At 37.9% G+C, this 288,358-nt stretch overlaps 5 protein-coding genes and 1 long non-coding RNA gene across 15 annotated transcripts; 1 reads left to right on the top strand and 5 right to left on the bottom strand.

Annotated features, from left to right (window-relative positions):
• Positions 1-51,508: 51,508 nt before the first annotated feature.
• Positions 51,509-130,111, bottom strand: LOC131988792 (doublecortin domain-containing protein 2). 7 transcript variants are annotated; one of them, XM_059354050.1, is made up of 12 exons: positions 129,595-130,110; positions 127,934-127,982; positions 127,372-127,448; positions 127,098-127,229; positions 125,694-125,846; positions 125,506-125,554; positions 120,934-121,063; positions 117,923-118,023; positions 115,601-115,729; positions 109,756-109,825; positions 107,624-107,678; positions 51,932-52,072 (listed from the first exon to the last, which is right to left on the bottom strand). In XM_059354050.1, exons 1-11 carry the CDS (start codon positions 129,876-129,878, stop codon positions 107,662-107,664), a joined length of 1,191 nt encoding a protein of 396 aa, XP_059210033.1. In that variant the 5' UTR covers positions 129,879-130,110; the 3' UTR covers positions 51,932-52,072; positions 107,624-107,661. The 7 variants fall into 7 exon arrangements, with proteins under 7 accessions (XP_059210034.1, XP_059210037.1, XP_059210033.1 ...); XM_059354048.1 differs by lacking the exon at positions 51,932-52,072 and adding an exon at positions 103,913-104,016 and having other exon boundaries at positions 129,595-130,108; XM_059354049.1 differs by lacking the exon at positions 51,932-52,072 and adding an exon at positions 103,958-104,020.
• Positions 130,112-135,674: 5,563 nt separating this feature from the next.
• Positions 135,675-139,913, bottom strand: colec11 (collectin sub-family member 11). Of its 2 annotated transcripts, none has more exons than XM_059353621.1 (7): positions 139,791-139,913; positions 139,035-139,196; positions 138,867-138,938; positions 137,375-137,446; positions 137,239-137,292; positions 137,028-137,123; positions 135,675-136,478 (listed from the first exon to the last, which is right to left on the bottom strand). In XM_059353621.1, the coding sequence occupies exons 2-7, from the start codon at positions 139,165-139,167 to the stop codon at positions 136,069-136,071; spliced, it is 837 nt and encodes a 278-aa protein (XP_059209604.1). In that variant the 5' UTR covers positions 139,168-139,196; positions 139,791-139,913; the 3' UTR covers positions 135,675-136,068. The 2 variants fall into 2 exon arrangements, with proteins under 2 accessions (XP_059209604.1, XP_059209605.1); XM_059353622.1 differs by having other exon boundaries at positions 135,675-136,460.
• A 2,631-nt stretch (positions 139,914-142,544) lies between these two features.
• On the top strand, positions 142,545-199,012 carry myo6b (myosin VIb). Its single transcript, XM_059352834.1, has 32 exons — positions 142,545-142,662; positions 149,056-149,203; positions 152,422-152,491; positions 152,587-152,660; positions 153,967-154,096; positions 155,868-155,973; positions 156,289-156,344; positions 156,453-156,550; positions 156,634-156,798; positions 158,458-158,538; positions 162,069-162,249; positions 163,339-163,483; positions 165,286-165,443; positions 165,806-165,897; positions 166,347-166,419; positions 168,401-168,528; positions 169,479-169,574; positions 169,869-170,039; positions 172,119-172,157; positions 172,251-172,344; positions 173,152-173,282; positions 173,511-173,588; positions 173,692-173,821; positions 178,957-179,047; positions 180,820-180,970; positions 183,985-184,193; positions 184,297-184,375; positions 189,120-189,280; positions 193,385-193,488; positions 195,310-195,444; positions 196,368-196,586; positions 197,771-199,012. The coding sequence occupies exons 2-32, from the start codon at positions 149,087-149,089 to the stop codon at positions 197,968-197,970; spliced, it is 3,762 nt and encodes a 1,253-aa protein (XP_059208817.1). The 5' UTR covers positions 142,545-142,662; positions 149,056-149,086; the 3' UTR covers positions 197,971-199,012.
• LOC131987917 (uncharacterized) lies at positions 180,852-195,733 on the bottom strand. Its single transcript, XR_009395841.1, has 3 exons — positions 195,289-195,733; positions 189,118-189,179; positions 180,852-180,952 (listed from the first exon to the last, which is right to left on the bottom strand). It is a non-coding gene; the product is annotated as an uncharacterized LOC131987917 (long non-coding RNA).
• A 1,686-nt stretch (positions 199,013-200,698) lies between the features above and the next one.
• impg1b (interphotoreceptor matrix proteoglycan 1b) lies at positions 200,699-231,484 on the bottom strand. Of its 3 annotated transcripts, XM_059352835.1 has the most exons (20): positions 231,391-231,484; positions 230,329-230,483; positions 229,386-229,684; positions 224,647-224,862; positions 221,919-222,085; positions 221,767-221,795; positions 220,268-220,302; positions 220,109-220,152; positions 219,849-219,998; positions 217,584-217,642; positions 217,085-217,278; positions 216,557-216,988; positions 212,075-212,742; positions 211,159-211,248; positions 205,909-206,128; positions 205,383-205,593; positions 203,126-203,311; positions 202,819-203,002; positions 202,299-202,382; positions 200,699-201,237 (listed from the first exon to the last, which is right to left on the bottom strand). In XM_059352835.1, the coding sequence occupies exons 3-20, from the start codon at positions 229,450-229,452 to the stop codon at positions 201,154-201,156; spliced, it is 3,120 nt and encodes a 1,039-aa protein (XP_059208818.1). In that variant the 5' UTR covers positions 229,453-229,684; positions 230,329-230,483; positions 231,391-231,484; the 3' UTR covers positions 200,699-201,153. The 3 variants fall into 3 exon arrangements, with proteins under 3 accessions (XP_059208818.1, XP_059208819.1, XP_059208820.1); XM_059352836.1 differs by lacking the exons at positions 211,159-211,248; positions 229,386-229,684; positions 230,329-230,483 and having other exon boundaries at positions 231,391-231,479; XM_059352837.1 differs by lacking the exons at positions 202,819-203,002; positions 211,159-211,248; positions 229,386-229,684; positions 230,329-230,483 and having other exon boundaries at positions 231,391-231,479.
• Positions 231,485-257,956: 26,472 nt separating this feature from the next.
• Positions 257,957-260,137, bottom strand: htr1b (5-hydroxytryptamine (serotonin) receptor 1B). The gene has a single exon (XM_059353438.1). The coding sequence runs from the start codon at positions 260,079-260,081 to the stop codon at positions 258,948-258,950; it is 1,134 nt and encodes a 377-aa protein (XP_059209421.1). The 5' UTR covers positions 260,082-260,137; the 3' UTR covers positions 257,957-258,947.
• Positions 260,138-288,358: the final 28,221 nt, after the last annotated feature.

The raw sequence follows: 288,358 nt of genomic DNA, 5'->3' as shown, positions 1-288,358 counted from the left end.
CACTTTGCAGCGTTATTTCAAAAACTTCCCGACACTATATCCTGACACACATGCCTATAGATTCCTTAGATCTTCTAGTTTCATATGATACCAGTATCTCCAGTATATTTCGAAAATTAAATATTGATACTTGGCGGACATGAATTTTTATATTATTGCCATATAAATATTGATATACTATGCTGTATTGATTATTTCCCCTAGCCTCTAATGTTAACTACAGGCCTTATATCAGGCATTTAACCAAAAACCCATTTAAAAAAACACTGAATTTGAGATGAGGGAACCGGAAGTGCAAAAATATGAACTTGTTTTAGAGTTTTTGGACTCATTCCTGCAGCACTTTGTAGTTTGTTTTCAGCCAAAAAAATAGAGCGACATATAACAACATTAAAAATGCAACTTGTCATTTATACACTTTGGTGGGGGTGTTTTTTGTACAGAATAAACAAGCATCAGAAACATGTGTTAATAAGTGGGCTTTTGTGGTACTGTGGGTAGATTTATTTATCTTCTCTCACCTCTGACCTCAGCTAGCCAGCTGTTGGCTGCAGCCTTACATTCACCAGGAGCGTGCTGTCAATCTTCTCATCTAACCCTCGGCAAGAGAGCTAATTTCCCTAAATGCCAAATATTGCTTTAACCATTGCTTTTAATTTGTCATAAACAGCGAGCTAACAAAAACATATCCTGTGAGGCAATGTGTCTTTCCTCCACCTCATCACCAAATAAACTATTTTTTTTTTTTAAAAAGCTACACATTAGACATTTCAAACCAACAACAAGGCACTATAAAAGCATGTGGTAAGTCCAAACTTGATATCATATTTAATATTCTGCCTGTTTTTCTCTTTTGCATAACCCTCTTCACAGCCTGAAGACAGGTCAAATCAAGCTCATGCATATAAAAGCCGTTGCCCTGGGCAAAGATTTAACCAGCCCGGATGAGTCTCGAGGCTCGGTGTAGCGAACAAAAAACACCCTTGCTGCCATTCCGGCTTTGAGAAATATGAGGAGACGCGAGAAAAGAGATCTGGACAGAAGGCCCCCCCCCCCCCCCCCCCTCCTCCCTTCCATCTCCGAAACTAACCGTTAGCTTGGCTTCCCAGTCACACTATGGAGACCCTGCTCACTCTTCCATGCCACAGTCACTTCCTGCTGGCTCTAAACAATACAGACTCCATTTGGGCCGGCGTAATGGCTGACTGCTTGACATAACCCTTGTCAGGGAGAGCTGAGATAGGTGACACTTGACAGATGTGTAATTGCTGGAAGAGCTCACTGACAGGTGGATGAGCTTAAAGACACCTGATATGCCTCTGAGGCTGTTGACGCAGGGGATTACACCTTTAAGCAGCACTGGCTTCCCCGGGTGTTGTTGCTTTTTTTCTGTGTATTTCAAGAAGGGGGAAAACATCTTTGGGTAATCTATTCAAATTTAAATTGGTTTGATTTGTTTGAGCCGTGATATGAGCCCAAGAGAAAGGTCAAGCCTCCCGCGGTAACCCTCATTTAATGCATCCAGATGTATATTCTCTGTGAGGTAATGTATGGTTTCAACATCATCCGAGTGGGCTTGTAAAGCCCGTGTCGAGGCGTGATAGCTTTCCCTCTCAGGTCAGCCCAGGTGAGCTGGTACCACAAGCCGGAGATAACACTCCACCCCTATAAAAGACAGGAAGTGAGATAAACATTCGCTCCTTGATTAGGAGCCTGGGTGTGGGCTGCCATGTGGGAGGTGGTGCAGTCATAGGGGTGGAACAGTAAGATGTGGATGGGGGCGTGTGTGTGTGTGTGTGGGGAGGGTTGTGTTTCATGTGTGGGACTGTAATGCAAATCAATGATCTCCTTCAGTGCAGAGCAGAACAGCACAATGCCTGCACACCTGTCCATCATTCAACATCTCCTGTTCCACCTCTTGAAGCTGGGTGAAAAAAAAAATCGTTTTAGCTCACAGTCAAGGGGTTGAAAGCAGGGGAGGGGAGCGAAGGAGGTGCGCTTTAGAGGCCCAGACATTCACTTTTCTTTTTCCTTGCCGACAAGACCATGTTATTAGAACTGCAGTTACTAAATTGGGAGGAGGGAGACCGATGCTTTTGGATGTGACCTCAATTGCACTGGCACACTATCTCAACCAAAGTCTCATTTCACCAAGAAAGACACGAGAAGAGAAAAGAGAAATTGACAATATCTTTTGTACCATCATGCATAGACAGCGTATAGAGATTTAGTGATGATATAGGGGGGTGGCGGTGGCTCGAGCTGCACTACAGAAGCTCAGCTCAGTTCATTGGGGGTATTTTCACTTATAATTGGGGTAGCTTTCATCTTGCCTGCCAAAAGGCGTAGCAGTGAAGAAGAGCACCAAGAGGGAGCTATCGCTTCCCCTATTTCCTGGCCCCAGACAAAGGCATCCAGGCAGGCAGCCTGCTGAAGATGATGTATTTCTGATCAAAGAGCCTGGAGTTGTCAGCAGCCCGGGCTAGCACAGCAACCTGATTGCTCCTGGATAGATTTGTCCCTTTGATCAGAGCAGACTCTGACTGCAGGCACTGTTTATGCAAAGAAAAGATGGCAGAGAGAAACCTATCCAGTGTTATGTGGAAACAGGCGTTGGGCTGGGGGAAGGACTTTAGCTCCGGGGTATTTTGGTTCACACAATAATACAGGATGATATCTGTTATAATTACCGCTAATGAGATAACATTGCAAAAAAAAAAAAAAAAAAAAAGAAGCCTTTAGTGCAACTTGTTGCTGTGATGCTTTTGCGCTGACAGCAAAAATCCTTACTTGCATATTACTCTTGATTAGCTGATAAAACTCTGTCTCTAATTACATCTACACACATCAGATAGAAGAGTGAGATAATGTAATGTGGTATTTTTACAAAATGATCAGCTAGTTACACTATGCAAACATCTTACACATAATGCAAATAACCGCCGGCTATGAATTCATGTGGACTTGAAAAGGCACATAATTTTGTCATAATATATTGATGTAAATTCTCATGGCTAGAGTTAAGATTAGTTTTACAAATGTGCTACAGAGAAATATTAATGCCATCGGTCTGCAGGATTGTTCCTACAAATCCCACTGTGACCTCAGCCATGTTTTGTCTGAAGACAGCAGTCTTCTTGTGCCCGGTTACATGAGTTCAAACACTAAAATGTCAAACACGCTTGACTTTAAATCACCCGGGTAAGGTTATGGTCGCAACAACACACGTCAGGAGACTAAGGGAAGCGCTGGAAGCCAATAGTGGGACTTTGGTGTAAAGCTTCAGGACTTAAGATGTCCAAGGGGTCTTCCAAGTCCACTGCATACTCTACTGGCAGAATTGTCCATGCCAAATGCATCTCAGTGTAAGAAAAGCTTCAATAGAATGCACTGAAAAGCATTGAAAGCAGGATTGTTTACATCCTTTTAATACCATCCTGACAAAATCTACATAAATACATATTTAATTAGGGCTGTCAAAATATTTCTATAAAGGCACAGAAGTAAAAAAACAGAGTAGTCAACATAACATTTATCCTGTTTTCCTCCTCTTCACTCTGCATATTGGATAAGTTCAGGTCACAGCTTTCAGGGACATCAGCCTTTACTGTTTTTCTGTCTTCTCTGTCATGTTAAACATTAAAAAGGTACAGCTCAGCACGCCTCCTGCCGAGACACGTCAAAGTCAAGGTTAATTTATGGATGCAAAACACCTCATCTCCAGTTTTAAATCCCTTTTATTCATTTCTTCTTTATTTTGCTCTGTTGATGACAGGTGCTACTTAAAGGCGTTTCAGGCACACGCGTACACAGAGTTTAAGTCGGAGGAAAAGAGGGCTGAGTGGTTATGTAAGCTGTGATTAACATATCTGACGGCTGCATTTGGGTCAAACAGTGATGGGTAATTCAGGTCATTTCTGACAGCTGATGAAAACAGAAATCATCATGGCGGGCGGTGGGCGTAATTATGTATTTATGAGTGGAAGAGGACCTTGGGGGTAGCAAGCAGAAGAGATGAGCACATACAGAGAAGTGCCTGAGTGCTGCCTTGCTACTGTAATGACAGCTCATTTCCCTGTGTGGATGTTTTTCTCAGCTCGCCGCCAAGCTTTTGTTAGTCCCACCAGCTTACTGTACCTGCGTGCCCAGCCTTTTATGGACAATACAGGAGGGTTAAGTGTTGTATTATTAAGGGAAAGGAAAGCGTGTAGGTCTTACCCAAAGGACCCTCTGTGGCAGCTTGTTTGTGTTATGACAAACACTGCTGGGGATAACAGGGCCTTAAAGATGCATTTGATGTTAAATTACTGCATATAGGGCTCATGCATACATATATACATACATCAACCTCTTGCTCTGTATAGATCTGCACTTTCCTGCATTATCGTTCTGGATGCATCATGCTTGGAAAAATACTATCTAATAGGGTTGTCAAAAGTATCGATACTCAAAAAAGCAACATGGTCTCACAAGAATCCGTAAAATAGCCACAGATTCGCTTAACTCAAAATCCGTGGAATAGCCACGGAATCACTCAAATTTCCGTGAAACTGACACGGATTTCGCCACAATGCAAGTTAATGACAGTCATATCCCGTGGCTATTCCAACATACAAAGTGATTATGTACATTCACTGAGTGAATATTTAGAAAATAAAACATATATTTCTCGCTAGAAATGTGATCAAAATCCATTTTTATGCAGAAACTAAGTCAAAATATTGTTTTTTTCACTTAAAATGAGAGAAGTGTCCGCCATGTTTTTTGTTCTGACCGCCGGAACCTTGAAAGTCACGTGACTTGGAACAAACCAATAGGAACAAATATCCATGGAATAGTCACAGGATATGACTGTCATTAACTTGCATTGTAGCGAAATCCATGTCAGTTTCACGGAAATTTGAGTGAATCCGTGGCTATTTCACAGATTCCTGTGAAACCAAGTTCCAAAAAAGTATCGATTCTAAACGTTGTATCCGGATACGATACTCATTTTCAAAAGTATCGATACCTAGCCAAGGAATGAACACTTAAGTTAAGTTATTGTTATTTTTTATCAAGCTTGGCTAATATTGTGCACAGCATACAACCTCAAAATATTGTTCTAATTGTTATTGTTTATTGTATTTATTTATTTTTTGCACTACCTCAGACCTGAAGCTTGTTATCATAGTTGCAGTTTCTTTTTGCACAACTGTTTTTTTATGATAAATATTTAACCTGTGGTTCTGTTAATTTTTACATGTTGCATTTTTCTTGTTAATAAAAATATTTCTGTTAAATTTTGGTGTCTTTGTTTTTATCCTTGTGGTATTGAAAATGGTATCGAGTTGAACATTTTAGTGTCGTGACAGCCCTACTATTTAATAATCTTTTGTAAATGTTGCTTTTTGTACATAAAATCTGTATTCATACCCTAGTACTCTAGTCATACTACAATAGCGAGTGAACTGAAAAGAGAGGATGAATAAAGCTGGATGCAAATAACCTTGGAGTTAAATCAAAGCCATCTTCAAATCAAACCCCCAGCATCGCTCTCCCCTTTTCTCTGTCAATCCACTGTGACATTTGTGATATGGGCAACACTTTCAATCTATGGCTGCCTACTCCATTGGCCATGTAAAGTTTAATGAGCACCTTTTGTGGAGTGATATGAATAATGTATACATTACAGAGCTTTATAGTGCCTATGGTGCATCTGTCTCCAGGATGGACGGAGGGACCAGTGAAAATTAAAAAGCCTCGGGGTAAAGAACAGAGAGAGATAGAAAAAGCGGAAAAAGTTGAAGGCAGTCACATTAATTCGAATGCGTCAACGTGCCACTTCCAATGCAAAATAGAAGTCGTCAGCTCGGAGCTCCCCGCCACACCCACCCCCTCTACACAATCTATCTCTCGTCTGTTGCTCATCTGTGTCAACCTGCGCTTCACATCAGGAAGTGAATTTGCGGTGACATGGAGGGGAGGGAGAGTGTCTTCTTGGAAATTCTGGAGAGCGCAGCAGGTGATGGGAGGAAAACACAAGTCGGTATAAAGCAGACAATCCTGTTCCGGCACTCCTGCAGATAGCATTGACCTGTGATGTAAAAGGATACGGAGATGCACTGTACTCTGAATGACAAGCTTGCCATTGTAAAAGGAAAAGTGTTAGAAAAAGACACAAATGGTGCACTTTCAAGCCAAAACACAAGAGAAGCCGAGGCAGGTTTGTACTCTAAAGTTTACTGTAACTGAAGCAGGAAGATAAATTATTTGAAATAAAATGAAACCGGTATTTTAGGAGTTTCTTCTAAAGAAATACCAATCTAAAAGCAGGTTAATTATTACATGCATTTGATGCTAATATTTTCCTCAGAATATACAGTCATGAAAAAATGATTAGACCACCCTTTTTCTTCAATTTCTTGTTCATTTTAATGCCTGGTACAACTAAAGGTGCATTTGTTTGGACAAATATAATGATAACAACACAAATAGCTCATATGAGTTTAATTTAAGAGCTGATATCTAGACATTTTCCATGGTTTTCTTGATAATAACCAAAATCATTATCAAGAAAACCATGGAAAATGTCTAGATATCTGCTCTTAAATTAACCCTCTGGAGTCCACGAAAGCGCCGAAGCACGACTTCTTCATGACGTCACAATGTAAAAATGAAGCAGCATCAAGACTTGCTGTCAGCTTTTCTCTAATGTTTTGGCTTTTCCAGAAGTTTCCATTCCAATTTAATGCATTAACCCTTTTTTAGCAAACCTCGACCAAGTGTAGTAACATGATTTTCCTTTTTTTGCACAGATTTTTCTCATTTAGCTTTGTGCATTTAGCATTTGTAATGCAATCTTTTGTGTGTGTTCTTTGTAATTTATTTGTGTTTTTGGTGTGTTTTTGGTGGTTTATGTGTGTTTTTTGTAATTTTTTTGTGGTCATATAGGTAAGGTTGTCTTGAAAACAATGAAACCGACACGTCATGGTAAAGATTTCTAAGTGGTTTGTACAGGCAGAACGAAAAGGAGTCCAAAACTGACAAAAGAGCCCCAAACTCCAAAGGGTTAATGTGAACGCTTAGACTTCTAAGGATTAAACTCTTATGAGCTGTTTTTGTTGTTATCATTATGTTTGAAAATTAGAAAAGTTAGCTACAGTTAGCTCTGTAGCAGTACAGTGTGTATGTGCTGCTACTGCAGGAGGTGTTCACTTAGCGATCTCTGTTTACAACAAGCACCGGACACTCTGTGCGCAGTTAGTGATGTCGTTAATTCACAATCACTATGTTTATGATCTCCGGAGACTCTGTGCATAATTAGCCATGCTGCTTTCAGCTGCTGACGTTGTGCACAGTTAGACTATAAAAGTTCACAGCGCACCCACTGGCCAGGAGGTTGAATCGATTCAGAGGATTTAATGAATCGATATTGAATTGGGAAAAAATATATTGCAATGCATTGATGAATTGATATTTTTTCCCACCCCTATTAATTTTTGTATCCTATGTTTACATTTTCAAGTTCCAAAACTGTTCATTGAGCATATTTGTGTTTTTTATCGTCGTAAATAGTATAATTTTTCAACTCGGATTTCATGATTTTTGGGCTCAATATGTTGATAAAGTAGGTTAAAGTGAGAAAATAATTGTCAAAAGTATTCAAAAACGGCCAAAATAGGCTCAGACCCCAGAGGGTTAAAGAGCCCTACTCTACCTCTACCTCGCTCCATCCTCTGCTCCTCCAGGCCGCTCCGTCACAAACCCCTCAGCCGAGAGCTCGCTGACCAAATTAGAAATCTCCTGTGCGTTCGCCTCCCCCCCATTCAAAAGATTGGTGGGCCTCTATCTTCTTAGTGATCTGCTCCCTGTTGAATAAGCAATGGAGCATTCCCACTTCACTTGTCCACGCCAGGCTGGCCTGAGCGACCCGTCCCTCCCTCACCCTTTCTCCCCCCGTCACCCCCTCCCCTAACCCCTGTTTCCATCTCCACAGATTGACCCCCCTCCCACTCCCACTCCCACTCCCTCTCCTTCCCCATCCCCATCCCCATCCTCCCCCCCTCGCTCTCAGCCGACATGGACACACAAAAGAAGGCTCCGGCTTAGTGGCCTTGTGATGGATGCATTTTCATAGGCCAATCTCTGTTATCTTGGAGAAACAGGTCTCAGCCTCCATTCTCTCAGGGCTTTACAGTTTTCTCTCTGCCACTCACCCCGCCCACCCTTTCCTTCATTTTTTTTCACCTCCTCCCTCCATCCCTCCGTCCTCCTCCACCATTTTCCGAAGGTCACTCATTAATACTCCTGAGCATTGATGCTGACCTCGTGACCCTGAGCTTGAAAGCCCGGCTCTCCCATATTGAGCATCCAAGCCCTTGTCCCAGCGTTCTCACCCGGGCCCGAGTGCGTAGGCCCGGACCCCCCCAAGGTCAAGGACTGGCTGACATCGGGCCCCAAAACAATAGGAGGCCCTTCCTCTCCGCATCCCCATGGACGCCCCCTGCGTTGTCCCTCTTTGGATTGATTGGCTATGCAGCAACATCTCCAAGTCAATCAATTCCATTCATTTAATGCAGATGCGTCAAACTTGAGGATTTATCCATGGATTTCAATTTCTCCCAGAGAATAAAAAACCTTATATTTAATGGTTTTGTCAATCTTAATTCAGCTGCAAACATTTTTTTTTTTTTTTTTGTCGCTCTTATCAAATGTTGCACTTCATTATCTTTAAATTAAGCTTAAAGAAAATTGGACGCAACTCAGTTCCCCAGTGTGTTTAATGAATTTACCTCATTTCTGTTTCAGTGTTATCTATTTATTTATTGTAAATGATTGAAAGTAGGGAGGTGCAAATTAAATGCAAAGCTTGTGACAGACCTCACTTTCACATCAGGTTATTTACACAGCAGATGTATTGCAACAATACATGTGTTGCAATAAAATAAGTATCAAAAAGCAAAACTTCTGGGCTTCAATCTCACAATGTAGCAACCTTGATTCACCCCCAAATAGGAATTGTGGTGTTAAAATCCCCCCTCAACAATAAGCTCCTTCATTTTCTGCTCACTCTGCAGTTTTCTGCTTCCTCATTTCCCAGCAGTGGAGTTTCACTAGGCCTTGATGTATCATATATCTCTCTGTTTTTCCTGCGTGGCTTTTTTTGGGCCTAGGGTCAGAGGGTGAAATAAAGCAGACCCCATTTTGAAGCTGACAGGGTCTCCAAAGCCTGAACCCGAGGGCAGTCCCCCCAGCCCCGGCCTGACAGAGGCCGCGTCCGACAAAGGTGCAGTTTGTTACGAGCTTCAGAGGAAAAAAAAAAGAAACACAACAGGGAGGGTTATTTGGTGTTCCTTTGACCCCTTAAGCCCTCTGAGATGAAAAGGCTTTCAATTTTTACCAGACGAGGAAGACCACTTCAGCACAGAACACCAGTATGGGCTTCAAAGCTCAGCAGAAATTTTAATCAGAGACAAATTACTGTATATTGTGTGGTGTACTGTGCTCCATCGCCTCAGTCTGAGGGGGCAAAGGGGCAAATATAGTGCAGCTTTACACAGACAAGAAATGGCAAAGTATCCTTGCAGGCAGTGAGTGAAGCTCCCATGGCCACTGTCTTTTTAAAGCATGAAAATTCACTGCTAGATTATGTCAGAGCCGTGAAAGGTAGAGGAGGTAAAAGCCTGATGGGCTTGCATGTATCTGCCATCTTAAATCATGCAAGCTGAAGGCAAATATCAATACCACAATGCTGCTTAAAACAGCATTCTGTCTAATAAAAACATATCTATCATTTACAACACAAGGGTAAGAGAAAAAGCCCATGAGTGCACCGTGCCTTATACCATTTACTAAACATTTTATCAAATTTTACAAAGCCTGCTTAATATTTAAAGCCTCGGTCATGCAGCCTAATGGTCCAGGGCAGGAATAAGCTATTCAGGGGTCAATTGTTTTATTAAGATTAATGAGGGGGAGCAAGAGGGTACGTCATATCTGTACTGCTTTCCCTCTTTCTCTGAGCACCAGTGAGGCATATTAAAAGGAGTGAGTACGGTTTGCCACTTAGCTTATCTACGTAAGTGGCTTATGGATGTATTTGTCCAGGACACTCAAGGTAAATTTTTTCATCAATTCATTTTTCATCGAGTGATGAACTTACTTCCCCTACAGAATATATCAAGGGACGTTCAGGTACGATGGATTAGCATTGAAAAAGGCATATTCTGCACTTTCTGATAGCATTATAGACTGTAGATCTATGAAAGGGGGCAAGTTTTCTTCTATGCTAGATATGGGCCACATGTTTAAAGGGGCAGTTCACCCCAAAATCAAAAATACAGATTTTCCCTCTTACTTGTAGTGCTATATTGATCTTGTTTTGGTGTGAGTTGCAGAGTTGCTAAAGATGCCGTCTCTTGTATATAAGAAGTAAAAAAGCTAACATTATGCTATAGGGAACTACTCCAAGGCTGCATGACCTCAACGTCACTACCGTTATGACGGTCTCTGACAAGCTAACGAGCGGTTTTGAAAAGCTAGCAAAACTGTAGCCTCATAAATTGTTTTATTAAATCTCCAAGAGTTTGCAAGTTCACTGGAAAACACGATTTGGGGCTGTAAGGCGGACTAGTGGGAGATTTCATGTCTGTGTCCAGACTTTTCTCCCCGCAAAAACGTTAATATAGGTTGTGTGTACAGGCAAAATACAAGCTATATTTACGTATTACACCGTCCACTGCAATGCGTCTGCCACCGTCTTGCTGACGTAGTAGTGATTGCCAGCGAAGGGAAGTTAAAATAGCGGACTTTCACCCAGGAGAGTGGGGTTTGCCTCCCATGTGAAAACAGAAGTAACCGATTTTTGACTCAAGTTACACTGGTTACGTAAGTTACATGTGTCACGTTTTTGAACGTAACTTACAGAAGTCATGTGATCCTGGTAACTACTTCACTTCCGGCATTTACGTACATTTATTTACTGTTTAAACTGTCTTTTATAACGCCTTACCATGGAGTTTTGCCCTAAACATAATTTAGTGGTTTTATAAATAAATCCACAGAAACTCCAGCCTTTTTTACAACCCCAAACCGTATGTGTATGTACTACATTGACATGTGTGCTATTTTCAGAACGCGCCACTGTACCGCAAGCCGCAATAGGTATTGTTGTAATGGCTCGTAATGACACACGACCTATTCTGTCGTTCAAGTAGGAGATCTGTGTCTGGTGTGATGTTGTTTATCTGGCCAGGAACCACTCTAGTCCCACTTGTGAGTAAACCGCTAACATATAAAAACTTAAAAATTCACAAGTTTACTAATGTATTTTATGATGTACTACAAAACACGAACATCTCTTCAGCTTGTGTTGATCACAGACCTTATTTTAGGCATCTAACCAGAAACCAATTAAAATGTTCATTGAGAGCGAGAGGACAGACCCCAGGGCGCTAAAATGCTAACTGACTTGCTGGTTTAAGAACTCATTCCTGTGGCGCCCTGTACCATTGCTGCTTGTAATTTGGTAGAAATAAAATAGTTCCTAAATTGAATTGGTCACAATAAGGTCTGTGGATTAGCTTGGGTAACCAGCTGATTATTTCGGGAAAGAGACTTTGTTGTTGAGTTGTTCAAATGAATAATTGTTTTGGCACCAATATAGTTGTAAGAAGAAAAATATGTATTTTTGATTTGGGGGGATGAACTGTTCCTTTGAGCTTTTAATTATTGTTTTTCCTCCACTTTTGACATAAAAAGAAAAAGCAGCAAGGCTGTTTTTTATTACTTCCTGATCATTTTATTTCCTTTGAGCTATAAACATAAATACTACAAGGTTTTGTCTTTGGCTTGAAACATAATTTGTTTAATACAAGTGTCTATTTGTCTCCTCAATCAGATAAGGGAAAACTGTTCAAACCATAAAAATGCATTTGCACTGCTGGAAATAAAGCTCTGAATAGGGGTTGTTGATAACCAACGGCCATCTTTAATCAACCCAGCAGCTCAATGTCCCATGGCTCTGACGGAGCGGTGCATCTTTTGTCAAAAAAAGATGTCCAATCTAAAGCATCAGAAAAAGGAGCAGATGGAAATGGAGAGTGGGCGGTGACAACTGAGAGCTGGTAGGCGTTCATCTCTGCAGACATTTACACTCTATCAGCCATAACCCCCAAACGGCGCTGATGTCATTGTTGTAATTGCTTTGACACTTGGAAGCTGGCACTAATCCTGTTTGGACAGTGACTTAAACTGTATGGAAATAGGGGACACATTGGTTACGTCCACCAGTGCATCTGTCCCTACTGGCCAGGACAACAGCTGTTAGTGCTGCGTGTGACTGTGGTGTAAATGAGAGGCCACAACTTATTATAGCACACGCTTAAACAGACCTGTTCAAAAGGACAGATTTGTTTCCCTGCGGTGAAAATCCTCTTTAAATGTTCCACGATTTAAATCCCTGCTTCAGCCCACAAGAAGAGAAGAGTTTAAAAAAGGAATGTTTTTAATGTGTGGTGTCTCTTTTTGCTCGCTGATCTAATGTGATGTGACGCTGAAAATGTGCAGTACTTGTGAGTATAGAGTTTTCATGTGTCTGTTGAGACGTGTAGAGATTATACAAGGGTTGCAGTAAAAGGCAAGTTTGCATAGCAGCTATGGGAGCATTTACACGATGATCTATAGCTGGCGTGTACGTATAGGACTGCAATTAATTTTTAAGCCAAAGCAATAAACAAAAACAGATTAAGAGAGGATGTGCTGCAGGAATAGGTTTGAGCTACATATTGGTTGCATGGCAGACTTGGAAAACAAAGATGTCACATGACAGCAGGTCCAGAGGGGTCATTTCGTTTCCACTGGACTGCCTTTCTTTCTTTAGGCAGAGCATAATGTGAACAATGTTTCGGAGGGCCATCTTCAACCACCATCTTCACAACATATAAGGCTTTCATGCCTCTCTTTCCGCGCCTCAGTCCTTCCATCTTCTCCAGCACGCCTGCATGCACCCTGACACGTTGACAAGCCGGGAGCGAGTCGATGTTGTGGTTGACCTGGGAGGCCAGGCCAGAGAGGTTTGGTTCACAAAGTGAGAGGTAGACAACAAAGTGCAGTGAACTAAAATGCCCCCAGCCAACCTCTAGCCTTGGTCAACATCTGCAAGCCGTTGAGGTTGCAAGACAGCAATGGTGGAGGTGGACGTGAAACTCGACCCTTGGCTGTCCAGACCACAACCATTGTGATAACAGGACAGTTTGAGACCTAGTGACGTTACATTGAGCTATATCATTTCACGTTCGTTGTACTAGTATATAGTAGAAGTAATGCACATGAAACTGCAGAGTTCTGCCCTCTCCGAGTGCCCCTTTAGTTTTCCATTTCTGCTTTTTTCCTCTGAGCTTTAGGCCACTACCAGCTATAGTAAACACAAATCAAAAATCTCCGTCCTCATCAGTTCACATAGTCTGCTACACAAACCTCTTCCATACTGCCTGACACCATCACATCTGTTATCGTTTGAGCAAGTTACATATCATTTTATATTCAACTAGCTTTCCTCGTGATGCAACAGTGGCTTGATGATTGTAGCATGAAAACTTGTAGCATAACAGTAACATAATAATACCATCAAGTTTTTAGCAAGATTCAAAAACAATCATTATCAATAACTTGAATTATGCTTTGTTGGACTGGAAGCTGAAATATGAACCCACTTTTTCACCAAATTATATTATATACAGTATATATACTATAATTTGGAATACAGGTTTGTAACAAGATATAAAATCCATGTCAAAGAACACTGATCTTTTTTACATTCTGATTAACTGAACCTCAACCTCATACACATTTCTTCACTGTGTCATCATATACTTATATATATTATTCATATAAAAAGTATATAATCTATCTATGATCTATAGACTGTTTACAACAAAAACACAGCTGATCCCAGCATAGTGTGGGAGACCAAATAATTAGCTTTGTTAGCATTGTTAGCATTGTTAGCGCCGCTAGCATTGTCAGTGTTGTTAGCATTGTCAGCGCCACTAGCATTGTCAGCGTTGTTAGCATTGTTTGCACTGCTAGCATTGTCGGCGTTGTTAGCATTGTTAGAGCCGCTAGCATTGTTAGCACTGCTAGCATTGTTCGTGCCGCTAGCATTGTCAGCGTTGTTAGCATAGTCAGCACCGCTAGCATTGTTAGTGCTGCTACGACTTCCAATAGATGTGGAATGCTTGACTGCTGCAACTATTATGTTCCTCTGCATTTCTGATGCCAACAGGGTTTAAAAGAGAAAATATTCCAGTTTTGTGCTTCCTTGTTGCTGGGAAGGATAAGGTGGATCTATGCTAAACATTTTCTTATTAAGATTTTGAAGCAGATTCATCAGCTCAGGAAAATCAATAACTGTTCATGATGGTATAATTAAAGTTCTAGTTCAATTAATGGTACTGTATCCACCCATGCAAATAGATTTCATTTAATGTTCCAACTCTGACACCCAAATACAATTAGGGTGGATGGAAATTAGTTGGTGATGCTCAAGCCTTTGATAAATATCATGTAAAAAATCCAGCAGCTATATCTATCTGTGACCAGTTTTCATTCTAGCAGAAAAATACTCTAAAACATATTTTCAGAGACGTAAAATAAATCCAGTCCAAAGCTCTTTCATTTTTTATTCAAATTTTCAATCCGAGACTAAGCCCACGAGTCAACAACACCCATCCTGACTGCTGTGCACTACAGATGTTTGGCTTTAGAAACACGAGTGAGGAAAACAATAAACTCAACCGTGGCTTGGGATAATATGTAAATGATCAATATTCCTAATTGCAGAGAGGAATGATTGCCATGATTATGTTGACTCTCTAATGAGTCCACCTGTTGGCATCATGCAGAAAACAATTTTCCACTTGAAGAAACATAGCGTATGTAAACTCTCATAAAATGTAAAACCAATGGAAGGTCTGCTGTGCTCTGGCAGCTGCAGCCTACAATTATGCATCCGGTGATAACTTGAATACCAATCTGACAAAACGGTGCCTCTCCTCCAAAGAAACAGGATGCTTTTTTAGTCACAAAAAGAAAAGTTATATAGTATAGTCCATTTCTATCGCTATGAATTCATTGATATTTGAAACTGAGCTCGAACTGAGACATCCAAACCAAAATAACCGATGTTGCATTTATTAGATATGTTTGGAGGACTGCTGGGAATATATGAACCTGTGAAGTTTGATACTTGGTGTATAAAGTATGAGCAGCCTACTGTAACCCCACTGCTCACTTCAAAGGCTTGTCCTGAAATTCAGGAGGACAGTTATTGATCCAATCCCTCAATGAATCGGGAATTGATAAGTGGACACTTCGGAATGCACTTTTATGTCTTCGCACTTTGAAGCTCTCCACTCCTATCTTTCTGGGGGGATGTTATTCCACGCAAGCGCCTCTTTAATGTTTGAAACGCACACTCTTCCTTGGTTTCACCAGCGTTTGTGTCTCCTTATTCTCACGAGGCATATTTGGGGAATCCCTGTTCCGAATGTAAATGTAAATGAGTTGACAAAGGCCACTTTTCTTTCATTTCAGATGAAGTTGAACAGGTCCCAGGGCAGGATCGGGTCAGGTGTAGTGAAGAGAGAACCCCAACCTCTCCGTCTTCTCCCTTTATTGTCCCGCACTCCCTGCCAAACCATCATTCTCCATATCCCACCCGGGGCCTCTTTAACCCTCAACATCTGTCCCACTTTACCACTCTGATGGTAGAGAGGCGGCTAGTATGACGGGCACACTGCAGCACTGTGCAGAGCTCAGAAACTGCTTCCAGACATCTCAAAGTGCTGTCATCTGTAATTTTGTGCATTTGCTCGTTCAATTTATTTGTCCGCACTTTCGTACAACGAATCACAGGTGTGTTTGCACCACCTCTGCGAGAATATTTACACGGATGAAACACACATGAAAGTAAAGGCGACATTGTTTAGATGTGAAATATTTTTAATTACAAGAGCTTTAAAAGCAATCTATTCCTGGAAAAACACTCTTTGTGACTGTCACTGTGAAGCACTGCTTTTTGTCTTAAACTTTTCATAGCCGGTGGAAAACATAAAAAAGTGGAGGTCAATTTAAAACGCTTTAGTGTTGAGTAAATCAACCAAAAGGAGACATAAAGGGAAACACCCAGCGTAGACGTGCAACACTGTGGGTGCCATGTAAGAGATCATAAACTCATGTAAGTCAAAAACAGGATGCTATATATTTTCTGAAGGATGTTTGGGGCAGCTAGAACATTATAATTGCATGCCAGTTTTCCCTTTGGGAGAAAATACCTTTCCCCATATGTGGCAGTGATAAAGTATAGGTTTCTTCTGTCTGGTGAGAAAGGTATATCTGCCCTCTAACTAGACAAGGGGGAGCAGGGCAGAGAGAGAGAGACAGGCAGAGAGATGTATAGAGACTGTGAGACAGGAAAGGAAGAAAGTGAGAGAGAAAGAGAGGGGATTCAAACCACTGTCTGTACAGTTAGTGGGTCTGGGGTGATTGCGTGAGGGACAGGAGGGAGCTCCATTTACATTGTAGCTGCAGAATAAAAAGCAGCTCTGCTTTGTCAGTTTTCTGACTAGCGTCATGAACCGGGAGATGCCCATGGCTGCTCGTTCTACTTCAACGCAGTTCAATACCTGCCATCCTCACCCTTCTCCTCGTCAAAGAGAGGAATACACACACACACGGGGTCCCTCTGGTGTGTTTGTGTTTCTGTTTGTGAGCATTTGTTCCGAATCAGGCACCTGGCATCTTTTGGGAGAGCCGGCTTCACCGACGAGGCCCCCTGGACTGTCATATGTCTGGATGCAGACCAATACCCATCACGGCAAACTGATCAAAAGCAAAAAGGAAAAGTACAAACCTTGAACTTCACAGTCCAATATGCATCCCTGTTGCTTATTATATTCACACACACACACACACACACACACACATTCTTGTACTTCTATCTTTGTGAGGGCCCTCATTGGAACAGTGAATTCCCTTGCAAGGTTATAATAGTTTTGGATTTTTCATTAGTTTTAGTTTTAATTTTGTTGTGATTTTTTGTTCTCAAATTCAGTTAGTTTTAGTGAGTTTTTAGAGTGAGTTTTCCATTTTAAGTTTAGTAATATTTTTTTTTAAATGCTTTAGTTTTAGTTTAGTTTTTATTAGTTTTAGTTTTTTTGTAATGGGGTATATGTTGGGTGGGAGATTAAAAGAGATCACAGTAAATGTTGCCTTTATTTCCTTTGTCTTATCCATCTTCATTATGTATGAAAAAAGTTGACAAAGACGAAAATTAAGGACATTTTCACTGTAATTTTAGTTAGTTTTGTAACCACACAACAGTTAATCACCATCATCATGTAACCTTTAACCCTTAAAACAAAGTCTGAAATCTCAAAAAAGCCTTTAAAGAAGTGAGGACTGGCCGAAATGTCCTCACTTTGCAAAAATGTCCTCACTCTGTTGGTTAAAAACATGTTCCGGTCCTCACTATGTAGGAAATACAAGAACACACACACACACAGAGACTCACAGCATGCGACCATATGAATATCTCTCCGCTGATCAAATATTCCAGAAGCATTTTTTTTCTCTTGTTTTCAGTTACAATTGAAATTCACTGCAGGTTAAATTGGACCCTCTCTCCAGACTGCTGTAATACCCCATAGTAGGTATAATCAAAGTAATTACAACAACACACAGGTGTTCCACACCGCACGCCACTGAACACAGCACACGTCAGTGACAGTGGATGGAGTAAACATGTCTGAAAAAAAAAAAAAAAACGAATTCAAATCAAGTGTCATTACGGCTACTTTATCGACAGACAGTAAGTGCACAAACAAATGGCATTTTTTGTCATCTGGTGCTTAACATGGACATTTTATGCTCCGTCTGTTCACGTTGCTCTGCTTCCACTTTTCAATTATGATAATCTAAATCTGGTAGAGTGAATTATAGAGGAAAGACACAATTTTTTAAGCTCTACAGCAGAGAGATAGAAAAAAAAAAGAGTACAGTTTGTGTACAACTGTGTAAGAAACGCAGATAAGCTCTCTCACATCTAAATCCTCTGTGATTGCATTTATAACTAAGATGTTTTGCCACTAAAACTGTAAAGAAAATACCTTTGAGCATTTAGAAATGCTGTATGTATTTTCGCCACTTTGTTAGCTTCAGATCAGAGCAGAGATGTGAAGAGGCACACAATCACATTAAAAGCTCCCCATCTGCATCCTCCAAATCTCATCTCAGAAAGAAAAAGAAAATGGGGGAAAATGGGGGAAAAAAGGGAAGAGAGAAGGTAAGGGGGGGTCAAAGAAGAGAGAGAAGGTGCAATTACCAAGAGCGTAGTCTGAGGGATCAACTTCACTTCAAAGAAGGCCGGGCCCCACGTCCCATGCTCCACACAGCCCCGAGTACCAGTGTTGTGAGAGTAGGTAAACATGAGCAGATCACAAGACTGTTAATAGCAGCCAGATCTGAAGAGGTCTCCACCTTGTGCCTTCCTGCCTGCTTCTAAGATTCTCAGACAAGCCCTTGCCTGGAAGGAACAGGCTCACCCCGCACACTCAGCTACTTAGTGTATGTGTGTGAGTGTGTATGTGTCTGTGTATTATCCCAACAGCTTTTTTTCATCGTAATTGAACGGCATAGGCGCTCGCACAGCTCGACGCTGGAACCTTTTAAACCCTCCCAGCATGCAAAACCAACAGCTGCCGTGCAAACCTCTGAGATATGTGCGTGGTGAATGCGCTATAGGATATATTTCTCCATCAAAAAGTCTAATACTGCAAGCTGTAGTGGTTTCAGATGCAGCAGTCACAGAGTACAGTGCATCTATCTGCTTTGCTGGTAAATTATTACAGCGCTCACTTTGAGACTTATTGCCAAGAATTATCTTGTTCCAGTATGCAGCCGACTCAGTGAGTGGATTTTCATTCATCTTTTTTTTGACAACAAAAAAAAAGATACTCTCCGTCTGAGGCCCTCCCTCGCCGAAACTCCCTGTACCAATCCGGGGCGATGTCTACTGTATGTGAAGTGCATTTAACGCCCACTAATCTGTCATCACTGGATAAATACGATAAGGATAGCAGCGATTCCCCAGAAGTTATCACAGGCCTGACGGCTAAACAGGATTAAACGCTGCTCTTTATGCAATTCACAGTGAATAGATTTTAAGGATAGGACTGTGTTGACCCCTTTTTTTCATTTCCATGCATGGCGGCTTCATCCATTGGCTGTTTTAAAAGTCACATGACCAGGGTTCAAACCCCCATGTCAGGACGCATTCACCCTGATGAAGTGTCATTGAACAAGACACTGAGTCCTGCCAGCTCCGAGAGGTGGGCGGGGTTACGCTGCATCCGACCCCGCACTCTGACCTCCCCAGAGGGACGAAGCAAAAAAGAGACTTTCCCCTAAGGGGATCAATAAAGAATTACATTAACATACATGATGTATATCAAAGTAAATCTTGGACCAGCATGTCTTCTGCATTGCTAATTCTAAATCTCAGTGCAGTGTTTGGGGCTGTGGGTTTGCCTCCTTCTTTTTTTTTTTCCTCTTTTTTTTTCCAAACCAACATTTAAAAAGGAAATCAACTGAGGAGGCTGACATCTGTTGGACTAGATTGGTAACTGCAGCTGAGTGGCTCTTGTTGGACCAGCAGGGAGACTCGACGTGGTGTTATTGCACTGAGGTATGAAACAGTTCAGAACTGGTGCCCTAGAAGAACAGAGCAGAAAACACTTAAAGAGACACAAGGGGCAAAACTCCCCGAGTCATGAACCGAGATGAAAAGATGCCTCCAGGCTAACCTCACAGCTGAAGCGGAATCACCCTGAGTGCTTTTAGTGTGCCTTTCTCCTCGGATGTCATTTGTTAAGAGAGTAAACCCCTTCATGCTTGTGTGAAACTTAATTCCCTGGTCTGTCCTTGAGCAGTAAACTCTCTCCCTCAACCAAGCAGCTGAGAGTGACCCCTCACACACACACGCTCACACACACACACACACACACACACACACACACACACACCGCCTCCTCTGCTCTTCAACTCCTACCAGGCCAGATGTTACTTTTCGTCTGTGATTTATCGCGCAGTTTAGATAAGGGTAAACAAATAGTCATCACAGTCATAACTGCAAACACCGCTTTTCCGTCGGGCTTATCGCAGGTCACAGCATACAAAGTTAGCAGACGGTGTAGAGACAGGAGGGGGAGTAGCGAGGGGGGGAAAATTGACAAAATTGCAGCTTTTTCTCTGAGTCGCCAAATCGGCCCGAGCATAAACATACTAAAAGTGCTTCTGCACACATATATACACACACAAACACACACATACAACCCTGAGCCCTGACCTGTAGGAATGTGTGCTCTCTGTGGAGGACGATTAAGCTGGCCGGGCTCTTAGCTCCTCCAACACAGAAACCTCATTGTGATAAAGCCCAGTCAATGTTTGCTGACACACGTTATCTCCCGTCCCCTCTCTCCCAGGGCCTCCGGTCGGATCGAGCTGCCACAGCTCTTTACAACGATTTAGGGAGCCATTTGTTTTTCAAGGAGCTGTTTACACAATGGCCACCTACCACACAGGGGACGGAGGCAGAGGGACAGGAGAGGGAGTCGTTTGAAATATAAATCACGGCCGTTGCCGGCTTTATCGGCAACGGCTGTCTTTTTTTTGTTTTCCACTTTCCGATCTTTTTTGCATTCTTTATTGCCGCGCGGGCCGATAAGAACAAACAAGATGAGGTTTTGTCAGCGGCTGCCAATGTGCGTAACTACGAGAAAAGAAACACTTATCTTGTGAGTGTGTGCATGTGTGTGCATGCAGAGGAGGGGAGGTGATAAAAGAGAATATTCCTCAAGGAGGATCAATAGTTGTTATTCAGACCTGCATGGGTCCCTCCATAGGAAGCACAGACACTGTCCTAAGAGTCTGCCGGCTGTATTGATTTTAATTTATTTTTAACTTAGTGATGGATATGGGACATGTCATGAGAGAGAGGCATTGGTCAAATAATTACCAACATCTATTCATTAATTGGAAGGCAAAAGAGATAGAACACTCAATATTCATTAGGGCCTGCAAAGACTTTGCAAATGTGCTGTCTGACACAAGGATGTCAGAGAAATATGTCGATCACCTAATCACGCAATGCAAATTCGTCCCTGTGAAGCAAAGTGAATGCTCTTTTCCTAGCAGTTTTACAGGAAAATAACTAAACTTTAACTAGATTGAGTATATTTCCCATCCATCCTCATGCTCTCTACCATTTTTTGCCTTACGACACTTAAAAAAACCCTGAATAGTGATAATAAACATGCATTAAATAAGACGTGCTTTGACATATCACTGAGATTATTCATGATTCAACACCCCCAGTAAAAATATATATCTATTAAACAGTATTTTCAAATGGGAAGGTTTTTTTTTTCTTCTAGAGGAACAAATATTGACACACGTCCTGTGTGTAGCCAAGCTGTTTGGCCAAAGTAGCTACAGGCAGAGACGGTACGCTTAAATGCACACAAGAGGTTTTTCTGAAAAGCTTACAAATTGCATCAACAATCCAGTTTATGAAATCCAATGCCAAATAATGAGCCGCAATTAAACTCAAACACTGCGCGAGAGAGGTAAATCTAATTAACCGAACGTGTGAAAATGTGATCCGATGACAACGTTTTGTATTACAGCCATGGAAGTTTCGGGCCTCGGCAGAATATGAATCAGACTATTCAGCAGATGGAAGGTGCGGCTGTTGTTGCTGTAACAGAATCAGCAGTCTTGTCATACATATGCTGCATAAATATATCATCAAAACCCTTGTAACCTGCAATAATTCGCTTGATTGGCTCAGTGAGTGCAAGTTCCTTTGGTGTGCATCAAGTCAAACTGACCAAAGTGGCCTATGGGTTCTCCCAGACAGGCGCCCGTGGTTATTGAGCACAATCACAACACTAATTATCCTGCATGCAAGCTACTGCAGGGCTTTGCCCTTTGAGAGAGGCAATCAAACAGCTGACGAAAGGCTGAATAATCACACTGCACCGAATGTGCTGGGCATAGCACATGTGTGTGTGTGTGTGTGTGAGAGCTACAGTAAGTGCATCAACTTCAGTACAGCTCACATTATTTGTCAGATGCCTTTTAGGTGGGAGTGCAGCAATGTTTTTTTTCTTTTTTGGTGATAAAAACAAGCTGATCTCAGTGCTCAGATGAAATTGAGCAAGTTAAAAGTCTTCACTCTGTGTTTGTTTTGGGATTTAGCTGAGAGAAAAGCAAAGAGGCTGTGTGCCTGTGAGAAACACCAAATCAATGACCTCCATGAGCTCTTATCTCGCCTTGTGTTGCATCATAAGCAATGTTGCAGCCTCCTTTTCCCACCCAGGCGAGGGCAAGGTCGTGGTTAAGTTATGATTACTGTATGATGCACTCAGTGAAGACGAGCAATAAAGAGGTCTCTGCTGAACCATAAAACTGTCAAGATACATCACAAAAGTGTCAGATGCACCACGCGCAACATCACAACAAAAAAAACAAGACTCTCACTCTCCTCTCAGAGCAATCATCACTTCTTCAACTTGACACAGACTGAATATTGTATTAAATGAATGTGTCGGAGCACAGAAAAACTACACTGATTTTAAAATCTCTTGCTTCTGCTGCTATGCACAGTAATGATCAATTATTTGGCCTCAAACTGGCGTTTCTTAGAAGCCTCTCTCCCCGAACAGCAATACAGTGTGAAGCCTCTACTCACTATACTAAGCCACCAAAGAGAATCCATTGATTTAATCCTTGGCTGTTCAACTGCATTAATGCTCCAATCATCTACCAAACTGGGGAAAGTCAGGTTCTTTCTGGCGACTGAGGATAACAACTGATTTTTAATGTAGTGCAGAGGCTGTACAATAAATACAGGCAGTGCTATTAAACTGGCAAAATAAACCCACACCTTTGAAAAGCATTAATATTTTTGAGAATTTGTGAGAATGAGACAGACGGAAAGTTAGAACTGCAACGTCTAGTTGACTTATCAGTTATTATAACTATTTTGATACCAAATATGATACATTTTGAATGTAAAAATGGCAGAATCCTTTTTTTCAGCCTCTCAAATATCAAAATATCCTGCTTTTCACAATTTTTTATCATAGTAAACTGAATATCTTTGGGTTCAAAGACATCGCCTCGGACTTTGAAAAACTAGGCTGGACGTCCTTCACTACGTTATGCCATTTTATAGACTGAAAGATCAATTGAGAAAAAAAAACGGTAGATGATAAATAAGGAAAAGAATCATTAGTTGCAGCTCTAAGGAAAGTGAAAAGAAAATGTGATGTAACACAATCCTGTGAAGGTTTTATTATTAAACATTACCACAAAAGATGTCTTTTCCCTACTTTGAATTCGATCGTAACTCGTAGCAAATGTGCCATTACACCTCAGTGGCACCTGCCATGGTCTCATTTCAAGGTGATTAAGATACTTATCAAATTTACTTTGCTGGAAAAACATCAGAAAGAGGAATATGATTTTTTTTTCCCCCGTGGTCCCTACAGAGACCAAATTTTGACACATTTCCACACTCAGTTTGAAAGCAGGATGGTAAATCACACTGCACCACAGGGGCCATGAGGCAAACTGCACTTCGGTCCAATTTTTAAGCCTGGCTAGTACAAACCCCCCCCCTCCCTCCCCTCAACTTCCCCTCTCTTGCACCTCAATCCACTCGTCCAATAGAGGGAGGCAGCCTAAATGCACCATCAGCACTGAGGTTTGGCTGAGCTGCTACAAGGGTATTATGTTCCAAATACTCTCCAGCTGGAGTGAGGAGAGGCTGGCCCATCTCCTCTTTTAACCCATTCCCAAAAATCCCCAAAAAAATAACCCCTGCTTCTTTTTGACACTCTCCATCTATACCCGTTCTGCCTTCCTCCATCTCCACAATTCAATGTTTGAACAATCAGGCGCCTGAGAAGTAGCGTCTGAAATTTTTGGGGGGCATCAGGGAAGGCCTTCTAACAGTGGTCTGGGGAGTGAGGGAAAGAAAAAAAACCACAGAAGGAGGGTGGGGGTTGAGAGGAGGAGAATTGGAGAGAGAGAGAGAGAAAAGGAGAGAGCTGCTGGGGCAGGTGAAAGCCGTCCGCATACAAGGTGGCGATTAGGGGAAAGTGGCCCTGTGTGAGGCAAGAGGAACATCTGTGCCTATTACCGCAGCACACAAAAGACCAGGAGGGAGGGTGGGGGGGGGCAGGGGGAAAGACCACGGTCTCCAACATGAGCAGGGCCTCACCAAACACCACAGGCTGAATTGCATGGCCCAATTTAGGGCTTTCAGCGCTGCTCGTCATTAGCATTTGAAAAAGCGAGGCAGGAGCTAGCTCAGTGAGTAACTCATGGGTCGGAGCAGGAGTGTGACTTAAGAGCTTGGAAGAGGGGGAAGCCCCCCCAAAACACACACACACACACACACACACACACACACACACACACACACACACACACACAGCCCCATGCCTTAAGCACCTTTCAGGGAGAGGTCTGTTGAATAGAACATGTTGTGGAGTCATATCTATCATATCGCTGCTTAAGATTATAGATGATTATGCAAAAGTCAGAAAAAAAATGTAAGCGTTGAACACAATATGGTAAAGAAATGGCTACCATTTCTGTTGATAAAACGGGCGTTTTCAGAAAAGCATGATATTCAGTGAGGCTTTCAGACTTGCATGATGCTATCATATGCTTTTCAAAATAGTTGTCACAACTGCATACTTCCAGCATCTAAAAAGGACACTAATGACTAAAAATAAGACCAAAAAGACACAAAATGAGAAGACAGAATGACCAAAAGAACCCCACAAAAAGACACAAAATGACAAAAAAGACACAAAAAAACTAAAAAAGACACAACAGACAAAAAATTAACAAAAAAAGACACAAAATGACTAAAAATAAGACACAAAATGACCAAAAAGACACAAAATGAGAAGACAGAATGACCAAAAAAAAAACACAAAACGACACAAAATGACAAAAAAGACACAAAAAAGACACAAAATGACCAAAAATGACACACACAACACAAAATGACAAAGACACGAAAAGACATGAAAAGGATTCAAAAATGGACAAAATAGCCCAAGACTCCATAGAGTTAAATGGCTTTATAATCACAAATAGCTGCCTTACGGATGGGAACACAACACACACACACATACACCCAGCCCCATGCCTTAAGCACCTTTCAGGGAGAGGTCTGTTGAATAGAACATGTTGTGGAGTCATATCTATCATATCGCTGCTTAAGATTATAGATGATTATGCAAAAGTCAGAAAAAAATGTAAGCGTTGAACACAATATGGTAAAGAAATGGCTACCATTTCTGTTGATAAAACAGGCATTTTCAGAAAAGCATGATATTCAGTGAGGCTTTCAGACTTGCATGATGCTATCATATGCTTTTCAAAGTAGTTGTCACAACTGCATACTTCCAGCATCTAACCATGAACCAACTTGCTCTGCGGAGAGAAATGCAAAGCCGCGATGCGCCGCATCCATATGCATCGTTGCGTATCGTATCTCAGCATGGCAAATGAATGTTCAATTTGACTCCCAACATTTTGAATAACTGTATTTCAAAGTGTGTCAACCTGGTTCAAAAACACAGCTAATGGATGGCAAAAGCATGAAAAATAAAACACTCATTCTGGTGAGCGGTGCATCAAACTTGTATACTGGATTGCACTCTTTTTTCAGAATTGAGAACACTTGGGAGGGAGATGCATTACTTATTTAAATGCCACAAGGCATATATCTGTTTGCTTAAATATTCCAATTTATTCCAAGACAGTAAGTGCCTTGCTGGAGTGAATTATGGATGGTAAATCAAGACGCTGAGTTATTAGTTATGACACCATAAGGTTCTGTCTTAGTCAATATGTGTCTCTTTGAGATTGGTATTATTTAAATTATTGTTGAACTGGAAAGCTAATGACCAATTCTGGTTTGAGGAACACAACTTTGCACCTAATCTACAGGCAATATGATGAAAAGTGCAATATTTAAGATAAACTCACAAATTTACAGCATTTTAAAAAAACAAATGGAAGCAACTTCAGTTGTCAGCTTGAATTGATAGAACAGACTGGTCTCACTGCAAAGCGATAAAAATAACTACAATTACCACCTTCACCACAAGCCAACATGTAGGTTGCAGACTCATATCTAGCTGTGACAGTCGACAATGATTCAAACATGGAAATTATAAAAGATATAATGTTTCACATGCTTTCAATCAAGCAATATAAAATATCCAGACTGGTCTCCCCTTAAAACGTCAATATAAGTAAATATGCAGCTAAATCATAGACTGTATATATATATATATATATATATATATATATATATATATATATATATATATATATATATATATATAATGGACGTAGTCACCCATTGGTTTGTGGCCCGTTTATGTCATCGAGTTCACGCCCCAAATCATACGATTCTTTATCTTCTATTGTCTTCTAAATGGGGCCATTATTTGAACTATTAACATCAAATTGTCTTGAAGAAGATGTTTTACTAGTGATTGAGAGTTTTCTCATTTTGCAATGAAATAAATGGACAGTTTTTCTTGCAGCCAAACTTAGCGCCCCCTGCTGGAATTTTAGGTAGAATGCAGCTTTAGGCACTTCCTGGTTTGCCTCCTTGCTCAGACCCGGAGGTTGCCGCCTCAGCTAAATACGGCTGACATTTACACTTTTCACTGTCCTCCTCTGCCATCTAGTGGACGTAGTAGCAATGATCGACAGTGGTGCAGAGTTTAAATGGCGATTATCACACTCAGGGTGGGGGGGTCGAACAATCGGCAGATTTTCACCCAGGAGAACGGGGTCTGTGTCCCGTGTGGAAACAAAATTAAATGACGCTTTACGTAACTTTCATTTTTTTACGTAAATTCCGTGGCTCACATCAACTTTGTAACTACTTCACTTCGGGCATTTTCGTACATTTATTTACTGTTTAAACTGTCTTTTATAATGTCTAACCAAGAAGTTTTTTGCCCTAACCCTAGGTCAGTGGTTTTGTTGGCTATATTCTTGACTGACAGCAAAGTGGAGATAAAATGGCGGACTTTTACCCAGAAGAGCGGGGTTCGTGTACCCTGTGAAAACAGTAAGCTATTTTTGATTTAAGTTATGTTGTTTGTGTAAGCTACATGCAGGGTCGGCTCTAGGCATAGGCGACATAGGCGGTCGCCTAGAGCGCCATCTGTTGGAGGGGCGCCGCCAGTCACCCTTGAGGGAGAAAAAAAACAAAACAATAATAATTTTCGATGCCCATATAAATATAATGTTATGTCATCTTTTTTTAAATGCCGTTTTGTGTGAAGACACAAAAGTTAAGCACATTTTTTGCGGGTTTTGCACTTTCATCGTCTCTCTTGTCTTGTCTTGTCTTGTTAGTGGCCTCCAGCTGTGCTTCTTTGCGAATTTACTGGTAAGTTAATAATTAGATAGACAGACAGTTGTATTATATAGAGCCGGCCCTGGCTACATGTATCCGGTTTTTGATTATAACTTACAGTAGTCATGTGACCCTCATTACTACTTCACTTTCGGGTCTTTACGTACATTTATTCACTGTTCAAACTGTCTTTATAACGCCTTACCAGGAAGTCTTTTGCCCTAAACCTAGGTCTTTAGTTTTTCTAGCATAAATTCACAGAAGCTGCAGCTTTTTTTACAACCGAGAACCATACGTGTATGTGTAATGACGTGTTCTGTTTTTTAGAACGCTCCGTGGTACCGTGAGCAGTGAAACGCTCATTTTGACAAAACGCTCATATATGTCGTTATGGGTGGAATTGACAAACGGTCTATTCTGTCGTTTAGGTTGGAGATCTTCTTGAAATATCTATATAATTCCCACGGCCCACAATCCACACCACCCTCAACGTGGGCACCCAAGATAAGTGCCACCAATTTAGTATTCCACCAAATGTGTACCCTGCTGTTCCTGAGTTAAGGTGCTGAATAATGGAAACAAAATAGTTTTTCCACAAAATTATGATTTTCTGAAGTCCCAGTTAGCTTGACCTTTGACCTCCAAAATCAAAATCAATTCATCCTTTAGTCCAAATGGACGCTTGTGCCAAATTTGAAGAAATTCGCAGCAGGCATTCCTGAGCTTTCGCCTTCACAAGAAGAGTAGGCTGGACGGACAAACGACTCAAAAAACATAATGCCTCCAGCCGGCATAAAAAATCATTATTATAGAATTTAAAGTTAACCAAGACCACTGCGATTCCATTTGCCATCAGGAAGGTCACATGAGAAGCAGCTGAAGCAGAGACAAACAGGTGGACTTCAGGCTCCTCACACCTTCTACTTCTTTTGAAAAATTACCTTCTGTTGTAGCCACAAGGCCGGTGCCCAGTAACGCTCTCTGTGGGACTCATCTGTGAGAACAAACATGGTGCCTCTCACAGCCCAGAGCTAAGCAGTCTCTGTTTTAAAGAGAAAAAAAATGTTCAATATTTTTCGGACTATTAAAAGAAAAGTGTGTTAAATTAATTTAGCCTTAGGTTTCAATTTAAGCACCTAAACATTAATTTGCGTTCTAGGTCATTGTGCACAAAGTATATGCTTTAATTGGCTATTTATAACAGTATTTGTTTAATTTTCAAACCTGTGATTGTATGCTTGAAGGCCAACAGTGTTACCTGATTAACTGAAATGTGGAATGCCTTAAATCCAATCTATAATATTTTGTTATTCCGGATAACAGCACAAGCCTCCAAGTCTGTTGACTTCTAGTGAAATAGTTGAAGTCTAGTAACTGTAGCTGTAAAACATTTAAATTATACTGCCTGATTACCCCTAATTGTAACATTTTAAGTCCTTAACCCTCTGGAGTCTCCAAAAGCACCAAAGATTGACTTCTTCATGACATCCAGACTAGAAAACAAAGCAGCGTGGAGCCCTACTGTAAATTTACCTCTAAAGATCTGGCTGTAAACTCCATGAGGCCAGTTTCAGTTTGATGATGATATACCAAGTAAAACTGGAGACAAGCTCAAATATATTTTCTATAAAATGATAGAACTGGATGGAACACTCTTATATGTTATATTTGTAACCTGTGTTCACATTTGCAACATTTCAAATTCTGAGCATGATAGTGTTGTGAAAGTAAGAAAATCACATTTTATGTTGGACTGAAGGACTTAAAAAAGACACAAAAATATCAAAAAAGACACAAAATGACCAACAAAATGACTAAAAAAAGACACAAAATGACCAAAAAAAGACACACAAAAAGGCACAAAATGACTAAAAAAAGACACACAAAAAGACACAAAATGACTAAAAAAAGACACAGACACAAAATTACAAAAAAAAAAAGGACACAAAATGACCAAAAAAAGACACTATAAATAAGACCCAAAATGAGCAAAAAGACACAAAACGAGAACACAGAATGACCAAAAAACCCACAAAAAGACACAGAAAAACTAAAGACATAGAGTTAAATGACTTTATAATCACAAATAGCTGCCTTAAGGATAGGAACACAACAGGTTACAGTCAGTGGGAATTCAGCAGGAAGGACTGACCTTTTTCTTCTATACAAGTACATCATTTTTCTTGATCTTGAGCTAGATGTATAAAGACATAACAATGCATTATGCATGTCAGAGAAGTGATTTGGTCCTATCTGATGAAATTCTGCATTAGCGAACATAAAAGCAGGTAGGTTCAAAGGCAGGTTTTCACGCAACTATGACCACGCATGCTGAAACCGAAAAGATCAACAAGGAATCATCCCTGTTACTTCAGATAGAATTACAGTACAGAACCGGTTCTCATTATTAGACTGTTTGTGTTATCAGGCCATGAGGTAACAATGGTAAAACATTAAAGCAGGTTTTGAACTGCATATTAAAATCCCCTCCATCATCATCCGAGTAACCGCTTTCAAAGGGTTTCAGGATTTCAGGGCACATAAATGTTTGATATGCTGCTGGAGTGATGCATGTGGGCTACATTGTGCTTGAGAAGCACGCAGTCTGAAGGTCATCAGATCTAATTGTCAGATGGACCGAGTCCTGATTGCTGCACCAAATCCCCACAAGGTTCACAGGAAGCCGGATATAGGGAAATGTAGTATGTTGTCAGCACTTTTTCATGTTTACTGTAAATAAAGCAAAAAGAAGGCCATTAAGGTCAAGTACTCTAACGGAAAGACAACAGAATCCAGATATGGTAAGACGTTAATTGACAGAACTAGGGCTGGCTATCAGTACTGGAGTCCCTTTACACTCACAAATGTATTTTCTAGATGTGGGAGGAAAAATTGATACAGCATAGTATTGTGATATTTTACGTGGCAATATTATGTCGATTCATGGCCACCAAGTATCGATATTTACTGTTCCGACGGGCCGATTTTGTCTCACTTATAGGAATATACTGGAGATACTGGTATAATATGAAACTAGAAGATCTAAGGATTCTGTAGGTATTATGCATCAGGAAGTTGTCGTACTAACACTGCTTTTTAAAAAATTGTTATTAAAAAATAAATTCAGAGCAGTGAAGCTTAAAGTTGAGGATGTGGGTTTGACTCTCATTGTGGAGAAATAAAAAGACTGATGTGAGATGAACAGACCTTTCTCTTATTTGACAAAACAATTCTTGATTGAATTTAATTTTGTGGACACAAAATGCAGTTAAACAGTTAAATCACAAAACCATATCGCAAAATGCTTAACCCTTTATCAGGCAAAGAACTATATTTGGTTACTTCAGGTAATATTTCGAGAAAAAAGCTGCAAATTTACTAGATTAAAGTGGCAAATCTACAAGAAAAAAAGTTGCAGATTTAAGAGATTTAAAGTGGCAAATCTGCGCGAAAAAAGTGGGAGAAAAGCTACTTTTTTCTCCCAGATTCACCACTTTAACCCTTAATAGGACACTCATTGAAATACTTGCAAATTCCAAATTTCAACCCTAGAGAATATTGGAGGATATTACATACAGCCAGAATGTTTAAAAAAAAAAAACATACAAAAATAATATTTTGACAAAAAAGTTTACGAGGTTAAAGTGGCAAATCTACGAGAAAAAAATGTGCAGATTTATGAGATTTAAAGTGGTGAATCTGGGAGAAAAAAGTAGTTTTTTTCCCACTTTTTTCTCGTAAATCTGCGACTTTTTTCGTGCAGATTTGCCACTTTAAATCTCTTAAATCTGCAACTTTTTTTCTTTTAGGGTTGCCACTTTAATCTAGTAAATTTGCAACTTTTTTCTTGAAATATTACCTGACTCCAACTACCAAATATAGTTATTTGCCTGATAAAGGGTTAAAAAATAGCATTAATATCGTATCATGACTCAAATATGGGATAAAATCGTATCGTGGGGCCTTTTCTTATGTTTATATCCACTAAAATGTTTGACCTCGACTAAATGAACTTGTGCCTGTTAAAAGTTAGAGAAAGTCGTTTTCACAGTCCCCTGCTGAAGGAAGAGATGTCTGTATAATTCCCAGCTATCAGAGATTCAAACCTGAGCCAGACAAACTGGATTATCTACGTCACAACTTCTGAAATCCAATGAAACTTGTAAGAAACCTTAAACCTGAAGTGCCGAATGAACTTATTACTAAAAAGAGTGAAAAACCCACTGTAACATCACAAAATGCAGGTTGCACAACCACCAACGCTGTCTCAGCCACTTCCAACTAGAAACATAACAGATGTTAACTACACTTAGCAGACTCTGAGTCTGAGTCTGGAGGGTCAAACATGACTGGCTGAATCTCCACGGTGTTTCTTTTTCTTAGCTTTTTTTATATGGAAAAAATTTACAGAGATATAATTTTTTGCTTATTTCTACTTTCAAACATGTCTGAAGGGGGACTTTAAGGCATGGACCAAAATAACCCAGTAACAAGTAGAACTGAAACTTCTCCAGTCATTTTCCACCCACACAGAATATAAAAAAACTTTGCTTGGAGTCAATCACCTGCACCTGTTCTTCAATTTAATGAGACCTGTGACTGGCCCACTAGCGCAGCAGCTACAACCCATACAGTAGAGCACAGTGCATTTAATAGGGTTGGAAGAACTATACACCAGTGGTTAACTAAATACTTCCATTTACATGATAAAGTAGAAAAAAAGGTAGTAAATGAAAACTCTATTGTAGAGCTGCAACAATTAGTCAACTAAATGGCAACTATTTGATAATAAATTATCGTTAAAGTTATTTTCCATGTAAAACTGTCCGAAAATTCTGTTTTTAGCCTCTCGAATATAGAGATTTTTGGCTTTTTTCTGTTTTATGTCACATTTAAATGAATAAATTGAACATATTTGAAAAAAGACCAAATTTACAGACACTTATTTGGACTTTGAGAAATTTGAAGGAAAATATTTCATTTTAAGACAATGTACGTTTTATAGACAAAGTTATTAATCATGAAAATAATCTGCAGATTAATTGACATTGAAAATTATTGTTAGTTGCAGCCCTACTCTATTGGTATTGGTATAAGTGTGCTGGAATAAGTACAGTACACACATTGTACACACAGTATCTAGCCCCAGACAGAACAGTCAGTTTATCTCTTAAACAACTGTGAAGACGTGTGTGCTTTAATACACAATGCATCTACTGTATGTGCATGCACTTGTGTGTCCACACTCGAAGAAGGATAATAGTTATTTGCATCCTTGCAAATAGTGATCAATGCATACAAGCAGCCCTCTAACCTCTCCATCAGTGCTGCAAAGCAGGCACCGGCTCAATTCTTACCCAACACATGATGTAAATGCTCTGTGGTGCGCATTTAATGTGATGTCATTGTACTATTGACATCCAGGGATGGACCGACGGCCGAGGCTGATTTGTTTAATATCTAGTTGAGAGAATTCTATTGACTTTCCTTTTTTTCCTCATCTGCTTGCAAGATGAAAACATATCTTCCTACCCAGAAGCTCTGACCTAATATGCCTTTCTAATGTTTTTCAGAAGGACATGCTATATTGCATATGTGTGTGTGTGTATGTGTATGTGTTTGTGTATGTGTGTGTATTTGGCTCCATTCAGGACTTATATCGATATAAGCCAGGCTTAATCCTTTCACTCTGATGGCTTCAATGACAGCGGCACACCATCAGATAAGAGGTCATTGAACTGCAGCAGCCACCTCTTCATTCAGAATAAATGGGGTGCACCCAGAGTGCACCTTACTATGTGCCGCATTGCTCTGGTCATAATGAAAATGTAATGCATTTTGGGTTCCAGCTGCCATCACTACCACACTAGACGGAGCTGATACTGTTGATATTGCTCGTGTAACTTGCCCAATTTGTCCCCTCGAAATGATGCACATACAAAAACTGAAATTTCAACACTTGGTATGTATGAACTTACTCTCCAGGTGTCTTTAAAGAAGAATCAATTCAACCTATTTGTGAGCTCAATCTCGGCCGCATCATGAGTGCACAATTTTATTGCATGTACATCTTGGCTGTTGAAACAGAATTGAAAAAAAACTAGATGTACCTTCGAAATTCAAAATGTCCATCAACCTTGAGGCCAATATGAGACATGCACTGATCAAAGTCCATGTCAGACTAATGCTCCTTCCTGTATCTTGGCACAGCATGACCATATGGAACTGTGGATGTTTCCTTTTGCTTGGCTAACCAGTCAGGTTGAAAGGCACGGGGAGAGAATTCTTTCTAAAAAACCATTTAATATCCACACGGGTGTTGCTTTTTTGCTCTCCAATCCCACTGAGGGACATGAAAACCAGAGACCACAGACAACCTTGATTGAGGCACAGCTGAAACATGCTAATGCCCTGATTTTGTTTTCATTGGGAGGGCTCCCTGGCTGTGGCATATCATTTGATTTTTGCATGCATCGAATCGCTCCGTGTGAGCTGTCACAACATGTGTTTCTGTCTGCTGACGCCTCAACGAGCACCTCTCTTTGAGCAATCATCTGGGGGACAACGCTGGATGTTTATTTTGGCAGAAATCCCATCATGTATTCATGCCCATTTCCTTTGGTCCGAGTAGTAGCCCTGCGTGTCATCGTAAACTAGACTGAAAAGAGAAAATGAACATATGGAGGCCTAAGCCGTGCACAAACAGCACGGTTTGAAGATCCCCAAGAGCTATAAAGTGCTACAGAACCTGAGCAATTTGCAGTAAACTAATTATAATCCAATTTTCTAATCTCTCTCTCGTTGTCGTTGCTATTTTCCACCTCTCTCCCCGGTTCTCGATAGTTTAAAACCCGGCCCATTAAAACAACCAGCGCTTTTAATGACAGCATGTTAACGCTGCACAAAAAGAACATTCTCCTTTGCCTTTTCTTCATTTAAATTCAATTATCACCGAGAACAGTTAGACAGCAAGGGAATAATAATAATGAGGGGTATGCACAGGATGAAGGTGTGCAATGGCCGCGCTGTGACATCTTTTGTTCCGTTTTCGGATTGGCAAGATAATGGCGAGGGCTGCTGCGAGGGGGGCCGGGGAAAAGTGGAGCTCACCGCGCAGGTTATCTTTCATGGTGTACAGGATAATCACGGAGTGGTGAAAGCTGGGGAGCAGCAGAGACATATCTTCTTGGAGATCAAGGTCAAAACAACTCAAAGGAAGGTGGAAATTCAGTTTCAAAAACACTCACAGCTGCCTGAAACATATTGATCTAGCTCCTCTTCCCTCTACCTCCAAAGTCATTTCTCTGATAGACTCTGGTAGAAATACATTATTTTCTTGTCATAGGCACCACAATGGATCACTGTTAAGAATATACTGCACTTATAGAGAGAGGAGAGGGAGGAACGTTAAGAGCATGGCGTGCTATATTTGAAATAACAATTCAGAGAGTGACCTCTGCTTCCCATCAGTCCTGCAACACTTTCCCATTCCACAAGCTGAAATTTCCATCAATCACAAACACATGACTACAAATTAAGAGCATCAAGAAGTGGACATGTGAGAACACCGCTAAGCTAGGTGAGCTCAGAGAACGACAATTTGTCAAGTGTGGAATTGCTATAATTAGGGTTTAGGGTATAGATAAATGTTACGTGTCCAGTCTGGACTCCACCATGCCTTTTAAAAATGCATAGCTGCTTTATACACGGAATCACTCTGCAGAAACTTTACACAGACAGATCAATAACAACGCCCAGCACCGAGTCCTCCGAGGCATTTCAGTAAGCTCAGCCACTGATGTATCTGAGCCAAGTGGCCTTTGCAACAAAGGAAAAGCAACTCTCTCTTATTCCTTTGATTTATGCCCTTGGAAGTTGGCACATATTCCCACCAAAGAGTGTCTAACTATCTGATTGAAGTGCTTGATGTTAAGCAAAATTGTTATCCTTAATTCACAAAGAGATACAGATCAAAGTATATGAGACGGGCTTTAGTGAATAGATCATTTTGCATTTGATTTTAATTCCTTCAAACTGATAAAAAATCATTTCCAATGCTTAGCAGGCGGTGACGGGGAGTGACCGTGCTTATGAGGCTCCAAATTGTGTTTCTGCTAGGGTTGTCACGACACAAAAATTTTCAACTCGATACCGATACTCAGGAAAATATTCGATACTCGATACCGTTTTCGATATCACAAGGATAAAAACAAAGACCCCAAAATTTAACAGAAATATTTTTATTTCTATTTTTATTTCAGGTTAAATATTTATAATAAAAAAACAGTTGTGCAAAAAGAAACTGCAACTAGGGTTGTCAAAAGTATCGATACTCAAAAAAGTATCGATACTAAAACGTTGTATCCGGATACGATACTCATTTTCAAAAGTATCGATAGTATCAATATTGTTATGTGTGTAAAGCATAGCAAAGGAAGGCAAGGAAAGTTTTTTTTTTTTATTTATCAAGCTTGCCTAATATTGTGCGCAGCATACAACCTCAAAATATTGTTCTAATTGTTATTGTTTATTGTATTTATTTATTTTTAGCACTACCTCAGACCTGAAGCTTGTTATCATAGTTGCAGTTTCTTTTTGCACAACTGTTTTTTACGATAACTATTTACCCTGTGTTTCTGTTAATTTTTACATGTTGCATTTTTCTTGTTAATAAAAATATTTCTGTTAAATTTAGGGGTCTTTTTTTTGTCCTTGTGGTATCAAAAATGGTATCAAGTATCGAATATTTTCCTGAGTATCAGTACCGAGTTGAAAATTTTAGTATCGTGACAACCCTAACTGCAACTATGATAACAAGCTTCAGGTCTGAGGTAGTGCAAAAAGTAAATAAATACAATAAACAACAACAATTAGAACAATATTTTCGGCTGTGTGTGTTGCTGTTTGGTTGCAGGTCGACTTTTCTCTGCTTCATTCTCTGACTTCAAGAGAGACAATAACACTTATCAGTCACCAACATTTATGTAAACTTATTAACTCTATGCTTATGTATACTGACACTGTGCCAATTAACGTAATATGGGCATACTACGTGCCTGATTTATTTACGTTGTTTATAATCATTACTTTAATTGCTAGCTGCGGCTAATGGCTAACATAACACGGGCAACATTAATGCGAGCCACTCAGCCATACTCAAAAAAGTATCGATACTTTTGACAACCCTAGTTTATGCCATGATGTCACATATAGGGTTGTCACGATACTAAAATTTTCAACTCGGTACAGATACTCAGGAAAATATTCAATACTCGATACCATTTTCGATACCACCAGGATAAAAACAAAGACCCCAAAATTTAACAGAAATATTTTTATTAACAAGAAAAATGCAACATGTAAAAATTAACAGAACCACAGGTTAAATATTCATAATAAAAAACAGTTTTACAAAAAGAAACTGCAACTAGGATAACAAGCTTCAGGTCTGAGGTAGTGCAAAAAATAAATAAATACAATAAACAATATCAATTAGAACAATGTTTTGAGGTTGTATGCTGTGCAAGGGGGGTATATTGATACTTTTGAAAATGAGTATCATATCCGGTAACAACGTTTTAGTATCGATACTTTTTTGAGTATTGATACTTTTGACAACCCTAGTTTCCGGCATAAAAAAGTAAGGAATTTAAAATCACTTATTGTCAAATATTAGTCATCTCAGGCGGACTGACTGCTGGCGGCTGTTCAGAGATTGTCACTTCCAAGTCCTCCACCTCTCCTCCTTTGTTCTGAGCACAAATCCTTCTTTTATTATCCAGGCAGCAGTGTAAGGTCCTGACCCCACTTCCCTGTTGCAGTTTCCTCCATGTTTGATGCCCGCCTCCCCCTCTCTTGGATTATTGTAATACTCTATGCACTTGCTTTGATGTAATAACTATGTGCAACTTGTAGTCGGGAGAGGAATTTGATGGAGCAATGACCTGACAGATGAGAAGGTGCGACAGACAGCTCATGTCAAATACGCCTGTGTTTTTGGATTTGTCGAACAAGAATCTGTTATTCAGAGGGATTTGTGGAAATACTTTGTTTTCTTCTTTTTCTTAAATGTATGGATTACAAAAACATTTTATATTGCATTTTTGAGTAAAGTCACAGCTATTTACAGCATGTCTAGCACTGTAGTTCACAGTAATCACAATGTGTTCTAAGTAAATACCATAAATGATCCATTGCTGCTGTTAATAACCTTGAATATATTGAATGAGAAGCAGCTTAGAAAGAAACAATACAAATAAAGATTACGGCCTTGTATACCGTCATCTGTTTAAAAGGTATGGATTCAATCACTCAATCAATTTGTCAAAGTCAAATTCAAGAGTAGGTGGTGCCACTACTGTATATACAGTACCTCTTATTATCTTCTGCCAGTTTAATTTATTGACTGAGGACTTAATTGATTTACTGACACTATTCTCAAAGTCACCTCATCTGAAATGTTCCAGAAGAACAACACCAGCGCAGTGCCGCGGATGAGCAGCTTATCCAGCTAATTAACTGTTGTTAATCAGATGAAGATGAATCTAATCATCTATTTATGAGATAATCCTGTGACAAAAAAATGTAAATGGCAAGCAAAGCACAGCAAAACATGAATTCTGACGACCATTATAGGTGTGGATATAGAGATACTGGCATGTGGTAGGGTTGTCAAAAGTATCCATACTAAAACGTTGTATCCGGATACGATACTCATTTTCAAAAGTATCGATATACTATCTATCGAAGTATCTATTACTGATGTTATCGTGGCCGGCGGCTCGCATTAATGTTGCCCATTTTATTATTAGCCATTAGCCGCAGCTAGCAATTAAAGGCTGACGTCACATTAATGATTATAAACAACGTAAATAAATAAATAAATCAGGCACGTAGTATGCCCATTTTATGTTAATTGACACAGTGTCAGTATACATAAGCATAGAGTTAAGTTTACATAAATGTTGGTAACTGAAAAGTGTTATTTTCTCTCTTGAAGTCCCAGAATGAAGCAGAGAAAAGTCGACCTGCAACCAAACAGCAACACACACAGCCGACTCTACCTCTTTTTTTTTAATCAAGCTTTCCTAATATTGTGCACGCCATACAACCTCAAAATATTGTTCTAATTGTTATTGTTTATTGTATTTATTTATTTTTTTGCACTACCTCAGACCTGAAGCTTGTTCATCATAGTTGCAGTTTCTTTTTGCACAACTGTTTTTTATTATAAATATTTAACCTGTTAATGTTCTGTTAATTTTTACATGTTGCATTTTTCTTGTTAATAAAAATATTTCTGTTAAATTTTGGGGTCTTTGTTTTTATTCTGGTGGTATCGAAAATGGTATCGAGTATCGAATATTTTCTCGAGTATCGGTATCGAGTTGAAACTTTTAGTATCGTGACAACCCTACATGTGACATCATGGTATAAAATAAATCGTTGATAGAGTGAGCCCACATATCACTCTCCTCAAGGTTGGGGCTGTTTTCAATAGAGTGGAGAGAGAAACAGCAAATTGCTTATGACCAAAACCCTGACTTCAAACAGCACAGCTGACAACGGAGTCAATAAATGGGTCACATCAGGCGATCCCGGGAGCAGACAAGGCCAGGCTATTCTGAGATCTGAACCCCTACCGAACACGAGGCATTCTAGGTGGCTGAGTTCATGTTGATGAAACTCACCTGTGTAAGGATCTGACAGAGCAGTTCTACAGAGATTTGGACACATCAATCATTAATAAGAACAATGCAGCTTTCTTGACTACACAGGGACCTGCAGGAGACGTGACACAAGCATGCACTCTTTGAGTCTTTCTCCCTGGCTTCACACACACACACACACACACACACACACACACACACGTCGACAAGGAGTTTTCTTCGGTAGAATAATTGCGTGCCACCCCTGGCTGTCGAGCTATGTCACTGTCTCGTTAGCGCTGGTATTGGCTCTGTCGTACCTGGTAGCATCAGAAAGGTCAGAGTGGCAGTGTCTGCACTGTCACACTGAGCGCAGGCTGGACAGACACAGCAGGCTCTGCCCTGTCTGTCTCAGCAGGCCGGATCCATGGAGAGGAGCGGCTCTGTTTGGTTACTACTTGTCAGCTGTAAACATAATATAATGTAAAAGATAAAAGAAAAAAACTTTACAATGGCAAATATATGGGTCAGTAAGATTTTAAACATTGACATAATTTCTGCATCGATACTCAAATATTTTCTCCACAGGATTTCACAGGTTTAAAGCAAGTATTTTTCAGTCTTAATTTGTTTTTGGAATATCATTTTACAAGCTAAGTAACTTACTGACACTAATTACAGAAAAAAAGCTAAAGTGTTTGAAAAGTGCCTTAAACCTGCATTCTTTCTAATGGCCAGCAGGGGGCGACTTCACCTGTTGCAAAAAGAAGTCTAATTGTAGAGAAATTACCCTATTTCTCACTTGATTAATTACCTGAGGAAACATTTTTAACATTTTCCTTTCTGTCACAGCAGGCCGGATCCATGGAGAGCAGCGGCTCTGTTTGGTTACTACTTGTCAGCTGTAAACATAATATAATGTAAAAGATAAAAGAAAAAAACTTTACGATGGCAAATATATGGGTCAGTAAGATTTTAAACATTGACATAATTTCTGCATCGATACTCAAATATTTTCTCCACAGGATTTCACAGGTTTAAAGCAAGTATTTTTCAGTCTTAATTTTTTTTTTTTTTGGAATATAATTTTACAAGCTCAGTAACTTACTGACCCTAATTACAGAAACAAAGCCTCCAGGTTTGAAAAGTGCCTTAAACCTGCATTCTTTCTAATGGCCAGCAGGGGGCGACTTCACCTGTTGCAAAAAGAAGAAGAATTGTAGAGAAGTGTAGAGAAATTACCCTATTTCTCACTTGATTAATTCCCTGAGGAAATATATTTAATATTTTCCTGTCTGTCTCAGCAGGACGGATCCATAGAGAGGAGCGGGTGTGTTTAGTTACAACTTGTCAGCTCTAAATGTAATATAATAATAAAAAAAACAATAAAACTTTACAATGGCAAATATATGGGCTCCAATACGGGTCAATAAGATTCTAAACATTGACATAATTTCTGCATCGATACTCAAATATTTTCTACACATTGACAAACCTGAATTTCTGATATTTTTCACAGGTTTAAAGCAAGTATTTTTCAATCTAAATACTGGAATATAATTTCACAATCTCAGTGATTTACTGACCCTAATTACCTAACCTACCTAATTTCGAAAACTGCCTTAAACCTGCATTCTTTCTAATGGCCAGCAGGGGGCGACTACACCTGTTGCAATAATAAGTCTAATTGTAGTGTGGAGAAACGACCCTATTTCTCACTTGATTAATTATCTCAGGAAACATTTTTAACATTTTCCTAACAAGTATGGTCTTAATTGGTAGTTTCAAATCTTTCTTAAAAGGGTTGGTTTATATTAAATATATAAGACAAGATTACTAGTGCAAAGTGAAGTTGGTCTATTCTATGATCTGAACCTGCCAGAAAGAGTTCCACTACACTTCTAGGAAGTATTTAACACAACTTAAATTTCCAAAATCAGGAACTATCCCTTTAACACAGCATGATGCTCGTTTTGTAATGTATGGTCCCTTTAAGTGTAAAATAGACCAGTAGTTCTCAACCTTTTTGAGTCACTAACTACCCCTGAATAATCTGAGACAAAAACCCCCCCAAAAAAACAAGATGACAACAACCAAAATGCAAACTCAAGACTTCAAAGACATGGTACCAAAATCAATGAGTGACGTCATGGTGGCGACTTGTTTTATACAATCCATGTGTATGCATCAATGTAACATGCATGTTAATTACGCCACAATTTAAAGGAGCATCCCTCACATCGTATTGCACACAGTGTTGCCATATCGTCAAAAGCAGCTTATACTGCATGTTTCACACTGCTACGCTCCCACTGTCTTGTTTCTCTCCTTCACAGATCTCAGTTTGACTCGCATAAGCAGCTCCCGAATGTGTTAGAGTTTTTTTATTTTTTTCCAAACAGCAATGATAACAGTATTCAGATTGCGGAGTGGATGAAGGCTGACAGGTGGAGAGACACAAACAGGAAACCTTGCTGATGGCCTGTCTGCCAAACCCCTCTGATACACGTCCAAACTCTGACGGGAGTGAGACAAAAAAGCTAGACCCAATTTATTTCACTCTGTTGCTAGCCTTTCATTTTTGTGACTGGCGCCAGTGTGCTTATCAACTGCAGAACTATTAGCCGCATCAAATCAATGTGTTCATTGCTCTCCTCTTTTTTTCTCGCTCTCCTCCCATCGCTCTCGCTCTCTCCCTTCCTCTCGCTCTCTCTCTCTTTCTGCCAGACAGGTCAGATATTAGAAACCTGTATTATCAGGTCTTCCCAGGATGCTGGTGGAAAAGTTGATTTGCAACGCCCGATTGAATCTACTTATCCTTCATCCCTTTCCAACCCCCAGCCAGCTGCCCCAGCAGACAGGAGCCCAATGGCCTATCTACACTGAGGTGCCAAGGAATAAAAATATCTATCTACAGAAGGAGGGGGGATGGAAGGAGGGAGAAAGGAGACAGAGGGAGTGAAACGAGGAGAGGGACAGAGTGTCGGCCCACATGTCACAGCGTTGGACAGCTTGGGGGAAGCGGGGGTGGGGGGGGGTGTACTCCTTGGCTCTTCCCACCCTAACCACAGCCCCTTCCCCTTTGCAAACCTTTATCTACTTGCATTATACATCCATTTATCAGTCAGCAAACAAAACATGTCACGCCCCCCCATCCTGAATCCCACCAGCTTATACCACACACACATCCACACACAGTGCTGAGCAAACCTTTCAGACAAAGTTAAATTAGTCAAATCCCTGAAAGGGGGCGAGCAGAGCAAAGGTCACAGAGGAGATTCATTAAATGACTGTAACTTGGGCTAATTGAGGCTAGCTGGCGATAAAGGAAAATGGAGAAAAGAAATATTTATCTGTTGACTGGGGGCTGCCACGGCTGAGTGGCCGTCAGTAGCACAAAGGGAGCCATTATGGCTTTATCTTCGTAAATAGTGAGGAAAGTGAGTGTTGGCTGAGGACGGAGGGATGAAGGGATGACGGAGGAGTCGGCGAGAAGGGGAGGAAGTGAGGTGACTGATGAGGAGAGTGTGGAACTGTGGCTGGTGGGGGAAAAGGGGGAAGAATACACAGAGTGGCAGCAGAGGGGGAATAGCTCCAGAAATGTCGCCTTCATCAGGAGGCGATGGCAGGGTGTGATGGGTGTGGAGGGGGGGCTCAATTTGTGAATGCAATTACTGTAGACCTCCCAAGTCTGACTACTGAATCGAATCAACACCGTGGTAGCAACTCGAGTGCCTAATTTCATTCTGTGTGCCCTTCATTCATGAAACAAAACGGACAATTAGAGTAATGACTATGGCAGGTGTCCTCACATAAAGAGGTGTCACCCAAAAACTTCTCTGTTAAGTGCGACGGCGGTGACAAGTAAAACAGTGAGCTGCAGAGAGCCGAGTGGCTCGGAGCTTTGTGTCCCGCTGCAGCGACACCAGCACAGATCTAGGAGGACAGCTGTCAATGGGGACGCAGATGTCACCGGGCCAGAAATCTGTGGTTTGGACAGGGCTTAGTGAAGTTCAGTCCTTTGACTTTAATCTCAGACACAGTTGCTCCCTTTAACAAATCCTCCCTGTGCAGAAGTCTTTGAGTTATTGGCACGGGTGCACCTGCAATTAAAGCCACCAAAACAAACTCCATTAAAAGCAGCGTGTCTTTTGCTTTTCCTGCAGACACTTTCTGACATTTGAGCCAAATGATGTTTGACTTTCGGGCCTTGGAAACTTTTAATGGAGTTCATTCTGCAATCAACCTGGCCGGGGAAGCCGGGTGAACTCTGACTTTGTCGTATTGATCCTCTCCAATGTGTTTGCTGGCTGAGGTCACCAGAATTCCTTCTCCAGCCTGTAAAGGGGTCAATAATGTCAATACAGTAAATTAGGTAATTCTGCTGTAAAACATCCCTGGATGGTCAATTTCCATTTTAGTAAACTTTATATGCGTGACACACAATTACGTCCATGCGTCAACATGTCAAGTTGTCACATACTTCCAGCGGACAGAGAGAGATTGAATGTGGACCAGGAGGCAGGATGTATATCTAAAGGGGCGGATCTATGAGTAAACAAATCACCTTTTGTCAAGTCCAATGATAAATCACTCCTCGATAGAAGATGGAGGATTAGTGGCATTTAACCCTTTACTGCCTTGCTTTAAAAGAGATACGGGTCAATAGGACACCATGTTTGGTGTTGCTCTGCAGAAACAGTAAATTCAAGCTTTTTGGTCAAATAAGGAAATAGAGTCTTAAAGTTGTTTCAAAACAATCTGATCAAATCAAACAGCTGGGGACACTAATTCGATTTTCTGAATAATTCTGGAATTTTCTGTGCAGACTTCAAAATCATGTTTAAAAGCTGTTGTGATAATATGAGAAAAGGCACCAAATGGATGAAACTACAATGTTAATTATGTTTTTACAGCTATTAAAAATGGCAGAGGGTCTCCAGGATCTGATATAAAAACATTAGATTTTTTGCTTTCCTTTTTTGAATCATGTATTTTTATACAGGAATAGAGATATTGGTAAATGGCATGCATGTTTAAGTGTAAGTATTCAGTAGTAGTGCTTAGTAGTAGCCCTTAAGGCCACTTAGTGTATATTCCAGGCTGCACTGTAACCACCATATGCCTGCAGACAAGCATCAATACTGCATGTCACTGCAATGAACAATCAGTTATTTCTTTTCAAGCACTAGAAAAACCCCACTTCTAACTTTCAGAGAAAGAAAGGTTGATTGAACGATCAATCCTGCGTTCTGAGGTCATTTTCAACACATAATTTGTGCTTAACAGCCATTTATAGAGTCAGGAATAAAGAAAAAGCATCAATGGCGAATACACACTCCAGGGAACACATAATGTCGGCACCAGAGAAATAACAAAGAGGTAAGATTCATAAATATGAAAGCGCACCAAAAGAGAAATATTACTTTAAGTGCTACAGTTGAATTTACATAAAACTTGCAGCATGTAATAATGGCAATGTAGATCCAGACATAACTTCTGTTCACTTTTTTGAAATATAAGACTACTTATCAGGAGATAAGACCTTTTTTCTTTTTTTTTCTTCTTTTTAAGAATCATGACACCATTTCTGTGTTAGAGAGCCTGGGTGGATATTTGTGCCTTTTTTTCTCTGCCTCTCTGCGAGATAGCTCTACAATTCAGGATGGTAGGATAAAAAAAAAAGTGCCACAATTTTCTGAAAGCACTGCCCATTTAGTTCTGCCCAGGGTGGACACAAAAGGTTGAGCCAGCAGTGAATATTGGAAAAGCTAACGGTAGGGCTTGTATAATCATTGGGAATGGTCGGGGGGCGGACAGAAGCATCAAGCTCCTGTAAAGCACTCCAGACAGACACACATCACACCAGGCCTTCTGAGAAGAGAGTCCTGGGCAGGGCCTATTGCTTGATACCACAGGGGAAATAAACTGCCTAAAATAAGCACGAGGGCAGGAAATGGATTTTATTGGAGAACTAATCAAGGGGGCCGTTTTAGTGGGGCACAATTTAGATTTTGATTGGATTCCTACTGACATCGGGGTTATCAATGTGTCTCATACTGGGAGGTGTAATTTGATCTTTGATGTCCACACGGTGGTCTTGATGTATGTCCTGCTGCATGGGCAATGACTGCTGTGCATGTGTTTGTTACAGCACCGTGTGTGTGTGTAGGTGTGTGTGGGTGGATGCCAGTGTGTATGGGGTTAGTGGGTGGGTGGATGTCAGGCAGGGAGGTGCAGGTAATAGCTGCTATTGTGGCTCAAGCTGTCCTCTTTGACTAAAGTGCCCCTCTAGCCCAGAATGATTAAATAATCATAATATTTCTAATAACTAATAACTGCACTAAAGGAGAGCTCAGCAAGCAAAAAAAGAAAGTTACACAGGGTGAGAGTGTCACGAGCAATGACTTCCGCTTTGTCAGCATTTATTTCTCACACTGACCTCGAAAATAACCTCAAATATATAACAGGCTGAGCTAAAGAGTTGCTTCCAAATTATTTCCTCTATAGTGCACCAACAACCAGTTACTTTAAAATGTACATCAAGCAATCAATTAAACACACTGTAATCTCTATTAACAGACATCTGTTAGCAATGGGATGTGATTTTTGTAACAGCAGCGTTCTGGTTGTAGTCGGAGAAGTGACTAAACATGTGAACGGTCTGTGTGGAGAACAAATGAAGAGTGCAAAACAGGGACATAGTGGCCTGAAATGCAGTCTCTGAATAGGGCTGGGCGATATATCGATTTTAAAGGATATATCAATATATTTTTAAATGTGATATGGAATTAGACCATATCGCATATATTGATATACTTAAAAAAAATTGATTTCTTTATATATAAATGCTGCCCTTACTAGGGTTCGTCATATTTAGTTCTTTTATAATGTTTGTTATTCTTTTCTCATATAAATATATTAATTTCAGAAAAAGATTGGCCATTTAAATTTCATAGGATATTTTTATTTAAGATTTTTTATTTTATTTAAATGTGCACTTTATGGAGCTTTAATAAAAAAATAAAAAAAAGGTTCTCCTGTTGTTATACAGTATTTATGTTGACTTAAATAAACAGTTTCAATAAAACTACTTGTGACATGTCATATTTGGCTTTGACTGAACATTTGCTCTCACTCTGCGATGAGAATATCAGGATAGTTATATATCGTTTATCGATATTCAGCCTGAATATATCGGGATATAACTTTTGGTCCACATCGCCCAGCCCTATCTCTGAGCCCATCTGCAAACATCTGATGACAATTAAGCTTCTTTTTATTTTAAATGAAATTGTTGTCTCTCAACTCAAACTCCATTCTCATGTCTTCAGTTGCTTTTCAGACTGTAAGCAATGACAGGAACATGGAAAAGGAGGTCTTAGTCTGGATATTTCTAGCTACACCAGAACCCAGGAGATATTGGCTACCTGTAAAAGGCCCAAGATTGACCATATTGTAGCCTAACATACTGTAGGTTGCAGTTAGATCATTGTTTAAACCAGCTATTCTCAACCTTGGGGTCGGGACCCCAATTGGGGTCGTGAGATGATTTCTGGGGGTCGCCAAATCATTTTGGAAGTCAGCTCTGTCTCCACTGTGTTAAAGTGTTCATGTGTTAATGTGTCTTAGTCTTTTTGGTAATTTCATGTCATTTTGTGTCTTTTTTGGTCATTTTGTGTCTTTTTTTAGTCATTTTGTGTCCTTTTTTTTTGTCATTTTGTGTCTTTTTTTGGTCATTTTGTGTCCTTTTTTTTTTGTCATTTTGTGTCTTTTTTTGATAATTTTGTGGTCAATTTGTGTCTTTTTTGGTAATTTTGTTTATTTATTTGGTAATTTTGTCTTTTTTTGGTAATTTTGTGTCTTTTTTGGTAATTTTGTGCCTTTTTTGGTAATTTTGTGTCTTTTTTGGCCATTTTGTTTACTTTTTTTGGTGATTTTGTGTCTTTTTTTATCATTTTGTGGTCAATTTGTGTCTTTTTTGGTCATTTTGTGTCTTTTTTATCATTTTGTGTCTTTTTTTGGTCATTCATTTTTTTCTTTTTTGGGTGATCTGAACTGTGAGATTCTGTTCAGTGAGCGGGGGTCGCGGACAACATGCATATTAAATTGGGGGTCGCGACTCAAAAAGGTTGAGAACTACTGGTTTAAACCAGCGATGGAAAGAGTAGCCTACTAGAGCAGCAATCATCAACACCCGGCCAGTGGACCAATAAGGCTTCCAAAGCTTCCAGCACAGCCCCCAGATTAGTAGCCCATTGAATTCAGAAAATGTGTGGAGTAAAAAAAAATGGGTTCTGGTATTCAGCATACTTACAATGACGTTTCCTTTAATCACAGTTTTTAACCATCATTCTTCAGTGAACTGCCTCCTTGGCGAAAGAGAGCATTTTCTAGTAAAGTATCTAGTTATAATTCAAGATTTTGGCAAATAACAATAGCATAAATTTAGTAAGAATGTGAGAATACCAAACAATGATAGGTAAACTAGGCATGGGTACATTATATTTTATTAATTTGAAAGTACAGCACCCATTGTGTCTGCTTAGAAATAGTCTGGCTGTTGGACAAATGTAGTTGGTGAACCCTTTACTAGAGTATGTTACCCAAGTAAAAGCACCTTGGAAAAGAAAACAAGGAATTTTATCCTAGTACAAGAAAGATAACTTAAAATGTAAGTATTCTGAATAAACATTACAGTGTTGCATTTAAAATGGGAAAGGTATGTTAAAGAAAAATGTATTAAATTAATTAATTAAATAACTTGTTTATGCTAAAAAATGAAGTGCATTAACATGTCGAGATCAACACATGGCTCCACAAAGGCTGTATGTCCCAACCAATGATATGAGATATTTCTTTTCAATAGAGCAGCACTTTTAACTGATTATCAAACAAATGTCTCCCTCAGAGTAGCCTCACTATAATTAACCAAAACAACTAAGACAGTGAAACAAACAGCCAGATAATGGCCTATAGGGTGCAGCAATCACAAAGCTTCACACAGCAGAATAAAGCAGACAACATGGACATGTATACACATTCATCTGAGTGACAGCAGCCGCAAACATACATTAAAAGCTGAAAGCACAAAGCTACGTTGACAGTCTCTGCAGAGAGTTTGTCAGTTTGTTGTTTCACCTACCTGTATGAAGGTCTTCTGTGAGGCTTTTGAGGCAAAGTCCTCCTCACTCTGCTCCAGGTTCAAGTTGTCAGCTCGTCCATCCATCACTGTATAATAGCCCATAAACAGTCCAGCCGGCCTCTCTGTCCCAGCGCACTCCTCTGCCTTTTATTTTAGAGCTCAAGGAGCCTCTAAAGTCACAACTGTGACTGAGTGTATTGTCACAAACTGCAGAAAAGTCTCTCACTGGGTTTAGAAGTTCATGCGTGAACACAGAAATCACCTGTAGGACTCACTGTGTGCATTTTAGCATTCAGCATGGCACAGCCGGCCCGGTGGGGCATTGTTTCAGGTTGCTCTTTTGACATTTTACACATTGTGCAGTGACCGATCGGCACCGATTTCCTTCATTTTTCGGGATCGGCAATCGGCTGATTATTTTATGTCAAACCGATCTTATCTAGCATCTTCTACCTCGATAATAACCCCCCACAGGCCAAGCAGTGCTCCCAACTTTGTTGCAAAATTTAGCAACTTTTCAAACCCCCATAGCTACTATTTTTCAAGAAAGCGACTGGAGACAAATCCAGCGACTCCTTCTTACTCTTCTTAACGAGCCGATAACGAGCCGGAGGCCGACTTGTTAACAAGAGCCGCAGCAGTTAGCGGCATTTAGCTCTGTAGCAGTATTAGTGTGTATGTGCTGCTGCCGCAGGAGGTGTTCACTTAGTGATCTGTTTGTTTACAAGCACCGCACACTGTGCGCAGTTAGCAAAGCTGTTAATTCACAATCACTATGTTTATGATCGACGGAGACTCTGTGCATAATTAGCCATGCTGCTTTCAGCTGCTGATGTTGTGCACAGTTAGCGACGGTGAAAACCATACGTCACCTCCGGAGTCTCTAAATCCCTCTGGGGGCTACCTTCCCGCCGTGGAAAACCCTCTCCTCGGTTTGTTTCTTCTTCTACAGCTTGGCATCTAGCCCGCCACACTGTATCATCAAATGCTACGCTGCCCCCGTGCGGAAGGTACCAGTAACACAACTTATACCCTACCTTAACTTTTTTTTACACATAGCATTGATGGTAAATAGGTCATGTGTCTATGACCTTTTAAATAGTAATATATATATATATAATATAATATATAATATAGCTTTCATTTATTTATTTATTCGGCCTATTATTTACCACATAACGCACTGGCTCTTAATATCCTGCTGTTAGGAAATTCGCTTTTGTTTATTTCGCTACTTTTAAATGGAATAATCTGCTGTCTCAGCTTCAGTTGGATACACTGGTTCCTTTTAATAATTTTAAAGACATTCTTGTTGATGTTATGATTTCTGAATGTACATGTGTTTGTTGAATTTACTGTGCTTCTGTTGAGTGTATATTGTTATGGATATGTATTGTAATGTGTTGAATTGTATTTGTGCTGTAATCAGGGCGCCATTGGAAATGAGAGCTTGCTCTCAATTGGCCCTCCCTGAATAAATAAAGGTGAAATGAAAAAATGTATGCACATAAGCCTGGATGCAGGAGTGCTGAAGGCCTTCAGCACCTCCTAAAACCAGGAAGGCGGATTATAAAAACCATCAATTGAGAAAAAAAGTTAGTGTGTATTGTAAAAACTTAAAACACAAGAAGGTGGAGCCTTGTTTTAACCACTTAACCACATGTTGAATGAGGTCATATGACACTTAACCATGTTCTGTTCAGGTGGTGGGATTAGTTCATCAACTGAATAACTCCCTTGAAAAATGAACTCATGATTCTTGAGGAGCCTGACATGAACAAAAGCATTGCATTTATAATAAATGTAGAGAATTAATGCACTCAGAAAGACGTGTTTACAGATCAGTAAACACTTTGCTTGATGATTATATCAGAAAGATCTGAAATATTTGTAGCATAACCATTTCTTAATTTCTCTGGCTTTAAAGCAGAACTTCCCAAACACAGCAGGAAGCGAGTTGATCTTAGTTATCAATAATGAAGCACATTAATTGCTGCATACATAAACTATGGGTTGCATATTAACTGCGTTGAAATCGTTTCAACACTGATTGGCCTATTTGCTCTCTTGTTCCATCAGTGCAGTTCAGAGAAAGACTCAATGAGGCTTGTAAAAAAAAAGAAAGAAAGAAATCACAAACAGCAGCCTCCTTTATTAAAACAACAAATGCACACTGAGAATGTTTTCCCAATAAATTATACAAGAGACATTTTTTCTTAAAGCCTTTTTATTCGTGCAGTTGCAGGATCTGTCACTGGCTTGTGCAGCCGAAGCATCATTACTGTTAACAGTTCTGTATTTCTTTTATTTATTCATTATAACAATTTGTTCATCAAGACACATATGCAAAGCGTGACAACAAAAACAACAACAATAATAAAGTAACAATACAATTACTGATAACAGTGGATTTATCACAGGGCATATGGCAGATTTAGATGCAAATCTTTGTCTCAGCCCTTAGTGGGCCATGAGGACTAAAAAAGAAAGACTCACATTTGTTCGGGGAGCAGTAATTCTCCAATAGGATGCTCATGTAGCCCTCTGCCTCTTGGCTGTGCACTCATGTTGCATCAGTAGTGCTGCTCCAGCCTTACCGCCGATCAATATGCCATAACATGTTGATGGGCCAATTCTTCACAGACCCGAGTCTCTGAGAGTTTGTTTTGGGGTTTTTGCTACCAGGGGACGGATTCACAAAGCGTTCTTCAGACGAAAATGCGGTAACGCTTTATAATAAGGTCCTTAATAACCATTAATTAACAAGTAATAAGGCATTGTTCTCGCTTTAGATCCTGTAGTTGCAAAAAGTATAGTTAACTTATAGTTCACTTATAATAGATGAGCAATAAAGTATATTTTAATATCAATAAGCAAACAAAATAAGATTAATAAAGGCATGGCAAAGACATAATGGTTGGGTCATGGGTGTTTGTAATGTCATTATTAACACTTATATAAGCTTATAAACACACAATAATGTTAATAAGCATCTTGTAAGGATTTACAAGGGCCTTATTACTTGTTAATTAATGTTTATTACAAGGACCTTAATATAAAGCGTTACCGAAATTGCTTCTTAAGTGCCAGAAAAGAAATTCTTATCTTTTCTTTAGCCGTTTCTTAAGTTTCTTCTTAAGTGTTTTCCTAAGATAATACTTGAGAACAAATGAGATGAGATGTTTCTTACATTTCTTCTTAAGTTTCTTCTTAAGTTTTTTCCTAAGATAATACTTGAGAACAAATGAGAGTCTTGAAAACGAAGTTCTTACACTGCATTGACAAGATTTCTAGCTTTAAACATATGTTGTTGTCATTAAGGTTCATGCTGCCTCTGTTCCAGCCTCATCATGGATCAATACAAGCCAAAAAGTCTCCCAGCCCAACCCTGTTACAGATCATAATTAAGAACAGAGTGAGCCATGACTTGGCAGTTAGCAAACAATGTAAATGCACATCTGTGAACAGTATGAATTCACTTTGATATCAAAACATGCTTCTACCATTCACTTGTCTGTAAGTCCTGCTCATACCATCAGGTGTCATGAAAAGTGATTTTTATTGAATTTAGCATCTGGTGTGCTGACTAGCAATATCTGAACCCAGTTTTGCTTGTGAAAATGTTGGCATGTTCTGTTAAGTGTCTGTCCACACTAGCTTGACTGTTAAAAGGTGCAGGTTGTTCATTCATTGTTCTCAGTCTGTTTAGGTTGGGTGGATGGCTCGAACAGATACAGGTCTTTGGCCCAGGAGTCGGCTGTTCCTTTCCACCTGTGAGATCAAAGTCAACATTGTTATTTTAACTCTCTGGTGTCTTGGGCTATTTTGTCCATTTTTGAATCATTTTCATGTATTTTCGTGTCTTGTTGGTCATTTTGTGTCTGTTGTTGTGTCTTTTTTAGTTATTTTGTGTCTTTTTTTTGGTCATTTTGTGTCTTCTGTGTTTTTTTTTTTAGTCATTCTGTCTTCTCATTTTGTGTCTTTTTTTAGTCTTTTTGTGTCTTTTCTTTTGTCCTTTTTTGGTCATTTTGTGGGTTTTTTGGTCATTTTATATCTTGTTTAAGTCATTTTGTGTCTTCTGTGTTTTTTTGGTCATTCTGTCTTCTCATTTTGTGTCTTTTTTTAGTCAATTTGTGTCTTTTTTGGGTCATTTTGTGTCTTTTTTGGTCATTTTGTGTCTTTTTTTGGTCATTTTGTGACTTTTTTGGGTCATTTTGTGTCTTCTGTGGTTTTTTTGGTCATTCTGTTTTCTCATTTTGTGTCTTCTGTGTTTTTTTTTTGGTCATTCTGTTTTCTCATTTTGTGTCTTTTTTTAAGTCATTTTGTGTCTTTTCAGTCATTTTGTGTAATTTTTTAGTCATTTTGTGTCCATTTTGGTCATTTTGTATCTTTTTTGGTCATTATGTGTCTTTTTTTAGTCCTTTAGCCCAACATAAAATTTGATTTTGAATCTTTTTTTTAACTTTCAAAACACTATCATGCTCAATAAAGTATTCTAAATGCTTAAAGGTGTCAAATATAACATATAAGAGGGTTAAATCCAGTTCTATCATTTTATACTAAATATATTTGAGCTTGTCTCCAGTTTTACTTGGTATATCATCATCAAACTGAAACTGGCCTCATGGAGTTTACAGCCAGAACTTTAGAGGTAAATTTACAGTAGGGCTCCACGCTGCTTTGTTTTCTAGTCTGGATGTCATCAAGAAGTCATGATTTGGAGCTTTTGGTGACTCCAGAGGGTTAAGTTACCTTGTCAATCACTTACATACTTACATCATATTCTACATGATCTATGTAAACATAACTGTGTCCAGCAATGGCAGCAGTTATTTTAACCCAAACACTGATCTTTTTCCTAACCTTTACCAAGTAGTGTTGGTACCTAAACCTAACCAGGCATTGAAGAGAACCATATACAGGTTAATCTCAATAAATGAGAATATGATGTAAAAGTCCATTTCCAGTAGTTCAAGTCAAACAGCTCCAACCAAATATTGAGTGCATATAGATTACATACTTTTCAGAGGCCAACATTTCCATATTAAACATACTTTTTAAAATTTGTTAAAAAAAACTGAGACACTGAATTTTAGTTCTTAATTAAATGTAAGCCATAATCATTATAATTACAACAAATTAAATAAACTAAGACATGAAATGTTTCATTCTGTGTGTAATATAATGTGTTATTTCCACTTTGAAATTAATTACTGACATAAATAAACTTTTCTATGATATTCTAATTTATTGAGATGAACCTGCAGGTGCCATACTCGGGACTGGGCACTTTTGAGATGGCAGATTCTGTCCCCATCAGTTTTTAAAAAGCATCATTTGTTGAAAATGTTGTGAGAAAGAGCTTGCAGCAGGAAGTGTTAACTTACAAACAAGAGTGCTTTGAGAACTGTGTCTTTGTACAATAAGGAAACATACAATGCAGTGTCACTATAGAAAAAATAATATCCAAATATGCATTGTCTGAAAAGTAACTTTAAAAAAACCCTTCCAGTTTACTGACACATAAATGACCCACAACATGCAAACATCAATCAGATGCAGCTGTGGATGTGATGCATATGGCTGACTGTTCTTTATGTGGTCAACATTTTTGTGCATTTTATGCACAGTATAGTATTTTCATTTTGTCAACTCTATAAAAGTCCATGTTCTGCTCTTTGTTTTTCCTGACCGGCTGTGGGTGCCAATAATGTACTTTGACCTCTACTGAGACCCCCATTATGTTGCATACATTTTTTTTAATTTTTTCATCTGAACCCTTATGTCCCCAACACTTTCATCACAAAAGGACGTCTTTAAATAGGTCATATTTCTAAACGTATCATACAAACGGTGCATGAGAACACGTTAAAGGGTGTGTGCTAAATCTAATCTAGTGCAGTTGATATAATATTGATGCATTAGAATAGCTGAGGATGAAAGCATTGATGATAATACATATGAGACTCTGTGGACCATTTTCTGTTTTGCAGCTTCCTTCAATATGTTACTATTTTTCCTATAAGTTTTGACATTGAAAAGTACTTATAATATCCTGTTCTGCCGAGATGAAGAGCAGCGGCCTTTTTTTTCACATGCAACACCCTAATCCCATTTAAGTTGCAGCCAACGCAGAGCAGTGCCAAAATATCATCAAAACCATGCGGCTTTGATGCCCGGGCCAAGACTTTAAAGACACAGGAATGTGGTAGTGAAGGCTAGTGCCAGGTGTATACCACAGTGTAATTAGGCCTGAGTCGAATTATAAAGCAGCATATAAAAAATAATGTCACTTATTAGCAACACATTTAAAGTGTGTTACTGTTACTAAGGTTGCAGATACTCGAGGAATGATACAGAGAGACCACGCTGGCTAACAATAAAGCACAAAGGTTCAAACGGCTCTTCTGCACATAAAAAGCGTGGCACTCGAGCGGTCCATATGAGCGAGAAGAACGAGTTCCAAAGAAGGTGTCAACAATTCAGAGCGATCTTAAGTGAGACTGGCGGAGAAGGCATCAAGTATTCAAAAGCACAGGCTGACCCAAACTGTTTTTCATGGCTTGACAGCTCATTCAGCGTCCACACAATTCTGTGCAACTGTTTTCATGCGTGGGGTGTTTGTGAGATTAAAAGCACTTCAACGCAACATGCGATGTTTGCATGTGAATAGAAGCCATACAGGGGATGTCACATCACTTATCTTTTGTATAAAACTGTGGTGCTCCTCTTGTCAGCCGCAAATAAGCCCATTGTATCCTGCTGATAAAAGGCAATCAAACAAAGTATATAATTGTGAAGTCAAGCATTAATTGCCTGTATAACTACCGCCTAATGCTGAAATAATTAAGAATGTCTCTTACTGGGGACTGGCAATGCAATTATCACCTTGATGATTGTGCTATACAAAGACATTCAGAGGAGGGAGACAGAAAACGAGAGAAGCAAATAACTAAAATGACGGGGATAATACAATTAGAACATGGCTGAGAGGGGAAGGAAACAAAGGCGAGACAGCCTCAAGGCTTTTTCCAACAGGGTTGCCATGTCTACACACTTCATTTGCATCCTTATAATGTCACACAATTATACTAGATAAGCATCCGAGGCTCTGCGGGGAGCTTTTGCGGCCCTTACGTAACTCTTTTACCATCTTTATGTCTTACAGTTTCTGCAAAGAATCTGCTGCTTGACTTCCCGTCTCCAGCCACCACTCCAACGATTTAAAAGTTCATTGGAAGTGAGCAGGTGTCAAGCAATGCTTCACTTTAGACATTTACTTAAACCTTCATCAATCCGGTTCACTATATTTCAATGACAGCCAAAATGCCCTAAGCTGTGCAGTAATGTTCATTGCAGAAGGTGCCGTTTTTAACTACACCTATATATTAAAGACTCCACAGCTTGTAATGTAATATGTGATATATACAATAGTGGACAAAGTCATCATCTATAGGAAAAAGGGCCGAATGTTCTATTCCTCATTTTGCATTATTAAAGGTGGAGATCAAATGAAATATTCAACAGATGATATGCTGCTTTAATATTCATAGAAATGAACTTTATATTAGAGAACACATTTTTATGGGAAGTAGACTGGAGGCCACTGATTAAATTTCATTGTTTGATCACTATTCAGGGACATTATGAGGTATTACGAGGGCCAGCAGGTGCCCCCCTTCAGCAAACATTTAGGGGCCGCCTCCGAGGCCACGCCACTTTGACAGGGCACATCACAAGTTTACGATACTTAGATGTGTTTCAAAAAATGGAAAAACGCCGGCTTTTAATGCGCCGCCTGAAACGTTTTTTTTTTTTTTGCATGAATTAAAACCTTTTCCTTGTGTGTGGGAAATGTGTAAGTCATAGCATGTCTCAAAAAGCAGCGATACATATTCATGTATTTACTGGCAAAGATATCACCTTAGGCAATCATGATTCTGTAAATATGAATAAATCAGATAGGTCCCTGTAGTGCAGTTCCTCCACTTTTATATGCTGGAGTTGCTCTTGTGTTGTTTTGTTTTATTTTGTTTTGTTGTGTTTACATAAGAGTATTAAAGAGTTAATTAAGTTTAAACTAAAAGCAAACAGAAGCGGCATTACACAACTATCAGGAGAGCCCCTTCAGATACTGATTTATTTTAGACTGCAGATAGCTGGTATATCAGTCAGGATCGTTTATACCTCTCTCTGCCTCACACACACACTCACACACACACACACACGCACAAAACACACAGCCTCTGGTCAGAGAGATCAAGAGAGGGGGATAGGGGTCCCTGCTGCGACTCTTAACAAGATGGCATTCTCCGAGGTCACAGAGGTTGCCAGAGTTCGTGTCTACTTTTAAGGGACGTGAAACTCTACTCACGGTTTTCTAACAGTTATCTAATTGGATTAGGTCTCAAAGAGAGGCCCCTTTTTCATCCCTGGCTTTTGTCCATTCGCCTCAGCGCCGAATGGAGCTTAGAGGGCTCCAGACACTGAGGAGGACAGGCGACGGATTAGGTGAGGTATCCTGACCAATTAAGACGAGGCCAGGTGTCGTGCTGATTGCGGGAAAATTGAGACCTCGGCCCGACATGTGTCTAATTCCCCACTCTCTGCCCCGCAACCACTCATTTGCCTGTCCGCCACACACTGCTTTCCCCTTTCTCTCTCTTCCTTTCTGGCTCCGCGAAGGTAACCCGAACCGCCTTCCCTTGACCCTTCTCTTCCGTGGAGAGCTAATCAGACCCACCTGGAGCTCCCCAGGGCTCTGTTAGCCGCTGGCTCAGCTAGCAACAGCTGATCCAAGAAGGACTCCCTGGGGCAAACGCTGCAGGCCTGGCACCCACACACACACACACACACACTGACTCAGGATCAGCCGGGGAGATTTTCCAACTGATGGTTCATTGAACCTCGAGCAGAATCACTGATAAGGAAGTGTGTGTGTGTGTGTGTGTGTGTGTGTGCATATGCAGCTGGAATGACTAAAGTTGGTTCATTAATTTGGTCCGACCCACGTGGGATTAAAGTCCCCGCTGCATGTTAAACAGCAAAAATATAGCATCAAGACCTCTTTTAGGAACATATATGCATTTCATCTACACAATTGTCAGGTGATTCATTTTTTTGTCGAGGATTTTTCATTAATTTCCCTCCAAACAAAGCGTAAAAAGAAAAAAAGAGGCTGCTTTTGATACAACCCTGATATGTATCCTGATAGTTTTATTTCCTCATCTCCCAGGCTTTCTCAAACTAATTGGCTAATTTAAATACACAATATGTAATTTTCTGGTATGGGCCTCTCAATCAGAAAAATAACAAAAGACGGAGTTTCAATATGGTCCAGCTGTGGCCTGTAGCCTCTGCATTAGCTTCTCCCAGTTAAGATTCCTTCAGTGTTCATCGTTTTACCGGGAGCTGAATTATCAGTAGAGTTCTCCTTCATTTCAAAAAAGACAGACCAGGTGATTAAAACTGGCAAAAACACTCATTAATGCAATTTCATGTAAAAAAAAATTGTGTTTCAGGGCATCCAGGTGGTTGACCGATAGAGGCTTAGTGCTTGTTGCAATGGGTCCAGGTTCAAATCTAGCTGGGAGTGCTTTCCTGCATTTCTTCTCCTCCATCTCCCACTTTTTTCTCTGTCACTATTAAATTAAACCATAGCATGGCCCAAAAATATACAGAACTGTGCAAAAGTCTAAGGTAAGTGTGAAAAAATGCCTAGAAGAGTTGGTGCTGGTTTGAAGGCAAAGGCCGGTCACACCAAATATTGATTTTATTTCGATTTTTCTTCTGTTCACTAACTTTGCATTTTGTTAATTAATAAATTAACAAACCCTCACTTAAAATGAGACTATTTTGGAAAGCATTCTTATTTTACAGAATTTTTGCACACCTGCCTAAGACTTTTGGACAGTACTGTATATCTGTTTCAAACGCTGTTCAGCGGAAAGCTGCCGCTAACATTTGCAGCTTGTTTTTCGGAGTTAAAAATAGCCTAGATCTAAAAAAAGTGTATCGTAAAAAAAATTGGCTTAAAACTGGATAATAAGTTAATTTATGACACACAATGCTGACACATGTGCAAAGGCGCTATGACACCATTAACCAGTGACTAAATGACATGGACTGTTGAAAATTGCTGCAAATATCTTGGATAATGTAAGTACAAAACAAAATATATATCATAACTTGAGTCATTTTTAAGAAGTTTGCATGTGGAAAAGTTACATATTATACATTTAAAGGTGCACTATTCAATATTCGAATGTCAGCAATGGATCACATGACTACTCGTGTGTGGAAGGAACACACAGAGAATTATCGCTCACCTCTGCAGTTCCCCTGAGCTTTAATGAGTTTCAGCTCATTGTTTCAGTTTTTGGTCGCTGTTTTGGTTCACTCTAACTTGGTTGTTTTTTCGAAGAAGCAGGCAGCTGCTTTTAGCAAAAGAAAAAGTAAGGCTTTATATTAAGGTCCTTGTAATAACCATTAATTAACAAGTAATAAGGCCCTTGTAAGTCCTTACAAGATGCTTATTAACATTATTGTGTGTTTATAAGCTTATATAAGTGTTAATAATGACCCACCCATTGTGTCTTTGCCATGCCTTTATTAATCTTATTTTGCTTGCTTATTGATATTAAAATATACTTTATTGCTCATCTATCATAAGTAAACTATAAGTTAACTATGCTTTTTGCAACTACCGGATCTAAAGCGAGAACAATGCCTTATTACTTGTTAATTAATGGTTATTAAGGACCTTATTATAAAGCGTTACCAAAGAAATTCTGTTAAAACTATTGTTAACCACCTGCTCAGCACCAAACAGCAGACAGAAAAAGTTTAAGGGACTAACATGTGAATATAGTGCAGCATTTAGCAGTTAAAAATCCTTCATACTGTATGTGTGCAAATGTAAAAGAATAACATTAAAAATGCTAGATGTTGTTGTCAGAATGCCCAGAATATGACATGACCAAAAAACATGACCTTATGTCTCCGTAGGGGAGACATGGGGTTTCATTTTAATATGCAGCACTGTTCACATGCATATATAAATCAAAGAAATTGATTCGTGTATAGTTTATATATGTGCTTTCGCTCCACACAGTTTTTGTTACTCAGGCTCCCTAACATCACAGTCAAACAACTGTCACATGCAAACAACCTCATATTCTATAATACATGTAACACTGATTCCCTTAACTATTTATCAAAAAAAGCAATAATAACAACATCTTTTTTTCCCCATATTATTTGGAGCATTAAATTATTCTAATATAGCCGAAGGCCAACTGAAATGGAAACGGAAACATGCAGATCTAGTCCATTATGCATTGTTAAACGTTGATCTATGGTTTAATATTTGCTTCCCAACAGCAATGACAATGTGTTATTACCTTGACAGAGGGCCATAATGTGCGCTGACATGCCGGTGATTATTTAAATAAGCTGCGACAATAAATACGGCTCCACATGATCTGGAATATGAGCCTCGTGGAGTAAAATGTGCAGACAGAGGAGTAAATCCTAAATTTGGAGCTGAGGTTATCAGTGGTGGAGAGTGAAAAATATCAGTGAGGTGCATCAGAAAAGCAGCTCATTGTTATAGAGAGATTAGACTGAAGTATAACGTGAGAGGAAATTATATGAATGGTTTTGAACTTGCATCTTAAACCTGCAAGACTCTCATGTTACAGCAAGCAAAAATTTGATTATTTTTGTTGTCAACATGGAAATAACTATCCCTATATGCTTAAGGCCTACGGAGCTCACACACTGTTTAATCCCCACAGCTGTGCCGCAGTGCCTCCGTCTCTTTCTCTATGTGCAGTTTCTCGTAAATAGTTACAGAAAGATACTAAATCAACATCACATTGTTGCTGGTAGTTTTTAAAAAGTGGCTGTGTTACTATAATGTGTCTTGGAGCAGTTGGCATCCACGTCCACGGGGGACGCACACGTTTCAATTCAACTAAGGATGCAAAAAGTATTCCTCTGACAGAGACACAATAAGTAGCAAAGCATCAGCTAAAGCAAACATAAAAGCCTCTTGCCAAACACCAACTGTTATGAAAGGCAGCGGATAGCGAGAGCATACTGGCATCCACAGCAATTAGAGGAGAAGGGTTAGCGGGGACTCCGCCTGTCCTACACTCACACGCCCGCTCCCACACCTGTTTCTGCTCCTGGTCCAAACCAAAGAGAGAGAGAAAGAGAAGAGAGAGGCTGCTTACTTTGTCGCGGTGCCACCTTAGCCCAGCATCGTCTAATGAGATTAGATGGTTCACTAATGAGCTCTACAGTGAGGAGAGTCAACTGTGAAGTGAAGGTCAGAAATTTCATCATCCAAATGTGCTGTTGGACTTCAGGAGTCATTAACTAATAACAAACAAATGATTTAAAGGAACCGGCTATGGTATTTTTGTTGGCCCCTTGATACCTTCTCTCTTCTCTCCTCTTTGTTTTAATGAGCATCTAAAGTATGAAAGCAAAAGGAAAACACTCAGTTCCTCAGGCTGTTTCTCATTCACTGCTCGGACTGACATCTATGAAAAGTAATGCGCTATAATTCGTATATAAGCCACAGAATCACCAGCTTATTACAGCCCATACTGACGTTTGTTGTTAGCCAGCGACCTCTAGTGGAGGTTGTATTTATGATGAGAGCAAAAGAGGTTTAGAAGGCCGTTGTCAGCACATTAAATGAGCTGCGATGTTGACATTTTGTTAGCTGCCAACCTCTAGTGGCCGTAGGAAGTATTACAGGAGCGAAGAAGGATATTATTTGGTATATCGTCACACTGTAAACCCATTTAAGGCGGGAAAGCATTATCGCATTTCTACCATTAAAACCGGGAGCGCTGTTGCGTTATTCTACCATTAAAGCCAATGGCCAATGAAATGCATCAGAATACATGTGGGAGTGTCGCAATGCAACATGGGACTTTTCCAGAACTTTGAAATCGTGGAGGAAGACGACTATAGCGACTATAGCTCAGCAGTAAGTGACGGAAGCGATCTTGATGAAAACAGCACCGGCGATTTTATTGCTGATCCGGACTTTGAACCGTCGGAACCAATCGACCAATCGGGATTTATGGATGAGGAATATGTTTTTAGACGACATGTTTTCACCGAAGAACAGACAAATTTGTGGCCATCTGGAGATAATAACAATAATAATACTAATTGATTGTGGTGATGATATAAGAAAGCATGACTGTTTATGTCTTATATTACTTTATGCGTCGTTGAGTACCCTGAAAAGTGCAATATATAAAATGTATTATTATTATTTATTATTATTATTATTATGATAATTATTTTTTACTTTTTTATTACAGTAGGCTAATGAGAACTATGTCTATTTCTTCCAATGGTCATATCATGTTTGCATCTTGCTGATTGGCATGTATTAGTATTATGCATAGGATTTTTGTTGAGTCAAATGTAACATTTGCTGAGTTTATTGATTTAAAAAAAAACTTTATTGAAGGTTTGGACAAATAAACTCAACTTCTCATGAAAGCCACGGGTATAAGCTCTCAAATACTTTTTTAATTTAATTTCTATCTGCTACAGAGGCTGAAAAAACTTCTGTTGAATTTCCAGAAAAACTTCAGGTTTTAGGGGGTTCTTTCGAAATCGCCCAGAGGTTTTCCAGGCATTTTTTCCAGGCGTTTTAGGCCTAAATGGGTTGAAATCATGGTTAAAATAATCGCCTAAGTCATTTTTTGTCAAAATTGTTTTATTTGCCTAAATCATCTCCTCATGACGCCGGCCACCGGTAAAATCGCCTCCATCCTCAGTTGATCAGATCATGTGATTTTACCCCTTTAAGATAATGGCCTATGTCAAGTATGTGACTTAAGCAGCTTTATTATGCCTAAGTCAAAATAAAATGTGACTTAGGCAATTTTTTGAACATGCCTTTGTGACTTAAGCAAGATATGGTAACACTTTATTTTGAAGGTGTCTACATAAGAGTGACATGAGCGTGTCATAAACATGACATAGGATGTGTCATGAACATTAATGACACTTTGAAGTAACATTAATGTCTACTCTTATGTAGACACCTTCAAAATAAAGTGTTACCATATCTTAAGTCACAAAGGCATGTTCAAAAAGTCATTTATTTCTCTTAAGTTACATATTTTACACACAGTGTTATTACTATGCCAATAGCCATCCTTTGATACATTCTTTTTGAGTGAAATGATAAATAAATTTCATATGTTACACTTTGGTGAAAACTTGAATAAATGAGTTAGGTGATTATTTTAACAGGGTGACGATATGAAGCAACAGTTTGAGAAAGTTTGGGGTGGTGAATAGTTCCTTAAACCCAAAACTTCCACTCAGGAGACCCAGGTTTGCGTTCAAAGTCAAACCAAAAATATGGAAAAGTAACTTTGTAATTAATTTTAAATATAAAACATTCAGTAACATAACGTATTTAATCCAAACCATGATCTCTTTTATACTAAACCTAACCATGTAGTTGCTTTTTCCGAAACTTAAGTCACATAGTTTTGCCGCCTAAATCTAACAAAACCATGACGAGCTATTTAAATGTGTGATAACGACCTTCTGCACAAGTACCTGGCGTCCTGTGAGTCCAATACAAACTGATAACTACCATTTAATGGGATGATACTATTTGAAAAGGATGGAAAAACAGAAAATGGATTTACACAAAACTCTTTTTTTTCTAAACTTTACCACATCGTTTTGGTGCCTAAACTGAAGAAAGTAGTTCTGTTTCACATGTTTTTTAACACCTTTAAAACAGCAACTGTTTTACAGGTTAAATAAAATGGTCACATTATGATATATATCGTTCAGACCGCTGTCTGAGTTGCTTTACTTCAGGAATGGAATTTATTTTATCTGGCCTAATTTTACATGTCCTATGCTTTCACATAGGAAGCTATGTAGCAACAAATTCTGTGGATATTATGATCCAAAGGTGTTTAATGATACCTGGAAATTAACAATGCACAAGTAATTTTCATATTTTTCTGCAGATCAGATGACAAATGTACGTATTTTGTACTCATTATGACCCTTTGAGAAGGTGAACAATGCCCAGAGAAAGACTGCAAGCTTTTCCAATAACTTTTTTTTTCTCATTGTGATCTTTCCTGGATGGCCCAGTGGTGAGGTAAGCATCACTGGCACCTTTAATAATGTGCTGACATAAAGTCATACATGTTTAACCAGGTAATAGAAGGCTGTAAAATAATGATCCATACAGGCTTTCAAGACAAGGTATTAATCTCCGGCATCCTTTTGCCCCTTTTCTCTGCCACTTCATTCAGCGGGGGTTAAAGCAGATTGACCTCCCTTCAAATAAAATTAATTGTTTTCGGTATTCATTTTATTTGCCACAGAGAAAAGCTGCAATGCTGGTGAAATGTTTACCCATATGTCAGCATTTCCCATTATTGGCACATAACTAAATGTTTGCATTTTTTTTTTGTTATCCCGGAAGGATTTCTTATTACGTGTAATACCCTGTTAACCGGTGATAAAATAAATTTCATTTTAGCAATATCAGGAAGATGTAATCAACATGCAATTTGCTTAAGTGCACAAAACTATCATTTTTGTTAGCACTGCATATTTGCTGAAGAAATATTGCATGCCAGAGTGTATTAACACAAGGAGGATGCCATGCATCTTCGCATCAGACCTGAGAGATCTTGTCATCACTATCTCCTGTAATCTGTTTAATACTGTTTATGTCCGTCCAAATTGAACATGTGGTATGGAATGACTAATGTCAGTCTCATAATTTAGTCATAATACTCTGTACCCTATAGGAGCCATGTATGGATGCTCAGTCCATGAGTGCACTGCATGAATAGTGATCCATTCACCCCTCACCTTTAAAAGCCCTGATGGCAAGCCCCATCCAGCTGCGAGCGCTCTGTCAAGCCCAAACCATCCTTCAGATAAAACAATAAAGATCCAAAGCGGACATGTGTGCATGTGTGTGTTGTGAGCTAGTTCCTGTGTGAGGGTGATCTCACTGACCCACATGCTGAAGGAGAAAGAAAAAGAGAGCGCTCGAGGTGATGACTTCTCCACTCACTTAGGGAACTTTGACTTATGAGGTGCACTGCATTTAGCCAAGCTAATGCAAGTGAGGGCTGTGCCATTAACCTCGGGAAGAGAGGCAGGCCTAGGCAGTATGATGCATTCAGATTGGCATAGGACAATATTTCACCGTGACAGGCATTACCAATGAATAATTAAGTGTTTAATATAATGATCTAGAGAGAGAGAGAGAGAGACAGAGAAAGGAAAAGAAAGAGAGAGACAGAGACAGAGAGAGGAGAAAATGGTAATTCCACAATTCATTGCCCTTAAAACCTATCTGGCATTATTACCCAGCAGCATTGCATGGGGGAGAGGGCTTTTGTTGAAACAAATAGGTTTTTGATGGCTCCGCCAGAGTAGTAACGGTTATTAGGTTTGAGAACTCTTTCATGATGGAAGTGGTATCCTGCAGAGCGGAGATCATGAAATTTTAAGTGGGGAATTTACAGCAGAAAGACTGCGGGACAGTGAGGCCGTCTGGGCCATGCCTGGGGACACATGTGTTTTGGTGAAGCATAATGCTGGTCTAATGTCACCTCAAATAAATAGTTAACAAGCTGGAGATAGTTGTGCTTGTTGGAGCTGCAGCCTGGCTCACAAAAAATGTCTGCTTTTGCTGTTTTTTAACAAGAAGAATTTGGATTCAGAGGAGAAGTGACAAGTCAGTTGGGAGGGATGAAACACATCTACAATAGGGCCAAATGTTACTCTTACAAAACTATGTCAAGTAGCAAAGCCTGGGGGGGAAGTTGTTCAATCTAATAGTAATAAAAGAAATCCAAAAAAAGATGCTGAGATAAAGCAGAACTGCTCAGGTTCCTTCAGTATGACTGGCATCATGTCAATACAGGGCAGATATTCTACTCTGTGCACATTTGTTTGAAAAGCTGTAAAAGTTTTGCAGTTTAATATTTATCAAGTATTTTTCTGAGGTCAGCATTACATAACTTTACACTAGAGCCTGAGCAAAACTGTTTCAGTCAGCTAAGATGCCTGAAATTTTGGCAAATCTTGGCAGGCAACTCGATACCCAAACCCATCACCAGATTAAATGCTGGCATTTAAAATTTCTGCAAACCACAGATATGTTAAGTGTCAACATTTTAGAACCACAAATATGTTGAATGTGAATCTTTCTGAACAGCTACAATCTATTTTCAGTGTGATATATAAGGACTTCTGCTTTAAAACCCTTTAAACACCTGACGAACACATTGTAAACATGATAACTGCTGTTTTTGACTTTTTGAAAACACTTTTACGTGGTTAAGTTTAGGTATGAAAACCATTTGGTTAAGGTTAGATAAAAAAAAACATTCATTCAAACACCTGTCTCCTGGTCTAAAGTCCTGGTTTGAATGGTGTTGTCCACTTCCTGTTCTGCCCACCTGATAGGGAGGCCTATGAGGCTTTGAACATTACATTGCTTCATCACAAGGCAAATGTATCAACGTCTCTGTGGTTTTCATATATTGCGACAATTTTTGCTGCAGACTTGACTGCATTACTCACAAGTTTATAATACAATATTATATTGATTCTTTGGACAACGATACAATATGCTGATAACACAAAGTCCATTTTGATTTGATTGAGTTGAGGGGTCTGCGATCGATGTAAGACAATATCACATGCCCATGAAACACAATTTAAACTCAATCTTAAAAAGCTTAGTGTGATGTGCAAAATGTAATATATTCCAGACCTTTAAATTACCATCAATATATCCTTTTTTATTAAAAAAATAAGTAGGAATTTCAAAATAATATCGATGATATTGCATCGTTGAGCACTGATAATGGTACACTCTAGGGATGGGAATAATTAATCAATGATTGATTAATGGTCGTTAAGAATTTGGTCGATCACGTGACATTTTTTTTAATCGAGCTGTGTATTTTTTAATGTTATCTCTGACTGTGTATCAGTATCACTGAACTGAAACACGGCAGAGCGTTCAGTTCAAAAACACAGAAATACAAGAGTATTAATTTAAGGAAAAGTTGCTTACTGTATCAAACCTTGCTAGTAATTATGAGGTTTAATTTGATCCAAAACTTATTTAAACAGAAAACACATTTAAGATTACTGTGAAAACTAACCTCATGCCTCTTTAGGGGCTAAAACATAAAACATTGAACTCCTTGACGTTATCTTTACAGTATCACCTCACTTGAGTTAGTTTTACGATTGACAGGGAGTCTCTTTTCGTCCTTTCAAAATAAAAGCGTCCATTATTAAACATTTTGCATTGTCCTGTATATAAATCTTTTATTTTGCCCATGTATGCATGTTTTATACATCCTGGAGTATGTATAAAAACATAAAGATTAATCGACTAATTGATTGTTAACGTTATAGATCAAGGATGGGCAACTTAAATGCTGGAGGGGGCCACAATTTTTCATCGACACTACCACAGGGCCACATATAGGACCGTGCACTTAATGATGAAAACTGCAATTTTAAATATGTTTACAGTGCAGTAACATATTTCATGCTCAAATGCATGTATAACAGTACAAAAGGTTTGAAGCAAATAAAAAATAACCACTTACTGTGATTTCCTTTTTTTTCAGTGCAAGAACAGAAGACCAACATTAACATTAATTGCAAGAAGTAATTTTGCATTTTTACACTGCACTTTTAAGATTTCATGCTCAAATGCATGTAGTTGTACTGAGGGCCACTTCAAGTGAGGGTGCGGGCTGTATGCGGCCCCCGGGCCTCTAGTTGCCCATCCCTGCTCTAGATAATCAAGTTTGCAGGTTTCTTCCAAACACCCATCCCTAGCACACTCCCAACCTGATGCTGTGTTACATTCAAACGGATGGTTGCATTTAAGGAAAAGTTGCTTACTGTATCAAACCTTGCTAGTATGAATTTGCAATGTTTGACTTGTGCTTTTTATTATTTTATCTCTTTTCTCATCCTGCTGTATCTTATTTTATCTCATTTAGATTTTTATTTCTATTTCCCTGTTTTAATTGACTGTTTTTGCTGTTTTAATGTGTATGTAAAGCACTTTGAATTACCCTGTGTTGAATTGTGCTACACAAATAAACTTGCCTTGCCTCGCCTTGCCTTTAAAAATCTACCTCTAAACTTGGGAATTCTGGTGTTGTATTTGCCCATAAATTACAAATACTTTTTAGTCAGTAATTCCTGTTTCCATGCAACAGATACTTTTCCAATTTAAGCTCCTGTTTAACATAAATATTCTACATACAGCATCACCTTGGCTTTTCAAAATGCAAACAGGGCTGCAGCAGTACTTGTGCCAGGAAGACAACAAAAATATGGACCACAATATCTCCAGTGCGGCCTTGGTATACTTGCAACAATTTACTTCACAATTAAATTTTTCCTCTACCTCTACTAAAACCACATAACACTAAGTGGCCAAACTTCTCAATCAATATTGTCCTCTAAAAGTGAGCCAAGGACTACATTCACACATTAGCATGATTCACAGTCCGCCCACGGCTTCCAAACACTGTCTTACATGTCTCCAAATGCCCAACAGAGAGCTAATTTCACTCCTCACACTGGTGACCTTTGGCATCATATATATGTAGTGCTTGTTGCCTGTATGACAGATTCCCATGCATATTCATACCTACATATGGCCCGCCAGAATGAAGCCTGTCTACTTCCTGCAGACGCTGTGGAGCGCATGAGGCGGTTCATTACTGAGTGTTCTCAATCGGGTCCAGTCGAACCCTGAGGATTTCATTGTGTGTGTCTGTGAGGGGCTGATGGTGCTGGGATGGTTGTATGCGTGTGTGTGTGTGTGTGTGTGGGAGGGGGATGTATCCATGTGTGTTTTGTTGTTGCTTATAGGGGAGAGTGGGATTGTGTTGAAAAAGGAGGGGGGCAAGTGTGTGTTTTTGTGTGTGGTGGAAGTGATGGAGGCGGTGGGAAGTGTGCATGTAAATGGTGGGGGTGGTACACGTCTGCGTTTGTGCATGTGCTCGTGTCTTTGAGCGGTGTGTGGGAGTGTGTTTGTGTGTGTTGTGGCACACGCTCACAGGCTTCTCTTGTTTGTGAGGTGAGAAGAGAGAAAAGTGGAGTCCCTCAGCATGCCTCCACCTCCTCTTGCTCCATCTGCCCATTTCGCTCAGTTCTCCATAAATTAAAAACGCTCTACATCTGCTTTGGGGTACATTGTTAGTTGTGTGCATTCGGTGGTTCCTCTGTTTATGAAAAATTAAACACTTTTCTGCATTCGATTATTCCCCCACTCCCGAAAGCCCCCTCTGCAGCAAGCATGACAGAGGCCCATGCTTCACCCCAACACGCTGAGAAGAAGACCAGAGCCTCCACCTACAGGAGTGAGGAACATCTCGAGGAAAGTGAAGTAGAAAAAAAAGAAAAAAAGAAGTAATTAACATCTGTTCATGGTAATAGTGAGCACATGTGTGAAGCCTGGAAATGCCATTCAGCACATGATGATCTGCTTTCACAGCAGTAATCTACCACAGCAAAAAACAGTTTGATAAACACTGACAACAAAATCAAATGTGCTACATGTGTTGCTATATTTCTCCCAGCTGTGGTTTTGCATGTTTGAAAGTAAGATGGCAAAAGAGCAAACAAATTTTCATATTAACTCAAAATAGAACGAACGGGGGGTCGGCAAAGCAGCAACAACTGTTAAAATGAAAGAACTGTGGCCACTATTTCACTTCAACTGTCAATTATACAGTCCCAATGTGCTGCCAAATCCCCAAATGTGCACTTGTTTCCTTCCCTAAATGGATTCACTGACGAAAGGACTGGCCTGATGAAATATGCTTTTTGTAGTAAGTCGGCGCATCTGTATGCAAGAAGATGTGTGGCGGCAGATGAATAGACATTAAGGGACAGTGGAGATAATTGGGACAAAAGGGAGCGCAGGATAGCCCCTCAGAGCAGACGGCCTTGAGTGGAATAATGAGTGTAATCAGAGGTTGTGGTCACAATCCTGCCCTATACAGAACACCCAGGCCACTGGGGAGGACCTGTGTTTGTCTTTGACATCAACACGCCTGGCTCCAGGGCACTCATATTTGGCCATGGTTTGGTAACTGTGAGCCTTGTGGCGGAACAGGTGTAGCAGGCCGACGAGGCCATCAATCTCTCACCGGCCTGTCTCTGTAGGATTCAGGGTTAATTATCGTCAAATAAGCCATTAAGGAGAAGGATGGAAGCACGGAGGATGAGGGGATGCTAACCTTGGCAAGAGGGGGGACAGCTGGGGGGCTGAGTTGGGTTAAGTTGGCTTTGATTGTGTTGCTAAGGTACGGATTCTTCTAACTTGGTCACGTGGAAACATCTCATGGATGAAAGACTGCCTGCTGTGACAAAAAATAATTGGACAAAGCACAAGAATGACATTTGTTTTTACATTATCTTACATTATATTGTTGTACTACATTTTACACCAGATGAAGTGTTTGTGGTGGTTGTCCCAGCTGGTAAGAACTTAAAAATAAGTAACTACAAGCTATTTACAAGCTAGTGGTTTACTAAACTGAGCTAGTAATGACTTTAGTAATGTGTAAATTAGTTGCCAGGAAACAAGACTGTCCTCCCCCAAATAACAACATTCTATTTGCGTTTAGTGTTAGGTGGGGACCTCTGGTGTTAGAAGTGATTATGGCAGGAGCAAGTCTGGTGAGAGAGGATAAGGAGTGACAAAGTCCGCTGAGGGAGAAGGTTGAAATGAATGGATGGTTCAAACAAACAGGACTATGACACCAGGAGACTACTGTCATGTACTTACAAACAAAAGTGAAGTAACGTAACAAATGCATTTATTTGAACTAAAACCGAGATATTTTTCCTAAACCTTACCCAGCCATTTTTTAGTGGCAATACAACATTAACCATGTGTTAAAAACGGTGACTGTAAAGTTGAGGTAGGTGTTGATCTCTTGCCAAAATTTAAGAAACGTTTGGTGGGTCGTATTAGATGATAGGAACAATCAAAATTATGTGGTTGTACGGGTTGGAGGACTTGCTGAAGGAAAAATGTGCCTTTCAATCAGAAGCAATCAACTTAAAAAGTCACCATACATTCAAAAACAGTAACTCAACTGCAAAAAAATAAATGTATTCACTAGGGATGTGCCATATCGTATCATTCATGATTATACCGGTACATTTTTTTTATGGGTAAAAAAAAATGCATATCATGATATCTGCAACATTTCTACTTCTTGAGGTGGTGGTGTAAGGGTTTCCCATTAATGACCTAGACTGTGGCGGCCCACTATAGTCTCATGTGCTGCGGTAATGTCACATTTCAAGCTACTGAAAATGTATTTACACCGTTCAAAAAATATACATTTATTTTGCATTATGTTGCCTTTGCCTCAGCAGAGTTTCTGGCACCTACGTGTGCACGCCAAACTTAATCACCTAAACTACATCAACATGTCCGGGCTGGTCAGAGGTCAAAACACACACATGTTGCATTATGCCGTTCGTTAGCCGCGAGCTAACATTAGCTAACAATTAAAGTTGTGTTAATCACAGAAAGCTACTGTCAGCCCTGTGATTCGAACTGCTGACCCTACAGTTACAAGCCCAATTTCTACCACATTTTAGATTTATGACTGATGTTTTTTTGTTGAATGTTTTGTATTTATTTATATATACTAAAAAAAAACATATTTTCTATTTATTTTTCAGTATTTTGTAATATCGTCAAGAATACCGTTTTTGCCAAAATACCCTGAAATATCGTGATAATCTTTTATGCCCATATTGCCCGCCCCTAGTAGGTACAACTTTATTGTATTCATATATACAAGGAGAAGTATGTGCATTGCAGACTTAGTAGTATTCATTCAATTTAAAATGAGTAGGAATTATGTGATAATGCTAACCAAACAAGTGCTAAGTCGTCATCAACATGTTTTGTAATTTTACATGTATTTTGTTCATTTTTGTGAAATTTAATTTCCAAGTTAACATGGGTATTAAATGGTGTTTTGATCAAGTATCAGTTCAATATGTTGATGCATTCTATATAACATGTCACTCTTTAGTCTAAGCAGGTCATATATTATTATTATATTTATTACAAGCTACTGTTTTCTAAGTTGGTTATAAACTGATACACTAGGCTGTTGCAGGGTATAAATATTAAGTTACAACTAATCTCTATTTAAGAACGAGTTTGTATGGTGCAACTGGTTTTAATTTAGTGATCCGGCTAACAAGGCTAAGTTTGAACTTACAAGGCTCCTGGTGAGCCTGCAGTACAGATGCTTTGATCACTTTTATCCAAGAGTACAATGATAAAGAGTAAAATAATTTGACCACCGTGCTCGGGTTACCAAGAGGGAACACATGCTCAGGTAAAAAGTAATGACTGAAAGAATCAAAGGTTTGAGTCTATGTTAGAATTATATAGATTCATACCTATATGAAACACCCTCATAAAGCGCTCCTTTTTATTGCGGTGCACCTTTAGTCTTAACGGTATCCATCTCATTGTGGATTACTTCATAATGCATAAATGGAAAATGCCATTAGGGTTTCTTTTCATGCTCTTAACATATTAATTGGCATTGCAGAGAATGTGGGATCGTACAGTAAATTGTATCTGGTGAAGTCAGTGACACCTGACCTATTGAAAATTTTACAGTGTGCTTATACCTTCATTTATCTACTCAATGTGCCCATGAATATTTAAGGTTGACAATTAAACCCCAGCTGACCTGCAGGATGGAGCCGGACCAGCGCTGTCAAAGTGAGGCAGCATAAATGCACCCACGCAATCACACTCATCAAAAACCTGAAAATGCAACCCCCTCCATGCTCCCAGCACACACACATGTACACAAAATAGGTTCAGAGGCATACGAGCTCTGTCACAATGTCACACGGTCACAGTGACACGGCCCGTGTGTGACAGGCACATCACATATGTGTCATGTTTATGGGGGCATCAACAGACGTGGTTTGTGTTTTGTGTATGTAAATGTTTGGGCAGGGTCAAAGTTAATGCATGTCAGTATCCTGCTTCACCTTGGTTTGGTGATGCAGAGCACAAAGTGTATGGGGGTGGCAACAGTAAAACTGAATACTGAACACCTTAATAGCATGTTGCATAAAACAGCACCATACTGTGTGTTATAGCTGCACTGGATTGCAGTAACAACTTATGCATTTGTAAAATAAATTAAAAAACATTATGACATTTATGTATGTTAAAGGAATAATATGTCACATTTCTGCATAACAATTACTTAAATAGGACTAGACCCCTATATGCATAACCTCTGCAAACAGGAAACAAAAACAGTTGTGAAAAAATAATTCAGATCTCTTACTTAAGTAAAAGTACTAATACCACACTGTGAAATTACTCCACTACGAGTTAAAGTCCTGCATTCAAAACTTACTGAAGTAGAAGTATAAAAGTATCAGCATAAAAATGTATTTAAAGTATCAAAAGTAAAAGTACTCGTTATGCAGAATGGACCCACTCAGATGTTTTTATACATTCCAAATATAATATTAGATTATTAATAGTGATGCATTTATTATTGACGTCAAGGTAGGGCTAATTATACACTGTTATTCAATTCAGTTCAATTCAATTCAATTCAATTCAATTCAATTCAACTTTATTTATAGAGCGCATTTCATGCACAAGGCAGACTCAATGTGCTTCACAATGGATATACATAATTACAGTTAAAAAACAAAACAAAAGAAAAGAAAAACAAACAGACAATTAAAAAAAGAATAAATTACAAATGATTTGAAGAGTGCAGGTAGACAAGCTATGCCATATTCACCACATACACACTTACTTACTCACACATGCACACCCACTCCCACAACCACACATGCACACACGCACGCACAAAGTTCAACCGAATGCTGCTGAAAAAAGATAGGTTTTTAATATGTTTTTAAAAATGGCTTGTGTGGTTTAATCATGATGATCATGTTTTTTATGTTAAATCTCGACCTGAAAAGTAACTAAAGCTGTCAGCTCAATGTAGTGGAGTAAAAAGTACAATATTTGCCTCATAATGTAGTGAAATAGAAGTATAAAGTTACACAAAATAGAAATACTCAATAACGTACAAGTACCTAAAAAATTGTGCTCAAGTGCAGTACTTGAGTAAATGTACTTAGTTACTTTCCACCACTGACCAATAGCAATAAATTTCTTCATTTGTTACCTTTGTTTTCAATACCCATCATGAGAATGGAATCATTCATTTGCTTCTTCCCATGCAAGTTGACTCAACTGCCAACTCTGTCAAATACACAGTACTTGACTTCATCACACCATGAGCTGTATGGGTTGTAGCCGCTGCTGTAGTAAGCCAATTACACATCACATTGCTGTGACTGACTGTAAAACCATGAAAATAGTATTTTTTTTTCTAGATCTGAGTACAAGGAGATCAAATGCAGGTAATGTTCGACTGAAAGAGTTTAAACTAGGGCCGGGACTCGATTAAAAAAAATTAATCTAATTAATTAGAGGCTTTGTAATTAATGAATCAAAATTAATCACATTTTAATCGCATATAAATATTTGACCTGAGAACAGTGAGAAATAATATTTTTCACATGGATTTTTAGAATACCATTGAGTAATGACTGAATACAAAAGCTTAAGCAACAAAAATATTGTTTATTTTTGTTCAAGTCCAACAGACCAGTGCAATTTTTGCCATTAAGTGTAGCAATAGCATATTTAGAAATATAGTACATTTCATAAATCCAGGTAGCCTATAGGTAGGTAGACCTTCTGTAAACTAGAATACTTTGGTTTTTTAAGTAAAACACAATCCACACTAGCTACCACACTAGCCGCTAGCTGCTATATGTTTAGCATTGAGGTGATACTTGAGGCTGGATGTGCTGCGGTGATATGTGAATTCCTTGTTGCATAGCAACACAACCATGCTCTTATCGACGCTTCCATCCGTTGGTTTTTAGTAACTAAATGTCCCATCATCCACGGGGCCAACCAAAGCGTCTCATCAGCTTCTTCCTTCATGTTCACTGTGGTTTGTTGTTGTCTGAACTCATCAACGCTAGTTGGTGCTCCAGTATAATCGGTAATATTGCGTGCAATCTGTTGCCTCAATTTTATTGAGTAGCTATTGTTTATCTTTTCTTACAGTGTAGCGCTACAAGGTGGTGTACTGGTTAGCACTCTTGCCTCACAGCTGGTTTACCTCTGGCTTGCAGCTCTTCTGTGTGGAGTTTGTATGTTCTCACCATGTCAGCGTGGGTTCTCACCGGGTTCTCCAGCTTCCTCCCACAGTCCAAAAACATGCACTTAGGTTTAATTGATGACTCTAAATTGCCCGTAGGAGTGAATGAGAACATTATTGTCTGTCTCTATGTGTCAGCCCTGTGATAGTCTGGAGACTTGTCCAGGGTGAACCCGATTAAGTATAATTTTTCATTTAATTTAATTTATCCGTTATTTATTTTCTCGAGGAATCATTGAGGGCAACCCCTCACTTACAAAGATGTCGAGAGTACAGAGAAAAGACAAAACAGAGTACAGAGAAAACACGAATCAGCACAGACAAAAACACATGCAAAAACATTAAAAACAGTTACAGTGAAAGGCAGAGTTCTTGGTTATCATAGTGTTAAACTAGCCCATAGTTATAATTGTGTTGAGTTTGAGTGAATGTTGTAAGATGTTCCAGGTAGATGCAGCAGAAAAATTGAAGGCAGTTTTTCCAAATTCATCCATAATGAATGAATGTTTCTATCTATGCTTTACACAGCACCCCATATTTCTGAAATTTGCGTTTTTATGTCAGTGTTTACAGCTACTTTCTGCTGTCCCCAAGTATCAAAAAAATCAGATAATGAAGGGTTAAAAAATAAAAAAATCTAACTGCTGAATCTTTGATGACATGATAGCTGTTGGGTTAAGTTGCAGACCCTCATAATTGATTAAAACAGTGTTTGCAAAACATGTAATTATTAACCACAAGGGCAATGAAGAGAAAACTGAAACGGACAACACTAATAATGTATAGAGTTCAACCAGTGTCTCTCTGATGTCAAACTCTGGAGCTATATGTGATGTAATCTCACACTAACAGCATGCCATATCCCCTGACAGATGTCCATATATACAGCCTAAACGTAATAACCATCACATTATGCTCGACTGATCAGGCTGATTTAAGATATCTCTCTGCAAAGTGCCCATGCTGTCACCTTATTTTCATCTCCAACCTTGTATTAGTGCATTTGTCCCCTGAATATGGGTTATGCAGTAGTCCTACTTTTTAATGATGTAAATAATGCAGTAATTCCATTGAAATTAAGCAGTCTTATACAGATGTCAGCTTCCTGACTTCCATATCCAGTGTGAGCCACAGCGTCTATAGGTCAGATTACTTTTTCAAATGGTATAAAATATAAATGAACCAAAGCTTTTTCTACCCCCCTAATCACTTTATTATATTTTTATCACAGTGGCCGTGAGGATGGAGGGGGAATGACTTCCCATTCTAATCATATTGTCATACCCTCAGGTTAGACCTTCCATTTTGCATACCAGAAGAAAATGGCATTGAGAGAGAGCCTTGATATACCCTAAGTGTTAAATATATGTAGAAAGTATTCCATTTATTCATGCTTCAGCCGTGCATTATGTCAAATGTACACCCATCAATCAAAAAAAATCATTTAAGACAAGCCAGATGAAAAACTTGCTCAAACTTCTTCTCGTCTGTCAACAAGAGTCATTTCAAACTTTCATGGATCGACTGATTCTACCCAGGCGTGAACTCTATTACCTTAAAGCATACCGAGCATCCATGATGCAGCAATTTAGTACAAAAACATTTTCTCTAAATTGTCTCACACTTTGACATACCCATTCTTGATTCTTTTCAGGCCCAAACCCAAGTTTCCATTTATGAAAAATGTCTGGTTAGGGCTCTATCATTACGGCAATCACTCCCTCACTGTTGTATCATTTCTTCTCAGACACACATCTCATCTGAAGGCCCGTAGACTGTCCCTAGGCCGGTATTTCCAGATACACTATTATTTTGCACAAACGGCGATCTCCACAGGCAATCTGCATCTAGCTGTGGCGTGTGTTTGCCGTGGGAATAGAAATCAGACACCTGTCTGTGCGGTGGGAGCTTTTTTTCTTCTCTTTTTTCTACAGCAGCTACCAAGCAACCAGGCATATCAAAGCGACATAGTGAACATGTCTCCTTATGGAATAAGAGAAAGTTTGGTTGTAAAATAGGAACGGTATTATGGCTGTCAGGCTTTGGGGACTAATGTAACACTCCTCCTTGTTGCTTCCATCATCACTGACATCTGGGACAGTAATCATACCCTAAATGGAATCACCGTGATGATGACAGCTTTTTAGGATTCATCATTTTCTCTAAATACCTCTACACTATATTACTCTGTCAGTTTTCTCCCAGGTACAGAGGATCTGTGGAATTGTAAAAAAAAGAATTTTCAAAAGCAATAAAAATGCTTTTCAGGTGACCCTAAGGACATACATGCACATCATTGTATTGTATATACATTTTATTATTCTTGTGCCTATTTTTATATGTTTGTTGTGCAAAAAATAAAAAATAAAAAATAGATTCACAGATCGTGGCAGCTGATAGGGTCTATACATATTGACCTATTTCGTTCCCTTTATCTTTTTCCCTTTTTAAAGTCTGTTAAAGGCAGCGGTGTGACAGCGAGGTTTGAGTTACCAGCAGTTTGGATCGGTCTGTTGTCTAAATATCTCCCTGGAGGATTGTTTCAAATGTGTGATTCCCTGTCCCGGGGGAAATAACAGCAGTTGTGAATGCCATATTGACGATGTTCTTAGCCCCGGTGTTTTTTTTACTGTGAGATCTGGATCCACCGCAAAGCACAAGGAAAAAATAGATGTCGTAGGGTCACATAACTGAATCCATGGAAACTGAACACATGGATCATGTGAAGAAAAACAGCTCTGTGGCTTAAAGAGCACACAGTCAAATAAAAAATGCATTTAACAAGTTCTTATCTTGTGTCCCTGTGTTCAATTATTGATTTCTCTTTTAACATATTTTTACACTTAAATCCCTCCAATTTCTCTTCCTTTAAAAACTTAAAATATCTTTGATGACTCATCTTAAGCAGCATGTTTTTAGTTGGCAGACTGATATCATCAACCTTTAGGCCTGGAGAGTGAAGCCAATGCTAAAGTGCCTTCAACCTGCATTCTTTCTAATGGCCAGCAGGGGGCGACTCTGCTGATTACAAAAATAAAATGATAAAAAGTAAAACTCTATAGAAGTCTATCAGAAAATGACACTACTTCACACTTGATTTAATATCTTATTTAACCTTTTCAAGTTTATGGTCTCAATCGCCACTTTCAAGTCTTCTTCAATACAGTATGATGTTAATTTTGTAAATTATGGCCTCATGTAAAGTAAAAAAAATACAGGGTCGCCTGTAAAGTTGGAATAAAATATTATTTTTACCTCTTTCCATGAAATGATTGTGACAATGTGATTTATTCTTGACAGATAAAGTGTATATCTTCTCAAAACTGTATTAATTAATCTCTTAACAGAGGACTGTGTCTGAAAACAAAATTATTCCAACTTTAAGGGCAACCCTGTATATTGTTGTTGATTGTACATTTCCACGTTCTCGTCTTAGAACCTTGAGACTTTCACAGTTTTGTTTATAGTTCATGAAAATTGTCTAAAATTTAAATAAAACAGGATGCAATACTTTGCAATAGAAAAAAAACTGGACAAACACAGTTTGCTCAAACCTTTTGTTTTTGTATGTTTACATATAAATATTATATATTACACTTCCACCTCACTACATTTCAGAGGGAATTATTGTAAATTTACTTCACTATATTTGTTTGACACTTATAGTTACCAGTTACTTTTTACATTAAAACATGATATGATGCAGTACTAGATTACTAATCTAGTCAATGGTATACAAAGTATCTTATATTGTCTCAACATTAACAGACTCCATCAATAAAATACATGTATTCAATAAGTAATATAACATTATTTAATCGTATAACAATTTGAAAGGAGACATTCTGCACATAGAGTATTTTACTCATTTTATACTTTAATTACAGTACTGTGTAAAAGTCTTTGGCAGGTGTGAAAAATGCCTAGAATAATTGATGCTGGGGATCGGTCACACCAAATATTGATTTTATTTAGATTTTTCTTCTGTTCACTCACTTTGCATTTTGTTAATTGATAAAAATAACCCATTAACATTCCTATTTTTGAAAGCATTCTTATCTTCCAGACTTTTTTCCACACCTGCCTAAGACTTCTGCACAGTACTGTACATTTAGCTGATAACAGTTGTTTTTACTTCAGGACTTTTACTAGTAATGGTGTATTTCTTTATGCTATTTCTACTTTCACTGAAATAAAAGGATCTTCTTCCACCACTGGTTGCAGCAGAGCATCTCCCTCTATACAATCCACAGGTAATACCTTAATTTATTCTGCAGCATTTACACTGCCTATACTACATACATAATGCTATTAATTCTTGTTGAGTGTCTTATGCAAATTCCATCCGCTCTTATCTTTGCGACTTCATTAATCTGCCGTTGCAGCCATCCTGGCCTACTTCTTGATCAGGCTTTGGTTCAATACTCTTCATTAACTGAACCTTTTTCCAGGGAATATTCAATCTTAACGTGAGTCAGGTCAAGAAGGACCACACAGCCACGGATTCAGATTCTAATCATGTCGAGGAGGACAACATACACCCATACTTCTTTAATTGGCTCATATACCCATGTTGAGCAGGTGCTGATAGCATCCCACATGTGCTGTTTTTTCAGAAGTGCGTGGCTCCTCCACCATCGCCCTCCCAGCACCCAAGAGAAGCCAAGAGGCCAAGTAAATGGATAGTCTGCTTGAGATATCCTCTGAGTAATTTCCCCCTGTACGTTTGAGGCTTTTTAGTTGCTTCATTTAGAGAACCCTGCCCCCTCCCCACTCCACACATACACTATTATATAAAAAACATTATTAATATTCACCAGAAATTACTAAAGAGAGCAGGAGAGGGTTGCCACATCCAGATGGATGCCCCTTAAATCTGTCTTCAATTAGTCTCCACTAACTTACATCTTCCAGTTGAATTCTGATTAGCTGATCTGGCAATTTACTCAGCCTGGCTGGAGAGCACTTGGTCCCCTCCTGAGTGCAACCTAGCTGCTTTTGAGTATTGTGAACCTTTGATCAGAGCCCCCTTATTACATATAAAAGCTAGTGCCATTAAATTTGGCATTGCTTCATCTCCTCGTCCATAGTCCTTTCCCCTCTTCTGTACCAAGATCATAGGCTCATGTAATGAAAAAAAAATCCAGCGATATGAAAAAGTAAAGCAGATGATAATACCTTTTAGTTAATATATCTCACATCTCTCCATTATGATCCTGTGGCCTGTCTCTGTAGCTAGCTACTTCCCTCTTGTGGCCAACCGGGACACAGAGACGCTCACTGAGGTCAACATGTTCACTTTCCTCCTTCTTGCATTTTTTAAAGCAAGGAGAAGGAGATTAGAAATGTGTACAACACAACAACTACTGACATTCATCTTCAGCACCATCTACATGCTCCCTCCCCCCCTCCACCACCACTTCTCCCTCTGATCTCTGTAGAAAGTGGATCACCAGGGGAGCTAAACCCTGCCCATTAACATATAGAGTCTTTATTTAAATCCCATTCACTTTTCCATCCATTTAGAAGAGTAATGCCAGCAGGTTACAGTGATGGCATTGCGTGAGGCCCTGATTGAGCTTCAATTTGATCATTTTATCTGATTGTGAGGTAAACAGTATCATGATGGATACGATCTCATTACAATAGGAAAGTGAGAGTTTAATTTCCTGTACGTGTTCCATCTTTATTAACGTCAGAGGCAGCAGGTCGTCAATTGCATTACGGGGGCCTTGATACTCTGGCAGGGCATCCTGCTTGACACAAACAAGGACAGCGAGCCAGTTTACAGGGATTACATTTGGCACAATCCTGCAGCCAGTTTCGATTTGTTCCTGGCATTGCAAATCACAGTGTAAATTTTTTTTTACAACTTTGGGGTATGAAAATAGACGAGAAGGCATTAAGTGTTGGCCGTTTAATTAATCTACACAATTGTTGTCTCCTGATATCTTGAGACGACTGCCAGAGTGGCAAGAGCCCAGCTGGTGGAGAAACAGCACACTTGTTGTCTGTCAAGAAAGAAAGTACAGAAGAAGACAGTGACTATCGCACCCTGACACCACCCATCCAGTTACAAAAAAAACTTCAATAATAAACCTGTCAACACTCCAATCTGAATACCCAGGAGCACAACTGTCTCAACTCTCCTCCCCTGGCGATAGTCATCATCACGGACACTCTCCTGAGAGACAGCATCTCATCTATCAGTCAGTCACACACACACACACACACACACACACACACACACACACACACACAGCCCCCTCATCACATCATCTCTATTTGTCCCATTATATCCTTAACACAGTCTAAAATACCTCTGCTCCTCCAGGAAGGGAACTGTGTAGGGTTGAGGGCTGCCGAGGTGTGTGTGTACACAAGTGTGTGCCATCAGTGGCTTCATTACGAGCGCCGGCTATTGCCTGTGCCTGTCGCTAAGACTCTGAGACAGCCTTGTTTGTTTGTTTCCCCGCTGTAATCCTCAGTTGAGGTTTGACGTGCGGCGCCGAGCCTTTGCTGTGTTACCCACAGGCCTCTGGGAGCTGCAGCGCCGTGGCACAGACCAGGAAAAGAGAGAGAGGGAGGCACAGGAGACTTACATCCCCTGCACCTGATCATTACCATGCTAAATTTATATTGATTGCTGTAGCTTAAGAGCTAAATGTGAGTTATTCCCCTGACGCGGCCCCCTGCGTAGGATCTGTGGTGGTGGGCTGCCGGTAATCCAGAGAAACCACAACATGTGCACTGTGTTTGGACATAGATATGGGAGCACACATTATACAGTGCCAGGGAGCATTTATGTAAACCTGACCACCCCTTCCAGCAGTGATTTTGAAATGATGGGTTGGATTTCATATTACTTCCAATCGTGAGACTTATATTGGGGAAGGGGTTATCCTGCAGGGGCGGGCAGCGGGTCGGTAGCACTTGAAGACGTTCCTGCCCTCGCTGCGCCGGATAAAGTTGTGTGTTTGTGGTGTCTCTCTCCTCCTGCAGGCAGCTTTCATCACACATATGCATATGTGCTTGCCCTTGACATTATCATCAGCAGATTTGTGCTAAGGGGCCCCGAGGTAAGGTTGAAATACTGCTGAGGCTTCTGAGAGAGTGGCCTGCTTTAGAGAGAGTGTCCAAGGGCTAAATACGCACCCAGAGACGCAGGCAGAGAAAGGGAAAAAGCTCAGTAACTGAACCTAACAGAGCGCCCCTCAGGGGACAGCAGTAATTAAACAGTGATTAAATTAAGGGGCAATGCGGGCAAAACGGAGACTGATTGACACTCTGCTGGCTCCTCTCTCTCTCCCTCTCTCTCTCTCTCTCTCTCTCTCTCCCTGTCTCCCTATCTCACTCGCTCTCTCTCTGCGGGTTCAGCTCTGTCGTGGAGCATTGCTTTCTATTGACCTCCAATTACTCACCCGCTCTGAATTCTTCAAGGTCCAATTTTCGAAAACTATTTTCTTAACTGTGTTAAAGGCATGGATCAGTGCACATTTGTTTCAGAAAAAGGCTGAGCTGCAGGACTGGAACACAGAAGTTGGGTAAAAGGAAAAAAAACACTTAAATGCATAGTGTCTTCCAATACTATCAATGTTTACTTCAGATAAACTCACAATCACTCTAGTGTTGCGCCCGGAGTACTATCAGTCTTTACTACAGATAGACTCACAAAAGTACAATCACAAGAAGCTGCCTGTGATTTAGAAACCGTACTCATGCGGAATCCAAATCGTGTCTGCCCTTTTTCGAGCCTGTAGCTGGGCAGCTTTAGAAGTGCCTTATCAAATACTCTCCTAGGGGGGGAAATACTATAAATTACCTTTGGTGACTCCTTAAACCCAAAGCAAATAGACAGACAGAAGAGCTGAGCAACAGCAATAAAACCAGCTTTAACAAAACAATCAGAAAAAGCAAGACACTGAAATTGCCTTCCTCCCAATCTGAAATTCTCTGCACGTTCTTGGCTTACCCTGCTTGCCACAGTGCCCCAAGTCCTCAGGCCCTTGTATAGATTTTTATAAACCAGGTCTTGTACTTATGAAAATACGTACTGAGGGCCCTTAAACAATCTGTTAAGTCTTCTGATAGTGAAGAAGGCCCTCTTAGTGTGTAATACAAATTCAAATAGCGGTATGGAGATGGATTACGGGGCAGACAAAGAACAGGGGCCTACTTTAGAGGATGAGTTCAAGATGACAGGTATTGATTAAGTGCTCAATGAGAGCACGCCTATGAAAGGCCAGCCACCACACAGCTCATGAAAGAATCATATAGCTCATACACAAGGCGCTCAGCAAACATACAGGCGTGAGTGTAGGCGTGAGCATATTCCAGCTTGTCATATCGCACGCTAAAATAGTTGACAAGCTGCTTGGTTTTCCGTGGTCAGAAGTCATTAAAAAATCATATCAAACTTTTCTTATGTATTTGGAAAGCCTATTAGTACCTATATGTGTGGTTTACTATTGAAGGAAGCAGGCAGATGAGTGCGCTTTCGTGGATGTGGCTTTTCTCCAGAAAGACAGAAATGATTCCTGATGCCAGAATCCATTATTCTTTGGTTTGAACGGCGCAGTTTGACACCACACATTTCTTTACTCCTGACACTGGTATTGGAGGAAAAAGAGGAAGGATGTTCTCAAAGATAACATGTGAATTTAATTTCTTGGTGAAACAGCGGAACTGGAAGACTTAGCCCTCCCGAGCATAAATTGTGCAGTCGATGCGCGGTTGTCAGGGTTTGTGATGATGCCGTGCGAAGACAGCCGTAATCGCAACAGCAGTGCCAGCCTGACCCACCTCATCATCCCTGACATTTAGCACAGCGCTCTCTCTCTCTCTCTCCCTTCCTCACAGTAAACAAATGTTTTAACCCTGATTTGTATCAGTGTTACCAGAGGACACGCGGTGACACAAAGTGTGGAAAACTTCTGAGGGAGGGGAAAGAAAGCGTGTAAATAGAGGGAAAGGAGTGAGAAGGAAAGATAAAAAAGATAGCGGGAAAGAAAAACAGAACGAGAGAAAGAGGGGGAGAGAGATCTGGCCAGACTGCCACCTTACAGGGAGCTTCTGAGACTAATCTCTAAGGAAAGCTGTCAGGTCTCTGCAGACAGTGTTCTGATGGAAACTAGGCAATAAATGCTTCTTAAAGCCATCATAAATATGCAGCTTCCTGCCTCACAGTCAGCGCTCAGACCCAGGTCCGAGCTCATTATCCTTCGCCTGTACTGGCAGGTGTGCGTGCCCCGCTGCAGGCACGATCACTAAAAGCCCCTTAACGTTAGCCTCAGTGGGATATGTGGCTCGCTTCTGGGACTAGAAAGCAGCCTCATCAAACCAGACAGATTTTCTTCCTCCTTTTTTCAAAAACACAAGCAGTGTTGGAAAAAATATCTCCACTTGACTCGGTTAAATTTCAAAAGCACTCAAACAAACCATAATTGTTCAATGAGCAGTAAGACTTTCAGAGTGAAAACCCAAACATTAAGTATGTATGGCTTCTATTTTTTCCATTACTGTATGGAACTATATGTGGTTTAAAGGTGGATCATATGAATAATCAAACAGCACGGAAACATCTCCAGTTGAATCAAATATGTCAGAAAGCAGCATTATACAGACCCATCACCCAAATATTTTCAATACACAATTTGAGATCCATGAATAGCATTGACAAAAGGCACATTTGACTTGATTACCTCTTGACATTTTCCCTCCGTGAATGAAGGCAGCAGTAGATAAGGCAATCACTGCGCTGACATAGTGTAAATAAATAAATATGCTCATTTATCCTGGTCTCCAGATAAAGACATAAGGGCAAATAAACGCATGAATGGACAACGTCTCTCAGCAGCCGGCAGGTCTGTGCCTGCTGCCTGTCTGTAGAGGCTGACAGTACAGCGGCGTGCCCTTCATTATCACCGGGTAATGCTCATCACAACGGCCGTGGCTTTTCTCCATAAAAACCCCAAGTCTCACTCACAATGAGAAATAGGGGAGATAAGGTGCAGGAGACCATTTCTCTTGACATTCACGACGGCAAACTCATCAGTCATGCTGTCAAAGGCACTGGTCCTGGCTAGTTTGGGATTTATGAGAAATAATGATGGGTCGAAAATAGCGGGTAAGGGCTTTGCTTTTACCTTTGGTTTGGGAGTGTTGTGTATTGAGGCACGCTCTGCATAAAACCCAATTTCTTTTGTCAGTGACCCTTGCACTGATATCACATCCAATCTCACCATGTTCAGGAGGCTTGGCCGGGCCTGTCTGAGTTGCTGCTGACATTTCCGCCTCACATGATAAAAGAGTACGGAGGCAATAAGTTTATTTAAAAGAGAGTGCATCACTATGAGCATTATGAACGGGCACCACTCCCTTTGATTCACTGAAGTGAGGGTCAAGGCCTCTGTGCTGTGAATCACACTTTAATTCATCTTAAAGGGGTTGTTCAGATGTTTTGAAGTGGGGTTGTATGAGGCACTTATCCATAGTCCTACTGCAGATGTAGGAGTGGAAATATTCAAAATAAAACATACATTTTAATTGATATTGATGTTTTTAGTAGGCTAAAATACATTTGTTTCCACTGCAGTACATTGCTTAGCTTCTGTCCCAGACTCAGGCCTGCTTCTCCAAACTGGGTGCTGACTGCAATCTACTGTAGGTAATATAGTGACTGTGGATAAACACCTCATACAACCCCACTTTAATACATTCAAACTGCCCCTTTTAGGGATGGGAATAATTAATCCATGATCGATCAATGGTCGTTTGGTTGATCACACAAATTTTTAATCGATCTGTGTATTTATATTTATTTATTTTGACTGACTGCGTATCAGTATCAGTATCACTGAACTGAAACACGGCCGAGCGTTCAGTTCTGCAGCCGTACGTCAATAAGCCAACGAGCTGAGAATGAAGTTGGATAAAGCTACAGTTTGCAAACTGAAAGTTGCAATAACAATTATAAAACACACAGAAATACAAGAGTATTAATTTGAGCAAAACTAGCTTACTGTATCAAGCCTTGCTAGCATGAATTACTAAGTTTAATTTCATCCAAAACTTATAATATAAACACAAAACACATTTAAATAAAACTCAAAACTATCAACCTGTGGAGAGCAACAGCAGCTCAGATTTCAGACATGATGACCTCATCGACACCACAGGAACTAGCTAGATCCCCAGCTGACATTGAGTAGGGAAGGAGTGGAGTTTTTTTTTGTTTTGTTATGTTTTGTTTTGTTTCTGAGACCGCAGGCAGGTGTGGGAGGTGGGTTGGTGGATTGAGATTTGTATGTTAAGTTTATGTTGGGGGAACAGTGGTAGGGTAAGGGTGGGTCGTTGTCAGGGAGGAGGGTGGGAGAGGGGGTAAGTTTTGTTGTGCTATGTTCTTGTACACCATTTGAGTGTCATGCATGAAGTGTCATGCTTGCTGTTATTTCACATGCATCTGTTACTGAAAAGGTGTCAATAAAAAGTTGATTGCAAAAAAACAAACCCAACACATTTAAATATGAAGATTACTGTGAAAAATAACCTCATGTCTCTTCGGGGGCTAAAACATAAAACATTGAACTACTAGTCGTTTTCTTTACAGTATCACCTCACTTAATTTTCGACAGGATCAAGTCTCTTTTCGTCCATTCAAAATAAAAAACGTGTAAAAACTGTTATCAAAACAGGCTTTTGCATAGTACTGTGTGTATATATATGTACACACATATATATATATATATATATATATATATACATATATATATACATATATATGTATATATACATATATATATATATATATATATATATATACATATAAATATACGTATATATATTCTCATGTATGCATGTTTTTATACATACTGGAATATTTATAAAAACAGATTAAGAGATTAATCGATTAGTGATTTTTAACGTTATAGATGCTCAAATCGGCAGGTTTCTTCCAAACGCCCATCCCCAGCCCCTTTAAAGGGATAGTTTGGGATTTTGGACATTAAGTTGTATGAAATACTTATCAGTAGTGTAGTAGGTGCAAAGCTCGCTTGCCAAGTCCTAGCTGGTTCAGATCGTAGAATATATAGTTCCAGCAATCTGGCAGGGTCTCACAAAACTACAAGGTTTTACTCCACAAAACTACATGTACACTTAAAGGTCACCGTTTCCACCACAAAACAATGTTCCACATGCATATCAGAAACAAACTTCACTTGGCACTATTTTTGCTTCTTGAAACAGCCAGTAAATACAAGGGCAGCACATAATATATTACTATGCAGCCAAAATCCCGAACTACCCCTTTAAGGAAACAAACAGCTCTGACTAAAGAACATGAGCATGGCCCTGTCCTCTCCTGGACCGTATCTGGAAATGGCACAACAACAATAATAGCATGTGTCAAATACTCACATTTTCTTTTCAAGCCTGTGACAGGCAGTGACAGATGCTCCCAGTGCAATTCTTTTAGTAAACATTCTGGGACAACCTAGCATTCACGTCAGAGCAGTTATTGTGATGTACCACAAGGTCTATAAACTTAACGTAAATTATTAATTCCAAAGTCATTTGAAAGTGGATTGCTGCAAGGGCAACATGGCTGAATCATATAGCACAACTGCACCACTATAGATTATAGTCAGTAGGACTTTTAATGGGATCCCTATGGGACCATACTGCGGGGATGTCCTCAAGCAGCAAATTATTAGTCAATTTGAGATTATCAAGTTTATTAATTACTATTCTTAATATATCTTATGAGAGTGCCAGGAGATATCGCCTAACTACCTAAAAGCTGCAAATGAAATGCTCGACATACATTTACATTAAATATATTAATGACATGCCAGATTGGCTGACTGTGCAGCTCGCCGTTTTTTACTTTTCATGATCCGAAATCAAGGCACACCTGCTCAAAGTGCAACATTGCTTATACCCAAAGTGTGTTGAAATTACTGGACAGGAGAGTTTGGGGGCAATTTTGATTCAAGTATGTGAATGAGACCTCTTGAAGCTCGAGGGTACTCGGATCTGTGTGGAAATTAAGCCATGAGATTGTAGCTGAGGGGACGGTGGACTGACAGCAACATTAGCCCCTCAGCACCTCTGCCGTATCACACTATGGCTCTGTAAAATAGATGGACAGGAATAGCAAATTAAATCTTCTTAATAGTAGCGAGGGATGTACAGTCAGGCTGGTTTGAACCTGCAGGAGTGTACGAGTGCGGGATATGAAGGGTGGTGTTTTTAGTGGAATCAAATGAAGTGGCTGTGAAGTGTTTTGGTTAATGGGTCTACTCCAACCAACTTCATACAGAAGGCTCTGTCATATTTATATCAATTTGAAGCGAGCTCCTTCACAATGCCTTCTGGCCTATTCTTGAAAAAAGTTCAAAGGTCATGTTTCTATTCTTTGCTGTTAATTGGAATAAATTCATTTAATTCATTACAGACTTACTCAGTGACAACAGAGTGAGAAAACACTCACAGCTCTGGCTCCGAGAGCACTCGGAGCAGCTGTTTTTGTTGTGGCTTTGTTGATGGTTTTCTCGCTCTTACTGTTTTTTTTCCCTCTCTCCAGGTTCAGCGACACCACATTGCTTTGCCACAAAGACTAACCTTAATGTAGACAAAGCCAAGTCGGCAAATCTTTGCACAAGCAACATGCATGCACGCACACAGTTTTAAAGGAAGGAGGTAGACAGAGGGAGCAAGGCGTTTTTCAATGCATTTAGATGAGACCTTTAACAAAGGTCCCTAATGCAGATATCAATGAACCAAGGGACCGGGCTATCGGAGCGAAATTGGCTGACGGAGGGATGTCACCCCTGTGCATGAAAAATGATGGATCCCATTTGTAAACTTCTCCTCTACCCCACTGCCCCTCCTCTCCTCCTCTACTCCCACACACGGACACATGCAGCCCCCCTTCATCACCCTTCTCCTCCACTGGTTATTAAACAAGGAAGCGAACCTATGACTTTTCTGACAAATAACAAGTGGTCTGGTAAAATTGGCACTTTACTGGCCATTTCATCCGACTGTCAGGGAGCCCGCAGAGGACCCGCGAGACTTCAGTGATGACAGAATAGATTAACATCATGGACTTTGTTTTTCATCTTCCTTTCATTTTCCATACTCTTCTCCAAGGACATCAACAAAATGAAACCAATATCTATGAACCCACAAACAAACAACTGCAGCTTTCAAAATATTAGATTCTGTGTTGGATTGGACAATCTACTGTTTCTTTCCACTCATGCTTGATTTGAGGCAAAGGCAACACCTAAATCCATCTAATTCACACCAACAGGCTGCTGCATTACAACATGCACTTTTTGTACCCTGAAATAAAATAGATTTATGTTTCAAATATAAAACCTCTCACTTTTTGAAAGCGCGGGGCTAAGGTCTGAATGCAAACATCACCACAGGCCATGCATAATACAACAAGTTACAGAGCTTGCAGAAATCATGCTAAGCATATAAAGTGTGATAAGCAACCTAATATGCAAACTGAGCATTTCTGAGGAAACAATGATATATTGCTAATCATCTTAGAATGAATTACTGCCTTTTAGAAAGCGGTGTGTTGAGTCAAAGGTGCTGAGGTTAATACAGGCAAACAGGCATCTCTGCTGGAAAATGAAAACTTCCCAGTGGAACGCGATGGCAAGACTAAACGCTGACATTGTGTTTTTCCGTGATGGAGTGACTTTGGGGTTTGTGGTCTGCCAGTGTTCAAAGCTGTGCCTTGAGGGTAAGGGCTAAATTTGCTAAGTTAATCACATAATGAGGCCAATTAAACACGGGAGAACCCAGGTGAAATGGGAGCTGCCACAGAGCCTCCAACAAACGAGGCCCTGCTGATTCGCTCTCTGGACGGAGGCTGGACAACCCAGTTTCAGCTCCGATAATCCTCTGCTAAGTATTCACTTCAATGCTTATACAGTTATGAATGTATACTGGACTATGTGTCTGTACTGGGTGAAGTCATTTAGCAACAATGTGTACATTAACATCCAGGCTAGCCAGGATTAAGGCTGCGATTAATGATTATTTTCATTATTCATTAATGGGTAAATTATTTTTTTAATTGAACATACTCTACTCTATAAATGTCAGAGAATAGAAAATTCCCACTGCAATCCTGACTCTATGTTTTTTAAATGGGTTTGTCTGAGCCAGTCAAAAGCCCAGGACCAATAGATATGTATGAAATCATATAAAAAAAAGTAGATTCTCAAATTTTAGAGGTGAAAACGTGCAAAAATAGAATCAAAAATCTATTTTCTCAATCATCTTACACTTGGGGTGTACATGAACATAAAATAACCTGCCGAAGTCACAGTTTTGGTTATTTTAAAGTGATTTCTTTTCTTTGTTAAAGTTTTTTTGGTGACATAGAGTGTATACAAAGATTGACAACATGATAGATATCACGAATGGGACATTTGAAAGAGCATACAATAAATTAAATACATTTTTCCCAAGAAGGTTTCTGTCGTTTTAAGCAGTTCTTACCACACTGATGTATGTTTAAGTGTTAATTTTTCTGATAAACTTAGATTTTTAAATCAGATATTTAATGCAATAAAAAAGGGGGTGTGGCGTCTTGATTGACAGCAGTGACTGACTCATGATTGAAGACTCTGACCTATATTGACATCAATGTTTTGGCTTCCTTTTTTCAGTTTTTTGTTTTTTTTAACAATGTTTTTATTAATTTTCAATAAGAACATGCAAAACACATCAACACTCACCACACTAGCCACACAATGAAAAGCAGGCAAACCCCACTGCACACACATACACACAAAATAAATAAAATAAAATAAAATAAATTAATAAATTAATTAAAATTTAAATTTAAAAAAGTACATAAATCTAAAATAACAATTACCACAAATAGTAAAAAAAAAAAAAAAGTAACACTCAATAGGCTTACAGATGAATATGATCTACTGTTGCTTGAGAAAGTCCATTACGGTGCCCACACCTATTCAAATTCTTGCACTTTAACCCTAATTACATAGGTTAGCTTTTCTAATGTAACACACATTGCCATTTCTCTAATCCAGTGTTTCCCAACCTACCAAACACCCTAAACATGTTTAGAACTGCATGTGTCATCTGTCACAATTCCAACCCTCCTCCTTTATCTGGCCTAGGAACCGGCAAAAGTGATCCAAAACAGACTGTAAGCCAGCCAGCGACTTTGCACATGCACGATTCATTTGCAGACTGGACACTGAGGGGTTAACATCTCTGCTCTGACTGCAGCTGGGAGAGACTGCTGCGGGAGGACTGGGCCGCTTGTGAGTGCTTTGGGACGGGCCCACGGCAGCACACGCTGGAAGGACTCTCCAAAAGATTCCAATAACACCAGAGAAAGTCGCTAGATTTGCCGCAAGTCGCTTTTTTGAAAAATAATCATTGGAGGGTCTGAAAAGTTGCTAAATATATTGACAAAGTCGCTAAATTGGCAACACTATTCCAGCTGCTGGACACTGCTCTCTGTTGGAAGAGCATTTAATTGTTCTGCCTCTCACTTAGAGTACCAATCAGGAGAAATTGGATAATCTTCCACGGCACATCTGATGATTTCTCACGGCACCAGCGGTTGGGAATCACTGCTCTAATCCAAGATTGTGTAGAAGACACTTCAGTCTCTCTCCAAGATAGTGCAACCATCCTCCTGGCCTGCAGGAGGCCAAAGTTCCTTTTTTCACAGTTACCGGTCATGCATCTTTATAATTAGATTAAGGTTGGTGCGCTTCAAACTATTTTTGAAGCAGGCATTACTTGGTTGGGAATAAAGGTACTAATTACTAAAACCAAAGTGCCTTTCTAACTGTTTTATGTTGGCAGCTGGCAGGCAGTCTGAACAAACTTCACACACCCAGCGCTAATAAAGTAGATTAGCCTCATCTGGATTGAGTTTCTGTTGCCCATTTAGTCAAACAGCTAATCAACAAACAAATCAATAAATAAAACAGTTGTTAAATAACAGCACACAATGTTCAGGAAGAGTATGACGCAGTCTCTCACCCTGGACCCATTTCACCTGAACTTTTGCTCAAATTTGTCAAATATTTCCTGACATTGCACTTCTCCATCACAAACACACGCCCCCCCTGATTATAACAGCCGGGAAGTGTTGTTGACGAGAGTATCTGAGCGTTGGAGTGCTCTTGGAGGGTCTATGGAAGGATAAATCACTCGAGCGGCAATTAGACTTCCCTGAGTGCTTCCTACATACCTGTAACTTCACAGACACAGCAGGCCTGAGGTCAAAGATCCTGAGGGTTATGCACTGAACAAGATGAATGGTAGTGAAACAGTATATTCATGTGCCATCCTCTAACACATAAGAGTGCTAAGAGCTCTATAATCTTGGAGTGCCGCCCGCCTTCTGAACCATTTGTACTTCACGTTCAGTTCAAAGGGTTGAAGCATTATGACTCCTTCCTTTATAATACAGAAATTTCTTCTTTACCTGTTCACCGGCTGACAGCCTGTGGGTGTTCAGGTTCATTTTAAATGCAGAATAGAACTACTCAAGGAGAGAATATGTTGCTTGCAAGCTGTAGGGCGAGCAAAAATGAAAAGCTGTATCACTGTCACGGACACAACACAAAGCAATAAGGAACCGCAGAGAGAGAGAGAGAGAGAGCAGTGCATTAAAACATGAATACATGGGGAGATATATGGACACTAATGAAAGAATATTTCAACGCCATCAAGGGTTTATAAAAAGGCCCACCACTCTGCCCACCACGATCCACTAATCTGGATGTGGAGGATTTGCCCAGAGTAAGATGGACAAGGGAAATTAAGGCAGGCACATTTTTACCACATCATATTGCGATGATTTGTTAATAAAATGCAAAGCGACAGGCTAGATGTGAGACAGCGACTAAAGCGCGGCCATGATTTAGACTTAATCCGTCATTATCCCGCCTTTGAAGTGACCTCGCTGTGCTTGTTCCCACTGTGACCCAGAAGCACACTCACAGCGTCTTCATTAGCCAGGATGAAACAGAGACACAGCACACACCACTTTGATGTCCTGTCCTGCCCACACACACACACACACACATACATAAATACACACACACATATACAAGCAGGACACCTACTCACACATCACAGATATCCTTATCACTGACTACAGCGAGGCATGGAAAAACATTATGGTTTTTAATCAATTATGGCTCTCACCTTTGGGGCAGCACATTCATTACATATGATAGGAGCAGCTAAGGGACAATATTCCAATTGCGTGCTGAGATTGAAATGAAAGAAATTGTATGGTTAGAGGGTAGACAAAGACTGCAATTTCGCACAGTTGAACATCCGCGGCTGGATTTACATATGTCCACACAAAAGGCCTATACCGCATGTGATTTCACTGATATAATTTATGTGTACCCAGTGATTTATCATCCTTAGATCACTGTAGAAATCAAGCACAGATCTCCTAAAGAGATCCATGCATGCTACCAGTAAATGATAGCTGTTGTAAAAGTTTATCATGGCAATGAAATGGAACAAATCCATCAAAAGGTACAGGGTCCCGTCCTGCAAAATGATGCCCAATCAGAGGTAGATATCTGGTAGGAGGGTGAAAAACAGATTGCAGAACATGCATGCAACAGCAACATTCTTTGTTAAATCCCAATACTTACATATTACATATCATAATTGGAAGAGGCAGGTGGTATGGAAGTATTATTTAACAGGAAGTTTCATTCCATTAATCTGACTGTTCAAAGAAGCTTTCCAGATGTGCTGATAATTAATTATAATGTACATCAAAAGACGTCCAGAAACAGCTGTCCAGTCCACTAAGCAGCAGACTAAACAGCAGCACAGATCGCTTGAAGTGCTCGACTGAATCTGTGTGAAACTATACATACGTACATTAACAGGTTAATCATGTGGGACAAAACATCTTACTTTGAAGGGGCTCTACATGGCATTCAAAACATTCATCTAGCAGGAAACAATTAATTACTTTGTAATGATATAGTAGAGTAATGGTGTCCTAACTAGAGAATGAAGCCAATGTATGTTAAGTCACTATCAGTGGTGGAATGTAACTAAGTACATTTACTCAAGTACTGTACTTACACTCAAAAAAATAATACTGCATATTACTTAATTCAATCATTGCAACATTTTTACACTTCAAATTATTGAGTTGATTTGAAAGCTCTCAAATCGGTTACAGAAAACATGAGTAATGAGTAAATTTAAAAAATATTTTCAAGTATGTCTGAATGAATTGACTTGGCTCAATTCCCACACAAAATGAGTAAATGTAACTGAAATATTATGTTAACCATATGAAAAATATTCAAACCATGTAATCTGTGAGTCAAAAATTAAGTAAACTTAATTTAAATATGGATATTTTACACAAAGATTCCTGTTGGAGTTCTACTAATGAATTTTGATGTAGTCAACTCAAATACTCATCATGATGATAATCAGCAGGTTTATTTAGTATGCATACCTTCATATTACTGTCACATTTACAGGCTCCTTGAATCATTTCTTAGAGTGTAAGTACAATTTTGAGGTACTTATACTTTACTTTAGTATTTCCATTTTATGTCACTTTATACTTCTACTCTACTACATTTGGAGGCAAATGTTGTACTTTTTTACTCCACTACATTTAGCTGACAGCTTTAGTTACTTTTGAAGTGAAAATCATGAAAAAAAAAAAATTAAAGTGATAAGATGTTTGTTTTTTTAACTGAACATCATAACAGTATATAGTTCAAATGAGCCCTACCTTGAGAAAATTAAAACAGTGCTTATAAAAGCATCAAAAATATAATCCAATAATATATCTGGAATATATAAAACAATCTGAGTGGGTCCATTCTGCATAACGAGTACTTTTACTTTTGATACTTTAAGTACATTTTGATGCTGATACTTTTGTACTTTTACTTCAGTAAGTTTTGAATGCAGGACTTTTACTTGTAGTGGAGTAATATCACAGTGTGGTATTATACTTCTACACTGCAAAAAAGCCAACTTGTATTTTTTGGCCTAAAACAGTGATTTAAGTTGGTAAAACTTGGAAATATAAATTATTGATATTTAGGGCAATAATGTAAGTTAGCAGAACAAAACAAGCCAGTTGTCTGTTCAAAAACAAGTTGGAGAGTTGTTGTTACTTATATCTTTAAGTTGAGGTTCAAGAAAAGGGACAATAGTTCTGCTAACTCTTATTTCTTTGTTGTGAAATGCGGGAAAGCGGTGAAATTCGGTCATTAGCGAAAGCTAGCGGCTAACTGATGCTAGCGGCTAACTGATGCTTGCGGCGCTGCTTGTTACAGCTACAAGAGTAGCCATTAGCGTATCAATGCTAACTCAAAATTGTGGTAGCAACATTAGCTGACATTTCATAGCAGCGTTACAATCGTCCAATTCAGCAGATTGCAGAAGTTAGCAGAAGTAAGGATCAAAAGTTATTACAATGTAAAATTATAAGTTAGTACAACTTACAGTTAAGTTGAGCAAACTCAAAAACAAAACTTAAAATATTTAGTTTAATTGTCCAACTTAAAATTTTATCGAAGTTTGTTGCCTTGAAATTTTGAGTTCACCCAACTTTTCTTTTTTTGAAGTCTACTAAAGTAAGGGAACTGAATACTTTTTCCACCACTGGTCACTATCTAACATCAAATGAGGTAACACCCAATGATGAAAGCCCCTGCATTTACAGTATAAGGCGTACAAAGGAACTGGGTGTCTGTGGCAACATCCCTGGGAAAATCACAAGTGGTGCACACCCATGAGTGGATGGTCCGACCTGCAGGACCTGACACAACAGATTCACTTTTTAACTCACTGGTGTGTGAAGCGGTCTGCTGTTTTTTCCTGGCTCAGCTAGCGTTGCAAGTTAACGGTTATCATGGCTGAACAAACAAAGAAAAGAGTGCTGGCTACAGATGATGAAACAAGTGAAAGTGAGAAAAACGACACCTGTATTACCCATAATGGCCATAGTTGCCGCCAAAGAGAATTAAACTGAATTCAAGATTCAAGATTTCATTATATAAGTTTATAATCTTTACTCAGGCTGTTTCTAAGTAATATTTATTTAATAGAACCACTTTTTTTTTTTATGAAAATACACAAGTAAATTGCAGATTCACTGATGTCCCTCAAGTACATTTTACTTGGAAATATCAACTAATTAAGCCAATGAACTGGTTTAGTGAATATTACTTGGAATGAATGATTCAATTTACATACAAAACTGAGGACACATAATAACAAACAATCACTAAGTAATGCACTACATGAAAAACTGCAATTTTAAAGTAAAAGCACTGAATTCGTATTTCTTTGTAGAATTTTTTTCAGTGTACGGTTTTCTAAGGGTAACCCATAAAGGGCAGTTCATAAGGACATCTAAAACCATGAATCACCATTTACTAAAGAAAGACAAAAACTTGCAAGCTTCTGCTGAGTAAAATGTAGGTAATTAAGAATTTATCTCACTTGGATAATCTTATTCTTATCCAAAACTCTCTGAGGACACTAAATGATGTCAGATACAAGGCTATAAGTAAATATTTATGTGTCTCTTATTCCCCTGCAACAAAAACTGGTATATTTATCACTAAATGAAGACCAAAGAAAATACCTAATAAGAATGGCCTTCTCATATTGTATAATTGTAGTTTTTGACAGTCTCAAGGCACAACAAGTTGCATTTTTTTTGCCCACAATTGGAGAAGTGTTTGAAACTGGCCAAAACTTGTTGGTTTGATATAATTAATTTGGTCTAAAAACCTTTAGAGGATCAAGACACTTAACTTCATGGTCCTTTAGATATGGCTGTCTGGAAATAAACACATCACAATGAATCCAGGAGTAAATGTCAACAAAATTAATGACTCACTATGTAAATTAATGTATGTATATTGAAGCGTTCCTACAACAAAATGTGTGATCCTTAAAGAAAGAACCCATCTGTGTATTTGGCACACAGTCTGCTGGAGTCTCCTCCCTTACAAAAAAGGTGTGAGCACCCATGCGGTTAGCTGCACAACACACATGTTTGCTGCGCAGTGTAGAAGTAGATTCCTTCCCCAGGCAATGGCCCGTCAGGCCAGACAAGCAGGCCGGGTGTTAAAGTGTGAGCCGGGTACACAGAGTAACAACAGGGCCATCTGCCCTGGGAATGCACACATCCATCTTACTAAGGACAAGGCAGTCTGGGATGAGATAAAGGAAAGCAAGGGGGTGGAGAGGGAAAGAGACAGAGAGGAAGTAAGAGGGGGGACAGGAAAGGAAGCAGTGGGGAAGAAACTGAGAAAAAAACAAATCTGTGCACATATATGTGTGTGGTGGTGGACAGGAGGTGCAAAGGAGCAAATGAGTGAAGACAAGGTGAGAGCAGACAGAAGGGAGCGCTTGGTATAACAGTAATCCAGACTGGTGGCACCATCTGCAGACAGTGAAGGCTGAACAAATTACATAAGAACAGTATGAGCGTTTTTTTTTTTCTTCCTCTCACAATCCTGTGATCATTAGCAGGCGTACAAAGCCTAGAGTGGACATTAACGCCTACAATACGAAACAATAGTTAGTATCAAAGAGCAGAATTTACTTTAAAAACTTGAATTTGCAAAGTTCAACAGAATTTTTTTTTAATTTAAAGGGGAAATATGCCTATTTTCAGTTGCATGTGTGTATTTTGGGTTTCTACAAGAATAAGTTTACATACTTTAATGTTTGAAAGAAACAAAACAAAAAAGTTATTTTTCTTATGCTCCACGAGGTGATTACAGGTTTCCCAGACACTAGCATGTAGTTACATGTGGCAGTGGAATGATTGAACCAGCTTACATCAGATCGAGTTGAGAGAAAATCACCTTTCTTCTCCATTCTGATGCTGCTTTGAACTTCAGCAGCTCGTTTTCACCATGTCTACATGCCTGAATGCATTGAGTTGCTGCCATGTGATTAGATATCTGCGCAAACGAGCAGTCGAACGGGTGTACATAATAAAGTGGCCATTGAATGTATATTAACCCCTCTTTTTTTAGGCTTCTCACAGACACAAGCAACTTCTACTGCTATACTTCCCCAGATTTTGTCTTAACGTTTCTATGGTCTTTCTAAACTTTTTTTTTTCTGGCTGGCTGGCTTTAGAAATTTGCAAAAATCGAAGAAAAACAACTGCGATATACTGCAATATAAAATGTTTTGAAAATAAAAAAGTTATTGTTGTTATTCTCTGCATGAGTGCTGCACCTATTTACCCTGTTTCTGAGATGTCCTGTTGTAGCGCCTGTCTCTTTAAGGCCCCCAACCCAAAAAAGCCTAGTCTTCTCTGATTTGTCACTTTTTTCTGGGTCCTCTACATCTCTCGCTATACTGTCCATCATTGCAGCCATGCAGGGGAATGAAGAATTTACCGTGAAAAATCTTCAATAAAAGCTTCAGAACCAAAATCTACACAATCAAACGTGTTTCCAGCAAGAATGTGATATGAATACAGGTTTCCCAGACATTAGCATGTCGCTACATGTAGCAGTGGAATGACTGAAGATCATGACGAGAGTAGAAAAAAAAAACAGTGGGTTCAGAACAGGCGGCAACCTCCGGGTCTGAGCATGGAGGCAAACCAGGAAGTGCCTTAAGCTGCATTCTACTGAAAATTCCAGCAGGGGGCGCTAAGTTTGGCTGCAAAAAGATTCTGTCCATTAATTTCAGTGCAAAATGAGACAACTTCCCACTTGATTTGAACACTATAGTCTCAATCACTAGTAAAAAATCTCGAAGACAAGTAAAAGACAATTTGATGTTAATAATGTTTGATGTTCAAATAATTTAGAATAAAATAGAAGATAAAGAATTGATGTAAAGAATTGATTTGGGGCGTGGCTACCTTTGATTGACAGGTCACTAACAAGGCGAGCCGTCATCAGGAGAGAAACAGAACAATGCGTATCCACGGCAACGTGTCAATAAAGTTATATATAACGTTATATAGATATGAAAAAAGGATGTTTAGCAGTTTGGTCTCATAACTTTGACTCTTTCACTGTATTTTCACTTAATGACAGTTTATTTGAACGTTTTGTTCAGTAAAAATGTCTTGTTCAGCGTTTGGTTGGACTAACAGACACTCCAAGGAGTCGCTGCTCAGTTTTCTGAGGTAAGTAACATACATTTTTGTTTTTATTTTTTGCTAGCCAAAACTAACATCCCAGTTAATGCTCCAGTTAATGCTAACATGAATTAGCAGCATCTTCTCTCAGTCAGGTTGAGGTGCAGAGAGGCTGTAGTCAGTGATCAGATCCCTCTCCTCCTCCACAGTCCAGATAATAATGCTGAGTGTAACGCTGAACTCGATGCTTCCAACGGGCCACAAACCAATTGGTGACGTCATGGTGACTACGTCCATTATTTATATACAGTCTGTGGTTCAGAACTGTCAGAAACATAAGGCTTTTTTTACCTCGACAGTTGATACTGTAACATTATATTCATAATAGAAAATAAGGGAAAGCACAACAGGTCCCCTTTAATAATGACATTTTTTTCACATTTAATTACTTATTCGCAAAAACAGATTGCTGCTATCTTTTATTTTATCAAGCATGACATGAGGAAGGTCAGTTGAGAGGACAGCAGTAAGTCTCGGCTCCCACCGTCATCCCTGCTTCATAACCATCTGGATATGACTGCAAACACTGCCGTCAGCAATCTGGGTGCAGTGATATCATCTAGCATTCTCCATTTGTTTTTATTTTTAGACCATTTCCTCATCACTGTATAATCAGTATATATGGTCTCACTGATAGAACACTCTTCCCCCACTCACTTTCACTCTCTCTCTCTCTCTCTCTCTCTCTCTAACTCCACATTACCTTATCACACTGAGAGCTTTTAGCTGTGCTTCCAGCCATTAGCTTCAGACAGTGGGCAGCTACCAGGCTGGAACAGAGAGAGAGAGAGAGAGAGAGAGAGAGAGAGAGGGAGAGAGAGAGAGAGAGAGGGAGGGAGAGAGAGAGAGAGAGAGAGAGAGAGAGAGAGAGAGAGAGAGAGGGAGGGCGGGTAAAGTGGCCTCCTGGTGGCTCTGGATGATGTCAGTGGCGAAAAGGTCTTTTTACAACACCACCTGTCCATCTTGCCTGCATGGAGGCTCAATACAGGTCTCAAGGCATGTGGAGCCCTCTGTATAAAATGACCTTCGACAATTTTCATTTTACGTACACAACATACAAAAGGCACTTTTGTCCTATTCAGGCTGTGACTGTGAGTGCCCTATAAAAGTTCCATAACAGCCACTATGTGCCCTTGAGCAAGGTACCAAACCTGAAATTGCTCAGCTGCACAAAAGCTGCCCCAATATCTCAATAGACATTTGCTGTTTAAAGAGGTGTTTGTGGTTAATTTAACTGGATAAAGGCTTTTTCACACCAGCGATGAAACGAAATGACAACAAAAAATATGCATATATATCCTTCACAGGAAGACCAACACGGATAATTGTGATCAGTGCATTCCACTGAAAATTAAGGTTTCGCACGATCACACGATGATCGATTCATCATTGTCATTGTTGTTTTCACTACAATAAACCCACACCCAACTCTACACACTGGAGACAGCCTTGTAATTCCATGTGTGCAATATTAAGCAGAAATGCTACAAGATGGTTGCATTTTGTATGGGTGGTGGCAAAAAAAAATCACGCTATCGTAACAGGTGTATATGCTAACCTTCATTTCACTGGTTTTTAATGATTCACCACGGACTGAAAAGAGTCTCAATGTGTTTATTGTATGTGTTTATCAATCTGGATTGCTGTATTCATTCAATAAAGACAATAATAAAAGTGTACACTTCTTCCTACTCCCTTTTGAACATGTATGATTTAATTTAATCTGTTAAGAGAAAAACTGAGCTGTTGCATGTACAGGTTTGACCTGTTCCCGTTTTCTTTTCTTTTTTTTCTTTTTTTCTCTCTCATTGTATATTTCTTTTCATTTCACTTTTATTTTATCTTATTTTTAGTGTTTTTGTGGACTTTTACATGTTCGAAATAAAATTCTCAATCAATCAATCAATCAATAATAATAGGGCTAATTGATGCTAAGCTATCCCTAATCCTACATACCTTTCACAATGACAAAATATCGGTCGCAAAACTTTAGTTCATGCACTTGGAAATGCATGCTTCTCTATATGTTAGCTGGACAAGAAAATATATTTACTGGTCGTTTTTAGGTTATAATCATTAATTTCGATAATGTTTCTGCCGGCTTCCGAAATTCCCAAAAATTGAAAAAAAAAAAGAAATTGTATAACGATATACACTCACAGGCCACATTATTAGCTAGCAAGGTGTACCATCTGCTTCAAGGTTGGACGTGTTGTGCGTTCAGAGATGCTCTTCTGCATACCTTAGTTGTAACGAGTGGATATTTCAGTCACCATTCCCCTTAACCCTTAAAAGGACACTCATTGAAATACTTGCAAATTCCAAATTTCAACCCTAGAGAATATTGGAGGATATTACATACTGCTAGAATGTGGACTGTGGAATGTGTAAAAAAAAACATACGGACCTGGGGGAGAGAGTTAATATTTTGAAAAAAAAAGTTTACCAGATTAAAGTGGCAAAACTGTGAGAAAAAAATGCGCAGATTTATGAGATTTAAAGTGGTGAATCTGCAAGAAAAAAGTTGCTTTTTTCCTACTTTTTTCTTGTAAATCTGAAACTTTTTTCGCACAGATTTACCACCTTAAATGTCTTTATTCTGTGACTTTTTTTCTTGTAGATTTGCCACTTTTTTATTTTCATTCCTACGTCATTGGCAAGTTCTCCTCGTACAAGTCATTGGAGAATAACTGTATTTACAACAAATCTTGCAGATTTTTTTTCAAAATTTTACATTTTTACATTGGAGGTCAAGGTCAATAAAGTTTATATTATTATATTATTATCATAGTGATTGGTCAGATGTCATGGTGTCACCATCTGTGACGTAGCCTGATCTTTGCTGATTAGCTGGAAGAAATCCATGTGGTTCTACGACCAAACAGAGAGACATGGGGACCCCATTCTGATATCCACTGAAGTGACCAAATATAGTTCTTTGCCCAATAAAGGGTTAACAAGGCATCAAGGCTCTCTGGATATTTTCTCTTTTTTGGACTATTCTCTGTAAACCCTAGAGATGGTTGTTAGATCAGCAGTTTGTGAAACACTTAGACCAACAACCATGGCATATTCAAAGTCACTTAAATCTCCTTTCTTTTCCATTCTGATGCTGCTTTGAACTCCAGCAGCCCTTCTTCACCATGTCTACATGCCTAGATGCATTGAGTTGCTGCCATGTGATTGGCCAAATAGTTATTTGCGTCAACAACAGTTGAACAGGTGTGCCTAATAAAGCGGCCAGTGAGTGTATATTAACCCCTCTTTTTTAGGCTTCTTACCGACACAAGCAACTTCAACTCTCATACTTCCCTGGATGTTGTCTTCATGTTTCTTTCTAATCTTATTTTCCATTATCTTTTGGCTGGCTTTCCAAATTCTCAAAAATCGAAGAAAAACAACCTGTACTGCGATTAAAAAATTGTTTTGGATTTGGTATGAATAGGCGTATAAAAATAAATGAGTTCAATTTTTTTAATTAACAAGTTATTCATTTGCACAAATGATTCATTATATAAAGACCATAAAGGTTAAAAAGGAAATGTGTTATGCAACTATTATTTTGAGTGCTGCACACTATAATCAATCATTTATAATCACTGCAATCATATCACAGCAAGAGAAGAGATTTAATATGTGGCGGCTATTTCTGGGGAACTTTGTGGACCCCTGACTGAAACAGGACCTGAAACACTTTGTGCTCAAGCCTCCTCTCAGAGCAGAAAAGCTGATTTGACATCACGTTGAGAACAATTGCTCGGCTGCTTACTGAAGCGTTTGAGGCGGTCAGAGTGGCCGCCATGTGAGACGACTGACGTGTTATTGACAGATGGCCAGGCTCCTGCCCTCCACGGGAGACTTCAAAACCAAACAACTGCTGGATACAGCGAGGTGATCCTCACATCGATATCAATCAATTATTCACATATTTGTGCCGGCTCGCGAAAAGCAGCTCAACTGCATTTCACAAGTGCTAGACCGACATGCATTTTGTAGGAGGGAGCCCGGCTATTACCCTGCGTTTGATCCTACAGTTGTGGTGAACTAACTTTCACACTGTCACAGCGTGACACAGAGCTGCGATTAAGTGGGTCAACGATTCTTATTGTCTGCATTACAGCCATTAGCTTTTGTGGAAGAATACATCATGTGCGCCGGTTCTATATTTGAAGTAACATGCAGAGAAGCCTGTTTTATTCATTTTGAAATTTCTTTCAACACGAGGTCAAGCCTTAAACTTTCCTGCATACTAAGTGCACTTGAACTGAATACATAACCAGAGAGAAATATTTTTGTGTGGGCGCCTCAGTGATGCTAGGGAGGAAGAAGCAGCAGTAGCAATAGCACTGTAGTTACACAAGCAGCTGTGTCTAGTGGCTCTGGCACTACTTCTGGGAGATCTAGTTTATTATTCCTTGTTTAGTCAGCCTCTCTGGACTTTTTCCTTCAAGTGCCTCATATGAAGTATAAAGTAAAGCACGACTACGCTGTGTTTAATATGAGGTGCTTTGGTTTGCTTTAGTACATACCATCACACGCTCCCTCTCCCTCATGTTACGCAGAAATATTAAAGCTGTGCCCCGAGGTCAACGGCAATAGCCCTCGTTCTACCCATCACTGTGCCCTTGTGTTCTTCATAGCCACCACTATGAGAGGCCATGATTCATTCTTTTGATCCACTCCAATATCATTAAGTTATTAGTTGATTTCAGTGGATTTAATCAGCATAGTAATTCCTCTCCATGGGAAGATAAGTCTCTCTCAAGAGCAGTTACGCCATTCACCATGCCTGCTGATTAGACACAAGCCCCCAAAATAATTCATCAGAAAACTGCAAAAAATAATTTATCAAAAGTGCTTCTCACAAAACCCGCTCAGGACCTTTGCTTCTTAATAATTAAACTCCGCAATTAGGCATCTTACCATGCACTCAGTGTGAGGCTCCATGTAATATTCATAACCATACATAATTATGCAATATATTCACTGAAATAAGAGGCCATATATTCACGGTGGGGCTGTCAAGAGGCAAGACATTTTTATTTGGTTTATAACACTGTTTCATCTTATACATGAGCAGCTGGCTTCTGGAGACAGAAGAGAACAGGGACGTCTGGTCCTTAGCAGTCTGACACTGTATTCTGGCTCTGGCTCGTGGAGGAAAGAGAGAGGGAGAGAGGAGGAGAGAGGAATAAGCACTGCGAGGTGATGCCCTCACCATGGGAACCACTAATATCAAAGTCTATCTGCTGGACACAACAAAGACGTACCTTAGTGGGATCATTCACTGACCGCAGTCAACACAAGATGCAGAAAAGAAAGGCGAGGCATTACATTAAAACGGAGTGGAGACGGGCTGCTGTCTCGGGATGTATTGTATGATAAATTATACATAATGCTCATCCCAGCATGGTGAAGAACTATAGAGAAAAATAGTCCCGAAGCCCTTGATGGTGCCTGAAGCAAATAAGCAACAGCAGCGGTCTACAGTGGACACACTGTGGACAAGGTTGGCTTTCATCTTGAGACGCAGTTCAAAGCTACGGGCTACGCACAGAACAAACTGGCAATCAAAGCTAATGTGTAACTGGGCAGTGGTGCACTTCACAGAGCCTGTCGTGTCGAGTGCAGCGGAGATCACACGCAGACGCCTCTCTCACATCACAATGGCTGATTTTCAACACGCGCTCTTTGAGAACTTATTATTTTTCACCATGTAAATGTAAAAGAAGAAGAAACTTATTGCTGTTGGGAGCTGCCGGCGTTTGAAGGCCTTTCATGACACGTATATGATGAATGAGAAGAAAAGCATACATTTACTGTAGTTAACAAAAGGCTCCCGTTCTCCCTCAGCGCAGCCATCCCCAAGGATACCATTTGCTCTACAAGGATGGGTGAATGAAGGAGAAGATAAATATGTATTCTGTATTATAAGACGAATTGTAGTGGACTAACATCTATAGAACATGTGATTACTTTAGTGTTGTATATATCACGGAGCTCTTTGTGGGGGGATTTTAAAAAGCACTTTATACCCACACAGAGTTCTGTGCTGCTTACAAGTTGTTATACTAATAACATGGAACATGCTGTATCCCCATATGGTGACGAACACTGCTGTGCTCTATATGGAGCTCTAATACCCTCTGCATTGTGTTTTCTGCAGTGCTCTCTCACTAATGCTGAGACTAATGCACACTTGTGTGCACAGTGGCAGGAAAAAGGAAGTCAACCCTTTGAAATTACCTGATTTTCTGCAATATTTGGTCATAAAATGTGTCCCAAGTATAGACTTAAGTCTTTGAGATTACTTTGTGACTTCTTCCAGTCTTATACAAATCAACTATTCTTGATCGTAGATCAGGGATGGGCAACTGCAGGCCCGGGGGCCACATACGGCCCGCACCCTCACTTGAAGTGGCCCTCAGTACAACTACATGCATTTGAGCATGAAATCTTAAAAGTGCAGTGTAAAAATGCACAAAATTACTCTTGCAATTAATGTTGGTCTGCTGTTCTCGCACTGAAATCCCAGTAAGTTGTTATTTTTTATTTGCTTCAAACCTTTTGTATCCTATTTATACTGTTAAACATGCATTTGAACATAAAATATGTTAAGTTACTGCACTGTAAACATATTTAAAATTGCAGTTCATCATATCTGGTGAAGTGCACGGTCCTATATGTGGCCCTGTGGTAGTGTCAATGAAAAATTGTGGCCCCCTCCAGCATTTAAGTTGCCCAATCCCTGTCGTAGATCTTCAGATCTCTTTTTTTGCGAGGCATGGCTCACATCAGCAGATGCTTCTTGTGAATAGAAAACTAAAAAAGTTTGAGTGTTTTTTTAGAAGTCAAAGTACCTCTAGACCTCACTCAAATCTAGTTTCATTGATTGGACTCCTGATTCCTCTTGATGGAGTCATTAGCCAAAGGGTTCACTTACTTTTTCCAGCAGTACTATGACTGTTTAATGAATGTGTTCAATAAAGACATGAACTATTATATCAGTTTATGTGGTATTAGGTTAAGAACATTGTGTTTGCCTATACTCTGGACTGCAGATCAGATCACATTTCATGTCAAATTAATGCAGGAAACAAGGTAATTCAGCCGTTGCTCTGGTGCCCATCCACTGATCTGTGGCACTGACATATTAATGTGATGTCTGAATGTTGCTGCTGAATGAGCTAGGACTTGTTTCTCACGAATGTAGACTGTGAAACTAAATTTCCCTTCTGGGATGAATAAAGTTGTTTGAATCTTGAATCTTGAATAATTTCAAAGGTTTCACATACTTTTTCTTGCCATTGTATATCAAGCACACTTAACCCTTTGACGCACAACATGGGTCTAAAGGGACCCAACTGATATTTTATTTTCTATATCTTTGCAATAAATTAATTTCATCATTCAGTATTCCAGGTTTTCCTCAAATAACTTGTTTTTGATCATCATACATCCTGGTTTATTGTTTTCATTTCTTACTTTTTGAATAAAATCTCTTTTTTTATCACTACGCTTCTAATGCACAAGGTCATTTTTGAACCATGTTGTACATTAAAGGGTCATCAATTCACCAATCACCAATTTAAAACCTTTAAAATAAGACACAAATATTAACTATGCTATTTTGTTAAATTGGTGTTTTTCCAATGTAAATTATTATTTGGTGGCTCTAATAAGTCTCAAATGTTAAAATATGTGATTTTCCAATGTAATCTGGTGGTTCTAACAACTCTTTTAAAGTTAAACCTTCAAAATAAGACAAACATAGTTACACATTTACTCAAATTGTTAATTTAGTGAATCACTTTTTGTATCACTACGCTTCTAATGCAGGTCATTTTTGACCCATGTGTGTAAACTTGATGTAATAATACGAAAACTATCTTTCTTCATAAAGTATGAAAGGAAAAGAAATGAAAAGAAAGGAAAAAATGATCTGTTGTAATAAAAAAAAAAAAAAAATTTAAAAGCATGAAATAACAAGGGAAGTGAATGCGGGTCATTTTTTGTGCATTAGAAGGTGTTTATATGTTGTGCATCAAAGGGTTAACTACTGTAATGTTTGCCTAGTTTACCCAAAAAAGTTAAAAATCAAAACCTTTCTGCAAAGTGCTGAGCAGGACCATGAAGGAGAGAACACACTACACCTCTTTTAAAGTCTTCACATTAGTCGCCTTTCAGTCTTGATTTTAAAATGATTTTACTTCTTTCTAAAGCACTTTATGGTCTTGCACCAATATAAACGTCTTACATCATTACAGAATATAAACCAGTACGGGCCCCTGGCACGAGCTTCTTATAAAACTTGTAAAAACGTTGTGAAATTGCTCTTTATTTTATGATTATCTTATATATATATATTTTTATCTTCATTGTTGTTTAATCTAGTATTAAAGTCTGGCTTTTATCTTTGATTCTATTGACATATATATTTTATTATTATTTTGTTATATTATTTTATTATTCTATATGCTATATAGCTTTTATCTGTCTTATTGTCATTGTAATTTTTTTATTCTGTTTTTTATATTATCTATTATCTCTAATGGATTGGTCTTTAATTGTTATATTTTTTTTATTTTTTTTTTAACTTTTTATATTTTTTCTTATTCTATCGTATTATTGACACCAGTAATCTGCGAGGCACTTTGAGCTGCACTAACCACAATGAAAGGTGCTACACAAATAAGTTTGACTGACTGGTTAGAAATGACTAGTTAAATCATTAAGTATTTGTCTGGTACATACCTTCAGAATGACTGTCATGCTGATCAAAACAATGGATGTTATTGTGTCATTTTTCCTGAAAAAAGACAACATAAAAGGAAAATTGCATGTACAAAGTAAAAAACATTCATAGTCAAAACATCCTCTGAAGACTTCTTACACTTAGTACCAAACAAAAGCGCTGTGTTTTTCTGTCCCTGTCATATGCTGCACTGCAAAACAATGACCTTTTAGGATATGACACAATTTTACTGTCGGTATAATACAGATGTGATTAACATAAATAAGACTTAAAGTCAAATAGGCGTAAAGGTCGTCACTCAGGACTAGTCTCGGGTCCGCGGGGTGATTTACAACAACTTAATTTGACTGTGTGGAGTAATTTATCTGTGACAGAGCAAGCCATGCAACTCTCTGCGTGTCTTGCGCACGTATAGGCGACAATATGCCATGACTGCACACATCTTATATCTACCCAATCAGTCAAGATGCTTTACAACTTCTGTCAGGAGCCCTAACAGTTCTCGTAAATTACAAGGCCATTGTACAGGGTGCCAATAACTTTTGAAGGAGAATCTCAGCCAAACTGAACCCAGTAGTATCTCTGGCTTTGATACGTGGAAGTCAAGATGGAATACCCCTGCTAAGGTATATGAAGGAGTCAGTGGAAGTACTTTGATGGCAGATTTGCTTTTCTGAAAAAAAAAAAAAAAAAAAAAAGCCTCCTATTTTCACTCAGCTGACAAATTCCTTTCAAGGATAAGAACTGGCCCACATATTGACGTTTTGATGCAAAGCAGGTGGCAGGCAGGTTTGATTCTGTTAGAGATCACTTGCGTTTCCTTTTCACATCCCACTCCCCTCCACTACGGCTCCGAGTCTCCCGTTAAGCTTTGCATCTGTGTCACCTGCAGATCCACTGTGACAGCTATGTGAGGCATGAATGATGCAGAATCATTCATAAACAGCAACAACAATATAATATGATAGGGACAGAAAAACGAGTATGTGGGCCTGGAGTCTGTAAGCAATAATGTGCTGTGATTTATTTTCAAATGCCCCCTGCAGTGCCCGTTGATATTCTGCAGGGAAATCAGAGCCGCTACTAGATTGTATAGGGCTGCATCTCAACCTCTAGTGCTATCAGGATGAGCATAATTGAAAGAGAATACATGTACGTAAAAATCATGCACACGTGTGTGAAAAAAAGCCCCTGCTGTGAAGTCTTGTCTGTTAGATAACTCTGTGCATATGTGCCTGTGCATGTGCGTGTATTTGTGTACTTTTATGATGCCGTGGATGACACGTGAGTGAGGCAGGGAGCCTGCTGTTAGCACAGGATGCAGTGATTTTCCTGGTGTGACACTGACAGGGCAAACCTCAGATTGAAGGGCAGACAGTGATAACCACGTGCAGGGATTCACATCCCGTTCCATTTAGTCACCTTTGGAATTTTCACAAGGAACAATTGAGGATGCCTCACCACTAAAGCCTATGTTTTGCAGGCAATTACAATGAAATTGCCTGAACCAGCTGAAAGGCATATTCCCCCAACAAAGGAGAATGCCAAGTTCACATCATTGCTTTGGTTTGAGTTTTAACACTATGTTATCTTTTTCCCCCCCATAATCAAATGTGTAGAGCACTTATTTTGTATTTTGTCAGATGTGTTCTTCTCTAGATCAATCAAATAAAAGTCAGACCATGCAATTCTACTTAGAATAAGAAGTCATGGAGGGAGAAAAAAATGGATTTTCATCGTAACAAGGTACATATATCCCTCTCATTCTGTCTGAGTGCTTCCAAATTACAAACGACATGGGAAATATAAAGAGTAGTGAATAATCCCTGGCGCTCAGCGTGGCACACCTTGATGTGCAGGTGACTTTAATACTAGAATAAGTCATCTGAGATTGGGGAGGCAAAAAAACCCACTCAACCAGATGGTCTCCATAAAGCATGGCGTAAAGCTCTCCCAGATGTTGAGAGGTGGTTGCGGATCCGGTGACATGCAATGTGCAGGAGGAACTGGTAATGCAGAGTGTATTAGTGGTCTCTTTATGGGTGCATTAGGTGCTGCGGAGGGGAACGCGGGGGCCGCCGCCGCTGCTGCCACTGAGCTACTACCAGGCTTTATGCTTTGATGAACCTACCCTTGAAAAAGCGGGACACCCGTGACCGTATTCTGCGGAGCCTGGAACACACCTCCCTCCCTTTAGCCTCCTGGAAAACATAAATCAGTTTCTCATATCATCATCTAGTCATATTCAATGCATATGCAGCTCTAATCGGTAAATCTGTCAGCTTTCTTCCCTTTTAGTGATATATCAGATTCGTAATACTCTCCCACATATGCAGTAAATCTCTGACAAAGCCTGTGTTTCTTAACATTCAAAGACAAAGCTGCATGAAGCAGAGAAGTTCACTTGAAAACAGATAGAGAAAGTGGAGTAGCGGCTCAGTTTGGGGATGTCTCTGCACTGAAAGCATCAGTGCATTCCAGAGTGTCATCTCTCTCCTTACCACTAAACAGCAGGCCAGACAGGAAACCAGAATAAATTTCCCCAGTTCATTGTCCCTGCTGAGGACTAGCAGAACATCTCAGTCTGATTAATGGCTGTACACTGTCTAATGAACAGTAATTGAATGGTATAATGCAGTAGGTCCTTAAAAGCCCAGAGGAGTCGTCTTCCTCTGCCTAGCTCTGTGGAAATGCAAGGCGGTGACATTGTCTAGAGTTGATTATAGTTGACCTTGCATGGGGAGAATAAGGCCTTTGAAATGGCTAGCCTAAGCTTCAGGGAATAGGAGCATGGAAAACCAGTTGAAAGACAAATGAAATGGACTGGCATTGGAAAAGGAAAGGAATGGATCAATGCCGCGCTCAATAACCATTCGATTTTTTATCACAAAATTCTTAAGAAGAGGAAGACAATTGATCAAACGTACCTAGTCGTATTGGCATTTCTAACAATATTAATTAAGAAAAAATGCTTAGCTCACCGGTTGATAAATCAGCCAATATTGTTAAATCAAAACAAATGATAGTTGTAAACACAATACCGCACCAGTGAGTACAAATCTACCCTTGTCCACATTTCCTCAAAGTGTATGACATCTACAACGTAGACAGAGTCCCCCCCTCATGAAATCAATCAACTCCTTAACAGAGTGCACTCTAAAGGAAAACCCAACCTTCAGAAAGCCCAACAAAAGTCAGTCAAGTGATTATAAGAAAAGCTTTGATAAATGTGCATCAGGCTGCGGCTGCCATTCGTCGCTCTCTTCCACTGAGATAGTCTGCCTTCACTCCCAGCGGACATCTCCACTTGGCAGAGATGCTGAATCTCGTTATTCTTTATTTGGCCTGGACCACACAGGTCAATATCACACAACAGCCGCGCCGGTGTACTGTCTGTAAATGTATTCACTATTTAAATTCAATGCAATAAATCATTTAAGGCTTGGGCTGAAAATGTAATCATGTAATTGAGTTTGGTCATCAATATCTACTATATACATGCACATATACGCAGCACACGGGGCATTTCGCGAGCACATATGAGTGCTGGAAATCTGTCTGAACTCAGCTCAAAGTATGAGTCATAGCAGTGCAGTTATGCCTCGTTATTATTCACAACATTCAATATGATGAGGTTGCCGACAACGAGACCGAGAGTCTGTTTGGTCTCAGAGGGGAAAGACGAGGGTATACTTGAACATTTTATGTTCAAGTATAACATGTTCAAAATACACTTTATTGTCATTCTGTTTGTCTGTCTATACCTGTAAATCTGAATGGTTTGTTGAAAAAGCAACAAAAAGCTGACGCGGTTGTCTTATTTCACAGTTTATAGGTTATTACAGTGAACCAAGACTGAAAATAAAACTGAAATAAACAGTGGAAAATATTGTAAGTAAGCTGAAACAAAATAAAAAGTCAACTTGAACTTAAATTATATTGCCTGTTTGACAATACATAGAAGATAAAATATTTTTTTTGTAGTTTCTAGTTTTTTTAGCTATATCACTAACAAAAAAGGAGACAGCATAAATTCCAGTCAACTCTCGTGACATTAAAACATTCCAGGAGATGGCGATACGCCGAAATTGCTTCACATCAGACATAAAAGCTGAATTAAGATAAAATATTATGTCCTTTCCTATACATTCCATATTCATCCATGTATTTTGTATATGTTTAAGTAGCTACATACTTCTGAGATATTATACCTGGCCCAAACACAGACAATTAAAACTACTGTCAAACCAAATCTAAATAAATAAAAACTGAAACTAAACTAAAACATGTCAAACAAACCCAAAAATATTTGAAAATTCAAAACAATTATAACCTTGGTTGGCACTCCAGGTACCCATATATAAGGATAAGTCAGTTTTTTATGATATGTCCTGTTTAACAGCTAAATCCTGTTTAAGATCTTAATTTTGAGCATGGTGTTTTCAACTGGAGAGCTTGCAAAAGAAATCCTACCGTCTTCCTAATGTCAGTCTTCGTTAGCTCACGATTCAAAAAACTGCTTGGCAAGATGATTATTGCAAAAAGTAGCTGAGTCTGTACCAGCAATTATTATTATTATTTTCCATTATCTAATGGTCTTTCTCTGCAATCCATACCCAATCTGAATCAGCAACATTCATGTATGACTAAAAGTGATAAGTAATGAATTAAGGTATTGATGAGGTCTTTAGCCAGGGTCATAACTGGCCCCCAGAAGTCAATAATTACCCCGATAAGAATATCTTTATTGCAAAAGTGCATACGGCAGCAAAACCATAACCACACCAAAACATTCCCCTATGGTGTAATTGCCACTGCTTGAAATTATAGTTTTCATTAAAACAAAATGTTCAAGGTTATTGATTGCTTAAATAAGACTCAATATCTTCTCATTTCAAAGCCGAATGAAATTGCTTGGAATAGTAATATCACCCAACTATTGTGCGCATTCATCACAGTTACACTGCTTCATATTGCTGTCCCTCGAGGATTATTAGAGCAAAATAAGTGTATTTAAATGAGTGTAATTTCTAGGAACCACAGCCCCATGCAAAAACATCTGTATACACAGCTCAGCTCTACTTCATCACTGTGAACGTACACAATCACCAGACTAGAGGGCAGACATCAAATGCAACCCCATACTGTTATGGGGCTCCACTTTGATCACAAATGCACACTTCTATGCATTTTCAAGGCTGGATGCTGTGATACATACAGTATCTGGGTGGTTCTCATGAAGCCAGTCTAAGCTATGCCTGTGAAGATTATAAGGACATATTTTATTCAACTAAATATATTTCACTTTATATGAGTGAACAATATAGCCATAATGAGGCACAATTCATTGTTTTGTGCTATTTTCTATATTTTTAAACATATTTTTGATTCACAAATTCATCACCGTAATCCTTTCAGATAAATATTTCATGGTTTCCCCACACTTATATACAATAAATACTTAATAAACTTTATAAAGATAAATATACATTTGTTTAAAAAAAATATATAATTTAACAGATAATCAAATATAATGGATTTTAACAATGTATAAAGAACAAAATCTGAATGAAAATTGATGAGGAAAAATGGTTAAATGTTACGGTAATGATAGAATTGTTTGCATTAAAATATGTGTATATTTTATACATTTTGATGATACCAGCTAACCTTGAGCATATTTAAGTGCTTAACCAAGGAAAAAAAAAAAAGAAAAAAAAATGTTTTTGTTTGTTCGTTTTTTAATTTCTATTTAAAAATATGTTACGGTGATGAATTTTGTTCACAGTGTCTCTAAAAATGTCAGAAAACACACAAAAAAAATTCAAATAGATTATAAATTTGTATTGAACAGTGATATTACATTGTATATGTTATAAAGGGTCAAATAAAATATGTATTCAGTGCTCTTGGACTTTTGCTATGAGCATGTTCATGAGAATCACCCATCTGTGGCTACAGCTAGGCTCTGACAGCTCTATAACACCTCTTATAGAACGAGCAAACATCAGATTGTTGCAGTTTTTCCCAATGAATATGACTGAACCTGCTCCATATGTCAGCAAACTCTATTTCTGTGATGTTTTGTACACTTGTTCCATTATTTTTTCAGTTTTACTGTGTTTTAAATCTAAATCTGTGAATTTAAACCTAACTATGTGCTTATTACCAAATAGATTCTAAAATAACATAAGATATAAGAGATTGTGACAGTGTACAAATCACAAAAAAATATTAATTTCAGCCGAGGGAATGATAAAACATTTAAAAAAATGACAGTAGTCATGAATAGGGATGTCACGATAGGGATCTCAACTGATGATTCAATACGATTTCCAATGCAGGGTTAAGGATGCGATTTTTTTTTTTAGCAGAATGAGCTTGCCGAGAAATTAGGGCTGGGCGATATGGACCAAAAGTCATATCCCGATGCATTTAGGCTGAATATCGATATACGGCATATATCCTGATATTTTAATCACAAAGTGAGAGCAAATGTTCACTCAAAGTCAAAGCCAAATATGACATGTCACAAGTAGTTTTATCGAAACCCTTTTTATTTAAGTGAACATAAATACTGTAGAATAACAGGAGTACCTTTTTTTTTTTTTTTTTTTTTTTTTTTAATCAAAGCTCCATAAAGTGCAGATTTAAATAAAAAAAATATCTTGAATAAAAGCCGCAGCTTGCCTGGAGCAAGGATCACAGTGCAAATCTGAACTATATTGATATATGTGATATGGTCTAATTCCATATCACATTTTAAAATATATCGATATATCGCCCAGCCCTACGAGAAATTATGACAAAAAAGAGTTAATTATTTCTCAGACAAAAACACAATATTTCTGAGCTAAGGTGTAACTGCAAAACAGAAAATATGCAACAAATGCATATGTCCTCTCAAAATTGCATCTGAAATATATTTTATGTTCAATAACAAAAAGAAACATTTGAATTTTAAAACAAATCCCACATCAAAATAACTAAACAAATGATACAAATTAATAAAATCACTTCAAATAAACAAACATTGTTGACTTACATGTGTTCCTAATTTGGAATGTACATGTTTGTTTGTTTTTAGGTAGAGCATTTTCAGGCAGAAGCTGAGATCGCTGCACATTCACAAGGTCCACTGTTGCTGTTAGCAAGCTAATGTTAGCTAGTATCCACTTTTGTCATCTTAAAAGTTCAGTTTTCCAGTTTGTCGGATTTTAAAAACGTAGTTCTGGTTCTTTAACTTGTTGGTAGTGGATTTCACCACACAGCAGCTTTTAGACAATATTCTGTTGTTTGCTAACAGACGACATTGACGAGGAGGTTCCTTCATCAAATACAAAGTTAACGGTGGGGCTGAAATGCGGTCTGTCTCTATAACTGACAGTGACATATGCTGTCACACAAGTGAAATCAAAAGCAGATCACACATTTATATTGATTTTTAACTGTCTCACGATGCATAATTACATCCCTAGTAATGAATGAATAACCAAGACACTGACTCATTTGCAAAGGGAGCAATCACGACTTCTCTGCAACAGCGCTCAAAGTATTTCTAAACATCCTTTTGCCTTTTCCGCTGTATGTATGTAAGAAGTGTAATACTGCATAAAGTTACACCTGGGGCTCAGATGTTTTTAATTCTGTGTCTCCAGAACCAGTGCTGCACTCTGTGCCTGTGTCTCCTAACCCCAAAGTAAAACCGTGCTGGTAAATGCACAGTGCAAAATTCACAGTTTACCATGGAGACAGAAAAACAGGTTACACACAACTGAGACAGAAGTAGAGTTGCTGGAAGCAGGTCTACGTGGCGCTCTTGCAATTATGGAAATGGTGATCACCATAATTGCTGGTTAGACCATTTTTATGTGACCTAATCCTAGAGCAAATGAAAAAATTGGACATAATAACCAAGCAAAAATGAACTAAAAGTGAAATAGTAACTACATGGAACTCATTATAAGGGCACTTACATTCTCACTGGATCCTGCAGACAAAGACCTCTGCTGAAACAAGCTGTCTGAATCATGGAGGGAGGCCTTGCAGGGACTCGCAGAACAACTCCCATCCTCGTACTCTTCGTCAACTATCTTGGCCTCAACCTGCAGGGAGGGAGAAAACAAGGTCCCCCTTGGCTTACACTGTACTGTACTGCTGTATTGATTTTGCTAAATATTTATATATTTATGCAACTTGTTCTACTGAGCAGCTGTGAGTTTTATTCTGGGCAGAAAATAATGTTATGCTGTTCTGGAAGTCTATTCGCAATTCTTTTTGAAGCTGAAAAACACACAAAAAGGTTTACAAGAGGAAAATGAGGAGAGGATGCTGTAGCAGCAGACACTTTAGCATCCAACCCAATTATGCTTGTTATGATGTTCAACAACTCTTATGCTTCTGTTTGCCTTCACTGACAACAAGCTCGAAAATTATGATAATTAAAATTATTACATTTAACCCTCTGAACCCAAGGCACTTCCAGGGCATTTTTTATATGACACGTGCTAAACATAAAGGACAATTTACATTTTTTAACCTCTACAAACCAGATTCCGAAAAAGTTGCTATGTTGCCTAAAATGTAAATAAAACAGAATATGAAAATCCGCTATTCTGTTCAGTATATTCTATGTTCAAACTGTTTAATTTACTTTATCTGAAATTGATGCATTCTTTTGTTATATTTACATTTCACACAATGTCCCAACTTTTTGGGAGTCGTGGTTGCACTTACAACCTCCCTTGTCTTGTCCTCTCCTCTCTGCTCTGTGTAAACAGCCCATAGTTCCCTGGTAGTTTCACATCATTTCTGTCATGTGACTGTGCCATTCATGGCCTTCCAGTTGCACTAAAGAGTGTAGAATTGGATGGTTTTTTTTACAGGATCTGGTTTATTTCTGGCAACTGTTTATTTTGAAGAATTTTAAAGACGACTTACACAATAAACAAATTTTGATGATATATCACTATTTGAAGCATAACCCTTTATAGGGCACTCCTGGAAATTGAAAGTGTTTTTATATTGCAAATCGAGGTCAATTGAGTCATTATTATTATTATATTTATCATAGTCTCTTTCCCACAGCAACCCTAAATAGACAATAACACATCATTTGCACCCATCACCAGTTTATCTTTTACCTTTAAACTATTTATTATCTTTTTAGACTACTTATTACATATGCGTAATGTCTGAATGTCTTTTTTAAAGCACCTTATATATGAGAAGCACACGTAAATTTAGTTGTATACTTTTTTAATACAATGACAATAAAGGAAAGCTTGAATCTTGTGTGATTTACTGATTGTTCAGATGTCACAGTGTCACTATCTGTGATGTAGAAATCCATGTGGTTCTATGAGCTCACGGAGAGACAGGACACCTGTTATAGATGTCCACTCAAGTTACCAAATATGGTTCTTTGTCTGATAAAGGGTTAACAGAAGTGGTTGTCACACATTATTCATTCAACGGCCGTCATTTATTGGAAAATTTGTTGAGAATTCCTGCCTTTACAGTTTCTGGCGTTGCTTATGGTGTAATTTTGTCAACATGGTCTCACAGGAATCCGTGGAATAGCCACGGAATCACTCAAATTTCCATGAAACTGACACAGATTTTGCTACAATGCAAGTTAATGACAGTCATATCCCGGGGCTATTCCAACATACAAAGTGATTATGTACATTCACTGAGTGAATATTTAGAAAATAAAACATATATTTCTCGCTAGATGTGTAATCAAAATCCATTTTTATGCAGAAACTAAGTCAAAATATTGATTTTTTCACTAAAAACGAGAGAACTGTCCGCCATGTTTTTTCTTCTGACCGCCGGAACCTTGAAAGTCACGTGACTTGGAACAAACCAATAGGAAAAAATATCCATGGAATAGCCATGGGATATGACTGTCATTAACTTGCATTGCAGCGAAATCCGTGTCAGTTTCACGGAAATGTGAGTGATTCCGTGGCTATTCCACGGATTTTTAGTTAAGCGAATCGGTGGCTATTTCACAAATTCCTCAGGTTGAATTTTGTTGATTTTCTTTTGTTTTTCATTTTTTTATATAAAAAATAACTTTCAACTCACCTGTGGGTTGTTGGGTTCAGAGCGTTAACTTAAATGGACCCAGAACATGGCAGAGTGGCCTACGTGTATCTACTGTGATGTTGACAATACTGTTTTTCGACTGAAACTTCTAACTTCCTGTTAGATAAATAGCACCAAGTTGTTCACAGATTGTATGCTAAAGACCTCCTCGGGTTGCAGTGCTGCATGAGGTGGTGCTTTACCTGATCAATAGGCAGGTCCACCTTCAGCTGGCCGTCTTCCTGCACCTCCGCCGCTCCTGCCATCTCCCTTCTTTTGTTTTGTGCATTGAACACGCTGCCCTCTGAGAAAAGTGATTAATCACAATTACCTCATCGGCTGGCAGTCACCGTCTCATTCTTCTGCACACTCTCTCTCTCTCTCCATACCCCTCCATCCCTCACTGCCCTCTCCCTTTGCCTCTCCTGTTCAACTTCACAAGAGATCAATGTTGCTGTCAAGCCATTTATTTATTTAGAGTGGTCCCACGGACGAAAGGGCCAAAGAAAGCCACAGCTGTCCTGCCACAAATATGGCCAGCCAGCGTGAACTTTCAGTGCGGGGTTAGTTCCTGACAGTGACAGGTTGCTGGTGATGCATGTGGGGAATAGCTTGTATGGCAACGTCACACTGTTTTCCCTTGTAAACAAACTCCTTTTTGTCTGTGGCTGCTGGACGGCATGGACTGTGAATAATTAAACACACTATTGAGCTTGAATCTACTTCATTAGCCTTAAGTAATTTCATTTAAATAATAAATAACAAAGCATGGTAGATTAATCAGTGATAAGACAAAGGAACAATGTATAGGGGAAAAATAGCTCAAAGAGGCAATTAAACAGCTACAATCCACGTAGACTACTTCATTATGTTTTTCAGTCAGGCATTACACTTTTGGATCTCTTTCCAAACTCACTCGAGTTAGAAAAAGACAAAATGATTGAAGAAATCTGGTGCCAAGTGCTATGAACCTGGACCAGATGATGCTTGCGAACACAGTATGGAGTTAAAGCAATGTCCAAACATGAAACAGTTTAAAATGAGCTACAAAGACACTATTTTCCAGAGGTACAGTGATGAGCAGGGTTCGTACACTCTTTCAGTAGTCAAATTCAAGGACTTTTCAATGACTTTCAAGGTCCATTTTCAAGCTTTTCCAGTACCTTTCAACGGTTGTAAATGGCATGTTTTAGAGGAGTACTTCGATACTAAAAGGGGTAATTTCACTTAACCATACCACCAGCAGTGGTATTACACTTTTAACAACTAAAAGTAGTTTGCTAATCTCATAAAACATACTGGTAGCTCACAAAAATCATCAACCGGCAGCTGGTGGAACTAAACACGACCCAAACTAGGAGGAAAGACCCACAAATAGGCCTACTAGAGGACCCCTCACATCTACTATGGATAAGAAAAACTCCTTCAGTAAGAAGATACAGGGTAGAGCAACAAGAAACATCTCAGAAACAAGAAGACGCAGGCGAGACGGTCTTCATTTCAGATAGGCTATAGGCTATTCACTTTATGTACCGGTAGTTTTTTCCATTGAAAATGCGGTTATCTATAGCCAGATTGCAAGAGAAATACAGTAAGAATTTCAAGCATTTACAAGCATTTAATCCAAAATCCAAGCACTTTTCAAACCTTGAAATCCAACATTAAAATTCAAGCATTTTCAAGAATTTCAAGCACCCGTATGAACCCTGAATGAGGGAGATGTGTTATGTTATGTGGTTAGTGTTATGTTAGTGTTAGTGTTATGAGAATACTGTGTTTATTTATTTTGATCTTTTTTACACTGGTTGTCATTTTGTGTTGTTGTTTCTTTTCCTTTCGTATGTATGTGTGCGTGTGTTTGTGTATGTACGTATAATTACGGTGTATAGGTAAATAATATTTATGTTTTGTATTACAAGACGTGTTTAGACAAGGATTTTAACTTGTCATATTTAAGGAGAGGGGGTGGGAGTTTCTAAGTTTTAATTCTTCTCACTCCTTTTCGAATATGTATTCTACATGTCATGTTAAATGTTTTGTCTGACTCTTTTTTTATTATTTTGTTGCCATGTTCGAAATAAACTTAAATCAATCAAAAACCGAGCTATCGCCAGTATGAAGGCTTCTAAAAGTGGATTTGAAGGAGACTCAATCTTTTTAAATCTTGGGCCTTTCATAATGCATTTTGTGGGAGGAAAACGTGACAGTAAGTATGATCAAGTGATCGAAATGTGGCCAACTGCACTCTGGCCTAAACAACAGCATCATCATGAGCACAAGGGGAGAAAATCAAAAAGCCACAACTATTCAAAGCAACTACAAAGAACCTTTAACTGGTTTTGAAACAGTCTCAATATTAGTCTGCATCCTGCCAAAACAGCTGTGTTCAGAAAGAAAAGTAGCATTGTTCTACTAGTATTGCTATAGCATGTTAAAGTGGTACAGTACAGGCTGAGTCTTTCAGTTGTCTCACTGTATTATTGTGCACAGATGGTAAAACGAACACCCATGAAAAAACAACTACTTAATAATTGGACAGCAAACACACATTCACTGTGCATTTATGATAAACACAGTGTCACTTCTACACAGCGCAACTGCTACAATATTCAACTATTAATCTGAAGGAGTATTTTGTCACTTTTATGATCTTTCCGTTGGCGTTATTTGTGATTAATAACTTATTACCATTTTGATCCCGGCATCAGGAGAAAATTAGAGCATTTTGTTTCCCCCCACATAGTTAACAAGGCTTTCTGGATACATATTCAACAAAGTGGCCTGATTGAATTCATCTATGATTTAAGCCCCCTTGACGGTGTTTGAAGTCTTGTTCTGTTTAATATTCACAGAAAAGACGTGGTGTTTCTTTCAAAAGAGCAGGGAGCTTGGTTCTGTTTGGACTTAAAAGAGCAGGTTGAGAATCCAAAGAAAGCTCCTTCACCTGCCAAATGTTTTTCTAGGTTTCCAACACACGCCACACTTCTTCACATATGCACACAGAGGACTGTAATGTAATGTAACTGTGCCTACGCCTACATGTGTGCTTCAATGTTCTGTTGCACACGAATACTGTACATTTACATTTGTGTTTAAAAGCCAACAGGATTCTCCTTCATCTCAGAGAGAAAGAGTGGAAAAAAACACAATGAGGACAGGGGAGCTGGAGAGAGAGACATGGAGAGAGAGATTTCGATAGAATTGCTCTGCTTACCCCCTGTCGAGAAGAGAACTGGGTTTCTGGACACCTGCCTCTGTTGTTTGGTTCTCTCCGGTTTGGCTTGTTTCTTCATCTGGCCCCTGGCTGTGTGCTCAAGGTCCTCTCCAAAGCCTGTGTGAGCAAACTACATGAAGAGACAAAAGAGAGGAGAAAACAGGGGCGCAGATTAAGGCGTATTTCCTCAGATTTCTCTGTGATTCATCATCGACTTTTTTGCTGTTGTTTTGTAAAGAGGAAGAAGAAAAAAAAGACAAAACACATCGGGGGCAAAACTTGTTTCTTCTCTCTTTTCAACGCTTTTTTTTTTTTTTTACATTTTACATTGACCTCAATTTTTCATGAGCTGATATGCTTTGTAGCTCCCCCGTGACTCCTACTGTATTGAATTCATCTGGTTCCAATACATCCCGTGCACAACCTATCAATCACTAGGGAGCGTGGCAAACTAATCATTTATTGATGAAATGGGGCAGCCATGAATTTCTAACTGCATTTGTCTTATTTATCAAGCCAGATCAAACAATGAAAATCCAAACAAGCTTAAAGGGAAAGGGAGGGAGTCGTAGGGAATAAGTTATTCTTCAGCAGTAGACAGCAGAAGGTTATTGATGGAGAGGGGAGGAAAAAAAAGAGGCTTGGGACTTAGTTGCATGGTGGGAGAGGAAGAGAGAGAAAGAGAGAGAGGGAGAGAGAGAGAGAGAGAGCAGTGGGGAGAGTTCAGAGTGATGTTCAGACAGCAGGGTACACATCTGAATTAATGCTTCCACAAAAGGCAATTTTCTCCTCACAGGCTCCTCATCCCCTCTGTAGGTAGCAAGGTGAGGTATGTCTCCCTCACAGAGACGCAGACACAGAGAGCAGGATAGAGCAGACTTAATGTTTCTTTTCAGCTACAGTGCTCTTTACGGCAGCTGCCTGGCTGGATCCCTGGGCTGGCTCGGGGGATAGTGTAGTGATCTCAGGCTTCCACCAGAATACACTTCTGGCAATGGTGTTTGCAAGCTCACTAACATGGCCTCTGGGGAGCTGCAGCGTTGTTTCTTCACTTGTTTGCTTTCTTTAATGCAAAGGCAAAGTCTGTTGATATTCTTTTGAATTTCTACAGCCGTTGGTGGGCCGAGGGAGGGAAATAAAACAACAAAAGAAGAGTGAAGTTTGCCTGGTATATTCAGCGAAAGGAGAGTTGAAACAGAGTTCACGCTGCATCGCTGCTGTGTCCACATAGCCACGCGAGATCAAAGCAGGAGGAGCAGTGGCACAGTCGCAGTGGTAAGCTGTTCATTTCCTAACCTCGATTCATCTGTGAGTGATGTGCGACAACTTCGCCACAAAGTTCAAAATCGAAATACATCTGGGCAATCAAAAATTGAACAGCTTGTTTTCCGTGTTTACAGCCTGCTGGTGAGATGTAAATAGATCTTATTTAAATCAACAAAGTTAAATCAAGACCGTCTCACTCGGGGAGCGGAAAGCAGAGGACGAGGGGCGCCGCCGAGCCAGGAGAGTACAGTACAAGTAGCAGGGAAAGTGGAAACGCGGCAGTGGAAAAGCTGAGGTCATCTCTCCTCTCGTTCTGCATTACATATCTACAGTACCGTGTCCTGTGGGAGCAGACAACTGTGCGTATCTGGAGGCCCCAGAGAGAGAGACCAAGAGAGGGCTAGAGTTAGTGTGAAGGGGCTCAGGGGGACCACGCTGCAAATAATCTGTGGCCCTCTCAAGTGGCAGAGAACAGGAGTCAACAAGAGGACACTGTGATATGATAGCCAGGGGAAAACCAGGGTCCCAACCAATTGGACCTGAGCAGCCTCCAGCCATGCTGGCTGTGGTATCAGTAGGAGTCACTCCCAGGGCCGGGTCCTCAGTGAGCAGACATGCTGGCAGCAGTGAGGGGGTATAGTTTTCCACGGGGCATTGCTACTTCCCCTCACCAATGACATCATCCAGAAACAGCAGAGAAATAGAGAGCTGCAGCAAGTCATCGCTGATGTCAGGGAGTGCAGCTATTAAAAGCTTTAGTCAGCCTTTCTGGGCCATTTTCACAGGATGCTTCGTACATGTGAAGCACAATTGCACCGCTCATTATTATCCCGATAATATGAAAGTACTTTGCTTTGATGCACATCATTATTCTCTTTTTCTCTTTGCATTCCTCTCCCGCCTATTAATCTTCTCTTTATGCGACGTCTACCTCAAAAGTTTCTACCTCATCATGTCTGTGAACACCTAACTCAGCATATATGGCTGTACCCGATGGGAACATGGTGTGCTGGAGACTTTCAATATTACACTCTGCAGAGCCGTCAGTTTTAGGCTTCAGCGGGTGCTCCACACCAGATGTCCCAGTCAGCGGCGCAGAAACGCTCCGCCACTAGTGCAGACAGGACAGGACAGGACAGGACAGTGTTCACATGCAGCCAGAGCAAGGTTACATTTTACACAGCCTCAGTGGGCATGTTTAAAGGATCTTTTTACAGCCGTTTCAAACCAGACTGCTGTTGTTTTGTGAGGTCAAACTGAAATTAATGACGGACATGACCCTATAAATGTATGTGTAATCAGTAAGCTAAACAGCCGACAGATCAAGACAGAGCGGGCCGTTTTTGTCACATGTAGCCTTCGCCTCTGAAAGGTCCTTATTAACTGGTCAAATCATGTTTACAAATTCATGAGGGTTGAGCTGTGGAGGCAGAGGGAGTAAAATGCGGCAGCATCATGTCCATTGAATGACTAATACTACAATGAGGTGGGGGGGATGTAAAACACAGCCATAGCTCTGTCTCTGTCTCCACCTCATGGTGCTGAGGGAAACAGCACAGGCTCAGCAGTGTTGATTCACATTTTCAGACTTAACTCTATGGAGTCTTGGACTATTTAGTCCATTTTTTAATCCTTTTCATGTCTTTTCGTGTCTTTGTTGGTCATTTGTGTCTTTTTATGTCTTTTTTTTACATTTTGTGTCTTCTGTGGGGATTTTTTGGTCATTCTGTCTTCTCATTTTGTGTCTTTTTTGGTCATTCTGTCTTCTCATTTTGTGTCTTTTTTGGTCATTTTTTGTCTTTTTTAAGTCATTTTGTGTCTTTTTTTGGTCATTTTGTGTCAATTTATTTCTTTTTTTAGTCATTTTGTGTCTTTTTTAGGTCATTTTGTGTCATTTTATTTCTTTTTTTAGGCATTTTGTGTCTTTTTTTGTCATTTTGTGTCATTTTATTTCATTTTTTGTCATTTTTTGTCTTATTTCAGTCATTTTGTGTCATTTTATTTCTTTTTTTAGGCATTTTGTGTCTTTTTTTAGTCATTTTGTGTAATTCTTTAGTCATTTTGTGTCTTTTTTAAGTCATTTTGTGTCTTTTTTGGTCATTTTGTGTCTTTTTTAGTCCTTTAGTCCAAATAAAACGTAATTTTGAATCTTTTTTTTAACTTTCAAAACACTTTCATGCTCAATAAAGAATTTTAAATGTTGCAAATGTGATCAAAGGTTGCAAATGTAACATGTAAGGGGGTTATATCCAGTTCTATCATTTTATACTAAATATATTTGAGCTTGTCTCCAGTTTTACTTGGTATATCATCATCAAACTGAAACTGGCCTCATGGAGTTTACAGCCAGAACTTTAGAGGTAAATTTACAGTAGGGCTCCACGCTGCTTTGTTTTCTAGTCAGGATGTCATCAAGAAGTCATGCTTTGGTGCTTTTGGAGACTCCAGAGGGTTAAGACAGAACCTCAGTTCTGCAAAGTTTGATAATAGTGTGGTTTCCATATATTTGTTTTATGATTGAAAGATGTGAATAAGGAGAAGAAATTGTACAATTTTCTTAACATATTCTAATATATTACTAATAAATATTCATTGTATTTCTGAATATAATGGTAGTCAACCACAGATACAGCTAAAGATAAGGTGTGGGACATTTTTCTCCATCTGAAAAAAATTGGCATCTGCCACAGCATTGTCATCTTTCATGGTTAGAAGAATCAGATGTCAGACACATCTCTCACAGGAGGCCCCCCATCTCCACCTCAACTTGCTGAGTGGGCTTGTTCTCATCTTCACCGTGTGATTTGGTGTTCATCTCGGGCCCACAGCAGTGCAGTCCTCATATGGATTCAAAGCACTTCACTGTCTACTTAATCACAATACAAATTGTCCCGGTTCTGGTTTGAATAAGAGATTTTTTTTGTTTTCAGTCAGTGAAGTCCCCCTGGTGCATATGATCTGTCTATGAGGCTCACTGCACTTGATCAAGTGGGCCAGCCTTTCTCTGTGGGGATTACCCATCAAAGTGGAAAGCAAAGGTAACTCAATGCCTCCTGCAGACAGTGATTGATGATAGCGCTGTTTCATAACGAATTGCACCCCCACAACAAGTCTCACACGTGGGAAATGTTAATTGAAATGCTGTGTGTGCAAAGATACGCTTTTCAACTGTGGTACTACCAAGGTGTTACGGCAATAAACCGGAGGGAATTTAGTGGGGGGGGGGAATGTAACAATTGAGCATGTCGTGAAAAAGTGAACAACCAGATGGCAAACTGCACACAACTCTGAAGCAGCAGCACTCACCACATCTTTTGGATGTCTTGTCTGTTTTACAGCAGGCAGGATGTCTTGGCTGCAGGGGAGAAAAGGGAAACCAATGTGACGACACATTTTCTCTTTTTTTTTTTTTATATAACTTCAGGATCCAGTGTTTATTTAAAATCTGTACATAAGAAAACTATTTAACTGACCAAAAGTCATAGGTGTCATACCCTTTGAGCATGTTTTCCTTGTTTAAATCCCTGCAGGAGTCATAGTGATCATACGGGAGAGATTTAAACTTTTCTGCACCAACTGCAACGTAGTACTGGTTGTTCTCCAGTTCAGAGGGACCGCTGACAGTACGCCCAGATAACGTGCAAAGCCTGGGAGCACAAATGAAGAAATACCACAAATTGGACACCACAAGTGTCTTTTCAACTGCGCTTCAAAATATCACTGTTTTGTATATTAAATGAGACATATGTACACTGTAAAACAAAAAAACCTGTTGTTTTTACAGTAGAAAAACGGCAGCTGTGGTTGCCAGAACAAAACCGTAATAAGTACAGTGCAACTTTTCCTAATATTACAGTGAAAGGATATTAGCACTGTTAAGATTGCCATTTTATTCCATATTTTACCGTAAAAAAAATCCATAAAAAGTTTGTATCTTACCTATGTACTTGCTGTCTTTTATATTTTTTTGTTTGTTTGTTTTTTTAGGGACTACGGATGCAAACTAGCATCTTTGCTATAATCCGGCATATTTACAAAGATGTTTTTCGATGTTCATTAATGTGCACTGTCCCATCCAAAAATAAAGTAATAAACAAACAAACAAACGAAATGCTGTTTTGCCATATAATTGACAAGAAATTACTTTATAAATGCCACATAAATAAAGATTTTACCATTAAATATAACAGTATATTTTTGTTAGAGATATGGTGTTTAGTTGATTTAACAATGAGACATAAAGTGGTTTTACAAAAAATAAATGCACAAAAAATAAAATTACAGTGATGGCTTTTATATATATTACAGTATATGTTGTTGCAAACACGGTGCCACTATTTTACAGTGGAGTAATGTTTGTTTTTTTTAACTGTAAAAAATACTGTTTTGGTTGATATATACATTTACAGTGTTTTATTGTTACTGGAAGTGAATTAACCCATTTATCATTTTATGGTCTTTTACTGTCATGGTTTAGCAGTTTTTCACTGTGAAATCTACAGACTTTTTTTTTACAGTGTAGATATCTCAAATATAGAGTGGTTAAACTTTATGTGAGCATTTTTTTTTTTTAAACATAAAAGCAGTGTTTGTTTTACAAGCAATTCTGGATAAACTCTAATAAACTGTGAGCACATCACAACCAGACGCTGTCCCAATCACTAATTAATTAGAAAAGTCCTTCTGCTCTGCTAATTTCTTGCTGCATTGCTAATCATATTTCCACAATCTATTTTGAGGAAGCAGGGAGCAGCTGATACTCTACACAGAATCAAGATTCAGAATTTGGGACTGATTAACTGTTGATTGGTTTCATTGCAAAACATAAAAAAAAAACTACAGGCTGTACATTTGCTTACCCTTAGGGGTAAATTAATAATTTAAAAGTCAAAAATCACCTGTACACAGCACCAGTGCGAAGACGCACTTTCTCTGTCACCATGGCTAAAACGTTTTCCCAGCTTTTGAGAGTATACTTTGGGATCCGTATTCGAACTGGAGGGACCAAGACTTCTCCGTTGGTGAAGACACTTTGACACAGAGAAGTAATTATTAATAGTTGAAAAGGGAAAGGGGGGAAAAACTATATTTGTATTCTACATTACACAGCAAAAATGCCCTACTGTTTTCCATTCATGATAATTTTGTATCAAGTTTAAAATGAATACTCACTTTATAGTGCAAGACTCATCTGTAGTTTTCCCCCAGCGAGAAGAAGTTACTATTCTGCTGTGGACAACAGGTCGGATCTTTCAAAAATTTCAAGAAAGAAAAGAAAATTTCAAAAGGGTTAGAAACTGTTTGGTTTCCAATTATTATTTAAACCACTTTAAGGGGTTAAAATAATAGGAGTATAGGCTCAAGCCACCGGCAACTTCCAAAAACTCCATATCATACTAAAGCTGCTATGATTAGCCGAATAATCGTTTTGTCCATGAAAGAAAAATTATCACTACCAATCATCATGACTATTTTGATTGTTGATTATTCGTTGAAGTCAAAAATAGCAGAAAATGTTGACTTTCTTAGTTAAATTAATTCTTAACTTCTTTCTTAATTGAGAAAACAGCATGCATATGAATTAATAATTAAAATGATTTTTAGTTGCAGCCCTATATCATACATTACCAACATGTGTGACAAGTATGGTAATATATAATACAGCACCTGATAAATGTTAGACTTAGTTTAACCATTTTCAGTATGACTCAAACACAGAAAAGAGTCTTCTTACCAGTTCTTTTTTCTTTTTCGGGGGCTTCTTGGTTGTAATGCCGCGATAGCTGGAAGGCATGACATAATAAAACTGTAAATGATTCAAACCCGAGCCCCTGGTGCTACATGTGAAACCTATAAAGATTGGTGAAGACAGCTGTAGACCTGATAATTTTATTGCCCATCAAAATAAAATACTGGTAGAGTTTACAGGTGAAGATTAAATAAAAAATCCTCTATTCTTTATGCTTACTGAACTACAATACCAGCACATTTTAACACCATACTGTAAAGCCAAATTTAGACTTTATATATATTTAAGATATGTTTGCTATAAATGTAGGTTATTATAACCCTTAAGCACTTAAGTTAATGAAATGGAGACATAATCTAAGTTGACTGCCCTCCTTGCTGCCCCCATGTTTGACAAAAGTGCCATTCTGGATGCCCCTGTGATAGATAAAACATGATAAAGTGTTCTCTAGGGTGCCCTTCCAGTGAAGACAACAACATGCAGTGAACTAATGGGTGCTCGTATAAGGACCACACATGAAACAGTGCCTTCTCTGGTGCCCTTCCAGTGGGGAAAATGTGAGAAAGTTCCCTTCAGGCTGCCCTTCTAGCAAAGAAAACAAGATGCAGTGAACTAATGGGTGCTCTTATATAGACTAAACATAACACAGTGCCTTATAGGGTGCCAATCTAGTGGAGAAAATGTAAGAATGTGCCTTTTAGGGTCCCTTTCTTGCAGAGAAAACGTGATAAAATCCACTCTAGCATGCACTTATATAAGAAAACAAGATGCAGTGAAGTAATTGGTGCTTTTAAATGGACAAAACATGACGAGACTGCAATGTAAAAATGCCACTAAATGTTCAAAAACTGCCCACACATCACATGCAGCTAGTGCCCTTTTAGTTTTCTCGCCCCAGCCCCTCAAACAACCTGAGTCCACCCCTGTTTTAAGTTACTAAGGAGAACCACCTCAGTCAAATGCCCATTCAACTAAAGAAGCAAACTTGACAGAACATCCTCCCAGTTAGCTAGCTTACTCACTGGCCGAGATAATTGCACCTTCCCAGGGCCCAGGATGGAGCTTGTACTCGGTAACAGTGACCTGACTCCCTGCTACACCCCCAGACACACACCTTAGTGCAGTAGTTCTCAACCTTTTTGAGTCGCGACCCCCAATTTAACATGCATGTTGTCCGCGGCTCCCGCTCACTGAACACAATCTCACACGCACAGTTCAGATCACCCAAAAAAGACACAAAATGACCAAAAAAAGACACAAAATGACCAAAAAAATAAACAAAATGATCAAAAAAGACACAAAATAACCAAAAAAAGGAAACAAAATGACCAAAAAAAGACGCAAATTGACCACCAAATGATCAAAAAAGACACAAAATCAACAAAAAAGTCACAAAATCACAAAAAAAAGACACAAAATCACCAAAAAAAGACACAAAATCACCAAAAGAAGACACAAAATTACAAAAAAAGACACAAATTGACCAAAAAGACTAAGACACATCAACACATGAACACTTTAACACAGTGGAAACAGAGCTGACTTCCAAAATTATTTGGCGACCCCCAGAAATCATCTCGCGACCCCAATTGGGGTCCCGACCCCAAGGTTGAGAACCAATGCCTTAGTGCATGCATGGTACCTACTCCAACTGTTTGAACGGCTCGTTTCCAGCTGCAACATACACACTGCCATGCTTCAGGTCCTCCAGATGCTGAACTCTGTGGCCCTCTCTGGGAGTGTACAGCTTCCTCACAGCGCCAAACGGAGCCTCGATCCATTTAGTCAGAAAGGTCAAAAAGTTGTCAAAGGTTGACACATGTCGGGGATTCACAATTGTTTTTTTCCCGGGGAAGAAAGCGTCTCCGTTCCTGTAAACAATGACTGTTTTGGTCGGCGGCAGGACATCTCTCCCCACAGTGAGCGGCATAACGTTAAGCTAACTAACACTGGCACTAGAAACAAACAAACAATAATGGCGCTTGGTGACAAAAGTAAGTGTGTCAGTGGCAGGCGTTACGAGCCTCCGGAGACGTTACTGGAGATAGCATCTGATATGGAAACCAATTCTTCCACATGAGAGGTGTAGCATCAAGAAACCTATCCACCGGCCGGGTGTTTGTCTCTTGTCTGGGCCGTTAGTTTACGTTAACGTTAATTTACTGTTTCATTCCAAAACTCAAGTGTCTCTATGGCAACCAGCGGGGGCCAAATTTGGATTATATTATTCTGCCCTACAAAGTCTAACTGCAGTAGCTACATTTTTGGTGAAATTGAGTGATAACTAAAAATGAACTCCTTGATGTCTGTTTTATCTTGTGACAAAGTTTTAGACTTCAAATTTGTTATATATATATATATATATATAAGCTGGAAGAAGACAACAACATTATAGTTACTGCTCTCTGTTTATCATCACTATTAGAACCTTTTACAGCCAAACCAGACTGCAGTAACAACATTTTTGGGGTCAGAGGTCAAATAAATCGTCTTGATTTTTAGCATAAATATTACATCATCAATACATGTATATATATATGTATATATATATATATATATATATATATATATATATATATATATACAAATTACAAAATTATAAATTTGGCCCTGAGTCCATATTTCTGTGACCAGTGGACAAGTGGACTTTCATAAAATGAACCAGATTCACCATTGGCCCTTCATGATCTGCATTTTGGAAAAATGTATTTTGAGTTTTCCCATTGCAAAATAACCTTGTCATTTATAAAGTTGCAATAAATATGTTTCACCATTTAGCAACAGAACCTGAATTTGCAGGCAATGATATGCAGATATAATCATCTTATTAAGCAAACAACTGCTTACTACTTCTGACATAAACAAAGTAATAATAACCAAATATAGCACCTTTCATACATTAAATGCACCACAAAGTGCTTTTGCAAGAAGAAATTGAGTCCAATATTGGCTAATTTTACACCTTGTTGGTCCATTAACTCCAGTTAATCTTATTAAAATTAAACTTCACCATTTGTTTAATATGTCTCCAAGCAACTTTACGTGCTGTGCATGCTCAGGAGACTGTCCAATAACATTGTATGTGGACACTGATGGGAGCCATTAATGCACACCCATGCGGACTAGACAAGTTACCCCCTTTAACCGCTCCACTTTGCTTTGCACTTTTACCAAAAACAGGACAAGATCATTCTTGTAATGCATTGTATAAAGTGGTGATTCTAATATTTTGGCCATCCAATTGACATACAAGGGAGTGCCAGAATATTAGAAAAACATGTCAATATAATGCACTCCAGCACACCACCACCACCCACTGTGACCTTAATAATAAACATTTAGTAGAATTATTACCTTTCTGACAGTCAACAAAAGTGGATTTGGATTTAATAGCAGCGCTGTTGGATTAGAGCATATTACATTGTACTGGTGTACCTAATGCAGTGTGGTGTAAATGCAGTCAGCTCAGGGGCAGAAAATAATGCGCCGACTCTTTCCTTTTTCAAATCATCAGTGAATTCCTGTAGCTTGTCATAAAATTGAACTAGAAGTTAACCCTCTGGAGTCTCCAAAAGCACCAAATCATGACTTCTTGATGACATCCTGACTAGAAAATAGCAGCGTGGAGCCCTACTGTAAATTTACCTCTAACATTCTGGCTGTAAACTCCATGAGGCCAGTTTCAGTTTGATGATGATATACCAAGTAAAACTGGAGACAAGCTCAAATATATTTAGTATAAAATGATAGAACTGGATGTAACCCTCTTATATGTTATATTTGCAACCTTTGTTCACATTTGAAACATTTACAATTCTTTATTGAACATGATAGTGTTTTGAAAGTAAAAAAAAGATTCAATATCACATTTTATGTTGGACTAAAGGACTAAAAAAGACACAAAATTACCAAAAAGACCATAAAAGACACAAAATGAGAAGACCAAAAGACCAAAAAAACCCACAGAGGACACAAAATGACAAAAAAGACACAAAATGACAAAAAAAGGCACAAAAAGAAAAAAAAAAGACACAAATGACCAAAAAAGACACGAAAATGATTAAAAAATGGATAAAATAGCCCAAGATTCCATAGAGTTAAAGCTAAACATTACTCCTAAAGTACGATAATGCTATTTCCACGGTGGATATACCAGTGAATATGCTATAACATCAAATGCAGGGTGTGTTTCTTTATTTTCATGAGCTGTGTCCCTATCTCCCATTTGCAGGCCAGTTTTCACTACAGATTATCTGCCAGTCCACTTTTAGACAGCGCTGTCCAAATTGTTTACCACAAACGTAACCAGAGATTGCACCAACAATGGCATCTAAATTGGTTTATGCCAGACAACTCCTGGTCAATTAAATGCATAATTCATCTCAGCATTAATTATTCATTTCTTAAGGGACTGGTGCTGTGCTTTATTAGGAGAACTGCATCATGCATATTCAAATTCCTCTTCTTAGTGGGACTCAATAGGGTATCATCACAGCTGGGATGCCCGTCCTAAAAAACAATAGCAGCCAGAGCTGTAAGACAACTTCTATTAATCACACAACTAAACCGTAGAGGATTTTCAAAGATGAAAATGCCACATTAACCTAAGGTACGCTGTGTAATGTCTTGTTTCTGTCATTCAGCAAACATTGTGCTGTCATATTGTTACCAAGTGTAATTAATTTATTATTTTAAACCCTGCAGTGTTTAGAGAATACATTATTTTTAAATAATATACATGTCACAGCGCAACTGTCAGTATTTATACAACTCAGTATAATGTGTTCATCAAATTGAATCCATTGCTAAAGATGGATTTTAACATTTTACACAAAAAATATGACTATGGAAAAATAATAAGTATTCAAAAAATATATATCTTAATGAATAACAAACATAAGTTACATATTTAGCATAGATAGCTACAGTATGTGTAGACATCCAGAAGCATAGGCTGGTTTTACAACAATTATTTTACAGTAAAGCACATGTTTAAATAATATGATTTATACGAAAAACGCTGCTTCCGTTTCAGGGTCCTGGTTTTGTAGATCGGTTTAGGTTTAGGTTTATTTTATTTGCACAGTTAGAATTACATAAAATTACAAAGATAACATATAGTGTATAGTGCAGGGAGAGGCAGAAAACACAGATGGGCTTATTTAAAGCCTCCACCTAAAATGTCATAGTTATAAGAAAGTAATAAACTGATTATAGAAAAAACATATGTTTAACATCAACAAGTTATAATGACAATAACAAAAACAATAAAAAAAAAACAAAAATGAACATGTTATAAAAGTATATTTGTGTATGGATTAGAATTTTAAAACAGCAGTTAAATGAGCTTTTAGACATCTTTTGAAACAGTTTATAGAGATGGAGATCTTTGCCAGATGGGAAAAGGTATCCCATAATTTAGATACTGACTCTCTTTCACCCTGTCATGTCTTACACTTAAAAACTTTTACCACCCTGTGTGTGAAATCCTTACAATGCAGTAGTCGTTTTATCCACTGGGTGGAGACTGTCTCACAATGCTGGATTTGGTTCAGCTCCTGCACTGACCATCCACTTCATTAGGTCCACTTGTATAATCTAATGTGATCCAGTCCAACATCTCTATCCATAATTTCTGCCTTTACAATAATAATAATAATAATAATAATGTTCAGTTTCGATTGTCACTGTCAGAGAGTTATTAATTAACTATATCTTCATTAACCCATAAGAATCCACAGTGACACAGGTGGAACAAACACTTTAAATCTTCTAGAACAGGGGTCCCCAAACTGCCAAAGCAATTGGAGTGGCCCACTTAACTATCCCAAACAATCCCTCTAAACATGGCCTGTTTTTTTTATTGCATTTATTATATATTTATTTACAAAATGTGGAAACGGAAAATAGATTCTGAATGCAGAATCTATTTTCACCTGTACCTGTTACAAAATCACATCACCTCATTGTTAACTGGCATCAGCTTGTGTTTTTATTTTCTACGAAATAAAAGGAATAACACCCTGGTGTGGTGGTCATGTGACTGTGACAAGAAGGGACTTCTCCAAAATATGTGTGTGACTGGAAACAGAAATCTAAAAACGTAGCTAATTTTAAAAAGCTTTTTTGTATTACTTGGCTAAGTTAAAACCCATTTAACACTTCTAATCTGTTAATAGCTCGTCCTGTATTGCATTTAACCTGTTTTGACTATATTTCCTGAACAATTTAATATAAAACAAGTTACAAAAATATCGCTGTGACGTACACATCACATCGGGCTTTTAACCTAAAAATCATCATGGAAAACCTGATGAACCTGAACAACAAATATGGTAACAGGCCACTCAATTATTTTCACTGTTTAAACAAATCTGGAAAGGAATTTGTTGCACTATTAACGTCACAATTTTGATAAATGTTGTGAAGATGCAGACTAAAAGGCAAATTTGTGTCTCTGTATGCAGAAAAGGTGTCGAGTTTATTGATTTTAAAATAAGAAATACCATAAATCTCAATGTGACATACATGTCACATCACAGATCTTTGACATTTAGAGATAGTATTTTTTTTTTTAAATCAGAAATCTGTTCTATGTGGTCCACTTGATCTGTGGTATATCCCCCATAATTTTCCTTTAAGGATAAATGGGTCTGGGTTTTTATGGGTTAAAGAGGTTGTAGTTTGCAGTAGTGGTGAACTGGACTGCATTGTATTGTGCATTGTGGTGATTCTAATATTTTGGCCATCCAATTAACATACAAAGGAGTGCCAGAATATTAGAAAAACATGTCAATATAATGCACTCCAACACACCACCACCACCCGCTGTGACCTCAATAATAAACATTTAGCAGAATTATTACCTTTCTGACAGTCAGCAAAAGTGGATTTAATAGCAGCGCTGTTGGATTAGATTGTAATACATTGTACTGGTGTACCTAATGCAGTGTGGTGTAAATGCAGTCAGCTCAGGGGCAAAAAATAATGCGCCGACTCATTCCTTTTTCAAATCATCAGTGAATTTTTATTTTACAACTGCAACATAACTTATAATATGAATATGAATACAGAATGCATATTGCTTAACATTTGTATGATTAAAAGCACACTATTGGAAACTAAATCTTTCTTTATTTCATATTTTATGCACAAACTACAGCCTTTGGTTATTTGTCTTGTTTGTTGATGGCCCTGTTGCAAATAATATTGCTCGGTGGATAGTTTGCATAACATAAAAACTCAATACATTGGCTGGCATGCAGTTTAAAACACTAAGATTAAGGGCGTGCTTAACAGAAGCAAAATTCTCACAAAAGAACTAAAACTCTGGTGTGAGTCAAGAAAATAAATAGCTTATAGGTTTATAAGGTAAAAAGAAAGTGGAAAATATACTAGTTTGCACAACTTGCATGTCATTTTGTCACCCTATTTACAGATAGAATAATACATCAAACTTTAATCACTTTATATTGATCCATTCTCTTTAACCCTTAATAGGGCACTCACTGAAATACTTGCAAATTCCAAATTTCAATCCTAGAGAATATTGAAGGATATTACATTCTGTCAGAAAGTGTAAAAAAATCATACAGACCCGGGGGGGGGGGAGTAAGAGTTTACGAGATTAAAGTGGCAAATCTAGGAGAAAAAAATGCACAAATTTATGAGATTTAAAGTGGTGAATCTGTGAGAAAAATGTAGCTTTTTTCCACTTTTTTCTCGTAAATCTGCGACTTTTTTTCTTGTAGATTTGCCACTTTAATCTAGTAAATTTGCTATTTTTTTCTCAAAATATTCCTATTATTTTTATTCATACTTGGCCCTAATATGTCTTCATAGTGAAGTTCTCCTGGTACAAGTCACTGAAGAATAGCTCTGTTTGTATGACTGTTTCTTGCAGATTTTTTTTTCAAAATTTTTCATTTTTACATTGGAAGTCAAGGTCAATAAAGTTAATATTATTATATTATTATCATACTGATTGGTCAGATGTCATGGTGTCACCGTCTGTGACGCAGCCTGATCTTTGCTGATTAGCTGGAAGAAATCCATTTTGATATCCACTGAAGTTACCAAATATAGTTCTTCGCCCGATAAAGGGTTAAAACAGACTGAGCTCAGAGACTGTCCTTGTCAAATTCACACACAAAATACATGGTGGGGTTGCACGCCACATCAGTCCACTCCCCGGACGCCACCATCTCTGCACAGTCCTCATCATCATAGGCGTTGTTGGGCTCTCCCTTTCTCCATTTGCTGAAAGTAGTCATGGGAGACAGATCCACGTAGGTGAAAACACCCTCGCTGTGCAGGTCGTGAATGCCAATGTAGACTCTGTTGAGGCCAGCTTCGGTTATGTACCCTGCGATGGCCGTGTTGGCTCCCTCATCCTTGGGCATGGCCAGGTGCCCTCCCCTCGTCTGACAGTAGACCTCGGCGTCGGCATAGCGTTTCTCCTCCTTCACCAACAGATACACCTTACTGTCTGTCTCTTTCATGCCAGCAACAGCTGCAGGGGAGGGCAGTGCTGAAAAATGAGCACTTGTATTTCTATACATTTTTACATTGACATGCCCAGCATTTGCAGTTCTATGAGTGAAGAAATACAGTCATGGAAAAAATTATTAGACCTTTTTTTTTTTTTCTATCTATCCATCAATTCGCGTCCACTTATCTGGGGCCGGGTCGTGGGGGAAACAGGATAAGCAGGGCATTCCAGGCGCCCCTCTCCCCAATTCTTCAATTTCTTGTTCATTTTAATGCCCGGTACAACTAAAGTTACATTTGTTTGGACAAATATAATGATCAAACTCTACAAAAATAGCTGATAAGAGTTTAATTTAAGAGCTGTAATGATTTGACAGGAAAATGTCTAGATATCAGCTCTTAAATTAAACTCTTATGAGCTATTTTTGTTGTTATCATTGTATTTCTCCAAACAAATGTACCTTTAGTTGTACCAGGCATTAAATTAACAAGAAAGCAAGGAGAAAACAAGGGTGATCTTATCATTTTTCTCCATGACTGTAGCACGGATACGATTAAATTTTTTTTCAAAAGAGTGCTAAGATCATACCATTTTTAATGAATTTCAGTTCGGAGGAGAGCTGTGCCACCAGTATGTCCATTTCTCCGATCATCTTTCTCATTGGTGCGCACTCACATGGAACACCTGATAAGGCAGAAATGTGAGGGATTATCACACTTAATCAAATTTTACCAAATGTCTCAATCTAATCCAGCAATAATCTGTATGACAAACAGGATAACATGGTATAATATGTCACCTGGATCTCCATTAGGGCCCCTTGGACCTGGATCCCCCATGTCTCCCTTTAAACCTGAGATATCACATGGAATTATTCATGGACATTTAATTCAATTCCAAACGTGTGTAAGTACATTTCTGCATTTTCTGATTACCTTTCATTCCACTTGGGCCGACTTTTCCGTAACGACCCATTATGCCTTTCTGACCTTTAAGCCCGGTTTGACCTGAAAACAGTGAATAAGGCAGGAATATTCTGTTACTGTGCCATCTATAGGAAAAGCCATTTGTCTCTTGTTTCTGCACCTTAACCTCTTCAACTCCCCATGGACGCTGATGTCCTCAGCCAACATGCTGGGCCATAGAGGCTCAATTTTAAAGTTATTAAAAAAAAGGGAAAAACTAGCATGCCTGTTTTCACACTGGCCCCTTGACCTCTGACCTCAATATATTTGAATTGGAATTGTCTTTGTGTGTGATGATGTTACTCCCCATTGTAGCTTTTAATTAGTGAGACCATCTACTTTACAGCTGACCTCATTGTAAAAAAAAATAAAAAATGTTTTGATACCAAATCACACAATGTGTTTTCTATTGTGTTCCTTAAGGTCTTGGTATCTTAATGTGATACTTTGGAGGGATTTCCTTCTCTACTTTTATCAACTAATCCCCAAATGTGTGTAACAAATTGTATTAACCCTAAAGTTGTTGCAACAACTTATGAGACATAATAGAGACCTAGAAAAAAAAAGACAAAACTGAAAGAAAAAACTGGAATTCTCATACCCCTCTTCACTTCCAATAAACAGTGGTGAAAAGTACTAAGTACATTTACTCAAGTACTGTACTTAAGTATCATTTTGAGGTGATTGTACTTTACTTGGTTATTTCCATTTTATGTAACTTTATACTTCTACTTCACTACATTTGGAGGCAAATATTGTACTTTTTACTCCACTACAATTAGCTGACAGCTTTAGTTACTTTTCACATCAATATTTAACATAAAAAGCATGAAACATTCAAAGTCATTACACTTTTTTTTTTTTTAATTAAACCTCATAATAGTATATTAAGTAGTTTAAATGAGCCCTATCTGAACAACAGTAAAATGTTGCCTACATGCATCAATAAAAACAAAAACAATATATTTGGAATATAAAACAATCTGGATGGGGCCTTTCTGCATAACGAGTACTTTTACTTTTGATACTTTCAGTACATTTTGATGCTGATACCTTTATACTTTTACTTCAGTTAGTTTTGAATGCAGGACTTACTTATAGTGGAGTATTAGTAATTTTACTTAAGTAAAGGGTCTGAATACTTCTTCCACCACTGTCAATAAGGTACATTAATCAAAAAGCTGAGTCTGTGTAATCTCCACCCTCCATTCCTCATTAAAGTTCAGTAAACACTTGTGCACAGCAGTGAATTCCTCATATCATTTCTCCTCCAACCTCTAACCCAAACATAAACACTTGGCCATCTCTGGTTGGCCTGGTAGTGATGCAACAGCACGTTATCAGCCCTAGTAATGTGATCTTTCCCCCAGATCTTTTTTAAGCTTCTTAGTAGTGTTGAAAAATGAGGAGATGTGTAAGTTTGTGTACATGCTTCATGTTTTACTCATAATATTCTACATACCAATCTCTCCAGAAGGACCCACTCTTCCTGGTCTCCCTGGTGCTCCTTTTTGTCCTTTCTCTCCTGGTTCTCCTTTTGCAGAAAAAGATTTGAATAATAAGAAAATACGAACACAGAGTCTATTTTTTTCTATGCATAGTGTGTCAAAAAGTATGCAGGATAGCATGCCTTTGAGTCCAGGGACAAGGATCTGAACAGTGCAGGACTCCTCTGCCAACTGCTGTCCATACGATGTCCTTAGTGTCAGTAAACTCGGCACAGACATTAGTATTATGGACAGTAACAGCTTCTCTCCTTTCATCCTTTACATGGGCTGGTTGGTGGATTATACTGGAGACATATAGAGCAAAGACAAATCATTCCCGGAATTATCTTACAAGTGACTGGAAATATTTTCCACATCATACTGTATTTCTGAACTGAAATAGTGGAATCAGAAGTAAATAATTCCATAATAAATCACTATAAAGTCATTATCTATTACATCCAGTCAGCAGGCTTCTGAATTCCTGAGAGAACACACCCTACTGTGATAAGTAAAAATCCCATTTTATTCATTTTAATAATAATTTAATAATAATAATTCATTTTAACGTCAAATATATACCTAGAGAGTTCTGCAAAAAGCACAATTTGTTTATCCTTAAAGATATTTGGTTGTTGAAAGGCACATTTGAAGCAATACAAGGTTTAAAAAGGCAATAATTGCTTTAAAACAAACTATACATATCTTCAAAATGGATTAATGCTTGATAGATTAGAAATATGATGGCAGCAACATCCAGAATCACATTTGCCAAAGCCAAAGACATATTCAGCTTTTTCGTTATGAACTTTACAACATTATGTCAGACATCAGTATAATAAGAAAAACAAATCTGAGGATATCAGCAGTATACATGGTTTTAAAATCTGACAGCCTACCTGCAGAGGTGTTTCCACACAGAAGTAGAGAAGTATAGCCAGCTTGCAAAGACTTGCAGGAGCTTTGAACACTGGTGGTCTTACAGATACATCTCATGTTTCTGCACAGGCAGTGCAGAATGTGTGAGATAGGCTATTCGTAAACAGTTCACAGATAAAGTCCAAAGCAGCTGGGGCCCCACAGATAATTGGCTGGGAAAGTAGTAGTGATTGACAGTGGAGGGGCCGGATAAATACACTCACTCAACTTCAAACTCTATCAGATATTTAGAAAAGGAAAGTGCCTGAAATATCTACCATGTCATGTAGTTATTTTGAATTACAAATGAACAAAGTTGCCTCCTTTAATATGCCACAGGAGTTGAATCTATGTCGTTTCTCAGGCTTGACTGTGAGATTTGTGTGATTCTGTGTCCAAGCGTTAATTCAAGTTAACCCTCTGGAGTCCATCTATTTATTGAAAATACACATGTTTAATTTACAGTAATAACTTTATTTATAGGCTATATAATATGTAGACAAGCTGAGAAAGCCAGTTGAAAGTGCAATCATAGGAGCTTTCACAGTGTGCCATTTATATTTCTAGACCATTTTTGTGAATTTTCTTTCTACAATGAAAACTATTACTATTTTTAATTAACACGCAAACAGACTGTTTTGTGTGTATAAATGGTAAAAAAAAATGTTACATTTCCATAGACACGTGTCTTTTGTTTGTTTTTTGGGTTCCTGGCAGCTTTATACTTTGTTAATTAAAATAAAATGAAAAATCTGACTGATAGCCAAGTTTGTGTGGAGAAAAAGGAGCCATGCATGTGATGTAAGGACAGACTGAAAGATGCTGAACAGAGACAAAAATTCATGCATAGGAAGTTGACAAATTTGAAACAAAATCTCCTGGACTTCAGAGGTTTAAGCATTGGGGATTTTACACAAATGCAATACTTTGCTTGTGTAGCATGAGTCTCTCTGTTGTTTCCCCAGAGTGTGCTCGTTCATTATGAAGATCATCTCTCCAGTGCATCCCCTCTCTTCTCTTTACTCTTACTCTCTGCTTGTAAGCAAGTTAATTGGTTTGGGATTTGCCTTCAGATAATCACATCAGCATGACTCCTTTGTGGCCACCTGAGGGAGCCATTGTCCATGCAAGTGCAGTAGTGGACCTCCACTGGTCGGGTTCTTTAATGTTCAATTGCTCATAGAAGAAGAAGAAGAAGAAGATTACTTTATTAATCCCACAATGGGGAAATTCAACCTCTGCATTTAACCCATCCTTTTTTACACACAAGTGAACACACCATGCAAGGAGCAGTGGGCAGCACATTACTGCGCCCGGGGAGCTGTGCAGGGGGGTTTGGTGCCTTGCTCAAAGACCTGTCAGTACCGGGATTTGAACCGACGACTCTCCTTTTTCATCCTTTTTTTTCTTCTTTGTTGTCAGAATTACAGTGACTAAAGTGAAAAAAAACCCCACACATTTTCATAATTTAGATCCTTATATTTACCCCTGTATATTAGTTTTGAGCAGTGTGAAAAAAGCGATTGTAGATTTGGAGATGTACTGAAGTGACCAAAAATAAAATATGCCACCATTTGATACGGTCAAGTGTTGCTTGTCTTGGTCATACATAATTTAGGTTGCCTTGCAAATGCTAACTTGGACTTTTAACTTGCAGACAAAAAATGTCATGTTAGTGTTTACATGCTGTCATCTAGGTTCAGTAATCAGATAGGGTCCAATGCAGGAGCATCAGATATCCTAATTAGATTTACAAACGCCAGTGGCTTCTTTCAATGGTGGATTGGATGTCTCCTTCAAAAATCCCCCCAAAAGTTTTAGATTACCTGCCTCTCAAATATTCATGACTCCCAAGGCAACATTTGCTGTCTTTTCATCGCAGCCAGTGAATTGGGTGAGTTGGGTGTGAGCTCAATTTATCCTCTAACTTCAGTTTTTATCATTAAACAAAGACACTATTTTATTACAATAAGTGGTAACATTTAAATATTCCTCACATTGGCATACTGAAAAAAAGAAATAATAAGGGTCCATGCATGCAGTTACCAGAGATGTTGTTGGTATTTTTTTTAATATATATATTTTTTTACTCTACTTAAACAAAACAAAAATTAACTGAAGTATGCATTTACCAGTTTTTAGTTATAAAATTAAAAAAAAAACATTTTATAATATGAAAATAATGTAGTCTCAAAATAAATGAAATTGTACAAGAAATAAATGAAATACATGGAAAAGAAGATGTATTTTTTACTCCACTTAAATAAAACAAAAAAATAAATGGAGAATGAATGTTGCAGTTTTTAATCATGAAACTTGACTAAAATATTTTTTATGATATGAAAATAATGTACTCAAAATAAATTAAATTGTATCACAAAAAATAAAATACAGGAAAAGGAAAGAAGACAGCGAAAAAAAAAACCCCTTCAAATAATATATTTTAAAAAATGGGATACAACAACAAAGTTACGTGGTTAAGAGTTTTTAAATGTGTTTTCTTTTGCTATGAGGAAAAATATTTTTATACTATATCTTATTTTCTCCTTCAGTGCTTCTGTTTGACTTCTAGACTAAAACTCAACCAGTAATGACAAAGAAAACTACCTGACACAGGATCTTACGAGCAGCACCTCAACGCACCTTCCGCATTGTATTGTCGGTGTGACGTCACCTGTGCTCACCGGAGCGCGAGCACAGCCGGTCATCCAGACAGCCCGCAGCTCCGTCCCGTCTCTGTCCTGTCCCCGGGAGAAAACCCGAGAGAGCTGGACTACTGCTACAACTACACTTCCGTATGAGGGACTTAAAACTCTACCCTGCCGCTCTGAACATTAATTTGACCCCCTGAACGTAAGTGTTCATCTAACTTTTGCACTTTATAGCGAACAGCCAGCGTCAGAAACAGTCTAAGGTGCTTTTTATTATATTTACTGGTATTTGGATGGAGAGTATCGAGATCCTAACTATAATTTTGTTTAATTATTAACAACCTTTGCCTGCATTAGTAAAGCGTTAGTTTACCCACAAACTCCTACAGTGTTCATACTGGTTTATTTATAAGGGACTCAGTACTGTTAGTCTCTTGGACAGAAGGTGTATTTATTATATTATTAATTGTTAGGGCTGGGCGATATGGACCAAAAGTCATATACCGGTATATTTAGGCTGAATATCGATAAACGATATATATTCTGATATTTTTAAAGCAAAATGAGAGCAAATGTTCAGTTAAAGTCAAAGCCAAATATGACATGTCACAAGTAGTTTTATTGAAACCGTTTCTTTAAGTTAACATAAATTCTGTATAACAACAGGAGTATTTTTTAAAAAAAATCATAGTGCCATAAAGTGCACATTTAAATAAAAAAAATATCTTAGCCTTTGAAAATAGCCTTTGAAAGAAAATAGGCCAATCTTTTTCTGAAATAAATATATTTATATGAGTAACGAATAACGAACATTACAAAATAACTAAATATGACAAACCCTAGTAAGGGCAGCATTTATATAAAAAGAAAGAAAAAAAATTGAACTATATCGACATATGCGATATGGTCTATTTCCATATCACGTTTAAAAATATATCGATATATTTTTTATATCGATATATTGCCCAGCCCTAATATAAATAAATCTATTTATTATGAGATGGTTTTGAACTTATGTCATTTGCCTGTCTAATCTCCCCAGTTTGCTTAATTCTGCAATTTCTGACATATTGTCAACCCCCAACCGATTGAAACCTCTCTTAAAACTATCTTTTTTTTTAAGCTACACCTCTTAAAGTGTGACTCGTCTGCACAACTTTGTTCATCCTGTTGGCCTGTCGTGGATATCCAATGTATTTTCCATGTCCCTTTCGCCTGGTAGAGAACAGGAAACAAGAGGCAGGAAACAAGAGGCGTGTTTGTGCGTCCTGCTTTTACCCAGTGAGCCAGTGTCCATTCATTTGTGTGTACATTTATGTTTCCTTCTCCCTCTGAACTATATGGGTCTCTGTGTTTCACGGGACATGTGATACCTTTCTGATTTGCATTGTATCGTAACTGATCGCCTGCTTTTATTTGTTGTGCTTGGATCTCACTTGAAGCGTCTCACCTCCCTGTCTGGATTAGGGTCAGATACTAAGAGGATTTAGTGCCAGAGTCAAAGTTTCTCATGAGGCACTGTTGTTTTGTTGAGAGGACTCAGTGATATACACTGTAAGAAAACCCCTGTTGTTTTCACGGTAAAAAACCAGCAGCTGTGGTTGCCAGAACTTTACCGTAATAAATACGGTATAACTTTTTTTAATATTACGGTAAAATGATATTAGCACTGTTGATTTCACGTTTAAGATTGCCATTTTATTACATTTTTTATTGTATGAATAAAAAAGTTTTTTCCTTTAAAAGAAACGCTGTTCTGCCATATAATTGACAAGAAAATACTTTATAAATGCCACATAAATTAAAGATTTCACCATTAAATATTACAGTCTATTTCTATTAGAGATCTGGTGTTTAGTACATTTAACAGTTACAAAAGATACATAAGTACAAAAGATAAATGCAAAAATTACAGTGATGACTTGTATATATATTACAGTATATATTTTTTGCTACAAACACAGCGGAGTGGAGTAATGTATTTAAAAAATAAAAAAATAAAAAAATAAAAAATACTGTTTTGGCTGATATATACATTTACGGTGTTTCATTTTTACTGAAACTGAATTAACCCATTTATCATTTTATGGACTTTTACTGTCAAGGTTTAGCAGTTTTTCCACCGTAAAATCTACAGACATTTTTTACAGTGTAGTAATCTAAATGCCATCGCCCTAAGTGATGTACCAGACTGTTTGGAGGCTTTCTTTGAAAGTAGCATTAGAATCCCAAAGCTCTTGGTACACTGACCAGTGCTGTATATGACAAAGACAGATGTGTTGTGTATGGAGTTTTCAGCAGACGTCTTTAAGTTCATGATAAATATTGAAAGCATACATTTTGTCTTCATTTTACAATATACAGAATGTTTAAATCACAGCAAGATGTGTGTGGGCATTAAGGCCTTTGGTGGCTGTCTAGTTTTGAAGTCTATTTCCTGTGTGGACACACTGTAATTAAACTTGGATTGAAGTAGGGAAGTGTGGGAAAGCCTTGTAGTTATCAGGCATCTAACCGAGACAGTCTAGAAGATCCCCCATAGCCTTGATCTCACACTTGAAGGCTGAAGATAACAGAATAGGAAAGTAACCTTTATCCTCCCTCTGTCTGGTACATATTTTAAACTCCTGCTTATGTTTGAATGTGGTTTTGTGATATTCAAATGATCACCGCAGCAAAATTTGTATATGACTTCCATGTAATGATGACACAGTCTTAGTTTCGGAAAGTTATAAATGGGGCCTTTCACTTGTAGCAGCCATCTAGATATTATAGAATGAGATTTGTTTATTGAGCATCATGGCAGTGAAGACCTTCTGTTGGTTCTGCTTTCTAAAAACAAGGATCAAGAAGCTTCTAGTGTCTCAATCAATTAAAATAAAATAAAATAGTCCTGGATTTAGCCTTAATGGTGCGCCGGTCCTTTAATGTAGGAAATCATTCTGTTACTCAGCTGTAGGCCTGCCCAGGAGAAAGAGGTCTATTGTAAACTAAGATTATTGCTATTACAATACATGGGCCATATGGTAATAAATAAGATAACAACAGGCCATGTGTCTTAACCTACATTCACTTCCAGTGGAAGTAGTGATAACATTCAGCCCTGCTTTGCTCTAATAAGGATCATTTAATTGAGATGCAAACCAGGTTTGAATTCATTTAAGCTTACGTTAATAACTTGATATTGATTTATATAAGTTGTGTGTGGCTCTGGCTAATGCTATACACACAATTTGTAACATACCAGATGGCAACCATGTTATTATTCCTCCATATTTGTTGCATTAGCGGTATTTAAATATTGCTGTTATATTCAGAACTGGAGTCAAACAATGCTGCATATGTGCTAGTGTGTTTACTCATGCACACACCAGCATCTGTTTTAGAGACTGTGGGGTGCAATTTGATTCAACTGACAAATTATTCCTCATTAAGCTGACATATAACTGCATAGTAACTTAATTTCTTAAAATATAAGGTGACTAAATATGGCAACAACATTTTACATTTCTGCAACCAAAAGTGGATGCCTGGTTTCCAGCCTGGTAACCACTTCTTAAAGTTTATAACCGCTGTCCAACAGCTGGAGCTTAGATCTCCATTTTAATGGTTTTGCCACCTGAGCCTTGTGTTACAAAGTCCTCAAAGTGAGCGAGTGACTGGAAGTCGCTGTTGAGAAAAGCCAGATGTAAAGTAGGTGAACTGATCAGACATGGTGTGTCTGATAACAAAGCAGTACATGTCTGATTGTGATGACCTCATTGCTGTACATGCAAACATCTGTCTCTTTTTATTTTCTCCTATCAAGGTTATCAAGTTTACTGATATACTGTATGTTTTATGTGGTAATTATGTTTGATGTTTGTTTGTGTCTTGTTTAGTTTTGATGTGTTAAGGTTCTTGTTTATTATTGTGGTTTTATTTATTTATTTGGGTTGGTTTTGGGATTTTGTTGTTGTTGTGTTTTTTGTTTTGTTTTTGTTTTTCTCTCTGTGTTTGTCCATTGGTGATTTGTGTTTTGTCTAAATTAATAATAATATAAAAAAAAAAACATCTGTCTCTTGCCAAGTGAGAAAGAAATGGAGGACAAGGTAAAATGTAACCTAAAGGAATAGTATATAAATAGCATATGTCAGTTTATTGTAAATAAGCTGCAGGAGTAATATCATAAATACTATGTAACTTAAAATATTAATAATTCAAGGCCATTGTGGTACAAAAAGACAGAAAAGCAATGTAGATGGTAGCCCCTCCCTCATTTGGATCTACCATTATGCTCTGCTGATGTACCTGATGAACTTTGAATCCTTGTTAAAGACTACATCAGCATTTTCCAGCACCTATCCTCTGTCACATTTGACCTCAATCCCCTGAAGCTAATGGGATACTGAGGCATAATGTCAGCACTTTTACTTTTAAGAACTCTGTGGTCGAAGGATTAACCGTCAGGAATCTGTAATGACACGCATGTGAAAATAAAGCTTTCACATTTTGTCTGCACAAGATTCCGGACAGGAGTTTTCCCCGTGGTTGTACCTTGGATCTGCCAGGGTCCAACTGATGCTGGCAATTACAGAATAAATGTGTGCAATTTTAATTTACAGCTGTGCATTTTGGCAAAAAAATAATAATAAAAACAGTGGTTAGAAGAGCCAGCAGGCATTATTTCATTATCTTAGTATCTTTTCTGTTAGCCACTGCCTTTCAGTAATAACACACTGTAACTTCTATTCCTTTGATATTTGATATAAATATTTTATCAGCTTGCTTTCAATTAAATTTTTTTATATTTGAATATACTTTTATATGTTTTCTAAAATATTTTTTCTATTCTTTTTCAGTCTTAAAATTCTATATTTGAATGCAATTTTATATACGTCTCTTTCTAATGTTTTTAATGTTCTGTGTAAAGCACTTGCCCTGTTGTTGAAAGGTGCTATACAGTATACTTGCCTTGCCTTAGTTTACTTTTAAATGATATACTGTATAGATGATTGATGACTAAAATACAATAGACTGTATAAAACATAGATGTAGTCTCTGTGAGGTCATCCATAGTTTCTGAAGAGTCACTGTGAAGCCCAGTGTGGTACCTCCGGCTTCCCATATAAGCACTGCCTGACTGCTTTAACTCCCAGCTAATCCAAAAATGGGCAAAGAGGTGGAGGGTCAGCTGAGGTGTGCTAAATGAAGCCTGTTTGCTGAAACACGCAGTCTGTGAGGGCACCTGCCTGTCACTTACAGTGGACAAGCCCTTAATTATGCATAACTTTAAGCCTTAATATAATTTGAATAGGTGAGTTATATAAAAAAATCCTCCCCCATGAAGTTGTCTTTAATAGGGAAATTAGCTATAGAGATCAGGCTGTAAACATGTTATTTATTTTTGGGGGAAAAAAAAAAAAAAAGTTGGGATTTTTAACATGGTGGTCTATGGGGATAGAGCTGCTTTTGGAGCCAGCCTCAAGTGGCCAGTCAAAGAACTGGAGTTTCTCAGCTCTGAAGGTTGCATTTTGAAAAATAGCAACACACAATGTTCGGCTTTAACCCATTGAAGCCTGACAAGCGGATATGTCATTTTGTAGTATTTGTATAAGCTCTCAAATACTTTTTGAATTTAATTTCTATCTGCTACAGAGGCTGAAAAATCTATTATTTAGTAGAAGCGTTGACACTTCTGTTGAATTTCCAGAAAAACTTCAGGTTTTAGGGGGTTATTTTAGAATCGGCCAGAGGTTTTACAGGCGTTTTAGGCCTCAATGGGTTAAAACTGACTAATGGGGTTTAGGTTGCATAACTGTACGCATGCAGAAAGTTCTATACAAGCTATACACCAAAATGTCACAGTTTCATTGTATTGTGTCAGGATTACCTGCTGTAAGCTTTAGCTTGGTTACTACACAGTCCAAAAATAGACTGACAGGACCTAGATTGTTTATATCAGGTCACTTGGGGTTGTGTTGTCCTCACGAGAGACGGCAGGAGTCCCTCCAGTCGTGTCCCAGTGGAAAATCCACCTTTATAAGATCAGTGGGAGGAATAACAGGTTAATGGGAAGCCAAGCAGACAGCATCAAGTCAAGACAAAATCTTTTTCATGTTTATTTCAGTGTGGTTTCACTCAAGGATTTTTCAGTCAAAACTAACTAAATTGATATTAGTCTCGTTGTCAAGTAAAAGACAATGTTTACAGACATAACATCTGTTAGTGGTGACGAGTCTGTGGCGTATTTAGGACGTAGGAAAATGCTGCGATGCAAATCAGGAGCAGCTACTCAACAATAAAACAGAACAATGACACTACTTACCATCATGGGGGGTGTATGTTTGCTTAGTTGATAAATGAGCAGTGCTGACTTCAGCTTCTGTATGTCAGCCGTGAAGAAAAGGTGGAATATATAATGTGTTCATGTACAAGCCTTGGGGAGCTGGCTACAGAATCAGAAGCACAGAAGCAAATTCAGTTCGTTTGAACTACTTTGGTAAAAAATGCAAAACTGTGTACTGTACTTTGCATATTTATTTTAAGCCACACATGTGCTTTTCCTTTATTTATGTTGCCTCTCTTCCTCTTTCCATCTCCCCCTCTCTCCCAGTTGTGAAGCCGTGCTGGACTGGAGGTAAGCCATGGAGGATGGGAAGCCAGTGTGGGCGCCCCACCCCGCCGACGGGTTCCAGCTGGGGATGATCGTTGACATAGGAGCCGACACACTCACCATAGAACCACTGAACCAGAAGGGCAAGGTGGGTCATCACACACACACAAACAGGCACATGCACACACCCCATTTTGGCTTTCCATTTACAGGCAAAGTAAGTCCGACTGGGGAAATGGGTGAGGGGCTGCTGCTTGTTCTCCTTTCATGTGGCTCGGTTCATATTCATTGAATTCTTTCACATAAATTGGGCGTTCTGAGCCTCAGGAGAGTGCACACAACATACAAATGTATACATTCATAAGCACAAGACTTTCACAGAGAATTACAATGAAAACTTTTTTTTCTGTATTGTTGCCACAGTCTGTCTGAAGTGCGATTTTAGGCACAAAGGCGTTAGCAAAACAATGTGTAAAATGTGAGAAACATGAGAGACCACATGTACAGAGGCATGAATTAATAAAGAGCAGCAGCAGGTGCTCTGATAGTGTTGCCTAGAGGGAGAGCTGCTCATTAGGAGGTAAAGGCCACCTGTTACACCTGAGCCGTCACGTGTCTCCAGCAAGCAGGACTCTGATGTTTACAACAGACATGTCCTCTACCGGTTGCCTCTGCATTTGTGTCCAGTGTTCTCACTACAACGACTGTATGGACATTTCTCTCCTCAGACATTTTGGCTTGGTAAAGTAAGCCATGACTGTGAGCCAGCATGCAAAATAGTAGGCTTAAGTACTGGAACAGTGACATGGAATGCAGTCATTATGAATAAGAAAGAGGCAAAATGTCCACTAGAAATACTGTCTATTATTCATTTGTTTAGCTCTTTGGATCTTTTATACAGAAGAGCTTTATTCTTCTTTAAAAAGTCAAGTTTACAAGTATGTATATATTGTACTAGTAGGAATTCCTTGCAACACAAAAAATGTTGAACATTTTTTTGCATGGCAAAATCTATTTTGAAACTTTTCTATATTTTGAAGTTTTTCAAAATGAATGCTGTACTTCATTCTAATACCAGACCTGCACAACAGGGCTGGGCGATATGGCCAAAATCTCCTGTCCCGATATTGGTCATTTGATATCTAAATAGCAATAAACATCACAATATAGTATTTTTTTTTACACTTCTATGGTTAAATGGTAAATGGACCTGCACTTATATAGCGCTTTTCGACCACTCAAAGCACTTTACACTACAGACTGCGTTCATTCACCCAATCATACTCGACATTCATACTGGTGGCAGAGGCTACCCTAAACGGTGCCACCTGCCACCATTGGGAATCCATTCTCACACCGATGAACGCAGCATTGGGAGCAATTTGGGGTTCAGTATCTTGCTGAAGGATACTTCGACATGTAGGCTGCCATGGTCAGGGATCGAACCACCGACTGTCCGGTCAGTGGGCGACCGCTCTGCACACTGAGCCACAGCCGCTTCAGTTCAATCCATCTTTGCTCCAGCATGCAACCATCAGAATGAAGAGTGTCATCCAAATGACATAGAAATATATCTAAGATTGACATGTTCATCGTTTTGATGATATGTCATCATATCACTCAGCCCTACTGCAGAATTAAACATGCATGGGAAATGAGCAATGATCAAACTTCTATCTAACTAGTTCATCAAACAGCAGGCCAAAGACCACTGGCAGCCCTTAGATACCTTTTTTGACCCCTGGAAGTGGCATGAAATGCATGCATTATATTATCTTCTTCTGTCAGTCAGTGTCCATGTCAATACTTTCACTAATCGGCTACTACGTCAAAGTGCACCTGTCTAACAAGCATCTGTCAAGTGTAGAAGCCTAATGGCTTCTTTTTGGTGGACAACTTGTGAGAGACTTTTTACTGTGAGGCCCTTAACCATTTACTGACTCCCTCAATCAGCACTTTGAGCACCTCAGATGGATAATTTCAGACTCTGCACAAATGCAAAAATATTGACAGTTGTGCCAAACCGAGCTGGAAGAAAACATGAATGAGTTTGAGTTCACTCTTATTTGGAATAGCTGTGAACTTTGAGCGATCATTATCAGTTTATTGCAAGGCATAAACTCTGTCCCATTCAGCGAGGGAATGAAAGGACCATTGAGTGTCTTTTTTACTGCAGTGTAGAGCTCATTAGTGCCTCGGCTCAGTGCGCGACCCTCAGCCTGTCTGCCTCTTCTGCTTTGTCAATTTTATTGGTTAGACATTGCTCACATGGTTATTATTGTCCAGACTGAGCCAAAGTATTGTAGCGGGCACACAAAGCAGATTCTGTTTATGCTTACAGCCTGTTTGCGGTAATAAACCATGCATCAGAGCACAGACTGGGCCATATTCACACACACATGCAGTAGCATTGATATAAGGAGTGTACTGAACATGCAAAGGGAGCAAAATAATGTTTCTTATTGATACTGTAGAAAAACCATTGGGATCGCCTTGTTTTAGCATCCATCCACCATCAGCACATTCCCTGGGCCTGTGTGAATGTTGAGGGTTGATTGTTTTATTATTATTATTTATGTATTTATTTATTTTTAATTTTATTTCCCACATCAAGCACTCACATGACAAACCACAGAAAAGGGGAAAAATAAACAAATAGCACAGCACACAGACAAGGAATACACCAAAATAAAAATAAAAGAAAAAAAGAAAATTATTAAAATGACAAACTGGTTCCTACAAGATCAGCACAGAGCACCACCATCATCTCTTCTCAACCCTCCCAAACACACACACACACACACACACACACACACACACACGTACACACCACATACACTCACTTACTCACTCAGGTGTTCAGATCCGGTTGCTCTCCCACCAAATTATTCATTACCCTGCCATGTCTCCCCTTGTTTCTCTCACAGCCGGCTTGTTCCATTGAGTTTATTTCCATTAACTCAGACTCTTAAACAATAGAGTGAGAATATCAGTAAGTAATTTAGCCTGGGAACATGTCGCACCAAACATCATTACTGTGATCTTTAACCATGATGAATGATTCATGTTTATGCATTCTTGCTTAGCTTTTTTATTACTCCTAATATGTCCCCAACCTTTTTTGGGAGCTGATAAACATTTGTTTTGTGTCATGAGCTTTTGAAAGAACAACAAATAATCTTGTATATAAAGTTGGCAGGGGTAAACCGAGACAGCGCCACTTAGCATGTCGCATGTCTGTCTCTCCTGGAGGGGCTCCCTTGAAAAAGAGGTTCTTAATCTCAATGGGATATTCTCTGGTTAAATAAAGGTTAAATAAATAAAAATTAGGTTCAAATAATTAAAAAAAAACTGTTTGTGTTGCAGACCTTTCTGGCTCCGATGAGCCAAGTCTTCCCAGCAGAGGATGATGTCAACAAACATGTAGACGACAACTGTAAGTCAGCACATAGTTGGCTAAACATTTCATTCATTTCATTACAATGATCTTGTTTTTTATGAATAATACGTTTTATTTTCCTCTGTTCTCAGGTTCCCTTATGTACTTGAATGAAGCCACTCTTCTCAACAACGTCAGAGTGCGGTACAACAAAGACCACATCTATGTATGTTTTCTTCTCCATCTGCACTACTCTGCTTTAACACAAGTTTAACCTCCTGTTGTGTTCGTTTCTCAGGAACAGCAATGATGTTTGTGGGTCTTTTATTTTGAAAGGGGGCGGAAGTGTATTTCGTTAATTCTGTGTTGGATTTCCTGTCGTGTTGATGTGCGGGGCATGTTTAATTATCAAAAAATGTCAAAAAATGTCAAAAAATCCCAATAAACCTTGTTTATATTTATTTAATCAATAAATCCCTTACTAACTATATTATTTATAATATTTCTAGATATGCATATTTAGTGCAATAGTGTTCTTTACCTCTAACAGATCATGGTTCAATGAGGATAATTCACTTGTTTTTCATTTTTTTAAAAGCGTGTTAAAAAGTTATTTTTATGTACATTGGATATACCTACATATAAAATACAATGGTTTTAAATGACATTGATTTTTTCAATTTTATTTTATATTTTAAAAAAATTTCTTATAGGAAAAAAAACTTCAAAATCGGTCAATTTGACCCGCAACATAACAGGAAGGTTACATTTTTAGTTTAGTTTAGCTTTTTTATTTCGAACATGTGCGAGTAACACAACAAAGTAAACTGAAAAACAAACAAATCCAGTGAGAATAATCAAAACAATAATAGCAATAGTCAAAACAAAAGCTATAATGTGAACCGAACATGTCCGAAAAGGAGTAGGATGAAGCATATGCTTATTTAAACCTACCCCTTCTCCACTACTCAATTAACATTTATTTTCCCTAAACATACATGAAACATATTTACAAAAAAATAGAAAATAAATAGATGAAATAAACAAATACAAAAATCATTTATCATTTATGAAAACACCCGATTATTAAAGCCCTTCTTCCTCCCTGTACCTTGTGAAAACCAAGTGTTTGTACTGGTTTTTAAACTGGATCATGCTTGGACAAATCAATAAATTAAAGTCACTACTATCCAGTTGCTTCATAAGGAGATACAGTAACATGTTGGACAGCAGGAGAGAGAGGATCCCTGTCCTTGTCTCCCTGGGGGAAAAGTACCAGGTGGTAAAGAGGGAAGGGAAGCTAGAGAAGGGTCACAAAGTCAGACTGGCAAACCCAATCCTGATCCCAGTCACTCACTTAGGAAATGAGTGGCAGCTGGTAGATGGGAAAAACAAGGCAGGGAAAGAAGTTAAGGTGTGTCTCAGCAGCTTGTTTTCGCTCTGTTGTCCCTTATTATTCAATAATTGATATGTATTTTTGCTTAACTTTCTCTCAAAGACTCTCATCGTACCTGTATTCTTATCTCTTACAGACTTTTGTAGCCAATATCTTGATAGCTGTGAATCCTTACTATGACATCCCCAAACTTTATGGCCCTGACGCCATCAAGTCGTACCGGGGGAAGTCACTGGGAACTCTGCCGCCCCATGTCTACGCTATAGGTGAGCTCACACCTTCTGATCTCTGTTAACTAATGCAGCTATTCTCAACCTTGGGGTCGCGAGATGATTTCTGGGGGTCGCCAAATCATTTTGGAAGTCAGCTCTGTCTCCACTGTGTTAAAGTGTTCATGTCATTTTGTGTCATTTTTGGTCAATTTGAGTCTTTTTTTGGGTCATTTTGTGTCTTTTTTGGTCAATTTGTGTCTTTTTTGGGTCATTTTGTGTCTTTTTTTATGATTTTGTGGTCAATTTGTGCATTTTTTTGGTCAATTTGTGCATTTTTTTGGTCAATTTGTGTCTTTTTTGGGCCATTTTGTGTCTTTTTTTATGATTTTGTGGTCAATTTGTGCATTTTTTGATCATTTTGTGTCTTTTTTGGTCATTTTGTATCTTTTTTTGGTCATTTTGTGTCTTTTTTTGGTCATTTTGTGTCTTTTTTATGATTTTGTTGTCAAGTTGTGCATTTTTTGGTCATTTTGTGTCTTTTTTATGATTTTGGGGTCAATTTGTGCAGTTTTTGGTCATTTTGTGTCTTTTTTGGGTCATTTTGTGTCTTTTTTTGTTAATTTGTGTTTTTTTGGGTCATTTTGTGTCTTTTTTTGATTTTGTGGTCAATTTGTGCATTTTTTGGGTCATTTTGTGTCTTTTTTGGGTCATTTTGTGTCTTTTTTATGATTTTGCGGTCAATTTGTGCATTTTTTGGTCATTTTGTGTCTTTTTTGGTCGTTTTGTGTCTTTTTTTTGGTCATTTTGTGTCTTTTTTGGTCATTTTGTGTCTTTTTGGGTCAATTTGTGTCTTTTGGGTCATTTTGTGTCTTTTTTTTATCATTTTGTGGTCAATTTGTGCCTTTTTTAGTCATTTTGTGTCTTTTTTAAGTCATTTTGTGTCTTTTTTTTGTCTTTTTTTGGGGGGGCGATCTGAACTGTGCATGTGAGATTGTGTTCAATGAGCGGGGGTCGCGTACAACATGCATGTTAAATGGGGGTCGCGACTCAAAAAGGTTGAGAACTACTGAACTAATGGGGTTAACAACAAGATGAAGTGATATTACTTTAAAAAGAGTAACTGAGTTGTATTGTATTGTAAAGTATTTAGTTTAAACTGATGTGATACTGTAAAGGTACTTTTATACAGCCTTTGGGGTTAGTGTATCTAAGGGAATGTGTCTTTACAATATATAGACATGGAAAAAATGAATCGACCACCATTGTTTTCTTCAATTTCTTGTTCATTTTAATGCCTGGTACAACTAAAGGTTCATTTGTTTGAACAAATATAATGATAACAACAAAATTAGCTCATAAGATATAATATAAAATAATATAATATAATATAATATAATATAATATAATATAATGTAATATAATATAATATGATATGATATGATATGATATGATATAATAGTATGTAATATTATGTAATATTATATTATATTATATTATATTAATTTATATTATATAATAACAACCAAAATCATTATCAAGAAAACCATGGAACATGTCTAGATATCAGCTCTTAAATTAAATTAAAGACCTGAACTCAAATCTCCCATGTCTGTTTAGTTCTGTTTTTCTGCATTTTGTGTTTTTGTGTGTCTAATTTCTGTTATGATAAGCAACTTTGAGTACCTTTAAAAGCGCTATAAAATGTAATGTGTTATTATTATTATTTTTGTTATTATTATTGGGTGGTTTATTATTTTCTTCCATAACTATTTGTTATTTCAGTGTCAGGTTTTCCTTATTCAATCGTTTTGTTTGTCTGTTTTAGCCGACAAAGCCTACAGGGACATGAAGGTTCTCAAGATGAGCCAGTCCATCATAGTATCAGGTGAATCTGGTGCTGGAAAGACTGAAAACACCAAGTTTGTTCTCAGGTATGAGCTCACGTGAATCTTCCTGCATCTTCTCACCTCTGACTGTGTGTTCATAGGATATGAAGTGGTGTTACAAATCAAAATTTAAATTTATTTCCACTGAACCTTGACTGCAAACTGCATTGAGAGTTACTGATAATACCTTGCAACATCTCACATAAAATTGAGGAACATTAATTAAAATAGCACAACTTTGCTACTTTGCAAGGGAAAGCTATTGTATTAATCTAGGGTTTTAGTGATTATCTTTTTGTCTTTTTAACTATTATTATCTATTCATCATTGGTGATACATGATTTCATCCCCATCCTGTAGATATCTCACCACAACATATGGAAGTGGTCAAGATATTGATGAGAGAATTGTAGAAGGTAATAACAAATCCTAAAAGATCAACTACTAGTACCTATCAGTACTCTATGTACTGCATGAGAGCAGTGTGATCCTGATTTTCCTGTTTTTCCCCTTGCAAATTACAGCAAATCCCCTTCTTGAGGCCTTTGGTAATGCAAAGACAGTCCGGAATAATAACAGCAGTCGCTTTGGGAAGTTTGTGGAAATCCACTTTAATGAGAAGGTAATAGATGATAGATGATTATATTTTAGATTTCATGAATTTCAAAGTCTGATTTTAAGATCTGATTCTTGTTGTGTTACCAGAATGCAGTTGTGGGTGGATTTGTCTCACATTACCTGCTAGAGAAGTCGAGGATTTGCATGCAAAGTAACGACGAGCGGAACTACCACATCTTCTACAGGCTGTGTGCCGGAGCATCCGAGGACATAAAGAAGAAACTGCGTCTGGACTCTCCGGACAGCTTCAGGGTCAGTGGGCTCAGATGAACAGCAGGTTCTGCACCTTATATGTTTCTCAGAAGAACACATAAACTGTTTTGTGAGCCAAGATCATTCAACTGTGCTGTTCCAAACTTTAATTAATTTGCTATTTAATTCACCCCTTAACATTCCTTAAAATTCACTTAAAACGCCTGTAAAATGCCTGTTCTTGAATAGTTTTGAGTAATTCTGTGGTTTTGGTCACATTTGAAAGGTATCACTCAGGAGTTAATATCCAAAGAGTCAGAATAACTGTAAGTGCTGCTGTTATGGATTTATGGAAGTTGAAACACAATGAAAAATGTGTTTTTTATTGTCCGCCTGAATATTTTTGTTATTTTAAATGTTTTCACAGATTGTTAAAGATAGACTTTTTGTTTTTGGAAATAATAACCACACACATGAAAAAGGTGCAATTAAGGGTTTTGTTCTCCTCGATTGTCTCTATCTGACAGTATAGTCAGGAGTAGATATACAGTAATAATTGTGCAGCCCTTGTTAATTATCACTGTATTATTCAACCTGACTCCTAATGAGACTTGAAGTGCTCTGTTCACATTGCATGCCTATTGCCTATTTTTCTTCTTTTATCATCCCTTAACTACATTAAGATACATAGGCTCTCAGGAGTTTATCCCCAAAGACTCAGAATAACTGTAAGTGCTGCTGTTATTGAGTGATGGAAGTTGAAACACTTGGAAAAAAAAAACATAAAAAATGTGTTTTTTATTGTCCGCCTGAATATTTTTGGTAAATACAGGCCTGCAGATCATTATAGCTGGGACTTATTAGCTGGAAAACACAATGGGGTCTAGTATAAAATATTACTTTCTCCCATTTCAAATTTGATGAAGATATTTTTAAAAAATACTATTTTACACAGGTTTTTATAGTAATCATAATAATAGTTTTAATTATGCATTTATGGAGACTCCAATAGCAGCCTTGGTAACCATGGTGACGTACCAAATGTCCATGCAGTCATATTTCTGGGTGCTAATGAAAGGTAACATTTTGAGGAATCATATATCCTATGTCGGTCGGGACATAGGATGCTCACAGGTTAAAGGGACTTTACTCTTTTTTCTCACTATTTTGAGGTGTACATTGGTTTTCAGTTCTATGGAAGCCCACTAGATGTCACAGAAGCTTTTTTTATAGCGATGTCAAGAGGCTCTCCCAATTGAAATCAAAATCCCTTCAGTGGCAAAATATTCCTCAATTGAATTCTTCCCCTTTTGATTGCAATTATCAGCTCAGCAGGGGTGAAGTCAGAGAGCATAAAGGTGTTTACCCCAGCCTTTATTTTCTTCTACATGCTCTACAAAACAACGCTTAACGGAACAACAAGCAGCTCAAGCTGTTCCTTTAGATGTTTATCACTGTGTCATTATATCAGGTCCCTGAGGTGACACCCACATCAACAGAGGCAATTACTTCATGCAATTCACTACTAGTCAGCTGTGGAGCAATATTGGAAGACAACAAAGTGAATCTTTTAAAGTGAGATGATGAAAATCAATACAAATATCCCCACTAGGTTTGCCACCACCAGTGAAAATGCATCTACCCTGTGTCTGGATTTAATTCATCAAAATACTGATTATGTTTGAATGTTTTTGAGCTGTTTTTTTTTCTCCGTTGCAGTACCTGAACCGAGGATGCACCAGATACTTTGCCAGTAAGGACTCTGATAAACAAATCATGCAGAACCGCAAGAGCCCTGAGGTAATGTCACGTTCTGTTCTGGCCTAATCACTCTAACCCAATACATTCATAGTTTGGTGTTAGATTTGCTACCAATCCAGGACAACAAAGGATGCATTGTAATGCATTGTAATATATTGTAATGTAACACTTTTTGATTCCTTCCCGTGCAATCAATCCTTTAGATAGATGCACGTTATTCTTTTTCCAATAATGCTGACTAAGCACTGACTAAAAGCAAATCACACACACATATTCAAGGAAATCAGCTGCAAACTGGAACCGGTCAATAGAAATATTTCATGCCAAGAAATGAGTTCAGGTCTGTTGTGTTTGATGAATTATGTATGACATGAAAAAGAACCAGGGTCTGCAAAGCCTGCAGGAGGTGTGTAATTAATATCATGAAACAATTAGAAGAATAAGTGTGACATGTTGCTCTCTCAGGGACTAATTATACATGTTCATTTCAATTCTTGTTTTTCCAAGACGGAATAATATCTTCTTTTATGCTAATCAAAGTTTCAGGAAAATCAGGTGGGATCGTGGTAAACAGAAGAGGTGCTTTCAGTCTTCTATTAATGGATTTACTCATGGGTTTACTTAGCCTCACGCATTTAGAGAAGTGCAAGGAGTGGAAGTTTGTTTTACCTTAGAGGCCAATCAGAACAGCTATTCTTTGATTTTTTTTTTTAAATATGCAATCCACTCTTACTTTTGCATTCTCACTGAAATATTAAAAGCCAAACTGATTTTTTTAGAGGCCACTAGTGTTAGTTTAGCTGTGCCTTGGTTTCAATGTCACCCTAAACGTCCAGGATTTTACATTAATCAAGTTTATCAATGTTTTTTTTTTAAATTTCTCCTTGAAACTTGTGCAGAACAAAATTTATTCTTATGTTCAAGTTACTCTTTTAAATGTATTTATTTATTTATTTATTCATTCATTCATTCATTCATTCATTCATTCATTCATTTTATTTATTTATTTATCTATTTACTTAATTATGTATTTTGGTCTTTATTTATTTAGCATTGTATTCATATTTGTAAGAGGCTTTATTATACAAAAAATATTCTTATGTGAAATTACCTTTTTATTTATTCATTTATTTATCTATTAACATATGTATTGATTTAGCATATTATTCATATTTGTAAGAGGCTTTGTTGTAGAAAAATAGTCTTATGTTAAAATTATCCTTTTATTTATTTATTTTTTCATGTATTTATTTATCATATTATTCATATTTGTATGAGGCTTTATTGTAGAAAAAATATTATTATGTTCAAATTACCCTTTTTACTTATTTATTTATTTTAATATTCATATTTGTAAGAGGCTTTATTGTAGGTTAGAATTTCTTTCAATGTGAAAGGCTCTTTATCTTACATGCTTACTCTGTGCTTTATATTTAATAAATATAACAATATACCTGATTTATAACTGAATGGTTGAAGCCCTGTAAGCTGTAGGGTTGTGAGCACATTGTGTATTAATAATAATATGTTGCTAACAAAGTCATTGTACTTGTGTCCATCCTTCCATGTGTCTGTGTAAAATAGGATAATAAGGTGATGTTTCTTTTCTTATCAGGGCTTTGTGCTCCCTGCTCTTTATCCTGTATTTTCCTAAAGTAAACACTGAGAGCCTCAGGTTTTACATGCTGCTGTTTGTAGTGCAAACAGGAAATAAGTGTGCATGCTTCCTCTTTGTCTGCATGTGTCTGCCAGGTTTGGGTGGGGCTGGATGCTGCTCAGATACAATACAATACAAAGGATGTTTGCTTACTCAGCTTTTTTACAATACAAGGCTGCACAGTTATTGTGAATATTTTCAAAGATTATTAAAGATAGATTTTTGTTTTTTGCAAATAATAAATACACAAATGAAAAAGGTGCAATTAAGAGTGTTGTTCCCCTCAGTACAACATGGTCTCAATCTGACAGTATAATCAGGAGTAGATATACAGTTATAATTGTGCAGCCCTTGTTAATTATCACTGTATTATTCATCTCGACTCCTAATGAGACTTGGAGTGTTCTGTTCACATTGCATGCCTGTTTTTCTTCTTTTATCTTCCCTTGGATATATTAAGATACATAGGCTCTGTTTTTTCTTGTCAGGACATTTTTAGACAATACAGTAGCAGAGCAGGCTGAGTGTGAATGGTGGATGGTGTGTTTGCTGTGTGCTGCTGCTGGTGGAGGCTCTTTCAACACATTCATGTAAAATATTTTGGTTTGCTTAAAGAGTTAAGGTGTGGCTTTTATAGTTTAGGCTGTTTGGTCCCCTACAATTCAATTCAAATCAGATTTATTCAATATTAATAAAAAAAATACACTCACTGGCCACTTTATCAGCTAAGAAAGTGTACCTAATAAAGTGGCAGTGTGGTCTTCTACTGCTGTAGTCCATCTGCTTCAAGGTTGGACGTGTTGTGTGTTCAGAGATGCTCTTCTGCATACCTTGGTTGTAACAAGAGGCATTTTGTCTCACTGGATATTTCCCCTTTCGGACCATTCTCTGTAAACCCTAGAGATGGCTGTTAGATCAGCAGTTTGTGAAATACTCAGACCAACAACCATGTCACTTTCAAAGTCACTTAAATCATGTTTCTTCTCCATTCTGATGCTGCTTTGAACATCAGCAGCTCGTCTTCACCATGTCTACATGTCTAAAAGCATTGAGTTGCTGCCATGTGATTGGCTGATTAGATATTTGTATTAATGAGCAGTTGAACAAGTCTACAGGTGCATCTTAATCAATTAGAATATTATCGAAAAGTTTATTTATGCCAGTAATTCAATTCAAAAAGTGGAAATAAATGGAGTGCACTCACATAGCACTTTTATCCAAAGCGCTTTACACTACACACTACGCTCATTCACACATTCACACTGGTGTTAGAGGCTACTAGGGCACACTGGTGCCACCTGCCACCATTGGGAATTCATTCACACACCGATGAAAGCAGCATCGGGAGCAATTTGGGGTTCAGTATCTTGCTCATGGATACTACATGTAGGCTACCATGGTCAGGGATCGAACCACCAACCTTCTCATCAGTAGGCAACCGCTCTAACTGAGCCACAGTCGCCCCAACCGCCATAACACATTATTTAGATCCATTTCATGCAAAATTAATTTAATTTAATTTAACTTAATTTATTCAATTTCTTCTAATTATAATGATTATGGCTTACAATTAATGAAGACCTGAAATTCAGTGTGTTCAAAAAAAAAGTAATATTACAAAAGACCAATTTTAAAAAGTATGTTTAATATGGAAATGTTGGCCTCTTAAAGTATGTCCATCTATATGACTCAATACTCGGTTGGGGCTATTTGACTTGAACTGCTGGAAATGGACTTTTCATCATATTCTAATTTATTGAGATGCACCTGTACCTAATAAAGTGGCCAATAAGTGTATAAAATATAGATTGCCATTCTCGTTTGAGTAAATTCTGATTTGAATTGAATCCTCACACCTTGTCTGTTGCCTTTGTGATACTTGTTTTTTCTGACTCCCCCGTGTGTTTTGTAGCACCTAAAGGTGGGCGCTCTGAAGGACCCTCTTCTTGACGATCAGGGCGACTTCAACAGGATGTGTGTAGCCATGAAGAAGATCGGGCTGGATGACACTGAGAAGCTGGACCTGTTCAGGGTGGTTGCTGGCGTTTTGCATCTGGGCAACATTGACTTTGAAGAAACAGGGAGCTCATCAGGTTAGACACATGACAAATATTTATGACATTTAAAAAAAAGTTCTTTCTTTTATATTTGTGTTGAGAAGAGAGCTAATCACTGTTCATGTGAACTACCAAGGTCATATTTTTTTCAGCTTTTATTCTGAATACGTAGAGAATTTGTTTATTGTAAAGTTGAGCACATAGAATCCCACAATTTGTTATAGTGTTTAATCAATGTAAAATCTAAAAGAATGGCTCTGCTGTCCTTGGATGTCACTACCGTTTAGTCTTAAATGGTGATAAAGAGAGCCTCTGTTACCCTGGTAACCATGATATCTCTCTATATTTTTTTCTGACTTTCTCTTTGTGTCTCTACAGTCAAAGTCTCTGTGGATTAAATAAGTATACTATAAAAGTTTTCATGAGGACAGTTTTCAGAAGTTTCTCCTCACTTATCACATAGTGTACCTTACACCAGTGATTCCCAACAGGGGGGGCCCGACCCCCCCAGGGGGGCGCCAAAGATCCACGGGGGGTCGGGAAGCCCTCTTGATATTAAGGGATGTAATAAATCTAATGTGTTAAATATAGATGAGTCAGCATTTAATTCATTAACGGGACAAAAACAACTAAATAAGGGCTATATTAAACGTTTATTCATTTATTTAAATAGAAAAATCACTTTAAAAAGTTTAAAAATAAAGGCTATATCACGAGAATCAGGACATGTGTAACATTGCTCCTGCAGTATACACAGGTAACCTCACCTAGCGGTAACCTCACCTAGCGGTAACCTCACCTAGCGGTAACCTCACCTAGCAACAGAAACACAGAGCTAATGGAAAAATGGCGAAGCGTCAGGGAGACAATAATGCTGAATATCTCAAAAAGAAAAAGAGAGGGTTATATTGAATTCGGCTTCATAGAAGCAATGGACAATGGGGGGGTGGCCAAAGTTTACAAAGTTTACAATGGTAAAAATGTGGGTCCCTCAAGAAAAAGGTTGGGAACCACTGCCTTACACCCACTAAAGCTGAATACAAGGGCATTCCAAAGGGAAAATAAATCACTTCAGAACCACCAACTATAGGATGATTTTTGTGTGTGTCTCACTGTGTGTTTCAGGCGGTTGCATCCTTAAGAACCAGTCAGGCCAGTCACTGGAGTGCTGTGCTGATCTACTGGGTCTGGACAAGGATGATCTGCGCGTCAGCCTCACAACCAGAGTCATGCTCACTACAGCAGGGGGCGCCAAAGGAACAGTTATCAAGTAAGAACAACAGCATGGTAAACCTGTGACTCTCTGCAACTTCTTTTGTTTTTGTTGAGGAAAAAAAAAGATCCACTTAGCTCCTTTGGAAGTCTCTGCCATAGTTAATGACAAGTGTGCGTGAAGGCATCAAATCCCTGATAGGTCTGAAAATAGCTAATAATCCTCCACAGATTAACCAGCTAGAATTTAATTGAAATGGGCAGAGTGGTACTAATTGGTACTATCCTGCAATGTACTAAGGTGATCTTTATTATGCAAGACGACGAGAGTTGAATCTTTTATTTCATGTTCTTGTGATATTGGATGATCTTATTATTCCTTGCAGGCTCTGTCTTAATCACTCACACTGGAAAAAAAGGCACATTTATAGAAACAAAGAGGGATTTTTTGGGGGTTATTTTGCTAATGTAAACTGTACTTCTACTTGGATGTGTGGTTATTCTTGCTGGTTAAGAAGAGAATGTGGTGCAGTGTTATTGTGTACCGTGGTGATGATGTGGTGTTTGAGTGATGGGGCCAGGTTTGATAGATTAATATTTCAGGAGGGCCAGATGCTGGCCTGGCCTGGAAGTGTTTTCTCCACATAAATAATGCAGTCTGTATCTGAGGAGGCAGGCGAGCATGGCTGCAGTACAGTAAAGGCCCGTGTCTGGGGAGCAGGTGGAGCGAAGGGGGCCTGGCTTTGTCATTAAGCCCCAGACAGATCCACCCTTCCCCTGGGAGGTGGAGGGTTACAGAGGGGGCGGTGGGTGTGTTGGTATCAGGGATGTCTGAGTCTCTAACTAGTGTGCATTTGAAACATTGCAATGGATGAAAATGCCTGTCACTGAGATGAATTGTAATGATCTCATGGGCTTTTTCAGACTTACTGCATTTCACATTAATGCCATAGAGAAATTGAGAAAACATGGCTACCTAAGCCTCGGCACACTGCAAAAAAGGTGTGTCTAAAACAAGATAAAAACACTAATACTCTTAAAACAAGACAAATTATGTAACACTTCTAAATCTAAAGTTGTTGTTTTTTTATCTTGGTAAGAAACAAATAATTGTCAGGTCACTCTGCTCGGGCCAGTTCATCGCTGCTTGTAGCTTTAATTTATCTTGTTTTAAGAGTTAATTTCTTATTTTAAGCTTACAACATGCTTATTTCTAGATTTAATAATCTTAATTTAAGAAATCTTGTCAAGTGAAATTATCTGTCCATGCAGCTAAATCATTTCCCTCAGACTTAGTGTTTTTATCTTGTTTTTAGACACCCCTTTTTTGCAGTGCATAGGTGGACCATTCCTGTTTGTGATAAATGAGGGTTTTTTTCTTATAAGAGCTGGGCAGGTGGAATATCAAAAGCAAAAGTAGGCAACGATCTGTCAAATCAAAAGACAGCCCTTTTTATTTTAAATTCACCTGCTTCCCAGCTGGGACAGGTGAGTTGAACTCTGGGTCACTGTGCATCTGCACTTTGCTCATACAGTCAACCCCTCTAAATAATTTAAAAATAAATGGTGTTAAAGCGCCATTAGAGAGTCGAGTAGGGTTCAAGGTTCACGTTTTATCTTTAATACCTCATCTTTGGCTCAGAAACCCTCATTTTAAAATGATTGCCTTGTCTGACTTTAAAGATCAAAAGGGGAACTATGCGGCAAAAAAAAATGTCACATCAAGACAGCTAAACTTTTGCTGCTGCATGAAAATTGGGTTGATTATGGGGAAAAAATAAAAAAGAGAAGTTTAATAAGAGGCTAGCCTGTCCCAGTTTCGGACTGTCTCTCACTGCCCCACTTTGTGTGTCCCTCCAGGGTGCCTCTAAAGGTGGAGCAGGCAAACAATGCTCGCGATGCCCTGGCCAAGGCGGTGTACAGCCGCCTCTTCGATCATGTGGTGAAACGAGTCAACCAGTGCTTCCCCTTCGAGACTTCCTCCAACTTCATCGGGGTGTTGGACATCGCTGGGTTTGGTAAAGAGATGCAGTTAGTGTTCGATGAAATGTGGAAATTAAAATTAAACTTGGAAGAATGTTCGATTTGGCCCAAAGCAACTGAAAATATGTGTTTCTGCAACTTCCCCAGCATTTTTTATTGGTTTGTTTAGAATTCAGTCTGCTAAAGAGCTACTTGTCTGTGCAGCATGTCTCTTAATATAAGTACCCTAATGCATGCACACACACTTCATTACCAGGGCTCTTGCTTGAGAATTAATTTCCCCCGGCTGCATAATTAACACAGGCTTTACAAAAATGTTCATTTTGGAGAATTAATTGAAATATATGATTTTTCTGCCTCTTCTGTTTTTTGTTTTTTTTTTGCTTTCTCCTCTCAGAGTATTTTGAACACAACAGCTTTGAGCAGTTCTGTATCAATTACTGCAATGAGAAACTGCAGCAGTTCTTCAACGAGCGGATTCTCAAAGAGGTGGGTGAGCAGCGTGTGGATTAACTTGATTTCGTGTGGGTTATGTCTTTATCCCGGGAAACCTGCCATGTCATGTCACTCACAAGCCAAAGTCTGTCACGAGCCAGGAGGAAGTGGTTGGCACACTAAGCTGCTCTGTCTTACTTATATTTTCCCTCCATCTCTCCTGCGCTTTCTCATTAGAATGCTAATTTCTCAAGGGACACGATGAGGCGTGTTTCTCTCCTGTGATCTCTTAACGTTATTCTCTTCCAAGGTCTCCAATTAATACGCCACTATTCTGGCTTAAGCCTCATTATCTGAATCGTATATTGCCGGTTTTGAAGTTTTTTGTTTGAGATGGATGATGCTCTGAAGCCACTCAGAAAAATGTAAACAAACTATACATCAGGACATTTTCAGAATCTGTTTGTCGTTTGGATTTTTGATGTTTGGTGTTTTCTCTGCAGGAGCAAGAGCTGTATCAAAAGGAAGGTCTGGGAGTGAATGAGGTGCATTATGTTGACAACCAGGACTGTATAGGTAAGACTATGTCAAGTTCTATCAAAACACCCTGTTGATGCTCACTTCACTTCTTCCTTGTGTGCACGGTCACTTCTCAGAGGTTCATTATTTACCTGCAAAATGTCACTGTTGAAAATAAAAAGCAAGGAAATTGATTTTAGTGTTTTCCAGGCTGGATAAAAGCATCTTTGACTTCCTCTCATGTATCAGAATATAAAATATAATTAAAATAAAGTACATAGTACATAAAGTCTGGACATTTATGAGTTATGTGGTGAGCAAAGTAAACAAAGTATATTTTCTGTGTACAAATAACCCCATACCTTTATGGCTGCCTTCATTATACTGTAGTTTCCATGGATACAGTAAATAAACAAGGCTGCACAGATGCCATGGACATTTTTTCCAGCTCATTTCTGGCTCTTCTTCATAAAAGACACCGGACATATGGGGGGGAACAACAATGTAATATTATTTATTCAATATATCAAGAGGAAATAATATTATTTAAGTAGAACTGGTAAGTTTACTTCCTCTTTGTGCAGAAATATTTGTTTAGCAACATAATATCATACAGTTGGATCTTCTAATAAACAGATGAAATGTTCTAAGAAACATCTAGCGTCTGGGCTCTGGTGTCAATTACGGCCTGAAAAACTTACAGGCAAGTCTAGAAAAGTGTGGGACTTTGAAACGAAGAAGGTCAAAGGCTCACTGCTTCTGAAGCTGATCAGAAGTTTGACATGAGCTGGTTTGAAATGACCAAATAACTCAAAGGTATACATGTGTAGGAGTATGTGCTGTACCTTGGCTGATCTTCAGTGATCTTCAGATGTGAAAAAACAGGACCGTCGACTCGAGTGACACTCAGGGACATCATTAAGATGAAGTTTGGCCTTTGAGGGCTTCTGCTACAAAACACAAAATGTGTCAGTCTGTTTAGCCCACACACCACAAGTTTACTGAGGTAGGTTCAAGTGTAACGCCAGCTCACCCACATGGCATTCATTTGGACCATTCCTCGTGTTCGGGCTACACGTCAGAGCAGCAAAAAAAACACCTGCCAGGGGGACAAAAATACCGACATCTCATTATCCAAGGAGATGGCATATCCATGTGTCTGAAGGGAGCAAGCGTAATGAGTATTTGTGGGTTTTATGGCCTCTTTTGTGCAACAGGAAGCCGGCCAAATAACACCCCCTTGTTTTTGTTGTGTCTCTCTTCGAGTGAATCCTCAAATTAATGGCTCAGAGTAGTGAGTGTATCAAGGTGAAGCAGTTTGATTTGTATTTCAAAGGCTGTGATTATTCAGGTGCGAGGTTAACTGACAGCCGTGAATAACATTTATGACTTGCAAATGACCGTTTGGGTTGGCCATTAATTCACTCATCAATCTTCAGGATTTATGCACAGGTGCTTGTTCATGCAAATTTTTCCTGAGGTCCTTGGCTATTACATTATATTCCAAACAGCATGCTGCATGAATAATTCAGAAATATGGCTAAATGAGCATCCTGATGAACATGTTTTGTGCCTTGAATATTCACATCCAGAAACAGTAAACAGTGGAAATTTCCAATAAATGTCACATTCATAGACTGCGTTTAGTGCTTTTATAACTTCTGCATGATAATGACCACAGTGGTTCCCACCTAGTATTTTATTCTTGATGCATTTCAGGTTTTGTCATCATTGAATCTTAGGCACTGGGGTATTACTTTTCATACAGATTCCTCTCTGTAAAGTGTAATAATAATAATAATAATAATAATAATACATTCAATTTTTATAGCGCTTTTAAAGGTACTCAAAGTCGCTTCACATAACAGGAATTACACGCAAACACAAAATGCAGAAGAAAACAGGACTAAAGAGAGATGAGAGATTTGAGTTCAGGTCTTGTAAGCTATTTTGAAAAAAATTTTGGGTTTTGAGTACAGCTGGTGTTAAATATGAATCATAATTATGTTGCTGATACACATATAATTGTTGTTTCCAGACCTAGTGGAGTCAAAGATGGTGGGAATCCTGGACATTTTGGATGAAGAGAACCGTCTCCCTCAGCCCAGCGACCAACACTTTGCACTGGCAGTTCACAGCAAACATAAAGACCACTTCAGACTGACGGTCAGACCTCTCAGCTGTGCTCTCTCCCTCCTCCCTCCCTCTCTCTCATCTTTCACTATGTTTTTTATTCTCTCTCTCGCTCTCCTTCTGCTTTCTCTACGGTATTCTGCTATTATTCTCTTTCTTTGTGCACCAAGTTCCTTTGTGAGGCCCAATGTAACTGCACACTGGTTTTTGTCATTGTGATCATTTTTACTCTGCCTGTTTGTAACAGCAGTTTTGTGACTGACGCACAGTCCCAGTCCCTCCCTCTGTCTCTGCTATTGTCGCCATTGTTCGTCACTCTGCCTGTATCTCTGCAAGCATGAAATCCTTTTAGAAATGAAGCCTTGACACCAATTCAAGCTTAAGATTAGAGTTGGCTGGCTGCAGCCACACAGTACTGCAGGGAGAGTTTTAATAAAATAAAGACTATTCTGTACATTTAATAGGGTGAAAGACATTAATCTTAATCTAAAGTGCTTCAATATGCTGTGAGCTACACAGTTTTTACACTTTAAGGACAATTTATTATGGTTCCCCTCACTGATGAAGCTAATGGAGCTTAAAAATGCTGGGTTATCCTTTTTTTTTATCCTGAAGTGTTTTTTTAATGGATTTTTCTTTTCCTTTGTACTACATAAGCAAGATAAGAAAACAATATATCTTTTCTGCATACAGTTATTATTTCCTTGCACATAAACATGTGAAATAATGGCAAATCAGCCTGTACAGAGTTAGTAGGAATATGCCTGTATTTATTACATCATTTCGGGCTTTGTGCTGGATTTCACTGCACTTCTTGGTTCCACATCTCTCATTCTCCATACCGGCCCTCCTCATTCAATAGTGATGTGGATAAACAAGATTCTACTGTGGAGGTGGTGATGGATAGGATTAGAGGGAAATCAATTTAAATGTGTTTTAGCTCGGTTATTAAATATGATTTGCGTTCTTCCTCTCCCACTTAGGTTCCCAGGAAGTCGAAGCTGACCATTCACAGGAATCTGCGGGATGACGAGGGCTTCATCGTCAGGCACTTTGCTGGAGCAGTCTGCTATGAAACGGTAATTCTTAACACAGATCTTATTTATCGGCATGTTGGGGCTGGGTTGTATTCACTAAATCAAATATTAGAATATGTTTCACCAAGTCAGTGAATAAAGTAAATTAGATTTTATCAATTGAATAAATAATCCTTCCAGCTCTAATATATTTTTTGGGCCCAATACAAATTTTACGATACATCACTGTGCTGCAGGGAATGAGGCATCATTGATTACAGTATGTTTTGCATTCTGCCCATCTGCTTTAAAATCTCCTACATGAATGTATGCATTTATATGCGTGTGTGTCCACAGACTCGGTTTGTGGAGAAGAATAATGATGCCCTCCACATGTCCTTGGAGAGCTTAGTGTCTGAATCGAAAGACAAATTTGTTCGAGAGCTGTTTGAGAACTCAATCACCAACAAGGACTCCAAGCAGAAGGCGGGCAAACTCGGCTTCATCAGCGTTGGCAACAAGTTCAAGGTCAGAGTTACCGCTGATGCTAATGTCATTTTTAGAGTGTCCGACAAAGTTCCTGAACTTAAATGCAAATTGATAAAACCTGCTCATTTTTAGTTTATGATAATACTTTCAATTTCACAATCAATCTTTTTATACAAATGATCCATTGAATATTGTGCTATTGTAGATTTTAATCTAGTTTATCGTCAAAAACATAAATTACATAAAACAACATAAAATAAATATTTTGGTTTTCCAGGAAATTTGCAAACATGCAATTATGTACAATAAATACATTTCAATGTATCGTTGTAAGCAGTTCAAACTACTATCTTTAAGTTTCTTTTTAGTATTTTCTAACTCCTATCTCTAGGAACTGTTCTCTAACATTTCACCTTTCTATTCTTCTCTCAATCCCTCTGTCTCATACCTTTACCTGGCTCCCCTCTCTTAGATTTTCTTCAGTCTCCCATCTCTTTCCTCTGAGAAAACCTTCCTTGGTGGATAAAGCTGGATAAAGTCAGCTTGAGGTATAATAGAGGAGCTAGAAAAAAAACACAGAGAGAAAAAAATAAGAGAAGGAAAGAACGAATTGCTCAGGCTTTCTCACAAAAGTGTGTTGAGCGAGAGGTACACAACTTTCTGCTGTATGTTTCAGCAGCAACCAGAGAATCCAGCTCCATCCTCAGATTTGAGGTTTCTTTATCACTCATGGAGCTTCTGTGCTTTCATCACTAATGCACCAGACATGGACTCATGAACACAGATGATGTGTGCGTTTCAAAAGCCTTGAATAGCTTGAATGTGTTACATGGAGAGGAAATGTGGGACAAGCTGTCTTCATTTTCTACAGTAAGAAACATGTTAAGATACAGCAAAACTAATCTGTCAAAATTATGTGATTAAAATATAAGAATTTGGATTTTTGAATGACATCCATTTAAACACAGACCTTGGAAAAGTTTTGTTTTAGTATTAATAGATTTCACTGCGTTACTGTGATGAATCCCATTTGAAAGGCTTTTTTGAGTCTATTGGCGTACAAAAATGAGATGCGGAGTCCCCCAAGGCTCCATTATCAGCCCACTTCTCTTTAACATTTACACAAATGCAAGTCACAGTTACAACAAAACATCTTATCATAATTATACAGACAATACATTGATTTATATAAATGGATGATTATGGACCTATACAAGCACTGAGTAGGTGAATTGAACAAATCAATGATTAGATGTGCCAAATCTGTCAAAAGATAAAACTAATTAAAAGAGTCATGTCTCAAGAGGATTTAGAGAAACTCTATGTGTTTACCTTTATTCGGCTTGACTACCATTATGCTGACTTTACAAGTATCTCTAAAAAGTCAGAAGCTGATACAGAACTCACTAAGACGAGGAGAGAGGATCACATCACTCCAGTCTTTACACTTGATACTTGTTTGAAAAATAATTTATTTTAAAATTGTACTTTTGTTTTCTACATTAAAGAGCTGAAAAAGTTAGGGCCAAAGTACATTTCTGAACTGCTGCTCCATCACAAACCATCCACACCTCTCAAAGGACAGGTCTGCAAACATGGAGAAACCAAATATCTGGTACAAATGCCCAGAAAACTTGAGGTCTGCTCCAACTTTCAGTGGTTGTAAATATAGGATTTAGACTCTCTGTTTGCACTGCATTTTATTAAACTATTTTGGGACCATTCATTGGCCGCATGCACTGTAATTTTCATTCTAGTGTTCAATCTGTTCCATCTAATCTCTTTTGACTTTGTTTTAATCCTTTTTAAATCCTACGTGTGTGTCTTTTCATGTCATCTTTTATCTTCCCTTGTGTTTCTTTTTGATCTTGTCTTACTGCCTTTATGTCTTATGTAAAGCACTTGACTTGCCTTGAATTGTCTTGTTGTTGACAGTTGCTAGACAAATAGATTTGCCTTGGTTTTGTCCTTGCATGACTGTTAACTCTGGATGCTCCTGTGCCACCTGTGTCGAGGATGTGTGTCACTACTACTTCATTTAAAAAGCCTGGGCCACATTCATCACAAGCATTACAAACAAATCATTAAACATTTTATTCTGTCTGCCCGCACACACAGACCCAGCTGAACCTGCTGTTGGAGAAGCTTCGCAGTACTGTGAGTAATATGCCGTTTATATTTCAGTTTCAAAATGTTTTTTTGCTCTCCTGCTGAGAATCAATATGCACTTTTTAAATTTTGTGTGCATAGGGCTCAAGTTTCATCCGCTGTGTAAAACCCAACCTGAAGATGGTCAGCCACAAGTTTGAAGGAGCTCTGATTCTTTCACAGCTGCAGTGCTCAGGTACGACCAGAACAAATATCTACAAAATGTACCAAAGTTAAAAGAAAATAAGTTACAGTTTACACTATTTTTCATGACTTAATATAGTAATATATTTCCACCGAATGTAGCTCTACTGTTAGGGGAGCAGGTTGACCCAACTTACAGTGTAGTTGTGAATACAGGAGATGGGCAGTAGTACTGAATTGATTTTCTTTCTAAAATGGAAGAAGCTCAGAATTTGGACTGAAAATTTGACCCTTCTTTCAAGAAGGAAAGCCTGAGGTCTTTAAGAAATGCAGGGATATATACATTTACATTTCTTCCCATTGCTTCCCACAAAGGTTGAATTATGTTTAACTGCAGTGACTGGAAAAAACCTTGGGAGGCATTTGAGTTGTACTATATAGTATTTCAGAGGAGTTTATCCTTGATTGGCATAGTGCACTACATATTACCATGTTTTAGACAGTTTCCTTGTCCTATTCATGATTTTGTAAATGCTACACTTGCACTTGGCTCATGGTGGGAGTAAAGTCTGTTAGTTGCTTAATGTTGCTATAAAAATAGTGCTAAATTATGCATTTTGCCATTAATGCATACTGTGATTGATGCAGAGCCTTTGCTATTACATTAAAGTAACTTTGTTCTTTCATGCATCCCCTCTCCTGTAGACATGAAACTACTCTCACTTGCACGCACACACAAACACACACATTAGACATCGTTAAGGTAGCTGTCAGGGATGAAACAGATAACATATTTCAACTTTCTATAACTCTGTTTCTCCTCAAAAGATGTCTTTTTCTTTCTTTCTGTGTTGATTAGGAATGGTGTCGGTGTTGGACCTGATGCAGGGGGGTTTCCCCTCCCGAGCCCCCTTCCATGAGCTCTACAACATGTATCAACAGTATATGCCCGACAAGCTCACACGCCTGAACCCACGACTCTTCTGCAAGGTGGGATTAACATTTCTTTACTGGAGAAACATAAAGTACTGTTGTTTTAAGACTAATATTCTTATCTTGTTTACACTGAAGCTTAATTAGTTGTGTAAAAAAGCCTATAGCTACACTGACCCATTTGGGAAAAGATTAACTAACATACTGTTAACAGTTTACTGCCCTACATTCTTATTACAAATACAATATTGCAGTGTCACTCAATGTGAATTTGTTCCTCTGTAGGCTTTGTTCAAAGCTCTGGGACTAAATGACAACGACTTCAAGTTTGGATTGACCAGAGTGTTCTTTCGCCCCGGAAAGGTACGGAGAAGTCAACAGATTTGATTAGTTGCAGGTCATAATGTAGAAACTCTCTGAAGTATCATGGCTAAATTTTGTGTTTGTGTCTGTTTGTGTGCATCAGTTTGCTGAGTTCGACCAGATAATGAAGTCTGATCCAGACCACCTTGCAGAGCTGCTGAAGAAAGTCAACCAGTGGCTGGTGTGCAGCCGATGGAAGAAGGTCCAGTGGTGCAGCCTGTCTGTCATCAAACGTGAGTTGAATGAGCTTTAGCTTGTGATGTTTAACTCAAGCAGCCTCGATAAAAGTATCTGAACTGTAGCATAGATTTGGATTCTCTTCCTGTTTTGTCATTTCTCTAATGGTCAAACTTCTAAACTTAAATTTAGTTTGGATTGAGATAATTTACCACACCTGGGGCCACATGCATAAAACTCTGTGTAGGTTCATGACTAAAACTGTGTGTGTAATACTGATAGACTCATAGACTGAAATATGCATACATAATCTTTTCATCAGCTTTATAAAGCTTGCATGTACGCCTCATGCTGTTTTATAAATCTGAGTCATTGAGAAACTGGGCCCACTGAGACAAGCCTCATTTCCACACCCACAGTTCAGTTTAAATGGATGTAAAACCCCACAGTGAAAGACGTATTCAGATCACTTTCAAATACTAAGTACTAATACCACACTGCAGAATTGCTCCACTACAAGTGAAAGTACTACATTCAAAACTTGAAGTAAAAGTACAAAAGTATCAGCATCAAAATGTACTTAAAGTATCAAAAGTAAAAGTACTTGTTATGCAGAATGGACCCACTCAGATATATATTCAGATATTATATTCTATATACATTGTTGGATAATGATTATTGATGCATTTATGTAAGCAGCATTTTACTGTTGTCAAGGTAGGGCTCATTTTTACCACTTAATATACTTTTGTGTGGCTTAATTTATAAAAAATACATAATCATTTGAACATTTTTCATGTTAAATCTTGACCCAAAAGCAACTGAAGCTGTCAGCTAAATTTAGTAGAGTAAAAAAGTGTTGCCATTGCACCAGTTTCTATGGAAAATATAATTTGTAATACTTTACAATTTTATACCGAGATAATTTAAGTTTGATAATATTTCTTGGACCTGAGAAATTCTGTGTGGCAAGTGGAATGTAGAAATGGGATATTGTAATTTGATTGGTTGGTAAAAAGAAATAGAACCTGTGAAACAGCCAGAAGACCTTGGAGCAACACAGTCTTTTGACACTAAACTGGTCAGTTAATGTATCCTAGAAAGCAAAGACCCTAAGTTTTACTGTATGATTTTAAATTCATAATTAGACAGACAAAAGAAGAACTTTGGATTAGAGAAGCTTTGAGGTTCTAAGCTAGTGAGTCAGCACTCACAAGTACAATATTTGCCTCTAAAATGTTGTGCAGTAGAAGTAGGTGGAAATACTCAAGTAAAGTAATGCAAAACATGGTCAAAAATGACCCGCATTCATTTCCACACCTTCTACTATATCAACAGCTAACAAACTAATTACTTGTACCTTTCTGACATGAACTTACTCTCAAGGTAAGATAAACCTAATCAAATGTTATGTACAGTGTACTATCTACTATCTTTCACACTTATCAAATATTTTTGTTAGGGTAACGTTAGAACAATTGAAAAAACAACAAGACTTACGTGTTCCAGATGTGTAAAGGAAGCTGTGCTGAGCTGTGAATATGTTCGTACTCCCAAACAAAGACATTTTTCCCGCCAAATTCTATTATAAATGCATGCAGGTCATTTTTGACCCATGTGTCTAAACTTGAAGTAGAAGTACAACAGCTGTGCTTGTTCAAAAAGTAGGAAAGGAAAAGATAAAAAGGATGATTTGTGCTAAAAAAAAAAACCCCAAAAAACAAGATATTTACTCTGTACATGGAATAATAAATGATAAAATATATTTATTTCAAATATGTATAATAGAAAGACTCAGCCATACATGAAATAACATTGAAAATGGATACAGGTCATTTTTGACCCATGTTGTGCATTAGAAGGGTGGTGACACAAAAAGGGATTTTATTAAAAAATGAATAAAGAAAAACATAAAATTAGGATGTTTAATGATCAGAAACAAAATAATTGAGGAAAATCTAGAATACTGAATGATGAAATATATTTATTGCAAAGATATAGAACATAAAAACTAAGCCAGGTCACTTTAGTCCCATGTTGTGCGGGTTAAGTACAACAGTTGAGTAAATGTACTTAGTTACATTCCACCACTTAAAACGCCCTTTAACATCTGTTTGTATATCGATACTTAGATCTGTCAACGAGACAAAGAAAAGTGCAATCTCAATGACTGTTTTGCATCGGCCAGGTTCTCCAACAGAGCAGCTGTGGCTTGTAGCATCCGTACCACCAATTCCGCCCATGTTCTGCAAACCATTGTCGCAGTAAAATCTCAATCATCATCATTATTAAATGCCAGAAGGAGGATCAATCATATTTATAGCACCCATGTTAAAACCCACTGTACAAACAGCTCAGCAATTCAGGGTAAAATTAAGCAGTCATTAAACAGGGAGATTATGGCTCACACGTAAAAGGAACAGTAATAAAGTCATAAAAAAATATATTGTATTTTTATAAATGCGTCTGACATTTTAGAGAATGCTCTGCAGCCTGCAGGAATAACACAAACAGTGACACTGGCAGACAATCTAAAAACAACTTGTTCAACTTGTGTTTAATCTCATCCGTATCATATCACTGGCAGTTATCTCAGCTAAGTGAGGGAGAAAAGGAATATGCATGGTTTTTCAGCAAACACATTCTTTATGCAAGTAGCACATGGTGTGGAAACTGATCATTTAACACTGTTCTGCCTGGGTAATGTCAGTTTTTCCGTTACAGTTTAGCACACTGATACAATATTTAGCCCGAGGCACTATTTGTGTGTCTGTCATCATGCAATCCTTTCTAATAAAGAGGTGACACTCCAAATAAAAAAAACATGTTTGAATCTCCAATCTGCCTCAATATCCTCATCACAAAAGACTTATAAACAAAATCTGCAAATCAACACAAACACACAAATAAAAACGATAATTAAAGAAAAGTAGCAGGAGCACAAGTTATTTTTGTCGGTTTCACTTTCTCGTGGATGATGCATAAGATGCTTTGTCATCTCCTCACAGTTTATTATATATTGCTCTGATAGCTGTACTAAATCATATTTCACGCTTTTCTATCCATTCTGACTATTGAGAGCTGCAGCCTCTAGCAATATGAAATAGTACTCGAAAAGCAGTTCCTTGAACCATTACCCTCTGCCAAGTTATTGATTTCCACCATTTAACAAAGTGCAGGCGGGCTTCTGCTTATTTGTGTAAAAGCATCAAATGAAATTACATTAGGAGTTATAACGGAACACTGCCTCTGCTTGACCGCACATTTCTTGCATAAATGACCTGAGGAAATGCATTTCCCTGGTCTCGGTCATTTATTTCCTTCAACACCTCACCTTATTAACGCAGATACATTTGTGTGTGTGTGTGTGTGTGTGTGTGTGTGTGTGTGTGTGAGGGAAAGAGCATGTACCTATGATATTCTGCAGTACTTGTTTTGTACCTGATCAATATTACTCATTAAAGCAGTTTATATATGTTTATTATTAGCAGCATAATTTGAGCTTCCAGGTACATAGTTCGCATCCCTTTCTGATATTTTTCCTTAAAAAATAAAGCTTTTCGGTACATTTTGTATATCTATGAATTATAGACAACTTTTCTGAACTATTTCCATTTAATGACTTGCTTATTTTTATGTACTTATATGTAGTATAATTTAAAAAACATGCGTAATCATTCTAAATGTATCATGTTTTTCATGTGAAACCTTAAAAGCTTGAAAGTAAACTTGTATGTATAATGTAGTGGAGTAAAAAGGACAATATTTCCCTCTAAAATGTAGTGAAGCAGAAGTATAAGGTTACATTTGTGGAAATACTCAAGTAAAGTACAAGTACATCAAAATTGTTCTCAAGTGCAGTACTTGAATTCTATCAAAAATCCCCTTCAACATCTTTTTGCATACAATACTTGTGCCCGTAGGTCATTAGTTCTGTCAACAAGACAAAGAAAAGTGCAATTTTGAAAAGCAGTTCCCGATAACACATATTTTAGGACGATATATTTTTTCCAAAAACTATCACAATAAACAGTAGTATCGTTGTATGGATGTTTTTTTTAGTTTTATAATGATATTAGCGCATAATAAGTACAACGTTTTCCACAGCAATGAATTTTTCAGTCTCGAGAATATTAAACATTGGTAAAGAAATGTGGAAAAGAAATATTAAAATATCCTAGATAAATAAAACTTAACTAAATAAACTACAACCAAAACAAATTAAATAGACTTTCAGGCTCTGTAAACAAAACATTGCAATGACATTATCATTATGTATTATGTTATTTTATTATTAAAATAACTTTAACAGCTGGAATGGCTGCTTGGGAAATATAGTATATTTTCAGCAATTATTACTGCCTGTTAAGCATTTGCAGCATTACTTTAAACACAACACAAAAGACGCATGTAAATGACAATATATTGAGTCCAGAAAAACACGATTGTGTCCATTTGTATATAACGAACGATACGTCGATATAGTAATTATCATGACAGGCCTATTTGAACCATTACCCACGTATGTAATTTTATACTTCTACTTCACTACATGCAGCTCATCTACAAAACCCAAAGAGCTGAAGAGTGAGTTGTTTACATCAGGGATGGGCAACTGGAGGCCCGGGGGCCGCATACGGCCCGCACCCTCTATTGAAGTGGCCCTCAGTACAACTATGCATGCAGTACAACATGCAGTTGTACTATGCAGTACAACATGCATTTGAGCATGAAATTTTAAAAGTGCAGTGTAAAAATGCACAAAATTACTTCTGCTATTTAATGTTGGTGTGCTGTTCTTGCACTGAAAAAAAAAGAAATCACAGTAAGTGGTTATTTTTTATTTGCTTCAAACCTTTTGTTTTCCTATTTCTACTGTTATACATGCATTTGAGCATGAAATATGTTAAGTTACTGCACTGTAAACATATTTAAAATTGCAGTTTCATCATATCTGGTTAAGTGCACGGTCCTATATGTGGCCCTGTGGTAGTGTTGATGAAAAATTGTGGCTCCCTGCAGCATTTAAGTTGCATCTTTGGTTTAGATGAATATGTGTGTCTCCTATTTTCCGGGGCATTTAGATTTTTATTTCTATATTAATGAGACATGACCATTGTAGTTACCACTGTAAGTATTTTTATACATCTTTGTCTGAATCCTCCTTCTTTTTCCTCCCCGTCTCCAACAGTTCGGAACAAGATGAGTTACAGAGCTCAGGCCTGCATTAAGATTCAGAAGACTGTCCGTATGTGGTTATGTAAGAAAAAGCACAAGCCACGGTGAGTCTTCTCCAGACACACACACACACACACACACACACACTCATCTTTTTCACTGTCTTTCTGTTTGTCTGTGCCCTTTGCTCTGTTATTTCTCTTTTCCTTCCACCCTGTACCCTCTTGTGCTTTTTATTTGAACTGATTCACGCTTGGTGGGTTTTGATGGCTTTTCCGTATTGTGCATTTAGGAGTTCAAATCAATCTAGAAAGTCATCTTTGGAGAAATGATGTCTCACTGTACTGCTTTGGGAAATACTGCATGTCTCACCGAGCTGGCATCGCATTTGGAAAAATGGTCCTTGTGGAAGCAGCCATCCAGATGATGGGTTTTCAAGAATGTTTTTTTAGAATCAGATTTTCATTGTGATTGGCAGCGTGTGTATGGATGCATGGGGAAATGTTTTATCCCAGCACATACCCATTGTTTATTATAAAGGGTGTTATTCCCAGCAGTAATTTATCTCTTTTTGTTAAAACTAAGAAAAAAGATACCATAGATGTTCAAGGTCAATATAGTGCAGAGTGGAACAGAATATGCAGTCAGGATGCAGTTCAGTGGGGATTTAAAATGCTCAATAATAGCGGCCATGGCTTTATGAATACAGAGTGGTACAGAGCTGTAACGCACTGTTGGCCTCCACCCTCACCTCCTTTATCCAAATTATAGTCAGGAAGTGTAGGATGGGAGGGGAACGGAAAAAATTAGATCACAACCACGCAGTGAAGACAACAACTCCCATGATCCCACACTACCCCACAATATCACCGAACTCCATCATTATTTATTGATTTAAACAGTGATGGAAAAAGTATTCAGATCCCCTACTCGAGTAAAAGTACTCATACCATACTGTAAAATTACTCCACAACAAGTAAAAAAAAAATTGCATTCAGATGTATTGAAGTAAAAGTACACAAGTATCAGCATCAAAATGTACTTAAAGTGTCAAAAGTAAAAGTACTTGTTATGCAGAATGTACCCACTCAGATTGTTTTATATATTCTGAATATAATATTAGATGATTTGTATTGATGCATTTACGTAAGGAGTGTTTTCATTTTGTAAAGGTATGATTCATTTTAACTACTTAATATACTGTTATGAGGTTTAATTTAAGAAAAAAAAATGTCTCATGAATTTAAATTTATCCTGTTTTTTATGTTAAATCTTGACCTGAAAAGTAACTAAAGCTGTCAGATAAATGTAGTGGAGTAAAAGTACAATAAAAAAAAACCTGCGTTCAGATGTATTGAAGTAAAAGTACACAAGTATCAGCATCAAAATGTACTTAAAAATTTCAAAGGTAAAAGTACTCATTTTGCAGAATAAACCCACGCAGGTATTTTTATATACTCTAAAAATAGTATTAGATTATTATTATTAATGCAATTTTGCAAGCAGCATTTTCATTTTGCAAAGATATGGCTCATTTTAACTACTTAATATACTGTTATGAGGTTTAATTTAAGAAAAAAATGTCTCATGAATTTAAATTTATCCTGTTTTTTATGTTAAATCTTGACCTGAAAAGTAACTAAAGCTGGCAGCTAAATGTAGTGGAGTAGAAGTATAATGTTACAAATGTGGAAGTACTCAAGTACAAGTACCTCAAAATTGTACATAAGTACAGTACTTGAGTAAAAGTACTTAGTTACTTTCCACCACTGGTTTTAAATAAGAGAAAAGTGCCTGTTGTGTGTTTTAAGCTTCATAAACTGGACTTTGTTTGACATATTTATGTGGAAGTTTACATTTTTCTCTTGCCTCGTAGCATCGATGGCATGGTGAAGGTTCGAAGCCTGAAGAAACACATGGAGCGCTTCAACGTGGTGGTGAGCGGGCTGAAGGAGGGCAAGCAGGAGATGGCCAAACAGGTTCAAGAGCTGGCTGCCTCCGTAGACGCTCTGTTAGCAAAGATAAAGGTGAGTCAGTGTTCACATCTTTCATATATAACTCAAGGATTATTGCTCTGGTGATTTTAAAGCGGCTGTTTTTCAGCTGCTTTGAGCATGATACAGTGTGAGAAATGAAACGTTTCGCTGTTCTTTCTTGATGTGTGTTTATCCGGGGAACATTTTTCAGAGCACATACTTTGCTTTAAGCATGACTGCCTCAGATTTATCCGTCTGTCTACGCTCACACCTGTAGCTCCTCAGAGCCAGCCTGCTCCTCTTCTACACTATGCCCTTTTCTAAGTGTGCTGTGCCCTTTTCTCATTCTGTCTCTCAGAATCAATATTTTCAATCACCTCAGGATAAAAAGAAGAGCTAGGTGAAGAAGAAATCCTCTCCTCACCAATAATATGATTTAGAGAGGCTGTTTTGCCAAATTATCAAACTTGGTTAGTGAAATCCCAGCTCTCCCTGTGCAATAAGTCCGTCTTATTGGACCCTGTAGGTACAGCAAATCACTCCAAACATGCTGATATTAAGGCAATGACTTCCTGAGATTAATTGAAATTTCAATGCAATAGTGTTGTATAGTGTACGATCAACAGGTCTGATTAGAGTGCTAATAGGTTCCTCGTGGTATCCTGATTGACACTGAAGCACATTTCCCTCCCTTATCTCCCTCTGTTAGCATATTAGCAGCCCCACAGTTGACACTCTCGCCGCTCCGAATGCTTAGAAATTGCTCCTGGCACGGCGTCTCTGAATGAATAATGCATGAGATGCCAATCGCTGTCATTCAGGCCTCCATACGTTGGGGACAAGACCTTGTCATCTTCCCTCCCTGTGTCACTGTTAGAGACTCACTCTAATGAATCTTCACAATACGGTGACCTCTTCTCCCCCCGCTGATTGTCTGACAAGTATAGTGGGGAATTGAGCATTGTGGCTGCAGTGTGCAAGTGACAGTCACAGTGTCAGTCAGTGTCTCCTCGCTGCCACACGGGGAGGTTGCCGCGTGGTAACCGTGCCGAGTCAGCCTCTAAGTGCACACGGTGTCATTTTTCGTAAATGTTCCCTCCACTGAGTGGAAGTAAACAAAACTTTAGGCGAACAAAGTCAGAATAGCATGTTGATGGAATCAGTTTTTATTGTTGATGAACACCTATTAGTGATAGAGTTAAAGCTAACTCATGGCTGTGGAGCCAGTAAAGAAGTACTGTCAGGAAAATTGTTGCTTTTTTTTCACTTCAGGAGTCAACAGCAGACAACTCTCCACACAGAAACCATGCTGGCTACTGTGTGGACATTTGGCCTCAGACCACACAGTAGTGGAAGAAGTATTCAGACCCTTTACTTCAGTAAAAGTACTAATACAACACTGAGAAATTACTCCACTGCAAGTAAAAGTCCTGCATTCAAAACTTACTGAAGTAAAAGTTCATTTTAACTCCTTCATATACTGTTATGAGGTTTAATTTTTTTTTTTAAATGTCAGATGACTTTAAATTAATCACGGTTTTATGTTAAAATTGTAAGTACAGTACTTGAGTAAATGTACATAGTTACTTTCCACCACTGAGACCACAGACACAAATGTTGGAGCTGCCATTAGGTCTTGAAAGCGTCAGAAGCTGCATAATTAATCGGCTAATCAATTAGTCAACAGAAAAATAATCGGCAACTAATTGTTAATTGATTAACTGTCATATTTTTTATGCTAAAATGGCAGAAAATTCAGTTTTTCGCTTCTGAAATGAGGACATTTCCTGCTTTTGTTTTTCTTTTCTTTTTTAATTCTGACGTTTAATAGACCAAAATGATTAATATATTGATCCAATAAATAATTGGAAAATTATCCAATACTTTAATAGCTGTTAGTTGCACCTCTTGAAGGGACTCTTTGGTATGAAATGCCCACAAGCTGTACAGTTCTATATGTAGGTATTCTGACAGGGGAAGCAGTCATAGTGGAGATAGTAGAAGAAATATTTGTAATGGTAAAACTAACACATATTTTAGGATTACATGAAGCCCAATTTAACCAAAAATGGGAAAATGGACAATATACAAATCCCAAAGAAAAGACACTAATGTAAATGTAAGTGGATAGTAGAGGTGTTTATCCTGATACTTGAGTCACGATACGATATTACTGCGATTTTAAGCATTTTGTGATATGGTGAGTATTGCGATACAATATATTGTACTATTGTACTACTATATATTTAACTGTTAAACTGCATTTTGTGTCCACAAAATGAATTCAATCAATAATTGTTCTGTCAAATAAGAGAAAATTCTCAGTCTATTCATCTCACTTCAGTCTTTTTATTTCTCCACAATGAGAGTCAAACCCACAGACTGACCAACAAAGTATTCAGTCAAACTGAACTCAACTGATATCAAACATGTATTGACGACAACAACTGCAGCATTTTATCAAACTTTCAAAAACTTTAAGCTTCACTGCTCTGAATTTTTCTGAATGAGACATAAAAAAAAGTCTAACTTTGCAGCGTTATTTCAACAACTTCCCGACACGATATCCTGACGCACACATGACTATAGATTCCTTAGATCTTATAGTTTTCATGATAACAGTATCTCCAGTAAATTCATAAAAGTGAGCCTGCTACGGCCTCTGAATAAAAAAACAAAACAGCGCAAAATACTGCTGGCCCACCGACCGTTGGAATACTAAATATGGATAATATTGCAACGGAAAACATTACTCTGAATTTTTCTGAATGAGACATAAAAAGTCTAACTTTGCAGCGTTATTTCAACAACTACCCGACACGATATCCTGACGCACATGATGCCTATAAATTCCTTAGATCTTCTAGTTTTCTAGAAAACTAAAAAACTATGCTGTATCAATTTTTTCTCCCACTTCTAGTGGATAGACATACAGATATAAGTTTGTGACTGTAAGCATCACACGTGTACACCCCAACAGTGATGTTTTGTTGCAAGAATAAAAAAACATTTCTTCATTTTGTGAAATGAAGACCCGCCATTCTGATCTTTCTCTTGACCCCTAGGCCAAAGTGATGACCCGGAAGGAGATCGACACAGAGTACCAGGGGCTGGTGAAACGCTCCGAGCAGCTGCTCTCCTCCATGCAAAAGAAGAAGCAGGAGGAGGAAGAGGGGGAGAGGCTGAAACACATCGAGGAGGAGATGGTGAAGGAGAGGCAGAGGAGGGAGAAGGAGGAGCAACGACGCAAACAGGAGGAAGAGGAGAGAAGACTGTGAGGGATTATTTGTAGAAACATTTGTAAATCTAATTGGTTTGAGACTATATGATGTCAGTCTGTCAGTGTGAGTAAAGATTTCTTTCTCCAAACATTTTAGGAAATCAGAGATGGAGCTGAAGAGGAAGCAGGAAGAGGAGGATAGAAAAAAGAGAGAGGAGGAAGAGAAAGTCATGCAGGTTTGGACAACCTTAAAATGTTATATTTCTCTCTAAAAACTACCATTCAATAGGTTGACTATCAAGTTCTACTGTATGTAATATCCTTTATTTCTAAGTGCACATGCTTATGAACTCAAGGCTGGCTGCAGCCTCTCTAAGCTTCTTGTTTACGCCCAACACTGTAACCTGCCCTTACACCCCTGCAGCGACTGAGTACCCTGACATTATAATCACATTTAAGAAAGATTGTTTCCGGGACTTAATCCTAATCCTAGACTGAGCTGGACCTTCATTGGGTCGGTTTTCTACAGTATAATGCGCAGTATTGTTTGTGGAAAAATTAATCCCGTCACTGATTTGTTATGGTGTTTCCATCTGTTTCAACATTTTAAACATTAACTGAGTGATACACAGAATTTATGAAAATGGTAATAGAGATAAATTAACTACTCAAATAATTTAAAAAAAAATCACTGGTTTCAGCTTCTGAAACATTTGCTGTTTTCTTTACACAGTATTGTTTTTCCAACAAAACAAGCTATTATGAAGATGTCACCTTGAGCTTTACTATTTGTGAGCATTTTTAAAGTCTACTGACCTTTCATTAGTGGTGGAAGAAGTATTCAGATCCCTTACTTAAGTAAAAGTACTAATACCACACTGTGATTTTACTTCACTACAAGTAAATTCCTGCATTCAAAACTTACTGAAGTAAAAATACAAAAGTATCAGCATCAAAATGTACTTAAAGTATCAAAAGTAAAAGTACTCGTTATGCAGAATGGAGCCACTCAGATTGTTTTATATATTCTAAGTATATTATTAGATTATTTGTATTGATGCATGTATGTAAGGAGTATTTTAATTTTGTAACGGTATGATTCATTTTAACTACTTAATATACTGTTATGAGGTTTAATTTAAAAGATGTCAAATCACTTTAAATTAATCACGTTTTTATGCTAAATCTCGACCTGAAAAGTAACTAAAGCTGTCAGATAAATGTAGTGGAGTAAAAGTACAATATTTGCCTCAAAATTAGTGAAGTATTAAGCTATACTCAATACTCAAGTAAAGTACAAGTACCTCAAAATTGTACTTAAGTACAGTACTTGAGGAAATGTACTTAATTACATTCCACCACTGCCTTTCATAGATCAAAAGGTTGAATAATTAATCAATTATAGTAATCTTAACTGATAATGAAAATAAATTATAATCAATAGTTAAAGCCAAAATGGCTATAAACAAATCTGAGACATCAGAATTAATTGTCGTAAAGCTTTGCATTTAGGAGTTACAGTACAATGCAGTATGTTTAGGAAAAAGTGCGTGCTGTCATCAGCATATAACTTGACATAAGGCGAGGAAGATGAATGCTATCATGAGATACCCCTTTTACATTCTCTTTTGTGCAACTAATATTTAACCATTTCATATATTTCAAACAAAAGTATATTAGATTGTAACCTAAAAAACAACAGATTTTCATTTACCTTGTGTACAAACAGTGATGACATCACTGGCGTGTCAGATACACTGTAAGACTTTGCTGTAAATTTACAGTCAAATTCTAACAGTAACTTGCTGTATTATGATTGTACAGTGTATTGCTGTGAAAACAATGCATTGTGGGAGTTTTCATGATTGCCCAGGTATTCCAACGGTCAAAATGATATTTTTACAGGAACTTACGGTTTTCAGCTGAGCATGTCGGGAAAATAAAGGCGTTATTTTCGAAAAGAAGAAAAGTTTTATTCAATTTTTGTCTGGGCTTAAATAATCACAATGTGTTGTTTTTCAAGTAATACTAATATAGAGTTTTCATGGATTAGTTGTAACATAATTTGGAGTTTTTCTTAGTTTCGAGTGAGTTTGTCAGTAAACAAACCTGTATTTCTATAATACAGTAGAAGTACTGTAAATTTTACAGTAACTTACTGGCGAAACTGCTGCAAGTAATTTACTGTAATTTTACAGTAAAAAGTTTTACAGTGTACCAGAGGTTGGAGAGAGTTTGTTATAGTGTTCTTATGGTGAATAGTTGATCCTTGCTAAAAAGAGATATCTGTAAAAACAAAACAAAAGTATGCAGTTAATCAAAGCCATCCACCATCTTGCTCCTCCTTTACTGTTAACTTCACCTCTGCACTGTGAATATCCTGTTAATGACGTATCTTTGGTTCTTGAATGGAACCAGTTGAAGAACCATGCAGGGCTCATTTGGTGGAAGAGTTAATATGTTTTGTATCGCCTCTGAGTGAAACGTCCATTCGGCCTCCCCCAGCACCTGCTGGGTCATGACATTGGTCGTGCTCCCAGTGGGCTGCCCACACGGCTGTGATTGATGATTTCACTTCCTGCTGAGCTGCTTTATCCCTTTATCGAGTAAAGGTGTGTTATAATAACAAGCCTTTTCCTCTCATCTCCACTCTGTCACCTATATCCATCTCTGCCTGTTTCAATCACTCACATTTTATTTGCCACTTAGTGGTTTCATTCCATTTTACCCCCTTTCTTCTTTTTTATCATTAACCACACCTGTTCCACCTCTTTTATGCCATCATGTCTCACCTTTCCCGACCACCCATGCATCCATCTGTTACATGAACATCACACCTTCTGTACATCTAAAGCTCTTTTTATTCACCCAAGGCCAGTTGGACATTTGCATGCTGTCATTTTTTTCTCTCTACTGGTTAGACAGTTGACACCAGGCTGTCATAAGCCACATGTCTCCGGAGACTGTGTGCAAAGTTTGTTTATCCACTGCTCAAAGGGCTCAAAGCTGCAGCAGTAAACTTTCTAAGGGTGTCTGCTGTGACTTGGATGGCATTTTACTCTGTGTTCTTTGCTATTTTCTGCTGTGTCAAAGGTTAGTCTGGCACTGTATCTTCCTGCCTTCGAACTTTGTATCACGGTGTCTTTCAACCCAACCTTATTTATTGCACACCATCCACTCTTTGACTCTGCAGTATTTTATTTTCTTAAAGGGGAGCCCCACTCATCTGAACTTGACTTCCAGTGTCATTTAAGTAGCGTAATTTGTGAATTATTTCCGCAGCTGTTTTTATGTATTTCCTTTTTTTTTGTAATTATCTTTTTATTAGGAAATTTCCCGACAATTGACAAGTACACTGAAAAAAGAAAATAGTTGAACCAACTTAAATGAATTGTTTCATTTGGTAACACCTAAATGAATTAAGTTCTTTCAAATTAATTTAATAAGATAGATTAACACAACTGATTTTAAATTAATTTGAAAGAACTTAATTAATTTAGGTGTTACCAAATGAAACAATTCATTTAAGTTGGTTCTTTTTTCAGTGTACAAATGGATTTACAGGCAAGGGTTTTGTATCAATAGCTTCTTGTTCCAAATGTTCATTGTCCATTCCCTTTTAATAATATGAATATGTAAAGAAAAAACAAAGACATACAATTTAACTATTTACATCCAGAGGGGTATGGAGGCAAAAAGTAAATACATAACATGAATAAATAAATATAAATGTCTGTAGCAGTTGGGCATCATTCAGTTGTATTCACGTCACTGAGATACAGTGGGAAACCCAAAAACAAAAAAAACAAACAAAAAAAAGGAAATCAAATAAAAAGTTTCTTCAGCTTGTTACCTTTACAAAATCCAGTCTCAAAGGTCTGATGAACTGCACCCATCTTTCCCAGTATTTCATAAATATGTCTAGCTTTAGGTTGAGAGAAAAAGTTATCTTTTCCATGGTATACATATCTACTGTCACATCTATCCAATTATTTTATACGTATTTCCTTCTTTGAAATGTGAGTGAGTCAATGCATCATCCTGCCAACATTGAATTTCATTTGACTTTTTTTGGAAAAGATGGTCCGCTTTACTGGGATGGTGCTGAAGGGATATTTTGGGGTTTAGCATAAAAATCTATGTAATAGAGCTTTTGAGCACTTGCTTGCAGTTGCTATTGAGCAGCTCTGTTTTAATACTGAAGCCTTCACAGTTTTAAAGTTTTGGTTCTCATTCTTCACCCAGGCCATGTATCGCAGCCACTGATTGGACCATCCTACAGTATGAATAATATATTATTAGCTGGAGAGGCATTCATATTTAAAGCTCCTCTGAGAAAAGTATCCATTGTGGACTTCATTAGTGGGTTTCTATAAGGAGATAAGGGATGAATATATGTAGATGCATATGCAGATATATGTATTTATTGATTTATTTATGCCCTCTAGTTGCCTATTTGCTAGTTAAAGCAAAGTTTGTGCTATTAAAAATAATACCAAAAAAGTTGGAAGTAAAAGTCAATCAACCAGAATGCAAAAACTGGCTATTCCTTTTTGACATTTATTCAATTGGAAACTTCAAAAATACAATATATTTAATGTCCAGAGTAAAAAAAATGTGTTTTTAAAAAGATGCTTTTTTTGGGACCAGGGTTGTATTTTTGTTCGATAATAAATAAAAACCTGTGAAGAATCTGTTAGAATCTGGGTCAAAGTTAAAAAAAAAAGTCTGATTGTTGTTGAATTGTTGTTTGTCTGTTGTATGGCCTGTTGTGTCTAGACAAATGAGCAGTAAAGCTTCATTAGCAGCTCTACAACCTGGATAAATATGTCTAATCAGGCTTGGGCACACAGCAGAGCTCTAATTGTTATGGAGAGTCTGGCACACAGAGCAGCATCAGTATTGAGACAGGGTCTAGGTTTATGTAGATTTTACAAAGTCACATTAAAAGCTGTTGTGTGTTTGTGTGTGTGCTTACAGGCGGAGCTGGAGATCCAGCTGGCTGCGGAGCGCGAGGAGCAGGTCCAGCGCACCACCATCCTGGAGCAGGAGAGACGAGACAGAGAGTTAGCCATGAGAATCGCTCAGAGCGAGGCAGAGCTCATCTCTGAGGAGGGGCAGCTGGACCCAAGCCTGCGCAGGTATTGATTGATTGATTGATTGAGAATTTATTTGAACACAAAATAAAAGATGAACATTTAAAAACAAACGAACAACAATAAATACAAGACAACAACACAAAATGAAACAACAACAAGACTCAACACTTATTTGTGTTCAAAAGGAGTGGGAAGAAGCCAAAGCTTATTAAATCCCACCCCTTCTCCCTATGTTAATTTACTATATTCAGTTATATAACAATACTATTTATATATATGTATGTATAACACATAGTAATGTAGTTTATAAACTCATTATTACCATTATTAACACACATAACTTGTTATTAACTTACAAACACATAAGTACACATACACCCATGTAGTCATAATGAGACAACAATGAACAAACAAACAACAATAACACACAAAAAATAAAAAAATAGTCACACATTTAAAAAATATAACGTCAACAATAACCACCTACTGTCATTTTACACACCCGTTTTCATCCCTATATCGTGTGAAGACATGCTTTTTATATTTGATTTTGAAGTGTTTCATGTTTGAAGATTGTTTTATTTCTTCACACATCCCATTCCATATTTTTACTCCGCTGAATGAAATGTAGGTATCATCCGTTTGAACAGTATGCAATCAGTCAATGCAAACTGCTTTGGTGCAGTTTGCATTGCACAGTAAACAAGCAGTGTGAACAACATCCTCCAGGTCTAACAACATTTTGACATTGTGTGTGTAACTGCATTTCTTCCTGTTGCTGTGTTTCCTCTCAGCGACGACCCTTTTTCAGGCCTCCCTATCTCTTCGACCTCAGCCAGATCCATGTAAGGTTTTTATAACTGTGTAACCAAGTGCACCTTCAGTAATCACTCACTCCCTCACTGTCTGTCCTAGTCATGAATGTCTCCGCTTTTAAAATAGATGCAGGATTATACCAGCAATGCAAAGCCAATCAATCAAACCCTTTGATTTTAAGAAATCACCACCTGTCAGATTTAGACGTCTGGTGGCACGGATCATAAGATATGCCATTTAGAGGATGATTATGCGTGATAATTTGCTTAGTCAAAAATGAAGATGGCACACCAAATCATATATGACAGGTGGATCAGAATGTGCAGTATGTGATTTCTGATTTCTCTCTCATCTTAATTGGCTCTGCATGAGTCTATGTGCTTCCCTTTACTCATTCACTGAGCTGTTATAACCTGAATGTTAGTAGTTTATAACATGAGACGTTTTGTTGTAGCTCCTAACTCCCTTACTTTTTTGTAGCTTTAGTTTAAACCTCTTTAATGCTATTAGTGGCATTTATTTACCAGCTGTTATTGGTGAAGATAGCTGTTAGTAAATATGTATTCCCTGACAACAACTCACAGTATTTAGATTCTTCTTACCATGGTGAGAAAATCTGTAAAGTGCAGTATTTATGATGGTACAAAAGAGTGATTTCATTACTAGCGTTAACATGCAGTTTGTAGGGCAGGTAACAGGTAATGTACAGGAACCAAAGTCTGTATAAAAGAAGTGGACCAACTACAGTGATGTCACCCATTGGTTTGTGGGATATGACTTTAAAGCCTTGAGTTTGGCATTTTGACTGTGGCCTTCTTGGGGGTTTTTTTGGAGCCAGAAGTGACCATATTTGGACATTGGTCGAGCTGGGGTTGAGGACACTAAGTTACTTTAGTTAAGTTAAAATAAGTTAGTTCTTAGAGTGTCTTTTAGCAAAACCAAATGTTAACATTACTTTTTTAGGTGACCACAAATGTTAAAATTAACATGTTTGAGCTTGGAAACACACTGTGAAAGGGTCAAAGACAAAACAGGGAAATGTACACATTGTTATGTGTTAGTGACTGGTCAATCACAAGATAGTCCCATCCTGAAGCATAACCTGCTTTATTGTGACAATAATTTACAAAACAAACATCACGCTGTATAGAAAAAGACTTGAAACTTGAGATTGAGTCCATAAACACATTAGGAATCTGTTTACTGAGGTTATAAATCAAGTGAGAAGTAGGTTCATTTTATCAGAGACTTTTATACAATCAGACTTCTTGTTGCAAGCAGTAGAGTCGCCCCCTGCTGGCTATTTGAAATAAGTGACCATAATTGGACATGGGTGGAGCTGGGGATTAGGACACTAAAGTACATTAGTTAAGATAAGTTAGTAAAAAATGTGTCTGAGTGTCTTTGACTAAAACCAAATGCTAAACCAGACTTTTTAGGTTACCACAAATGTTAAAAACACACTGTGAAAGGGTCAAAGACAAAAATAGTTAAAAGTACACAGTGTGATGTGTAAACGACCTGTCAATCACAAGATAGCCGCACCCTAAAGCATAACCTGCTATGTTGTTTTACTCAAAATGTGACAATAATTTACAAACCAAACATCATGCTGTATAGAAAAAGACTTGAAACTTGTGATTGAGACCATTAACTCATTAGGAAACTGTTTGCTGAGGTTATAAATCAAGTGAGAAGTAGGTTCATTTTCTCAGTGACTTTTATACAATCAGACTTCTTAATGCAAGCAGTAGAGTCGCCCCCTGCTGGCCATTAGAAAGAATGCAGGTTGAAGGCACTTCTACGCTTTGTCAGACCAGGAGGTTACCTACAGTTTAATGTAACTTTCTCTCTGTGTTTCATCACAAGACACTCTGTAGTGCAGTAAATAAGGACACAGCCATTAATTCTCAGCCAAATCCAAACACAGTTTATCATAACTACCCACTTCATTCTCTGAACCCTTCACTTTAATATAATTTGAACTGAACACTGTAAGTGTAAGTGAATTTCCATGACCCCATTCTATGTTAAAGCCAGGAGAAGTTCTCTGAAAGCCTGCACCGCTCTTATCTGCAGGTCATGTGAGCACAAAATTACATTTGATCCAATAGCTGGTAATCTTGTCAGTGTTGGCTCGGGCGTCCCGGGGCCATGTTTCAAGTCGGCTACTATCCCCGTGAGTCAGCTGACTCCTGGAAACCAAAAGGAGATCTGTTGCAAGAAAGAAGCTCTAAAGGTCACGTGGGTTGCACGTGCACACTGCTGAGCTTAAACACATTAAAGCATGCATGCAGTAGAAATGCACACACTGACTGGTGTTGCTGGTGTAGTAGCTGGAGGAGCGCCTCCCTCCTTGTGCCTCCATACACTTCCTGTCCACCCACTGCCAAACACATAGCTCTGGCCATCGCTTCACTTCCACATCTTCTATCCTGGCTGCAGCAGCCCTGATTCATTGCCACCACACACCGTCTCAGCCAGACTGATGATAATCCTGAATCATCTTTCCAGTCAGTATGAATTATAAACGGTAATTGTAATCTGGCTGATGATTCGTAGATCACTAATCCTCTTCTCCGAGACATTAGCAGCTATGCCGACTGTAAATAGAGGAGGTAAATCCTTCGCATTATTGAATTAGCAGCCTCAACTCAGCAGGGAAGCTGGAGACACGGCTGACACGAGCTCAGACTTGCTCCAGCAGTTGTTTAAGTAGCTGCAGTTGGATTCCTATATTATAGTGCTGCATCATTTCATCTCTCAATCCTGTTAAAATAAGCCTGGGAAAAAAAATGCCAGCAGATGTAAGCAGGCATCTTGCAGCAAGTTGTAACATTAGAAGAGCTTTGCATCATTTTAAGTGGAGCTGAAACAGTAGGCAGCAATGATATGGACAAACTCTGCTCTTCAGCTCCCCTGCTGACCGGCCTCTAATGTGAATTTAATCGGCTGAGACAATGAGAAGGGCTTGAAAGAAGTGAGGCATCTAGTTTCATTTCTCACTGAGGGCGGTGAACTTAATCAATCCTGTTTGCCTTTTAATATTCATGGATTTGTCTGCCATTGAAATCCCACATCACACCGTGCTTGAAAATAATTAGATCCAGTTTAAATACACAACAGAGGCTGAACTTAGTTTCTGAGCAGCTGTTTCTGCTGTTAAAACCTGACACCTTCCTGATTGTGAAAATATATTCAGCGTGAAAAAACACAACCCTCAAATCCTTAATCTGTGTTACTCCCACCTTGTCACACTCTTACCTGTCTTCACACCAACTTTTTTTCTCGTCCTCTAACACACCCACGTTCATCTGTTCCTTTCTACAGGGGTCCTCAGGTGCAGGCAACCAAAGCTGCTGCTGGTGTGAAAAAGTATGACCTCAGCAAGTGGAAGTATGCTGAGCTGCGAGATGTCATCAACACTTCCTGTGGTGAGAAATCCCAAACGTGTTCAGCACGAAGCCGCCTTTATCAACTAAACGGAGCGTGTGCGCTCAACCAGCCGTTACCAACGGATCATGGTGGCAGAGCTCGCTAGTCAAATGCATTATACTACATTTATTCCACATTTATTTACAGTTTTCAGACCCCACACTGAATAATTCAGCAGCAGCAACTCAGGTTTTGGTGCTTTTGCTACGTTTTTCATCTGCACTCTGTCATCTTTGTCTCTGTACGTGTTTTGAATAGACAAAGTGAGGGCTAAAAAGCTGAGGCTGCAGCTGTACAGAGTGTGGGGATGAGATGTCTGCCTGAAAAATCAAAAGACCGATGTGAGGATGTTCCCACAGCTGCTACGACTCATCAGCATGCGTTTTATTGGTGGAGAGAGGAAATTATCACCATTACTGCCCTTCCTAGTCATTCCCAGCCAACCCTCTCCTCAGTCAGCATGAAAAGCAGATGCTTTTTTTGCTTTCGCACTTCTCGATGCCTTTATACTTGCCACTGTATACAGTACTCTGATCAGTGCTAGGGACTCTGATATTCCCTGTGGGACTCCAAGGACATCTGGCTAATTTGTGGAACCCATTTGTGGTGGTTCTGATGGGTGATACCAAAAAACTGCGTGTGAAGTCTAACTGATTATAGCCTTATGTTCATTAACGGCACTGTATGCTGTCAACGTTTTCTTTGTTTTCCATTATAATGAAGAAAACACAGTGCAAGCCCCTAAACCCTTCATTATACTCGTGTGTTAAGCTGAAAAGGATTCTTTGGATTTTTTAAGTGGGGTTGCATGAGGAATTTATCCATAGTCAGGCTAATATCTAGAGTAGATGGTGATCAGCAGCCTCCAGGTTGGAGAAGCAGCAGGAGTCACAGAAGCTAAAGCAGTTTACTGCTGGGGACAGAGGCCACACTCAAACAATTTAGCCACCTCAAAGAAAAATCAATATCAGTTTAAGTTTATTCCTTATTTGGAATATTTAACCACTTTACCTTGCTGCCAGACAGCCCTGTTTAACTTCTAATTAAATTATAAACAATACAGTAGAGCAGTCCACACAGGGTCGGTGCATTACTTCTTCATGATGTCACAACGTCAAAATTAAGAGAACACTGCTGTCATGTTCCCTCTAAAGTACTGGCTTGAAACTCCATATCAGCCGGAGATAAAGTCAAATATATTTAGCATAGAAAATAAAGAAGTAGATTTTATCCTCAGTTTACCACATGTTTTATTTTCAATTTGTGTTCAGGTTGCAAAAAAACATAAAAACAAACAAACATTACTTTCAAAATCTGATTTCATGTTTTTTTTTCTTGTGAGTTCAAAATGTTGATCCAGTAAGTCAAAGTGAAAAAATAATTATCAGGTCATATAGGTGAGGTTGTGCTGAATAAAAAATGATAGCCTACCAGCTTAACATGGTAAACATTTAAGTGGCAGAATGAAAAGTATTAAAAAAATGATAAAATAGCCCAAGACTCCAAAGGGTTAAAGGGGCTCTAAGAAGTTCAGTTTACTTCTCATGTGGGATATGATTCATATTTCTAAAAAAGCCTGCTATTTTTAATGTGAGTTCAATACTAAATCAAGTACACCTTAAGACATTTTTAAAGTGTTAAATATCACAAAAAAACAGAACACTTCACTTGTCCAGAATTGGACTTTGTCTTGAAAAACAAGTGTCAGGGAGCAGCCAGAATGACATGAAACAGAATATTTGGGATGTTCCATGTCTATTCCTTCAATTTTTGCTTGTTTGGTTCATTTGAATACTGACTGTTTGATGTCGTGTGGACAGACATCGAGCTGCTGGCGGCCTGCAGAGAGGAGTTCCACCGCCGTCTGAAGGTCTATCACGCATGGAAGTCCAAGAACAAGAAACGTAACGATGACGGAAGTGATCAGAGGGCTCCTAAATCTGTAACTGACTACGGTTAGTAGGCAAATTATCATCCACTTGCTCTTAATGACTCTCATTTGATGCATCACCTGTGGATATCGACACAAATCTACACAGCACATAAACACACTGTACGTTCCACAGATGCACACCCCGCCCCGGGCACATTTAGTCACAGGTGACAAGTGTTTAGTCTCTCCACTCTCGCTGTCATTGGCAGGAAATACTGTAATGACCTGCACACAAATAACCTGCCTGTGTTTCCGAACATTCAATTAGCCGACGAGACGCCAAGGCTTGAAAATGCAGCTGCCTTGTGTCTGCCTCTGTCAGAAATATTTGTTTTAATTAGCAAGTAAGTGCCAGCCATGGCTCGTCAGGTTAAGTAGCTGCTGGTGTGACAGCTCGCTGCTTTGCTCATTTCATTCCAAACCCACCCAAGCATGATCAGTGCCGCAATCACACACACATGAATGTTATTCAGCTGCTTTAAAGCTTACCGGTGCCCTGCATTCCCCTTCTTTTTCATCTTAAAAGCAAATATTAAGTTTGATGGGGGAATGGGAACATTGGATTCACCGTTGCTTCTACTTTCTCTATATTTACTCCTCCTTCTCTTTTGATATGATAGCTCCTGAAAGCCGTACTGCCCGTGCTTTGTTTGCCTTGTGCTTGGATCCTGTTCTTGGCCTCAGCTGATGCTTCAGGGGTCTTGCAGGGCCATTTCATAAGAGGCTAAAAGCTGCTTTACCTGGCTTTTCCATGTGATATTTACTTGGGCATTTCCTGGGTTCGTTTTGAACTTGAATGTTATGAAATCTTTCGACTTTGTTTCCTGCCTCTCAGCTCATTCTATATACAAATATGAGTATTATATGGTTACTTAGGACCAAATCGCAGATGCTTTGTTGTGAATAGAGATAAACAATCTATCAATGATGACACTCCTACTGCAGCTGAACAGAACCCAGCTCCTCCGATGACGGCCCAGCATCAGGAAGTGGCCATGAACCGCCAGCAGCGATATTTCCGCATCCCTTTCATCCGGCCCGCAGACCAGTACAAAGACCCGCAGAATAAAAAGAAGGGCTGGTGGTACGCTCACTTCGATGGGCCCTGGATAGCCAGACAGATGGAGCTTCACCCAGACAAACGACCTATCGTGTTGGTTGCAGGTGAGGTTTTGATTTATGTCATTTTATTCTTGAAAAGTTTCTGCATTGCTTTATGTTAAGGCCACAATTCACGATTTTCTGGTATTATTTGCGATGCATGGTATTGGATTTTGTCTGGAATTTTCTAAAGTCTGACAGATATATTGGTTGACAGATATTATTGGCTTATCACAGGCCAATCACATCGCTGTAACAGATGTGTGCCGTTACTGACACTATATTTAGGTGCATCTCAATACATTAGAATATCATGGAAAAGATGCACATACTTTACAGAGGCCAACATTTCCATATTAAACATACTGTTTAAAACTTCATTAATTCTAAGCCATAATCATAATTAGAAGAAATACATGAAGACATGAAACATTTTATTGTGCGTGTAATGGATCTATATAATGTGTTATTTCCACATTTTGAATTGAATTACTGACATAAACCTTCTATGATATTCTAATTTATTGAGATCCACCTGTATAATGCAGAAAATGTTTCTTGGTGTGATTGAGAAATGGTCTTAACTATTCACTTTTTGTATTCTTTTAAAATAGTCAGCAATTGACTGAAGCTTAACAGTTATGATGGTTAATTAGCCATTTAGTTTATTCCTATTTATTCTTAACTTTTGTCCGTTATCATTTATATAATTAGCTGACAAGCTAAAACATTGTTTTTACAATGTATAATGTATAACAAAGTTAAATATTGGTTAATAAAGTTATATGTTTGAGAAAGTAGCTCTCTGGGTACATTTGCAGAGAGGTGAAAAATTGGTTCACAGTCCACATAAAAAAGGGAAAAAAAATCCTATATCGGCCACCATATCTGTTGTTATTGATAAATTTTCCTCCTCTTAAATCAGTATCGGTGTCAAAAATCCCATATCAGTTGGTCTCTAATATTTTCCATCTCAATTTATCAACTGCATCCCTACTTCCATTCTCTTTTTTGCCTTACAAAAAGTCCAAAATCCTAAAATAATTATTCATTTGTAAAAAAAAAATTAAGTTAATCAAAGGAAATCTGCAAAATCCTGAATGTACATTTCAAATTAGGGCTATAAATTAATTGCTTTAGCATTACTTGATATGTCAGCTTAAAGCAGAGTTTGGTGAGTAACTGGATGACTGGCTAAAGTTACTACTGCACATGTAAAAGTTTGTCCCTATCCGTCCACCACTCAGGGAAAGATGACATGGAGATGTGCGAGCTGAGTCTGGAGGAGACGGGTCTGACCAGGAAGAGGGGGGCGGAGATCCTGCCGAGGCAGTTTGAAGAAATCTGGGAGCGCTGCGATGGAATTCAGTACCTGAAGAAAGCCATCGAGAACAAGCAGGCCCGCCCCACGTACGCCACCGCCATGCTTCAGAGTCTCCTCAAGTGAACCACAGCAGCGAGATAAGAGTCCTGAAACATGACACTGATACACAGACTCGCAACGGATACATAAATACAATCTTACTGTAGACCCTCTCCTTTTTTAAACACCTGTATGATCTTTATTTTCACTTTTTATATCTGTATTTTGCAGTGTAACACCTCATTGGTGTAGCGTTAGCATTTCAGTCTTCTCCTCGATCTGCGCTTGAATGAAATCTCTCACTGTGAGGCCTTAAATTGCAATATGACTGCACTACACCCAGGAAGTCTTAATTTGTGCAATGCTTATCTAGCTATTAACCTGAAACCTTAATGGTCTGCAATAGGGACAATAAATTAGGCTTTTAGAGGGAATATGTAGATGTAATGGTGTGTAACAATCTTACTTTAGGGTCTTGTGGATATTGAGGCTTTAATTACTGTTCAACACCTACATTTGATTTGATTAGTGACATTATAAGTCTACAACTCAAAAGGGAAGATAAGGAAAAACTTATCTTTCTTGGTTGTGCATAAGGAACTGAAAGACGACTTAAAGGAGCAGGCATTGTGTAGGATTTAGGGGGATCTGTAGGCAGAAATGCAATACAATATTCACATTTTTATTAGTCAATGTATAATCATCTGAAACTAAGAATCTGAGCGCTTCATATTCACATAGGGAGCAAGTCCTCTTTAACAAAGCCTGAAACGCTGGCTCTAGAGAGGAGAACTACTAAACCCTACACCCTGCTCCTTTAACTCATTAATAGAATAAGAGAAAGTGAACAAGTTATATTTATACACATTTCTATAATTACCCTATACTGTATTTTTTAATAAGTCTAGTATAAAAGATACATTTCACTGCATCTACTATAAGGTTGACATGACAAATAATGGGACAAAATCACATGATTTTCTTTCATATGGTTCTAGTGTGTATCTTTGCTCAGACACTTTAATTGCATAATGAGTAGGATGTATAGATTGGTACAAAAATAATCCATCTCAATCATCACTTATGACCTGCTAGAAGTGTGTGGTGGTGTCTGTATCTGCAGAGGCTCTGCCTGAATTTTCTCTTTTTTATTTTGCTGTTATCTGGATGTTTCTGGTGGTTTCTGGATGTTTGTGGTTGTTTGGCTGACGCTGTAATTTCTGTCGTCTGAGTCAGAAGCGCCAGTAAATTCTCCCGTCTGGACACAAATAGTTAGCCTGTTAGCTAGCTGGACTGAAGCTCGCGAAACTTGCTTACAAATTAGATGTTGTTGAACAGGGGAGGAGGGGTCAGCTTTAAATGTTGTGTTTACAAACCGCAACTGACAAATCCTACTCATTCTGCCTTTGAGAAAGATTCATTCATTTTAAAAGAAGTGCTGGGTTTATTACCATCTTAAAAGTTTCATGTTTTAATCCATCAAATATTTTCCTGCTACAAATACAACTCTTAACTGTTAAAATCCTTGAAAAGGCAATCTTTTTTTTTTGTATTGATGTTCATTTGTTATGCAAAAGGGAGATGTAGAAGTGTGTTTTCACGTGTGAAGTTTTGTGGGTTTGGGATCGTTTTACAGGAAATAATGCAATTTGTGTGTGTGCGTGTGTTTGGTGTGTTTGTTCATGTAATATTTTATTAAGGTGAATACCTGACTCCTGTGTTGGTTTGATAAGAAACATTTCAGTCATCTCATTGGACAATCATGCAGTACCTTTATTTTATGGAATGCCATTTATGTAAACATTAAATAAAAAAAACATCAATAATCTAATAAATATGCTTTTGAAATAAATATGGCTATGAAATAAAACCTGAGGTAAATCAATGTGGACTCAAATATTCAAATAAGAGTCCACTGAAATAAATATGAAGTCATGAAATAAAATGTACATTTATTTACATATTTACTTAAATGGCAATCCATAGCATCACAGACACAGCAGCCGACTGTCACTGATGATTCACTTTAAATATGAGATCTGGTTGTATGTCGGCCTTTGCACTGGAATACTGTAGAAAATAAAAGTATGCCCCCACATTCCTGTTTTTTTTCCTTGCTGAGTTACTGTAGATCACTGATGAGTGAGGAGTTAATTCAGTGGTCAGTGCTCTGTAAATGGATCTGACGTCTTCATGGTAACAGCAGCTGATGAGATTAGTGCGTAGATTAATTAAACAACAAAGGCTGCTGATGTCCTCACTCGGGTGAGGCTCTCTCCTGTTTGGAATTCAAGTGGATTTAAACAGACTTAATTCCTCTTTTGTAGAGATTTTCTTTATATTTTCCTTTTGTGGTAAAGAAACCCCAAACAGCAACAGATGGTTATAAAAACATAATAAAACACTGATGAACCATAAGAAGACCTTGATTTGATTTGACTGCAAACATGTTTTGTACTTAAGGGCCTCTTCAGGGCATTTTCATATTGTAGGAATTTGAGCTATTCCAGTGAATTTACTGCAACAATCGTAAGAGGATGTGTCCTTGATTTGACTGCAAACACTTTTTGTTCTTTAATCGCACAAAGATGCTTGTCTTCAGCCTTTTAACTCATCAATAAATAAATGAATAAAAACTTTAAATGCGTCACAACTGGCTCAGAATCAAAATCCAACAAAACATCAAATTTCTTTAATGCAAAAAAACATTTTATTCTTTGCTTTTTAAATGCAAAATGTGTAAAAAATCCCAACTCTCAAAACACAAATGATTAGCATGACGAGTTGTGTTTGAGTAGGACAGACTGATAAATATTCTATAAACAACTTGTCGTGACCCAAGTTGACAGCTTATACATTCATTCTCTTTTTTGGGACAACGATGGTAAAGTACAGCTTTAAAACAAACAACATTTTACAGTCTAAACTTAAGATACCACCATGTGGATCAGTTTGTAAATAATAAATACCTCATTGTGAGGAAAGAACAACCTTTGCCAAGGGTATACAGGAAATGTTCCTACCATTCAATATATAGAATAAATATTAGGTTCCACTTTAAGACAACCACCTTAAAATCCATAGCTCTCTGTCTAACAAGACACTTTGATCACTATGAACAATTAATCTCAATATCTTTAACACCATTCGACTGGTCTACCGTACCATAGCATCCCATATACAGTTACACAGAAACTTGAGTCTTTGCTACCTCGTGTTTTGCTCGGTGTCACAGTGTTGGCTGCTCCTCAGACGAACTAGCTGCTGTCAAACAACGGTTACTTCAAAACATTCGTTATCTGATGGCCTTGAAACACAGCATGTTCCGTATTCATTTGGTGGTCGCCACGTCTGGAAGAGACAGGAGAATGAAAATAAAAATCAGATGAAGTTATATGATAAACGGCAGAAATATTAGCTTTGTATGAATCAAAAAGGGACTATTTTCATCAGAGAAACATTGATCAACACTGACACTTTACTACATGGAAATCATTTCAAGGTTAATATTTAATTATTAAGTTAAAGGTACAGTTCACCCATAAATCATAGATTTCTGTATATACTCTAACCCTGTTATGTATCATTTAAGATTGTTTCGATGTGAGTTGCAGAGTGTTTAAGATATCGGCTGTAGAGATGTCTCTCATATATAATTGAACTACAGTCATGGAAAAAATATTAGACCACCCTTGTTTTCTACAGTTTCTTGTTCATTTTAATGTCTGGTACAACTAAAGGTGCATCTGTTTGGGCAGATATAATGATAACAACAAAAAAGCTGATAATAACCAAAATCATGATCAACAAAACTTAAATTAAATCTTATTAAATCTTAAATTAAACTCTTATGAGCTATTTTTGTTGTTACCATTATGTTTGTCCAAACAAATGTATATTTAGTTGTACCAGACATTAAAATTGAACAAGAAATTGAAGAAAAAGGGTGGCCTCATGACTCCATGACTCTAGATGGCACTCAGGTTGTGGTGCTTAAACCCCATAAGAATACATACAACATCAGTGTTTTTTTCCAGAAATCTTAAGCGGATATTCAAGATAATCCACAGACATAGATGTGGGCAGTTTCATGTAGGAACTATATAATCGTGTTATTCCTAGCACCACAAGCCAAGTGCCACCAAAGTTATTGTTTAAATGCTCGAAAAAGTAACATTGATTTGGTTTGAAAGTGAAAAATCAGCAAAGGCTACATCGTGCTCAGCTGTTTTACCTTTGCACACATCATAGAGCTGTAAAATATTTAATGTAAGGTTATTGTCAGCAACACTAAAATACATGAATGTATCTGAACAATATTTTTTCATTTTACAGTTTTTAAGTATGTTTCAGCACAGAACCAAAAACCAATTTTCTCCCTTTTCAGGTAGATTTTACTCTTGGTTCCTCACCTCGTTATGTGGTATACACTGATGGAAGTCCACCATTTCTGAGACTAACTTTTCTGATCTTGTTGTGTAGAGTTGTCTGGGCATCTGTGGAGACAGAGAGTACACATAGTTTACAGTGTGCTTCATTAATATATCATAGAACCAGAGGCAATGAAAACAAAAACAGGGAACATAATCAATACAAGGATCCGCCAGAGAGGAAGTACTACCACAGGAGATTCTACCTACAGCCGCTACTGCAGAGTTCATGTTAAAACTATACGAAACAAAACGTCTTCAAAGTTGTGTATCGTGTGCATCTTAAAAGTAATGAAAAATGAGTTCGATTGACATTAAATTACCTTTCAGCCAGACTGAACAGTGTTTTAATATTACTAAAGGATGCATCAGTTTGTCAACTTTAAATGTCTATTTAAAGTCTTATGTACAAAACAAATTTTAACATATTAGTCTATAGTAGTAGTTGTTAAAGGTTTGAGGTTAGTCGTTTAGTTATTTGTGCACATACAGCACGGTGTACCTCAATACTCAGATGTATATTTTCAATAGAGGCAAAATGTTCCTGTTCAGACTGTTGGGATTGGGAAGAAGCAGAACTTGATGGATATGGCAATGTGGACACTTGAGTTAAGACACCCTCATCATTCTCAAATACGGGGTTCTCCCTCAAAGTATTCTCAAAGGCATAGGGAGCAAGGGTGTGCCTACAATGTAGAGGAGATGAGCTGGTGAATAAAAAATGCTTACAATACAAAAAAAATCAAATTACGGCAAAAGCATCACCCTGGGAAATAGAAAAGTATGCGGAATAACAAACTCATACTTACACTAAAGTTACAGCCTTTTTGGCCTTTATGCATTTCTTGTTAATGAATATCAAAATGCCAATGATGGCACAAACAAAGCAGAGGCTCCCCACGAGGCAGGTCACAATGAGCGGAGGATCTACTGGCATGGACACCAGATCGTTGCAGCGCTCTCCGTGGTAGTGCCAGTATTTACCTACAGGGCATCTGAAGGAGAGGAAACAAATACAAGTTAGAGAGGAGCACCCTGTATACAATTCTGTTTCACTTAAATTGCAAAAGAAGTTTGAAAGAAATGTACGAAAATATTGTTTCTAACTTATGGAAAATATTGTAACGTCAGTGTTTTCCCTACCATTATAGGGTTACCTTTCCTATATCTTGTCCTTTTATTTAACAAACTATGGCGTGTCATTTCTGTCTCTACATGGTTGCGTGTTTACAATTCTCGTCTGAGCACGGCGAAAAAGGAGCACAGTGTGTTAACAGAATCCACCACAGAATTTACATGAAGCCTGTCAAAATAAGATTCCTGAAATAAAACATACAAGAACCTATATTCTCCTTTACAAAAATTAATTAAAATATGCAATGATTAAGATCAGTGTATATAATGGAATAGTGGCATTAGAATCTGCAAGGGGCCACTAAATTTGGGCTTTTTATGGGGAAAAAAAGTTGTCAGAGGGAGGGCCAGCCCCCGGACCCCCCTAGCCAGCTAACAGCAGCACTGTAACAGGTAAGACAACAAAGATTCTATGTCACGGTATCTCCTGACTGAAAATGTAATGTGAGGTGTTTGCTCTCATTTAGCTCTCACAGTGCACAAAACTGATGCATTTTACTTAAAAATGTACAAAATTTTCTCATGGGGCGGCATGCCCGTTGGAAAATATGTGGTCCCCCCCAAGCTGTAAACCTAGAGGAAACACTGAACTTTATTAAATACATTATCATGTAGTCATAAATGTACATGAAATTGCCAACTCATTGAATCATCCTTAATGCACATGAAATACAACCCCAGGCGACCTGAATGAAGCGTGCTATAATTAAGTGTGTGATAATAACTGCAAAGATATTAATAGACAATACAAATAATAATAATCTTCTCCACTGCAATGACATCTGCTATATAATAATCTCTTGGGAGTGACACCATAGTTTAGGAATGCAATGTTCTTAGCAGTCAGCTCTCAAATCTTGAACGTCCTTGAATGCACCATCAAGCAAAGGATTTCACTGAAGTTCCTGCTTGTGCTTGCCTGTTACAATACAATAAAGATGGTTACAAAGGCTAAATGAATGCAAAGTAATGGCTTTCAAACAGAAAGGAATTGGTAAAGAATTAGGGCAAGTTAAAGTCCTGCATTCAAAACTTACTGAAGTAAAAGTACAAAAGTATCAGCATCAAAATGTACTTAAAGTATCAAAAGTAAAAGTAGTCATTATGCAGAATGGACCCACTCAAATCGTTTTATATATTCCAAATATATATAATCTATGCATTTATGTAAGCAGCGCTTTAATTTTGTAAAGTCAGGGCTCACTTTAACTACTTAATATACTGTTATGAGGTTAAATTTAAAATATGTCTAATCCCTTTTAATTGATCATGTCTTTATGTTGAATCTCAATCTAAACCAGGGGTCTCAAACTCAAATTACCTGGGGGCCGCTGGAGGCAGTATCAAAATGACCCCAAAAAAGACACAAAATGACCAAAAAAAGACACAAAATGACCAAAAAAAAGACACTAAATGACAGACCAAAAACTAAATTACTTAAAAAAGACACAAAATTACCAAAAAAAATGACAGAATTGCCAAAAAAGAAACAAAATTATTTTAAAAAAGACAAAAAAAATTACCAAAAAAAGTAATGAAAGGGACCTTCCACACACAACACGGCAAAGTGCCATTCATATTAAACTATTGATATTTCATATCAAGGTGGGGGCCACAAAATATCGTCACGAGGGCCGCAATTGGCCCGTGGGCCGCAAGTTTGAGACCCATGATCTAAAAAGTAACTAAAGCTGTCAGCTAAATGTAGTGGAGTAAAAAGTGCAATATTTGCCTCAAAATGTAGTGGAGTAGAAGTATAAAGTTACATTAAGTGTAAATACTCATGAAAAGTACAAGTACCTCAAAATTGTACTTAAGTGCAGTACTTGAGTAAATGTACTTAGTTACATTTCACTACTGGACACTTGTTAACCTATGAAACAAGCCAAGGTGATGTTATGTGCTTTCTATCATTGGTCAGCGTTCCTGTACCTGCAGGTGGCTCCGTGTCCTGGGATTATTTCACACAGGCCTCCGTTCAGGCAGTAGTCGGGCTGCAGAGCGCAGGTGCTCTGACATGGCAGGCCGTCCACCGTGCTGTAGCCAGGATCACACAGACACTCGGCCTCCTCGGTCCAACTGTTCACCACACAGCGTGAAAACTCGTTGCAGGCCAGGAACTTGCAGGGGTCTGCTTGGTCAGCTAAAACCAGGAGAGGAGGAGGAGGAATGGGAAGAGAGGTGTAGAAGAAAGAGAGCAGAGAGGTGATAGCTCATTAACATTGAATCAGTGAGGGACGGGTGGACACTGTTAGAGGAGAAATTAAAGGGCATTTTTGATTGATGTGAATGACTGCTTTCAATAAGGTGTGGTTAATGAGGTCACATATGAACTCTTCCAGGCAAAAAGATGCATCACATTGATACTGCGCATCACCTGCAGCCTGCAGAATGAGGATGCTGCACTGACCTTGTGATTACATAAGGATAATCTACTGTATGAGCAAGGACAATTCACCTGGTTCCACTTCCAAAGAGCGACTATCAATCTCGATGTCGAGCCGTTTGGACGCAGCGCTGCAGAAGTCTTCGAGCACACAGTGAACAGCTTCTGTCACGTTGTACGGTACCGGTTTGTCCAGTTTCATCTTGCTGTTTACCACCACGCTGCCATTCCTGAAGTTGAGAATTTCCAGCTGCTTAAATCCAGTCAGATTGGATTGTAGGTATGGCAGAAGCTGTAGGGAAGGAAGAGAAAAGCAAATTAATATATTTTTTTTATTTAATCTGTTTATTGAAAATTCTCTTCAACTTTTTCAGTGAGTTTTCTCATTTTAAAAGATTAGTTTTCTGTGCAGTTAGTGATCTGTGAGGGAATTCAGTATTCCTGGAAAGCAACACTCAAGTCAGATTGATTTCATCGTACAGGGTAAAAAGGAATCATTCTCAGTCCTAGTAGGACAGGGATTCCCACTTGGACATTTAGGTTAATGAAATGATGTCAAACTCCAGCTGGTGTCAGATGTCAGAAAAGACCTGTGTCCTCCTGAGAAGGCGACCCGAGCAGCGGAGACCACATTTACCTGTGGTTTTACTTCCACAACGACAGGACTGAGGTTGTTATAGCACTGCTGATTTTGAATTATTCAGGTCACATTTTACAGTGTGAATGCTATGAATAGTTCATAATTAAATTTTGATGCAAGCATGAAATCCTGCCATTACTGCACTCACTGTGTAATTAGATCTAGAACAAAATTAGGGTTAGGTTTATAAGCATTAGTAGAAGAACACAGAACTATTTCTAGTCGATGAAGAGCCAGAGAACACATGATGAAAATCAACTAAAGAAGACATCAAATCTAAATCATGTCCAAAATAAATCTATACTATATGCTGTTTCATTCTCAATCGGTTACTTTATATGTGTTATGTGACTTTAGTGTTTTATAGGGTTAGTTCAGATTCACTAAAGCCATGCAATAACACAGACAAACTAACTGGTTGAGGCAGCAGTAGGAGGATAACTAGATAATGGCTTCTGTTCCCCATCAGAGTGCTGTTAAAGATATTAATTTCTACATTTTGCTATTGCCCTCATCCACAGCAATACAACACCAAACTTCAGTGCTGGTACTCCTATCTGCTTCTCCAAACTGGGAGTGTGCCATCTGTAGGTAATACAGTGACTTTAAACAAGAAGTTCATACAACCCGCCATACATCTAAACTCTTTCACATGGTTTGAAGTGGTTAAACAAACACTACCTTTTAATCTTGTCATAATTGTATTGATCTTAAATAAAAGGCATAGAATAAAGATCTTAAATATGTCATATAGTGTCCTCTGCCTGTGTAAGGCAGCATATTCAGCAGCATCACCAACTCCTGTTTGTAAAAATATCTGTGCCGTAAAATCAAATCTATGCAGCCACATTTTAACTCACATCTTACAATTTTCCACATTGTTGCATTGAAAAAAATATTACCACGGACTCAAACTTGCAGCTCAGATAAGTGAGAAACCAATCTTTTAAGACTATGGACTCAGACTGATGACTGTGGTGATATTTAGGCGGGGAGGAAGTCAACCAGCTCAAGTAATGGACCCGCATCAATGTTCATCGATCTGAACCGCTCTCCTTGCAGCCACTTCACGTCCACTACAGACCGGGGAAACATCAAACAGCCGCAGTGTGAGAGGGAGAGATTACGATGCTTTAGCTGGCCTGGCTGTCGAACGGGAGATAAGGGGGCCTTAAGGAGCTCTGCTCTGATCGGGTTACTTCACTTATCACTGGCAGACAGTTTACTTGGAGCTAGTTCCCTATAGCTAATAGTCTCTGAGAAAGTATGAGAGGGTCCAACATCCTGAACAAATGGGCAGCAGCCTGCAGTACAACTGGACACAGCTTGCTGTTTGGCCATCCATTTGTCTCAATGCAAAATGTCAAGCCTTACATGTACACTGTAGATTAGATAGCAATCTGTAGCTTTGTTGCCTTTCACACAAGGTCAAAGCAGTTTTATCTAACAAAAAACTCACTGCTGGCTAGTCTATATTATGGACTTAGGAACAAGAGAAATACTCTAAAGTCCTTTTCCCCCTAAGAAATGTAGACAGCATGACACAAACACAACCATCATTTCACATCTCTGAGGTTACACATGTATCTACTGGTTCTTGTCTGATGAAACATCCCTTCTCTGATGTTAAAAAAGCATCCCAAGGAACATTATTCCACCATAAAAATAATGTCATTCCAACCTCCATGTCCAATTTTATTGGTTGCTTCACAAACCAGTAGGTACAAGAGTAATGGAGTCACTGTAAGCTAATGGGTCATATATATATGTATACATATATATGAGACAGTGAATGTACAGTATCACAAATAGGGTCCAATGTCCAGCACAACATGACATTATGTCCATTTAAATGGGCTGCCGAATGTGCATCATTTGTCATTTCTTCATTATTGTTCCTGCTATTTTTAAGTCATTTATAAATCATTTTGAAATATTTGTTTCAGAGTATCCCTTCTCTGCCTTAATAGCCCATTTAAAGGAAGATATGTGAACTATTCCTAATGGGAAAGTGAGAATATACAGTAAATACTTACCAGCTCAAACGTCTGACCACATTAGTTTTGCCAGGAAGCTAAATACATCAATTAATGAGGGAAGCTGCAGTAACCACAGTTTGGGCAACCATTAAAAATTGGAGATGGAGTGTTGCTTTCATTATTGTTCTGGATTTATGCCTGTTATATTTGTCCATGTGTGTAATGTGTGTCTACTGCTTCATATTGTATTCTCTGATAGAGTGCAGACATTGTTTATTTCTATATATGTCATGGAAACTTAATTAGGAAAATTATGCATTCTATCAAAAAGAGAAAAATAAAAATTCACAACATGAATATTGAAAGTTAGTTTGTAAGTCTTGTATATTACTATAACAAATAAGTAAAAACAATCAAAAATATGTATTAAAATATAAACACATTAACCATTTATCTTAACCCAGAAACCTATATTATCAAAGAAACTCAGATAACTGAGCCCACCTGCAGTAGCTCACACTCCCTCTGCTTCTTGGCATTGCAGCAAACACACAATCCAATTTGTATCCATGCACCTCCACAGTTTGAGGCTGAAGCCTTTATGTAACACAGAGTGCAAGGCACAAGCCTAAAAATATGTCCCCTCTGTCAACCTCAGGGTAAGCCTTGAAACTAAAAAAGGATGTCAAGTGAGTCCTCTTGGTTTGATGTACTCTAATAAGGGAGGAGTTTTAGAAGACCTAACCTGCTTGCCAGCAGCTAATGCACATTTAAAGGTCTTATTTAGATTTAACAAACAGCAATGTTGCATTCCAGCCTTTATAAAAAGATGTGCTTTTAGACACAAAGGCTCCAAAGTACAATGAGCTCGACCAATCTGTGATCTGTTTTATTTCATTGTCTTGTTGTCTAATGAAGTACACACAAATAGTATATCTATAACACCAGATAACCAACACAGCACTGCAACATACATACAGATGTAACCAGACTGATGTCACACTAAGTAGATTGGAACCATTAATAGCACAATGTGTGTGGTGCTGGAACTGACCAGAATTACTGAAAGCTTCTTACCACAAGTCACAAACCACCTACAATGACTGAGGCAGACCTGGGTCTCATGATTCAGACTACACTGGGCTAGTTTGCTCTCTGCCATGTACAAAGCAATACCGTTTCAAGCAACACAAAATGCATGAAGCTGCATGACTTCCCTTAAGTTCACTAAGCCTATTATCACATCATTAATTCATGTATTCATTTTCATTCATTCTGCAAAAGTATCACTTAAGGCTCCAAAACATGCACAATCATGCTGGTCGGTTTCATAAAACACATGAGCAACAAACGTACAAAAATAAACTCTTGATTTTGTTGGTGAGAAACTAACTAGCCCAACTAGATTTATACTGTGCACATAAACACAAAGGTAAAATACCACAACAGAGAAACTTTATGCTACATTATGATAGAAACCAACAAAAAGCATCTCTATATTATATCATGTCAGAGGGCTTGTCTGTACAGAGAAATGACAACACATGTTTTGTTTACAATGTTGTTCTTTAAAGGAATAGGTTGAAATTTTGGGAAAGATATTTGCTTTCTTGCCAACAGTTAGATGAAAAGTTTGACACCACTCTCACTCGCTACGGCCCGCAGCCAGTTAGCTTAGCTAAAAACTGGAAACAACTAGCTTGGCTTTGTCCAAAGGTAACAGAATTCACCTTTGCTAGTGACAAAAAATCAGTGGTCTTCAGTGTTTTAACTGTGGAAATGGGGCATTAGAGGTGCTGCACGGGAGAATTATTTTTATCTTTGGGCAATGCCATCATGCAAGCGGTTTCCTCTTGTTTTGCAGTCTTTATGCTCAACTTAACTAACCGGCTGCTGGCTCTAGCCATTCACCCGTGAGAAGCTAACTGCCTCATGAATGATTTTGTCTGGTTCTCAATTACAAATCCACCTGCTACTTCAGCACCACAGAGAGCACCATGGGTTTATCACTTCACAACACAGTTAGACTACTGATATTTTAGAGACATGTCAGGGCCATGGGTTGTAACATGAACAAACCTCAGTCAAGTTAAGGATCAAGGAAGAGAACATTTTTCAACTAAACAATCCCTCTGCCCTAAACTCTCTCTTCTACTGGGGTTTTTTGTATGCCATCCACTCCTGAACATTGCCTAATGGATATGAGAGTGGTATCAATATTCACATCTGCTGTATTATTCATTCAAACTGTTTTGCATGTTTACCTTTAATTTTTAACTTAATAGCAGCAGCCTCTCTAATTGTATAACCCAGGACTTTAAACAAATCCCTTACAGACACAAATTTTACAAACTGACAAGCTGAAATATGAGTCAAACAAAATCTTAACAGTCCCTGAAAAAGCCAAAACGTAGCACAATTAAAAAAAAAATTAAGGCAAAACACACACAAAAAAGCTTGCCATCATTAGAACCAGACTCTAAATAAATCCAATAGACATGAGCAGCTGCAACAGGAAGGCCTAATGTCTAATGTAAGGACAAAAGCAAAGCTGAAAACTAAAGCTGAGTACTTCAGAAATGTTAGAAATGTTAGGTGCTTTCAGATTGTTATACTGCATTTTGTAAAGGTTAGTTAAGAAATAGAAAGGTCACGCTCTCTCTGAGGCATTGGAGATGTAGTTCCAATATGGAAAAAAAATACCGGTATGGAGGCTAAAGTCTTCTGCCTCCTAGGCCCAGATTTACTGGAAGCTCCAGGGTTTGGCGAGTTTCTGGACCCAGAGTGCTGTGTCTAAGTGAAACAGAATCATTTCTTTATACTGTAGAAACAATGGCTCCTGAAATTAAAGCATTAACATACTGCAGATTTGATCAAGAATTTGGCGATTGGTTAAAGCCTTATCACACTTTAAAACACTTTCATAAAAAAAAATATAAATTTGTTGAAGAAAAAAAATATATAAATTTATTATTATAATTTACTGTTTTTAGGATTAAAAAATGTGACTGTAAGGCTTGCTGCAAAGTGCATCCTCACTGACGCAGGACAACGGGAACTGGATTAAGCACCAACTTGCAACTACTGCAAAATATTTTTTACTATTTTATTACACTGCAAAAAAGGTGTGTCTAAAAACAAGATAAAAACACTAAATCTGAGGGAAATTATCTTGCTGCATGGACAGATAATTTCTTGCAAGACTTAAGATTTCTTGAATTAAGATTTTTAAATCTAGAAATAAGCATGTTGAACACTTAAATTAAAAATAAACTCTTAAAACAAGATAAATTATCAAACACTTCTAAATCTTAAGTTGTTGTTTTTTATCTTGAGCTACAAATAATTTGCAGTGCACTCTGCTCGGTACAACATGCTTATTTCTAGATTTAATAATCTTAATTTAAGAAATCATGTCAAGTGAAATCATCTGTCCATGCAGCAAGATCATTTCCCTCAGATGTAGTGTTTTTATCTTGTTTTTAGACACACCTTTTTTGCAGTGTAAAACATAATCTAAAACCAAAATGTACACACTTTTCGGCTCAGGCTACATAAGCAGATATGAGAATAAAGCATGCAAAAGCAGGATATCCAGCACAAAAGCTTGTGTACCTACCAGCTCAAGAAAGGTATTCTCCAGGGATTTATACTCTGGGGAGCTCTTGTTGAACAGGTCATCAGAAAACATCATGTTAGTGACCCTCAAGCTAAAGAAAACAACTAACTCTTTGCCCTTTTCCATTGTGGCCATCAGAGGGGTGCTGGCCTGTCTCATTGCTGGTGCAGCCGTGGACTCGTACGGGCGTTCATCAGACTCTGAGGGGAATCCACTCCCACTCTCTTCCTCCAGAGGTTCAGTCCCTTCCACCTCTGTCCCGTTCTGACTCGACCCCACGTCCTCTTGTATGTTCAGGTTCTCAGGAGGCATGTCTGTTGATACTGGGGACGCTCCACTGTGCCCTCCACTAGACACATCTCGGTCCTCGGGGACTTCGCCACTCTCTGCAGGGGATGGGAAAGACTCCGGATCGGTTTCTGGTTCAATGCCTTGGATGGCATCCTCATGAGATGATGGTGTAGAGACTGGGATGGCTGCTTCTATGACAGATATCTCTGTAATTGTGGGATCTGTAGCCTCTGGCAGGTCCAGGTCAACCTCCTCAGGTGTGTCCGTTATGATTTCTTCTGGTTGGGAGTCTGGAGTTTCCAATGGAAGCTCCTCATTCTCTTGCTCTGGAAGTTCCTCAGTGACCCCATCAGCTGATTCAGCTTCTTCATTTTCTCCTTGTAAAATAAAAAATAGCAGAGTAGAAGTCATGTGATTAGATTAAGTTGTTTTGTGTACACATGGCACTGAAGCAGTGAAGCAATCAGCAGTAAAGTTGTCTCAGGTTGTTAACCCTCTGGAGTCTATCAATTTATTGAAAATACACATGTTTTATTTACAGTACTAACTTTATTTATATATGATATGTAGACAAGCTGAGAAAGCCACATGAAAGTTCAATCATAGGAGCTTTCACAGTGTGACATTTATGTTTCTAGACCATTTTTAAAATGTGAATTTTCTTTCTACAATGAAAACTATTACTATTTTTAATTTATATGGAAATAGACTGTTTTGTAGTTTTATTAATTATTTTTTTCTGCTGTTTTTGTGTGTATAAATGGTTAAAAAAAGGTAAATTTCCATAGACACCTGTGTCTTTTGTTTGTATGTTGGGTTCCTGGCAGCTTTATACTTTGTTAATTAAAATAAAATGAAAAATCTGACTGATAGCCAAGTTTGTGTGGAGAAAAAGGAGCCATGCATGTGATGTAAGGACAGACTGAAAAATACTAAACAGAGACAGAAATTAATGCATAGGAAGTTGACAAATTTGAACCAAAATCTCCTGGACTTCAGAGGTTTAAATGTACAACATTTCCTGAAATTAAATCAGTTGTCCGCATCGAGTTTTTAAAAATGTTACCACCTGCAACTGCTTTTGGCTCACCATTGCCCTGACCTGCAACAACTCACACATACACACAGATACATACAAGCTAAACGAGGGCTGCGATTGTCTCTCTCTTTACTCCAAGCTACTCTCTCATCTAAATATGCTATCAGGTCCTGAAATTTGGCACTGATTGATTTAACATGAAATGTGACTCAGTAGTACTGATGTAATTTAATCTGTAACCTTACAAGTACAGAGTTCAGTACCCGACCCTAATAATAATAATAACCTTTCATTATATTGAATCCTGATGGGGGTAAAGCACGGACATAAGGGTGATTCTCATGAAGCCAGTCTAAGCTATGCCTGTGAAGATTATAAGGACATACTTTATTAAACTAAATATATTTCACTTTTATATGAGTGAACAATATAGCCATAATGAGGCACAATTCATTGTTTTGTGTTAAAATAATATTTTCTATATTTTTAAACATATTTTTGATTCTTAAATTCATTACTGTAATGTGTCCAGATAAAAATGGCATGGTTTCCTCAAACTTATATACAACAAATATTTAATCAACTGTACAAAAATAAATGTATACTTGTTTAAAAATGCATAATTTAACAGAATGTAATCAAACATAATGGTTTTTAACAATGTATAAAGAACAAAATCTGAATGAAAATTGATGAGAAAAAATTGTTAAATGTTACGGGAATGATAGAATTGTTTGCATTACAATATGTGTATATTTTAATAAAATACATTTTGGTGATACCTGCTACCCAAAGAAAAAAACAAAAACCTTTCATTGTTTTTTTTTTTAATTTATAAATGTGTTACAGTAATGAATTTTGCTCACAGTGTCTCTAAAAATACCTTAAATTTTTTAAATAGATTATAAATTCATATTAAACAGTGACTTTAGATTGTATATGTTATAAAGGGTCAAAGAAAATATGTATTCAATGTTCTTGTATTTTTGCTATGAGCTGTACCACGTTGATGAGAATCACCCATAGGACTATGCCTAATATGTGGAAGTGTAGCATAATGTAGCACAAAGACTGGAGGAGCTTGTTGGCACAGAGAAGTTGCCAGGCAACCAGCATCTCTGTTCGTTACACAAATAGTTACACCACATAGTAATAAGTTTTACATTACTGCGTGTCTGCAAATGAAACATTTGAGACAAAAAAGTGGAGCTTTAGGAGGTCCCAGTAGGCTGATTTTTTTAAATGAAGGGAATTTACAAGCTAGCCTTTTCCCCTGCATTCAGTCTGTATGGTAAGCTAACCTAATTAATTTAGGCTAATGTACAGAGTGCTACTGATCTTTACATTTAACTCTCACAAAGAAAAGAGTGCATTTCCAAAAATGTCAAACTATCCCTTTTAAACAGCTTTAAGAGTATTAGAATATAATCTTCTGTTAGACAGATTATTATATCAGGTTGTTTCAACTATTCATTCAAGGCTTTTTTTCCCAATGAGTAAAATATTCAAACCACGAGTTGATGTTTTTTTAATCATGGCTGCAAGGACCCATCAAGTTCAAACACTGTAGATGTCTTGTGCATCATTTTATCAACATTTAGCCAAATTAAGCTTGACAAGCCTGATATATTTGGGTTTTTTGGTAACTCCAAAAAAGTGTAAGATGAAGTTTTGCCAGTTTTGGCTGCACAGCATGAATTCGAGATGACTCAATTCCCAGCAGGCAGCTTGTTATTGGGTTTTAATATGATGTATTACCTCAGCAGGGAGCATCTCCATGCGCACAACCGAACCATCAACTATATTTGTACTGCCATTTCCATTTCCTATGAGAGATGTGTGCCGTGCAGATATGTTTGTAAAAGAAAAAAAAATAGGTCAATCTTTATTTGGACAGCCAAAGTGTCTTGAGTAACTGAAGTTTCATAAGTTAAATATTTATCTACACTTGCAATAGTGTAAAAATAATTAATTAATTATTAATATGGTCTCAATCACTAGTTTAGTTTAGTATAAATAGCATACGGGTTAATAGCAGAAGTAGGACTAGTGTTACAGCATGTGCACATATACAGAAAAAAGGAAAAAGATACTTAGTAATTTATTGTAGATAAGTGTCTTTGCTTAAGCTCAGTTACTAAGATTTTAATCCTAAAATGTTTTTCATCTACTTTTCCATTTTCTACTCCCAATAAGTACATTTACAACTTCTATTTTGCTTTTGTTCAATAACTTTTTGATATCACTCAAGTAAGATTATAATGTGCTTCTCCTTACATTTCTTGCATGGGGATGTGTTCTTTTTTACACAATATCAGCTGTTCCTGTATTGTGTGTCTCTATACCAGGGGTCTGCAACCTTGACTAACAAAAGCACCATTGTTGGCCAAAAAAAAGGGAAAACATGTCGGAATGGAGCCGAAAAACTAATTTTAAGCCTGACATTAAAGATAAAATAGCCTAACTAAGTCTAAATGAGCCTATCAACATGACTAATAGGCCATAATGAACATTTATCAATATGAAGAATGCAGTGAAGGCCAGAGTGCAGATAAGAAGCTGGACACCGAAGAAATATCTCAGGACATTTGGAATCGAAACCTCGCCGAGCTAGAAAAACTCAAAACTAGACTCGAAGTTGACAAAATATAGAGGTTAAGGCACCGGGCCTTAGACATTCGTAAGTTTCCTAAGCTATGATGCAGATTTTAGTTGACTTTTTAATGCCATGCCACATATTAGCTGCACATTTTACAATTGAAGAATACAAATTCCAAAGGGCGGACACCAATGATAAATAAAGATAAAAATGGGGAGCAGGGAGCCACTGCAGACGGCCTGAAGAGCCTCATGTGGCTCCAGAGCCTCAGGTTGCCCACCCCTGCTGTATACCATAACAGCATCCTCCCACTGCTCGCTCACCATCAGCAGAATGGAGACTTTGAGACCAGAGCATGAAGCCAAAGTGTGGGTTTAGTTGTGGTTGATCCAAATATTCTTCTTCCTGTTTTCTGTCAGTAGCTCTAAATGGAGTCCATACCTCAATCTACAGCTTGGCCACTCAATACAGCTTTGACTTCTTAAACTCATCTCACCAGACTGAACTTCAACATCCTGCTTTAAAAACAACATTTAACCTGAAGCAGCCTTACCTTCAGGCACCTGTTGTTCAGGTTCAGCCTCACCTCCATTATCAGGCTCAATTGGTGGTATCTCCTCCACCTCTTGCTCTGCTTCCTCTTCCTTCTCTGTGATAGTTTCCAGTTTAGTGTCAGGTGTTAAAATGTCACTGGACTCCTCAGGAGCATCTTCTGCAGATTCCTCCTCTACTGCTGACATTAAAGGAGCCTCATCAGAGATGGCAGGAGTGCTTTCTGGGACGATGTTTGGGATAAAAGGCACAAAGGTATGGGTTTCTGGTTTAGTTGTAGCAGCTTCCAAGGAGTTTTCTATCACTGCAACAGTGGGGAAGAAACTCAGGGTGGGATCACTGTCTGCTGTCGGAGCCTGGAGGGTGTCATCATCAGACGCAGCATCCTCAACAGGGTTCATGCCGAGCTCCGCAACTGGATAAACTGTGGTTACTAAAAGGGAAAAATTAAACATTTATAAGCCTTAGAATCCCATCCTGAGCACTAACCTGGTATTATTTATTCAGTTAACTGTGATATTATGCTTACCAGTCTCAAAGCTGAGCGTCTTTATGTCCAGCGGTAGTGACGGTTCCTGTTTTAAGGCCTTTACAATGATGTGCTTCAGTTTAGGAGCATTCACATCCTCGTCTAGCTCAGGCTCCTCGAGACCCTCAGGTTCATCGTTGAGTTCGGTTTCTCCATTAAAGACCACGGCGTAACGTACGGATACATCCTCTGAGCTGATCAACATGACAAAACATGTCAGAAACCCTCACAGTAGAGAGACCTCACTATTAATGGCTGGCTGCTGAGGCACACATCTCTGAGTCACAGCCCAAAAGAGGATATTTTGGGGGATGTTATGGATGTTATGTTTCTCTTGAGACTTGAATAAAATGCTTCAGTAAAAGTCACTTCAAAGTAAAAGTATAAGAAATTAATGAGTCTCGTATTTACTGTGTTGCTTTGTCAAAATCAATCATCATTACAAGGCACAAATACACTGCCAAACCTTTAAAAAAAAGCTTTACAGAACCAAACCCACCGAAATCCCAGAACACGAATCTCTTTGAATCCTGGAACTTTTTCAAACACTTGAAGCATCTAAACAAAAGAAAAACAACAGGGTGAAACATGAGCATGTTTTTCTTTAATCCCACAGCTTTGTGGTACAGTAAAAAAACATGCATCTCTATATTTAGTACTAAAAGGTTAGGTTTTCATTTGCGATAACCAATAACAGATCAAATTTTTGGGCAAAATGGCAAACATTCTCTGATTCCAGTGCATGAAATGTGAAATTCTGTAAAATTTACGACAGTAAAGCAAATATCTTGGTTGGTCAAAACAAGACATTTTTAATCTTGGGCTGTCGAAAAATTGGAACAGTCATACAGACAAAATGATGAAATGATTAATAGAGGAAATAGTGAGCAGATTAACTGATAAAGAAAATCATCTTTAGTCACTGCACAAATGCTACTGTAAAGGTTGAGGCAGACAGATAATATTAAAAGTTTTACTGAAATTAAAAAGACATTGCCAAGTGGTGGAAACCCAGACAGAATATCTCATGCAGGCAAGCAAAAATCCCATTGGTGACATTTGATCATAACACGCAGAAAAGAGGAGAGTAGTGGCCTATATGTGTGACAGAAAGCTGGTTAGGGGATTGGGAACAGGTGTGTATCTAGGTGGAGGTCAGGTGATAGCTAAAGGTGGAAACACTGATAACTGCTGGGCAGGGGGGGCAGGAGCTGAAAGTACAGGAAGAATTAATGGTTCTCACACTGATGATAGGTAAACAGTTATTCTGCATTCCAAATGGTTTAGAGTACCTATAGATGCATCTCAAATTAGATTATCATAAAAAAGTGTATTTATGTCAGTAATTCAATTCATAGAGTGGAGATAACACATTATTATTATGTCGTACCATGTACAGTCTGTGAAGCCCTTTGAGGCAAATCTGTGATTTGTGATTTTGGGCTATATAAATGAAATTGATTTGATTTGATTTGATTATATAGATCCATTACACAGAAATATATCATGTCTTTATTTATTTAATTTCTTCTAATTATAATGATTATGGCTTACATTTAATGAAAACCTAAGAAATAGTGTCTCGAAAAACTTGAATATATTCTTTTAAAATAATTTTTAAAAGTATGTTTAATATGGAAATGTTGGCCTCTAAAACGTATGTCCATCTATATGACTCAATACTTGGTTGGAACTGTTTGACTTGAACTACTGGAAATGGACTTTTCCATCATATTCTAATGTATTGAGATGCACCTTTACTGCAGCTATCCTTTCAAAGTATGTACTGTTGCATGCAGTATGCATACAAATAAAAGATATACTACTCTCATAATATTGTGTTTTCACCACCCATCTACCCATCACGACTTTTGCCATCATCAGGCTGTCATCTGTCTGTGCTCTCTCTCTCTCAGCAGATCAGTCAGTGTCATGTATTGCATTGTGGGTCAGAATAGGAAGGAAGGCTGGTTTGAATACTACAAAATGTAACCGAATGCTGTAGGACACCCAGGCATTTTTTTGGAATGCTTTAATTAATGCTAATGCAGTTATTCTTGATTCTTGATCCAGCAGGAAGAGCAACAACAATATTGGAAATAGGGCACTTATTTCCTTTATGGTTGCAGGCTTGACATTAAAAGTTTTAAGAATTAACCTGATTAGTATGGGTATACTGTTGAAATTTTTATGAACATTTTTTTTTAAGCACTGTGGTATATTTTGCCTTTTTGTAGTGGTTGCACTATTTATTTCTGACACCCAGAATTCAGTTCATTAAAAAAAAGAAAAAACAATGACATAATAATGGCTTTGCAGCAGTAGAAGTCATTCTAAAGAGCGGAGTTTGGAGCCTCAGCCAATGCCTTCTTAGTCAGAGATAATCTATATGATTAGATCTTACTATTTCAGGCTTGTGGTCATTTAGCAGTCTTACCTAAAGTCCCTTGGTTGTGACCTTAAAGCTGTTAAATCAATCAGGTCGAGATTTACACTTAATACAATGCCATAGAAGCTGGCAATCGCATTGATCTCATTGTATTATCTGTGAAGAGGTTACGGGTCACAAAACAGCTGTTGTGTAAACATTTTTTCATTAAAACACACATTTTAAAGTTGTAAATCACACTTGCTTCATTTCCTGCAGATTTCACAGCTCATCTAGAGTAAACAAAGTAAAACAAAAAGGGGCTTCCTGTGTTTGTAGACAGGTAAAGAACAGACAGCTAACATTTACTGTAGGTCTATAACCTCACACTCTCACCTTGTCTGTGAGCTCTTGTGTGATGTCATCATACTGCGGTGACTTTGGGTCACTGAGCAGCTTGCTGTATGTCGGGTCCACAATGGTGACTTTGAACTCAACAATGTACTCCTCGTAGTTCTCTTTGATCATGTTGGGGTCTTCTTCGTTCTAGCAAAGAAACACCAGATGACATTGTTAGATTAGTGCCGTCCGATTTTGCGAGTGTTTAGGTTGTTATTTGGTAAAAAGTGATTCCGAAACTTTGTTGGTTAACGTACCGTATCATCAGTTGGTAGCAGGATTAATGGAGGTGTCCAGGTGCCTGAGACAAAACAGCAACTCATTAGTTAGTTTATAATGTTGTTCTGAAAAAATGTGTAAGATGTGTAAAAAATTGCTTTCACTGAACAATATAGGTGCACTTATATTCAACTCACAATCCCTTCCTGGCTCTGTGGTTGCAGCAATAACTCTGGAAAAGAATACATTCGTCACAAATTTAGTTAGAAGACAATAAACATTTGCTGTACTAAATTAATGTGTTAGTCCTTAAGCTTGAAGCAATTTTTTTTTTTTTTTTTCCCCAATATCACAAATATTCCTTTTCGTGAACATTGAGCAGAGGTGCTAATGGCTTCTGAAGCTTTCATTGCCTCTGTGGAAATAAAAACACTGATTATTATTTACAAATTCTTGACTGAATTTTTGAACATATTTTGGTTTAAAAGCCCAAGCGTGGTTTCCACCCAAAGTTTACTTTTCAAGGAACTGAAAGCTTCCTTCTGCCTATTGTTGTCTGTGTTTTCACCACAGTTTAAAGACCTGAAAGGTTAGACAGATTTGTCTCCACATGTATGAAAAAGAGTCAGAGTTCATTTCAGCATGTACACTGCAAAAAAGGTGTGTCTAAAAACAAGAAGAAACACTTAATCTCAGGGAAATGATCTTGCTGCATGGACAGATAATTTAATTTATAAAGATTTCTTAAAGAGATTGTTAAATCTAGTATAAGCATGTTGAATGCTTAAAATAAGAGATTAACTCTTAAAACAAGATAAATTATCTAACACTTCTAAATCTAAAGTTTTTTTTATCTTGGTAAGAAACAAATCATTTGCAGTACACTCTGCTCGGGCCAGTTCATCGCTGCTTTAATTCTTGTTTTAAGAGAAAATGTCTTATTTTAAGCGTTCAGCATGCTTATTCCTAGATTTAATAATCTTAATTTAAGAAATCTTGTCAAGTGAAATTATCTGTCCATGCAGCAAGATAATTTCCTTCAGATTTAGCGTTTTTATCTTGTTTTTAGACACACCTTTTTTGCAGTGTGACAATACAATGACGATGCCATATAAAACAACATACAGGCATCATTATTTGTGTGACACTGCAACAACACAAAGCACTGAGGAGAGCAGCCAGTTTGTCAAAGTGGCCGGCAAAGTTATTGGGTCGAGTCAATCTGGATTTGCATGTGAGCTAACGTGATCTTAAAACGATCCCATGACTCAACTGTTTGTCTAGATCAGTTAAATTTTTGATCAAGGTTTTATGAGGATGTGTTTGTAGCGACCAAATTTCCCCTGGTACAATGTTAAAGTTTGACTGGACTTGTCTTGATTCCTGCATGCGGCTGCAGATGTAAAATAGTGCAGTGTGATGCTGTCCTCTCCATCTTTGGTGCAAGACCTCGACCGACTATAAGCAAAATTTTAAGTGCTACAAGCAACATCCCAAGGTTACTGAACATTTGAAAAGTACTACACCCCGATCAGGGATTTTCGGGAGGCTAGAACAAGGGAACTGAACTTAATTTTGCATCGAGTTTCTCAAAAGGTTCCTGGTCCTTTGGGAATGTTCCTGCAGTTGAAAAGGTCCTATATTCCAAGAACAGGTAACTCACATTTAACACAAAGTTTAAGACGTTTGCACATACCCTTCAATTCCAGCTTCCTCAGATACTCTCTGGGAATAAGAAACACATTCACAGATTAAGACTGAGAAGAAAATTGTCTTGCAGTAAAAACATTATCATAGAAGGTATTTTAGGAATTAGGTATTTCTGCTGTTTTCAGTTGGTGAACTCACTCTGGCCACCATGTCCAGATGCTCCTGAGAGCTGCTGAAGTTCTGGGCCAGGTCATCCATGCAGAGGTTTTCATGCTGGCAGGTGTATAGCCAGGCACTGTACTCCTCTGAGTTGGGGACTCTGTCCAAGAAGATCCGAAACGCTTCCCAAATGGCTTCCTGACAAACTGAAGGGATTTCACATCATTTTTGTGGATGAAAAATATCAGAAGAAAATACATCAAACATCACAAATAAGTATCAATACGACACACCAGGAGATGTTATGTGACACAGGATGGAAATTATAGCATGGGGAAATCAAATGTGGATAAAGAGGATTGCTGGTATTGATCTTGGCATCTCTGCATGTGGGGAGTTTGCTTTGATTAAGCAATTTATCTAAAAGATTATTATTCCCTTCAGAGAAACATTCAGTGCAGCTTCACAATCCTATACTACATCACAAAACACACTGAACACGTTATAATTGGGACTGCACAAAAAGGTAGGAATGCCTGTTTCAGTAAATGTCAAACTGTAAATTTAAGTCTTGCATGTCCAAATGACATTTTTGTGAATATTAAAATCATGAGCACAAAGAACCCCTACAGCTACAGTATGTTTTATCAGCCTCTGTGGGGGAAACACGCTCCACATTGTCCAATATCTTGATGCCTGTGGGAAATTTATTCTCTGACAAACTCATTTCTGGAGCGAAGCGATTACGTCCAGTACACCAAATTAATCTGCCTCATTTTAAAATCATACAGCATAGCAGCTGTTGTGGAACATTGTTTTATTACTGTGCCATTGTAACAGCCAAGGTGGCAATCTTTGCCTCTTAAATCATCGACAATTCATCTCTCCTGGCCAAAGCATATTTGCATATAACTTCATTTTATCAAGTGCCTCAGTGTGTGTATCCCCAAAACAGCTTTAGTGCATCATTCGGTGGCAGCATGTAAATGTCACTGGGCTCTAAACAATTAAGCAAACATCTACATTTAGCTTCATGTATGTGTATGTACATCAGTTGATAAGATTTAGAGAATCACATCTAAGAGGATTAGAATATCTTTTCCTGTCATCCTAAGGAAAAGTTCCAACTGCACAAAACATCAAAGCAGACAGCTATTTACCCAACTGTTTGATTATGTGCTTTATTCTCATATCACACAGAATCAATGTTTTTGGAAAGGCTTATTCGTTTCATTGTTAAATGTCACAATTATGCATAAAGTTAAACTTCAACTGGCAAATTTAGAGTGTAAGCTCACATCAAAGTCTAAAAGTTTACCTCCGAGTAAAAAGATGGTTGTTACGAGATGGAAACCCTCGCAGATACTTAACCTAAGACAGTCCTTACCTTCTTAGATGTTGTATACCGGTACTTGGAATTATCAACGGCCCGTATCCATGGAGCTACTGAAAAAACTCGATCCTTGTGGCAGACAACAGCTGAAACTTTGAAAGGCTTATTGAGGTAACCCTATGACTTTAATTATCATCACTCCCTTATGACGAGCATTTGAATCCCACTTTTCCCCTGACGTTTAATATGTGTGTGTGTGTGTGTGTGTGTGTGTGTGTGTGTGTGTGTGTGCGTGCGCGTGTCTGTATCCGTGTCTGTGTCTTTATGTAGGTCTGTTGTCTATATCATTTCCACTATGTTTTCGTTACATCCGTTTGCATACAGGCAGGCATGCATTGGGCTGCTTTTTCTTTCATTTTCTTTTCTTTCAATATTACATGTTTACTGTTCTGTGTTTGTTTTGTTTTGGATTGATTTGGGTGCGTGGATCATTATTGTATTTCTACTAGGGCCGGGACTTTAACAAGTTAATTAAGATTACTTAATTACACAAAAATGAACGCATTAAAAAAATTGACGCATTTTAATCGCACTTATTTTTGCACCGCGGAACGTTTCTCACAGGACGAGTTTCAGGCGGACCGATTATACTGGAGCACCAACTAGCGTTGATGAGTTCAGACAACAACAAACCACAGTGAACATGAAGGAAGAAGCTGATGAGACGCTTTGGTTGGTTGGATGATGGGACATTTAGTTACTAAAAACCAACGGATGGAAGCGTCGATAAGAGCATGGTTGTGTTGCTATGCAACAAGGAATTCACATATCACCGCAACACATCCAGCCTCAAGTATCACCTCAATGCTAAACATATAGCAGCTAGCGGCTAGTGTGGTAGCTAGCATGGATTGTGTTTTACTTAAAAAAAACAAAGTATTATAGTTTAATTATAGGTCTACCTACCTATAGGCTACCTGGATTTCTGAAATTTACTATATTTCTAAATATGCTATTGCTACACTTAATGGCAAAAATTGCACTGGTCTGTTGGACTTGAACAAAAATAAACAATATTTTTGTTGCTTAAGCTTATGTATTCAGTCATTATTCAATGGTATACTAAAAATCCATGTGAAAAAAATTACTTCTCACTGTTCTCAGATCAAATATTTATATGTGATTAAAATGTGATTAATTAATTACAAAGCCTCTAATTAATTATTATTATTATTATTATTTTTTTTTTAAATCGAGTCCCGGCCCTAATTTCTATGTTACACAGCTGTGCTATATTTTATTGAATTTTGAATGCATATTTTTCTAACAAATGGTGGACCTCTCACTTTTTATGCCCACTCAATATTGCATTGTATTTTTGTACTTTGATGTGAACTTGCCCAATAAAAATTTGGTCACAAAAAAAAAGTTTACCTCTGAGCTTGTAATAGGCCCGATGGCTGCCAATGACTGCTTTCATCGTCTCCTGGGGACACACTTTGACCCCCGTGTTGAGGAGTGTCGACCTTTTCGTTCGGTGTCCGTCCTGTTCTGCTCTGACATTTGTGGTGTGTCTGATCGGTCTGGAGGCTTCTAGAAAGTGGCGGTATTTCACATCCCTGAGTCCGGAAAAGCCGTGGTCGTGAAGTTCTGCAAGAGCAAGAAGTCAGTGAAGTTGTAAGTTTAGGAAGAAATACAATAACTTAAGATAAAACATGTGAACACTGTGGATTCTGTTTCTGTGGATGATTGTTCTAATTAACAACTGATGGATGACAGAAGAAAGCCAAAGCACCTGTAGTACTCACTGATCTGTTGCAAGGTTATTATAGTTAACAAAAACTAACGAAATAACAAAAACTAGAATTTGAAAAAACATTTTCGTTAACTGAAATAAAAATATAAACTAGAGTTTTTTTTAAAAACGATAAACTAAAACTATAGTGAAAATGTCCTTAATTTCTGCTTTGTCAACTTTTTTCATACATAAACCTCACTATTTATAGTGAGTGATATATAATCTATTTCATCCATTTGGTTTTATGACTTAAACTTATTGGGGCTGAGAAGGATAAGACAAAGGAAATAAAGGCAACATTTATTGTGACCTTATTGAATCTGGCACCCAACAAATACCCCATTACAAAAAAACTAAAACTAAGCATTTTCAAACTCTTTTTTCATTTTCAAAAACTTTTACAAAATAAAAATCACAACGAAATTAAAACTAAAACTAATGAAACATCCAAAACTATTATAACCTTGATCTGTTGTTAGGGGTTTGTTTTGTAACTGCAATATTAACAGATTCACAATTCAATTACTTGTTATAGAAATTATGCAAATACACAAATATTGCTTATCTTACATGAGTATATTAGATTTGGCTTTGAGCCTTTTTAAATATGTACATAAAGCTTGTCTTGTGAACTTGTAGGGATGTAGGGACATGGATTCTCAGTCTTTCTGTGGATCAATAGTGCTACAGGACACACCTACGACATGACACACCCTCTAAACAGTTGCAGTTTTGGCTAGAGCAAACTACTGAAATTACGTGTAGCCTGCGAGATTACAATTAGACCCTTCTCTGTAAAGGAGACAGTAATTTCCTCTATCTGTGTCACATGGGTTGTGCCACTTCCCCATCTCTTTAGGAGACAAGCGGGTCCTGGTCTATTGTGAATGAATAGGAGTGAGAAAACAGATTATGAATTATTTTATCGATGTAGAATCACCATACTAAATACTGGAGCTATTTTTCACAAGCCAGATATATTCGGTATATTCTGACACTAAACATGATTTGACTGACAAATCAGGTGAAAATTAACTTAGATCAAGACTTCTCTAGCATTAACATTTGCAGCACACATTTATGCACAAAGAAGTGATTTAGTCATGTAGTGTGTATCCACGAATCAGGCACTTAACACCAACTACCACTGAGGAAAATTCAATTTGACAGACACTTAATCCAACAAATTAACGAATGGCATCTGTCCAGCCTTTAACTGTAAATTACTGCTGCTTGCTCTTCCGCTTCCTATAAATAGTATCTGGCTTTGCAGTGAAAAGTATAATTAAAGACAGAGGGTTCCTGAGAGACTACTTTGGGACAATTTAGCAGAAACAAATCCTCTGCATGTGGGATTTGTATCCCTTTAAGGTGCAATGACTTGCTTGGATTCGCTGTAATGTAAAAATGTGCGGGGCCTCAAGCTTTGAGGAGTTGGATTGTGACTGGAAGGTTGTCATTTTAAATGCTTGGAAAGTGCACAGATGTGTGGAGAAAGCGAATGAGTAACACTCTATTCTCCCTCAGGAGCAGTTGTTGCCGAGATGCCCTTGGGCGACTTGACCCACGCTGCATTACTGAAGCTGCTCAGTGGCCAGCTGTGGAAGGAGGAGGTTTTGCTGGACAGTGTCCAGGTGTGAATGTGCAGAAATGCACGCATGAGGATTACAGCTCAAAAAAGATGTGCGTGCACAGCAAACCTTAAAGAGATTACCATGAGATACAGGTGGAGGCCCAGCTGATTTTTGTGGTTAACAACCCACTTCACGAAAACATTGAACCAATAACAGACAGAAACATGACTATTTCCATAAATTATATCACTGAAGCACTGCACAAATTATGAAGAGAACTGCCCTAATTCTCTGATCACTTTAGTAAAGAAAACAAGCTCAGCCACTCTGGTGAGGCAATACAAGAAGGTAATTCCACTCCATTACACAGGCTACTGTGCCAGTCAACAGTCTAGCAGTCAGCCCATTGAATAATGCTATTTTAGAAGAAGGGGAGTCATTGTGATGCCAGGTGGCAAACCTCAGAGGACTTTGTAAGACAATAAGCCAGGATTTATGAGCCTCAAAACACACGCTCGAGGTCATCGGACCCACATAATAGACTGTGCCTCCACTGGATTATGGAATATAATGAAGGTAACAGAAAAATAAAAGGAGCAAGTGAGTGTAAATAATGTAATCACTGCTGCATCACAGCTGCATTTTTATGAAGATGAACTACAGGGAAATCGTTGTGCATTAATACAGCACCTTTACATAGCCACGAGTCAGGCTAAGTACACTACAACAATAATGTCTAGCCTGGTGAAAACTGAACCACAAGCAGAACTACAACAATACAGAAAGAGTTAAGGGAATGTCAAGCAAGAGCATGCAGCAAACTCCTCCAAGTGTGAGTATCTGCATTTTGACACAATATTATAAACACAAGGACAAGCTAATGCAGTGCTGTAGCTGGGGATGCTAACAAAGCAAACACACTACCCAAGCTCATGCTACCCTGAAATGGTGTTGTGTTTATGGTATTCACAAGAAGTCCACACAAACGCCCCCCGCTTGTGGCATATATAACCGTCACAAGTTTTTGTAGTTGTGATGTGTTTGTTTTTTCAGAAATGACAGGGGCCTTGAAAGCTCATTTTTCAGTGGATGGTGGCTTAATGTTGTCATTTTAGACATATAGTTATTCTTCGTAATTTTATGTCCAAGGAAAATGCTGATGTTCCTCATATTTTTTCTTGGTGATTATGGCTTTGCATGAAGTTACCAGCTTGCTAAACTGTTAGCCTTGAGGAATCTTTTGGTATGCTATTAGCACCTGAATTAGTGAGCATGTAATTACGACATTGGAAGTCATCATAACCACAAGCTCACAAGTTGTATTTGCTGTCTTTTATATTTGTATTTCTTTTTTGTTTTGTTTAGGGACTACGGATGCAAACTAGCAGCTTTGCTATAATCCGGCATGTTTACAGAGATGTTTTCGATTTTCATTAATGTGCACTGTCCCTATCCAAAAATAAAGCATTAAAGCATTAAATGTTATAGCACTGAGTCACAATTTGTGCTGGTTATTGCATTGCTTTAATTGGCATTTGCTGTTCACACCGTGTTCGTTCCTCTCTATGTTGTCATAGCATAACTGAAGCAGGAATGCGGATGTCTGCTCTGCTACTAAACTACTACAGAAAAAGGCATTCATTGATATGTTGCTTGACATAAACAGTAGAAAGGGGGAAAAATTTGTTAATCACTGTATTACACGTAAATAATTACCTCTACAATGAACAATATTGTTTGCCTCAAATCCAAATTTGGCCGGGCACCAAGAAATTGCAAAGAATGTGTGGGCACTGACATCGCAGCCTGTAGCTTTGGAGGCAAATATCCCTCAGTTTAAGGTCTGTCAGGCAGACCCATTCACCTGACAAACCTTCCACTTGAAAACATTTCAGCAGGTCAGAAGGTGGCCTGAAATTCAGCTGAATCATGTGTGTTTCCATTCAGTCACACCAGCAAGACGACATTTAAATAGGTTTTTTGAAAATCAGTAAGCTTGAAGCCTGACTTGCACATGCAGGGACACGAGGCCCTGAGCCAGAGGAGGGAGTGTTTGAGCGGGCCTTAATGCCTGGTGCAGCCGCAAAAAGGCCTCACAGCAGAATTACAAGCCAGAAAAGATTAGCGTCCTGCGACACTGGGAACAGAATGGCTTTTGTTTCCTTCAGGATAATGAGCTCACCAGGGCACATCACACTGAACAAGACAACCAGTGTGGACGCAAATGTTATCACTGGTGAAATGATGCCATCTTTCTCAGTGAACATCTATTATATGTGTCCGCCTCTTTAATTCACAGTGAATATTCATGACCTTAAAAGTGGCTCGTTGGTTGCTTGACATTTAAAAAAATAAAATAAAATAAAAATCAAAGATCTGTTTGAGAATGAGCTAACATTTTGTGGTTTTTAGAGAGAGAGAAATCTTTACATGGCAGTCACACACAATTTTAAAACCCTGTTGCCCTTGAATTAGATCACCACCTCTTTAAGTCCAATCATGCAGTAGAAACTCACCGACAGAACTGCAGGAAGGTCTCTACACCACCGAATAATTTATCAATAACTAAACATGAAGTAATGTAAACAGTGACCTTTTTCATTATTAAAAGTTCAATCCTTCTTGGGGTGTGAACAAATATGCTGTAGGCTTACTAATTAAACGAAATAATTACACTTGTAATCGCTTAAAGTGCAGACTTAAACTAGCAAACATGCAACAACTGCACCTTTTCAAATCATAATACAAAGGGAATAACTGAAAGAAAAACAGAAATACCAGCCTCCCTGTAGGATTCTTACCTTTGATTTGACTTGCTTGGAGGGTAAACAGACACAAAGTGAAGAATAGTCCTGACTTCAAAAGCATGGTGGGCTAATTTATGTGGTTTTCACGCCCAAAGTTTTCATTTGTAAAGAGAGTGTTGCAAACAACAATAAAATCTCTTTATCTTGAGTCCATTTGCAGAGTGTGCAACAGCCTCCTCATCTGTGCTGACAAGGTCTTCAGCTTGTTAGCATGTAGCAAAGGAGGCTCCACTCCTATCTGTGCTCCACTTCAGTCCTTCAGCAGCAGTTAGTTCCTGGATGCTGCTGGATCCCTGTAGACAACCGAGAAGGCAGCATGGGTGGATGGGCAGAGGGAGCGAGGGAGGGAGGAGAGATGGTGAACGGATGGAATTTTGGCTCAAGAGTTTCCTTTCTACGCTGTCAGTGTGACAACAGTGACGAGGTTAAAAAAGCAGGCTCCGTTTTGAGTCTAATCCCTTTACCTTCTTCTTGCTGCTTGTAATCCCTGCGGGGCCACGTGGCTGCCTGGCCTCATCCTGTTAGCCACCTTCTGGACCCTCATCTGTCAGCTCAACAAACTTGGGGATCTGCCAACAAGCCTAGACCAGATAACTACTCCCCAAACAGCCGCCCCAAGTTGATCACTGACACCCAGACTCTTTGTGGGTTCTTATCCACCTCTGCTGCCTAACTCTTCCTCTTTTTCTCTCTCAGTTTAGATTCCTCCTCCCTGGGTGTTCACAGCAAATCCCTGCCTCTCAGTCCAGCAATTTTGGGTGTCAAGTGAGGTCAGGATTGCAGCTTTGTTCTGTACAGTTCACCCAGCTACCAAACAATGTGCCTCATTCCTACTCTAGCTGCACAGCCAAGTTTGGGCCTCTTATCTGACTGTAAAGAGCAGTGTCTACATCCAAGCCTGCCCCTGATCTGCTTCCTCTCTTATCTGCACTGTTACCTGTGAGATGGAGACTCAACTCCACTTCTTGAGTTGTCTTTTTGATGCTCACTTATTCCATAAACAAAAAAGCTGTTCTTCTACGCGTCCTCTCTTCTCTCTGCAGGTTTTGGTGCTGCAGAAACTGAAGATGGTGGAGGCATTTGTGGCTTCTCCTGTTATGGTGTATCAGTGTGGGAAGGCTCCATGTTATTAGTCTCCACCCTCACCTCTTCCTGTGAAGAGGATTAGCTGCCCTTGTTGGTTGTTAACAATTTGCTGCAGTAAATAAGCCTCTTCAAGAACAACATAATCCATCCAGGCTGTTTTCTGACACAGTAATCTGAACCTTTAACTAATGATTGTAGCTCCATTAAGAGTGACACAGTTGAAGCAGAATTATTCACTTTTTCAGCCACTTGGAAGGAAAATGTTGCATGGTAACTAAATAATTACATATTTTCACCTCAAGAAAGTATAAAAACTGTTAAAAAATATCTCCCTAAAATAATAGCTTTCGGGTCTTAATTTGGGATGCAACTAACAATTATTTTCATCATCATTTCATCTGCAGATAATTTTCTAGCTTAACTAATTAATTGTTTGGTCTATAAAATGTCAGAAAAATAGTGGAAAATGTTTCTCAAAGGCCAAGGTGATGTCTTCAAATATCTTGTTTTGTCATATGATACAAAACAGACAAAAAAAAGATTTCCTTATTTAAGAGGCTGGCAACAGCATTCCCTGCTATTTTTGGATGGTAAAATGATTAATCATGAAAATGGTTGACAATTATTGCCTACTGATAGACTAATCGATTAGCTGCTAAGTTTTGCTTCTTTTTTTAAAACAGAGCATCAGCTTTCTTTTCTATGTGATCCTCAATGGCCTGTTTGGGAAACTTTTATAATCTCAGTCCAAAAAAAAAAAAAAATCCCGGGAATGTTTCTTAAAACATGCACTGAATTCAGGATTATATGAATCATTTTACACATTTTCTGTGATACCATGCAGATTTTTACAGCATATTTTTTGCTAACTATCCTCCAGTGGTTTACCAGACGCCAGGGTCATGGTAACTACTTTTATGCAGTTGGTAGAATATATGACATAGATGCTCTATGGCACCATGGTTGAGAGCTCCACACAACTTTGCATCCATTAAGCAGAACAGCTGCCCGCAAAAACAAGAGAAAGAAGAGAAAAAGTATTTAATTTGGAACACAATATACTGTATAAAATAGGATACAGTACATCTACTGAATCAGTCATATTTTGTTGTGAACAATGGGTTAAGTTAATGCAAAGCTTTGACAATTAAAAACACAAAGGAATCTTACTAAAGCACATGGAATTGCTTTCTGCAAAGGATGACAGAGTTATGTTCCCTGATCTCTTCTTCACTTGTGTGGGCTTTAACCTTTAAACTGCCTTGTTAAAATACCTCATTACGAGACATAGTTTGGACAACATACAATTGCTTTACAGATTCTAAGGCTAAAGAGTATAACATTCTTATTTTATATAAACTAGTGCAGTGCCCGTAGGAAGTATGTATTCGTATAGTGGGAGATTAAGTAGATTTTTCAATTATGGCCAAATGAGGTTGTGTGTGAAAGTGGGATGTACAATGAGGTGTAATACTATATTGATGTAATACATGGATGTATGTTGAGATACAAAGAGACACAGAAATAGTTATTTTAAGATAAAGAAACTTAATCATTCAGAGATATATATACCACATCATCCAGCACATACACATTGAACATTGATATTCGCTGGAAACTATTCGAATATTATTGGAATATTGGATCTTGTAGGTAGGCTAAATAGACTTCCAGATGAGATGAGTCAGGGTGGAAATCCAGAGTGAAATGTATTACTGACCAGGTGTAGGCCTATCACACAATGGGACGTCTGATAGGAGACAGTGCAATGCTGTAACACGTCCTACGGAAATAATGATATTTAGAAAAATTAATTTAAAAATCTTCAAAATTGAGGATGTACACCTTTGTGCCACGCACAAGCCACATACGAAATCTGAGGTCAGCCTGACTAATGGTCAGAGAGATATGCCCTAGACACACACACACACACACACTTCTTGCTTTATAGATAGATGAATATGAGCGCTCTTAACAAGGTAATATCAAAACAAGAAAATTTAAAAATAAAAAAAGATCTTCATTCACATACTGACAGACGCCACAGCTCAGTTGTTGGTTTTGTTTTGTTTTGAACATACAAGACTTCTCCCAGAGTAAGTTAAATACTTTCAACATAAACATCAAGTTCAACAATTCTAAGACGTCTCCTGCACTGTATAGTGTATAATTAAACCTGCCCATTCCAGTATGTGACCCTGACCCAAATCCTTAGGATTAGAGTCAGGGTCAAAGATCAGATCTCGGTCAAGCTTAAGTCAAAGATTTCAGGTTCAGGGTGGGGATTAAGAATAAATTTGACATTCAGCCCTATTATGAAGTTTAAATAGGCTAGCACTAAAGTAATATCATTGTTGAATTTTAGCATCATCCATGCATAAAAGCATCCTAGTCATGTAAGAATGTATTTTCACATTCACTGTATAGTCATGAGTGACTATCATATTTTTTCCCAGGAAAAACAAATCCTCGTCAGTCTTAAACAGGATTTTGCTCAGACAAGCTTGACCTTCTCCCACTGGCTGAAGACTTGAATCATTGCTCCAATTAGAGGGGTCAGTTTAAATTATGCAACAGAGGGAAAGTGGTACTTGCCATCTGTCAGAAGGGGTTATTTCATTAGGGACAGTCTCAGAGCCTAGGTGTCTCTGACTGGCAGAGCAAAACACACCTCTGCTGCTACATCCATCATCTGTAACGTTAGCTTTTAGCCTACGGCGTGATTAAGGCTGCTTTGGAATTTGAACAGAATTCCTGTTGTCCTGACCTGGCTGTTGGCCGTTAGATGCCCCTCCCCGTTTATGCACTGACAGTTTGGGTAGTGTTAGCTATGTAAGCTCTGCTAAAAAACATGTTTACACTGATGTCCAGCTGCTTTGATGTTGGGTTACCCTCTCAGAAAGATGTTTAAGATCCTCAAAGCCTGTTGTTCACCAGGTACCATCCCCTCTGACACACAGGGAATAAAAAGCATCTTCTTCTCTGGCAAGCTAGCCAGCAATTAAGTTAGGTGGTGACTGGTGACGTCAGGCGTCCAGGTGTTTGTCCCAAGTTTTTCTCCAAAAAGGCAAACTTTTACATTTGTCTTTACTTCATTTCTTCATTAAAAGAAATACAAACTTCTGCTAACTATGACGATAAATTGACGACAGCAACATGGAAAATCACCAATCAGTCGCAGGTGGCTTCACAATGTCTCATTCATGTTCCCTCGGCCAAATTGTGTTTTGGCTGGGTTTGTTTTTCAGCAAGATTACAAAAAAACTACACACAAGTTTTTTATATTATAATAATTGTTATTATAATTGCCTTTTTCAGCTTTATTTGATAGTAGTAGAGATACAGGTGTATCACAATAATCGTGATAAAAATAGTGACAACAATAGTGAAATCTGAAGGTTTGCAAAAAATGTTGCTATACATTTTATGGGTCACCTGAAGCACTTGAATGCATCATGGCACGGGCCTTTGAGCATCACTCTAGTTGATAAAGATTTCGTTATTTCCCACACTGTGTTTACTATTGCAGTGTTGCTCTGAAGCTAAGTGATTTAAAATACCACTTAAAAAAACTCTAATTTCCAAGTATTGCTAATTCTTTTAATAAAAATACTTAACCACAGCTGCCAGGATGTATTTTAATCTCTTAGCCTACCACGTTGATTATTGTGTTGTACAAATGGTACAAATATAACAACAATCCGAGCTGCTCCACAAAGCCAACATGAAGTAGCAGTATCTCCCATCCGAACTTTTTAATATAGTACAATTATTGCAAGTTGGTGTGAAGCTACCTTTAAAGATGTTTTAAATTATTTTTAAGATACTGTAAATATTAGTATAGCAGGCCAACAGACAGCACAGAGTTTGTAAAATCTCTATGACTAATGGCAAAATAAACATTATTTTCTGTAAAATGTGTAAAATAACCCAAAATAATCATTTAAATCCCTAATAATTCCAAAATAACACTTGTGATATTCATTTCCTGTGGGGTCCAAGCTTTTTAACCTTCTCTTGGAGAGCTGAGAGAGGGGAGTACCAGCCTCAGGGCTACAGTCTAATATTAGTCATGTTTGTCGTAGCACTCCTCTTTGGGAAAATCCACTCTGGGCTGATTATCTGTGTGATCCACTCTACTAGACCTGAAGCAGTGAAAGTGCCATTGCCAGTGTGAAGTCTAAGTGGCCCTGCCAACATCAACTCTGTGACCTGGTACTGGAGTTCATATGCTGTCTCTGGTGAAGATCCATTCATTTTAAGTGTAGTAGCCTTGAGATTAATGACACTGAACTTGTGATGCCTTTGAACCTGTCAACACTCATGTAGACACACACTGACACTGCTGTGTGGACATGTGAAAGGTCGGTTCCAGCTTAACATATTCATGGATATTTATCAGGATGTACAGTCTGTGCAGTGACAGTAACATATCTAAGATGTGGAGGCTAAGATATTCTTTTTTTCTGTATTCAAGAATTAGAGTAGAAAATTAAAATAGTGTGTCTGAGGTCAGTTAGAAATTTTCATTATCTTGCCCTGTCCCCCAAGAAGGTCAAGGCCACGCCCTTTAACCCTCTAGAGTCCTCGAGCGCCAGAGCACGACTTCTTCATGACTTCACAACGTAAAAACGAAGCAGCATGGAGCCCTGCTGTCAGCTTTACTCTAAAGTTTTGGTTTTTGGGATCCATGTCCAATTTAATGCATCAACCCTTTTTCAGCCAAGGTAAAAAAAAAAAAACACCTCGACCAAGTGTAGTAACATGATTTTACTAATTTTGTTGTGTGCATTCAGCATTTTTAATGCAATCTTTTGTGTTTACTGTTTTTGTAAAAAAAAAAATGTGTGTGTTTTTGTGGGGGTTTATTGGTGGGGTTTTTTGTGTGTTTTTTGTAATTTTTTGTGCGTTATTATGTGTGTTTTTTGTAATTTTGTGTGTGTTTTTGGTGTATTTTTGTGTTTTATGTGTGTTTTTTGGAAAAAGAAATTGTTTTGTGTTTGTATTTTTTTGTGTTTTTTGTGTGTTTTATGCATGTTTTTGTGTGTTATTATGTGTATTTTTTGTAATTTTGTGTGTGTTTTTGTGTTTTATGTGTGTTTTTTGTAAGAAAAAAATGTTTTGTGTGTTTTTATGTGTGTTTTTTGTGTTTTTATGTGTGTGTTTTTGTAATTTTTTTTGTTTTTTGTGTTTTTTTGCATGTTTTTTGTGTGTTTTTATGCATGTTTTTGTGCGTTATTATGTGTTTTTTGTCATTTTGTGTGTATTTTTGGTGTGTTTTGTGTTTTATGTGTTTTTTGTAAAAAAAAAAAAAATGTTTTGTGTGTTTTTATGAGTGTGTTTTGTTGCATGTTTTTTGTGTTCAAAATGTTGATCCAGTAAGTCAAAATGAAAAAATAATCAGGTCATATAGCTGAGCTTGTCCTGAAAACAATGATGCCAACACATCATGGTAAAGATTTTTAAGTGGTTTATATAGGCAGAATGGAAAGGAGTCCAAAACTGACAAAAGAGCCCCAAACACTTAGTCTATGTTCAGACTTAATATACCTACAGTTGACTGTTGCACCAACAAAATAAATACATAAAAGAACATTAATATAAGTGGTTATACAATACTTTGGTGGACAGTAATATATTTTGACACTTTTCCAATCAAAACATGACTCAGTGCATCAGTGATAAATCTCAAATTATGTTTCAGTGTTTAATCAGGAAACATTTGATCAAAGGATAAGTAAACATTCCAGAGAATCTCAAAGAGTGAACTGCTATAAATTTTTATTGAAGTTACAAGTCCTTTGAAGATTTGAATGTCATGCAATAAATTTGTGGTATTTTTATGGCAAAATGTGTTAAAAAAAAAAAAAAAAAAGAAGAAGAAGAAAAAAAAAAAGAAAGCTTGTTTTGTATAAAGACTAAAAATGTTTATTAAATATCCAATGTTTGGTTTAATTGATGATGCAATATAAAGAGGAAAAGTAGTCTGTAATCATTTTATTGATCAATTACCCAATAAAAATACAAAAATAACATTAATGATGGGTCAAAAAACAACTTATTTGATTAATTGATATGCTAATAAAGATTTAAAATTACATTAAACTAGGTTAAAATAATCACACTTTTTTCAACATCCATATAAATAATAATATTGAAACTGAAAGTGGATGATAATAACCCAGTGGTTCTTTAACCCATGTGTACTGGGTCTGTGCTAAAATGCAAAACTGTGATATTTCAGCCAGAACTAAAAAAAATACTGAGGTTCAAAACCCCTAAGGACCCTTTTCATTCAGAGTAGAATTTGGATTTTTATACTTACAGGGAGATTTTTTAATCAAGTGAATAAATGTAATATGAATTATCAGAAATAATGAATGATTATGAGGGTGAATTGGGGTGACGAGGATGTTTCTAGTGTCCTGGCTGCAGCCCTGCTCATGCTAAGAGGTTGCTGCTGTACCCACAGGTCTGCCAAGTCAGTAGTGCTCTGCAGATATCCAGTATTAAAGTGTGTCCCAGAGAGTTTAATTGCTTCCCATTCATAGATTTTGGGCACCAGTGTGTTCCAGTTTGCAAAAACACGCCAACAGAGGGCGGTGTATCGAAATGTCCCAACATGAGGCAAAACCACAACTGTTTGAAGTCTGTGAGGAGGAAAAGTATGTTCAGGCTCTGCTGATACACAAATAACTCATTCAGAAATAAACCTCTTATTTCCCAAGCTACTTTTGACTAAAACTCATGACCCACTCTCTTTTCAAAACACTTCATAAAGGGCACATTTTAGGAGAATGTGGAAATCAATTATTTCTGTTGAATAAATGAATTCCAGCAGATGGATTATGTGAAGTGAAAATGAGAAAACTCCTTTCATACCAAAAGTATAAGAAAATTACTGTACACACTGAAGGAACCTGCAGCAATGGAGTTCAGTATTGGTTCTCACTTTACAATTTATTGCTTATGGAAATATGTGGTTAATGATGCGCATATGGGTGTGTGCAGAATATGAAATGTGTCAGTCCTTTCTTTCTGCACTTTTTTTCTTAGAGATTTAAAAGAAATGGTGGAGGAGAAAGTAGGGGAATTACATGCAAAATATCTGAACTCAAACCAGGATTTTGCATGTTCTGCAGCCTTAACCCCTCACCCAAAAATGCATTCCTCCCAATGGTTATATGATGGTCACAGGTGTTGGTAAAAAGCCATTTGTGGATGATTCATTCTGATTCAAACTAAAAAGAACACAATTTTTGCAAGGCACTTAGCATTTTAAAAATCTAAATGTCTTCTTCCCCGATTTACATTTATTTCACTGAAGTGTTAAAAATCAACTGTTCAAAACATGCTTAAGGTTCAAGTTACTATTTAGTCAGTGTTAGTGCGGTGTGGACGAGATAATCTGCACACAATAATAGCACAACCATAAAAGAAAATGCAGACATGATGGTAATTATGATGGATTACTGCAGGTGCAACTTGGAAGTCTATAACAGCTGATCTTTATACCATTCACAAATTAATGGCAACCAAATGTTCTCTGGAATATGTAATACACACTATGCTTTGATTTGGAAAATGATCAACAATAACTAAAGAGTATTGAAGCGGGAGAAAACACTCTTAAACCAGCACTTTAAATGACTGCCTGACTCAGTAAATAGTCCTTAAATGCACTCTAAATGCTCAGACTAAAATGGAAAGTGGCTGAAAATGACTCTAGTGGCAGGGTAAGTTAGGGTAGGTAATATATTCTGTCTTGTGGAGAGCAAACAACCTCTAACTGTGACAACTATAAGGGTCCTGCCATTCACATTGCCACATTTTCTCCACACACTGCAAAAACCAACTGACAAAAATTAAGAAATAAATAACTAGAATTAAGCAAATACATGCTCAAAACAAGTGAAATTATCTGCCAGAACAGTAAGTAAATTTTTCTTTGTAAGAATTATGTAAATATGTAAAAATATCTAGGCACTGGAAAAAAACAATGATGGCTTGAAATAAATACAAATATACTTATTTTGAGCAAATGTGGCTTGAATAGCCCAACTGTAGTAACGTTAAAACAAGCCAGCAATAGTAGAAATGAGCACGATTTGGTGGTAGAAAATGGTTTTGAAATAGCATTCAAGTCAACTTTGACTCTCAATTGGAGCCAATATATTCAACAGTTGAATAGCTTGAAAAGCATGAAAAAGCTCACAATTTCAATCCTAAAAACAAATCTTTAAACCTCTGAAGTCCAGGAGATTTTGGTTCAAATTTGTCAACTTCCTCTGCATTAATTTCTGTCTCTGTTTAGCATCTTTCAGTCTGTCCTTACATCACATGCATGGCTCCTTTTTGTCCACACAAACGTTACTATCAGTCAGATTTTTCATTTTATTTTAATTAACAAAGTATAAAGCTGCCAGGAACCAAAAATACAAACAAAAGACACAGGTGTCCATGGAAATTTACCAATTTTTTTTTTTTTTTTACCATTTATACACACAAAAACAGCAGGAAAAAAAATCATAAATAATAAAACTACAAAACAGTCTATTTTCATGTAAATTAAAAATAGCAATAGTTTTCATTGTAGACAGAAAATTCACATTTTAAAAATGGTCTAGAAACATAAATGGCACACTGTGAAAACTCCTATGATTGAACTTTATTGGCTTTCTCAGCTTGTCTACATATCAGATATAAATAAAGTTATTACGGTAAATAAAACATGTGTATTTTCAATAAATATATGGACTAAATAAGATACTATTGCTAGATATAAGAAGAAAATACTTGGTAAGCTTCATGTTTTTTGCAGTGCACAGAACACAATAGGACTGCATGCAAACCATGTGATTGCAATGCCTCCAGTTTGAGTCCAGCTGGGGACCAGCTTTGTTACATTTGTAATTACTTTGGTAATGCTTTCATGACCAACAGAGCCAAGCTACAAAGATAAAACCCAAGTTGTAGTAAACCGTGTTTTCCAATTAAAGCCACTGACTCATAGCAAAAGATGAAAATTCATAAGAAAAAGATGCCCTTAACATTCATCAGAGGATTCAATAAAATCAATATCCGTTATTTGGATTTTGTAGTTGTCCACAGAGAGATCTGCAACACTGGATACAAACTAATGACAAATAAAGAACATCAGGAGAAGAAAAGGTTCTGGAAGAAACAAAATACAGGGAAAAAGCAAAGAAACTGTTAAGCTAAATAATTGATTTTATTGTCTGAATTCCATGTCAGTTTGGATTTGTCTCACTAAACACTCATTTCATCCAAATGCATCCACGTGTGTCTTACATAACATTTGACAAGCTGACCCCAAACTCAACTATAGGCCTGTGAATCATATCAAACTTTCATCAGAAGACATATATGTTGACGACCAATCATCAAAACATCTGGAATTTTGAGATAAGTGCTCATATGATAATGTTACACAAGGACAAATCATATAGGGAGACACTTCAATCACTGTTTGATTGAATAACAAAAGATGCACTGTAAAAAATATCTGTAGAAATTACAGTAAAACGCAGTCAAATTGCATCAGAAATAGGTAGTAAAATTAAACATTGTACATCACCGTAGTAGATACTTCTAATTACTGTAAATCAAAGAATAGCATAAAACTTTAAATTCTGCTGTCATAAACTGTAGAAAACACACAGTTTTGCTGTAAAAATATAAAATTTTCATGTAAAATTAATGGAGAAGTACCATAATGACACAGTTATCCTAAAAGTAACTGGATTATTCAGTATAAAGTACAGTTTTTGCTGATATTTACATTTACATACGCTCACTTCTTTACGGTGAAGTTCCGGCAACCACAAACTGTAAATTAAACTGATTTTTTTACAGTGTGGTGTGGTTCTGAAAAGATACTTGTGACATCAAGTCGTACATCAGGGACCTCTCCCCTGAAGAGATATCTGCATATCATACATGTGATGAAATATCAGATTGAAGCCACTTTAAGATCAGTTTTAAATGTTAGATGTTATAGATGTCACATGTAATCAGAGCATTAAAAGGCCCATGGTCTTGTGAGGAATTATATCCAAAGCTCTCTATAGTTGACGTGTGGAAGTCTAAAGATTGATCGCTCATGTCTTTGTTCTGGTTGAGATGGAGAGGTGCGGATGCCCAGGAGGGTTTCCTCCAGCTGTCCGAGCCGAAGTGGAGTTAAAAGGCAGCGTTCCCATGCTGCTAGAATGAAGATGGAACCGCCACTCCTGGCATCGAGTGAAATGGAGCCTGTTTATCATGTTCCCCATGGGCAGGCTTCATTTTAACTGGTGGGGATGGAGTAAAGCAGCAGGAAAGACAGTGATAGAGGGCGGGGTGTGAGGACGGCCAGGAGGAAAAGAGTAAGGCATGATGATGGAGGGGAGGCAGAGTGAGAGGCAGACATGGAGGGAGAAGATGGAAAAAATAGTGTGATGAACCTGCAGGAACAGCGCTGCATGGCAGGGGAACAAAAGAGAGAAGGAGGTCAGGTCAAGTGACAGCCCATCAGAGATGCATTTGTGTCCCGGCATATTAATCCACACCTGCTTACAGCCTGACAGAGGCAGCATGCTAACCATGACTAAATCCACTGCAGAATATAAACCTGTCAAATCAACATCAACCACAGGCCGACACATGTATCTCGACTGATGTAATGCCCTCTCATTTATACCCCAGTCAGAGCACACAATGTAGAGGCAGCATATACTAAAGCTAAGAATGCCACAAAGGTTATCTGCTGTCTTGTTCATGTGTGCGTTTGCCTGTTTGTGTGTTCACTTTGAGATTAAGTGGATCAGACATTTTTAATCATGTCAGCGAGGCTTTAGTGAGAGTCGAGAGCTCTCGTTTTGTCTGAAGATGCTCAGCTTTCTCACTGCATTTAAATTCTGAATGGTGAAATGGCCAACGTGGCGTTACTTATTTATGGAAAATTTTAGATAACTAAGAAAACACACGTATCTGACAGAATACAAAAACAAGGGTGGGCTATATATCATAACCTCAACATGTTTACCACATGGCTGAAAATGACTCTAGTGGCAGGGTAAGTTAGGGTAGGTAATATATTCTGTCTTGTGGAGAGCAAACAACCTCTAACTGTGACAACTATAAGGGTCCTGCCATTCACGTTGCCACATTTTGTCCACACACTGCAAAAACCAACTGACAAAAAATAAGAAATAAATAACTAGAATTAAGCAAATACATGCTCGAAACAAGTGAAATTACCTTCCAGTGCAGTAAGTACACTTTTCTTTGTAATAATTCTGTAAATAAGTAAAAATATCTAGGCACTGAAAAAAACAATGATAGCTTGAAATAAATACAAATATACTTTTTTTGAGCAACTGTGGCTTGAACAAGGTTATTATAGTTAACGAAAACTAACGAAATAACGAAAACTAGAATTGAAAAAACATTTTGTTTTTTTAGAGTTTTTAAAAAAACGATAACTAACTGAAACTGTATTGCGTGGTTACAAAACTAACTAAAACTAACTAAAATTATCGTAAAAATGTCCGTAGTTTTCGTTTTTGTCAACTTTTTTCATTCATAATTCAGTGTTTCTATTTGAACATGCAACACATGGTAAATATGTTTACTGAGACTTGGATGTCTACACTCGAACCAAAATTCAAAACACCCAGAACAGAGTTAATAACCTTATTGGGGTTGAGATGGATAAACCAAAGGAAATAAAGGCAAAATTTATTATGACCACTTTGAATCTCGCACCCAACATATAGCCCATTACAAAAAAACTAAAACTAACACTAAAACTAATAAAAACTAAACTTAAACTGAGCATTTTCAAAAACTAAAAACTAAACTAAAACTAGAAAACTCACTCTAAAAACGAACTAAAACTAGGACTGCAAGCAGTACTGAACGGGCCCTCGCAGTACACGCGTGTCGGGGCATGCTGCCGTCGGGGTGTGTGCGTTACAGGGGCCAGTCTATACCACCCCTATGAATTTCATTGCCTTAAGTGTTATAGTGTGGCCACGGTACCAAATATTAAATTAGACTGCCACCACAGTGCCACCTAGGGGCCGATCAATAAAATCTTCAAGGGTTATCCTCAGGAGGGCATTGCCAATAAGTATACCAAGTTTGGTGTTAATCTGACCAACCAATTTGGAGATATAAAATACTTCAATTTAAAGAGCACCACCTAGTGGTCATTGCCCAAAATTTTGCACCGAGTCTCAGGGGCTCATGGGGAAGTAGTTACCTGAGTTTCATGTCATTCAGACACACCAATGTGGAGATATGCACCACTTCGTGTTTTGTGTTGATAATAGCGCCACCTGCAGGAGTTGTTATTTGATAACTTGAGTATTCTTTGGGTTATCAAAATTATTTTAATAACTTTTTGTCATGAGGGTCCATAGATGCTGTGTGCAAAGTTTGGTGCAAAACGATGAAATTTGCCTAGGCGAGTTTCGAAAAAGTAGGTATGCGACATTTCGCGAATTTGCGGGAAAAAACGGTAGGCGAAAAAGGGCGTGGCCTATATCCAGAGATTCAGCACAACTCAGTGAACGCGTGGATATATATATATATATATATATATATATTTTGAATGTGCGATAAAGTATGTGGGAGTTATTAGCCAAAACGCACTTTCCTTTTTTAGCGCCACCTCGTGGTGGAAATTCAGGATGACAATAGATACATAATAGTTGCCTGCTCGGGCCCTAACTAACTGAATTTGAAAACAAAAATTCACAACGAAATTAAAACTAAAACTAATGAAAAATCCAAAACTATTATAACCTTGGGCTTGAATAGCCTGACTGTAGTAACATTAAAATAAGACAGCAATGCTATAAATGAGCATGTTTTGGTGGTGGAAAATGCTTTTTAAATAGCATTCATACCACGCATGTGATTATCCACAGAGAGCCTCAAGCTTTGTGACAAAAAGAGACCTTTTTAACTGCTGACCTTTTGAAGTTGGCCATGTGACTTTTTGGAAGTCAAATCTAATGGTTATACTGGTTGACCCATGTCACAACTCTGATCAACTGACTTGGATGTTTAGAACCATAAGATCAGGAGTCTCATGTTGTTGCAAATTGCTTCCAGTCCATCTTTGGTCACTTCTCTTTACTCATGACAAATCCAGACTGTCCTCACCAAAGAACTCAGCATCAGTTACGATTATTGTAACAGTGACCTCTGGTGGGTATAGTTATTATGACAGGTGGTATAAAGAGCGACAAAGTCCACATATATAAAAAATAAACAATAGATGATAAAGGTATGGGAATGATTTATGGCATGTTACAGGGTGTTTTGAGTTAATGAAAGTTACTTTTATCCTTTTGGTTGTATAAAAAATATCCTTTTCATCAAGAGACAATCTCAGGAGTAGAAGAAGCAAATACACGGTTGGCCATAAAGTTGGAATACATTTTTTTTCTTTCCATGAAATTATTGTGACAATGTGATTTATTATTGACATATAAAGTGTATCTTCTCAAAACTTTATTAGTCAATCTCTTCCAAACATATCACAATGAAAATGAAATCACAATTAACACAATTAACAGAATTTTGTTTGCAAACAAATTTTTCCAACTTTATTGGCAACCGTGTCTATAAAAACAACTTAAAGTCAAGGGTTCAAAACCATAGTCCACAAGTTGCCTAATTTACTTCTTTTTAACAGTCTATGGTACCAGAGTACTTGTGTACCTTATGTACGGTAAATGCCACATGTTACATTAACAGTTACAAACGTACTTAACTTAACCTGAACCACAATCTCTTCTAAAACCAAGCCAACCATTTCTCAATGCCATCCACATGTTACAAATTGTGCTGTGTCACAACATTAAAATCGTCTTATGCATATACCTATTTGGGTGTCATTTAAGGACATGTTGGAAGTCAATTACCTACATACCAGTCATAGTCAGAATATGTGTTATGGAGGTACATTATGGTCGGCTAGTTAAGATTGCAGCGAGGCTGGGAGCACCTCCGACCCCCCAGGACACCACCCCTGCTGGTAAATTGGGCTGAAATTAGTTTTCCCTGCAGGGTGAGCTCGCCTCACTCTAACATGGGGGTGACCTGCATCTCTAAAATGAGACACTCAATTTAAGATGGTGAGGCATCTGGTAAGGATGAACTTGTGGACCTCAGGAATGAGACGAAGCTGACCTGGATACACGGCTGCAGATGGATTAATAAACCAGGGTGCATTTTAAAGATGGTTTAGGTTTTTTTTTCCGTTGCAGTGAAGTGAACCATAAATGAACCATAGCACCACCACCAGGGCTGGACTGGCCATCTGGCATACTGGGCAGGTAAAGACCTGCCGGTGGGCCGGCAGGTCTTTTGGGCCAATGATATATATATATATATATTTTATATTTTTTATTTATATTTATATATATATTTTTTATTTTTTTATTTTTTATTTTTAAATATATTTTGGTTTACTGATTACCCAATGGCCAATAAAACAGTAGAGAGAGAGCCGAGGTGTCTTTGGCCCCTTCTGCTGTCAATCAGTCAATCAGCCACTCACATCATGGCCTGACAAGTCTTTTGGGCCGAACAACCTTTTTTGGTAGACTCATTGGCCAATGATTACAAAAAAAAAACATCAGTCACAGCACGGACAAAATAAAGATGAAACGCATAGGAGTCACACGAAAATTATGAGAAAAATAAACAGCAGGACCCCCGTGCAAATGGTGCCAAATGCGCTAAACTAACTGAAATGTTTAGTGCTGCAGCAGCCGGACCTTACATAGCATCTGTAGCAGAACTGGCAGCGGCAGGTGATGATGGAGGTGGCCTTTAGGGAATTAGGAGAGAGAGGTGGATAGAGATGGCAGCACCTGGCAACATGCGGTAAGAAACGATAACTGCTTCTCTGCCTGGCTCAAATATCATGAAGTCAGGTTATTAACTTTTTTGTTAGCTTGCTAAATTATTGATCACAGTATGTTTAGTTTGCTTGATACATTATCAATGTATCGTGTAGAGACGGGTGTCTTGTGTTCAAACAGTACTGGGTGCGCGCGCAGCCAGCGGACAAAAGCATATTAAGAGAGGAGCGTTTCTGCTGCCTCCACTATGTGGCACTGATGACAGGAAGTTTTGCACGTCTGGACTTTTAATGGCGTTTAACAGTTAAGGACATCCAAGTTTTTAAACTGGCACAGCAACATGCTAGGCTTGCTGTTGTTACTACTGAGTTATATTACCAGTTTGCCACACGTTCTAGTGCCTTGTGATAAATACATGTTGGTCAGTCCTGTTAGTGTAATGAAGCTGGTTCACTGTTATCTGTGCCAGCGTGATTATTTGTTGATAGATTTGGAGGTGATAAACAGATGGTGTACTGTACTGTTAATGTGTGTTCTTTCATATTTTCCTGCAGGCCTATGGACTTGCTTTGTTGTGCTGCATCTTATTGCAATTACATATATTTTTACATTTAAGAGTGAAAGTTATCCATTATGACTTCCTGTGTTTTGATGAACACTCTGGAATGAGGGCTGTTTTATGTATCCTACATGTAGTGTGGACATGATGCGATATGGTTAGTATGTCTACATGGTTAGGAGAGCACTAAGATAGTTTGTGCGTCATCAGTTGTGGTGGGCCGGTCAGGGCAAAAATGCCGAGTGAAAATGTGGAAAAATGTAGAGTGGTCACCCAACGATTGGAGGGTTGGTGGTTCGATCCCTGACCATGGCAGCCTACATGTCGAAGTGTCCTTGAGCAAGATACTGAACCCCAAATTGCTCCCGATGCTGCGTTCATCGGCGTGAGAATGAATTCCCGATGGTGGCAGGTGGCACCGTTTAGGGTAGCCTCTGCCACCAGTATGAATGTGTGTCTGAATGGGTGAATGAGAGCAGTCTGTAGTGTAAAGTGATTTGATTGGTCGCAAAGAGACTAGAAAATCGCTATATAAGTGCAGGTCCATTTACCATTCAATTTGAACCGGGGCATGTTTAATTATCCAAAGGTGTCAGAAACTAAAAAATCCCAATAAACATTGTTTATATTTCATGAGTAACTCCATCACTAACCATCTCAATCAATATTTAGTGCAATGGTGTTCTTTACCTCTCACAGATCATGGTTCAATGAGGATAATTCACTTGTTTTTCATAATAAAACATGAGTCACCTCTTCTGTTTAGGGTCAGATGTAATATAAACATGCAAATATGTGAAATTAACCATTTTCATTGTATATGTTGATTACACTTATTAAGCCAAGCAGAAGATGTTTCATCCTGAAAAAAATACTTTTAAATATATTTTTTTGATTTTTAAACTTTGAAATGGGTCAATTTGACCCGCAACATAACAGGAGGGTTAAGTATTTTCCATATGATCTCACACTGACATAATTAAATGCTGTTACAATTCATTAATTCATTATCCTTAACTGCTTATCCGAACACTAATTTAACCTTAGTCGAACCACGACACCACCCTCAGCTATAATTTATGCATCATTAAATGATTTCCCAAGAGTCTCTTCAGATCATGGACTATATCCCTCAGAAAAGTGTTACAATTACAATCAATTGCAGCTGTATCTCCAGTAATGCCACACAGCTATGTTTTCCTTGACAGATATGTATATAATATTTAAATTTTATTGAGTTGTATGTTAAATTACATGAATATTATACATATAATAGTGAGTTTTAAAGAAATAGCGTGCCATTGTTGACTCAAGGTGAATAAAAATGTAATCCGCCATAAAAATGTATTTTTTGCACATGAAAAATCCAACAAGGTTTCAAAAAGTCACAATTATTCACAAATCTATTTCAACAAAAGAAGATTGCCACCAAGCTATTTATTTCAACTATATAATTATCACAGTAAGTGGCATTAAAATTGATTTCATGAACCAGTTTAAGGGAAAAAGAAAGTAAATTCATCTTTAACTGGATTCAGCTGTGTTGCTTCAGCTGAGATTAGTGTCAGTTTTGTTGTTTTCTTAAATACATGCATTGTCCGTATGGCAAAATAAATGTCAACCTGTCGGATTCTGGTTTTAACAAAATGTTGACTAAATGTGTGGCTGCATTTTGGCTTTGTATTTCTGCCTGAGCTGGTGGAGAATTGGATTTTTCTGTACGGGGAAGATATCCTCAGCAAATGTCACATTGAAGCACATTTGAAATGTGTGGGCACATTCCTCAACTTTTCTTTTACTGAGGAGAAAAATAAATGTTGCTCTTTTTCTGCCTTCCACGGTACTGTGCCACGGCTTCAGAGTAGCAGCCTGTCCTATTAGGAAATCTAATAAAGAAACTCAACATTCGATGGTGGATGTTTAAGGTTGACATTAGCATATTCCTGGTAAATTATTCTTGATCCTGAACTGAAATACCCTACCTGTGTTAAACAGTGTGACAGGAAGCTTGCTCTAAAGCGAGGTCCGGGTAGTGGGAGGGGGTACGTTAGGAGAAAGTTGCTTATTAGAGTGACAAGAAGCTTCGGGGTTTGTAGATGAGGAAAAAAGGCTGCATTAGGCTGTGTCAGGCAAATTTCATGCTAATAGCTTCAGTGACATTTTGTGTTGTTATTGCTTGTGAAAATGGGAAATTACAAACATGCTAGTTATGTTTCCGTCTCAATGCACCTTCTCATGCTTAATGTCAAAAGGTTAATAGACAATATGTAAATTATCCCCGAGGTGAGTGAAAACCCTCATTTATATTCTTCAAGGCTCTTGATGAAACTGAAATCCATCAATGTGTTGCTTTATTATTGCAGGACTCATACCTCTGACAGAAATGACCCATTGGTGCAGCCAAATAGTTAAAGCACAAAGAAATTACTTGTGCGTGACTATATGCGGAAAGATCACAGAAAACTCCTTTCATGCCAAACTAATGTATCACCAGATGCAAATATATTTGAGACACAGAGCTGGGGAAGAGGAAGGTGAGATGTAAGAAGACGTAAAATGACCTCTTGTGTTAAAATGCCATCTTCTCTGTTGTAGCGGTCTCTGCACTCTGCCTTTTAACGAGGACTGAATAAAGTTTAGTGTGCTCGACCTCTGAGCAGGGGCATCTGAAGTTCAGCACAGATGTCAGCCAAGAACAAGACAACCCACTCCCACCAGCTCCCTATTAGACAACACTTCATTTTCTCTGGCTTTAAACTTTTTATGCCTCGAAAGTCTCAGTAAAAGTATATTTTGGTGTTGATGTTCGTTTCCAGACGTAATTTAACATTTAATGGGATAAATCGGGATTTTTGGACATTAAGTTGTATGAAAAAAAGGTCACTAAAAGGTCAAGCATTGCAACGCAAAACAATGGTCCTGTTCCATACATTATCCTTAACCGCTTATCCGAACTTGGGTCACGGGGACTGGAGGCGCGGTACACCCTGGAGAGGTCTCCAGACTATCAAAGAGACAGACAATCATGCTCCCATTCATTCCTACGGGCAACTTAGAGTCACCAATTAAACCTAAGCTGCATGTTCTTGGACTGTGGGAGGAAGCCGGAGTACCTGGAGAGAACCCACGCTGACACGGGGAGAACATGCAAATCCGGAGTCGAACCGGCGACCCTTCTTGCTGTGAGGTAAGAGTTCTACACCACTACACCACAATGGTCCTCTTTTTTGTTTCATGAAAAAGGCAGTAAATACAATGACAGCAGCAGTATTTTTGGTTTACTTCCAGCTTGGAAGCTAACTGTAGTAAGCTTGAGTGGACTTCATATGTATTTTGAATTTTAAAAAGGGTCATGCTAGTTTCTTTCTCCTGTTTTCAGTCTTTATGCTAAGCTAGGCTAATCAGTTTCGCCTCCAGCTTTAGGGCAGACCATAGACTACAAAATATGGATGTAGCCTCCCACTGTTGCCATCTCTGCAAAGCTGACTCCGCCCAACTCCCTGGATAATCCAAAAATGGGCAGAGAGCTGCAGCTGAGGCGGCCGAAACACACCTACCTACCTCGAAGCTACCGAGCTAGCGGAGGCTACCGAGGCTAACAAGCTAGGCTACATGCTACACCGGGACGGACAGCAGCCAGCGGGCTCACAGACTAACACTGCCGTGATGCTCACAGTAAGTTACTCTAAAACTTTACCACAGCAACTTCAACTGCAGACATGAGAGTGGTATCGACCTGTCAAACTGTTCTTTTAAATATGTTTGTTAAAAAGCACTCGATAATGTATGCAGTTTGATTTCTCACTTATCCCTCCATATAGATGCATTATGTGAGTGTTTGGAGGTTACACAGTTTATTTGACACAGTATCAAAAGCATTTTCATGTCCTGCAGCTGACAAGGGACTTCTCATTCTTTCATGTGTGAAAATGTACGATACTGTGGGCTAAAATCAAATTGCACTTAATCTCTGCCAGGCAATAACATGGTATCGCCAAATTGTCAGTTTATTAGGATGTAAGAATTTGAGAAACAAAGTTGAGCGGACCAGTTTTAATGGGTTTTAAGTTCAAATATATAATATAATATATATAATACATACTCCAGTACGGATAAAAACATGCATACATGGGCAAAATAAAACAGTACTATGCAAAAGCCTAAAAATTTTTTGATAATGGACGCTTTTATTTTGAAAGGAGGAAAAGAGACTTATGAGATCATAAAACTAACTCAAGTGAGATTAAACTTTAAATATAATGTCAAGGAGTTCAATGTTTCATGTTTTAGCCCCCGAAGAGGCATGAGGTTAGTTTTCACAGTAATCTTCATATTTAAGTGAATTTTGTGTTTAAACAAGTTTTGGAAACAAAATTAACCAAGTAATGCTTTGCTCAAATTAATACTCTTGTATTTCTGTGTGTTTTATAATTGGTATTGCGACTTTCAGTTTGCAAACTGTACCTTTATCCAACTTAATTACACAACGATTAAAAATTGCATGTGTTAGAATTCCGAATGACCAATAATCAATCATCGATTAATGATTCCCATCCCTAGTTTTAACAAATACAAGTGCTCCAGTCTTCTCTGTCAGTATGCAGCTTTTGCATGCCCAACATGCAGGTAAACAGAGGACAACCTCCTTACTCTCACTGGTAATTGAGGGCCTATTACCAGTGATGCACATGCCGTGTGGATGGATGGATCATATAGCAACCACATCTCCTCCTCCACTACGACATATAACTGCCTAATTTGGTGATGTATTGCTTGTCGGGGCTAGAGTCGGTGTTAAGTGTGATAGATTCACTGAGCTCCACTAGAAACAGTCCCACAGGTGTAAACACAGCCAGTCATTCGGATCCCCAGTATGACGAGATTATTTTACTCAATTATTAGGATTCTCTAGCTAAAGGCGGGCTGGGGAAAATCCCATTTTCTGATTCAGAGCAACGTATTATGAGACATATAGGTGATATGAAGGGGAAGCTAATGCAAAGTGCTGCCAGCCTTAAAACTAACCCACTTTGTTGAAACTGCTTGTGGCAATGGATCCGCTGAAGCACGGAGAGAACACGCATGACTGAAAACTGTGATTTAATACACATATGCAACATCATATAGTATGCACGTCTCAGTGAAACCTTCATCCACACATGAGCTGAGGTGTGTTCAGCGTTTGTGGGCATAAATAAGCAATAAACTGCTCCACCTTTGACCCCACCGTTCTATTTTAGCTCCATATCATCTTGTTATTACCAGGTATTGATCAAGGTAGAGCATAGATTTATGGTTCTGCCAATAGGTATTGATTACAATTGTTTTATATGATGAATTTTCACACTTTATAGGCTGTTATGTCTGTGCAATTAAGGCAAGTCAATGGATTTAACCATACAGAGAGACTGTAGCTGCTTCAGTGGTCAACATTTGAAAAAAAAAACTGATTTTATAACTTTTTCTTTGAATTAACTCCATATTTTTCTAACATTATTGTGTTTATTCTATATTTATTTTGTATCTCACATACTTATCATTTTACTATTTATTTTTACCATTATCCAGATTTTTTCATTTTATTATTATGATTATTATTATTGCTCCTTGTGTCTCCTGTTTTAATACCTTTGTTATTGTTTTGTTTCTATTGAAAAGCACTTTAAGCTGCATTTTGTCTTTTGAGAGGTGCTGTATGAATATATTTTATTAATATTATTATTATTAGTAGTAGTAGTAGTAGTAGTATTAAAATTATATGTAAATGAATAAATTGCAAAAGCTATATTTTTTATAAGTAAACCATACTGTTTTTTTAATTATTATTATTATTATTATTATTAATAATATTAATAATAATTTTTATTTTTGCTCCTTGTGTCTCCTGTTTTAATACTTTTGTTAACTTTTTGTTTCTATTGAACAGCACTTTAATCTGCATTTTGTCTTTTGAGAGGTGTTGTATGAATATATTTTATTAATATCATTATTAGTCGAAGTAGTAATAGTAGTAGTATTAGTAGTAGTATTAAAAACTATATGTGAATGAATAAATTGCAAAAGCTATATTTTTTACAAGTAAACCATTCTGGGGTTTTTTTTTCAATATCTCGTCGCATGCGCACATGGGCTGTGTACAAGATGATTTTTTACAAATGGTAACCGGCTGAAAACTAAATCCTACTTGTTATTCACCTTCAATCTCCTTACCTTCCCGTGTTGCCTATTAGATGACTTGCTGGCTCGTTTTCCTTCCTGTCAAGGTCAATTGTTACCACCTTGGTAAGGTAATTTATTAATAGCAGATGGGCTTGTGTGCCTCCATTCTTCAGGTGATGAATGCAGCGAACCTTCTTCGACCAGAAAGGGTAAAACAATAAAGCTGTTAAACCAAACCTACATTCAGCGAAGGAATATTTTATAGGTTCATTATCCATGTGTTCAGCCTCACTTGCTGTTACATCAGCAACGTCCTTCACTCCACAGCAGATCTGTGGCAAACCAGTAATGCAGCACATTCAGCATAGAAAAAAAAGATTGTATAATTAATGTATTTGCTTGCACAATGCAATCATACCGAGTCAACAAAAGGATAATGTGTACTGTTCTGCAGCTGGACGTACAGCACTGTTACCTACATCAGCCATGCAATACTTCTTTGGATACACAAAATCATAAACTCTGTTTGTTAAACATCAACAATCGCTCAGCATGAAAGATTTATGTCGTCCATAACGGATCAACCCTGCACTCTATCAATCTCTGTGGGACTGTGTCACATCTACAGTATGAGATCCTGTGCTCCACTGTATGTGTAATGACATGGAATTAAATATTCAAGCTCCCAACTTTTTAATGGGGAGCTCCATCGATCAGTCTTTTACAGGTCTTAGGCAGTGGCGGTTCTAGACCAATTTTACTGTGGGGGCCAATGAGGGGCCAGTGTTTAATCAGAGGGACACATTAGCCCATGAAAAAATGGCAAAGATGATATTTAAGCATTCAAAATCTTTGAATGTCTTGAAAAAGACACAAAATGACCAAAAAAGACACAAAATGACCAAAAAAAATACACAAAAAAGACACATAAATGACACCAATGACAAAAAAAGACACAAAATGACCAAAAAAAGACACAAAATAACTAAAAATGACACAACAACAAACACAAAATAAACAAAAAAAGACACAGATGTATAAGACTCCATAGAGTTAAACTATTATACAATGTGCACATTCTGGGTTTCTTTTGTGTACAATGAGATATTGTTTGAACAAAAAAAAGATTAGAATTGTTCCATTGTTCATTGTTATAAATTGATTGTTTTGTTATTAATTTGACACAGGGGCCACAGCAGGGGCCAAAGGCTTCTTTACAGGGGCAGTGGCCCCTGGAGGCCCCTGTGTAGAACCGCCACAGGTCTTAGGGAGTTCAATATGTAAAAACGGTGTGTATATAATCTGATAAAGTTAAAAAAAAAAGCGATCTTATAAGACCTTGGTAGCCTGCTCCTGATCACTGGTTTTATACATATAACCAGTAGTGGAATGTAACTAAATACATTTACTGAAGTACTGTACTTAAGTAAAAGTACTAATACCACACTGTGAGATTACTCCACTACAAGTTAAAGTACTGCATTCAAAACATACTTAAGTAGAAGTACAAAAACATATATTATTTGATGATTTGTATTGATACATTTAAGTAAGCAGCAGTTACTGCTTTAAATACTGTTCTGAGGTTTAATTAAACAAAAGTGAAAAGTAACTAAAGCTGTCAGCTAAATATAGTGTAGTAAAAAGTACAATATTTGCCTTAAGGAAAGTTTTGAGGTTCTTCTACTTTACTTGAGTATTTCCATTTTATGCAACTTTATACTTCCACTTCACTACATTTTGAGGCAAATATTGAACTTTTTACTCCACTACATTTAGCTGACAGCTTTAGTTACTTTTCAGTTCAAGTTTAACATGAAAAACGTGATCAATTTAAAGCAATTAGACACTTTTGTTTTATTAAACCTCATAACAGTATTTAAAGTAGTTAAATGAGCTCTATCTTTACAAATTTAAAATGCTGCGTACTTAAATGTATCAATACATATAATCAAATAATATATATTTTTGTACTTTTACTTCAGTAAGTTTTGAATGCAGGATTTTTACTTGCAGTGGAGTCATTTCACAGTGTGGTATTAGTACTTTTACTTAAGTAAGAGCTCTGAATACTTCATCCACCACTACATTGGTTGCTATAGCTTATGTGCAACTCTCAAAAGAGAAGAAAGTGACATTGCTCATTCATTAGCTGCTCTGATCATCAGCTCTGGAAACAGGTATGTATTTAATTCAGAATTTTATTGATTAGCACTTTTATGGATGTCTTCTGGATGCAGTCTGATATATTGTTAATAATTTAAAAAAAACTGTACAGTTACAATATAAAGCAGATAGAGAAAAGTGGAGTAATGAAAGTTTAATTTTAAGTTGTGAGGCTTTCCCAGCCCAGCCAGAAACAGGTGTCCTACATTTTCATACACATTAAGTTGACCTGTCATAAAAGACACAATTCTTTATAAGGTCAAACTGTTTTTAAAACGGGTTTGCTAAGTAGATGTTAAAACTTGTTTTGAAAAATCATAAGTCTGGATCATTAAACATTGTTTTTTTTGCAGAGCTGATGATAAAAGCAACTGACAAGTCAGCCGCCTCGCTTCCTTCTCATCTCTGTTGACGGTTGCACATGCACAGTATTGATCGGGAAGCACAGACAGATTGGCACTGACATCTTGACCGAAGTGCCTGTCGAGTTGCATTGTGGGTAATGCCGGTGCCGGTTTTTAACAAGAATGAAGAATGTGTGGAATAAAAAGCATTGAAGTCCTCCATGAAGCCAAATATTGTAGGTAATTTGTTACTGCCTTTAAACATGACTCACAGGAGTCCAAAATGAGCACCTCTGCAGCTGGGGTCAACACTTCATACCTATTCCTTACAATCGCTACTTCAAACATGTTGCAGTTTTGTGGGAAATCTTAGAAAAAGATGGTTAACCCCTTATCATCTTATAAAGAATTGGGATTGGCAGTGGATTTAGGCGGCGATAGCAGGTTTCCACATTTCCAATTTCCACATAGAAATGATGTACATCTTCTGAAATCTGGGGATCTGAAGATTAATTTAACCCATAAGAACCCATGGTGACACCCGTGTATCAAACACTTTAAATCTTCTAGAATCTCCCATATTCAGCTTTATGCTTGTTCTGACCATATTTCCTGAATAAATTAAAGTCACAATTTTGATATATGTTGTGGAGATGCAAACGAAAAAGGCAAATTTGTGTCTCTGTACGCAGAAAATGTGTCTAGTTTTTTTCTATTTTGAAATAAAAAAAATATCATTAACATAAATACCATAAACGCCCATTGTAACGTATATATGTCACATCAAAGATATTTGAGATTTAGGGGTAGTATTTTTTTTAAAAACATCAGAAATGTGCTCTATGTGGTCCACTTATAGAACACATCCTTTAAGGATAACTGGATCTGAGTTCTTATGGGTTCAGCTCTGAGTGTTAACTTGTTCTTGTCATAAATCTCTAATAATGATGACTTAGTCGATCAATAATTAAACCTATTAAGGTAACCCGCCTGTGGAACATCAGAACACCAGGGGGTTAAAAAAGGTTGTTGTTTTTTTTTTTTTTAATGCACATTACTACCAGACATGAGGTAAGTTGGTGATGTCTGTGATTCTGTGCTTGTTTGACCCATCCATAACCTCTCCCACCCTCCCTAAGTGGACCTTGTCATTCTTTATACTTTTTATACTTTATTTGTATTATTGCTTCTATCTTTGCTTTTGCACTCACATAATATCACTTCCACCTTAGAGACATACTACTCCAACTAGAAAAGTCAATATGGCTAATAATAAGTTGCTGTACAGACTACCCATGGAATTGTCCATTGTGAATTCACCAATATTATATGAGTGTAGGGCTGGGCGATATTATTTTTAAATGTGATATGGAATTAGACCATATCGCATATATTGATGAAGTTTCTTTCTTTATATATAAATGCTGACCTTACTAGGGTTTGTCATATTTAGTTATTTTGTAATGTTAGTTATTATTTTCCCATATAAATATATTTATTTCAGAAAAAGATTGGCCTATTTTATTTCATAGGCTATTTTTATTTAAGATTGTTTTTATTTCATTTTAATGTGCACTTTATGTAGCTTTGATTTTTTTTTTTTAAGAAAAGGTGCTCCTGTTGTTTTACAGAATTTATGTTCACCTAAATAAATGGTGTCAATAAAACTACTTGTGACATGTCATATTTGGCTTTGACTGAACATTTGCTCTCACTTTGCAATAAAAATATCAGGCTATATATCGTATATCGATATTCAGCCTAAATATATCGGGATATGACTTTTGGTCCATATTGCCCAGCCCTATATGAGTGCAATGTTAAATCAGTGGAGGAGCATTTCAACCGACAGGACTTTGTCAGCCAAACATTGCCCATGTGAACAAAAACGGCTTTCTATACAGAAACTGGCAGCTCAACCTACAATTAACCCATCACAAGATACAAAACAATTCCTATTATCCAAAAACATTCCACCATGCACAGATAAAACACATAAAGTCCTAAAGAAAGGTCTTAAAATCCCAAAGGACATACAGTATGTGACACCCATTCACTTTGCACTATAATCAGATGTTAATTAATGTATTTCTTAAGAACTATAAATCCTCCTGTGGTCCCCTAAAGGTAAATGTGCATCACACACAGGCTTCAGTCTGTTATCATGTTACATTATGTATTAGGAGCCTGTGAGCCTGTTTCTTTTGCTTGAATGGATATTTTCCTGCTGAAGACCTTGTAGATCCAAACATTTCATTAAAAGTTTGGGAGCTTGACAATTTCAGTGTGAAGGCAATCTCTCCTTTCCCTTTGTTTGACGTTTGTTTTGTCCTGCACCTGGATTTGCACACTGCTTTCCACCTTCTTTACACAAAAAGAAAATATTAAGTTCTTATGAAGGTCAACCACAACTGTAAATTGTGCACTCCTGATTCACTTTTAAGCCTCAGCTGACTTTATTTTAGAGGGTTTTTCACACCGATATTGTTAAATATTTTCCAATTATGTGGGTTATTGAGAAATATTGAGAGACTTTCTCACTAATAAAACTCTTCTTACTTTGAACATAAACTTTCTAATTATGTTCCAGGAGCTCCTGGAGGACTTGAACTCCAAAGGCCTTACAGTATTAATTGTCTAACAGAGGGGTGTTTGTTTGTGTGCAGTAAGGAGAGCTATGTGTGTATGTTCTATATCATGAGATGCACATGCAGTCAGCCTTTGAAGATACTGTGAACTGCCGCAGGAAATCCAGAAAATGCTTTGCCTGCTCAGGTGCACTCATCATTCATGCATGACCTACCATATGAAAATTCATATATGGAAAGCGTGTGTGTTGTGACAATATGAGTGGCCCCTTCTGTGTGTGTGAAGTACACCAGAAGAGCCCAGCCCACTGTCACTCTCATGGCTTATTGAACTGTGACAGCCGTTCGCCACGCAGATTGTGTCCTCCTCCGCCTGCCGGGGAGCAGCACAGAGATGTGGAAAGGGCAGGAAGATGGTGGAGAGTTCAGAACCTCAGTGAGAATCTCAGCCACCACAGGCTCTCGTCGTGACATTGGAGAGAAACATCGAGGGGAACTGATGCGAAATGACGCACATTCATCCAAGTTAATGTGTATTATCTGATGCTCGGTCACGTTCTGTGAGTGCCTCAAGAGGTTGTTGGATTTCATTTTGACATCATCGTGATACACTTGGGCCATTTACTCTAATCTCTCATTTCATTTCAAAGAAACACTACAAGAATATCTGCTTTCAGCTATGAAAGAAATGTTTTTACTGATGATTTCGAAGTTTTCACCAGTTTCTTGATTTAAAAACTGCATTTAAACTCCCACTCATAGAACAATTGTGCCAAACAGATACTTTAAAGCCTTTATTGCACAGCATCTCTGAATTTGACAGATAAACACCTTTATTTCACATAATGCTGGCAGATGCACAGCATTATTTGTGCAGCTCTGCAGGCCAGACACTACAGTTTAAATCACTCTCTATAGCCAGGTGATGGCAAACCATTTCACAGATGAACGTAACATACTGTAGATACAGATTTAATGCAGCAGCAAACAGACCCACACACACAGTAAAACAAGGTGGTGTTTGTTCAGCAAAATTGAACTTATGATCAGCTTTCAGCTCTGCTGGGTAAATATCAGCTACAGTTTCTTTGTTTGACACTGATATGAATCTTTTCTCTTTTTTTTCCAACTGCATGAGTGTGCCTTTCTAAACGACAACCGTACAGGGCAGCACGACCAGAATAAAAATATATACCATGGTAGCTTATCTCAGAATACACAGACATGTAGTGTAGTTTTCAAATAAAACTACCTTTTTTGCACACATAATGCAAAAAAGAGGCAACCACTTTTAAATATATTTTAATGAATCATGTAAGATGATCATAATCTCTGGTCCTTGTGCTGTGCATTACTTTAATATCATCCAAACAGGAATCCATAACAACCAATCACTGAATTTACCCTACAACACAGCAAAATGAATCATCAAGAGGAGCTTATATGAGGCATTCAATGGATTTTCTCCAACACGTCACCCTTTCTAAATTAAATCTTTTTCAATTAAAAAAAAGCTTTTTAAAGAATTTTGTCTTGGAGTGGTTTGTGCTTAAATCCATGGGGATTATATGGAACAATTTTACTCCAGATTGCTTTCATTTGTTTGCCTTTTTTATATCTCTATATGACTAAAATATGGATGTTTTCTTCTTTTGCATGCACATCTTATAATGTCTCCAGAAACTATATTGTTTATGGCATTCTTACTATTCTATATATCTTTAGAACTTCATATCCAAAAATAAATACAGAAATAAATCTTATTGATTCGTTCACGACCTGCAGCATCTGAAGCGCACAAGTTTATGGAAAGCTTTCTTGAAGTCCTCGTTGGACATGGTGTAAATGATGGGGTTGATGAGAGAGTTCAGATATCCCAACCAGGTGAAAAAGTCAAACAACTCGGGGTTGAAGCATGAGTCACACGTGGCCACCACCAGTGTGTAAATGAAAAAGGGCAGCCAGCAAACGATATAAGCGCCGAGGATTATCCCCAAAGTCTTGGTCGCTTTTCTCTCTCTGGCTGCTGAAATGCGCTTTTTCTCCAAAAGCGCGTCGGACACCGTCACTTTGACCTGGTTCTCGCTCGTGGAGGACCCGGTGTCGCTGGACGGGGTGTCGTGCCTCCCGCACTGCAGAGAGCTCGTGGACGCCACGGACCCAGGAGAGTTGGTGACCAGGTGCGCAGAGGTGAGTCTCTTCCCCACTTTCTTGGGGGACTGCTTCAGGATCCGTTTCCGCGCCTCCACGTATATCCGTCCGTAGAGGACAATAAGCAGCAAGGTGGGGATGTAGAAAGCCCCAAAGGTGGAGTAGATGGTGTAGAAAATATGATCCGTGTTGACGCTGCAGCTGGTCAGCTCCTCCGCCTTCACCTGCCTCCAGAAGAGAGGCGGCAGGGAGATGGAGATGGCGATGACCCAGGCTGTGGCCACCATCCCGGCTGCGCGCCCCGGCGTGCGCTTTTTGGAGTACTCCACCGCGTCCGTGATGGCCCAGTACCTATCCAAAGCGATTACGCACAGGTGGAGGATGGACGCCGTGCAACACGTTATGTCCGAGGAGAGCCAGATGTCGCACACGATTTGCCCCAGCGTCCAGATGTGGATGACGGTGTACAGGACGCAGATGGGCATCACCAGGATGGACACCAGCAGGTCGGTGATGGCCAGGGACGCGATCAGAAAGTTCGCGGGAGTTTGCAGCTTCTTCGACTGGGAGATCGTAGCGATGACGAACGCGTTGGATAAAGTGGTGGCGAGCGTGATAACGGAGAGGATCACCGCCAGACTGATCTGATAGGCGAGACTCTCTGCGCCCACATCCACAGCGGACGGCTCGGTGATAAAACTGTCGTTTGTGGTGTTCACCAGCTGAGTTGGTTCGACTTGACCGGAGCGCTCCATAACTTTTTAGTCACTTTTTCTCATATTTTAAATCACCCTCTGAGACATTTAAGGTGCCCTTTCTCTTCATGGACGTCGCCTTAGCCGTGCCATCCAGTCAGAAAAATGGCACACTCACTCTGAAACATAAATCCTTTCTTCCTCATGTTCTCCTGTTACATCAATGTGTAGATGCCAAATTGTGGAAGCAAATATCCATTCCTCAGTATTCAAACTTTTCCGTTTTGTAGCCATAAAAGAAAACTTCTCAACTGTTGTGCACAGCAGAGAAGGTTAGTGTGCACATGTAAATGATGAGCAGAGCCTCCTGGTGTCCCAACATCTGGGAAGATGTCACAGATAATCCGCATGTAGGGCAGAAGTTCTCCAGAGCTGCGTTTCCTCAGGCCCCCTGTGGTTGAATGGTGAGCCAACCCAAAGTCTCAGTTTTATACAGACTCTGACATCAAACAAGCACCACTGATCACAGCCTTGTTTCTTCTCTCTCTCTGTGAAGAGTAGGCTATCTGCTGGGTCATAGTGCCCAGTGTGTCTCATTTGTCACATCATAAACATTTTTATATGAACTGGAAACATTTTTTTATGTCACACAATGCAAATCATGCCAATATAACTCAAATAAGTCAGCATTTATAAAGGCTTTATAAATTGTAACTATTGGATTCAGTTATTAACAGTCAACTCACTACTTAAAACATCAACATTTTTAAATAAGCCATCAAGGCTGTTATTATGGTTTATAAGCCCTTTATAAAGGATAATACCTTCATGATAATAACATTCATAAGCAGTATATTGACTTAATACATTCTCTATGATGGCATATTCTGAATTCACTATTGTCATTTATTACATGTAAATATGACAGCCTCCACCTATGGGTGCCCATAGGAGGGGTTATAGGAGTGGTTAAATGTATTAAAAACAACTGATTAAATTACTGTAAATTTTAAAAAATCATTCTCTGAAACAGTGATTCCCAACGGGGGGGGCGCCAAAGATCCATGGGGGGGTCGTGAAGCCCTCTTGATTTTAAGGAATGTAATAAATCTAATGTCTTAAAATATAGATCAGCATTTAATTCATTAGTGGGACAAAACAACAATATAAGGGCTACATTAAACGTTTATTCATTTATTTAAATAGAAAAATCACTCTAGAAAAGTTTAAAAATAAAGGCTATATTGCGAGAACAAGGACATGTGTAACATCCCTCCTGCAGTATACACAGGTAACCTCACCTAGCGGTAACTTCACCAAGTGGTAACCTCACCTAGCGGTAACCTCATAGCGGTAACCTCACCTAGCGGTAACCTCACCTAGTGGTAACCTCATCTAGTGGCAACCTCACCTAGTGGTAATCTCATCTAGTGGCAACCTCACCTAGTGGTAACCTCACCTAGAGGTAACCGCACCTAGCGGTAACCTCACCAAGTGGTAACCTCACCTAGCGGTACCCTCATAGCGGTAACCTCACCTAGCGGTAACCTCACCTAGTGGTAACCTCATCTAGTGGTAACCTCACCTAGTGGTAACCTCACCTAGTGGTAACCTCACCTAGCGGTAACCTCACCAAACAACAGAAACACAGAGCTAATGGAAAAATGGCGAAGCGTCAGGGAGACGAAAATGCTGAATATCTCAAAAAGAAAAAGAGAGGGTACCATGAAAGTCACATTGAGTTCGGCTTCATAGAAGCAATGGACAATGGGGGGGTCGCCAAAGTTTACAATGGTAAAAATGTGGGTCCCTCAAGAAAAAGGTTGGGAACCACTGCTCTAAAAACATTGTTTTTGTTTTTTTTACTTGGAAAAACCACAATCTTACAGGCACTCGCTGTCGGTAGACAGGGAAGTTTCATGAAGTAACTAAATTGCCTAAATTTACAGTGATTGGTCTTAAATGTTGATTTTAATTTCAATTTTATTTTTTGCTGTATTTTTGGTGTATTATACTTGTTTTCCCACTATATAATTAACTTTTTTAAAAATAGTTATTCTTTAAATTTAAAGTAGATTAATACTGTCAATGTACAGGTATTTGTATTTGGTTTTATGGGCACAATGCATTCTTTTAATTATTATTGTTGTCATTTCAAGTGGTAAAAATAATATTTTGACAGAAAATGACTATAGATGGACTGATGGGCTGTCTCACACAATGACTTGTGAATGCTGCGAATTTACAGATTAACATAAAAGGTGGCTGCTTTTAATGTGTTTTACATACACTGCAAAAAAAGCCAACTTGTATTTTTTGGCCTAAAACAGTGATTTAAGTTGGTAACACTTGGAAACATAAATTATTGACATTTAGAGCAATAATGTAAGTTAGCACAACAAAGGAAGCCAGTTGTCTGCTCAAAAACAAGTTGGTGAGTTGTTGTTACTTATATCTTTAAGTTGGGGTTCAAAACAAGGAGCAATAGTTCTGCTAACTCTTATTTCTTTGTTGTGAAATGCGGGAAAGCGGTGAAATTCAGTCATTAGCGAAAGCTAGCGGCTAACTGATGCTAGCGGCTAACTGATGCTAGCGGCGCTGCTTGTTACAGCTACAAGAGTAGCCATTAGCGTATCAATGCTAACTCAAAATTGTGGTCGCAACATTAGCTGACATTTCATAGCGGCGTTACAATCGTGCCACTTCAGCACATTGCAGAAGTAAGGATTAATGTATTAATGTAAAATTATAAGTTAGTACAACTTACAGTTGAGTTGACAAAAATCTGAATTCAGAGTTAAGCAAACGCAAAAACAAAATTGAAAATATTTAGTTTAATTGTCCAACTTAAAATTTTATCGAAGTTTGTTGCCTTGAAATTTTGAGTTCACCCAACTTTCTTGCAGTGTAATACATCTGTTAAATGAACAGTTAAAAACAATGTTATCTTGTAATTTAATTTCCTTTTGACTGTAAAAGCTGCTCTGTATTTTTACAGTTTATTGCATGTCATTTTGTGGTAAGGTTAATCACTGTGACATGTCATCATTGTGATCACTGTGTAATAGTTTGATGTTATCTGTCTGGAAACCTTCAACGTGTTGTGTATATTTTTTCATACATACATAAGAATGCTAAATAGGACCTTTGACGTTTCAGTGTCAGCAGTTCACATGTATAGTATTCTGCTTTTTTGGCACTTCTGATGTGTGAAAATATGTAAAATAAGTGTGATAGATATTGACCTTGGGTCCCTGCCAGTCACACATGAAGCTGTGAACGTCTCACCCTCATTCAGCGTTTGATGCCAGTTTTCAAGTTCACTCATCGCCTTCACTGAGGCTGCAATGGGCCAATAATCTATTCAAGAGCCTGATGATTTTTTGTGAAATTAATTTTTAGTCTGGTCAGGAAATATATAAATTATTCTATCAGACAATCCCCCCAACATGTGTGTGCGCACACACACACACAAACACACACACACACACACACACACACACACACACTAGGACATTGTCCATTTTTCAAACTGAGGAGCTGAAATGAGTCTGAGTAATGAATCTGCTGTAATATATTCTTTTCTCATCTCAAGCGGCTGCAGCAATCACATCTCCACTTCTACTTTTATTCATTTCCTCATCAAAACTTTTAATTGAAATTGACTTGTCACTTAAACTGCGCTCAATATTCCTTGGATTCACACTTAAATTGCTCAGAGGGTTTTGTTAACAGCTAGAATTTATCATTTTGGAAGTTTTGAGGCAATATTCAATTTATTTATTTATTTATTCATTTATTTATTACAATTTTTTTGGATTCAAGCACAATTTTTCTCATAAACAGGATGTGAGTGACCATGATGTACTGCTGTTGTGAAGTACGGGAGGTCTGGACCCTAATGCACGACTCTGAAGGCAGGTTACAGTGCAGCCACAGTCGGTAACACTTTACAATAACCAACTAAGTAATGTTTATAGATGGTTTATATACCAATTATTAACCGCTTACAAAGTGCTATACATATTTAGTCTTTAAATGTTTTAAACCAATTTCTTAAAGGTATATGAATCATTTCAAAAATCATTAACATACTTAATATGGTGTTAAAATGTTATATTGAGTGAACCTAAAACTATTAATAAACTATTAATTATAATTTATTGGTTTGTTAAAGGTAAAATAACTATAAACTTCCATTAATATACCATCTATTTGCCATTTATAAATGATTTAGTTAGTTAACCATTAATAAAAATATGTATTTACCATTCTAAATGGCCTATATGCAGTTAGTCAGTCAGGCAATGGAGCATGAGAAATGATGATCTTATGCTACCTATACATCAGAAGACTTTAAACAGATTTGAAAAAGACTCCTGGAAAACTATCAGCTCACACCTGCTCACATCTAAAGACAAGTGATTAGAGTTTTTAGTCTCACATTGAGATTTTAGACAGACTGTCAATCTTTCAAGGTCACTATTTACAAGACTACAACTAGATTATATTAGCATTTTTTTCCTACCATGCGATTTTTTCCCCATCATGCTCTTAGTAAAAACTTACAATATGGAGGAGAATCAGCTTTTGGCTCCAGCTGCTCTAGTGTGTGCAGTGGTTTGTGTTGAAAACAACAAAAACAATAAAAAGAAGAATAGACGCCACAAAATGCCCCTCACAAAGCTGAAAAGGGGTTTCTGTTTTTCAGACATGAAAAGTTGACTATTTTACAGTAAAAATAGATACAAGGAAGAATAAAGGAAAGGAACATATAGAAATGAATCCATCATATACATTTATGTCCTATTTATTTATAATTTATTTAACTGAATAATGATATTTATCAGCTCTATCAACTTTCATTTAGTTAATCATCCATTAATCAGCGGTTATTTATTGCTTATTTATGTAAGCTATATATTAATTTATACATTTTAACTGGGTCTCCTTACTGTTCTCTTTACTAAGAAACATCTATACTAAGAAACATCTAAATATATGACATCACTATATTTTTATTGAGGCATTATTGTGATGTTCCTTTTTCCTGTGGAAGTGGTTTTACTGGCCGGCCTGGAACCGGGGACCTTTCCCCCGCTCATCTATTGGTTGGTGATTGTGTTACGTCACTGAGACTTGAGATAATATCAAACACGTTTGATATGATCCAAACCCAAGACTAGGAAAAGACTGATATGAAACAGAGCAGATTACTACCTTAAACTTAACCATGGAGATGAGGGGAGCGCCGTGACTCCAGTAAAACTCCTAGATTTACTAAAGACTTTCAGTTTTTAGTCTGGGACTGGGGAAATCTGTTGGTGTAAGCCCAGCATAAAGCAATGCAGAAAAACACAGAAATGCTAAGAGATATCAAACACATTACGACCTGGCAATGAGTCCTAACGAAAGAATAAATTATCTAAAATCCCACTTTGTATAGAGAGAGAGAGAGAGCAAAAACTGCTCAGTGTCGACCAATTATTCCTAAACATTTAATCCAAATGGCTATAACTTAATGGTTTGATTCTGCAAAAATAAGTATATTTGGATTTATTTCAAGACATCATTGGTTTTCCAGTGCTTAGATATTTTTACTGATTTAAATAATTCTTACAAAGAATGATGGTTTATCACATGATGTCAGTGTTTTTCTCCTCAGCATAGAAAATGTACAGCATTACAAAGCTCAGAGGTACAGATCAGCAGTGAATACTGAAAAAAGACTGAAAAGTAACGTCCACATCAACAAGTTTTAATGCATGCATTAAGAAAAAACTGTGTCATTACAGCTAATGACTCATTATACAGCACAAGTAAACTTAAATCAAGGCTGACAGAGTCCTCAAAGCTACCAGGAGACCTGAACAGACTCATTCAGCTCACACACATCAACATGAAATGATTCAGAGTTCTGCAGCCACTGTGAGCAGCAGCAGAAGCGTCCAGGACTGATATTCATGCATTCATTAATTTATTATCCTTAACCCTTAATAGGGCACTAATTGAAATACATGCAAATTCCAAATTTCAACCCTAGAGAATATTGGAAGATATTACATACTGACAGAATGTGTAAAAAAAAACCATACAGACCCAGGGAGAGGAGGGTAATATTTTGAGAAAAAAGTTTCTGAGATTAAAGTGGTGAATCTGCTTTTTTTCTTGTAAATCTGCGACTTTTTTCGTGCAGATTTGCCACTTTTAAATCTCTTGAATCTGCAACTTTTTTTCTTGTAAATTTGCCACTTTAATCTAATAAATTTTCAACGTTTTTCTCTAAATATTATTTGGGCCTCGGGGCAATCGCACCGAGCACTGGTCCCATACAGCAATAGCTGTAGGGACCACCTACACACACACACACACACACACACACACACATTTTGAGGTTAAAGGGCATAGTTTGAAATCTCTGAAGAATCTCATCATAGTGTACACACACCGGCAGTAGCCCCCATGGCCCTTTCAAAATTTCCCCAGAGGAAATTTTCTAGTTTTATTTATTACTCATTTTAGATATCCGCTGAAGTTACCAAATCTAGTTTTTCACCTGATAAAGGGTTAACTGCTTTTTTTAACCTGGTCTCACAGGAATCCATGAAATAGCCACGGATTCGCTTAACTCAAAATCCGTGGAATAGCCACGGAATCACTCAAATTTCCATGAAACTGGCACGGATTACCCTACAATGCAAGTTAATGACAGTCATATCCCGTGGCTATTCCATGGATATTTGTTCCTATTGGTTTGTTCCAAGTCACGTGACTTTCAAGGTTCCAGCGGTCAGAACAAAAAACATGGCGGACAGTTCTCTCATTTTTAGTGAAAAAATCAATATTTTGACTTAGTTTCTGCATAAAAATGGATTTTGATCACATTTCTAGCAAGAAATATATGTTTTATTTTCTAAATATTCACTCAGTGAATGTACATAATCACTTTGTATGTTGGAATAGTCACGGGATATGACTGTCATTAACTTGCATTGTAGCGAAATCCGTGTCAGTTTCACAGAAATTTGAGTGATTCCGTGGCTATTCCACGGATTTTGAGTTAAGCAAATCCGTGGCTATTTCACGGATTCCTGTGAGACCAGGTTGGCTTTTTTGCACTCGGGTTGCGGGGGGTCGCCAGACAAAAGGGCAAACACATAGAGACAGACAATCATGCTCTCATTCACTGGACTGTGGGAGGAATATCGGAATACCCGGAGAGAACATGCAAACTCCACACAGAAGAGCTGCAGGCCGGAGTTGAACTGGCGACCCTCTTGCTGTGAGGCGAGAGTCCTCACCACTAGACCACCGTGTAGCCCGGTACTGATAATATGTTGCATAAATGACACGGTATAACGCTGAGATTGTAAATAAAATGTGATAATCACTCACACAAATCACACTCCCCATCTAAATTCTGCGTCACATCTGCACGTTAGCCTGATGGCGGTGACATCACATGATGACCTTTCACCTGCTGCAGGCCATCAATGTGACTAACAGCAGACAACCAGTCTGACCATGAAATATGATTAAACCAAAAGGCTTGGGGCATTTCTTTTATTGTCTGTCCTACATTGATGGGGTAAAAAAATATTCAGATACCCTCATTTTCAGCCATATTTGTCATTTTTCACTTTTGTTTTGTAAATAATTTGGGCTGTGCAAATGACATGATTTTTGGAAGAAGGATTTTTTTCTTGATATATTTTGAAATTAAAATTAAATTTTTTCTAACGTGTCTATAATAAACTGTGTACAGATTTATTACCCTGTCAGACCCTTCGGTCTGAAAATGTCCACCTCCAAAAAATGCTATAAAAACTTTACAGATTCATATTTTTTTCTACTTTTTTCTGCATAAACCTCTTAAACAACTTCCGCCCTGCTCAAAACTACCATAACATTCAAAGATTTTGAGGATTTAACCCTTTAAATGCCAGTTTGATTGCACAATGTCACTGTTTTTTTGTGTGTGTGTTTTCTAAAGCAAAAACACAAAAAAATGAGTTATTTTCCATATATTAAATCATTTTTGGCTGGGGCATTGGTTTTTATCACAGCCTTAGATATGTCAAAGATAAAGTAAGATAAATAATTTGATGCATTTTTAGTTTTTGTTTAGTGATTTAAAATGTAAAAAGGTTTTTTTTGGAAATGGACATTTTCAGCCCGAAGGGTCTGAAAGGGTAGTAAATTTTAAATCTGACACTACACAAAAACTAAAAATGCATCGAAATCAATTTTGTCAATGATCTTTGACATATCCAAGGCTGTGATAAAAAACAATGCCCCAGCAAAAAAATGATTCTTTTTGGAAAATAACTACATTTTTGTGTCTTTTTTCATAAAAAAAAAACATCAGTGACATCATGTAATCAAACTGGCATTTAAAGGGTTAAAATCCTCAAAATCTATGTATGTTTGGTAGTTTTGAGCAGAGCGGAAGTTGTTTAAGAGGTTTATGCAGAAAAAAGTAGAAGAAAATATTAATCTGTAAAGCGTTTTTTTGGAAGAGGACGGGCCTTGAGGGTTAAATAAAAGTACTAATACCACACTGTAAAATTACTCCAGTACAAGTAAAAGTTCTGCATTCAAAACTTATTTAAGTAAAAGTACAAAAGTATCAGCATCAAAATGTACTTAAAGTATCAAAAGTAAAAGTACTCGTTATGCCAAATGGAGCCACTCAAACTGTTTAATATATTCTAGATATATTATTAGATTATTTGTATTGATGCATTTATGTAAGTGCTTTAATTTTGTAAAGACAGGGCTCATTTTAACTACTTAATACACTATTATGAGGTTTAATTGAAAAAATGTCTTTTAATTGATCATGTTTTTCATGTTAAATCTCGACCTGAAAAGTAACTAAAGCTGGCAGCTAAATGTAGTGGAGTAAAAAGTACAATATTTGTCTTTAAATGTAGTGGAGTAGAAGTATAAAGTTACATAAAGTGGAAATACTCAAGTAAAGTACAAGTACCTCAAAAATGTACTTAAGTACAGTACTTGAGTAAATGTATTTAGTTACTTTCCATCACTGCTGTCCTATAAGATCACTCCTTTACTTTTAAAATAACATTTATGACTCAGTATGAAGATATTAGGCGATTTGATAATGGATCCAGTGAAGGCAAAGTTTGTTATTTTTCATATGGGGACGGTTCAGTGAGTCCGTTCTGAGAGATTAACATCTTGTTTCCCCTCAAACCATAAGAGATTTCTGTCATGACCAGGTCCTTGCAAACAGGACCACGGACAAGTCATGAGACACGCACACACACACACACACACACACACACACACACACACACATTCTTGTACTTCTATCTTTGTGATGGCCCTCATTGGAACAGTGAATTTTTCATTAGTTTTAGTTTTAATTTCGTTGTGAATTTTGTTTTCAGTTTCAGTTAGTTTTAATTCGTTTTTAGACTGAGTTTGCTAGTTTTAGTTTTTATAAGTTTTAGTTTTTCTGTAATGGGGTATTTGTTGGGTGGGAGATTAGAAGAGATCACAGTTAAATTTTCCCTTTATTTCCTTTGTCTGATCCATCTTCATTATGTATGAAAAAAGTTGACCAAGACGAAGACGAAGGACATTTTCACTATAATTTTAGTTAGTTTCAGTTGGTTATCGTTTTAAAAAAAAAAAAGTTTTTTCAATTCTAGTTTTCGTTTCCTTTTCGTCAACTATAATAACCTTGTTCCCTAGCCCCTTACGTTAACCCTAACATGAACCTAACTGTAACCTTTAACCCTGAAATAAAGTCTGAAATCTCATAAAAGCCTTTAAAGAAGTGAGGACTGGCCGAAATGTCGTCACCTTGCAAAAATGTCCTCACTCTGTTGGTTAGAAACGTGTTCTGGTCCTCACTATGTAGGAAATACAAGAACACACACACACACACACACACACACACACACACACAGTCAAGTCAAATTTAAATCTATGGAGCCAAAGATACACAATATTTCTCTCTGTGCAATGGTCCTAAAGTTTTTTATCTCATTTTTGTTTTACTTTTTAATACTTTTTATATTTCTTCTTGTTTCTTTTGTAAATTATTAATGTTTTATTGTAGTTTCTACTTTTTTATTTGCTTATATTTCTAGTTTATACTGCTGTTAACTCTTGAAGTTTCCCCTTTGTGGGACTAATAAAGGAAATCCTAATCCTGATCTTAATCTTTAAAAAACCCACTGAAATAAGAACCAATAAAATACACACTAAACCACCCTTCATTTGGTCTTTTCACTGGTGTTCTGAAAAGTTACATTAACCTTTGTCGACAAACCCATTAAATGTTCTTTTTTTTTTTTAAACCGGCAAGAGCATTTGTGTCAAACAGTTGAGCCTCATTTAGAGTTTGATGTAGCATGAAGGTATCTCACTGAGGTGTTAATTAACGAAGCATTCACCTGAACTCACTGGAGTTTTAATGAATAACCTGTGGCAGCTAAAGGCAGCAGGCCATCACAGTCTCATGTGCTACACTGGGCAGATGTATTTAATGTCACCATCTATCTATAAAAGCAAGAAGCGTCTGTATGTGTGTGTGTGTGTGTGTGTGTGTGTGTGTGTGTGTGTGTGTGTGTCTAGGGCATATCTCTAGGGCTGCAACTAACGATTATTTTCATTATCGATTAATCTGTCGATTATTTAAACGATTAATCGATTAGTTGTTTGGTCAATAAAATGTGGAAAAATATCAATCAGTGTTTCCCAAACCACAAGATGACGTCCTCAAATCTCTTGTTTTGTCCACAAACCAAAGAGATATTCAGTTTATTGTCATAAAGGAACAAAGAAACCAGAAATATTCACATTGAAGAAGCTGAAATCAGAGAATTTGGACTTATTGTCTTTAATAAACTGCTCAGACCAATTTTTCGATTATCAAAATAGTTGATGATTAATTCATTTTTAATTTTAATTTCCAGCGAATATTAATGTTCAATATGTATGTGCTGCATAGTGTGGTACCTTATGAAAAGTAAGTGTTTTATGGAGTTGCAGACGTTGTAGTGGTCTGCATGTAATGTGCAAATTCTGTTATTCATGATTAGCATGCTAAGCAGAGATTTAAAATCTACTTAATCTCCCACTATACGAATACATACGTCCTACGGGCACTGCACTAGTAGAATATAACAGCATTTGATTTTATGGTGGATATGATGTGGGACACACAGCCTCTGGACAAGGGAATTAAATACCTGTCTATATTTTAATGTGGCTTTATCATTTGGAGTAATGTTATAGCCTTAGTTTTACATTTTAGTCAATTACTTTTACATTGTTTTTATTCCTGGTGTTCGTTTGTTTTTTCATTTTATTCCATTGACCTTTTCTGCATTCAACTTTTATTTAATCCTGAGGTACAAATGATGTCGAGGGTTTGATTGAAATCAAATAAAAAGACACAAACAAGAAAACAAACAACCAGTCGACATAAGCAAACAGCTGTATTAGTTTAGATCAGTTTAAAAGTGTTATTGACTTCTAACATTTTATTCATTTATTATTTATTCTTGCAAATACTTTTCTTTCTTTCTTGTTTCAGTTTTTGCATGTTTGTGCTATTGTACATTATATAAAAATAAATACTAAAGTTGAGTTAAAGTTGGAATACAGATGCATTTATTCAGTGGTGGAAAAAGTGTTTGGATCCCTTACTTGAGTAAAAGTACTAATACCACACTGCAGAATTACTCCACTTCAAGTAAAAGTCCTGCATTCAAAATGTAAGTAAAAGTACAAAAGTATCAGCATCAAAATGTACTTAAAGTATCTAAAGTAAAAGTACTCGTTATCCAGAATGGACCCACTCAGACAGCTAAATATATTATTAGATTATTTGTATTGATGCATTTATGTAAGCAGTTATAATTTTGTAAAAGTAGGGGACATTTGATATATTGTTTTGTGGTTTAATCAAACAAAAATATCTTCTCACCACTTAAATTGATCATGTTTCATATGTTAAATCTTGACATGTAAAGTAACTCAAGCTGTCAGCTAAATGTAAAAAGGAAAATATTTGCCTCAAAATGTAGTGAAGTTGAAGTATAAAGTTACTTAACCTGTTATTGTTGAAAGACCTTTTCAATGGTTTTGGGCAGTGGATGTTTAGGGGGAGATAGCAAGTCAACAATAAATAGAAGACCACAGAGAAGTTGTGAACCTGAAGATTAATTTGAGATGCAGCTCAGCACTGTGTGTCAAGTTGTTCTGGTCAAAAACATCTAATTATAATGACTTAATGAATGAATGATTTATTTATTGACTAATATTATGGTGAATAAAGGGTCATAACATTAATGTTGGCTTTCTAAAGTCCAGTCCATGTTCAACTATGTCCCATAAGTTGTTGCGGCAATTTTTGGGTTGATACCATTTGCTACACACATTTGGTGCTGAATAATGCAATTTTATTCATACTGAATAGATAAAAAATGGTCAGAAAAAACCTCCAGAATATAACATCAATAATTAAAGACCTTTGGAACAAAATAGAAGAATCCATGCTGACATTTGGGTTCATAAACTTTGGTCATTTTGGAGATTTTGGTATTTTCAGCGATTGGATGACGAGCACTTCTGTTCTTCAAACTGTTGAGAAACAGTTTATTATCTAGGTATATTGTCAATATAAAGTATAAGTTGCACGTCCTCTGAATGCTCCATGTCTCTAGTTTGTGGTTGTAAAGTTTCATGAGGCTGTGATTATCCTAGAGGTCACAGCAGCTCATTTTATCTCAAGAAATGCCCTCACTGCAATGAACTGGCTACTACTGATGACTGACATCATCCCACATGAAGAGAACTGGGCTCATTGAATCCACAAGAGTCTCAGCTTTCCACTGATACCCAGTTTTTGTAATCCAAAGCCGGTTTAGGGACCTCAGTCTGCACAAATATTCATATACAGTAGGCTGAAATGGCAAATTTGTGCTACATGAGAAAAACTATGTGGTTTTTGCCTTAAACTGCACGTCAGAGGTCACATGTCTGCTTTGAAAATCGCCAATATAGACTAACTTTGCAGGGGATAAAATGGAAATACTCAAGTAAAGTACACATACCTCAAAATTGTACTTGAGTACAGTACTTGAGTAAATACACTTAGTTACATTCCACCACTGCATGAATTTGACTTACGTCTGCATCAAGGTGCATTAATGTGAAATGCAGTTCAGTATTTAATCTACACTTTATAAGCAGTTTATAGTCACATTTGTGCACTTGAAAAGACATTTTCAAGCTTTAGAAAGCCTTTCACAATGTAATGAGGAGGAAATGTCAGATTGATGGAACATTAGTGAACATTACAGTGTGGTGATATATCTCTTTTATTGACTTAAACAATAAAACAATCCATAAGGCATACATAAATACCTTTGACACCTCAGAAAATCACATTAGCAATGTGCTTTTTCTACAACCCGGGATAATTGCTTTTGGTGTTAATGAATCCTCTCCGGGGAGTCTGCATCTGTTGCAGAAATCTGTCATTAACTTTGTTGTAGAACTAGATTATACTGTATATTTTGCTCCCGTCGGGCATCCCAGATTGTTTAATTTTCAGTAGAGTCAACATATACACTGGTAAAGTCATTCCACGTCCTCAGTGATTTCTACCACTGTTGTTTTTGCACTTGAATTCCCCTGCAGGCAGCGACAAACAGCAGTTATTTCAGTGTATCCGAGCTGGGCAGAGAGCATGGTGTGACAGTACTCAGTGAATCAGACCCTCCTGTGACTTCATGATTGTACCCCTTGACTGACCGTGACCGCCTGGCACCGCTAATGCACAAGCACCGGGCACAGCACAGCCACCCATTACCGCCGTTTACACAAAAACACATGCTTTTTTCTGTCACCTTAATGTGACACTTTGTTTTGTTTCCCAGTTGTAGTTTTCTGCGTGAAAAGGCTGCAGTGTGACTGACCCAGTTCAGTGGCAGCAGCAGCAGGACGGGGCAATTTCTGTAACTCGCTTTCTGTTATCTCCCCTCATCTCCAAACACATTGCAGCACAGCACAGTATCCAATCTCACGCTGGCCCTGAAAGTTCTATTTTTAGTTGGGTAATAAGGTATCCTGCAAGCCTTAAAGTTGAGACATTATGCAAGCACAGGACGATGACTAATAAAATGTACACTACACACTGCAAAAAAAGCCAACTTGTATTTTTTGCCTAAAACAGTGATTTAAGTTGGTAAAACTTGGAAATGTAAATTATTGACATTAAGGGCAATAATGTAAGTTAGCACAACAAAGGAAGCCAGTTGTCTGCTCAAAAACAAGTTAGTGAGTTGTTGTTACTTATATCTTTAAGTTGGGGTTCACAACAAGGAGCAATAGTTCTGCTAACTCTTATTTCTTTGTTGTGAAATTCGGTCATTAGCGAAAGCTAGAGGCTAACTGATGCTAGCGGCGCTGCTTGTTACAGCTATTTATACAGCCATTAGCGTATCAATGCTAACTCAAAATTGTGGTCGCAACATTAGCTGACATTTCATAGCGCCGTTACAATCGTGTCAATTCAGCACATTGCAGAAGTTAGCAGAAGTAAGGATTAAAAGTTATTACAATGTAAAATTATAAATTCAAAAATCTGAATTCAGAGTTGAGCAAACTCAAAAACAAAACTTAAAATATTTAGTTTAATTGTCTAACTTAAAATTTTATCGAAGTTTGTTGCCTTTAAATTTTGAGCTCACCCAACGTTTCTGTTTTTGCAGTGCAGGCCAAAAGTTTGGAAGCAAGGCCGATACAGGCCAAATATTGGGAAGTAACTTACATTTTCTGTTCACAATGGCTTTCTTAAAAACCAGTATGGATTCTTTGGATTTTTGGATGTGTTTACTGCATGATCAGACTTTAGTTTCATTGAATTGAATAATTTTCCTCAATTGACCTTTAGGTATACATTGATGTATACATTGAAGATTGAGAATGGTGTGGCAGGAAGAAGTTTACTAAAAAAGCAGAGGATAAACATATCATTGTCACCAGTAAGAGAGATTAGCGAAAAAAACAGAGGTTACTTTAAAGAAAGCAGAGTCTAAGCAATAAAAACCTAAAGAACAGATAATTATAGTTAAATTGTATTCTGATAAGTGACTCTTTATATAATATTTTTTTTTTTATTGAAAAGTATACCAATGAAACCATGATCTTTTTTTGTACAAATTTGATCTTGCTTCCAAACTGTTGGCCTGTAGTGTATACAATGTGATGATGTTATATGAATATTAATTATCATACTGTCATGAAAATCAAGTCTTGCAGTGAAACTGTCTTTTTATAGTAACGTCAGTTTAATTAGAAGTGATAATTAAAGCTTTAGGCAGCTTACTTGTATTTGATTTCATCCTCTTGAGATGGTTTAAGCTATAAATATAACTTCATCTCGGTGTAGTTTTTATCTTAAATACTGGCTGTCTGGCAGGGAGGACGACATGAATTCTGGCAGGAGTTCATCATTGTTCAAATAAAAACTGTGTTGGGATGTGACTAGTTCTTGCCAAGAAGCTCCCACAGGAGAATTATATCTGCAGTACAAGATGTCTGAGATTTGTGAAGTACATCATGTTCAAGGTTGAAAACTTCATGCAGAGCTGAAACTGAAGAGTCACTGTTTTAATGCAGAATTTCAAACTGTGGATTAAAAAACTTGAATGATTTTTTTAGGCTTAGTAAATTGTAAAAGCTGGTGTAACAATAAAAACAAAATGCAACACAGACTTAATGAACAGGTCATGATGTACAGGTGCATCTCAATACATTAGAATATGATGGAAAAGTCTATTTCCATTAGTTCTAGTCAAATAGTCCCAACCAATACACTGCAAAAAAAGAAAAGTTGGGTGAACTCAAAATTTCAAGGCAACAAACTTCGATAAAATTTGAAGTTGGATAATTAAACTAAATATTTTAAGTTTTGTTTTTGAGTTTGCTTAACTCTGAATTCTGATTTTTTTTTTTGTCAACTCAACTATAAGTTGCACTAACTTAAAATTTACATTTTAATAACTTGTCAGCTAATATTGCGACCACAATTTTGAGTTAGCATTGATACGCTAATGGCTACTCTTGTAGCTGTAACAAGCAGCGCCGCTAGCATCGGTTAGCCGCTATACAAAATACAAGTTGGCTTTCTTGCAGTGTAGATGGACATACTTTTAAGAGGCCAACATTTCCAGATTAAACATACTGTTTAAATTTGTAATAATTAATAAATAATTTTGTAATATTTACATTTTTGAGACACTGAATTTTATCTCTTCATTAAATGTAAGCCATCATCATTATAGTTAGAAAAAAAATGTAAGACATGAAATGTTTCATTCTGTGTGTAATGGGTCTATATAATGTGTTATTTCCACATTTTGAATTGAATTACTGACATAAATAAACTTTCTATGATATTCTAATTTATTGAGATGCACCTGTATATGAAGCTTTACATAGCTTAAGCATGACTCAGTTTTTACATCTAACCAACCTAATAATTTGTGCATTTTAATAACATTAGTTCTCCATCCACAAGAAATAGCTATTCTTGCTGCTTTATTCTGGACCAACTGCAACTTCCTTATATTAAAGTCATCTGACTGGAGAATTGTTGCCTCCAGCTGTTTTTGCACAATGCACCAAACTCAATAATGCAAGGAACTGTGCAATTATTTGCATATCTTGAAAATAAAATGTGATTAAATTTGCATGCTGTATTCATGCCTTATAGTCTTGCTACAGAATGACAGTAAGGAATCGCAAAGGTAAGAAATAAAGAGCAGTCTGCATTTCTACACTGTAAAAAGGTGTGTCTAAAAACAAGATAAAAACAATAAATCTGAAGGAAATGATCTTGCTGCATGGACAGATAATTTACCTTGACAAGATTTCTTAAATTAAGATTATTAAATCTAGAAATAAGCATATTAAACACTTAAAATAAGAAATTAACTCTTAAAACAAGATAAATTAAAGCTGCAAGCAGCGATGAACTGGCCCAAGCAGAGTGACCTGATGATTATTTGTTTCTTACCAAGATAAAAAAAAACTTAGATTTAGAAGTGTTAGATAATATATCTTGTTTTAAGAGTCAATTTCTTATTTTAAGTGTTCAACATGCTTATTTCTAGATTTAATAATCTTAATTTAAGAAATCTTTGGTAACACTTTACAATAACCATCATTTATAAACGGTAAACAGATAGTTTATTAATGTTTAATCATCATTTATAAACCGTATATAGGCCATTCAGAATGGTAAATACATAATTTATTAATGTTTAACTAATAACACCATTTATAAATGACAAATAGATGGTATATTAATGTAAGTTTATAGTTACTGTACCATTAACAAACAATTACATTATGATTAATAGTTTATTAATAGTTTTAGTTGCACTCATTTTAACATTTTTAACACCATATCAAGTATGTTAATAATTTTGAAATGATTCATATACCTTTAAGAAATTGTTTTAAAACATTTAAAGATTGAACATGTATAGCACTTTGTAAATGGTTAATAATAATAAATTGGTCTATAAACCATCTATAAACATCATTTAGTTGGTTATTGTAAAGTGTTACCAAATCCTGTCAAGGTAAATTATCTGTCCATGCAGCAAGATCATTTCCCTCAGATTTAGTGTTTTTATCTTGTTTTTAGAAGCCTTTTTGCAGTGTACAAACACTTGAATCACTTTACGCTGTCACACTTTCTCAGACTGAAGTTTAATCAAGAGCTCTTTTACCACATTTTTGGGGGTGACCTTTTTGTTATTGTGGTCATGTATTTCTGTCCTTAACTGACAGCTGTAGAGACTGAGACCAAATAGGGCAAACCCAAATCAGGGCAGATCCCTTGTTGTTATGAGATTCAACCCCTCCTCTCCACCTACCCAAAACCATCGCTGGAGGGAATCACTCCATCTTATCCGAGTGTTTATGAGATGAGACATGGGAGGAATGACCAAGCTGAACAGCTAGGTCAGCCATGCTGCGACTGCATCCTCACAGTACCTCATGTGTCGGCTGTGGGGCTGTAGGAAGGCTTTGTTTGAAAAGTTCTACGTGAAGGTTGACCCTTTATCAGGCAAAGAACTATATTTGGTAACTTCAGGTAATATTTCGAGAAAAAAGTTGCAAATTTACTAGATTAAAGTGGCAAATCTACAAGAAAAAAAGTTGCAGATTTAAGAGATTTAAAGTGGCAAATCTGCGCGAAAAAAGTCGCAGATTTACAAGAAAAAAGTGGTAAAAAATCAACTTTTTTCCCCCAGATTCACCACTTTAACCCTTAATAGGGCACTCATTGAAATACTTGCAAATTCCAAATTTCAACCCTAAGGAATATTGGAGGATATTACATACTGCCAGAATGTATAAAAAAAACATACAAAAAATAATATTTCAAGAAAAAAGCTGCAAATTTACTAGATTAAAGTGGCAAATCTACAAGAAAAAAAGTCACAGATTTAAGAGATTTAAAGTGGCAAATCTGCGCAAAAAAAAGTCGCAGATTTAAGAGATTTAAAGTGGCAAATCTGCGCAAAAAAAGTCGCAGATTTACGAGAAAAAAGTGGGGGAAAAGCAACTTTTTTTCTCCCAGATTCACAACTTTAACCCTTAATAGGACACTCATTGAAATACTTGCAAATTTCTAAATTTCAACCCTAGAGAATATTGGAGGATATTACATACTGCCAGAATGTGTTAAAAAAAACATACAAAAAATAATATTTTGAGAAAAAAGTTGACGAGATTAAAGTGGCAAATCTACGAGAAAAAAATTTGCAGATTTATGAGATTTAAAGTGGTGAATCTGCGAGAAAAAAGTTGTTTTTTCCCACTTTTTTCTCATAAATTGCAACTTTTTTCGCGCCGATTTGCCACTTTAATCTAGTAAATTTGCAACTTTTTTCTCAAAATATTACCTGACTCTAACTACCAAATATAGTTCTTTGCCTGATAAAGGGTTAAAGAGGAAAAGGAACATCCAGATTGTTACCAGTACAAAGTTCAAAAGCCAGCATCTGTGTGTTAGCGCCCATGGCATTATGGGTAACTTGCACATCTGTGAAGGCACCATTAATGCTGAAAGGTACATACAGGTTTCACAGCAACATATGGTGCCATCCACACAACTTCCTGCTTATTTCAGCAAGACAAAGCTACATTCTGCTTGTGTTACAACAGCATGGCTTCAAAGGAAGAGAGTGCAGGAAGTAGACCGGCCTGGATGCAGTCCAGACCTGTACCACATTAAATATGTGGAGACCCCTGGCCTGCAACTGAAGTCGTATATCAAACAAGAATGTGATGTGTGAATGATGTTGATCAAAGAAGAGGTGATGTAACTCAGTGGTAAACAAGCACCTGTCACAACCTTTTTTTGGACCATGCTGCAGGCATAAATTCAACAGGAGTATATACTATAATACATGACATAGTTAAACAGTAAATATATTTAGAGCTGCAACAATTATTCGATTAATCGAACAATAATCGATTATTAAATTAATTGTCAACTATTTTGATATTCGAATTAATTGACAAAGACAATAAGTCAAAATTCTCTGATTTCTGCTTCTTCAATGTGAATATTTCTGGTTTCTTTGTTCCTTTATGACAATAAACTGAATAATTATTTGGTTTGTGGACAAAACAAGAGATTTGAGGACGTCATCTTGTGGTTTGGGAAACACTGATTGATATTTTTCAACATTTTATTGACCAAACAACTAATCGATTAATCGTTTAAATTATCGACAGATTAATCGATAATGAAAATAATCGTTAGTTGCAGCCCTAAATATATTGTCTTTGTACAGTTTTCACTTGAATATAAGTCAAAAAGGATGATCACACCCTGTTTTATTGAACCTGGTCTCACAGGAATCCGTGAAATAGCCACGGATTTGCTTAACTCAAAATCCGTGGCCACGGAATCACTCAAATTTCTGTGAAATTGACACGGATTTCGCTCCAATGCAAGTTAATATTTTTTCCTATTGGTTTGTTCCAAGTCACATGACTTTTAAGGTCCCGGCGGTCAGAACAAAAAACATGGCGGACAGTTCTCTCATTTTTTGTGAAAAAATCAATATTTTGACTTGGATTGAAAAATGGAAAAATGGATTTTGATCACATTTCTAGCGAGAAATATATGTTTTATTTTTTAAATATTCACTCAGTGAATGTACATAATCACTTTGTATGTTGGAATAGCCACGGGATATGACTGTCATTAACTTGCATTGTAGCGAAATCTGTGTCAGTTTCACGGAAATTTGAGTGATTCCGTGACTATTCCACAGATTTTGAGTTAAGCAAATCCGTGGCTATTTCACGGATTCCTGTGAGACCAGGTTGGTTTTATTTGCCTTTTAGCTGTGGTGGAAAGTAACTAAATATATTCACTCAAGTACTGTACTTAAGTACAATTTTGAGGTACTTGTACTTTACCTGAGTATTTACATTTTATGTCACTTTATACTTCTACTCCACTACATTTAGTTGACAGCTTTAGTTACTTTTCAGGCAGAGCATAAAAAACATAATTAAAGTGATTCGACTATTTTTTTCTTTATTAAACGTCATAACAGTATATTAAGTAGTTTAAATAAGCCCTATTTTGATCAGATTAAATGCTGCTTACATAAATGAATAAATAAAAATACATTTTGATCAAGTAAGTCAAAGTTAAAAATTAATTATCAGGACACATAGGTGAGGTTGCGCTGAAAAAAATGATACCAACATGGCATGGTGAAGATTTTTAACAGATTTTTTGAACGGACATAATAGCCAAAGATTTCAGAGGTTTAAATGCTACTACTACTACTTGAGTGAAATCTTTTACTTTTACTAGCTAAGCTGCAAAAAGGACAGATTTAAGAATATGTTTTTATCTACTGCAATTGCACTTTATAATGACTCCCCTTTTAGTAAGGACAGAAGAATATTTTTTTAATATTTATTTAAACTTTAGCTTAAGCTGCTTATACTGTATGTATCAAACTTGCACATGTATATTTGCACACCTGTTTATTTACACACCTGTATATTTGCACACTTGCTGTAACTGTTATCTATGAGTAACAGCTACTAATTGTAATGTATTCTTAAATGTTCTGATTTGTTTAGATTGTTGGTTGTGTATGATGTTCTGCATTGTTTTTTTTGTTTTTTTTTCCATGTAGTAAGGCGACCTTGAGTGCCTTGAAAGGCGCCCTATTAAATAAAATGAATTATTATTATTATTATTATTATTATTACTAATGCACATGGACCATCCATTCCACTTCTTCTATACTAGGCTATGTATTGTGGGCTCATGTTTTGTATAGGTGGAATATGTACATGTGTTGTGTTTATGATAGCTGCTGGAACACCTAAATTTCTCTGCTGGGATGAGTAAAGTGCATCTTATCTTATCTTATCTTATCTTATCTTATCTTATCGTATCTTATTTTCAGTACAGGCTGTGAAACTCCCTCCATCACTGTGTATCATGTGAAGGCTGAGTACAATGACAGAATCAAATTTAGGACACATGTTGAGTTGCAGAACCCGTCCCAGTGCAGTGCGTCCCAGCCTGGTCTGATGGCATATGGTGCCTTCTGCTCTGCTAATCAGCTCTCGAAGGTCTCTGGCTAAAAATGCATCGAGAGAAATGCGGGCTTCTATTTGCAACTGGAGGCTTTTTGGGGTCCTGATGATCCTATGAAGGAGCTGGTGCCACCATGTAGGGGACTGTGCCACTTTTTGAAAGAACTTGTGCCCCATTTTCAGGAGCCCCTTGCTGCGAATATTGTGTGGGTCACTTAAGGAAAAAGGGCTGCTCGATTGTAGAGCATTTTCAGCACACAGCTACCGGGAAGGAGAGGGGAGTGTGTGCTTAAATGCACTATATAGGGCAGAATTAAATTCCCTGGAGGGAAACACGTGACAGGAAATGAGCTAAGTGATGGTGATGACTGACTGATTGATAACAGGGCTGTTTTACTGCGGTCAGACTCATTTTGGCTTGACTGGAAGTGGCCGAGTCCATTTGGAGACAGCATGGTCAGATGGGAGACTGACTGCAGGCGGTTATGACTTTTATCAGCACTTTTAAGAGCTGGAGCTGGTCCACACTTTGAAAAAAGGAAGCGTAGAATTGATTTAGTAAGCCCTTGCAATGATGCTGCAGTGATACCATTGTGTCAGTCACTGAGGTTTTGTTGCATAATGCATATCATTCTCTCTCTAAACATTCACAGCATGCAGCTACAGTATCACAGATGGCCTCATTTTAACAATTAAAGGAAGATTACCCGGCGGTATAGATTGCAAACATCGTAATTGACATGCTTCTCTGAGATATGAGGAGAATAGCACTTGATTATGAGAGCATGAGATTGATTTACTGCCTCCTGGAGGTATAAGCTGTCAGATTGTGTGTTTACTTATATACTGTATGTGTGAGGTTTGTGTGCAGAGAGACACAGTGTGAGGAGGCTAATCCCGAGTGGGCAGACAAGTGCTAATAGCACACATCAGTGCTGGTGTGTGTGTGTGATGGCTGGTGGAGTGTGAAAAGGACAGGTTATTGAAACAGGACGGGCACACAGCAAAATCAAGAGTGTGAATTCAACTCACAGAGTGTTAAATTTAACACGTTTTCTGAATTTATATACACTGTAAAAAAAAAGATAAACAATAGCTACTCAATAAAATTGAGGCAACAGATTGCACAAAATAATTCTACTCCTCAAAGAATTGTCACTAGCACTTATTGATGCACTAATTATTATTGCACTATACCTTGATTGGTTGCTTTTACTCTTCCTGTAAGTCGCTTTGGATAAAAGCGTCTGCTAAATGACTAAATGTAAATATTATTAATTAAATCTAGCTATGTTGCAAGTTGAGTTAATAACAACTTAACAGGAAGTGCCTGTCAATTAAAAACAGACTAATTCTATTGTGTTGGATTCATTCAAAATTCTCTTGATTTAGAATTACATACACATAGAGATTATATTTAATGTGATCAAAATAAGTAGATTCTCAAGTCTCAAACATTTTTATATTAAAGTTACTTAAACAACTGCCTCAAAATCAAGGACGCATTTAATTTTACTTACTACATTTTATCAAATATATTAAGTAAAATTAAATGACTACAGAATAATTTATTACAGTGTAGTTTTCACTGTAATGTTTTAACTCCTTAATAATGGTAAATATTTGACATCCTCGGTGTTGTTTTATGACACCACATAAGTGCATTTTTAACTCGAAATTGTGTTATTCCCTTTCACTGTGAGTGTTCATTTTTAACATTCATTGTGTTACTTTGACACATTAAAGTGTATTTTTATCCCTAAAATCATGTTATTTCCTTTCACTAATGTGATAATTAACATTCATTGTTTTGTTTTACGATACATTAAAAGTGCATTCTGTCTTCAGCCGAACATACAAGTCACAAAATCTGAAAATCAACTCCAACTGAAGTGAATCCAACTCAGGTATCAGGTGTTAACATGTTTTTGATGACTACAAGTGTTAAAACAACTCCAAAATCAACACCCACCAACTCAAAATTATAAACACTGAAAAAACAACACTACAGATTTTGCTGTGCACGGGATGGAAGTTAGGAACAAGCATCAGTGAAATCCATCACCCTGCCAGCAGGGTGTGAAAAATCTAGGCTGCGGATAACATTATGTAACGTTATGTATATAATGTATATGTTAATGTTAGAAATGCAGCGCTGTGGGTGCAGCTGCCGCTTCATTTCGTGAGCAGCGTGCAAGAGAGGGCAATGATTTATTGAGTAAACACTTCACACCTCGCTAACCATGAAGGCTGATATCAAGGATGTAGGAAAGTGAACCCACTTTATCACAGCTGGATTCAATCAAAGTTTACTCAACATAAAAGATTGTCTTGGTTTGTGCAATAAAGTGATTTTAGCCCCCCAGAGGAGCAGTAAAGAGGAGGAAGTAGACAGGGGGGATTCAGCGCTCCTCAAAAGCTCGAGAAACCCAATATCACCGAGTGTGTGTGTGTGTGTGTTTGCACTTTAGCTTCACAAGTACAACGCCATCTGTCTAACTGTGTCAAGTCTTGAGTCAAACTGCACCAGATGCAACCTTTAGCACTTTGGTGGACTGTTATACCCCAAACACTACGAGCTGGTCACGTCAAGGCTGCCCACTTAGAGAGCTGCTCTCAGAACTGTGGAGATTCCTGTCTGTGTTCACATGAAACACTGTGAGGGTGATTCAGTGTGTTTGATCTAGTTGACCTGCACTTGGTGATGCAACTAAGCAACATTTACTCAAGAACTATACTGCCCTTCAAAGCCTAACTGCAGTAACTACATTTTTGTTCAAAAAATTTTCATCTTGCAAGATATATCAAAACATAACAGGTCTGTCGCTTGACGTGACCTCTGTGACAGCGATCTGACCGTCTAAAGGGGGGCAAGGCAATGATCACACGTCACGTGACTCAACACCACAAGTGAGAAAATGTAATTGTTTATCTGTTTCCTTATTTGTCGTGAGGACAATGACAATTGACAATTCTCTAGGCGACCGCCTTTGTCGCCTATGCCTAGAGCCGGCCCTGAGTGTCATATCACTTATCTACCAATAACCCATTTGGCTGGCCAGTTAGAAAACGTTAAAAAACTTTAAAGCCGTTTTTCTCAGTTTCACCCTTTGCGTAGTTACTGCAGTTAGACTTTGTAGGTCAGTATGTCTGTGTTCAATATTGTCATACTTGTTATGTATTTGAGTATTATATCCATTTTATCCATTTTATTTATGCCCTTAGAAATCCCATTTGTATATCTAAAACACACCCCTTGTTACCTTGAGCTCTTGAAGAAAACTTCACTCCCCCTCTCTGACAACTAGATTTACTACTATTCCTAATATTTGTGCATATTTTTGAAATATAGTTAATATTGCTTTTATGTTTTGTGGAAAAAAGCAAAATATGTAATTTTTTTATGTTTATTGTCATCAGTATTAGCATACTCAAGTGATTTATATACACGGTCGCTCGTTAAGTTTGAATAAAGCATTTTTTTACCTCTGTCTATGAAACAATTGTCACAATGTGATTTTTTCTTGACAGATAAAGTGTATTTCTTCTCAAAACTTTATGAATCAATCTCTTCCAAACTTTCTTTCGAAAACTAAATTTCCTTTGGAATAATGATAAACCTGAAAATAAGCTTTTCAAATAAAAATGCACAGATTGCAATGTTCCTATCTTTATGCCAAGTATGTACAAATGTAAACATTACATTTTCAGTTAGTTTACAAGATCAGTGTTTCTGCTGCTTTAAAGTTTCCACACAGATAAAGATGAACTAGTTGGTATTCCTGATGTGCAGCCTCTCAGTGAACGCTGGAAGATGCTGACTTCACAGCACAGAAGTTTCTGCAAAGGCCAGTAAGATTTGTTAATGAATTAAAGAATTCAAGCAATGATGCATGCCAGTTTTGTTCATATTTGGTTATTTATATTATTGAATTATTTTCAGTTTTCACTGCTCACTGGGTTCTTTCACATTGTGAGTTGATATTCATTTTTCTCCCTGATCCGTGAGAACTGCCTCTCTTTGTTTCTCACTTTTTCTCTCACAAATGAAACATTTTCCGGAGCATCTCCTCACCAGTAACTTGACCCAAACTATTGTTGTTAAGCATCAACTCCCTCACTAGCTGTTGCTTAAAGCCCTTTTTCTTTAACAAAAGTGCACGGACTCATACACAGTTTTCTTTGTTTCTTTTATTTTGTATCAAATGGTGAGAGCATGGGTCTCAAACTTGCGGCCCGCGGGCCAATTGTGGCCCTCGTGACGATATTTTGTGGCCCCCACCTTGATATGAAAGTTTAATGTGAGTTTAATATGAATGGCACTTTACCGTGTTGTGTGTGGAAGGTCCCTTTAATTACTTTTTTGGTAATTTTGTGTCTTTTTTTTGTGTAATTTTGTGTCTTTTTGGGTTATTTTGTGTCTTTTTTAATAGTTTTGTGTCTTTTGGGTAATTCTGTGTATTTTTTTGGTCCTCTTGTTTCTTCTTTGGGTAATTTAGTGTTTTTTTCTGTCATTTTGTGTCTTTTTTGGGTCATTTTGTGTCTTTTTTTAATAATTTTGTGTCTTTTTTGGTAATTTAGTGTTTTTTCAGTCATCATTGTGTCTTTTGGGTAATTCTGTCTTTTTTTGGTCATCTTGTTTCTTCTTTAGGTAATTTAGTGGTTTTTTTTGTCTTTTTGGTCATTTTGTGTCTTCTTTTAGTAATTTTGTGTCTTTTTTTGGTCATTTTGATACTGCCTCCAGCGGCCCACAGGTAATTTGAGTTTGAGACCCCTGGGATAGAGGATACATTTAGAAATACAAATTATTTACTTTGCATAAAGCTCAGTTTTAAGTGAAAGCCATAACCTTTGAGTCCTTTGTGGAGGCCATCTTGTGCTGGTGCTTAAAGATGAAGCACCTGATTGGTCAAAGGATGTGTAATGAAAATGATAGCTAATTAAGATAAATCTTGAATGATAAAGAAATTATTTACTTAATTTGAATGTATAACATTAATGATTACATATTTAAGAAATTAAATGGGGTTTGTTGGTTAGAGCCAACTAAGAATAACTATGTATATTTGTGTTTAACCTCTCATGTTATAGTGCTGACCTGATAGGCCTCTGATAGGCTCTCATACTACATATATGAGTGACATGACAGAGGCATAGGCTGATTTTATTCTACTGTATTTTATTTTGTCTTGTTCTATTTTTTCAAACTGAAAATAAAAGTCTGAGTATAACATAACAGCATAACTCCTGGCTATTGTGATGTTTTTTTGTCCCTCCCAAGTCTCACTATGTTTCCCTGCACCTCACATTGCAACATTATTAATGCTATTATTATCACTAATATAATTGTAGAACATTGTGGACATTTTATAGGAGCCTAACCCTAACCCTAAGTTACATTGTTAGTTTTTTCTTTAAGCTGTCACAAATAAAAAAAAAAAAAGTCCAATCTCACCCTTCTATTTTCTTTCCAAAAATACAACAACTCATAAAAAGGATTACTTTTTAAAGTTTATTATGATGTTGAGCACACAGTATTGATCAGGATGTTTTAATTGAATTAATTGTCTATTCTATAAGGTCATGTATCCTTTTCTTTTTTTTTTCTTTTTTGAGGAAAAAACATATTGATTAGCTTTTAGTGTTTTAGTTCCAGTGTCTCCACTAAGGGGTGCTGCTGTATTCAACAGAACAGAGAGCAGAGTGTGAAAATCTACAACATAGGTGGACTCAATACATGCAACACGCAGAACATCAAATGCTGCAGTACTAAATAGTCAATAGTTCCTATTTGGCCTGATATTATTATTATTATTATTTTGTGTATTTGCAAGTGGAATCATCCTGCAGGAAAAACCCAAAACAGATGCATGAAAAAGGAGGGATGATACGGAATAAAAAATACTGAAGGTAAAAAGCTAAATTATGAGCTTCTAAATTAGAATTGCCACATGAGACAAAACTGAGACAGAAATGATGACATGAAACAATACTTTGAATTTCTTTCTCTTCTTACCTTACATGTCTTTTGCACTGAAGTTGTTGCACTGAAGTTGTGACTCAACCAAATCTTCTTAACCCTAAAACTAAGCCCTTCTTTTCTTTTCTTAACATTTATTCAGCAATGGTCTGGTAACATCAATCTATACATAAAGGTAAATTGAGGAAAATGGTTCAATTAAATAAAGGTGAAGTCTGATCATGTAGTAAAAACATCCAAAAATCCAAAGAATACATACTGGTTTTTAAGGAAGCTATTTTGAACAGAAAATTTAAGTTGCTTCCAAACTTTTGGCCTGTAGTGTATGTATGTATGTATGTATGTATGTATGTATGTATGTATGTATGTATACACTGCAGGCCAGCCAAAAGTTTGGAAGCAACTTAAGTCATTAGAAAATGTAAGATGTGATTGATCCTAAATGTGGTGTGACAGTGGGCAGGGTAAAGCATATTTTGTAAGTATATTTTGCTAATGTTAATGTCAATGCTACTTTTGTATTTTTATTTCTTTGCTTTATTATTCTTGTACATTGAATATATGTCTTGTACTTGTAACTGTGTATTTCCACACTGATCCTGTGATACTTTGAAGCTGAAGAGCTTCTACTCCAGTCCCACACACTCTGCTCTTTCTACACTATTGCCTTCTGTTAGTTTACAGTCTTTATCATTTGTCTTTGTTGGTA

Source organism: Centropristis striata, chromosome 16 (assembly GCF_030273125.1).
Source record: "Centropristis striata isolate RG_2023a ecotype Rhode Island chromosome 16, C.striata_1.0, whole genome shotgun sequence".
Taxonomy (NCBI): domain Eukaryota; kingdom Metazoa; phylum Chordata; class Actinopteri; order Perciformes; family Serranidae; genus Centropristis; species Centropristis striata.
Note: the sequence above shows the minus strand (reverse complement) of the source record. Positions and strands in the feature narration are given on the sequence as shown.

Bases quoted from the DNA above. Each gene is read 5' to 3' on its own strand.
- LOC131988792 (XM_059354050.1), bottom strand. From the start codon at position 129,878: ATGCCGCTCACTGTGGGGAGAGATGTCCTGCCGCCGACCAAAACAGTC. The intron at 127,449-127,933 runs GTAAGAAGACTC...AATTTTTGAAAG, and splicing joins CGAAAAAGAAAAAAGAACTG to ATCCGACCTGTTGTCCACAG. The intron at 118,024-120,933 runs GTAAGCAGAGCA...CACTTTTCTCAG, and splicing joins AGTTCTCTTCTCGACAGGGG to AGGGCAGCGTGTTCAATGCA.
- colec11 (XM_059353621.1), bottom strand. From the start codon at position 139,167: ATGAAAGGAGAGAAGCTGTTACTGTCCATAATACTAATGTCTGTGCCG. The intron at 137,447-138,866 runs GTATGTAGAATA...CACTGTTTTCAG, and splicing joins GGGTCCTTCTGGAGAGATTG to GTCAAACCGGGCTTAAAGGT. The intron at 137,293-137,374 runs GTAATCAGAAAA...GTGATATCTCAG, and splicing joins CGGCCCAAGTGGAATGAAAG to GTTTAAAGGGAGACATGGGG.
- myo6b (XM_059352834.1), top strand. From the start codon at position 149,087: ATGGAGGATGGGAAGCCAGTGTGGGCGCCCCACCCCGCCGACGGGTTC. The intron at 152,492-152,586 runs GTAAGTCAGCAC...CTCTGTTCTCAG, and splicing joins CAAACATGTAGACGACAACT to GTTCCCTTATGTACTTGAAT. The intron at 152,661-153,966 runs GTATGTTTTCTT...TATCTCTTACAG, and splicing joins ACAACAAAGACCACATCTAT to ACTTTTGTAGCCAATATCTT.
- impg1b (XM_059352835.1), bottom strand. From the start codon at position 229,452: ATGCTTTTGAAGTCAGGACTATTCTTCACTTTGTGTCTGTTTACCCTC. The intron at 217,643-219,848 runs GTGAGAGTGTGA...TCTTTTGTTTAG, and splicing joins CACAAGAGCTCACAGACAAG to ATGCTTCAAGTGTTTGAAAA. The intron at 216,989-217,084 runs GTAAGCATAATA...TTTCCCTTTTAG, and splicing joins GACGCTCAGCTTTGAGACTG to TAACCACAGTTTATCCAGTT.
- htr1b (XM_059353438.1), bottom strand. From the start codon at position 260,081: ATGGAGCGCTCCGGTCAAGTCGAACCAACTCAGCTGGTGAACACCACA.